This window comes from Chanodichthys erythropterus, chromosome 18 (assembly GCF_024489055.1).
Source record: "Chanodichthys erythropterus isolate Z2021 chromosome 18, ASM2448905v1, whole genome shotgun sequence".
NCBI classification, from domain to species: Eukaryota; Metazoa; Chordata; class Actinopteri; order Cypriniformes; family Xenocyprididae; genus Chanodichthys; species Chanodichthys erythropterus.
The window spans coordinates 14,330,688-14,588,091 of record NC_090238.1 but is presented as its reverse complement, the minus strand read 5'-3'; the positions used below and the strand labels follow the sequence as shown (position 1 = coordinate 14,588,091).

At 36.4% G+C, this 257,404-nt stretch overlaps 10 protein-coding genes across 25 annotated transcripts; 3 read left to right on the top strand and 7 right to left on the bottom strand.

Moving 5' to 3' along the window:
* Positions 1–26,943: 26,943 nt before the first annotated feature.
* Positions 26,944–56,050, bottom strand: txndc16 (thioredoxin domain containing 16). 2 transcript variants are annotated; one of them, XM_067368184.1, is made up of 20 exons: positions 55,868–56,050; positions 55,599–55,670; positions 55,409–55,491; positions 55,197–55,270; positions 53,886–53,960; positions 53,644–53,765; positions 53,458–53,548; positions 50,595–50,751; positions 50,299–50,465; positions 47,443–47,503; positions 47,252–47,372; positions 47,017–47,163; positions 46,881–46,940; positions 45,446–45,614; positions 44,915–45,051; positions 39,760–39,844; positions 39,468–39,609; positions 39,004–39,173; positions 38,718–38,908; positions 26,944–28,596 (listed from the first exon to the last, which is right to left on the bottom strand). In XM_067368184.1, exons 2-20 carry the CDS (start codon positions 55,648–55,650, stop codon positions 28,376–28,378), a joined length of 2,325 nt encoding a protein of 774 aa, XP_067224285.1. In that variant the 5' UTR covers positions 55,651–55,670; positions 55,868–56,050; the 3' UTR covers positions 26,944–28,375. The 2 variants fall into 2 exon arrangements, with proteins under 2 accessions (XP_067224285.1, XP_067224284.1); XM_067368183.1 differs by having other exon boundaries at positions 26,945–28,596; positions 55,599–56,050.
* Positions 56,051–56,941: 891 nt separating this feature from the next.
* On the top strand, positions 56,942–93,945 carry gpr137c (G protein-coupled receptor 137c). Of its 3 annotated transcripts, none has more exons than XM_067368186.1 (7): positions 56,942–57,638; positions 73,981–74,030; positions 80,738–80,966; positions 81,217–81,366; positions 85,230–85,355; positions 85,589–85,713; positions 89,133–93,945. In XM_067368186.1, the coding sequence occupies exons 1-7, from the start codon at positions 57,150–57,152 to the stop codon at positions 89,356–89,358; spliced, it is 1,395 nt and encodes a 464-aa protein (XP_067224287.1). In that variant the 5' UTR covers positions 56,942–57,149; the 3' UTR covers positions 89,359–93,945. The 3 variants fall into 3 exon arrangements, with proteins under 3 accessions (XP_067224287.1, XP_067224286.1, XP_067224288.1); XM_067368185.1 differs by having other exon boundaries at positions 89,130–93,945; XM_067368187.1 differs by lacking the exon at positions 85,589–85,713 and having other exon boundaries at positions 89,130–93,945.
* Positions 93,912–100,877, bottom strand: ero1a (endoplasmic reticulum oxidoreductase 1 alpha). Its single transcript, XM_067366894.1, is given in 17 exon segments — positions 93,912–94,013; positions 94,111–94,179; positions 94,182–94,247; positions 94,329–94,415; positions 94,500–94,569; positions 96,562–96,808; positions 96,896–96,988; positions 97,075–97,101; positions 97,176–97,184; positions 97,328–97,374; positions 97,732–97,852; positions 97,979–98,052; positions 98,159–98,235; positions 98,306–98,344; positions 98,439–98,522; positions 98,599–98,718; positions 100,243–100,877. Coding segments are annotated over 17 exon segments (1,431 nt in total). The 5' UTR covers positions 100,342–100,877.
* Positions 100,878–101,488: 611 nt separating this feature from the next.
* On the top strand, positions 101,489–157,173 carry samd4a (sterile alpha motif domain containing 4A). Of its 3 annotated transcripts, none has more exons than XM_067367978.1 (13): positions 101,489–102,679; positions 104,988–105,578; positions 132,762–133,283; positions 136,693–136,947; positions 137,154–137,263; positions 138,700–138,786; positions 139,429–139,660; positions 139,964–140,049; positions 140,950–141,062; positions 147,878–148,073; positions 149,181–149,307; positions 152,420–152,503; positions 156,246–157,173. In XM_067367978.1, the coding sequence occupies exons 2-13, from the start codon at positions 105,383–105,385 to the stop codon at positions 156,272–156,274; spliced, it is 2,037 nt and encodes a 678-aa protein (XP_067224079.1). In that variant the 5' UTR covers positions 101,489–102,679; positions 104,988–105,382; the 3' UTR covers positions 156,275–157,173. The 3 variants fall into 3 exon arrangements, with proteins under 3 accessions (XP_067224079.1, XP_067224078.1, XP_067224080.1); XM_067367977.1 differs by having other exon boundaries at positions 147,875–148,073; XM_067367979.1 differs by lacking the exons at positions 101,489–102,679; positions 104,988–105,578 and adding an exon at positions 122,357–122,559 and having other exon boundaries at positions 147,875–148,073.
* Positions 157,174–163,957: 6,784 nt separating this feature from the next.
* On the bottom strand, positions 163,958–183,354 carry gch1 (GTP cyclohydrolase 1). Its single transcript, XM_067366996.1, has 6 exons — positions 182,891–183,354; positions 177,233–177,342; positions 174,672–174,727; positions 166,019–166,050; positions 165,788–165,872; positions 163,958–165,701 (listed from the first exon to the last, which is right to left on the bottom strand). The coding sequence occupies exons 1-6, from the start codon at positions 183,234–183,236 to the stop codon at positions 165,575–165,577; spliced, it is 756 nt and encodes a 251-aa protein (XP_067223097.1). The 5' UTR covers positions 183,237–183,354; the 3' UTR covers positions 163,958–165,574.
* A 544-nt stretch (positions 183,355–183,898) lies between these two features.
* Positions 183,899–207,627, bottom strand: wdhd1 (WD repeat and HMG-box DNA binding protein 1). Of its 3 annotated transcripts, none has more exons than XM_067367573.1 (26): positions 207,569–207,627; positions 206,740–206,859; positions 206,485–206,596; positions 206,169–206,320; positions 204,956–205,067; positions 204,177–204,227; positions 203,858–203,953; positions 203,598–203,690; positions 203,259–203,365; positions 201,971–202,124; positions 199,808–200,015; positions 199,548–199,720; positions 198,084–198,268; positions 196,653–196,894; positions 193,882–194,019; positions 193,217–193,373; positions 193,003–193,117; positions 192,519–192,650; positions 192,058–192,257; positions 190,238–190,386; positions 189,923–189,979; positions 189,599–189,630; positions 189,346–189,513; positions 188,143–188,282; positions 185,177–185,312; positions 183,899–184,433 (listed from the first exon to the last, which is right to left on the bottom strand). In XM_067367573.1, the coding sequence occupies exons 2-26, from the start codon at positions 206,814–206,816 to the stop codon at positions 184,266–184,268; spliced, it is 3,354 nt and encodes a 1,117-aa protein (XP_067223674.1). In that variant the 5' UTR covers positions 206,817–206,859; positions 207,569–207,627; the 3' UTR covers positions 183,899–184,265. The 3 variants fall into 3 exon arrangements, with proteins under 3 accessions (XP_067223674.1, XP_067223675.1, XP_067223676.1); XM_067367574.1 differs by having other exon boundaries at positions 206,740–206,881; positions 207,569–207,612; XM_067367575.1 differs by having other exon boundaries at positions 206,740–206,856; positions 207,569–207,586.
* A 1,538-nt stretch (positions 207,628–209,165) lies between these two features.
* Positions 209,166–211,652, bottom strand: socs4 (suppressor of cytokine signaling 4). The gene is made up of 2 exons (XM_067368252.1): positions 211,560–211,652; positions 209,166–210,341 (listed from the first exon to the last, which is right to left on the bottom strand). Exons 1-2 carry the CDS (start codon positions 211,650–211,652, stop codon positions 209,166–209,168), a joined length of 1,269 nt encoding a protein of 422 aa, XP_067224353.1.
* An 8,748-nt stretch (positions 211,653–220,400) lies between these two features.
* On the top strand, positions 220,401–227,737 carry gnpnat1 (glucosamine-phosphate N-acetyltransferase 1). Of its 3 annotated transcripts, none has more exons than XM_067367108.1 (7): positions 220,445–220,533; positions 222,059–222,372; positions 226,504–226,667; positions 226,762–226,824; positions 227,193–227,320; positions 227,417–227,478; positions 227,590–227,737. In XM_067367108.1, the coding sequence occupies exons 3-7, from the start codon at positions 226,514–226,516 to the stop codon at positions 227,735–227,737; spliced, it is 555 nt and encodes a 184-aa protein (XP_067223209.1). In that variant the 5' UTR covers positions 220,445–220,533; positions 222,059–222,372; positions 226,504–226,513. The 3 variants fall into 3 exon arrangements, with proteins under 3 accessions (XP_067223208.1, XP_067223209.1, XP_067223210.1); XM_067367109.1 differs by lacking the exon at positions 222,059–222,372 and adding an exon at positions 226,336–226,394 and having other exon boundaries at positions 220,460–220,533; XM_067367107.1 differs by lacking the exon at positions 222,059–222,372 and having other exon boundaries at positions 220,401–220,533.
* Positions 227,738–229,233: 1,496 nt separating this feature from the next.
* styx (serine/threonine/tyrosine interacting protein) lies at positions 229,234–234,614 on the bottom strand. Its single transcript, XM_067367106.1, has 11 exons — positions 234,380–234,614; positions 233,501–233,533; positions 233,165–233,218; positions 232,981–233,078; positions 232,820–232,880; positions 232,694–232,730; positions 232,184–232,223; positions 231,957–232,007; positions 231,788–231,860; positions 231,586–231,679; positions 229,234–229,371 (listed from the first exon to the last, which is right to left on the bottom strand). Exons 1-11 carry the CDS (start codon positions 234,437–234,439, stop codon positions 229,298–229,300), a joined length of 675 nt encoding a protein of 224 aa, XP_067223207.1. The 5' UTR covers positions 234,440–234,614; the 3' UTR covers positions 229,234–229,297.
* Positions 234,615–234,967: 353 nt separating this feature from the next.
* ros1 (c-ros oncogene 1, receptor tyrosine kinase) lies at positions 234,968–252,395 on the bottom strand. 7 transcript variants are annotated; one of them, XR_010892554.1, is made up of 29 exons: positions 252,109–252,395; positions 251,976–252,021; positions 251,724–251,872; positions 249,842–249,977; positions 249,552–249,756; positions 249,260–249,336; positions 248,545–248,670; positions 246,499–246,683; positions 245,378–245,475; positions 244,696–245,240; positions 244,328–244,531; positions 244,141–244,248; positions 242,383–242,558; positions 242,063–242,254; positions 241,583–241,683; positions 241,245–241,459; positions 240,976–241,157; positions 240,710–240,866; positions 240,423–240,521; positions 240,179–240,308; positions 239,924–240,092; positions 238,803–238,867; positions 237,595–237,724; positions 237,418–237,515; positions 237,022–237,225; positions 236,800–236,934; positions 236,500–236,660; positions 236,113–236,326; positions 234,968–235,887 (listed from the first exon to the last, which is right to left on the bottom strand). XR_010892554.1 is itself a non-coding variant. In XM_067368272.1 (29 exons), the coding sequence occupies exons 1-28, from the start codon at positions 252,238–252,240 to the stop codon at positions 236,172–236,174; spliced, it is 4,380 nt and encodes a 1,459-aa protein (XP_067224373.1). In that variant the 5' UTR covers positions 252,241–252,395; the 3' UTR covers positions 234,968–235,887; positions 236,156–236,171. The 7 variants fall into 7 exon arrangements, 6 of the variants coding, with proteins under 6 accessions (XP_067224373.1, XP_067224374.1, XP_067224372.1 ...); XM_067368272.1 differs by having other exon boundaries at positions 236,156–236,326; XM_067368273.1 differs by having other exon boundaries at positions 234,968–235,879; positions 236,156–236,326.
* Between the last annotated feature and the right edge of the window lie 5,009 nt (positions 252,396–257,404).

Sequence of the window (257,404 nt, the reverse complement as noted above, 5' to 3'; positions counted from 1 at the left end):
ATAGATAGATAGATAGATAGATAGATAGATAGATAGATAGATAGATAGATAGATAGATTTAGTTTGATAGATAGATAGATTTAGTTTGATAGATAGATAGATAGATAGATAGATAGATAGATAGATAGATAGATAGATAGATAGATAGATAGATAGATAGATAGATTTAGTTTGATAGATAGATAGATAGATAGATAGATAGATAGATAGATAGATAGATAGATAGATAGATAGATAGATAGATAGATAGATAGATAGATAGATAGATAGATAGATAGATAGATTTAGTTTGATAGATAGATTTAGTTTGATAGATAGATAGATTTAGTTTGATAGATAGATAGATAGATAGATAGATAGATAGATAGATAGATAGATAGATAGATAGATTTAGTTTGATAGATAGATAGATAGATAGATAGATAGATAGATAGATAGATAGATAGATAGATTTAGTTTGATAGATAGATATAGTTTGATAGATAGATAGATAGATAGATAGATAGATAGATAGATAGATAGATAGATAGATAGATAGATAGATAGATAGATAGATAGATAGATAGATAGATAGATAGATAGATAGATAGATTTAGTTTGATAGATAGATAGATAGATAGATTTAGTTTGATAGATAGATAGATAGATAGATAGATAGATAGATAGATAGATAGATAGATAGATAGATAGATAGATAGATAGATAGATAGATAGATAGATAGATAGATAGATAGATAGATAGATAGATAGATAGATAGATAGATAGATAGATAGATAGATAGATTTAGTTTGATAGATAGATAGATTTAGTTTGATAGATAGATAGATAGATAGATAGATAGATAGATAGATAGATAGATAGATAGATAGATGATTTAGTTTGATTGATAGATAGATAGATAGATAGATAGATAGATAGATAGATAGATAGATAGATAGATAGATAGATAGATAGATAGATAGATATAGTTTGATAGATAGATAGATAAAGATATATAGATATAGATTGATAGATAGATAGATAGATAGATAGATAGATAGATAGATAGATAGATAGATAGATAGATAGATAGATAGATAGATAGATAGATAGATAGATAGATAGATAGATAGATAGATAGATAGATAGATAGATTTAGTTTGATAGATAGATAGATAGATTTAGTTTGATAGATAGATAGATAGATAGATAGATTTAGTTTGATAGATAGATAGATAGATAGATAGATAGATAGATAGATAGATTTAGTTTGATAGATAGATAGATTTAGTTTGATAGATAGATTTAGTTTGATAGATAGATAGATTTAGTTTGATAGATAGATAGATAGATAGATAGATAGATAGATTTAGTTTGATAGATAGATAGATAGATAGATAGATAGATAGATAGATAGATAGATAGATAGATAGATAGATAGATAGACAGATAGACAGATAGATAGATTTAGTTTGATAGATAGATAGATAGATAAATAGATAAATAGATAGATAGATAGATTTAGTTTGATAGATAGATAGATAGATAGATAGATAGATAGATAGATAGATAGATAGATAGATAGATAGATAGATAGATAGATAGATAGATAGATAGATAGATAGATAGATAGATAGATAGATAGATAGATAGATTGATAGATAGATAGATAGATTTAGTTTGATAGATAGATAGATAGATAGATAGATAGATAGATAGATAGATTGATAGATAGATAGATAGATAGATTTAGTTTGATAGATAGATAGATAGATAGATAGATAGATTTAGTTTGATAGATAGATAGATAGATAGATAGATAGAGAGACAGATAGATAGATAGATAGATTTAGTTTGATAGATAGATATAGATAGATAGATAGATAGATAGATAGATAGATAGATAGATAGATAGATAGATAGATAGATAGATAGATAGATAGATAGATAGATTTAGTTTGATAGATAGATTTAGTTTGATAGATAGATAGATAGATAGATAGATAGATAGATAGATAGATAGATAGATAGATAGATAGATAGATAGATAGATAGATAGATAGATAGATAGATAGATAGATAGATAGATTTAGTTTGATAGATAGATAGATAGATAGATAGATAGATAGATAGATAGATAGATAGATAGATAGATAGATAGATAGATAGATAGATTTAGTTTGATAGATTGATAGATAGATCGATAGATAGATAGATAGATAGATAGATAGATAGATAGATAGATAGATAGATAGATAGATAGATAGATAGATAGATAGATAGATAGATAGATAGATAGATTTAGTTTGATAGATAGATAGATTTAGTTTGATAGATTTAGTTTGATAGATAGATAGATAGATAGATAGATAGATAGATAGATAGATAGATAGATAGATAGATAGATAGATAGATAGATAGATAGATAGATAGATAGATAGATAGATAGATAGATAGATAGATAGATAGATAGATAGATAGATAGATAGATAGATAGATAGATAGATAGATAGATATATTTAGATAGATAGATAGATAGATAGATAGATAGATAGATAGATAGATAGATAGATAGATAGATAGATAGATAGATAGATAGATAGATAGATTTAGTTTGATAGATAGATAGATAGATAGATAGATAGATAGATTTAGTTTGATAGATATATAGATTTAGTTTGATAGATAGATAGATAGATAGATAGATAGATAGATAGATAGATAGATAGATAGATAGATAGATAGATTTAGTTAGATAGATAGATAGATAGATAGATAGATAGATAGATAGATAGATAGATAGATAGATAGATAGATAGATAGATAGATAGATAGATAGATAGATAGATAGATAGATAGATTTAGTTTGATAGATAGATAGATAGATAGATTTAGTTTGATAGATAGATTTAGTTTGATAGATAGATAGATAGATAGATAGATAGATAGATAGATAGATAGATAGATAGATAGATAGATAGATAGATAGATAGATAGATAGATAGATAGATAGATAGATAGATAGATTTAGTTTGATAGATTTAGTTTGATAGATAGATAGATAGATAGATAGATAGATAGATAGATAGATAGATAGATAGATAGATAGATAGATAGATAGATAGATAGATAGATAGATAGATAGATAGATAGATAGATAGATAGATAGATAGATAGATAGAGTTTGAATGAGTTTAAATGGCTTGGAAATAGGAATGGCAGTTTAATTGAGTCTGTGTGTTTGAATTTTGACAGTTGGACGGAATGTTCAGATCAGCCAAGGCAGTTCAATGAAAGTCAATGGGAGTTTTTTCCAGGTTTAATCAGCATTTTTAGGAAAACCGTAAGTCGGATCAGTCTGAAAAGATATATAGCAACCCGAGTCAGAACAGTCTGAAGGTCTAGTCCGAGTTTGGTGTTTGTAGCTTGAACAGTCTAGGAGGAGATACAATTTATAATTTAGTCTAAGAAGAAGAAGAATAATAAGCTTAAATAGTAGATCAGTAAGTTGGCTTTTTCAAGCCAACTTAATAAGATACCCAATCATTACATCATCTTAATCATTACGTCATCTCAACCAGCTGTCAACAATCTGTAATCAACGTATCTACCGGTATCTACCCAATCGGCATGAATTCAGGCCTGTATATAATCACAGTCAAACTCACCCAAGGATCCTCGATGGTTTCCAGAATCCCTCCACCACCCTGTCTCCTCACACTCTCAAGTCAAGTCAAGTCAAGTCAAATTTATTTATATAGCGCTTTTACAATTGGTAATTGTTTCAAAGCAGCTTTACATATTAGAAGCACAGAAAAAAAGGGAAGTGGTTAAAACTGTACAAACAAGCGTGGTAATATGTAACATATACAAGATGGTGCTACATTAAGCCAATGTCGGCTGACTTCCAGGGGTGGAAAAAAACCCCTAGGAGAAAAACCCAGCGTGCTAGCACTGGGAAAAAAGTCCTAGGAGGGAAAAAACCCCTTGGAAGATATATATATGTAAATGTATATGGAGATCAAAATCTGAATTGTACATTTTTATTATAGAGATTAAAAATCGATTATATATAAATATATGTAAGCGGATACGGGGATCATGGGCTACGTTGTAGTCAGGTCCAGACGCAGGTTCTCCATCTGACCTGGATACGGCCTGGATCCAGCACCCGGCAAACCTCAGGATAAGCAGAGAGACAGATATTAGCGGAGATGCCATTCTTATTCTGATGTACAGGTATATCTAGTGTTATAGGAAATGTTCTCGGTTCCGGCCGACCTAATTATTGCAGCGTAACAATCCTTTAACGGATTTGAAAAATGTTAATGTATTGATAATGTGTTATGTGTATGCAAGAGCAAAGAGATGTGTTTTTAGTCTAGATTTAAACTGACAGAGTGTGTCTGCTTCCCGAACAATGCTAGGAAGATTGTTCCAGAGTTTAGGTGCTAAATAGGAAAAGGATCTGCCGCCTTCAGTTGATTTTGATATTCTGGGTATTATCAACTGGCCTAAATTCTGAGATCGCAATAAACGTGAAGGACTATAATGCATTAAGAGCTCACTTAGGTACTGGGGAGCTAAACCATTTAGAGCTTTATAAGTAAGTAGCAAGATTTTAAAATCTATACGATGTTTAATAGGGAGCCAATGTAATGTTGACAGAACTGGGCTAATATGGTCATACTTTCTGGTTCTAGTAAGAACTCTAGCTGCCGCATTTTGAACCAACTGTAGTTTGTTTAAAAGCCGAGCAGAACAACCACCCAGTAGAGCGTTACAATAATCTAGTCTTGAGGTCATGAATGCATGAACCAACTGTTCCGCATTTGTCATTGAGAGCATATGTCGTAATTTAGATATATTTTTTAGATGGAAGAAGGCGGTTTTACAGATACTAGAAACATGACTTTCAAATGAAAGATTGGTATCAAAGAGCACACCCAGGTTCCTAACTGAGGACGAAGGTTTAATGGAGCACCCGTCAAGTGTTAGAGAGTATTCAAGGTTTTTTCGTGAGGAAGTTTTTGGTCCAAAGATTAGGAAATCAGTTTTTTCTGAATTTAATAATAAGAAATTTCTTGTCATCCAGTTTTTAATGTCAGCTATGCATTCTGTTAGTTTTGTGAATTTGTAGGTTTCGTCAGGGCGCGAGGAAATATAGAGCTGAGTATCGTCAGCGTAGCAGTGAAAACTAACACCATGCTTCCTAATTATCTCTCCTAAGGGCAGCATGTACAGAGTGAAAAGCAACGGTCCTAATACTGAGCCTTGTGGTACCCCATATTTAACCTGTGATCGATACGACATCTCTTCATTAACTACCACAGACTGATAACGGTCAGATAAGTATGATTTAAACCATGCCAAAGCAATTCCACTAATGCCAATATAGTTTTCAAGCCTTTTTAAAAGAATGTTATGATCGATAGTGTCAAAAGCAGCACTGAGATCTAATAACACTAATAGAGAAATACAGCCACGATCGGATGATAGGAGTAGATCGTTTGTAACTCTAACGAGAGCAGTCTCAGTACTATGGTATGGTCTAAATCCTGACTGGAAATCCTCACAGATTCCATTTCTTTCTAAAAAGGAACACAGTTGTGTTGAAACTGCCTTTTCTAGTATCTTTGACAGAAAAGGTAGATTCGAGATTGGCCTGTAATTTACTAAATCTCTCGGATCTAGTTGAGGTTTTTTAATAAGAGGTTTGATAATAGCCTGCTTAAAGGTTTTTGGCACGTGTCCTAGTGTTAAAGATGAATTAATTATATCAAGAAGTGGACCTACGACCTCTGGAAGCATTTCTTTCAGTAGTTTAGTCGGCATTGGGTCTAACATACATGTCGTTGATTTTGATGATTTGATAAGTTTAGATAATTCTTCCTCTCCTATAGCGGCGAATGATTCTAGTTTTACCTCAGGGACACTACAGTGCACTGTCTGAAGAGAAACTGTAGACGGTTGCATGTTTATAATTTTCTCTCTAATATTATCAATCTTGCAAGTAAAGAAGTTCATAAAGTCATTACTGCTGTGCTCTATGGAAACGTCAGCAGTTGAATCTCTGTTTCTAGTTAATTTAGCCACTGTGTCAAATAAATACCTAGGATTATGTTTGTTTTCTATTAAGAGATTTGAAAAATAAGTAGATCTAGCATTTCTTATGGCTGTTCTGTACTCAATCATTTTTTCTTTCCAAGAAAGGCGAAAAACTTCTAGTTTTGTTTTCTTCCAACTACGTTCAGCTTTTCTAACAGCTCGTTTTAGAGCCCGAGTGTGCTCATCATACCACGGCGTTGGATTAGTCACTGTGGATTAGACGTAAAGGAGCGACCGCATCTAATGTGCTGGAAAAGAGAGAGCCAATAGTTTCTGTTGCAGCATCGAGTTCTTCTAAGTTGTCAGGTATACTAAGGCGATGAAACTGCTCTGGGAGATTATTTATAAAGCAATCTTTAGTGGCAGACGTGATTGTTCTACACTCTCTGGATTACTTCATATAATCTAAAAGGAGGTGTTCGGGCCGATTACCGAGCTTGGAGCCCTCTCCCCGGACAGCACGCCAAATACGTTTACCAATTAATTTACCTGACTTATTTGTAAGTGTGAACTCGTGAAATATTTTGTACAATTGTAAACAATAAATTGATATATTAGAATGATTTCTGAAGGATCATGTGACACTGAAGACTGGATTAACGATGCTGAAAATTCAGCTTAGCCATCACAAGACTAAATTGCATTTTAAAATATTTTCAAATAAACAGTTATTTTAAATTATAATAATATTTCACAATATTACTGTTTTTACTGTATTTTTAATTAAGTAAATGCACCCTTGGTGAGCAGACGAAACTTTTAAAAACATTAAAAATCTTACCGATCCCAAACTTTTGAGCGGTAGTGTGTGTGTGTATGTGTATATATATAACGGTTAATTCCTGTCCTTGTTTCTGACTGGTCAATAGCTGTTTTATTCATGAAACATGGCTATGACCCTTCTGCCAACAACACCCTTATCCCTTAGCTCTTCGTAACGTAAACATATGTTTGTTCTCAATTGATATTGTTCATTGAAGCTTACTGTATTATGTAGAAGAGTGTTGTGAGAAAGAGATCGAGTGAGCGAGTTTATTACCTGCATTCAGATTTAGCATTTTCCTTCAGGTCAGTCCTATGTTGATAATGAAAAACTGTTTAAATGTCCGATGTATTATCTTGTCCTTTTTAGAGTTAAGGGGTTTTCCCGTGACTGACATTTATGTTTTTTTATGTTTTTTAAATTAATTTCTCTTCTGCTCACTAAGGCTGAATTTATTTGATCAAAAATACAGTAAAAACGGTAACATTGTAAAATATTACAATTTAATATAACTGTTTGAAATCTTTTGTAATCTTTTTTTTTTCTTTCAATATATAAATTTAAAGCAACCTTGCTGAATAAAAGTATTAATTTCTTTCAAAAAATTAATCTGACCCAAAATCTTTTAAATAGAAGTCTATAAAAATACATATTTATTTGATATAATATTATTATATAAAGAGTCCAATACTTTTTGACACCACTGTATATTCCCAAAAGGGGTATTTTGCACATATCATTTTAGTTTTTCCTAGGCTTGTTTAACTATAATCATTCTCATATGCAAGAGAGACAGGCCCTTTTAGCTCACTTATTATCACAGATGCGAGAAAATTAACCATCTTACACTTAATTTCTTCTGGGCACATCAACAACTGTATGTATAGTGTTTCCACATGGAGATCTAAACATTGTTGTCACTGTCATACTCATGTCTTGTTACTTTATATGATGCTAAACAATACGTCAAGACTCTTACTGTTGCTATGCACAACATATGTAGAATGACCCTTCCTCTATCCCTATGGGTGTTGTGTGTCTGGTAATAATACACAACCCACTGTTATTTTTAACAGTCTCTGACCTTTGTGCAGTAAGATGGAACTGGAGTAAGAGCTAAAACTCTGAAAGGCCTGATGGCACACTGGCCTCTGTACACTATTGGCTTAAAGTCTGAAGCGTCTACCAGCCACTGAATGAAATTTAACCTCCTGGATGAACGGGGAATGTCTTTACACATCCTGAAAAAGAAAAGCATCTAGTGTCCTGCGTGGTCTCCAACAGTTAACCACTTAAAGGGATAGTTCACTCAAAAAATTAAATTCTGTCATCAATTACTTAATTACTCATCAGTTTGTTCCAAACCCATAAGACTTTAGTGTATCTTTGAAACACAAATGAAGATATTTTTTTAGGGTTGGAACGTAACTGATTTCATCAATGTGTCATTCCAGCCCTTTTAAAGGTGCCGTAGAACGTCTTTTTAAAAAGATGTAATATAAGTCTAAGGTGTCCCCTGAATTTGTCTGTGAAGTTTCAGCTCAAAATACCCCATAGATCTTTTTTAATTAATTTTTTTAACTGCCTATTTTGGGGCATCATTAAATATGAGCCGATTTAAGCTGCGGCCCCTTTAAATTCTCGTGCTCCCTGCCCCCGAGCTCGCAACTGCCTTTAACAACATAAACAAAGTTCACACAGCTAATATAACCCTCAAAATTGATCTTTACAAAGTGTTCGTCATGCAGCATGTTTAATCGCGTAAGTATGGTATTTATTTGGATGTTTACATTTGATTCTGAATGAGTTTGATAGTGCTCAGTGGCTAAAGCTAACATTACACACTGTTGGAGAGATTTATAAAGAATGAAGTTGTGATTATGAATTATACAGACTGCAAGTGTTTAAAAAATTAAAATAGCGACGGCTCTTGTCTACGTAAATACAGTAAGAAACGATGGTAACTTTAACCACATTTAACAGTACATTAGCAACATGCTAACGAAACATTTAGAAAGACAATTTACAAATATCACTAAAAATATCATGTAATCATGTATCATGTCAGTTATTATCGCTCCATCTGCCATTTTTCGCTATTGTTCTTGCTTGATTACCTAGTCTGATGATTCAGCTGTGCACATCCAGACATTAATACTGGCTGCCCTTGTGTAATGCCTTGAACATGGGCTGGCATATGCAAATATTGGGGGCGTACATATTAATGATCCCGACTGTTACGTAACAGTCAGTGTTATGTTGAGATTCGCCTGTTCTTCAGAGGTCTTTTAAACAAATGAGATTTATATAAGAAAGAGGAAACAATGGTGTTTGAGACGCACTGTATGTCATTTCCATGTACTGAACTCTTGTTATTTAACTATGCCAAGGTAAATTCAGTTTTTAATTCTAGAGCACCTTTAATGAAATTTGACAGATATCTGTCCTTCCACTGAGGGTCTGTTTACCCAAAACTCTGACGGGTTGAAAATGTGCATAAAAAGAACAAACCTCATTGGTTATTGTGGAAGCTCAAACATGCTTATGTTGCGTGATTTCATTGGTTCTCATGTGTCACGCAAGCATGCTTTAGGTTCCATGACTAAATTTTAGTGCTCAATGTGTAGTTTTGGTTTTGTGTTCATGTTTCATGTCTTTATTTTGTCGTTTCATGTTCATGTCTTGTTGCTATGTTTATGTTTTGCCATGTGCTCCCTTTTTGCCATGTGTTTCCCTTGTTTGTGTCATGTGATCATGTCTTGTGCTTCCCTAGTCTCATGTGTTGTGTTGTCATTGGTTCATTGATTCATTGTGCACAGGTGCTCCTGGTTTGTGATTTAGTCCTTGTGTATTTAAGCCCTCATGTTTGTGCTGTCCCTTGTCATGCATTGTCCCTGTTCCACTGTGGGTAATATTATGTTAATGCTCACATTTGTTGTTTTGCCAAACCATGAAAAGCCAAGTTTATGTTTGATCATGTTTGGACATTGTAAATGAAACTGCACATGGGTTCTCTGCCTGCAGTGGACTCTGTTACAGTATGCATGTTGATTGATGTTTATATGTGAATAACAGCCTATTAAATTATGTTTGACATATAAAGCGATCGTGTCTCTTCAGAAGACTTGGATTAAACCATTAGATTCATATGGATTTATTTTATTTTGAGGCATCAAGGTTTGGGTTTTGAAGGTGAGGGTGAGTGAGCGATGACAAATTTTTATTTATTTTTTTGGTTGAGCTAACCCTTCAAAAGTGATTTTTTTTTTTTTTTTTTTTAAATGAAAGTACCAAACCACTTGCAATGCACTAAAAACACTCATTTGCGTGTTTCAAAATGCAAACCTACTTTTCAAATGTTCATGCCTAACAAATATAGACAGTGATTGACATTTATTAGTAACCTCATCTGCCTTTTTGGTTAAAGTTAATCGTAAATATCAGTCTTTTATATTGTTAGCTTTGAAAGTCACAACACATTTCCCATGCGAAATAGGTTCACATTTGACTTGGACATCAGGAACAGGTCTCTCAGGCCTTGTAAATTCCTCCCTTATGTCCTTTATATGTCTCTAGGGATGGCAAAGCAGAAATGGCCAGTTCTGTGCACATGGAGGAAGTGTTGCAGGGCGCATGCTTTTGTTTTGGTTTATTCTTTGAAAACTGCTTTTCCTCTTCCCGAGGGGTCTCCGAAAGAGGATGTCACTCTTCACCCAGTACTCCAAAAATGGGCCAGACAATGTTTGTTTTTTGGGAAGAAAGACCTATAACCTGAAGCCTGCTTCTGCCAGATAGACATAAAGGTTAGAAATCACTCCCTACACATATTTGCTAAAAGGATTTGGTGCTTGATTCAGAAAAGGGTTCATACAATTTTCATTTGTGTATACGTTTAAATGCATACACTACCGTTCAATGGTTTGGGGTCAGATTGTTTTCTAAAAGAAATTAATACTTTCATTCGGCTAGGACACGTTAAATTGGTTAACAGTGACAGTAACAAAAATACAATACGCTGATTTACTCCGAAGCAGTGTTTTGAAATCGGCCATCACTAAATAAGTCGTTATTTAGTTTTTTTGGCGCACCAAAAATATTCTCGTATAATATTAATATTGAACCTCTGTATTTAGGGCTGGGCGATTATATCGAATGCTTTTGTCACGCGCATTTCGTCAGTAAAGCCGGTTCCCTGATTACCACTAAATCGCCATCACCTGCTTTCAAATGGAGCGGCATTTAATAGACAGAGCCGTAGTTCACTGACAAGCTACGCAATATCGTGTTCAATATCGACGGCGATTCATATCGATATTGAACGCGATATTGCGTGGCTTGTCAGTGAACTACGGCGCGTGACAAAAGCATTCGATATATCGCCCAGCCCTAACTGAACTCACATGAACCGATTTAAATTTGTTTTTAGTACATTAATGGATCTTGACAGAGGAAATGTCATTGCTGACTATGCACGCCTCACTGAGCCATCAGATTTCATCAAAAATATCTTAATTTGTGTTCCAAAGATGAATGAAGGTCTTACGGGTGTGGAACAACATGAGGGTGAGTAATAAATGACAGAATTTAAATTTTTGGGTGAACTAACCCTTTAATTTCTGCAAAAGGTCCTTTTGGACAGTTCGTTTCAATGAACCACCCCCCCAAAAAAAAAACATTTTTGCATCATCGTGTTTCAAACCACTTGGTTTTATTGTATGCCACACTGAAACATTCAAATAAAGCCAAAGTCACCTCCGATACCAGATTCTCTAAATTGTAATGTTGACATGCATTCTCTGAAAAGCTGCTTTAAAACATGTATCGTGAAAAGCGCTATGCAAATAAATGTGAATTGAACTGAATATGTGAACGCAAGTTAATAGTGTTTGTTCTCATTGTTTCCTTCTGTGATCCTGCATCTTGGACAAGTTTACTACATTTTGCACCCAAAAGGCACAATACATTGATGCACAAATGCGGATATGTTCTACGTGTCTAAAGTCTATAAAAATAGTCTTATATAAACTCACTGATTTAACTTAAATTGTGTAATTGTCATTTTGTCCACAATGGTATAGGTTTTGAGCGCTGCTTGGTCTACGATAACAGATGCAGATGTGAGGGCCTTTGTCTTATTTTAATTTAAAATTAAATTTTTTCTTTCCTTTCCAAAATCCGATGATAATTCTGAAAGAAACTGCGGCGAGAGTACTATTGCTAACGAACGCAACTTCCTCGTACTTTCAGTGTTGTTGTTAAAGATGCTAAAGAGGATCTTTTTGTCGACTGAGAAACCAAAGACTGTTACTGAGTTTTTGAAATGAGTGCATGCGTAAGAATTTCGAGGGAACGCCTCCCAAAACTCGTGCACGAGTATTGGAACACGAGTGTTTACCACCGGCATTCGCTGTATCGTGTTAGTGGATTCATTATGTCGGACTCACCGCATGTAACTCATAATCTGCAGTTGTTACTCCTGTCTCCTGACAAAAACATTGCATGCGGTGCCTGTGGAGTGTGGAAAGTTACTGGAGCGCGCAGCCGCGCTCGTCTCTCACAAGGAACGTCATGGCAGTGATTGACAAGCCAGAGGGCCAATCATTTACGTGATGATCGCATAAACGATTGGCTGATGTTTTTAAGGCCCTACCTCGTGCACAGATGATGTATATTAATATTATTCCTTTCAGTGCACCTAATAAATAGTCTTTTATCAGTTAGTAAAGACAGTTTCAAGTAATATTGCAAAAATGTATAAAACAAAACATCCTCTTTAGCACCTTTAATATTGTGGTTATTTCAGCTATGAATTAAAATAGTATGAACCTGATTCTGAATATATTAACACATTTTAAGCAAATAAATATTCCTGTATAAGATTGAACTCAAAATCAAATACTTGGGTGATAAACAGAACATCCTAACTTTTTTGACCAAAGAAATCACGGTAATTACTTGAATGTCATCCACTTAACAAGAAGCGGGTCTTGTTGAGGCTTGTGCTGCAAACAAAACTCACTCAGCCAAGCATAAAGTATGTAAATGGCGAATCGGATCCAACTGCTCATTCTGACAAAGGTCTGGAGATGAATGCCTACCATCACCTGTGGTGCTGCATATCGGGCCTGTATTTCATCTGTGATGGATGTGGGCTAACGTTCAGCAGAAGATACAAGCTCTGAGCCAAGTTAATTTATCCACCGGCTGATTTATAGGATTTCATCTAGCTAGTCAAAGAGTTTTGCTCAAGGACATACATGCAGTTTATGTCTTAGATGTGGGGATGTTTATTCCAGGCAAAAGTGATTCAAATATCAATATTTCTTTCCAATAAACTGAGCACACTTTTTACATTTTTAAGTTTTTTATCATTTTCTGAAAAAAATGAGTTTGCCCATGCAAGACTCTCTAAGCCATTCTTAATGGTCCTATCAACTAATCACAATGATTACATAACAGAAGCTAACCGTCTAATTACTGTTATTGATTAGCACATCTGCATTTTCCTGCATGCATTTATATTTATTGTGAAGTGATTATGGCATTCTGTTACTCATCTGCTGTCCACCCTTCCTCTCTGATCATATTAGTGCAAAGTATCATTATTTAATATCATCAACACGCAAATTGCATTAGTGAATATCAATTTAATATTGAAAATGAGCTTAATGTTTTGTAATGAGATGTAGATAAAAGATTAAGGGTTTTACTGTAGCAGACACACCTGGCTGTAACCTAAGTAAAGATCTCTCTTCAGCCTGCTTCTGTTAGTATAATATCACAGAAGAGTCCACCTAACATGTTTTTACTTGCGTCCACATAGAAATCATGCATGAATCCTGTCCTGGCTTCATTAAACCTGGCAGTTTAAGAAATGGCTTGTTGCTTTAAAAAAAATAACATGACTTTTACGTGACTTTGGAAGTTTGATACATGCTCCAAACCACTGATTCGAAACTAAAGATTTGTAATGCTTCGAAGCTTCATGAAGCAGTGTTTTGAAATCACCCATCACTAGATATTGTTGAATAAAGTCGTTATTTTGTTTTTTCTTTTTTGGCGCATAATTGTATCCTTGTCACTTCATAACTTAAGGTTGAACCACTGTAGTCACATGAACTGTTTTAAATATGTCTTTAGTAGTTTTCTGGGCATTTAAAGCGCTAATTATCTTGCTGTCAATGGAGGCCTGAGCCATCAGATTTTGTCGAAAATATTTTAATTTGTGTTCTGGAGATAAATGAAGGTCTCAATGGTGTGGAACAACATGAGGGTGAGAAATTAAAGACAAAATTTTCATTTTGGGGTGAACTAACCCTTTAAGTCATTGTGTTGATCTTTTGTTCCTCAACAACCTCAGTCTCCATTCACTTTTATTATAAAAAACATTTTGGATATTCTTAAGAAATTCATCTTGTGTTCCAAAAAAAAAGTTATAGAGGTTTGGAACAAAATAATGGTAACTAATAAGTATTAATTTTTGGGTGAACAATTTTTTTTCTCATTTTGGAAACTGCCAGGTTTAATCATATATATAGTGATTTCTACGAATGGCCAGAATTTTTGTGTTCTACAGAAGAAAGAAAATCATACAGGTTTAGACATGAGGGTGAGTATATAACAGACATTAAAGGGATAGTTCACCCAAAAATGAAAATTGGATGTTTATCTGCTTACCCCCAGGGCATCCAAGATGAAGGTGACTTTGTTTCTTCAGTAGAACACAAATGATGATTTTTAACTCCAACCGTTGCCGTCTGTCAGTCGTATAATGTGTGTCAATGGTAACACAATCTATAAGAGTAAAAAAAAACATGCACAGACTAATCCAAACCGAAAACCAGAACAGTATTTATATAATTTTTTTTTACCTCTAAAACACCACTATGTCCAACTGCCTTGCACATCCGGTTAGTGAGGTCTGAACGCGCTCTGACAGCGGAAGTGATGTCTCACACTCATTGAAGCAAAGTGCAAGAGATCACTTCCATCATCAGAATGCGTTTTCAGACCTCACTGTGCAGGGCAGATGGACATAGTGGTGTTTTAGAGGTAAAAAACTATAAAAATACTGGTCCCACTTTATATTAAGTGGCCTTAGCTACTATGTACTTACATTTCAATTAATCATTTAATACAATGCACTTATTGTGTACATACATGTTTTTACATTGTACTTATATTTTAAAAACACCTGCATCTGTACTTACATCTGCATACATCTGTAATTAATTTCTGTACTTACATTTATAATTACACTGTTGACCCATCCCTTACACCTTACCCCTACCTTAAACCTACCCATACCACCAAAGCTTTCCCTAACCTTACCCGTATCCCACCTCAATAGCAGCAAAAGTGTTTTTCAATTCAATATGAACCCAATAAGTACATTGTACTTATTTTTTATGTAAGTACATAGTAGTTAAGGCCACTTAATATAAAGTGGGACCAAAATACTGTTCACTTTCTCGCACAAACCGATCGTTTCGTGCCTTAGGACATCAATGTGCCGTCACGAGCCGCAGGGTTTTATTTGGATTAGTCTGTGCATGTTGTTTTTGACTCAGATTGGATTCCCATTGACACGCATTATACGACTGACAGACCGCAACAGTTGGAGTTAAAAATCATAATTTGCGTTCGACTGAAGAAACAAAGTCACCTACATCTTGGATGCCCTGGGGGTAAACAGATAAACATCAACTTTTCATTTTTGGTGAACTGTCCCTTTAAATCTTACTTTTAAATCACAACGCTCACTGAAATTACAGTATTGCACATGAATCCTGTTGCAAGAATGAACATCCTCATTCTGTTGTGACTCATCAGAAAGCATTATTTAAATCATCTAAACATGAAGTACTTTCCTGTACCTTATCAAATAATACCCTTATATTTCATTTGTACTCTTTATACAGAAAGGTAAGGTAAATACATGTCTGTCTTTATGGTTTAGTAGTTGCATCTGTATATACTGTACTTTTCTTTTTCATTTTAAACATGTGTTAAAGAAAGAGAAACCTTCTTGGCCTTTCAGTACTAAAACAGTATTTGACTGAAGTTTAAATGATCTTTTAAACTGGTCTATCAGGTTTTCTTGTAGCAGCTTGTACATTTTATAACCTTTTGCAACCCACTGACTTGACATGTGCCAGAAATGAAATGAAAGAAAAAACAACTTCTGCTTCAGACTTTCCCCTGAAACAAGCCATACACATGACAACCAACAACTGCGTATAGCTGTCATCAGTTTAACCTTTCATAGGCCACATTATCAGTGCTTTAACCCACGAGAACAGAGGAAATTGCATTCTGTGGTGGAACTTCCAGCTAAAAATGTTGTTGAAAACGTGACAACAATTACATACCTTATGTTAAACAAATTGGCTGCTTGAGGCAGAAGTGCTGAGAGTTAATTACAAAATGTTAAATGTCAAATTCATTATAAAGACTTAGAGGGTTTTTTTGTCAATAAAATGTCTGTGTCTGTCCTTCAGCCTTCAAGGCAGTCATACTTTATTTCTTCAGAGCACAAAGGCACCTGGAAAAACAGAAGTGGCTAGTCTAGTCTCAGAAACAGCGTTTTTTTAATTGGAATAATGCCCTGTTTGATTACTAAATCATGAACCTAAACATAATGCTTACTTAACAAAATATCTTTATTATTAGACTGCACAGCTCTATACAATAAAAGTTTGGAATCAGTAAGATTTTGCACTAAGTGCAAATAGCATCCCTTTTTTGCAAACACTATTTACATTAGCTCCGCCCATTAATATCTTATTGGGCCACTCAAAAAACAAAACAAAAAACACACCAAACCAGACACACTGAGTTCAATGTCTTCAGTGGTGTAGCAATAGTGAGTAAGGCTAGTAGTTCTGGCTTTTACCGCAATCGATGCAGGTTTGAATCTGCCTTTTATTTACACTTCTTGCAAAGAACAGCTACAGAGCAAGAGTTAAATCAACTCTGCTCAGAGCACATATGGTCCCTCTCTAAATAGTGTTAAAGTAACACTGAAGCAGAGTTAAAGTTAATGAGATGTTTAAGCAATTAAGTAAGTAATGATTGCACATTAGTGATGAACACCTGCTGTTAACAAGCATAATCACTGAAGAAATAATAAAAAAAAAAAAAACAAGAACTACAACTGACTTCAGCCTTATTAATTGCTTAATTAACTCATTAACTTTAACTCTGCTTCAGTGTTACTTTAACACTATTTAGAGAGGGACCATATGCACTCTGAGCAGAGTTGACTTAACTCTGGGGATTTTGCTGTGTACTTGTACACGGTGTAAATTGAACATATATCGCTATTTTCACCTAGTGTAAATAGCATCTATCACTATTTTCATGTTACAAAAGATTTCTGTTTAAAAAAAAAAATGTTGCTCTTTTATTCATCAAAGTATCCTGAAAAAAGGATTCATGGTTTCTGTACAAATATCAAGCGGCACAACTGTTTTCACATTGATAATGATATGAAATGTTTCTTGAGCAACAAATCAGCATATTAGAATGATTTCTGAAGGATCATGTGACACTGAAGACTGGAGTAATGATGCTGAAAATTCAGCTTTGCCGTCACAGGAATAGATTACATTTCAAAATATATTCAAATAAAAAACTGTGTATATAAATATGCTACACAATGTGCAAAATATGTTGCTCAAAACTGTTTCCTTGTTAAAACTGTCACTCATCAATTTCCTGTGCCCTTAAAACGGTTCCTGTGCCCTTGAATTCACTGCAGAACTATTGTTTGTGTTTCATTTGGGGAGAGAAAAACAGGTTTACTGGAAGAAGAGCTGTTCTTATAACAATCACAAGATCAGAAACTGCACCGTAAACCTGCAATTCTCAACAAACTGATAAAATAAGCAGTCATTCTGAAACTCCACCTACTTTGTGGCCTTATGTCGGTAGAAATGAATCTGTAGCAACAACTTTATAAACTGAGAGATTGGGGTCAGATGTTATGATAAGGCTAATGCAAATGTCTGAGAATAATTTACTTGGTGTGTGAAAAGACAGACATCGAGCAGCATCACCTTGAAGGTCAACGTTTGGCTGATCTGATTAGCTTTGGCATTTAACTCCTGCCACTCCTACTATATCATTAAACAGGCATGTGAACCATGGAGCAGTCAAATTCAAGAATTTAAAAAAATCAAAAATAGTAGGTACCAAGTAAGTTGTTCCTCATGATTAAATTGTACTTGTTGCATACTGTTGGCGAACATCCTGATGCCACCTACTGCTGAGAGCAACGATTCAGTTGTCTGGCTATCACCAGACCAAGCTCAATTTAAAATTGAACATTGGTCTGGGGAGTTTGTTATGTATTTTCTACTGCACAAGAGGCGTGATCAACGAGCATTATTCACGCAATTGGATAGTCCTTCAACCAATCAGATCAACGATCCGGGTGACGTACTTTGCAGAGCGATACGAAAACTCCAGATAGGTTTAGTTTGTATTGGTTTGTAGCATTGATCAGCGGTTTGCAGAAGCAGCAATGGCATCGAGCGATTTTTGAGAGGTATTTACACCCACTCGAGCAATTTGTTTGCTAAACTAAAGAAGTCATTCAGCATCGTCGAGAGGTTAAAAGGAATTGGATTGACGGTCGTGCTTGCCATCGCTTCTCTATCGTCATCGTGTTATATCCGCCCATAGCAAGCAAGGTGGATAAGCCAGTCTTTGATAAGCACAAGGTGGATAAGCAGCCTGCAAAAGTGTAACAGAAGCAGTAGAAATGACTGTACAGGTTTCTAGACCAAAATCAAATCGCCGGCAGATCAGGCTGGGTTTACCCAGTCTAATGATTCAATGAATATCTCAAAATATGTGCTGTGCGCTTTCCTCTCTATAACAAAACAGACACACAACAAAAATGATAGCGGTGAGAAAACAGCTGTTTAGAAAGCATCTGATCATAGTGATGTGGATATGTTTGCCCAAGCTCTGCAATTCAGCACTCACGTCACGTCACGTTTATTTATATAGCACTTTATACAATGTATTGCTTTAAAGCAAGCAGCTTTACAGTATTAACCCTTATGCTGTGTTGAAAACCCTGAATCACCTTTTGTGTTCCCAGTCAAAATTGACCGACCTTTTAAAAAATGTTTGTAAATCTCCTGTTATGCTATATTTCACCAAATATTTGATTTAATCTTTTTGTCAACTTGTTTTCTTTCAATTAAGACAGGGTTTGTATTTCTTTTTGGAACTGATTTATCATACGCCTCTCACTATCCGGGTTTCCATTATAGATTTGCGCAAAACTTCTAAATACGACTCATAGGAGCGTTTACTAAAGTGGCGCCCCTATCGACAACAGGACACTTTCATTTTAATTCATGAAATACGACCCATAGGAGCATTTGCTTTCATTTTAATGCATTGTTCCCTTTTATCTGCATCAGGTTTAGGCTTTCGCGTAGCTCAGCTGGTAGAGCATTGCAATAACAATATGCAATCATGTGATCATGCGATCGTGGGTTCGATCCCAGGGAACGTGTGCTTATAAAGTGTAAATGCACTATAAATCACTAAGGGTAGGTTTAGGGATGGGGTAGGTGTAGTCATTAATAAAATTTAATTTTTGTAAATGGAAATAGGAGAAATGGTGTAAAAAGTCAACACATTGCATTTAAATGAACACGCATTTTGATTGTCAATGACAGTCATACGTCATTTCATGACGACAGACGTAACACGACACTGTCATTATTTTTACGCCCACTAGAGGGCGCATGACTTCAAAACATAAATATAGGTCGTAATATGGTGCTTAAAAAATGACCTATAGGGTCGTTTTTTTTTTTTTTTTTTTTTTGAGGACAGTCTGACTTTTACATATGCCAGGTGACATGTAAATGCGAAAAACTGTTTCCATTGCAGTTCTGTCGAATACTTTTTCGAATTGCCTTTTTTGAAATTGACGTTTCCATTGAGCGCATTTTCAATTTGCAGTTTCAATTTGAAGGATAAAAGGAAACGTATTCTCTTCACTTTATAATATTAAGATTGAACCACTGAACTCACATGAACTGGTTTAAATATGTCTTTAGTACCTTTCTGGATCTTGAGAGGTTCAGTGACATTGCTGGCAATGCAGGTCATTTGATTTCATCAAAAATATCTTAATTTGTGTTCTGAAGGTCTTATGGGACTTGAGGCTGAGTAATAAATGACATAATTTTCATTTTTGGGTGAACTAACCCTTTAAAGTGCCACCAATGGCCTGATGTCCATAAAAGTTTCCATGCTTCTTTAGAATCACATGTGACGCATGTGCACACCCGATTTTGTAAAGTTGTACACAAATCAGGCCGGAAGGTTTTGAACTCCTGAAACAAACTCCAAACTCCAAATTTTATTTTGGCCTGCTTTTGTTTGAAATAACACTGCATGAGTTCGTTCTTCGATTTCTCTTGAAGTACTTTATATGGGGGCCTTTGCGATTTCAGGCAGAGCAAATCTCTGTGCTAAATGTCTGCTAAAATCGCCAGATGTAAACATGCAAATACTATAGGCATAAAATCTGACAAATACTATTCCTAGGCATCTCAAGTCAGAATCCCAGACAAAAAGCATCAATTTCAAAAAGCAAAATGTACTTTTCAAAACTTACCACCTGCTTCATAATTTATTGTGCAAACCACAGAAGAACCATTACAGAGCCACTCTGTATTATGAGGAAATTTAGTACTCCCTTTTATATTTTTCGATCTAAAAAAAACATGCTTTTTGTACACATTTTCTCTCAGGTGGTCAGAGGGTTAAAAAAAAAGAGGAATCACAGCCTCCAGACTCTTTAAAATGGACATGTGTTCTAGACAAAAGTTCATGAATAAAACATAAACCCTCCATGTCCTAACCAACACCCAGCTTTACCTCACAAACCTCCACGAAGTCCATTAAAGCTTCACATTGATTTTTAAAATCCAAATTACGCTCAGACCATGGGACTATCTGGGAATCTAATAATAAATTGGTTAGTGTGGATTTCATCTAAGTTCCCAAGAATTTTTCTAAAGATCGATAGGACAATAAAAGCTTAAAGTCAAAATCAATAAAATATATGATCGGTCCCTAGTGCTTTTCCTTAGTAACTGCACTGCCAGCTAAAGTCTGAAGTCATTTCTTACCAGACGTTGCAAAACAATTCCACTAATGGCCATCATTATGTCATGATGAGTACGTCAACTTTTAAGAATTTACCATAATTGGACTGCCAGAAATGGGCGCAACCAAAACAGTTATTTTAAATAAATTTTAAAATAAAATAATTAATTAAAATGTTTTAAATTGCAATAATATTTCACAACATTGCTGTTTTTACCATAATTTTGATTAAACAAATGCATGCTTGGTAAGTATACGAGACTTCTTTCAAAAACATTAAAACAATTACTGACCCCAGTTTTTGAACAGTAGTTCATTACACAGAAAGAGCAGTGGGTTATTATAGGTTTACAAAATTCTGAAGGTTTTTCTTTAAAAGGTCATATTTAACACCAAGATTTGGCCCTTTCAGAACCTCCTGTCATTTGAACACAAAGTCTGTCTGGATCTTCAGTCACTGCAGTTATCGCTCTCTATAGGGGTGGAACAGGATGCACCATTTTTAGTTCATTTAACTATGGAAAAACTTATGAGCTCTGATCCAAAACCTGACTTAGACAGGATTTTAAAGGGTTAGTTCGCCCAAAAATCAAATTTCTGTCATTAAGTACTCATCCTCATGTTGTTCCACACCTTCGTTTATTTTCAGAACACAATTTAAAGGGATAGTTCACCCAAAACTGAAAATTTGATGTTTATCTGTTTACACCCAGTGCATCCAAGATGTAGGTGACTTTGTTTCTTCAGTCGAATGCAAATTATGATTTTTAACTGCAACCGCTGCCGTCTGTCAGTCAAATAATAGCAGTAGATGGGAACTTCAACTATAACAGTAAATAAAACTTGCTTAGACAAATCAAAATTAAAACCTGCGGCTCGTGATGACACATTAATGTCCTAAGACACGAAACGATCGGTTTGTGCGAAAAACCGAACAGTATTTATATAATTTTTACCTCTAATACACCACTATGTCCAACTTCGTTCAGCTTCCTGTTAGTGAGGTCAAAAAATGCGTTCTGATGAAGGAATATACTTCAATGAGCGCGAGACATCACTGCCGTTGTCTGACCTCACTAGCCGGAAGCTGAACGGAGTTGGACATAGTGGTGTATTAGAGGTAAAAAATTATATAAATACTGTTCGGTTTCTCACACAAACCGATTGTTTCGTGTCTTAGGACATCAGTGTGCCGTCACGAGCCGCAGGGTTTAATTTGGATTTGTCTATGGAAGTTTTATTTACTGTTATAGTTGAAGTTCCCAATCACTGCTATTATTTGACTGACAGACGGCAGCGGTTGCAGTTAAAAATCATAATTTGCGTTCGACTGAAGAAAAAAAGTCATCTACATCTTGGATGCCCTGGGGGTAAGCAGATAAACATCAAATTACCACATTCAAGGTCCAGAAAAGTAGTGGTATCTTTCTGGACCTTGAATGACGGTAATTATGTTGCTTTCTATGGGGGATAAAAAACAAAAACTTAAAAAAATCTTAATTTGTGTTCCAAAGCTGAATGAAGGTCTTACGGTTGTGGAACGACATGAGGCTGAGTAATTAATGACACCATTTTCATTTTTGGGTGAACTAATCCTTTAAGGTATCGCCTTAATTGATCCACAATGCAATGTTAAATATTCACTCTGGTCTCTAATGTTCATGTGGTTTTTGTTCATGTGGTGCCTTGATATGGTACAAAAATGCTGCTTGTGAAGACATGATTTCCTGTTCAAAACAATCATATAATGCATTCTGACAAATTTAGAGCAAAATTTAATCCACAATGTTTCTTTGAATTCAAAGAAAATTTTATTCAAAAGGTAGTTTTTGTATGTATGGACTTTCAGTTTGTTTTCATTTGTCACGTTCCTTTGTTCAGTTTCCCGCCACTCATCTGTCTCCGTGGTTACATCATTATTAGTTAATTTGTATCAGCTGTGTTCCATTATCCTCATCTGTGTTTGCCTTATTCATTGCCCGTCTGTTCACCATTATGCTAATGTGTGTTGCTTCTGATCGTCTGTTTGTTGGTTTTGTCATTAAAAAACTGTATTTTGGATGTATTATCTTCATCTGTGTCTGCCTACCTGCAACCACCATGACAAGTATGTGTAGCTTTTGGCCATCTAGCAATTTATTTTATTTTATTTTTTTTAAACTGCATGCATTTTGCGGAAGAACAGTGTGGTGGGTGTGCTTCGGCTCTGCGTGACTGTGCAGATGAATATGGTTCGCAGCACATGTGGACTCATGGGAATCCCAAAAAGATTATCCAAGTGCAATGCATGCTATATGGTTTGCCTTTTGAGTTCTACAGAGTTTTTTTGGGAAGATATTAGTTTATTTTAAATGTTTAATGAGTGTTGAGAACTTGCATAATCTATGAAACTATGAAAATATGTAATTACGCTACTATTAAAACCTAATAAAGACATTTTGCACTTCGATAACTGGCACCCAGTTACACTGCTTAGCTCGGATTACAAATGATTAGCGTCTCTATATGTCAATAGGTTAAAACCATGTTTGGAGGAAATCATATGTGTCACCCAGTCTGGATTTATGAAGGGAAGAAATATTTCAAACAATATTAGACTGGTGGTAGACCTTTTTGATTATTCAGATCTGGTAAATGAGGAAATTCTTTTGTTTTTAGATTTTTATAAGGCTAAGGGCCCGATACATGATCATGCTCAATTGTATCAAAAATACTGTTGAGCATGATTTCATGTATCAGGCCCTTAGTCACTTTGGTTTTGGACCAACCTTTACAAATATGATGCATACATTTTATAATCTCTTAAAGGGTTAGTTCACCCAAAAATGAAAATTATGTCATTAATGACTCACCCTCATGTGGTTCCAAACCCGTAAGACCCGTAAACTGTTCATCTTTGGAACACAGTTTAAGATATTTTAGATTTAGTCCGAGAGCTTTCTGTCCCTCCATTGAAAGTGTATGTACGGTAGACTGTCCATGTCCAGAAAGGTAATAAAAACATCATCAAAGTAGTCCATGTGACATCAGTGGGTTAGTTAGAAGTTTTTGAAGCAGCGAAAATACATTTTGGCCCAAAAATAACAAAAACTACGACTTTATTCAGCATTGTCTTCTCTTCCGGAATCCTTTCCATTGAATTGATTCCACTGAATTGATTCCATTGAATCCTTTCATCTGTCGGCGTTGGTAATGCACTTTTATGTCGTTTTTTTTGCCGATTAGGACATCCGCGATATGCGCACTTACGCACCATTTAAAAAATATAGCAACACCAAAATACAAACAATGTAGAATAGCTTGAATACAGCGTGTGTCTCCCTCAGACTGTAAACGAAGCTCGGGCGCACCGGATAACACGTCAGCAGCGTCACTGCGGAGTCGTGAACCCAGATTGATAACAGACCCGGAAGAGAATACAATGCTGAATAAAGTCGTAGTTTTTGTTATTTTTGGACCAAAATGTATTTTAGATGCTTCAAAAACTTCTAACTAACCCACTGATGTCACATGGACTACTTTGATGATGTTTTTATTACCTTTCTGGACATGGACAGTCTACCGTACATACATTTTCAATGGAGGGACAGAAAGCTCTCAGACTAAAGTGTTCCAAAGATGAACGTTATTCGGGTCTTACGGGTTTGGAACCACATGAGGGTGAGTCATTAATGACATAATTTTCATTTTTGGGAGAACTAATCCTTTAAGTAGTGTTTCTTTATGTCTTTTTTTTTTCCCTCCTCAAAGAGGCATTAGACATGGATGCCCTATTTATTTTTTATTAGTAGTTGAAAATTTAAATCTTTACAGTGCACATTTTACAGTGTACATTGTACTGAGATAAGGATATTTCACTTTAACTATTAATCAACTTGTCAATGACACTAGTTTATTTCTGAAGAAGGTCAGTTTCCTGTTATTCTGGAGGCACTTAAATTGCTCTTTGATCCCTCAGGTATATCAGTGAATCAATCTTGTGAGAATTTGACTGTACACCAACTAGATGATTCATAGATATCTGGAGTACAGGTTAAACAGGTAGTTACATAATTGGGTTATTGTGATTTGCCTCAGAGAGAATTACAGAGAAATACCGCAAAACTGTTTTCTCCAAAAGAAATGTATCTTCAAGGCCGTGTACCGATTTCCAAGGCTGAAGGGATCTCCAGACTTGTATATCCTGCATTAAGTTTGTAACTTTATGGTCTCGTTTATGGAATGTGATACCAGTTTATTGGAAATGGATGATACAATTAAACTACTTGTATTATTTGGGAAATATAACATACATAAAGCAAAGTGTATGTCAGCTGTACCAAATGGTAGATTTTCCACTAACTTGAAGGTTTATGACTTCAATACTGAGCCATCGAAAAGCTAAGACATCTCAGCTGTTGAGAAGGATACTTGATGTATTAGAAGCATGATTGATATTTTTTTTTTATATAATGTAAGATGCAGAATTTTGTTTTATAGATTTTAAATCTGTGTATTCCTTAATAATAAAGTGCAATTAATGATGACACAAAAGTTGTTATAATGACGATTGCCTGACGTCAGATGATGTCTGGATATGGTCAAACATTTGCTATTTATTTTTTTAAATAACTAATCTTCTGGCCAAAGAGAGAGATTATCCCACTGCTCATAAAACATTCACTATTATGTTGAAGAGAACCAGTTCAGATGGAAAAATCTCAAGCTGAATAGCTGAAGATGCCACTTTAGCAAAAACCCATTAAAAGATATCTTGAAAATAAATCCAATGACCCTTCACAGCAGATAATGGTTTACAATGAACTCTGTTAGAGATACAAATGGCAATGTATCTATTTAATAAAACACCTTACCTGTTGAATAATAAAAACGCCATCTCCGCGTTGCTTTTTCATTTCAAATCCCTCAGTTCTGGCCATCTCAGAAAAGCCAAGCCAATGCTGATTCTCGTTTAATTACAATCTCTGTCAAAGCAAATTTTCTTTATTTATGGATATGACAAAACGCACACAGACGAGTGACACATGTTCCCAATTTCCTGCAAAAACCATTCCAACAGGTCTAAAATATAAACACTTTATAATAAGCTTAGTGAATCAGGGTAAGACAAAAACACGTTTTGTAAAAAGGATTAATGATGTATTGACTTGTTTCAATTTTGTTGATTTTGAACAAAAAAAGTCACATTGTACCATTTAAAATATTACATTCAATAACCCATTATTTGTGGATACTCATTTTTGTTTATTAATACTAGGCCAATCACATTTGTTATACAGCAAGGCAGCTCTATAGGTTTTGGAACAAAGATAAATAATTAAGTGAGACTCAATTTAATTGTTGAAAGTTAATTTTGCTTAACTGTTGAAACACTGTCCATTAGAGAAGTCAGAGAGCTCATAGTAGTACAGATAAACATAAGACTGTGTGCTTATAGAGTTTCCATGCAGGCTTACTGTATAATGACCTTCACATGGCTATATGTACAGTATAATCTCACGAGTGCATACAACCACACATTGGGATCACATTGCATTGCCCAAAAATGGCATTTAAGATGTTCCCGAAAACATCTGCATTAGGGTTTAAATGCTAGGGTTTAAATAAATAGCACATTAAAATGATCATCAAAACCACCCTTGTTCACATTACTTAAGCTCATCTAACTACATGAATGTAATTTAACTGCGTTGTTTCTACTAAAATTGAGTATTGTCAGCTTTACTTAGTAAGTTATGTTCAGTCAACTTAACATTGCTGTGTGAAACGCACACATTATTGTTGACATAACTTCCCAGCATGCTTTGCAAGGGACTGCATTAGGAGAGTAAATTTAGGGATTAAAGTGTTATTTTTTTGTTTTTCAGTAAAGGGAAAGATGTTGTTAGTTTATGTTAGTGTTTAATGTTCAGTTATGTTGGACATTGAGTAGTTTCTGTAATGTTTTTGAATTTCGTGGTTACCATCATGCAGAAGAGTGTCGCTTGTGTGAAATTCCTGCTCTCAATTCAATTGAGTTTGCTCAATTAGTTATTTTTTGAGTGCATTTTGGGGTGAGGGGCTGCATTCTGATATGTTGTATCCTTTTTATTTAAATGATTATTCAAAAAAAAAAAAAAAAATCACCTTACGCAATCAACATTACATTATTAAGTATACATATAAATATGTAACAGTGACATTCAAATGATTTGTATTTACTCAAAGAAATTTTGTCAGCTTTACTTAAATCTATTTTGTTCTACTAAATATTTTTTGTACAAATTACTCAATATTGTTGCGTGGAACCACTTGACACTTATATTTTAAGTAAATCCAACAATTCATTTTTTTTGAGTGCATTATGGTCTTTACTGTATTTTTGAAGAGACTTTCAAAAACATTTAAAAAAAATCTTACAGACCCCAAATGTTTGAACAGTACATTTAGACAGAAAAGGGTTCCTTGAATTATAATGTCATGTGTCCACAGATGATTCAAATTCAAAATAATTTTACTTTGTTGTGGAGATGCTACAATCTGTCACAAACTGGTAGTCCAAATATTGCCTCGGCAGTCTCAACTGAAACAGTTTCCATTTATTTATTTTTTCCTCCAGTTTCCATGCAGGCTTACACACGTTCACATATATGAACGTCACATGTGCATGCAACCACACATTGGGATCACATTGCACTTCCAAAAAATGGCATTTAAGATTTTCCAAAAAAACATCTGCATTAGAGTTTAAATACTGGACTGAGATTCCAGGAACACACGAAAAAGATGGGATGCCTTTTTGGTAACTTTGGTTTGAATTAAAAAGCAGTTCTTCCCTTGTTAAATGTGACGCTAATTAACTTTAACAATGCAATCTACCAAAGACTCACCCACTTTCCGGTTTGACGTTAGTCTTTCCATCATGGAAGAAGCACAGTATGGTTAAAAAAACAAAACAAACCCAAAAACAAACAGTTGCTGTTCTTCCGTGACAAAAACAATGTGCGGTGTATGAATCAGAAATGTCATCCGCATGTGAAGCTCTTTATTTGTATAAAAGCATGATCAAACAGGAACATACTGTAAGAATAATACGTTCTCCCGAAAATAAATGCTGTGGATAAAATACATTGCTGTAGATTTCTTTTCAGAGCTTGAATACCTCATTCTGTATATAAAGTTACAGCACTAAAATGTAAACCATCTTGCGAGTACTTGATTTAATTTCTGGAAAAGTCCACTTGATTTGGGGAAAAAGTTGGATAATGTGCGATACCCACATACTGATATATAAGCATTTACTGAAAACATAAACAGCACACATAACATGAAATCTGGCAGATGTCAAACAGTCATGTGAAATGCTTACATAACCCTCTGTGCCATGAGAGGATTTGACTTTATAGTTCAGAGTGCTGACGAGGTGCTTGGGGGTTTGGTGATGGATATGGAGTTTGTTTTTGGTCAGGGGCCTCATGCTTCTGCTCTCTGTTGCCTTCCCTGCCCCCATTCTTCATTTTAGGACCCCTCTGAGCTGCGTAAGTTGGTGCTTCTTGGTCCATTATTGCCAAAAAGTCAAAGAACGGCACAGGAGGGCCCCGTTTCCCATCTGGGATCAAGCCTAAAGATCAATGGAGAATAAAACGAAGAGTGTTGTTGTTGGTGATGGCTGTCAAACTCATTGCTTCACGAATGTTAATGAAAAACAGCTAGCGTAACTTGAGTAAACACTAACTGCGTACATGCTACTTATGACAATAAAACAACACTTAGGGAGTAAATGATGCTTGATACCTGGAAATCTTAAGTAGAGGAGTTTACTAATGGAGAGTGACAACTGTTTCCAGATGTCTTGGTGTGGAAACTATGTAAATGTAAACTGATCTACTGAAATGTGAAAACAGTGCTGCGTACTAAATAAACTGAAATAAAACAATTTATAAATGAATGCAAGTATTTCTCACTAAACCCTGGAGGTTAGCCATTGAATTGAATTGAATTTACACTGTCCAATTTTTCTTTTTTTTCTTTTTTTAAGTCAAAGAACGGTACAGGAGGGCCCAATTTCCCATCTGGGAACAATGGAGAAAAAACAGAGTGTTGTTGATGTCAAACGCATTGTTTCATGAATGTTGATGAAGAACAGCTACACTGTAAAAAAACCCCAGTAAAATTTACGGTAAAAAAACGGCAGCTGTGGTTTCCAGAACTTTACCGTAAAAAAAATACAGTAGCAATGTAAAAACAAATCTGTTAAATTTACGGTAAAATACCGTATTTCATTAACTGATATAATGTTAATTTACCAACCTAATGAAGTACTAATATCTGTTTTGTACCTTTATAATACACTGACAGTCACCAAACACAGTGGTGATGAGAGTCACATGATGAATCAAAGTTCATCACAAGCAGATTTTCCACAAGCTGAGAAGGACAACACTAACATATAGAAGGAGCACACAGTGTCATTCACACACACTAAACACCATCATGGTAACATGCATGCAATTATAAAAATGCAATAAACATTAATTTAACAATATTAGATGTAACATAAAACCCTAATGTACATAACTGATTAGAAAAAATGTATCAAATGTGAAGTGTCACGCAGGGAATTGTGCGAATGTCAATTTACGTTTTTTCACTGTAAATTTTACAATGAATTGTTATTTTTCACTTCCAAAAACTGTGAATTTAACGGTATTTTACTGTAAAATTACATTAAATGTACCGTTAGATCTATTACAGTTATTCACCTTATATAGTATGGAAACTTTCTGTATACCAATTGACAGTTTTTCATTGCAGCATTTTTACAGTCTTTTACTGTTAAAATCACGGTCATTTTTTACAGTGTAGCATAACTTGAGTAAACACTTTTTGTATTTTTATCAATCATATATTCTGTTTTAGGGTGGCTTGTAACATTCTGTCCAGGGACAACAGATGAAAAATAGCTTCTTGCTAACTTATTAATGTGCAGTGTCCCTGAAAAAATAAAATAAAATAAAATAAATACATAAAAAAATTAATACTTTTATTCAGCAATGATGGATTAGCACAATTGTTTTAAACATTGATAAGAAAGTTTCTTGAGCAGCAGATCAGCATATTAGAATGATTTCTGAAGGATCATGTGACACTGAAGAATGGAGTAATGATGCTGAAAATTCAGATTCACATATTTAAAAAAAATCTTACAGACCCCAAACTTTTGAACAGTACTGTAAATTTCAAAAGAAAATGGTTCCTTGAATTACAATAAATGTGTCCACAGATGATTCAGATTCATAGTTTTGGAGTGTATCATGTTGGAGATGCTACAACAATCTGACACACAAACTGGTAGACCAAATATTTTCTCTGCAGTCTCCACTGAAATGGGCACATAGACAACACTGAAGATGTGGAAAATATGTGAAGACCTTCTTTTGTAACATTAGAAATGTCTTTACACTTTTGATCAATTAAAAGGGGTCATGAACTGCTTTAAAAAAAAAAAAAATTCAGTCAACTTATAATGTTATTAAGATTTTTACATAAAAAAAAAATCTTCATTTAAAAGTAATAAGCTATTTTTTATCCTCCGTTTTGATGGGCGTGCGCATTCAAGATTTGGAAGTAAGCGCCCACTGCTATGATTGCGTAACTGTTTTGCATATTAAAATAATTAAGTACTTGGTGTTTTGTGTAAATGGAATTATAAATGAATATCCCATTTTTTTTGTCACACTGTCTTTTTTAGAGGCTATTCATTACGGAAGAGGATTAGGGCCAAGAAATAATAAAAAAATAAAACCATCTTGAGATTAAAGTTGTTAAATTTCGAGAAAAAAGTCGAAATAAAATGTTGAGAATAAACATTAAATTACGAGAAAAAAGTCGTTAAATTATGAGAACAAATTCGTGATTTAATGAATTTGTTCTTGTAATTTAACATGTTTTTCTCATAATTTAATGACTTTATTCTCAACATTTTATCTCGACTTTTTTCTCGAAATATAACGGCATTTTTCTCAATTTAATGAATTTGTTCTCGTAATTTAACGTCTTTTTCTCATAATTTAATGACTTTATTCTCAACATTTTATCTCGACTTTTTTCTCCAAATTTAACGACATTTTTCTCATAATTTAATGAATTTGTTCTCGTAATTTAATGACTTTTTTCAACAAAAATTGGTCTCTCCCGTTATTCTCCTACTCTATTTTCGTTGCAGTGCTTCCAGGTTCTACGTCAGAATGCCTCAGTATTGGCCGATGCCTCTTCACATGAGCACCACGACCTTGAATGACAGTAATTACGTTGCTTTCTATGGGGGATAAAAAGACCCTTGGATTTCATCAAAAATATCTTAATTTGTGTTCTGAAGGTCTTACGGGTGTGGAACGACATGAGGGTGAATAATTAATGACATTATTTTCATTTTTGGGTGAACTAACCCTTTAATCCTGGATTACAGCGAATGGCTTAGATCGAAACAATAACAAAAAGCAGTGTTTTCTACGTTCTTTCTTCCGTATCCGATAATAAATTTCGAAATGGGAGGGGAATCATGTGCAATTTTTAACAAGAAAACTCGTATTTATGATAATTCAGAGAGCACATGAAGGCAGCATAACCCCATAAATGCAGAAGCAAAGGAAAGAACAGCAAATCTATTTAGTTTGACTGCGGCTCTACAGTATAAATACTCACAATCCGTAACAGACAAAGCAATAGTGACACGTGGTAAAACACTGTTTTTGTGTGTTGTGGCATTACGATAAGATCCAGTGGCAGCATTGCATCATCTTTTATTTTTAGTCTCTGTGAAAAGCCTGAATCTAACTGTGTCTTGTTTAAAAACTAATCTGCAGTAAAAATGAAGCAAAAAACAAAAAAACACAGTGTTTTACAGACAGAATCGGACTGTAACTTTGTTAAAAATAAAGTTCATCCATGCTTTCTTAATGTTAGGATCACAAGGATGGCAATGCAAAGACTGTTTTTTGACAACTTGGCACTTCTAAACGTCTTTTAATCATCAGATGCATCTTGTGTTTGCGTCTGCCATATTTACTACTGGGCCTACATGACATGTGAATCGGTGGGTGGGGCTAAAAAGGCAACGATATAGAAGTAGGCATTGATTTTCTTGCACTATGACATTTCTTTCATCGCACTATGACATAAAAATGTGACAAAATAAGAAACGAGTCGTTTTATAAGATTTATAAGCTCAATAAAAGCTGTTTTTGGACAAACAAGGAAGTTTTGAGTTATGAATCTTACAGGATATTTTTAATAGTACAATGTCGAACGTTCAAGGAAAATGTGATTTCTCAATTCATGATCCCCTTGAACTGGAAGGTTTTTGAGCCAGAACATCAGCAGTTATGACACTCTGGGGATGTGGATCAACAGATGTGGTGAATTCTGGATGACCATCATGCTTTTACATATCAGGAGATTGATGGACTATCACTAGCACTCCTCTCATGAGCCACTGATGCAGAGTCACTAATGTCTGTGGTGCGCTGGGATTAATCAGACTGCTCAAATGTTTTGCCGCTCTGGCGAAACGCATAGTAACCGACCAAACATTGCTGGTTGCTCAAATTACAGGAAAAACGGACATCTGGGTCCTTGAAGTTATTCTGGAAATGAGAATGATATTGATTCCAAACACATTTTTAGTGGTGTTTGCTAAGAAAAGCGTCACTATTATTATTAGTTATTAGAGGTTTTCCTATACCTCAAATCAGGCAGTTTGTTGAGAAAAAGCATCATATTACTTTATCCTTTGAATCTGACTGATTTGGCTGGTGGACTATAAAACAGTCAAAATATCATCGACTTAACCCTCTACAGCACAGCGCTGCCCTCAGGCAATGGAAAGTTTTCTTAAGTCCTATGTTTAGTAAATTTTTCTTTAAATGATTACAACCAATTAGAAAGGTCGATTAAGAACAGTCCAGAAGGTGTGGGACTCACTATCGTGCACCATTTAAAAGTGAGACATCCTGTTCTGACACATAGTCACAGGAGCACATGGTGTGAGAAGGCAATTTGCTTTACTAATCTTATTTAAAATGAAATTCAGTTTTTCTTTTCGTTGCTTCAGGGCAACGTTGTGCAGGGTACTTTTTGAGGATGTTTTGGACAATACCTCACATTGGCCATAATGTGTTATAAGAAGGGAAGAGGCAGGGTTCCTGGGTGCACGAGAATACCCAAAGTGATGTGCAAAAATTGTAACATACAGCTCTATTTCACAGCAGAGAAGAACTGCTTTTTGAAGTTTCATACGGAGTGAAATCTTATTACATGTAGTACATTATATGGCATGACACACTACATGATATAAACCTATGCCTGTATCAAATCCAATATATCAATGTCTTTCAAGTGATGATTTCTTGACATTTTTTATTTTTTTTTAAATGTGATTTTCATTATAATTTTCTCTATGATTCTGTACCACAGTTGCACAACGTTTCCCTGAGGCAACGAAAAAAAAGATTTTGTGGTGGGGGGAAAAAAATGTATCAATAAAATGTTCCCAAATGAACCAAAAATGATGTGGAATATTTTTTTTTTTTTCATGTGCCATCAACATGTATGCAGTAGAGGGTTAAAATTAAGAGGGACACGGGTCATATCTAGAGACCAGAATGAAAGAAACTGTGGCGACCAGGGCGGGCGAGAGCCGTGAGGGAACGGCGCGAGGCCGGTGGCGCGAGTGTTAATGAGCATAAAAGGAGGAGTGACTACAGTGAAGGACGAGAGAGGACCAGGCCTGGACTTTACGTTATGTTTTATTATGTTTGTGTGAGAAACTGAACATTATTTATATAATTTTTTACCTCTAATACACCACTATGTCCAACTTCGTTCAGCTTCCGGTTAGTGAGGTCAAAAAACGCGTTCTGAAGACGGAAGTGATGTCTCGCCCATATACTTCAATGAGCGCGAGACATCACTTCCGTTGTCAGAGCGCGATCAGACCTCACTAACCGGAAGCTGAACGGAGTTGGACATAGTGGTGTATTAGAGGTAAAAAATTATATAAATACTGTTCGGTTTCTCGCACAAACCGATCGTTTCGTGTCTTAGGACATTAATGTGCTGTCACGAGCCGCAGGGTTTAATTTGGATTTGTCTATGGAAGTTTTATTTACTGTTATAGTTGAAGTTCCCATCAACTGCTATTATTTGACTGACAGACGGCAGCTTGCAGCTAAAAATCATAATTTGCGTTCGACTGAAGAAAAAAAGTCACCTACATCTTGGATGCACTGGGGGTAAGCAGATAAACATCAAATTTTCATTATTGGGTGAACTATCCCTTTAAGTTAATTTTTTTCCTCATTCATATACACACAGCACCCAATATTGACAGAAAAACACAGAATTGTTGACATTTTTGCAGATTTATTCAAAAAGAAAAACTGAAATATCACATGGTCCTAAGTATTCAGACCCTTTGCTCAGTATTTAGTAGAAGCACCCTTTTGATCTAATACAGCCAAGAGTCTTTTTGGGAAAGATGCAACAAGTTTTTCACACCTGGATTTGGGGATCCTCTGCCATTCCTCCTTGCAGATCCTCTCCAGTTCTGTCAGGTTGGATGGTAAACATTGGTGGACAGCCATGTTTAGGTCTCTCCAGAGATGCTCTATTGGGTTTAAGTCAGGGCTCTGGCTGGGCCATTCAAGAACAGTCACAGAGTTGTTGTGAAGCCACTCCTTCGTTATTTTAGCTGTGTGCTTAGGGTCATTGTCTTGTTGGAAGGTAAACCTTCTGTTTTTTAGCAGACTCCATGCGGGCTTTCATTTGTCTTGCACTGAGGAGAGGCTTCCGTCGGGCCACTCTGCCATAAAGCCCCGACTGGTGGAGGGCTGCAGTGATGGTTGACTTTCTACAACTTTCTCCCATCTCCCGACTGCATCTCTGGAGCTCAGCCACAGTGATCTTTGGGTTCTTCTTTACCTCTCTCACCAAGGCTCTTCTCCCGATAGCTCAGTTTGGCCGGACGGCCAGCTCTAGGAAGGGTTCTGGTCGTCCCAAACGTCTTCCATTTAAGGATTATGATCACTGTGCTCTTAGGAACCTTAAGTGCAGCTGAATTTTTTTTGTAACCTTGGCCAGATCTGTGCCTTGCCACAATTCTGTCTCTGAGCTCTTCAGGCAGTTCCTTTGACCTCATGATTCTCATTTGCTCTGACATGCACTGTGAGCTGCAAGGTCTTATATAGACAGGTGTGTGGCTTTCCTAATCAAGTCCAATCAGTATAATCAAACACAGCTGGACTCAAATGAAGGTGTAGAACCATCTCAAGGATGATCGGAAGAAATGGACAGCACCTGAGTTAAATATATGAGTGTCACAGCAAAGGGTCTGAATCCGCTTGTTAAGGAACGCCGTTTCCGGGTCCAAGCCTCAACTCGTTTCATTGGCAAATGCCATCGAAGGCCGTTTATGAGCGATATTTATTCAAATTAAAGATCAATCATTATGAAAAGTTAAACATTTTAAATACTTACAGTCTACACAACAGTCTCCGTGCTCACAGTGTCAAAGTTATTAATATTTTAACGATTTATAAAAGATGAATCATTGTCTGGCCATCTGGAATATTGGTATGGAGATAAAGGTTATAATTATATATGTTTTTGTAGTATTACGTGTGTATATTAGCACCATTTGTTGTTTTCTTGTGGTATGAGATAGAGCGTTTGGACCCGGAAGTGCTGCCGCGTGACGTCAGACTTAACAACCGGATACTTAGGACCATGTGAAATTTCAGTTTTCCTTTTTTAATAAATCTGCAAAAATGTCAACAATTCTGTGTTTTTCTGTCAATATGGGGTGCTGTGTGTACATTAATGAGGGAAAAAATGAACTTAAATGATTTTAGCAAATGTCTGCAATATAACAAAGAGTGAAAAATTTAAGGGGGTCTGAATACTTTCCGTACCCACTGTAATCTAATATTTAAAATGATAAGATAATTATGAAGAAAATAAGAGAAAACAGGAAATGTTGCAAGCAGGATTCAAACTCTTGTCGCTCCCATGAGCGCAATGGTGGAAAGTCGCATCTTGGCGCATCTAAAATAAGTGTACGTTTAATATGGTGAGAATACATAAGGACACTGCCACTCACACTGAGAAAGTTTCTTGTGCATAGAGACTGAATCCTTTTTTTTCTGGTCAGACTGAAAAGAGAAGGACAAACCCATGAATGTGTAACGGTACAGATTACACTACCACCCAGACACACATGCTAAAACTCTTACATTACAATCATACGACAGTGAGACAATATACAAACAGCCTAATAAAATCTATGGGGCCATTGAGCAGAAAGGAAACAACTATTGTGTTTTTCCCAACAGTCATAAAACAGCTGTGTACAGTATACTATGGCTCTTTTAACAGCAATACAAAGGACATTTCATTATAATTACACTAATGCTTCAAGGATGAAATTCAGATTATGTGTAGACAATTGTATTTGCTCTGCATCTCACTGGCACATGAAATTTAATAAATATCTTCCGATGGATAAAGTGCTTCATCCATCCTCATAAAACACACATTTTAATCGACAGATGGATGAAGCCAAGTGCAAAAAGCTGCCAAAAAAGTCCCCAGGCCCCAGGAGTCCGGCAGAAGGTTTCAGGGAAATAACTTGTAACAATCAGACACAATTAAGGGATACAGTTTCCATAAGCTTTGTAGGAAGCAGATGGGAGATGCTGAGGTTTTGACGCTGACAAAAGCAAGACCCGTTCGGAGACCATCAGCAGAATGGAGTGGCATGTCTTTGGGGAAATACGAGTGAGAGCGCATTTTGGAAGGGCATCAACAGAGCTGAGTGCTGGAGTGACTGGGTTTGTTTTTTTACCACAGACAACAATAGTGATTGTATTAGGGGAAAAGTGTTGATGAGGTTCTGAATGGACAGGGTGTGATCTCATAAACTTTGGTGCATGTCTGAGAACACTGTGCCAGCCTTTTCAGGGGTGTGCAATGACCGATTCCTGGAACTGTGGACATGGAACAGACATTGCTAACCAAAGGCATTCATATTTCATGTTTTCGCATTTGAAAGCAGCCGTCTATCCGCTGATAGATGCCTGCTTTCAAACACTCCCACTCACCTTTTGAAAATGCTTTCAAATTCAAATGCTCCCGTGCATTGGTCATTGTAGCCAATCACAGACATATCTGATGAGTGCGTGAACACAATGGCCAATCAGAGGTGTTTACAAATCCTCTCAACAGTGCTCAAAGTGTCACATTTTTAAAATTTCAGTACCAACTTGGTATCGAATTCGGTACTTTTGACAACTCTACTGTTTTCACACTAATATTCTTGTGAAATTCATGTAAAATCTCATCAATTTGGCCCAAAAAGGCAAAGCCAATTAATTAAAGCCAAGTAATTTTTCTATCATGAATGAAAGTGAACTACTGAAAAAGTCACAGACAGTGTAAATATATATATTATTAAGATAAAAATTACATATATATATTTTTTTATATATTTACATTAATGATAAAATAAAAAAATTATAAATATTCTACCAAAATTTTATATATTTTAACATCAATATTTTTAATTGAACATTTTTAACTTTAAAATATTTTTTTTATAAAAACAAAAATAAAATAAAAAAATTCAATATTTTTTATAAATAAAATAAAATAAAATAAAATAAAATAAAATAAAATAAAACATTCCTGATGAATAGCTAAATGGTTCTCATCCATCAAAAAGGTCACTGACAAAATGTTCTGAGTGGTTGTCAGTGGGTTGCTATACAGTTGCTAAGTGGTTACTGGCTTAAAGATGGGTTCGCACTGTATGATTTTGGCCACGATTTGGCCATCTGAAATCCTAAAAGATTTCTTGGATTCTAGGCCAAAATCTGAAGTCTTTGATCGTTAGTTGGACATGTTCACCAACAGCCAATTAATGACCATTGAGATCAAATTATACCTCTGACAAAATTCTGGCAGTGTCAGAAGATTTGACGACAGTCCTGTAGTGTGGCTTCTCTTACAATAGCTGTCAAGTGAAAAACCAACAGGACTACCTAACCTGATGACGCAATTAGTGAGACAACAACAAAACACCAACAAACCAAACACATCATCTTCATTTATTCCCAGGTTTCTTTTCAAGAGAAGCCATGATCAAAATTAACACTAGAGATTGTTTTTGTTTACCAACCACCATTTCTATCCCACATGTAAATGCAGCTCACGTCACTGAACGCGTCACGAATTTATGATGTAAAACTCATGTCTTCTTGCTTGCATCTGTTTTAAATGTGTCTTGACTGCTGTACAATCTGACATTAATTCTCAGATCCCACAGTGTGACATGGCTTACAGCAGGGATCATTTTCATACAGTCTGACAAGCAACAGTAAAGGACTATCATAAATCGTACAGTGTGCAAAAAAGTCAAAAGAGCCATCACCAAATATCTAAAAAAAAACTCTCTAACAAATGGGGGATTTTTTTCTTTGCCTGTTTTATCACCACCAAGCAAATGACAGATCGAAATATAACAGTACACTTCTTCTCAACAAGCTGAACAATGTGCTTATCTTTCATGTATGTAGCACAAACGTAAAAAAAATTTTTTTTTTTAAATTACCGTGCCAGAAATGGTATTTGTGTTGACCGCCTTGGCCTGTTTAATTAAACCTCTAATTTAAAGCTACAGGAACTCACCTGCTGGTTGCTCCTGTGCATGTTCCACATCATGAATCCACTGCAGGATGTTCTTAGCCATTAGGGGGCGCTCTGGAGGGAAAAGAAACACCTCTCCTCCAGTTCTTAACTTTGAAATCACCAAAGCAGGAAGTGGAGGTACAAAGCCAAGATACTTCTCCAGGATAGACCTCCCAACAGGTGTCCGACCCCTAGAACAATGAAACCCCATTGTTGACAACTAACAAAGCATTTGCTTAAAGGGAATGAATTTTGATTAATGTGTCTAACAGATCATGTTCCTCACAGATGGATCCAACATGGCAGGAAGGAATCCAGCTGTCCAGAGCTCAGTGGACGCTTTATCTCTGCTAAAGACTTAGTACTCTCTGTACTGTCCTCCTTTCCGATAAAAAGCAGTAGCAAAGGTTTCCCAAGCTCCAAATACCAGGGGAGATTCTCCACGGTCAGTTCAGGCTTCAATGCAAAACAAAACATATTTTCATCTTGTGAGTGAGTTTTTGGCAGATTACCAAGGCAACATTTCTATTTTTTTCTAGTTTTTTTTTAGTTCAAGATTTCATTGGTTATTTATATTTTATTTCAGCTTTATTTTAATTACCAAAATCATTTTTGATCTACTGTTAACTACAGTCAATTCATGTTACGGAAATCCCAATAAAAAGCATGTGATTCCAATATAACGTACTATTAAGCAACTGTGTTTAGAGACTAGAGTGAATTTGAAACTATGTTCCCAAAACAACTTACAAAATGATCCAGTTCCACTTGTTTTATGAGTGAGACATGGTCCGTTGGTGAGGAGGATGATGAGATAGAATAGACTTTATAAGGAACTCCAGGGCCGTGCGATACCAGTAAAGCAGGCAGGTTCACTGACAGTCCCTCCACCCTGATCAAATACAGAGAAGTCAGCTGGAACATTTTCTGAAAAGTCCACACATGTATTATCTTGTTAAGGCGCTTAAAGGTTTTTTGAATGCAAGATAAAAACTAAAGTTGATTACATAATCAAAATAGCTGTGGTAAACCTGTCAGATACCATTGCTCTGCCTCTTTGTGGGCAAATAGCCCAAGAATGGTCTCTCCTCTGAGCAGTCTTGCAGCTTCCTCAAATGAGGTTACACCTAAAACATAAAGAGCACATGATTGTCATCATATCAAGTTATGCAATACATGCTACACCCATAAAATACATTTTGGTTGCCATAATCTGAAATAAATAAACATACACGTGGAATAACATTTTAAGAGGTCATACAATAGGCAAAACCATTAGTAATTTAGTTTCATGTCCATTTGCCAACATCTCTCTGACAATTACAATTTCATAACAGTCTGCTCTGCCTTTATAGAGATAGTTCACCAAAAATTAAAATTCTGTTATCATTTACTCACCTTAAGTCGTTCCAAACTGTAAAAGAGGATATTTAGAAAACTATTGGTAAACCAAACAATTTTGGTTACCATTAACTTCCATATGGACAAAGAAAAAAACAACAACAAAGCATTTCTCCAAATATCTTGTGTGTTCCATAGTAAAAAAAGAAAGCCATACAGGTTTAGAATGAAATGAGGGTGAGTAAATGATGACAGAATTTTAAGTCTTTACTGTCACTTTTGATCAATTTTAAGCATCATTGCTTAAAGCCAGGGTAGGTAATGTTTTTTATAAACACTTTTTGTTATAGTGGTTCAAACTCTCCTTACATCATGATAGCAATCAATAATAGAAGTGGTCTAAATAATAAAAAATGAAATGTACCTTTATCTTCTGTGGAAGTCTCAGGACCAAAAAATATTTGTCCAATCATTGCATTGGGTCTAAATGCAATGAAACAATGTCTCATCTGCCTGTCAACATATGTATTTCCATACCTCCGCCTCTGCGCACCCTGCTCGTGCAGACCACACGTCATCAGAGCAATAAGTAAGACTACACAGAGTTGTAGACGGACAAGCAGTAACTTATGCGGCTTTCACAAATCATGCCATGTCGTAATTATCTTATTATATCTTACCATGTCAAACTCTTGCCCTTCTACTCTGAGCTGTTTCCGTCCTCAGATTCAGATTTATTCTATGACAGCACATTCAATGTTGAAATGAATCTTCAGAAGTCAGGTGGTACAAGTAAGAGCTCTGTAATAATACGTTCAGTATTATTGTAATGTTATGTATTTTGAGACATGAGGTAATTTAAGGCCGTCTCTTGTGTCTGGCGCTTTGCAGACTCTACTCTGGCAGTGCGCAGCTCATGTGTTTTGAAGGAGGCGTGGCTTTGGAGACGCTTTCAATGGAGATGGTCCTCACAGCAGAACACGAGATCCAGGTGGCTAGATTGGATCTAGATCCCACTTTACATATCCCTAAACCTACCAGTCTCTGCCCCCTGGATCTAAACCTACCCGTCTCCACCTCCTGGATCTGGATCCAACTCCTACCACTTAACATATCCTTAAACCTACCCGTCTCCACCCCGTGAATCTAGACCCAACTCTTCCCACTTTACATATCCCTAAACCTACCAGTCTCTGCCCCCTGGATCTAAACCTACCCGTCTCCACCTCCTGGATCTGGGTCCAACTCCTCCCACTTTACATATCCCTAAACCTACCCATCTCCACCCCCTGGATCTTGATCCAACTCTCCCACTTTACATATCCCTAAACCTACCCGTCTCCACCCCCTGGATCTGGATCCAACTCCTCCCACTTTACATATCCCTAAACCTACCCGTCTCCACCCCCTGGATCTGGATCCAACTCCTCCCACTTTACATGTCCCTAAACCTACCCATCTCCACCCCCTGGATCTTGATCCAACTCCTCCCACTTTACATATCCCTAAACCTACCCGTCTCCACCCCCTGGATCTGGATCCAACTCCTCCCACTTAACATATCCTTAAACCTACCTGTCTCCACCCCGTGAATCTAGACCCAACTCTTCCCACTTTACATATCCCTAAACCTACCAGTCTCTGCCCCCTGGAACTGGATCCAACTCCTCCCACTTAACATATCCTTAAACCTACCCGTCTCCACCCCGTGAATCTAGACCCAACTCTTCCCACTTTACATATCCCTAAACCTACCAGTCTCTGCCCCCTGGATCTAAACCTACCCGTCTCCACCCCCTGGATCTGGATCCAACTCCTCCCACTTTACATATCCCTAAACCTACCCGTCTCCACCCCCTGGATCTGGATCCAACTCCTCCCACTTTACATGTCCCTAAACCTACCCATCTCCACCCCCTGGATCTTGATCCAACTCCTCCCACTTTACATATCCCTAAACCTACCCGTCTCCACCCCCTGGATCTGGATCCAACTCCTCCCACTTAACATATCCTTAAACCTACCTGTCTCCACCCCGTGAATCTAGACCCAACTCTTCCCACTTTACATATCCCTAAACCTACCAGTCTCTGCCCCCTGGAACTGGATCCAACTCCTCCCACTTAACATATCCTTAAACCTACCCGTCTCCACCCCGTGAATCTAGACCCAACTCTTCCCACTTTACATATCCCTAAACCTACCAGTCTCTGCCCCCTCGATCTAAACCTACCCGTCTCCACCTCCTGGATCTGGGTCCAACTCCTCCCACTTTACATATCCCTAAACCTACCCATCTCCACCCCCTGGATCTTGATCCAACTCTCCCACTTTACATATCCCTAAACCTACCCGTCTCCACCCCCTGGATCTGGATCCAACTCCTCCCACTTTACATATCCCTAAACCTACCCTTCTCCACCCCCTGGATCTGGATCCAACTCCTCCCACTTTACATGTCCCTAAACCTACCCATCTCCACCCCCTGGATCTTGATCCAACTCCTCCCACTTTACATATCCCTAAACCTACCCGTCTCCACCCCCTGGATCTGGATCCAACCCCTCCCACTTTACATATCCCTAAACCTACCAGTCTCTGCCCCCTGGATCTAAACCTACCCGTCTCCACCCCCTGGATCTGGATCCAACTCCTCCCACTTTACATATCCCTAAACCTACCCATCTCCACCCCCTGGATCTTGATCCAACTCCTCCCACTTTACATATCCCTAAACCTATCCGTCTCCACCCCCTGGATCTGGATCCAACTCCTCCCACTTTACATATCATTAAACCTACCCGTCTCTGCCCCCTGGATCTAAATCTACCCATCTCCACCCCCTGGATCTAAACCTACCCGTCTCCAACTCCTGGATCTGGATCCAACTCCTCCCACTTTACATATCCCTAAACCTACCAGTCTCTGCCCCCCTGGATCTAAACCTACCCGTCTCCACCCCCTGGATCTGGATCCAACTCCTCCCACTTTACATATCATTAAACCTACCCGTCTCCACCCCCTGGATCTGGATCCAACTCCTCCCACTTTACATATCATTAAACCTACCCGTCTCTGCCCCCTGGATCTAAATCTACCCATCTCCACCCCCTGGATCTAAACCTACCCGTCTCCAACTCCTGGATCTGGATCCAACTCCTCCGACTTTACATATCCCTAAACCTATCCGTCTCCACCCCCTGGATCTAAACCTACCCGTCTCCACCCCCTGGATCTGGATCCAACTCCTCCCACTTTACATATCATTAAACCTACCCGTCTCTGCCTCCTGGATCTAAATCTACCCATCTCCACCCCCTGGATCTAAACCTACCCGTCTCCAACTCCTGGATCTGGATCCAACTCCTCCCACTTTACATATCCCTAAACCTACCAGTCTCTGCCCCCCTGGATCTAAACCTACCCGTCTCCACCCCCTGGATCTGGATCCAACTCCTCCCACTTTACATATCCCTAAACCTATCCGTTTCCACCCCCTGGATCTGGATCCAATCCCTCCCACTTTACATATCCCTAAACCTACCAGTCTCTGCCCCCTGGATCTAAACCTACCCGTCTCCACCCCCTGGATCTGGATCCAACTCCTCCCACTTTACATATCATTAAACCTACCCGTCTCTGCCTCCTGGATCTAAATCTACCCATCTCCACCCCCTGGATCTAAACCTACCCGTCTCCAACTCCTGGATCTGGATCCAACTCCTCCCACTTTACATATCCCTAAACCTACCAGTCTCTGCCCCCCTGGATCTAAACCTACCCGTCTCCACCCCCTGGATCTGGATCCAACTCCTCCCACTTTACATATCCCTAAACCTATCCGTCTCCACCCCCTGGATCTGGATCCAATCCCTCCCACTTTACATATCCCTAAACCTACCAGTCTCTGCCCCCTGGATCTAAACCTACCCGTCTCCACCCCCTGGATCTGGATCCAACTCCTCCCACTTTACATATCCCTAAACCTACCCGTCTCTGGCCCCTGGACCTACCCTCTCCGAAATTGCCTACCTTAGCTTCAATAAAATGGCTGACAAAATACTGACAACAAACAACTTAACAACATGATGATGAAAGATTTTTGAAAATTAAATACAAATTTTTCACTTTTAATTGTATTACATCAAATTATACAAAAAAAGATAAGGATATAAAGGATTGTAACACGGAGGTTGCGGGTTCAATTCTCACTACTGGCAGGAATTGACTGAGGCGCCCTTGAGCAAGGCACCAAACACCAAATCATTCCATGGGCGCCACTGAAAAATGGCTGGCCACTGCTCTGGGTGTGTGTATCCATAGTTTGCAGTGTTTGTGTGTTCAATACTCCTAATGTGTGTGCACTAAAGAGGATAAATGCAGAGGTCAAATTCTGAGTATGGGTTACCATACCTGGCCTTCATGTGTCACTTTCACATCAACTAAAAATGTTTAGAAAAGGGATGTTGGTTTTGAGGAAAAGGTCCTATATCATTTGTTTGCAGATTCCACTTTGTTTGTTATTTTATTATCTAATGCAATGACTTAAATGTCCAATTTATTATATAGAGATCAGAGAATGATTTATCTTTAATATTGGCTGGACTTTTTGGGTGAACTATTTCTTTTAAGGATTCTCCATCTACAGCTGGGTTGGGCAACTTTGGCCCAGGAGGATCACTGTCCTTCAGAGTTCACCTCCAACCCTAATCAAACACACCTAAACAAGCTAATCAAGGTCATCAGGATTACTAGAAAGCTACAGGAAGTTGAGTTTTTATCAGGAGCTGAACTACACAGTATATCTATCCTGCATCTATCACATAGCAGTGATTCCTGGAAAAAAGGGAGCTTACCAGTGTCTTGCATTGAATTGAACAGGCCCAGCACTCTGACAGCGGACAAATATACATGTTTATTGTACATATCTCCCTCTAAGAATGACATCACCTCAGCAGAGGAGGATAGATGGGAAGGACTGGAGACCAGACTCCTGCAAGAACAAAATTAACTCATTAATAAACATTACTGAGGTGTGGAATGTTCAACTGCGATGTCTTGATTGAAGACTATTGGCTTTCTGGGAGGGAATGTAGGCAAAGCATTTACTATAACTGCACTGTTGTCTTGGGAAGAACTATTAATTGATTTTTGATGGTGGTCTACAGATAAGACACTACAATTGCCATTATCAGCTCATATCAAGCCATATAAGAACACAGAAGGCAAACTGCAAATGCACACTGTAGCACTCGACTCCTGCACTCTTCAATCATCTGGCCACTAATTTAAAAAAGACACACACTTTCAGGTTAATCCTGAGGGACGCAGACTAAATCACACCCAGAGGATCAGACTTTGTGTGAGAAAGAGGATGTGAAACTCACAGTAGAATGAACCTGTATAGGCTCTTGGTTCCCAGCATGCCTCTGTACGGCTGAGCAGCAGCCATGGGACGGTAGATCATAACGGTGGGGAAGGAAGTGACATTCTGATCACCGCAAATATCAGTCCATTCCCCACAGTCTACTGCCGCCAACTCCACCCCACTCACACCTCAACATGATAAAGAAAGTGACAGAGAGAGCGAAAACAGTGCATTTAGTAAATGCTGATAATTATTACAGAAGTCTTTGCTGCCATGACTAACAGTTGTGCAAATTTTTAACATTACATGTGGTGTTATTTGATAAAGTGGACACAAAAGTGGTGCATCTTTAATTTCTTTGATGGTTTAATTATACAATCTTCAGGTGTGAATTATAAGTTTGATTAATTGTGATTAATCACATCTAAAATAAACATTTGTAGATAATTAGTGCTGTCAAATCGATTAATTGAATCTAACATAAGTTTATAATTGTAATATTGTATATATAAGTACACACATCTACAAATTTTTGTTAGATGCGATTAATCGCAATTAATCGATTTGACAGGACTCTCGCTATATGAGTCCTGTCAAATTGATTAATCACATCTAACATAAAAGGTTGTGTATATGTGTGTATATATTTATTTTATGTTAAATGCAATTAATCAATATCATATGTAAAAAGAGACTGCTGTCAAATTATGTATATAAATATACAGACAAACTTTTACGTTAGATACAATTAATCGCGATTAATCGGTTTGTGTTAGATGCGATTAATCGATTTGATAGCACTTTTTTCACAATACTGTACATTTATGTCGATCCAAACCTGTATGACTTTTTGTGGACCAATGAAGATGATATTTTGAAAAAAGTTTTTGTCTATACAATAATACAATACAATTAAAATCAATGGGATTATAATATTGTTTGGACCCCAAAATGTTTCAAAATATATTCTTTTGCATTCCACAGAGGAGACAAAGTCATACAGGTATGAAATTACATAGGTGAGTAAATAATTTTTATTATTTAATTTTATTTAATTGTGTCAAATTATTTAAAGAAAGATGAGGAAATAAAGGATAGAGGAAATGACTGCATAGACAAAAATCACAGACCAGCCGGTTAAAAATCATTACAAAAACGTTTAGAAAAGGGATGTTGGTTCTGAGGAAAAAGTCCTAAATCATTTGTTTGCAGATTCTTATTTTTTTTATTTTTATTATTATTATGTAATGCAATGACTTAAATGTCCAAATACATTTTTGAGGCCACTGTAAAAGCAAACCAATTTATTATGTGGAGATCAGAGATTGATTTTTTCTTTAATATTGGCTGAAAATGGATTCCATCAAAAGAATCAAACAAAGACATAACTCAATTTACAGCATTTCTACATTTTGCTACTCTGGCAATTTTGTTCATCATTGAAATGCTTTTACCTTCAAGTGCATCTGCCACCTCTATATATGACTGAATGAAAGCCATACAGACAGCATCCCCTAGAGGACAAAAGTGGATATATCAGGGTAGATTCCACTAATGCAGCTAATATAGTGAGACAAATATTAAACTTACATTTAAAATAGAACAGTACCACCGTGATATCATTCTGTGTGACTGTAGATTGAAAAGTGTCTGATCTGAGTTCAGTAACAGACTCCAAGTCCTGCATATGATCACGGTCTCTGTACACAGACTCCGACACCTCGTCATCAAGGATATCTGGATAAAGCCAACAAGATCTTTAAAATAAGTTTAAAACCATTCTAAGACCTGGAACTAGTCAGCAATGATTGAATAGGCAACCCACCAAGATCTGACCAATGTTCCTCATTTCCCTCTTCATCTTCAATCTTGTGTTCTTGCACAAGTTCTTCTTTGAAAAGTTTCATAACCTCTTCTGCACTATTCAGGGTAAAATATTTCACATCCTGTTGACAAGTTCTTGTTAGAAGCAGTTTTTTTCAGATAATCACAGCCACATTCAAAGGTTAAACTGACCTCCTGTGGGAGTCTGTAAGCAGCGTTGTATTTCAGTGGAGTTTTCACATTAGGACTGTCCCTGAAAAATGAAAAGAAGGAAACTAATCAAGATACTGTGTTGACTGAAAAATAAGATCTGTGGAGGGCAATTTGGAGATAAATTTGGAGCAAAACTGACCCCATTTCCTTTAACTCTTATTGTGCATGATTCATTAGTACATCCAGTGTCAAGAAAAGTTTGTTTTCATAATATTCACCAAAATCTAAAAACTTTCTGTACTTCCAACTTTTATTTTTAGCTGATGGGAAAATAAATATTACTAATAATAGCAATTTCCTCTTCTCCAAATCAAATCTGAACAGATAAAACCAACCATATTTCGCAACATTCTACAATTCGGTGTATACAACATTTATGTAGTTGGGTCATTCGCAAATAAAGCTTTTTAAAAGTCTGATGTAATGCATATGTCATGATTGTCATGAGCAATCTGTTTGAACAAGTTTCAGTTGTTAAATAACATTTGTGTTTAAATTAATTTTATCTCAGACGGTACAACCAAATAGTTGTATGTATATACTGTAGTTGTACCACCTGACATGGAAAGTGTACCAACCTACCCACACTTGAAATTAGCAGTTTTTACCACTCTGCCACAAGGAACAGTTGGGGTCCTCTGGATGATGCATTATCATGTTTACTATTATTACCTTGTCAATTAATAATAAAAGTGCCATGTTTGCAGTTGTGCCACCCTGACATTTGAGAATATACAAATTGCTGCACAAAAGTTTTTTAATTATCCCTACAGCTTTAAAACTACTGATTTTTATAAAATTTGTTTATATGAAAGCTTTCAAACCCCAACTGATGCAATAGTATTTCGTTTTTATTACTTTTTATTATTAAGTCACCATTTTAAATCGTTTTCTTAATCTGTTAATTTGTTCGGACAGTTGCACCACCTGACATTTTTGGGGTGTAAGATAACAAAACATAAAATAACATGTATAATTTAAATTTACTAAAAATTAATTCAAACTATATAAGTTTTTAGAATAAAGTGATATGTGTCATGAATTTATCCAATTATTTTAAAAAATGCACTTAGATACAAAAATATGCATGTCATGTAATTGACCCAGTTATTTAATGTGACAATTAACATGACTAACAATAAATAATACTTTTATTTTTATTAATCTTGGATAATGCTTATTATTTTTGTGTACACTAATGCATTGTTAACATAGAAATTAGTAAATGTTAACATTAATGCCCTTTGAATTAACAAACCAATTTATCAATTACTTGGCGATTATTTTATAATTACATATACTAACGTTGAATGTTTGGGGTCAGTAAGATTATTTCTGGACAGAAATTAATACTTTTATTCAGCAAAGACGCATTAAATTGTTCAAAAGTGACAGTAAGGACATTTACATTGTTACAAAACATTTCTAAATTTCAAATAAATGCTGTTGTTTTGAACTTTCTATTCAATAAATAATCCTTAAAGGTGCCCTAGAATCAAAAACTGAATTTACCTTGGCATAGTTAAATAAAAAAAGAGTTCAGTACATGGAAATGACATACAGTGAGCCTCAAACTCCATTGTTTCCTCCTTCTTATATAAAGCTCATTTGTTTAAAAGACCTCAGAAGAACAGGCGAATCTCAACATAACACCGACTGTTACGTAACAGTCGGGATCATTAATATGTACGCCCCCAATATTTGCATATGCCAGCCCATGTTCAAGGCATTACACAAGGGCAGCCAGTATTAACGTCTGGATCTGTGCACAGATGAATCATCAGACTAGGTAAGCAAGCAAGGACAATAGCGAAAAATGGCAGATGGAGCGATAATAACTGACATGATCCATGATATTTTTAGTGATATTTGTAAATTGTCTTTATAAATGTTTCGTTAGCATGTTGCTAATGTACTGTTAATGTGGTTAAAGTTACCATCGTTTCTTACTGTATTCACGGAGACAAGAGAGCCATCGCTATTTTCATTTTTAAACACTTGCAGTCGACATAATTCATAAACACAACTTCATTCTTTATAAATCTGTCCAACAGTGTGTAATGTTAGCTTTAGCCACGGAGCAAAACCTCAAACTTATTCAGAATCAAATGTAAACATCCAAATAAATACTATACTCACATGATCCGATGTATGCATGCAGCATGAATGATGAACATCTTGTAAAGATCCATTTGAGGGTTAAATTAGCTGTGTGAACTTTGTAAATGCACTGTATTATAGTCGAGAGCTCGGGGGCGGGGAGCGCGTGATTTAAAGGGGCCGCAGCCTGAATCGGTGCATAGTTAATGATGCCCCAAAATAGGCAGTTAAAAAAATTAATAAAAAAAAAAAATCTATGGGGTATTTTGAGCTGAAACTTCAGACACATTCAGGGGACACCTTATACTTGTATTACATCTTGTAAAAACTGGTTCTAGGGCACCTTTAAAAAAATTAGTATGGTTTCATAAAAAAAAAAAAATTAAGTAGCAAAAAAATTAAGCAGCACAAATGTTTTCAACATTGATAATAATAAGAAATGTATCAGCATATTAGAATGATTTCTGAAGGATCATGTGACACTGAAGACTGGATAATGATGGTGAAAATTCAGCTTTGCCACTTAAATAATTTTACTTAAATAATATATACCATTTTAAAAATTATAAACATTAACCAAGACTATATTAAACACTGTAAAAATTATTGTTAGTTCATGATACTTAATGCATTAACTAAATGCATATTGTAAAGTGCTGACCATTATTTCCCATTGAATCTTGTTACATAAACTTTTATGAATTGCAGTGTTGTTTTCATTGTCATCATCAGTACCTGTGAATGAGCACTACGCCAACCTCCCCGTGGAGCTGCAAGGCGAGAGTTTGAGCGGTGGCCATATCCAGGTGCTGGGTTTGGGGCTGAGAGAACAGATACAGCACGGGTACACTGAGGTGGATATGAACCACATCTACCTCAGAGGGGTCCACCACTGCCTCTGTCTGCCAGAAAAGTCCAGAATTGGATCAAAACATAATGGATATGGAATTCATGCAAGAGACTTGAGAATCAGAATAACACTTTTAATCATATCTGGCATTAATGTCAGGAAGTAGAAGATGTTTACTCACCACTAGAGGTGCCTCCATCAGCTGGAGGAAAGTGTGTATGTTGATGGTTTTGAGTGGTTTCCTCATGGGAATGCTGGGGCATGGGTCAGATTGCCTTGACACACCTTTACAGTGCAAAAACCACAGTCGTGCTTGTGAGGAAGAGGAATCGACGACCCTGTGATAGATAACAGAACAAGATACATTTGAGAAACACTAAAGAAGTAGAAGAATTTGTTATAATTTAAGACAAAACTGAATAATATCTATTAAAGTGCCCCATTATGCTATTTTAAAGGGGGAATGTGTCTGTGAAGTTTCAGCTCAAAATACCCCACAGATCATTTATTATAGCTTGCCAAATTTGCTTCTATTTGGGTGTGAGCAAAAACACGCCGTTTTTGTGTCACTTTAAATACAAATGAGCTGCTGCTCCCAGCCCCCTTTCCAGGAGAGGGCGGAGCTTAACAGCTCACGCTTCGGTTGCTCAACAACAACAAAGCTGGAGAATCTCACGCAGCCAAAATGACAATTGTCATTAACAGTGTTCAGCCTTACATTGTTCAAACTGGACACTGAAGGAGAGACTCAGGAAGAAGTTACAACTTTTATAATGCATCTGGACATTTCTGAATGGTTAGTGGATAAATTTATGTAGTTGCTGTGGAGTTGATTCAACTCATTGACTAGCAAGGGGCGTCATGTTAATCTTTTGGGCAAATCCAGCGTTGAATTGATCCTTGTTTGTGAAGCAGTCCGGCGTAAAATTAACTCATGGCAACAACACTCTACTACAACAACTCTTCCTCTTCTCTAAAGCAGCCCAACATGGCCTCACTCCCTTTGTTGCGTGTTCTCTGGGGCAGGGTTTATGAACTTTAGGGTTTGTGATGTCACCAACCCGGCAAGAAGCTCATTTGTAGTCCCGACCCGCCGTTTGTTGTAGACCTTAAAAAGCGATTTCTGTAAAAAAAAAAAAATCTCCCTTTGGGCGTCGTAACTTTGCAGATGTTGTTTATGCTCAAACAGCAACATTACACACTTACTACATTTAAAAAGTGAAATAATAATATAGGACCCCTTTGAATGTTCCTAATTTGTTTTGGTCTCCTGCAATAAGTTTACAAGCATCCAAGGTAAAAAAACATTTTGATTTTCTCATAATACATTGTCTGAAACAGTTCGATAAAGGATTCAGTCTCTCTAAACCCCTCCTTTTCAAGAGCCTACTCTGCTCTGATTGGTCAGATGGCCCAGTCTGTTGTGATTGGTAAACCGCTTACATCACATGTCAAAAACTAAATGGCCATTTCTATATCTGAATTTCACATCTGGAGGCTTCCTCAACACAGAAACAATAGTGTCGGTTTTACCATATTAAAGGTGCCATCGAATGCTTTTTTACAAGATGTAATACAAGTATAAAGTGTCCCCTGAATGTGTCTGTGAAGTTTCAGCTCAAAATAGCCCATAGATTTTTTTTAATAATTTTTTTTAATTGCCTATTTTGGGGCATAATTAGAAATGCGTCGATTCAGGTTGCGGTCCCTTTAAATTGCGCGCTCTCTGCCCCCGGAGCTCACACTTGCCTTAAATAGTGCATAAACAAAGTTCACACAGCTAATATAACCCTCAAATGGATCTTTACAAAGTGTTCATCATGCATACTGCATGCATGCGTCGGATTATGTGAGTATTGTATACTGTTATATTGTTTACATTTGATTCTGAATGAATTTGAGGCTCTGCTCCGTGGCTAACAGCTAATGCTACACTGTTGGAGAGATTTATAAAGAATGAAGTTGTGTTTATGAATTATGTCGACTGCAAGTGTTTAAAAATGAAAATAGCGACGGCTCTTGTCTCCGTGAATACAGTAATAAATTATGGTAACTTTAACCTCATTTAACAGTACATTAGCAACATGCTAACGAAACATTTAGAAAGACAATATTAAAAATATCATGTTATCATGGATCATGTCAGTTATTATTGTTCCATCTTCCATTTTTCGCTGTTTTCCTTGCTTGCTTACCTAGTCTGATGATTCAGCTGTGCACACCCAGACGTTACTGGCTGCCCTTGTCTAATGCCTTGAACATGGGCTGGCATATGCAAATATTGGGGGCGTACATATTAATGATCCCGACTGTTACGTAACAGTTGGTGTTATGTTGAGATTCGCCTGTTCTTCAGAGGTCTTTTAAACAAATGAGATTTATATAAGAAGGAGGAAACAATGGAGTTTGAGACTCACTGTATGTCATTTCCATGTACAGAACTCTTGTTATACAACTATGCCAAGATAAATTAAATTTTTTATTCTAGGGCACCTTTAATTTAAGTCTGAGTCCTCATCTTTAAGAAGTGCATGGAATGAGGATTTGCTTTTGCATCACAGAAAACAGCGTCTTTTCGACATGTCGATAACATGAATCAAACTGCTTCAAGCCTCAGCTACAACTACAGTGTTTGTGAGCTGTTCAAAGTAGGCGTTGTTTGCGGGCAGCCAAATTTACACCATATAAGCTGGCATTATGCAAATTTGTTACAAACCTACATAGGTTCGTGCAGGAAGTAAGACTGGAATTACTAACGTTTCAGGCAGTTCACAATTGGTTCTTTCTTTTGGGAGACAGTCACTTCATTTAATGTGCACTTTGATTCTTGAAACTTTGCAGACCTTTTCCATTCACAAACAGCTGTATTCCAAACAGCATGACAGGTAATATGCAAAAAATCATTATAGGGGCACTTTAATGAAATATTAGCTGACAATATTGTGGTTGTTGGATTTGCAAATGAGTGATGAGAGCTTTCGTACAACATTGGGAACACTTTGTGGGCATGTATATCACTCTTTAGAGTAACGTGTGAAGCTCACCCCATGTGTCTCAGCACTAGAGAGCCAGTTGTCTGGACAAACTGGTACTTGGTTCCATACACAAATGCTGCCTCCATCAAAGCTCGGTGCTCTGTTCAGACAAAGAAACAAGACATGATATTGCTTCATTCCAACCAAGAAAACTGACTCTAGAAGCAAAATACATAGAGAGAATAGAGATTGTACCTGGAAGGCCGAGCACCGGTATGTGACCGACCACAATGTCACTGTTTTGTTTGGCCGCGCTCTCGACGCGCAGCAGCTCAGCAGGTGTGTGCACATAACGGACTTCATTGAAGAGGACAGAGCTGAATGGAGGATAAAAGGACACATTCAAAGGTCAAGGTCGTCACTGTAGCTCCATCAGGCAAAATATGAAGATCTTTAAATGTTGTTGCTACTGTAAGTTTTAAATAAGAAGAGCTCACAAAAGGACATGAGAAACAATTGCGTTGACGTCAAATACAGTATCGATGTCGAAACTCCTCAGGACCTCAGAGCCTCTGGAATGATAAAAGGCAAAAAAAAAAAAAAAAAAAAAAAAAACTGTTGTATGGATTCATATGCACCATTTTTATGGATCTTTCTTTTCATTTTTGATACTGACCTCATCCATATTCACAGTATGGCAAACATATGCATGGATGATAGAGAAAACATATGGGTGTATACACTACCGTTCAAAAGTTTGGGGTCAGTATCAGTATTATTTGATCAAAAATACAGTAAAAAAAAATAAAAAAATAAGTAATATTGTGACATATTTTTCATATTTGAATATATTTAAAATGTAATTTATTCCTGTGATGCAAAGTTGAATTTTCAGCATCATTACTCATTTACATTTACATTTACATTTATGCATTTGGCAGACGCTTTTATCCAAAGCGACTTACATTGCATTATACTATACATTTGTATCTGAGTATGTGCAATCCCTGGGATCGAACCCATGACCTTGGCATTGTTAGTGCCACTAACATGTGACACTAATTACTCCAGTCTTTAGTGTCACATGATCCTTCAGAAATCATTCTAATATGATGATTTGCTGCTCAAGAAACATTTATTATTATTATCAGTGCATTTATTGTTATCAGCAGCATTTATTTAAAATAAATCTTTTGTAACATTATAAATAGGGATATACCGATATGAAAATTTTGGCAGATACTGATGCCGATAATTCTTTATATTTGAAAGCCGATAACTGATATTTTAGCTGATAAATCTAAATCCAAATTTTTATATAATTTTGGACAGCCTGATTACAAAAACAAAAATCTAACCATTAAAAGCCACGTCCAAAGCACACAATTATAATGTTCTCATTATAATTTTATGTAGCCTATATGACAAACTTGCACTGTATATTGCACTTAACTATATTTTCCTTTTTGAAGTGATTCCAATCATATTCAAGCAATTAATAACCATAATGGCGAACAGTGCGCATCTGAAGTGTCTCAGCTGAAGAAAATAATCAATTTATTTATCAGTTTTAATATATTGGCAAAATATTCTTATCAGGCAAATAATAATAACATTAAAAATGAACATATGTCAGCCGATACCGGTATGGTGGCCGATATATCATGCATCCCTAATTATAAATGTCTTTTTTTTTACTTTGCTGTTAATTTAATGAATCCCTGCTGAATAATCTCTTTCAAAAATCCCCAAACTTTTAAACAGAAGTGTTTATATAATTACATGAGGCCAAATTATATAAACCATACCTGAACAAGTGTGCCTTGGTTATTAGCTTTTCTCCTGTGCAGTAATTTGCTATTGGATCTTTTGAACAGTTCACCTGTAAAAACAATCAGTTTTTCAAGTTTTATTGTAGCACAGTCAACGTCATGTACTAAGTTAGAAAACTAACATAGCTAGAAACCAAAGCTCCATATGTTTGCATTCTAATGCAGCTCTTTTGTGAGATTTTGCTCACCTTTACAACAGATATCCCATAGTCCTCTAGGGCATCAGCTGACATCTCCAGCTGCTCCATGAACAATTCGATGGTGGGATTGACTGCAAGTAAAAACAAAGCTTATGTCATGGCCAATGGAGTTTAAAACTTTCTGTAAATAATGATAACTGCTCTGCAAACATTTGTAACACATGTAACAAAGTCTCACCATGATTTCCAAAGTATATAAAGGATGTCTTCCCTGTGTTCATCCTCTCCATGAAGCTCTGGCTGGAATCTTCTATCAGTTCGGAGGAACATTGTTCTGCTGTCAGGCCAAATAGAAACGCAACCAAATAGACAATGCACATGGTGCCCTTTTCCACTTTGTGGGCCTCTAACTTACATTCATTTACATTAGTTCATAATATTATTAAGAATGAGCCCGTCAATAACTGGTACTCAGTTATATATTACTATCAAATCAAAACAACTCGCCTGTGTTGTGCAACTGAATACATCATTCATAGCTTAGCATATTGCACGTTTAAGAGCAACCTATAAAAACAAACTATATGACCCTTTTGCAAATCCATTCGGTTAATGACTACGGGACATTGTTACAAAAGTAGCCACTGCAACCCTACATCCTCAACAACAACACGCGCAAATATTGTCCAATCAAATGTGTGGGGAGGGTTTAGCGGTGTGTTGAACACCTTTCAGAAAGCTCATAATACCAACGAGAAACCCAATGAGAATAAAGTAGGTGGAGGGATCGGCGAAACTCATTGGAAAAGCCTGTCATTTTGGCTCAAACAAACAGCATTTCCAATTCACCTTTATTTTGAATGAGATCCAACATGGCGACTGAAGCGCGTCAGTTTCCAGCTTCTTCCTATTGGCCGGAAGATGGGGGCAGAGCGTAATCGCTCCCTACATTTGATAATCGTTTTTTTTTTTTTTTTTACAGAGTTGTTTTTCTTTGCTTGAAGGGAGCTGCCTTGTAGATATTTTTTTTTTTTACTTATACTTATTTTTCCATACCATGCTTATAAAACGTCAAAAAATGCATTGCATGTATAAGCCATAGCTTAACAGATTGTACACCCATCAATTTATACAAATAAATGATGCAATTGTTTTTCACACTATTATGTTAACGATTGCAATCCAGTTTTACAAATTAACTACCGCATCCTTACATTGAAAACAACACGCCTAAACGTCCATGGTAGGCTACTGAAAATAATAACGCCGATACTTTAAAAAAATTAAAAACGTAGAGGACCAGAGGCAGGGCACTTAAAATGACAAATGATTGGTTTCTCAAAAAAAGTAGGCGGAGTGCTGATAGCTCTTCGGCCAACCTACTTGAAAAGTCAAGTCATTTCGGCTCGAATGCGTCAGAAATTTTCCATTCAGCTCCATTCAACCTAGAGCCAACATGGCGACACAAGCGCGTCAGATTCTAGCCTGTTCCCATTGGTCAGTAGGCGGGGCTCGAGCTGCAACGCTAGCCAGCTGATCGCTTTTTTCTAGCTCTAGAGTTTGCTTTTCTTAGCTCGGAGGGAGCTGCTTTGCAGAGATTGGGGGACTCTGTGTTTTTTTTTAATTATTTGTTTTCCACATCTCGCTTATAAACATCCAAGAATTTGCGTTAAAGTTTATTTCATAGGATAACAACTTAGGGCAGCCTGTAGTTTGTCATTTTCGGCTCATATGTCATTTGTAATTAAGTTTGACGTTTTTCAATTTTTCATAATTTCCAAACATCTGCATGAAAAGTTTCATGGAAACGGAAAACGGTAGAACGTTTTGGATAAGTCGGCGTGATAGCGAGCATCCTGGCGATATGTTGTTTTTACTAGAAAACCAGGTCAGTGTCAGTGTTTGGACGGACTCATCCTCATCCTCCTCCACCTCTTCATCATCCTCCTCAGCCGAACTGATCCAGGCTGCGGTTCCCCCGTCCGTGCAGCTCGGTCTCACGGTTCTTTACACGGTTTTGTATTCGCTCCTTTTCGTGTTTGTTTACCTGCAGCTCTGGTTGATTCTGCACTACGGACACAAGCGCTTCAGCTACCAGAGTGTTTTTCTCTTTCTGTGTTTGCTCTGGTCGGCGTTGAGGACGACACTCTTCTCTTTCTACTTTAAAAATGTTGTTCAAGCAAACCAGCTCCAGCCTTTGCCGTTCTGGCTCCTGTATTGTTTTCCAGTCTGCCTGCAGTTCTTCACATTGTGTCTGCTCAACCTTTATTTTGCTCAGGTAAGTCCTACTTTGCTTTTTTTCTGTTGAACTGAATTTGTTTTTATTTGGCAGTGTATCTAAATGCATCTTTATGTGGGTTGTTGATCGATTTAGCATTCAAATCAATGTAAACTGGTATATAGAGAGAATATGAATCATTTGCATTCATGTAGAATGCAATTCTCATGCAACTCACATCTAAGTGGGTCCCTCCCACCAAACGTGTTTACTTCATCTGACTGACTTGGAACTTAATGCTGCAGTTGCGATTAAATGCATCGTTATACTGTTATTCAAATTGTCAAATTATGCTGTTTAAAACATTCAGAGACATTTATCATGTCCATGATACTGGGGCAGGAGCACAGCTGGAGGTCATCAGTTTCTGTTCAAGTCCCTCTGATTGGCCACAACGGAGCAGTTCACAGGACAGTTTGAATAAGGTCTTTTATTGCCTCTTTGGGTCCATCCTTCCACCCTTTGTGAAGTCTTGGCCGTCTCTGAATGCATAACCTTATCATGCAGGAGATGAAATATCGTTCATCTCCTCTCCAAAGGAGAGGACAGAACATTACATGTCCTTATTCTATGCTGGAAAAATAACAACTTCTTAGTTTCACAAAAATGACACTATTTTCATAATTTACCCATCTTTGTGTCAGTCCAAAGCTGTTTGATTTTCTTTATTCTGTAGACCACAAAAAGAGATGCTTAGAAGTGTGTCTGCGCTGCTCTTTTCAGAGAAAATGAATGGTTACTAGGGGCTGTCAAGCTCCAAAAAAAAAAAAAAAAACAACACCATAAAAGTAACATAATAGTGGTCAGTATGACTACAGCATGCTATATCCCAAGTCTTCTGATGGCATAAAATGGCTTTATGATAGAAACAGACCAAAATGGTTGACCTACAGGCATTCCTGTAGCTTACACAGCATGCCGTTTGCAACGTCATGGGTTTGATTCCCAGTGTCCCAATGTTGGATAAAAGCATGCATCTGCCAAATGCATAAATATAAATACAAAATTTAAGAAAAAAAGAGAAAAAGTCTAAAATCTCATTTGCAATTTGAATATGTGCATGTCAAAAATATGAGATGTCTTGATGCACCATATTTGAATAGGTGCAGATATGACTGAGACTTGCATATGAGTTGTATTAAAGGTTTAGTTCACCCAAAAATTGCAATTATCCCATTACTCACCCTCAAGAAGCCATCTTAGGTGTATATGACTTTCTTCTTTCAGTCAAACACAACTGAAGTTGTATTAAAACATTTTTCTGTCTCTTCTAAGCTTTATAATGGGAGTGAATAGTAACCAAGATTTTGAAGACCAAAAAAGCGCATCCATCCATCCTTAATAAAAGTAATCCATACTGCTCCAGGGAATTAATAAAGGCCTTCTGAAGTGAAGTGATGCATTTTTGCAAGAAAAAAATATTCATATTTATAACTTTGTAGACTAGAATCGCTAGCTTCTGGTAACTTACTGTAGGTGTGAATAGATGCCTCTCGCGGTTCAAACAAATAGGGCTGAACAACAAACTCAAGCTCCTCTGACATTTCTCTTTAAAAATTCTCAATTTAGACTTTTAATTCGTCTAACTTCTAGTTCGTCAATACGTCATGGTCAGGTCAAAGTTCACTCTTCTGCTGGAATTGACCTGCTTACAGAAGCCAGTGATTCTAGTTTATAAAGTTATAAATATGAATATTTTTCTTACAAAAATGCATTGCTTCGCTTCAGAAGGCCTATGGATTGCTTTAATGATGGATGGATGTGCTTTTTGGGGATTCAATATCTCAGTTACTATTCACTACCATTATAAAGCTCGGAAGAGCCTGAATATTTTTTAATATAACTCTGATTGAGTTTGACTGAAAGAAGAAAGTCATATACAGTTTGAAGGTAAGTAAATTATGGGATTTTTTTTTTTTTTTGGGTGAACTATCCCTTTTAATACATTTATGGTGCTTTTATTGTTTTTTATTTTTTTTATTTTTCCCCATCATTTGGAGGCTTGATTCCCCATGTCACCATTTATTTTCATTTTACAAAAAAGAGAAGTGGCATTCTGCTAAACTTCTCCTTTTTTGTTTCCTGTAAGCAGTAAACAGGCTTGGAATTACTTGAAGGTGAACTATTCCTTTAAAATAGTCATTTAAAATCTCATAAAGGAAAATTTATAATGTACTGTTGCTCTGTAGGTCTTGTTTCATTTTAAAAGATCACTGCTGAAAAGATTCTTAAGTCTGAGAATGTTATTAATGCGCACTTTGAGGGAATCAAATCACTCTCTAATTTTTTTTTTCCTGTGCAAGTCAAAAGTCTGGTAAGCATTCTTTGACACAAAAACAGCACTGTTATGGAGAATTTTTTTTACTCTAATTTGCAAGAATAGAAGTGTATATGAGATTCTCATTATTATTCATGTCCCAAACTCAACAAATGTGTGCTTTGCCCTTTCCGTTCTCTCCGACATGACCCCAGCTGATATTAATCTAACCTTGCTTATATTGCATTTTATTTCACCCGTAGTCAGCACAAAGAGCTGTGGCACAATCAAACCTGACTGACAAGCCCTGCAGTCCTGTTAGATTTATTGACAGCTTTGTTTTATGCAGCCACCATTTATGCATGTCTGCAGCCTTTCCCCTTACACCCACATTTAGTTGCAGAAGGTTGCTTGAGAGAGCTGGTCTTTGTTTGTGCGTGTTTTCCTCGGGAGCTATTTGAGATGTGGGCATCGTACAGACACTGCCTGAACAGTGCGAGTTGGCATTTGAAGGTGCGAGCCAATCAGAGGCACCTGCTGCAAGAGCATTACATCACCCTGCTCAATCCTGTGCTATTCCAGGCACAACAAAAGGGGTGTGCAGCATTCTGCTCTGAGAACAGCCACCGCACAGACAAAGACGGCAAGCACCCCGACTTCGAAATGTCAGTCAAAAACAAAATCCCATCGATGGTGTACTGTACCCGCATGGAGTACGTATTCAAATGGGTTGTTTGTGTGACCGTGCATGCTATGTTGTGTTCTAGTACCCTGGTGACACAGTAATGACCTACTGACCACTATTAGTGGTAACTTTAGTGCGATTTATGATAGTTGTTGCAAAAACAATCACCTCATTCAATCACTAGCTAGTCTAGAAGAGGAAATGCAGCAATATATATATATATATATATATATATATATATATATATATATATATATATATATATAAAATCTGTGCTGTAAAAAACCCAAGAACAGTCATTTCATACAGTCATCTTGATTTTGCCATTTTGCCATTTCTGTCTAAAAACATAGTCCCAACCCTGTCCCTGCCTCTAAAGCTAACCCTACCCATAACTTATCTCTAAAATTGGAGGGAAATGAAAGGTGAATAACAATGGTGTAGAAGCCCCTAAGTTAACCATATGTCTATATACTGTGTATTTGTCAAAAATGTGTGCTGGAACTCAAAATGTCTGTCGATGTTTACTGCCTGAATACAGAATGCAAGCTCTTTAGGGGACTGAAATTGTAACACTGTAAATAATGCATTTTATCCATTGCAAGTTTTGTCATATTTCACAGGTTTAATTGCTGTTCTTCCTATGTTATCCAGTTCCTTGAGGTGGCACCAAAGTGATGACCAAATAATTTTTCAAATTACTCTTTCAGCAACTCTCGTGCATTGAGGAAACACATTAAAGGCGTGTGTACTGTCAACGCCAACTGTTTATTTGAAGCAGAAACTCCCTCGTGAAAAGCATGTGTGATTTCTGCATGTAGGTGTGTGAGAGTAATGGATCACATGAGACCTCATCAGCAAAGCTCTGCAAAGAGAAGAGATGGGCCATTTTTTACTCTTGTATGTTTTTTGCTGTTGATGCAGTTGGTGGCACACTGTCGGCAGTTTTTGGTGCTGCCCGGGGGTTATTTTCAACATAATTTCAACAAGAATGTTCCAGATTCACAACAAGCAAAAATGAGATCTGTGACATGCTGTAGATTACATAAGACAATAATTTTGACTTGGTTCTCAGTTTGTAAAAATGACCAAAATCCTGTTTAGGGTAATGCCCTTGAGAGACAATGAAAGTCTATGGTGCAAGGCATCCTGGAGGCTTTAAAAGCAGAACTAATAGTTTGCTTGTAGTTTTAAGCACTTATCTTAATTTTTCTAGTTAACAATTCTGAACACTGATTTTTCTATGCAATCAGTCCCTTTCATGTATCCTTGTGCATATCATGCAAGTTGCAGGTTTTCAGCTCTACATGGTTGAAAAATTGTATATAACTTGGCACATTTTGGGCTCAATATGATTTTTTTTTTTTTTTTATCTTTTGAAAGTTTTTGGTTTTATGTTCACCAAGGCTGTGATTGGATGGAAGGATAGGATAGGATAGGATGGATGATGGATGGATGATAGAATGGAAAGAGATGGATGGATAGAATGGAAAAGGTGGATGGATAAAATGGATGGAATGGAAAGGGATGGATGGATAGAATGGATAAGATGGAAAGGGATAATGGATGGATGATTGATAGATGGATGGAAAGAAATGGATAGATGGATGGAAAGAAATGGATGGATGGATGGATGGATGGATGGATGGATAGAATGGATAAGATGGAAAGAGATGGATGATAGAATGGAAAGAGATGGATGGATAGAATTGAAAAGGTGGATGGATAAAATGGATGGAATGGAAAGGGATGGGTGGATGGAATGATAGGATGGATAGATGGAAAGAGATGGATGATAGAATGGAAAGAGATGGATGGATAGAATGGAAAAGGTGGATGGATAAAATGGATGGAATGGAAAGGGATGGATGGATGGATGGATGGATGGAATGATAAGATGGAAAGGGATAATGGATGGATGGTTGATAGATGGATGGAAAGAGATGGATGGATGGATGGATGGATGGATGGATGGATGGATGGATGGATGGATGGATAGAATGGATAAGATGGAAAGAGATGGATGGATGATGGATGGATGGATGGATGGATGGATGGATGGATAGAATGGATAAGATGGAAAGAGATGCATGGATGGATAGAATGGAAAGAGATAGAATCGAAAAGGTGGATGGGTGGAATGGAAAGGGATGGATGGAATAAGATGGAATGGATAAGATGGAAAGGGATAATGGATGGATGATTGATAGATGGATGGAAAGAAATGGATGGATGGATGGATGGATGGATGGATAGAATGGATAAGATGGAAAGAGATGGATAGATGGATGGATAAAGGGATGGATAGAATGATAAGATGTTGATGGATGGATGGATGGATGGATGGATGGATGGATGGATGGATGGATGGATGGATGGATTGATAAGATGTTAAGGGATGGATGGATGGAATGGATAAGATGGAAAGGGACGGATAGGATGGATGGAAAGAAATGGATGGATAAAATGGGATAGATAGATAGATAGATAGATAGATTTCCTTCAACAACAGGGTATATACAGTATATTTCAGTCACAACTGAAAAAAAGTAGTTATGAAACATGCTGCAATGTGAAGTTTTGCTGTAATACAGTTGCATAATTTCACTTATTTAATCAAATTTTCTCTATTATTCAATACAGTTTTGAAAGAATGACATGTGCTTGACGTTGCTAATGTCAGACCTAACTCAATATCTGTCATCTCTTGACCATAAAAGTTGTTGAGCATGAAATTTATTCACATTTATCACGCCAAACCACATATTCAATGCTTGTTTCTGCAGCCGTATTATCCCAGAGTCTTATTAATTCAGTTTGCTAAGGAATCTTTATAATGGCCAGCCAAACGGCGGCATCACCCCCACGCAGCTCCATTACAGCTTACTGGAATGTTGTTTTCTTATTCCACACTCACACTCTGAGCATCTTTGTCTTTGTAAACCATCTCTAGATATGCGAGTTTGCTATAGACTATTATGATATTAGCTTGACATCTGTTCCTCACTGTTGTTTACACTCCTCCAGTGCTTCTTTATACTCATATTTAGGACTTCGTCACATGATCAGGATCAGTAACTGAATGGTGCCACATAATTTGTTTAACAAACTTTTAAGCACCTGTTTGAGTTGTTCATTGGCTGTTCCTCATTGGAATGAACCACAATTTGCTCTTTGACAGCTGACTTGGAGAGGTTTATGCTGGAATTTGTTTTCCCCTAATGTTTTTAGCAGTTGTGCTGTTGTGTCAGGAGAGGTTTAGGATGGCTGTTGTTAATCTGTAACTAGGCCGCTTTTTTTTTTTGGCAGGGATCTCTAGGTTCTGTAGACCTGCTTGTCTTGTAAAGGGAAGATGTGGATAACAAGGACAGTCCACAAGAGCATTAAAGGAAAACAGCCGTTTAATCCTCCTGCTTCCTAAATTAGGCGCATGTTTGTTCCTGGTAAATACAGTTGTTGTTTCTCGACATAAGTGGACTGAATTTGATTCATATTATGTCATTATCTTAAAGGGGCCATGTTATACTACTTTTTGTTAAGTTTTTCCCTGACACACACTATAGCCAAGGTGTCTTGTTCCAAAAATTGTTGATTTCTTTTTGCATAACTATTTATTTGCACTACTGTTCAAAAGTTTGCGGTTGGTAAGGTTTTTGAAAGAAGTCTCTTATGCCTACCAGTGCTGCCTTTTTTGACCAAAAATACAGTAAAAAATGGTATATTGTGAAATTTTGACAATTTAAAAGGTTTTCTATTTTGATAGTTTTTAAAAAGGTGTCGCATGATCCTTCAGAAATCATTCTAACATGCTGATTTGGCGCTCAAGGGCCAATTATGCCCATTTTAACAAGATGTAAAATAATTCTCTGATGCCCCCCGAGTGTGTAAGTGAAGTTTTACCTAAAAATACCCAAAGACACGCCGTTTTTGTCTGTCTCTTTAAATGCAAATGAGCTGCTGCTCTCATCCCCCTTTCAAGGAGAAGGTGGAGCTTCAAGAGCTCATGTTCCGGCAAAGCAGCAACAACAAAAAAGGACAATCTCATGCACTGAAAATGTCAGACTTCAAAGAGCATTCATGTTTTTAACTAGGAAACGTGTATTTGCGATTAATTCTGATAGCACATAAGGGCATCAGTGGAAACAAGCAATGGTAGCTTTAACAACATTAGCCTTACAGAGTGTCAACAAGCGCTTTCAGAAAGGCAGTTTGGAAGGGCTCGCAACATATGACACGTGATACTTTGTCTGGATATTTAGGGTGCGTTCACACTTGTAGTTTGGTTCGTTTGGTTCATTTGGTCCGGACCAAAACAGAAAAAAAACATTTAGTCCTGGTCCGATTAGCGTTCAGATTGGCAATTTTATCACCAGACCAAAAGATACCGAACCTTAAGGCATAGGGATACATTCACAATGTGATTGGTCGGATTTTATGACGTATTGCCTATTTTGAGACGGAACTTACCGAACATCCAAAACAGTGCTGTTTTCTGAGGTAAATTCACTTGTTGTGTGTGTGTAGCCTGCATGTGATGGTATTTTGGCCAGCTGGGAACTCGTGAAGAGCTTATAAAGTGTGTAAAGTAGTCAAAACAGCGGCAGGAATTCATCCGTCACACACACAAACGATCTGCTGCGTGGAGACGCGCGTCTGATGACTGATGAGCAAACTCGCGACTATCACGAGAAAAAACGACATTCGTAAGGATTCTCTCCATTTTAGGGTCTCGTCTTCCTGTTTTTGGTTCGTTACATGTCTTTGGTACGTGTTGCGTTCATATATCATACGAACCGCACCAAAGTTCATTTGGAAGAGGACCGAGACCTGCTTGTTTGGTGCGCACTAGGGTTCGGATGGCAGCGTTCACATATGTTCAAATGAACTGCACTAATCGAGCAATCGCACCAGGGTTCATTTTAATCGAACCAAACATGTCAAGTGTGAACGCACCATTAGTTTGCGCACAAAGCGTTGGTATTGAGCCATTGTGAAAATCCAGAGTTGACCCTTGGTTGTGAATCAGTCCGGCGCAAAATGATTGGCACAAACATATAAGACTTTACCGGTTTTCTTCGGGAAATTTCCTTTTGAAAATGAGGGTCTGCTAAATGGAAAAATGTAAATAAAAATGATTTCATGTGGTGTTATAAGTAGCATCATGTTATCCAGTATAAGTGGTATCATGTTATCCAGAATGTTTTATATACACTATTATTCTTTTTGTGTGTGTGTGTGTGCGTGTTGACAAAGCTATCGTGACATAACCCTTGTGATTTCAGTTACCACAGCCTGTTTGTTCACACTTTTGTCAATGTTTTTCTTCAGTCGCATGTTCACATTCCTGTGGAAGTGTGTGTTTGCTGGCTACAGATGTTATACAAGTGTTTGTGTCATGGACATGTAAAGTATGACTCACTTGGCATGGGCTTCAAACTCACATAATTTCTGCTCCGCAAACACACACTTCCTCACTTGAAGGATTGCAAGCTAATCAGAATCAAATAGATGGTGGGAATGATTGTCCCATGGGTTGCCAGACAGGTTTCTGTAAGACTGGTTATGAAGGTCTATAGAGTGTTTTTGTTTTATTGTCTGGGCTTAAGTGTAGCGGTCATACTGTCCAATAGTCCAGTAGTTTGGTGCTGCTTTTATTGTGGTATTGGGTGTGAACTGGTAAAGCATGCAATGTGGGTATGAAGTTGGCGTGCCTTAACCTGAAAGTTGTTTGCTCTCCTCTTGTTGTCCTGTGTAGTCTGAAATTTGACTGTTGGCATAGTCTGGTCCCACTTAAAGGCTATCTGACATTTAAAGTGACCAGCTACAGTTCGCCATTACAGATAGGTAAAAAAAACAAACATACATTGCTAAATCATGATTATGACATAAAAAAAGTCACATTTATCACAAAAAGTAATTATAACACAAAAATGTCAAATTTTTATGTCATAATTATTATTTAATATCTTAGAATTTCGTCTTTTTGTCATAATTGTGACTTTCTCATAATCGACACTGACAGTATCTCCTTTTGTCTTTGTCATAATTTCAACTATTTGTCTCATAATTAGTCATCTCTAAGATACTAATTATCTCATAATTATGACTTCATATCTCATAACTCCAACTTTTTATCTCATCATGACTTATTGCATAATTTTGACTATTTTTGTCATAATTATGATGTACCAAGGCATTTTTTTCCATAGAAATTTAACATAACTAGCAATGCATAACACTAGCATAACTAGATTTTGAATATCTTTTAATAATTTTTGATAATAATGAGGATGATGTTATTTTTCGGAAGCACTCCTTGACTTGAAGCAGCATAAAAACCTACTTTTTCATGGTATGATCCTAAACTTTTCCAGCCTGTCTCAGAAATTGTTGGAACTGAATGGAATAGTATGGTTGGATATTAACCATCCCAATGAGTCTTACGGAGTGTGTAGGCCCATTTATTTTTTTTGACCTGCTTTGGCTTCACACAGGATACCCAACCTCCATCACTCAGATGGAGTAACCCAAGAGTCCAGTCCGGTCGATGGGTGCGGGGTGAAACAATGATTCGCAAAATCGTACAGAAAGGAATCCCCATGCACCAGCTTCAAGCATCTACGCCAATAAGATTTGCAGTCTGGAGTACTAGCTCAGATGTGTTCAGTGAGATCTCTATGTAACAACCTTGTACAAAAACAAGTAATAAACAGACCAGAGGGAAGCGTTCCAGATTGGTTTCCCAGTGTAGGTAGATGAATCACTGGTTTTAAACATCCCCAGGCCCTCTTGAGATGAGGCACTGAAGGGGAAAGTGTGTGTTTGCAAGGTTGTGTTCTGATTACCGAAGAGGAAAACAGGAAATGATGTGTTCAAACATGTAAACATGTCAGAAGGTCTCAGTGTCCATTCAGATGAAAGCTTTACTTCTCTTTGGTTTGGTAAGTCAGTCATATGCACTGAGCAGTTGTTTTTGTTATAGGGGCAAATTATATATAACAATCTATCGTAACAATATAAAAAATGCAACAATATGTATCGTGGATAGTGACAATTTGCATTGTGTATAGTTCACCCAAAATGAAAATTACTGTAAGGAAAAAAATCATGTTTACAGAGTTTTAGTGTCAGTATTACATTAAACTACTATATATGTTGAATATAATGTATAATAATACAATGAGGGAATATTTGTGATAATGCCAAAAGTATTGTGTTATCAGTAAAAAGTGGCCTACTATATTTTAAATATATCTAGTCAGTAACAGAGTGCAAGCAATTTTGTCTAAAATAATTTTGTTGAATATTTTTATTCTGGTATTACTATTGCCCTGCACTGTAAACCCGAATAAGTTAGCAAAACTCAAAAAAAAAAAAAAATTGATGCAATCAATTGCCTCAATTTATAAGTTAAGAAATTCAGTTTACGTTTTTTATTTTGTACTCATACATTTGAATTGTTCTTGACTTGAAATGTGTGAGTACACTAATTCATGCATTTTAACTTAAAATTTTCATGTAACCTCAATGTGAGCATTTTTATTAGTGTAAACTTAACTAATTCAGAAAATGCTAACTTGCTGATTTGCTAACATGTTAACAATATGGTATAGCACTTGCTGAATGAGTACAGCAATATAAAGCATTTAACTGCTCTCAAACCAAGCCACATGAACCACTTGTCACCATGATGGTAACTCCAAAATCCCACATTAACAGAAACTCTTCTAAATTAGCATAACAAAACATGAATCACTACTAAATCTCCCACTTAACATTAATCTTTAAAAAAATAAAAAAAATAATTATATCACACTTTAGCTTATTTTAGCATGTACTCTCCCTTTCACATGCCATGGGCAAAGCATGCTGGGAAATATAAATTCCAGTCCAGTTTCAGTTAAATTAAAAGAAATAAGTTCATAAAACTCAAAACAATGAAACAGTCCAGTTTACTTAAAATATATCAGTTCTGTGAACTTGAAAGAAAAAAGTATTAATTATTTTGAGCATTAGGGTTTACAGTGTGTGCAATGGGTCAAAATTAAAAATACAAAAGCACATTAATATTACTCTTAAAACGAGCTATTTGTCTCAGTAGGTTAATTATATAAAGTAATTTTTTAAAAATCTTATAGGTCACACAAGAAAACAACAATGGATTTATGGCTGTTACTTTTTACTTAATCGTTGAATTAATCTTCTTGCTTGAGTTTTCAAGTGTCATGAGTAGCGATAGTTTTTCACACCATCTGTAAAAGAGGAAGAGGTCTTAGTTTCACAAAGTCTCATGACACTGAACCGCAGCATTATGCTTTTTCAAAAGCATGACTCAGTGTGATTTGGACATCTTATGATAAAAATAAGTATAAGGAACTGAGACAGATGTCTGCGTGTGGGTCACAGAAAGGGCTTAAATCAGTCCTCTGAGAACACTGCCGTCTGCTTCCTTTTTTTTTTTGGTCCTTTTTCTGTGACTGGCAGAAAGTAGCTCCTGTGTGTTTGTGTTTGTGTTTGTGTGTGTGTTTGCGCACATGCTTATAGAAGTCATGAGTTCACATTTTATACCAAACAAAACATGTCTGTCTTCGTTCAGAATACAGGCCTGTCCTTTTTTCTTCTTCTCTCTCTTACTTTTTTTTTCTTTTTTTTTTGGTTGGCTTTTTTTTTCACCGTAAATAATAGAAATCATTAAAAATAATCTTTTACATTTGAACACAAAAAATGGTAAAAAGTACAAAAGCTTTCACTGAAGTGAACTGGAAAAATGGCTTTTTGATTTTACGCAATTTTTTAAGTGGTTCCATTCATTTAATTTACCTTCATTTTAGACATATTTTTAGTTAAACTTAAATCAACATTTTTTTTTTTTTTTCAGTTCAAATATATTGAGAAGATTCCAATATACAGCTAGAGAAAAAATTAAGAGACCACTCCAAGTTCAGAAATCAATGTTAAGTGGTCTCTTAATTTTTTCCATAGCTGTATATCAAGTCTGTGATTTTGAGTAAATGGAAAAGACCAGTTTGTATTTGACATTCAGTTAAGTTAAAAGACTGTCTGCAACCAGCACTACACAAGCAGAAAGATACTTGTTACTGCTCTGGCATTAGCAAACGTAGCATCTTTAGCATATGTAATATCTTTGTATATGCAGCCATCCACAACCTTACCATAAGCTATACTCTCAAGCACATGGTAACCATAAAAACTTAGACATAACAGAAACTAGAAATGCAAACATAACTGAACATTTAAACATTAAAAGGTCTTTCCCTTCACTCAAAAACACATAAAATAACACTTAATTTCAACATTTACTCTCCTGATCCAGCCATATTCAAAGCATGCTGGGAACTAAAAATCCTCCACCCAGTTTCAGTTAATGCAACAAAAATAATTCATGTAATCCCTACACAAATGAATTAAGTAAACTTCAATGCTAAATATATTTAAGTGAATTTAAACACAATGAAATTAAGTTAGGACAAAATGTGTAGGAATTCTGTTGCTTTTGTTCATTTTAAAAATATTTTTTTCAGTGGTACTAATATGCACCATTTGGGTACTAAAATGTATGCTTTAGGTACAAATATGTACTTTTTAGGTATTAATATGAACCATTAATGTAGTAAATAAGTTACCAAGGTGTACGTTTCGAAAGAGTACTGCCCCAGTAATAGCTTTTGCACCTTTTTTTCCTGAGAGTGAATACTGGCCCTGTATTTACCAGAATATCAGAGACTTTCAGGGCTCTTTTGACTTGGACCAGTAAGCAACTAACTGGCAAACCATCTAGCATCATCTTAGCAACCGCATAGCAACACACTAACAACCACTTAGATCACCCTAGCAAATGCATTGCAATACTCTGGTATCATGGTTATGACGTTTACATTGCATTCTCTGAAAAAAAGGCCAAACAAAAAAAAATCTTTTTTTTTTTTTTTCATATAATCTGACTTGTACCTTTCTCCACGTTTTTGACAAAAAAAAAATTCAATATCTAATCTGTTCACAGGCAGTGCCTGCATTGAATGTGGAGCGTGCTGACCTTGTTTTTGCATGTAAGACTGTGCTTTGGGGTGGAGAGCTGAGAGCAGATAGATAGGAGCTTTTAATGCTGCCTTTTTCTCTGTGAAAGCACAAGTCTTGGAGCAACACGGGTCCCCCGAGCCTACCGCTCTCTCGTGAGATGATGAAACGTGAGGTGCAGTTTGTGTGTTTATTTTCGGCAGGCTTTCTTCTATTTAACTCAGAATCACACTGTGTTATGTCCTCGTGGAGTCTGCGGTGCGTCTGCTGACATGGATACACATGAGGATGACACACATTAACATGCACAATACACCATACACAAGTACTGACTACTGCACCTTTTATCTCGGATGATTTCCTTGTTAAATGAGACGTATTTTGCAGTTTGAGCATTTGATTCTTTTTTTTAAGGTCAGTAAAAATGTTAAAGGTATTTCACCTTAAATTTTGTGACATTTTCCATTTCTACCCTTTTTGGCTGTTTTGTTCAGTAAGATTTTTTTATTTTTTTTGGAAGGAAAATACATTTATTCAGCAAGGATGCATTAAATTGATCAAAAGTGACAGTAAAGACATTTATAATGCTGCAAAAGATTTCCATTTAAAATAAATGAATTGTTATATTCATTAAAGAATCATGAAAAAAAAAAAAAAATCATGGTTTCCTCAAAAATATTAAGCAGAACAACTGTTTTCAACACTGATAATAATAAGAAATACTTGAGCAGCAAATGAGCATATTAAGATTTCTGAAGGATCATGTGACACTTGACACATGTGAAGCTTGAAGTAATGATATGAAAATTCAGCTTTGCCATCACAGATATAAATAACATTTTAAAATTAATTAATATATTTATTAATTGTTATTTTAATTCATAATAATATTTTTCAATAATATTATTTTCTTAAATATGAGAATTAAAAAAAAAAAAAAAAAATTTGAACCTCTGCACCAGTATATTTCACACTGTAGTTCATCAAGATAGTTGCTGAATATTGTAAAAAGATGTAGATATGTAAAAGTGGGTGGCCATTTGTTAATGTGCTTTATGGTTACGACAGTAACCATGATGATTTTTGAATGACCCGTTTTTGTAGCTAAAATCACATAGGTGGAAGGAAGAGGGAGCTTTGCGATATGAACATTAGTGCATACTTTTAATTTTAATAGAAAGTAAGAAAATAATGTTGAATTTTGCCCCTTTAAATTTTACTTCCCCTTAACAGGAACAAAATGATCTTTGTGAATTTAATTCAAGTAATGATTGAGTTGATGATGACCTTTCGAGTGACTTCATTATTTCTCCATAAAACCTTCAAATTCATTCTAAGCCATTGCAGATGCCCATTGCCCCTGTGCATGTACTAACAAGACGGCATCTGTTTTTGATTTGTATATGTGCCACTGATGGCTGTCAAAGGCTGTCGGACGGGTGTCGCAGTCCAGTGACTGGAGGCGTCCGCACTCTCCTGGTGTCTTCAGCCTGAGTTCTCTTGATAGTCATGAGTGATAGCGCTTTGGTTACACAGATATCCCTTAAAAAGCAACACTTTTGCTGTAACTCTTGCGGGTTTGCCGTAATACTTCTGCGATTATACAGAGATCACTTGGCACTTGACCTTCTCATTGTAGTCTATACCATCTTCAGTGCTTCATTGCATGTCATCAGTCATGTAACTAGAGAAGAGTCGGGACTAGGATATATGCGATCAGGAATGTAGACATGACTTGTGAGTTTTCACTGTTGTTTCTTAAATGAAGGAGCCTAGTAAATTCCCATTATCCCTTGCCTTATTGGAAATTTTGTGACTGTCCTGCCCAAGTTCATTCCATGCATTGGTACTTACGTTTTGTTTCACAAATATTCAATTATTATGACCAAATTGGGAGCATTTTTTCTTAAAATGTTTTCTGAAAGTACCATAGATTGTAAATCACAAAAATGCGCAGCACACCATCTTGAGTGTAGTCTTTGTAAAATAAAATGCTGAAAATTTCAAGTCACCATGAAATCAAAACCTCTCAATGTTGCATTGACATCTCTTTATCTTCTCTGATGACATGTTTTTCGGGACAATCTGTCACTTACATGAGATCACAGCAATAGCAAACCACAACCATCCAATCAATTCCCCATGGACAAAATCATATCCCGTCCTACATATTTTCTTATTCGAGTTTACTGTTTTTCTTAGATATACTGTACATCAAAATAGGGAATAAAAGACTATTGCAACCTCCTTTTCATGCCGACTTTAATGGGAAATTATAGTCTGTTAGTCGACTACATAGGATACCATGGGTGTTTTTTTTTGATAGTTTAATGCATTGTTATAAAGGGGGAAAAAACAGTAAGACTATATTTTGCAGAATGATGTGCATATTACATTTTATGGATTCTTTTTCATCTAATTTGAAACCTAACTTTCATGTGAAACCCAGGCCCAATAACCTTTTGAATGAGCAGGTGCAGAAAGCTACAGATGAAGTCAGTTCCTGTTCCTTTTCATGTTTCAGCTGCTGTGGTTTATAATGTACAGAATGTAATATGGCAAAGCTTAAAGAAAGCCCTCAATGGCCTAGTATCATTACTCTAAAGTATGCGGTCACACATGTGTTCATACACTATCGGTCAAAAGTTTGGGGTCAGTTTTTTTTTAATGAAGCCTCTTGCTCAACAAGGCTGTATTCATTTGATCAAAAGTAAAACGGTAATATTGTGAAATATTATTATTTATTTTTTATTTTTTTTCAGGAATCTTAGATAAATAGAATTTGAAAGAACAGGCAGCCATTGAAATAGAATTATAACATTATAGATGTTTACTGTCACTTTTGATCAATTTAATGTGTCTTTGCTGAATAAAAGTATTCATTTTTAACTTACTGACCCCTATCTTTTCAACAGTATTGTACATCACCTGCTAATGTATGCAATGAACTTTGTGGGAACTGCATGAAGGCCAAGTCAGAATTAAATCAGTCCTTGAATGCTTATCAATGACGGTTATGCAAGCCTCTGTAGTTGTGCTTGCTTTGGGCTGACATTGGGTTAAATTTGCAAAGACCTCAGGTAAAACCAATAACTATCAGTAGTTATTGACCTCTGAGAGTGTTTGCTTAAACCGGAGATGTTTTTGTTTAAATAAACTCGAGATAAAGCCTTGTGGTCACCCTTATCTCTGCTTTAGCACAAGCTAGTCATCACTTGGCCTGTGAGCCGGTGTGAAGTTTCTTGGTTAAATCACCTTTTTTTCTGTACTGATAATTCCTCTCCTCAAACAACCACAGATCTAAGCTAGATTTTGTCCCGGTCATGTTTGTAAGTAATAAAATCTTACTATGTCCTCTTCCACAGGTGATTTTCAAAGCCAAAGCGAAATACTCTCCGGAACTCAACAAGTACAAGTAAGAGACTTTCTTTCTTAGCTGTGAGTGCTGTGAATGAATTAAGTGGTCGCTTAGAGAAAAAGCACCAGTGCGAACAATATGCTCTTTTTTTTTTTTTTTTTTTTACATTTTTAAGTGCTTTAAACTGTTGTCACCCCTGAAATCTTGCACATCTTTCACTCAGGTTTTTTTGTTTCTTGCAGTATAGAGTGCTGCACTGATAACTTATTTTTGTAGGCCAACACGTAAGTGAGCGTCATCTGGTTCCCTCGAGAAAAACCCATTAGGATTTTTCCATTGGCTTTTGGATTATTGCAGATTATTGCAGAAATAATCTCTGTGACTAAAAAAAGTTTATGATTCTTACACGTTTTATTCATCATGATAATCGTCACAAGTTAACATGACTTTTATTTATTTTGAAAGCCTAAATGGGTCAGTGATGTAACGGGTAATTTTTTTGTCCAAAGGCCTTAATAATCATCATAATAAAAAAAGATATGACATCCAAAGTATGAGAGGTAGTACAGCTAGATCACTTTTATTGAATCCAAAAGGTTTTAATTATATTTTACTACAAATTTTTAAAGATTTTGAAGTGTCAAAAGGTAATTTGGTTTAACCGTCCAAAGGCCATTTCATTTGTGATTAAAATATATTAAAATGTAATAAATGTATATATTTTATAACATCATATATCAACATAGTGCACAATGGTATTAAAATTATGTGTAGAAGTCGCTGTTTTGTTATGAGAAAGAATGTCCGGTAAAATGAATTTCATTGATGTCATTCGGAGTAACCAATATAAAGGGACCATTTTGGATCAAGTCATGCGGTCAATATCATGTGACAGGAAGTGACATCATTCAGACACCTGCAAAGGACCACATGGTTGTTAAGCAAAGTTACTAACTTCTCTCTTAACTCATGTCCTGAAACATCAGGTCATTTGGTACAACTGCTATAAAACATGGAAAATGTTGTAATATTTTAAAAACTTGTACTAAATATAAAATGTTTGATTGTCCTTTTGCTAACTAGCTAGCAATCTAACTAGCTGGCTAGCTAGATATCGGCCTGTTAGCATTGTTTGAAAATATCGTCTTTCAGTCAAACCAAAATTTTTGGTTAAACCGAATGACTTTTTTGTGGCAAATTTTGTCCATCTTGTGAAAAATGACAAAGCAGTGTTAATTGATTATTAAAAACCACATAATCTCATTGTTAACACTTAATAAAACTTCAAAATTAATTATATCTCCATTAGTTGTTTTTTTTACACTTTTAAAAACCTTATTTGTCAATGACCCAAATACAATCAGATTACACTACAGTCACATGACATGTAGTTCCATTTAGCCACTTGTTAGCAACTGCCTTTTACAAGACAAGTGAAAGCTATATAAAAAAAAAAATTACTGAATACTGACGTATTTTTTGTTGTAGAATAAAACGTGAAAAAATATTGAGCTTGTGTTCACCACAGACCTTATTTCAGACATTTAACTACAAACTTGTTTCTGGGTTTTGGCCTATACAGTAAAATCTCAAGAGTTAAGTTAACTCTGCTCAGAGTACATATGGTCCCTCTCTAAATAATGTTAAAATAACACTGAAGCAGAGGGAAAGTTAATAAGATAATTAAGCAATTAATTAAGTGATGAGTGAGCATTAGTGATGAACACCTGCTGTTAACAAGCAGAATCAATGAAGAAAAGAGAAACACAAGAACTACAACTGACTTTGGTCACAGCCATATTAATTGCTTAATTATTTCATTAACTTTAACTCTGGTTCAGTGTTACTTTAACACTATTTAGAGAGAAAATAGTGGAGATTTTACTGTGTACAAATATGTCATATCTGCAGTTTGCCAATAGAGGGCTGCAGGTATGACAAACTTTTCTGTCTACACACTTAATTAATTTAAAGCGAGTTCAAAAGAAATGTATTTAATTTACTCTTGTATGTTCATATTGATCTTTTTCATACAATGAAGAAATACTGAGCCTATCAAGCTTCAAATACCAAAGCACCATGAAGGTTATAGCAGTAGTAGGACAAGGCCGAAATGTGAGTCACTGATCACAAAACACCTTCCTTCCCCTGTAACTCTCAAATCTCAATTTTTCATGTTCAAATATGGTGTATTAAGAGACGAAATCACTTACACTTCCATTCAAATCTAAAATAACTACAATCTTAAATGACTGTTTTGTATTTGTAATATATTTTTAAATATAATTTATTTCTGTGGTGGCAAACCTGAATTTTCAGCATCATTATTCAAGTCTTCAGTGTCACATGATCCTTCAAAACTCATTCTAATATGTTGAAACATTTATTATTATTATTATCAATGTTGAAAACAGTTGCTTAATATTTTTATAGAAAACTGACTTTTTTTCAGTATTCTTTGAATAGAAAGTAAAAAAAAAAGCATTTATTTGTAATAGAAATCTTTTGTAACATTATAAATGTCAGCAACACTTTTTACACAGGTTTTATTCATTAATATTAGTTATGAATAAAACACTAGTTAACGTGAATTAACAGAGAATAATACTTCTACAGCATTTATTAATCTTAGATAATGTTAATCTCAACATTTACTAATACATTTTTATCCGTTAACATTAGTTAATGCACTGTGGACTAACATTAACTACTATTAACAACATTAACTTTAACACAGGTTAGTAATTGATATAAAAAATATATTATCATTGTTAGGTAATGCATTAACTGGTGTTAACAAATGAGACCTTATTGTGAATGTTTTTAATATCACTTTTGACCAACTTCAGCAAATAGGTTAAAGGGATTTCACCCCAAAATTAAAATTCTGTCATCATTTACCCACTCTTAAGTTGTTTTTGTATTTTTTCGATGGAAGTCAATGGTCCATCAACTGTTTGGTTACCAATATTCTTCAAAATATCATCTTTTGTGTTTAGCAGAAGAAATAAATTCATACAGGTTTGAAACAACTTGAGGGTGAGTAAATGATGACAGAATTTACATTTTTGGATGAAATATCCCATTAATAGTGAAGTGTTTCTTTTGTTATTCACACTTATTCTAATCGTATGGCTTCAGAAGTTTTGGAAAAAAGCAAAAAATTATGAACTATGTCCTTTTTTTACTACCTTTTTATGGTGCTTTCATGTTGCCCCACTACTCGTTTACTCATCTGCTTTTATGTTCCACACAAGAACAGAAATTACACAGCTTTGGAACTGCTTAAGAGTGAGTTTTTGGGAGAAATTAGAAGGATTTAGAAGCCTTTTTTTTCTTTGGTGTAAATATCAAAAGACTTTAAAGAAGTTTGAGACCGCTTAAAACAGACTTTTTCGTTTAGAGCACTAATCTGTACAAATGGGGCTTTGATCAGGTGATCAAAATCTGATGCTGAGTGAAATGCTCAAATCCTCCCGGCCTTTACACCTAGTCCCGTCTTTGAGGCAGGATGAGTGGGAGGAGGGCATGTGGTTGAGAGGATTGACACATGGCCCAGACAGAGCTAGGCAACGGCTTGACTGTACTCATCATTCAATGTCTTTGAGCTTTTACCTTATTTAATTTAATCAGTATGCTGTATTTTTGAGTGAAGCCAAATATTGAGCATGAAGAATTATAGGACAGAGCTTGATTTTATTCCACAGAAGAGGGTGAATTTAATTATTACTAATATTAATAATAATTATCTTAATATTATTTTTTTTCATGTAACCAATAAATGTATTGCATTTTGATTAGATTACCAAAAAGTGAAAAAAATAAATTCTTTAGAATAAAGTGCACTGATGTATCGTGTCCAAAACCAGTTGGGATGTTTAATCGGCATAAAATGAAATAATTTAAATCGAATAATAAAATGTAGATATTTAGGTTGTTCATATATAACTCATGCATGTTTATCTAGTTATTCTTTCTTTCTTTCTTTCTCTAAGCCTGGGACACAACAAGCCGACTTCAAAGAACTAATGCTGACGAAATCTGACGTGTTGTTGTCTCGCGTCGGCTGCGTCTGGACCAAAAGCTGCGTTTGAACACACAGCACAGGCTACAGCCGACTGCAAACTAGCATGTGTGTTCTGCGCCTGCGTGTAAGGAATTAACTGTCTATATCAGCAAGTATTAATTAGGGCTGTGTATTGCCAAGAATCAGGCGATACGAAACGTATCACAATACAGGGGTTACGATACGATTTATTGCGATACTGTAAGAAAGGCGATATATTGCGATATTTCTTGTTTTTTTTAGAAAGAGGATCTAATTTTAGAAAAAACATATATGCATAAAACCTGACAAACAACTTTATTTTATTTAATCAATACGGTATCATTTGCATTTATATCACTAATCACTATTTTGTGCAATTTAAGGGAAAATAGTAAAGTGACTGCAGGATTCGTTGTGTATATGTTTTAAAGGTTCACAGTATAGCAGTTTTTAATTTCTAAACTTTTTAACAACAAAGTGTGTAGTCCATTTCATGACTGGATGTCTGTTTGTTTTATGTTTAATACTGTAAAGCTGCTTGCTTTAAAGCAGTCTATTGTATAAAGTGTTATTTAAATAAATGTGCCTTCACTGAAGTGCTGAACAGAGCTGGTGCAAACATATCCACATCGCTATGATCAGATGCTTTCTTTCTGCTGCCACCGCTGTCATTTTTGTTGTGCGTTTATTTTGTTACTGAGTGGAAAGCGTGCAGTACATACTACATATTCTATATCTCAGTAGCGTGGATCGCGTCAGTTTTGGACTTTAACATGAGATATACGCACATACCTGAAACGTAAACAAAGCAGCGCTTGCGTACCATTTTCAATATCAGTTATGTTGACAACTTCATTTTAAGCGGCTCATGTTGTTATGAAAATATTTGCGTTTTGAATGCTCAGATAGGATCAGTGTTGGTGGCAATGCATTACATGTAACTTGAGTTATGTATCTAGATTTTTTTTTTTTTTTCAAGTAACTAAGTAAAGTAATGCATTACTTTTAAATTTACAACAAAATGAGTTACTTTTTCAAATAAGTAATGGAAGTTACTTAGTTTTCCCATGTATTGATGGACACCTCTCCTGTCTCCAGTGCAGAGGTGTTGTGTGTGAACATGATGGTTATTGTAGTTCTAGACTAAATGTGAGCGTTTACTCATTTCACTTGCACAGAGTATTCCGCAGAAAAGTATTCCTCAGAATGAATAAAAACAGTGAAATGCAATCTCAGAATATTATACAAACCTGCAATAATTAAACATATTAAATTAAGCAAATATACTTTATGTATTTAATCTCACTTTATTAACCAATGTTTTTGCTGCTGACCTTCAGTGATCCAATTAAATCATACTAATAAGCAAAAATGACTTTAGATAAATGTTACATTTATTTTCAGCCTGAGGCTTATTCATTTCTCTTTTGGTGTGAAAGGGCCTTTGCATTTGCCAAAAACAGAACGTTTTTTGTTGTTATTAAGAAAACAAACAAGCAAGCCAAGTCCAGGTGAGAAAATGTAATGCATTACTTTCCATAAAAGTAATGCAATTAGCCCTTAAATGCATGACTGTTTCGCCAATCATTCTTACATATTCGGGTCTTTATCGACCCGGACCTATATCTAACACGGAAGGATCTCTACCTGTCGCGATAATATAAAACTCCTCAGATGTTAGAGTAACAATTACAGAAGAATAAAATAAAGCATATTTTGTTACCTTTTGGAGCTTGAAAGGGCTCCGTTTAAGCAGATGTTTTATGCCATCATCACTGTCCTCGTCAGAGCTCATTTCCCAGTAAATTCAGCAAATAATGGGCTAGTTTTATGTTGCGAATATGAGCCCATTCGCGATCTCAAACGTATTCTCAGAACTATATAATTTTCAACATCTTCAAAATCAATATTTCAATCGCTAACAGCTTCACCAGATCCATCCAGTAAGAGTTACAATCATATTTGATTGCATTCAGTACTTGCTCTGCAGTAAATCGCTGAGCCATTTCATGTTTTTCTTATTATTTCATTTTCTGTCTGAATGAGTCGTCACTTCAGCATTGTGTATCAGACATTGCCACCTTGTGGAATAAAGGTGAATTGCACTTATTCCGTCATCTAAGATTCAATTATTATTGTGCAGAAAAAATATACGTACACTCATACACACCTCGGGTCGTTAGCGACCCTATACAATTTTTACAAAAAAAGAAAGGCATTCTTTTATAATTTTATGATTTTTTTTCTTGTTATATTCTTTATAATGAATTGATTGAGGAATACCAAGAAGGTTGAAGTCTAACTTTAAAAAATGAATGAGGAGGAGGGTAGTGAATGACGTCCCAGGTCACTAAAGACCCGAGGGTTCGTTACTTTTTAGGGAGTAACACAATATTGTAATGCATTACTTTTAAAAGTAACTTTCCCCAACACTGGATTGGTCTGTGCCATCTTTACTTACTTGCTCTTTTTCATCACTTTCGCTTTAATTCGCGTCCACTGACTTGCTCGCTAAACTGAACATCCAATCAGAGTTCCCACTCTCACCCATGGCCCCGACGCTGATTCAACATGCTGAATCGGGCAAACTGCCATTGACATGAGCTCGACGAGAGCTGACGTGTGGAACACGCCCCAATAACTGGCCTGACAGACGTCCGACTGACTGCTTGGTGTGTCCTGGGCTTAAAACAATTTTTCTCTCCACTCTCAATAGGGTGCCCCTGCGTCTAGGATTTCTGCTGGCCGGTGTTTTTTTCTTGGTGGTGAACGTGACGTGTGCCATGCTGGTTCAGGGTGATGCGGCTGAGAGCCAGGTGAAGGATGCTGTTCTGGCAAGAGTGCTGGTTAACGACAGCCTCTTTGTTCTTTGTGCGATCTCACTCGCCATATGCATCTTCAAGATTGCTAAAATGTCTTCTGCCAATGTCTACCTGGAGTCAAAGGTAAGTGAACTGGGATGCTGTTGGATTTAGGGATTTATATCAAGCATATTTTTGTATTTTCAAACTGGCTTACTAGAATACCTAGAAATACGTTGTTAGTATGTACTTCTACTTAGAAGTATGCGATTGGGATTCAGAACAACAGTGCAGTGTTTTTCAGTGTTTCAATAACAGCTAATTACTTTGAACAGTGCTTAAGAGGTAATTACTGTTCTGTCTAAATGTGATGATCTTTGTGATTGTGATCAAGGGGACATCAGTATGCCAGGCCACGGCCATTGGGGCAGCAGTTATTCTCCTCTACACTTCCAGAGCCTGTTATAACCTGGTTGTGGTGGCTCTTTCTCCTGAAGATCGGCCCAGCCCATTCAATTATGGCTGGTACAATGTATCTGACCAGGTAGATTCAACATAACTCTATATATTGTTATTGTTAATTCCATGGGTCAGAAAGAGGGTGGAAAATACCACTCAGTTATGACTATTAAAGGGTTAGTTCACCTAAAAATGGAAATTCTGTCATTAATTACTCATCCCCATGTTGTTCCACACCCTTAATACCTTTGTTCATCTTCGGAACAAAAATTAAGATATTTTGGATGAAATCTGAGAGGTTTCTGATGTCCCTATATACAACAATGTCATTCCAAATTTCAAGGCCCAGAAAGGTAGTAAAGACATTGTTAAAATAGTCCATGTGTCTACAGTGGTTCAACATTAATGTTATGAAGCAACAAGAATACTTTTTGTGCGCAAAAACAAAACAAAAGTAATGACTTTATTCAACAATTTCTTCTCTTCCCTGTCAGTCTCCTACGCTGTTGATGTTGTAAACACAGTGCAGCGCTTCCGGGTTCTACATCAGAACGCCGGCTCATTATTGGGTGACGCTGTTCACGTGAGCGGCAAGAGGTATGCGTGTGATGCGGCCAATACTGAGCTGGCGTTCTGATGTAGAACCCGGAAGCGCTGCACTGTGTTTACAACATAAACAGCGTAGGAGACTGACAGGGAAGAGAAGAAATTGTTGAATAAAGTCATTACTTTTGTTTTGTTTTTGTTCACAAAGTATTCTCGTCAGCAAAAAAGCAGAGTCTGTGAGCAAAAAAGGGTAAAGCGAAAGAGCCTGCACCAAAATAGGATCTAAACCACAATGGGAAATATGATACATACTTACTCAGATGAGATTTTTTTCTTTTATACACTTTTCTGACAGTTTTTCTTACAGTCTGTGGCTCTTGACAGTATGATAGAATCTCTCTATTATGGTGATTACCGATAACAATGCAGATTCACAATTCACAATATCCGATACAAAGAACAGCTGTGAAATAACTACTATGCAAGTGACATGAAATGTTATGTTATAAACGCAGATGGTGATACAGAGGCCAAAGTTCTGTAGTACTAGTGTATCTTTAATGAAGTATAGAAAAAAACAATGCATGATATGAACCCTTTAACAGTTCTACACTAAAGAATGCTATAAAATGTTGACAACATTGACAACAAATTGTATCTCTACACTACTATACACTGCTGTTCAAAGGTTTGGGGTCAGTATTATAATATAATATAATATAATATAATATAATATAATATAATATAATATAATATAATATAATATAATATAATATAATATAATATAATTAATATAATATAATATAATATAATATAATATAATATATAATATCTAATACTTAATTCAGCTTAATAATTCATACTTCTATTCAGCAAGGATGCATTAAATTGATGAAAAGTGACAATAAAGATATTTAAAATGTTACAAAAGATTTCTATTTCAAATAAATGCACTTCTTTCTAATCATGAAAGAATCCTAATAAAGTATTACGTTTTCACAAAAATACTAAGCAGCACAACTGTTTACAACATTGATAATAATAAGAAATGTTTCTTGAGCAGCAAATCAGCATGCTAGAATGATTTCTGAAGGATCATGTGACACTGAAGACTGGAGTAATGATGCTGAAAATTCAGCTTTGCCATCAAAGGAATAAATAACATTTTCAAATATATTTAAAAATTGTAACAATATTTCACATTCTTACTGTTTTTACTGTATTATTGATCAAATAAATCCAGCCTGCAGGTGAGAATAAAAGATTCTTTCAAAAACATGAAAAAAATCTTACCGACCCTAAACTTTTGAACGGTAGTATATGTAGGAAGCATAACACTGATAAACCCTCATTGAACTTTCACTGTCCCAGATAAACAAGTCTCAGAGAGATCACTGCTGCTAGTGTGGCACAGCTGTTTGAGTTAATAATCAATGTTGTTTTCACCTTAATGTGAGATTTATGAAGTTATTATGCATTTATGTATGTCATAGTTACTAATTCTTGTGTGCCCTGATTTAGTACTGTATCCTTCAAGAGTTGACATTCTGTGCGTGTGGTAGATTTGTATTTTAGAGTATAATACATGCTGTGTATTGAATTACAGATTATGGTTTTTGTTGCATATTTACAAATGAGTTTTTGTACCTTGTGTTGTTTTATAAAAAGAGATGTTGACTTCATTCATTCAAAATAAAGTAATTCAACATGGATTATGCTTCTTTGCGCAGTGCCCCATAGAAACCATCCATTTGAGGGGATTTAGACGGATATGGGCTCTGTGGGGGAAAGGTCTTTGTTTTGCTATAAATAACCCAGGCAAGGCTGCTGTGCAGAAAGCATGGCTGCCTGGTGGTGACCTAGTTTGGGTTCACCTCTGAGACGGCCGTCAGGAAGCCGAGGTTCCCCTGATCGGCCTGCCCCCTTCTCTGACTCAGCTGCTTATGTTTGGGTGGCTGTCTGGTTACTTATTCTTCATAAAGCCACTTGTCTGTCCTGTGCAAAAGTGTTGTCAGAATTTGGTAACTCTGGGAGTGTATACATCTTTCTTTGTCCTGTGTTGTCTTTTTGCAGATATTTGTTTGTGCTTTTGGTGCTATCTTCTAGGATGGCATGATTTGGGGGAAAAACGGATTGCTATTTTTCTGATAAAGATTGCAGTTTAAAATGCTGTACTTGTTTGTAGGGCTGCACAATTTGGCAGAAAATTTGTGATCATAATTATATATCTTTTTTGGTAACACTTTACAATAAGGTTCAGTTAACTACATTGGTTAACATGAACTAATAATGAACTGCACTTTAACAAAGATGAATAAATGCTGTATATGTTAATTTCAACATTTACTAATACATTATTAAAATCTTGTTAACATTAGTTAATGCACTGTGAACTAACATGAACAAACAATGAACAACTGTATTTTCATTAACTTTAACGAAGATTAGTAAATACAGTAACAAATGTATTAATCATGATTAGTTCATGTTAGTTAATACATTGTTTAACTAATGAACCTTATTGTAAAGTGTTACTGTTATTTTTTATTATGATTGTTAGTATTACTAAATAAAAATAATAAACAAAATAGGAAATATCAATATAATTATATTTCACTGTATATATGGTATAAATAAGTGCTCAAACTTGTCATTACAAGTTTGAGAAGAAAGTTGGTGCATGTTGAATTCCCATTTATAATTTTATCAGTTCTTGCTAGAACAAGATAACACATTTTGATAACATTATGTTTTCGTATAAAAACATAGTAGAAGTCAGATTGCTTAGAAATACAGTCAAACCAAAAATTATTCAGATATTTTTGATATATTTTTACTAGTGGGTGCAGGACACTATAGTTCATTTATGTAAGTGAGGATAACAAAATAAAGTAAACTGTGACATATTATACCCAAAAATTCTTCATACAATGTACTAACAGTAAAATTGATAAAATTTGGAACCAAAAATTGTTCAGACACTTTGACCTGACCATGTTTCGCTTAAGTGTTATCTGATATAATTAAGTTTTTTTTTTTTTTTTTTTTCCTGACACAGTTTAACTCTGAGATCTGCACAAATGTATTACATTTTTACGTTTTTTTTTTTTTTTTTTTTTTAAGGTACATTATGTTATAAAATCACAAGTGAACATTCAGTCAAATAGCGCATAAGTTGCTACGCCAACATTTTTAATTTTCATTTAAGAATAAGTTTTTCATCTAATGTTTATATTTTATTTTATTTCTTTATTTCAATGTAGGAAAATTTTTAGTTAACAATAATCAGACTTGTCTCTACTCTAAGGTCTTTTGGCCTTAAAGTGTATCGATACATCAATATGGTCAGAAGTGGAAACTTCTCAGTGTTAAATTTGTCTTGCGTTGTGTTTGTGTCTCCAGGCGGATGCAGAGAAGATCAATGGGGAAGCCTATGTGGTCTTTGGGATCATCCTGTTCTTCTGGGAGTTGCTGCCCACCAGTCTGGTGGTGTTATTCTTCAGAGTTCAGCGGCCCAATCAGAACCTGGTGAAAGTCTAATCCTGTCTCTTTTCTCTAAATCCGTCTGTCAATATCACAGCTGGACACTTACTCAATGACGAGAGCCTGCAGTTGGCTTTTTAAGCCCCAATGGAGAGCTGTTTTCCTGTCAGATAGAATTAATTACTCATACGTCTGCCTCACTGAAAACAACATCCCGTGCTGCTGTGTTGGGCTAATCATATGGTTTTATTTATATTTTGTATACATTGTTTCCGCAGACACCGGGTGGCATGATCAACAGTCACAGCTTTAGTTCCAGGGCGTATTTCTTTGACAACCCACGGCGTTATGATAGTGACGACGATCTGTCTAGAAACACAACTTCCCGAGGAGAGAGATGCAGGTGTGTTTAGTCAAGTTTTATCTTTTCAAAGATGGGACTGTTATAGTTACTTATAGGTTATGAAGTTATTAAAGGAATAGTTCATCCAAAATGTATTTACACAGTATGGGAGCCATCGGCCCCTGAAATGAAACAAAATAATGACTTATTTTTTTAGACAGTTTAGGTCAGTAAGTAATAGATTAATTTTTGAATCAGACGTACTTTACCGTTCAAAAGTTTGGGGTTGGTTTTTGAATATTTTTTAAATAAGTCTCTATGCTCACCGAGGCTGCATTTGTTTGATCAAAAATATAGTAAAACGGTTATATTGTGAAATATTATAATTTAAAATACTGTTTTGTATTTTAATATGTTTTAAAATGTAATTTATTCCTGTGATAAGTTATCACAGTTGAAAAAGTTGTGCTGCTTAATATTATTGTAACAACCATGATGCATTTTTTTTTTTCACAATTGTTTTATGAATAGAAAGATTTATTTGAAATACAAATGTTTGTAACAACGTTACTGTTACTTTTGATCAATTTAATGCATTATTGGTAAATAAAAGTATTCATTTCTAAAAATGAATACTAACAAATCTTACTGACCCCAAACTTTTGAATACTAGAGTAACTGAAAATGACTGAGAGAGTCACTTTTAAACCCTAGACGTGCTTTAACGGTCATAATTATTGTAAATCCTGCAAAGTTTTTTATATTTTAATTTTTTTAACATTATATTATCATTGCATCAAATTACTAAAAACTAGTTAACACTTAATACAACGGCTATCGGTAAAAAAATACATCTTTCTCTCTTCTGACTGCCGTTTTTACATTTCTCTCTTTTTGAAAGTTATAAAAACACTATTGTGGAGTCTTTTGCTATTTGCGTGAATGGAAACACATGATGACGTCTGCTTCTGAGAAACCCGGAAATGTGAAATGGGTCTATTGCTTGAATGACTCACCATGTCTGATTCAAAGCTCATGAGCAAGTTCAAGGCTGTTTCATCAGTGATTCAGTGGCCAGTGACCACTTTATTTTACAGTGTCTTTTGTTAAATGTATAGTAAATTGAATTAACTATAAATTAAGCATAATACATGCAACTAACCCTAAACCAAACTCTAATCCTAACTATAACCCTATTGTAAGTACATGTATTTATTATTTTTAATCAGTACTTAAATGTATAATTACACTGTAACACGGAAACCTTAAAATAAAGTGTAACAGAACCAGTTCAAAGAGTTGTTTGTTTGTAAAAGGCAATTGTGACTATAGATTTTAAATTATTGTCACTCACAAATGTTTATTTTTTTAGTTGCATTTGCGACCATTTTAGTTACAGTCTTTGGGCCCTGACGCACCTTCATGTCTTTCCAAACCCGAATGACTTTCTTTCTTTAGTAAACTATTCCTTTAATTTACTTTTAATTTATACATCGGTTAAATTATATCTCTGAAGGACCATTCACACCAACAACGATAACTGTAAAGATGACTATAACAATAACTACATTATCGTCCAGACCCGCAGACGATATTGTTCTGTTTATTCTGAGCGTGCGCTGCGGTTTTGTTTTCTGCTGCTTTAAATGATCTATTTCTTTAAAGAAGGATGGATTCTGATTGGCTGTCAATGTTTTATTGTTCATCGGCTTGAAAAAATATAGTTATAGTTAAAGGCACAATATGCAGTAAAATATCCAAAAACCACTAGGCCAGTGTTGTATATTTTGTTCAGTTGAGTACTTACAATATCCCAAATATTTCCAACTATTTGTAAATCATGAGAAAATTGCAATTTTAACCAAGGATACGGGACAGAAAATTAATTATTGTTATATAGCTCAACACGTTTAGTCTTATTATTTAAATCTATTTTTCTTGATTTTCCGAGAGTACCGTGCTTTTACCATGCCTCAGAGAAAACACTATTTTGTCAAGTAGCTAATACAGAATTTTCTCCATCATACAATACGTTTTAAAATGAATTGCATGCCATTTATCAACACAAGCCATCCAGCATTAATATGATATTCTAAAATCGATCTATCGTACTGCAGTGTCTCACAGCAGCCACTGAGCGAATGCACAGAGTAACGTCATAACATCATTTTCAACACACTCGAATGTACCCTAATATGATAAACAGCGCTGCGTTACCTCATACGCTTAATCGGAAGAAGCGGAAGCAGCAACTGCAGCATAATAAAAGTTCAGCTGCTCGTGTTCGTCTCGTCTCGCCCACAGCTCCAACATCACTCGCCCTGCTCTGCTTCATACTACAGTAATGTTAATAATCTCATCCATGAACTTGATTTCTGCTCGAGTCCCGTTCCGATTCTTTTCCACTGGCTTTGAGGTGAAGACAACATTTCCCAAGATTCCACACTCAAACTCTGCGTCATCAAGTTATGCTTTTATTTTGAATAGGCGACCTCTAGCGGCGAAAAATCTATGTATTGTAGCTTTAAATATAGTTATAGTTAACGTCCTTAGTGTGAATGGGTCTTAAAGGGTTAGTTCAACCAAAAATGGAAATTATGTCATTAATGACTCACCCTCATGTCATTCCAAACCCGTAAGACCTTCGTTAATCTTCGGAACACATTTAGTCCGAGAGCTTTCTGTCCCTCCTTTGAAAGTGTATGTACGGTATACTGTCCATGTCCAGAAAGGTAATAAAAACATCATCAAAGTACAAAAACAAAAACTACGACTTTATTCAGCATTGTCTTCTTCTTCCGGGGCTGTGTATATCCACAGCGACTCTGCTTCTTCTTCTTCTATGGCAGTTGGCATCCAGCTTATTGGTGCATTACCGCCCCCTTCTGCTCCGGACAGTGATGCTGCTGACGCCCGAGCTTCATTTACAGTCTGAGGGAGATGCACGCTGTATTCAAGCTATTCTACATTGTTTGTATTTTGGTATTGCTATATTTTTTTAAAATGGAGCGTAAGTGTGCATGTCGCGGATGTCCTAATCGCGTCACCGTCTGGAGCAGAAGGGGGCGGTAATGCACCAATAAGCTAGATGCCAACCGCCATAGAAGAAGCGGCGTCACTGTGGATATACAACAGACCCGAAAGAGAGGACAATGCTGAATAAAGTTGTAGTTGTTGTTATTTTTGGACCAAAATGTATTTTAGATGCTTCAAAAACTTCTAACTAACCCACTGGTGTCACATGGACTACTTTGATGATGTTTTTATTACCTTTCTGGACATGGACAGTACACCGTACATACACTTTCAATGGAGGGACAGAAAGCTCTCGGACTAAATCTAAAATATCTTAAACTGTGTTCCAAAGATTAACGGAGGTCTTACGGGTTTGGAACGACATGAGGGTGAGTCATTAATGACATAATTTTCATTTTTGGGAGAACTAACCCTTTAAGTCTTACGGTTCTGTTTTCCAGCAGTATCCTGTCGTCCACGCCACAGACGGGCCCAAGTTGGTACGGCTCTATCCAGAGGAATGGCAGCCTTACAGCGATCCCTCACCTGCTGAACGGCCCCCAAACATCAACCGCCCCTCTTCTGTTTGCCTACGGCAACATTCAGACCAACCAACACCACAATTACTATTCCACCCCCCAGAACTACTACTCAACCTCCCATACACACTACGCCACCCCTCAGAACTAATGCAGATCCTTCTGTGGATCGATCTAGTCTGAGGTTCGGCTCAGCCGGGACATCACTGAGCAATGCTTCATGGTTGTCTTCCCCCTCAGTCAATTTATCTGCCCACATCCAAAGGGACAATTCGAAGGCGAGGGGGGGAGGCTCTATTTGGACCAAATGGACCAGATTTTCTTCTTTCTTTGATGTTCTCATTTCCGAAAATCATTCATTCCATCACCTTTCCAGGGGTTCAGAACTCTGTCGCTATTAACTTCAGCACATGGACTCCCCTCTGTGAGTTGGGATGTGCTTTTTGCACTTACTGTGGGTCTATATTTCATATTTGGATCAGTTGGAATAGTTGAAGGCCAGAAAGTGGTGAGAATTTTCCTTATTTGGGGGGTATGCTTTTTATATTCCTTTGTCTTTGAGAAAGATCATGACCGAGCAAGTGAAAGAGCATTCTGGATCCGTCGGTACTAGGACCAAACGTGCACTGACATTCACATGAAATCCATGTGACTCTTTCTTGATTTTCCTTTTAACGTTTTTATTGTGTTGCCAAAGAGCCCATGCTTAAATCCAGGCTTGACCCCTGAGCCTCTATGGTAGTAGATGTCCATGCTTCCCAAAGACAAAAAGACACCTGATTCCCACAATCCCTGGACCGACGACTGAGATCTAGTGTATTCAAATGTACCAAGTGTGAGTACCAAGACTAACTCTACTTACATCCTCTAATATTTTGGTATTTTTCTTTTGAAGGACACTGTGGGCTTGTGGATGAATTTACCCACGTATATCAGTAGTCGAAATCTAGTATATCATTCTCCAGGGATGCCTGAAATGGTGCCATTGTATGATTTTCCTAGACGAAAACATGTTGCACAAAATTAATGTTTGTATTGAACATGTTTCATAAGCTTTATATCATCATTCCTGTATAATTGTATTTCAGGAGCGTGATTGGTCAGCAATCAGTGCCCCATATCCAGCTTAAATGAAGCGACCCCTTCCAATTCCCTGAAATGTAATTGTTTTGTGTTTTAGCAAAAAAAAAGCTAATTTTTTATCCCCTAATTTGCTGCTCCATATGTTATGAGCTGTGTATAAGATATCAACAATCATTTGGCTGAAGCAATCATCAGATGTGGTGTAAATATGATGAATAGGCAGCTGTATGGTTGAAACGCCATATGCACCTGCTCTATTATTGGATTTATTTTTAAAATGTGTTTTTTTTTAAATTGCGTCTTGCAGGATTTTGTGTATGCTGTATTAAAAAAGTGGATGATTTTCATTGATTTGGACATTTTAATTTGGCCTGCTTCCTTGCTTTCTGCCAGATGGTGTGTAGCAAAGCTTTTCACATATTAGCGAACATGGTGCGTTAATTGATGGAAAAGTTGTGAGTTTAATCGAATGCTGATTTGGGTTTCATTTCCTGACAAACCGCAGAAAGGACGGGGATGTGTATGAGTTGGTAGGTTTGTTTTTATTTTTTATTAATTTATAAATGAGTCTGGTCTGAAAAATGTTACTGTGAAATCTGTCATATCAACTCTTGAATCTCGCAAAAGAGCAAGTAAAGCCTTTATTTTTTTGTTTGAGGGCAATGAATGTAACTTGTTTACCCATGTTCATAGTTCATTAAAAATGTACACAAGCACTACCATAAAAAAAAAAATAAAGTTTTATTGCACTGTTTTAAAAACGGGTTTGGTGTAAAGTCTGGGTCATTTGGTATGAAGATTAATACAGAAAAAAAAAGGCCAAGCCAAAAATGGCAAAATATTTAGTTATTTTAATGGTCTTAACCATTTTAATCACAAAACATTGGTCAAACTTCCCATATTCAGCCAAAACGTCATTATCGCAATGGCTTTTTAAGTAGTGCATTTGCTTAAATTTCACTAATATCCTGACCAATAATTTTTGGTTAAGATAATTAAAAGCTCAGTGTTTAGCATTGTGTGTGTGTGTGTGTACACAAAATCATCTAAAATATGTATTATATTGTATACATGTACAGTGGGTACGGAAAGTATTCAGACCCCCTTAAATTTTTTCACTCTTTTTTTGCAGCTTTATTAAAGAAAAACTGAAATATCACATGGTCCTAAGTATTCAGACCCTTTGCTGTGACACTCATATATTTAATTCAGGTGCTGTCCATTTCTTCTGATCATCCTTGAGATGATTCTACACCTTCATTTGAGTCCAGCTGTGTTTGATTATACTGATTGGACTTGATTAGGAAAGCCACACACCTGTCTATATAAGACCTTACAGCTCACAGTGCATGTCAGAGCAAATGAGAATCATGAGGTCAAAGGAACTGCCTGAAGAGCTCAGAGACAGAATTGTGGCAAGGCACAGATCTGGCCAAGGTTACAAAAAATTTCTGCTGCACTTAAGGTTCCTAAGAGCACAGTGGCCTCCATAATCCTTAAATGGAAGACGTTTGGGATGACCAGAACCCTTCCTAGAGCTGGCCGTCTGGCCAAACTGAGCTATCGGGGGAGAAGAGCCTTGGTGAGAGAGGTAAAGAAGAACCCAAAGATCACTGTGGGTGAGCTCCAGAGATGCAGTCGGGAGATGGGAGAAAGTTGGAGAAAGTCAACCATCACTGCAGCCCTCCACCAGTCGGGGCTTTATGGCAGAGTGGCCCGACGGAAGCCTCTCCTCAGTGCAACACATGAAAGCCCGCATGGAGTCTGCTAAAAAACACCTGAAGGACTCCAAGATGGTGAGAAATAAGATTCTCTGGTCTGATGAGACCAAGATAGAACTTTTTGGCCTTAATTCTAAGAGGTATGTGTGGAGAAAACCAGGCACTGCTCATCACCTGTCCAAAACAGTCCCAACAGTGAAGCATGGTGGTGGCATCATCATGCTGTGGGGGTGTTTTTCATGGATATCCTGGACGAAAACCTTCTCCAGAGTGCTCAGGACCTCAGACTGGGCCGAAGGTTTACCTTCCAACAAGTCAATGACCCTAAGCACACAGCTAAAATAACGAAGGAGTGTCTTCACAACAACTCCGTGACTGTTCTTGAATGGCCCAGCCAGAGCCCTGACTTAAACCCAATAGAGCATCTCTGGAGAGACCTAAAAATGGCTGTCCACCAATGTTTACCATCCAACCTGACAGAACTGGAGAGGATCTGCAAGGAGGAAGACTCATGGCTGTATTAGATCAAAAGGGTGCTTCTACTAAATACTGAGCAAAGGGTCTGAATACTTAGGACCATGTGATATTTCAGTTTTTCTTTTTTTAATAAATCTGCAAAAATGTCAACAATTCTGTGAATATGGGGTGCTGTGTGTACATTAATGAGGGAAAAATGTACTTAAATGATTTTAGCAAATGGCTGCAAATATAACAAAGAGTGGAAAATTTAAGGGGGTCTGAATACTTTCCGTACCCACTGTATTTTTTTTTTTTCAACTCCAGATCTAAAGTATTTCTTTATCTTCAGTGTTTTCCATTCAAGATACTAGTGTTCATTTATCTTGATAAATGTCTAACATAATTGTGTTTTCGTTTCTTGGCTGAACTGCAGGCCACAATTGAATTTGTAGTGGTTAGATCTCATTGAGTCTCATGGAACAGCTTAAATTAGGAGCCTGTTAATCTTGGGTCCATGCACCTCTAAGATCGTCAGCTGTGTATTCAATGTTTGATTCAGCACTTTGCATTACATGCTATTAATGAATTTAATTGCTGAATTCAGGTTAAGTCAAACCTCATTCTGCAGCTCAAGCGGTAGATTGTAGAACTAACAATGGCATGGATTTAATTCCCAAGGAACACATATACTGATTAAATGTACACACACTGAATGCACTGAAGTGTAAAGTAAATAAATGCAAATGTATAAAGCAAAGTATAAAATAAGACACAAATAAGCCTCCCTAAGACACATTAACATTCATTAAAAAATAAATGGAAAGCACATGTGTTTGCATAACTCAATACACACATCTGGAGTGTTTATGAGAAAAAACAATGTCCAAAATAAAAGATCTCTCTTTTTGAAAGAAAAAAAAAATATATATATCACAATATTTAAAATAAAACACTGATCTCTCAAAAAAATGCTCACAAAATATAGGTGCTAAGGCATATATTAAAAAATGACAACACAGCAATTTTATCCACAAATTTGACTTCCATTTTCTTAAAGTGGTCATTTCCAAAAAAACAAATATATTACACCTCTAAAGAAATGCCACCTTGACTTTATATTATGCAAAATACATAAAGTGTTTTATGTCCCTCTTGTAAACCATTTATGTATTTCCACTGAGTTTCCGAGAAGCTACAATACATTAAAACTACAATAATTTTGGTCGTCTATTCAGTGTCTTATATTAACATGTCATTTGTAAAAATGTATTTTTCATGAAATAGTGCAAAATTAGCCCTAACATTACAGTTTCGAGACTCCAGTGCTCAGTTCTTATGGGGTAAAACAGTGCAGATCTGATAAACTGCACTTAGCAACAACTGGTATAAAATATTCTGACAACAGTAATTTATCAACCCCAAAGGAAATAATTCTGCCATGTCATGTGATTATAGACATCAAGTTCTCGACTTTTACAGTCACTGTTTGAGCTTTGACAACAGCGACCGAAAGTTCTTCAACTCTCTAACACTTGTGGAGATCCTGAAAACAAACAAACAAATACACAAGACACATGAAAGACATTTAAAATAAGTATATTTGGACAAAAATAAATATTCAGTGCTTCTGAATGACGTACCTTCCAAAAGCATTGAACAAAGACACAATTTCCTGCCGGCTCAGCTGAAATGATGGATTGGTGTTGCTTGTGTTGGGCATGGCCTCTATTTGCCTTTCTGAGAACAGGATTTTCAGTGCAGTTCCCAGGCCCTGGGTCTAAGAGAGACATTCAATGAACTTCATATAACAGCACAAATAACATCATCTGGTTTCCCGTCACCATCTTTGTTGTCTTACCTGCAATTTGCCCCAAAGTCTGCATTTAAAGCATTCAACACAATCCATGATACGTGAGATGTTCTTAAAGGTGAGCTTAAAGTCTTCCTATGGTCAGAGATTCATTACTACTTTAAAAATGTACATTCTGTAACATTGTTATTATAGCAAACTTGGAAAAGAGCCACTGACCTTTAGTTTCATGGCTTCCTTCTTATTTCCAGCAAATAGAGCAGTCTCATCAAAATGCAATGGAAAGGATCTGCAAATAAAGAATTGGTTGAATTAAGACTGGAATAGACTAATACATCTTTTAGATGCCACAGACCCCCAAATATCATCCTCCTCCTTGTGTAAGGGGACCCCATCCTAAAACTTAAAGGGATAGAGCACCCAAAAATGAAATTTCTGTCATTAAGTACGTCATGTCGTTCCAAACCCAGAAGACTTTCGCTCATCTTCGGAACACAAATTAAAGAGATTTTTGATGAAATCAGAGAGCTTTCTGACCTCCGATAGAATGCAACAGTATAACCACTTTCAAGGCCCAGAAAGTAAAGACATTGTTAAAGGTGCCCTAGATTCAAAAACTGAATTTACCTCAGCATAGTTGAATAACAAGAGTTCAGGACATGGAAATGACATACAGTGAGTTTCAAACTCCATTGTTTCCTCCTTCTTATATAAATCTCATTTGTTTAAAAGACCTCCGAAGAACAGGCGAATCTCAACATAACACCGACTGTGACGTAACAGTCGTGATCATTAATATGTACGCCCCCAATATTTGCATATGCCAGCCCATGTTCACGCATTAGACAAGGGCAGGACGTCTGGATGTGCACAGCTGAATCATCAGACTAGGTAAGCAAGCAAGAACAATAGTGAAAAATGGAGCGATAATAACTGACATGATCCATAATTACATGATATTTTTAGTGATATTTGTAAACTGTCTTTCTAAATGTTTGTGGTTAAAGTTACCATCGTTTCTTACTGTACTCACGGAGACAAGAGCCGTCGCTATTTTCATTATTAAACACTTGCAGTCTGTATAATTCATAAACACTACTTCATTCTTTATAAATCTCTCCAACAGTGTAGCATTAGCCGTTAGCCACGGAGCACCATCAAACTCATTCAGAAAACGACGAACACTTTGTAAAGATCCATTTTGAGGGAAGTGGAGCACCAGATTTAAAGGGCCACACACCCTGAATCGGCTCATTTCTAATTATGCCCCAAAATAGGCAGTTAAAAAAATGAATTGAAACAAATCTATGGGGTATTTTGAGCTGAAACTTCACAGACACATTCAGGGGACACCTTAGACATATATTACATCTTTAAAAAAAAGTTCTAGGGCACCTTTAAAATAGTCCATGTGACTAAAGTGGTTCAACCTTAATGTTATGAAGCGACGAGAATACTTTTTGTGTGCAAAAACAAACAAAAATAATAACTTTATTCAACAAAATCTTCTCTTCCCTGACCTCTGATCCCTGATCCGACTGACCTCTTCCCTGTCAGTCTCCTATACTGTTGACTTTCATTTTGGGGTGAACTAACCCTTTAAAAATGCATGTATCTTTTATAAACACCCAATTTATACACTGAAAATGTATTTTATAATCAATATTAAATTATTTTCTATTACTGTGTTATATATTTTTATATTCACTATGATAAGTTTATTTATTTTAATACAATTTTTTCTCATTTAATTTATTTAAAACTAATTTATTTACTTATTTTAATCTTATTATTTATTTATTTATTTAATTTTCTTTCATTTATTTTCTAGAAATTTCTAAGGACACTTTGTCACTCCCTTGCAGCCCCTTGAGGGTTCCTGGATCCCAGTTTGTAAACCCCTGCACTACTCCCAATGTTGCTAGGAGACGAATGACAAATTAAAATAATATGTGTTCTAAAATGGAGCCTTTTCACAGACTGTGATGATGCGTTTCCACAGTTAACAGCACACAAGCCTTCATCAGGGCTAAAACAGGGCTAAAATCTGCAGGCTTGCTCTGACTTTTGGCAACTATTGCCTCTTATTCTGCAAATCAAGGCAGATCTGGGCAAAAATCGCATAGATTATTCTAGTCTTTAGCTAAAAAAAAAAAAAAAAAAAAAAAAGTAAACATATTACCTAAATAAAACTATTAATAGCTCAATCACAAAAAAAAAAAAAAAAAAAAAACTCTAAATGGGTTGGTTATATTTTATGCAACCATTGCAATGCTCTTACTTGGCCACATGGAGGAGCTCTAAAAGCAGTTTCTTGTTCTCGTTGTCTTGTGTTGGCTGGCCGGTGTACAAATTGAAGGTGGAACGTTCAAAATACGGTAGAATTTTGGTCAGAGCACGGAGCTCAATCAGGTACAGGAAGTAGAGGTTGCGTAGCCTCTTTGGCCCCTCCCCTTCTGTCAGCTCCTCGTCAAACCTTAGCTGGAACTCGGACACATTGTGACCCCACTTCATTTCGAACCAGTTTTCTGACCAAATAAATCAAACAATTTAACACTTGACAAGTGCCAGAAATATTTTTAATAATTAAAATGAAACCAACAAGTAGTACTCACCATCTAGTAGATATCTGGCACTCAGGTGAATGTTTATACTGGAATGCAGTCCTGAGATCAGCCTGAAGAAAGCTCGTTTCTCCACACACAATCCTGGAGAAACAACAACAACAGGGACATGTAAGGAACATAATATACAGTAGTGCATATAAAATAGAACAGCTTTAAGAGTCACTTACCCTCCAGCCAGCGATAGAAACCCTGCCCTTTAATAAGAAATGGATTTGTCAATATCTAGTTGATCAAACTGGTTAAATGGATTTGAAGAACAAGACCTTACCATCATCTCCTAAAGTGGACAGAAAGAAAGAGAGAGAGGATTATGGGTCATGAGCATCACTATTTGATCTGTGGCATGGATTTGATCTATAGTGTGTACTCAAAAATCAATCATCAATGCTTCAAAACTGACAAATTTTAATAAATGCTCACCACTGTTAGACGCCAAAGGATTCAGCGGTCGCTTAACTGAATACGGTCTGAAAAAGATACAAAAAAGGATGGCAGTTGTTACAGCAGTATGCAAAAATAGTCAAAAATATTAAAGTCAGATCTATTTCTAATCAAATTTACAAATAATCAGGAAAGGTCTGAGTGTTAAAGTCAGAGTGCACTAAACTCGCGAGAAGTTGTGGTCGTTTATATGTTATTGACATACATCACAGGTAAATATCAAAAGACCACAAGGATAGCTAATGGTTGGCTCACTACTCTAAGAGTACTAAAAGTCAATTTGAAAGACAAACTTGACAGAAATTCCTTTATAAGTTGACCTCCTAAAAGGTCACTGAATAATTTGCACACTGATCAGAATAAGTGTGACCATGACTCTTTACTTGAAGCAGTTCTCCTCATATATGCTGTTCCAGATCCGCCAGGCTTCTGGTCCTTTATAGCCGGTGAAACGCTCCGGGTTCAGCAGGAGATCGACATACTGTGATTCAGGTGAGTCCTCATCTGAAAAAAGAAAAAGAAAAATCAATGATGCAGCCTGTGGAGCATTCTGGTCTTGTAGCTCAATGTGTACCAATTATCAGGCACCTCAGATAAAAAGCAGATTATTTGATCAAACTAACAAACTACCATCCAACATGCAGAAACGTTCTGATTCATCATCGTGTTTCTTCCACTCTTGAAGCGCCTGAAGTGTCTCATCACTACACAGAGAAACACTGAGTGAGAACTCGCACAAAAAAAGGTCAAAACGTAAAGAAATCTTGGGTATTCTTGAGTCATAGATGGTGCAACACTTTTAACACAAACCTCAGAGAACCGTTGACGGCTCCAAGTTTCTCTACCTTCTCACATTTCTCTAGATCCTCACTAGCTTCTTCTGAATACTGTTTGGAAAAATAATCAACATCCAACAAGACAAATATGCACAATATACATTATATGACTTTCTAATACCTTATAACTGCTGGATTTCAGGCCCTCTGGTACTTCACCCTGCACAGAAAGACACAAGGAGCCTTTTTAGTCTACAAGTCACATACAAAATCCCTCAAGACAAAATCATCTGAATGAACTTCGCAAAGCTCACCGGTGTGCACGGTTTCACAGCACAGTATTTGAGTCCACACTGGCTGTGGTCTGTCCAGAACGGGCAGGGGTTGTTCAGATTGACCTGAGGAGCATACTACTGAATATTAGAGATCAACAATGAATCAAGATTTTCACTGTATTGTCATCAATAAAATCACCTTGTAAAACCGGAAATAATCAGATGATAGTAGTTTCTGTAGTTTGGGGAAGATTTCCTTGTTGTTGAAACTGTCGATGGTCTCAACATCACAAGCACAATCATCAAGAGTCCCAGTGACCTACAAACGAAATGAGACCAGTTAATCAATCAAGTGTCACACTTTTTGACATCAACTGGTTAATCAGGTTTATTCGCAAAACGACATTAAAAATCAGTCTCAGAAAACCCTTTACAAATAAATTTACTATGATTGTACCATGGTGCGGTGACGGTTTCAAATTATAATACTATAATACTTGATATATTGCCACACTTTTTCATCCATATTGTTTGTGGATAACTAGATATGGAAAATTAAAAAAAATATTATTTAATCACACACAAAGAGTTATTAGTTGAAGAAACAGCCTATTTGAGCATAACTAGAAAAAATGATAGAAACTACTTTTTGGGCCACTAAATCACCATTTCAAAACAGGATTATTATAGTTCACTAAAACTAAAACCATAAAAAAATGTTACGTACTTGAAATAAAATAAATATTAAAGTGTTAGTTCACCCAAAAATGAAATTCTGTCATTAATTACTCACCCTCATGCTGTTCCACACCCATAAGACCTTCATTCATCTTCAGAACACAAATTAAGACATTTTTGATGAAATCCGATGGCTCAGTGAGGCCTCCATTGACAGCAATGACTTTGTAAATCTCAAGATCCATAAAGCTACTAAAAACATATTTAAATCAGTTCATGTGAGTTCAATGGTTCTATCTTAATATTATAAAGCGACGAGAATACTTTTTGTGCGCCAAAAAACCCCAAAATAATGACTTTTTAACAATGTCTTGTGATGGCCGATTTCAAAACACTGCTTTTGAGCTTTACGAATCGAATCAATGACTCGGATCTCCTATCAAACGGCTAAACTGCTGAAATCACGTGACTCTGGCGCTCCGATTCACTGATTCGATTCGTAAAGCTCCAAAGCAGTGTTTTGAAATCCGCCATCACTAGATATTGTTAAAAAGTCATTATTTTGGCGGACAAAAAATATTCTCGTCACTTTATAATATTAATATTGAACCACTGTACTCACATGAACTGTTTCAAATATGTTTTTAGTAGCTTTCTGAATCTTGAGAGAGGAAGTACCATCGCTGTCTATACAGGCCTCACCGAGCCATCGGATTTTATCAAAAATATCTTAATTTGTGTTCTGAAGATGAACAAAGGTCTTATGGGTGTAGAACAACATGAGGGCGAATAATAAATGACGACATTCATTTTTGGGTGAATTAACACTTTAACTGAAATAAAGTAAAATATTAACAACAAAATTTCTCATCGTACTAAAATGACTAAATCTTAAATAAAAAACAAAACACAACAAAATTACTAAAACTTTTTACTAAAATATTAAGTTAATCTATAATAGTATGTACATTTTCCATGACTGTGGAAACATACTATGGTATATCCGAGAGATTACCATATTTATTTTGTATTACTGTAGTTTCAGATCAAATAAACACTTAGAACTATTGTAATTTTTAAGTTAGCGACACATATATTAAATCAAAATCAGTTTCTAACGTGATGAAACGTTATCAGTGATGATGTTGTATACTGTGCGTCTTACCTGACAGAAACACCTGTGAGCAGCGGATCCTGCGGTCGTCACGTGGACGCTAGAGAGTAAAAGCGACAGCAGAATGAAGGACTTCATTGAGTTCGGCATAAACGGGTCTGTCAGTGAATGTTTTCTCCAGTCTTCACACTGCTGCTCACTCGTTACGGTGTAAGTGTGGTGCGTAGTTCAAGTAAATAACACGTCGCTGTTAGACACGTTCACTCTCGTATCACTTCCGATTGAATCAGCCGCTACGTGAAGTACGTGACTCAACGACTAGTGCTGCGATGTGACATCCGCTACCATGAATAACTGGAGCTAACGCGCATTCACGAAGCATTGTGCCGCGAAATATGATTTATTTTATTCTCAGTGAATCTGTCGGGCTGAACTGTAAAATCAGCTCTTCTAATGTCGCTAGAATGAACTGGGAACGCCTCTTTGGATGAAAATGGCAAGGCATGCAGTTCTCCACATGATGTCGCCAAATACTAAGTTCAGTATTAGGCGCTATTCCAGTCTGTCTGTACAGAATCAGATTTTTCTGATGGTGAAATGTAAGTAGAGGGTTAGTTCACCCAAAAATGAAAATTCTGTCATTACTCACCCTCATGTTGTTCTACACCTGTAAGACCTTTGTTCATCTTCACAACACAAATTAAGATATTTTCAATTAAATCCGATGGCTCTGTGAGGCCTGAATAGACAGCAATGTTCCTCTCTCAAGATCCATTAATGTACTAAAAACATATTTAAATCAGTTAAGTGAGTACATTGGTTTTATCTTAATATTATAAAGCGATGAGAATATTTTTGTGTGCCAACACCCCCCCAAAATAACGACTTTTTAACAATATCTAGTGATGGCCGATTTCAAAACGCTGCTTCAGAGCGTTATGAATCGTTTGAGTCGATTCAGTGATTCGGATCGCGTATTAAACCGCCAAACTGCTGAAATCACGTGACTCTGGCGCTCCTAAGCACTGATTTGATTCGTAAAGCTCAGAAGCTTCAAGAAGCAGTGTTATGAAATCGGCCATCACTAGATATTTTTAAAAAGTCGTTATTTTGTTTTGTTTTTGGCGCACCTAAAATAATTTCGTCACTTTATAATATTAAGATAGAACCATTGAACTCACATGAACTGATTTAAATATGTTTTTAGTACATTAATAGATCTTGAGAGAGGAAATGTCATTGCTGGCTATGGAGGCCTCACTGAGCCATCGGATTTCATCAAAAATATCTTAATTTCGTGGTCCGAAGATGAACAGGTCTTACGGGTGTGGAACGGCATGAGGGTGAGTAGCTAATGAATGACATTATTTTCATTTTTGGGTGAACGAACCCTTTAAATTCAGTTTTCCCTTTATGTTTCTTCTTCAGGCAGAATTTTTAAACCTTTGTTCATTCATTCTCAAGTTTATGCAGTGCAACTGTTAAAAATCCAGAAATGATCCGTAATGCAGCAACATATTTTAGATATATTTATTTATTTAAACAGCCATATTTATTTTCTTGTAATATTGCTTATTTATTTTAATATAATATGTATTTAATTTAGCAGCTATGTCTCTTAGAATATTATACTATTTAACTTCTCTATCTATCATCTATCTATCTATCTATCTATCTATCTATCTATCTATCTATCTATCTATCTATCTATCTATCTATCTATCTATCTATCTATCTATCTATCTATCTATCTATCTATCTATCTATCTATCTATCTATCTATCTATCTATCTATCTATCTATCTATCTATCTATCTATCTATCTATCTATCTATCTATCTATCCTCTGATTTCAAACTGTGGTGAGCAGCGCCATCTCATGGACGGAATCCACTACTTCAACGAGCCTCGCTGTAGTTGAAGAATTCAAGGGCGGAATCGAATGTATCCAAGTTTCCTTTTTCGACACTTCGTAAGCCGAATTCGGCGCGTCACAGCAGGTCAAACTGACAAAATTCCATTCTAAAACAAACGTCCAGACTTCGACGACACAACTTTTTATCTACCCCTCCCCTCTAAACAGTTCAAACAAAACTTTCACTCCTGCTGTAACATCGTCCAGTTTGATGCGGACACCTCTTGGATTCTTTTCTCCCTAAAAAAAAAAAAAAAAAAAAAAAAAATCCCTGATTCCCGGTCAGTCGTCTCCTGTAGGATAAGCAATACGATCTGCTCCCCAACTCCATTCTCTATTTTTGTGCTTCCTTGTGCTGCCAAGCCCCTGACGTAATGCTCCGTGTTAATTATTAGCATGTGGGAAGCGATGCCGAGACTCTCCTCTGCTGCTTAAACAAGAGCGACTGACTGCGGGGAGAAAAACCTCGTCAAGATGGCCAAACACACTGACCCAGAGTGAAGGGGCACCGCTCCCCGTCCCGTCCAGTCCTGTCGTGTCCCGCGACCAGCACCAATGCAACTGCGCCTTTAGGTGAGTGACTTCTGGGTTTTTTTACTAGAGTATATTACGCCTTTTACAGTATAAACTTGGGTTGCAACATCTCTTGTCCCAGCTTTTTTCTACAACAGTAGCTTTGAACGCTGAGTATGAAAAATGGGAATCAAAACGCGTCTGTTTTATTAAAAGTTTTGGGACTGTTCATTAATTATTATGTCTACTTAGCTTAATAAAGAGGCTGTTCGATTGCTTTAGGCAGGGTAACCCACCACATTGCTGACATAGTGGGGAATTGCTTCAGATGTAAAGAGTTGTGAAAATGAAGACTGCATAGTGTGTACGGACTTACAGTAGGGACAGTCGAGCAACAATTTTTGGGAATGTTCTGGACAGTCAGCGATTCAGTTCGGATATTAGCTCGCTTGAGTACCGCATGTGAAAGCCTGTGTTTATTTTTATTGGTCAAAATGGATGATTTTGGAGCTAAAGTGTGTAATTTAGGTCACCCCACAGACTCAGAAAAGATATTGAGGCTGCATTATTCTTGCGGAGTTCCCATTTACACTTCATCTGCGTGTAACGTCAGCGCGTGATTTTAATAGATGATCACAATTTCACATTCTTACGAACTCATTCGTGCCCGCTAATGTGCCAACTAGTCCCCAGACATACTTGGGTTCTGAATCATCTCATCTCAGACTCGAAATCTTTAGAATATGATCACTGAAAGGATTTGTTCATTGTTTGTAGGATTTATCGTTATGCCAGTAGGTGGCGATAAGCGATTTTGAGTCATTGAATCATCAAATGATTCATTAAAAGCACCGAGTCGCTCCGTCCAAAACACCTTTTTGCTAACATCGTCTGTTTTAAGCGTGCTTGAAATAAAAATTAACCATATTTACTTTGTTAGCGCAGATTAATAGTCTTTAATTAATGCATGTAAATTAATTAAAGCGTTTTTAATGTGGGCATTTGCCTCCCGCAGAATAAGTAGTACAAAATATTTGAATTATAATTAATTTGATATCATAATTCTTTCTCATTTCTGTTCTTTTTGTAATTGCGTCACATGCTGGACTTAAAGGTGCAGTGTGTAAATTTTAGCTGAATCTAGCGGTGAGGTTGCCAATTGCAACCAACGGATCAGTCCATCGCTCACCCCTCCCTTTCCACGCATGAGAAGCTACGGTGGCCGACAAAGGACAAAGATGTCGTCATCTGAGACAGTAAAGAGTACTCAGTCAAGCAATGAGGTTTCTTCTTACTTCTAACAAAGAACGGTTTCTGCTTCAAATGAATCAGACGACTACTACTACTACTTCTTCTTCTTCTTGCGTATTCAATGTAGTGACGATGCAAGCTGCTTCTAAAAACACCAACGAAGAAAAATAAGAACAATATACCGACAAATAAGAACAACATAGTGACGAAACACACTCTGTAGAGCAGTTTGTCCATTTAGGGCTACTGTAGAAACATGCTGGTGCAAAATGGCGACTTAACGTGTAGATAGAAATGGCTCATTCTAAAGTAATAAAACCATAATGGTTCATTATGTGAGGTCTTTATACACCACTGAAAATATTATGTATGATACTGCATTTCTGTCAATAGATACTCCTAAATATTACATACGGCATCTTTAATTAACGACTCAACGGCACTCGCTGAATCAGTCACTAGATGAAAGATTCACTATTGAGATGATTCGTTTGTTCGAGAATGAGATGCCTCCTTTTTTTTATTTAGTTAATGAACTAAGGCTATTTTCTTGTACTACAGTAAGTTTGTGAATTGAAACTAGTCCTATAAGTCTGTACATTGAAATGAACACAAATTATTCATTCTCTTAAACGATTCAAACACTGATTCATTTACGAATGAAACATCACTGAAACAAGTTTGTTTTTGTCTCTGGAAAGGAAATTAGAGTTGTTTCGTGGACTGAAACCATTGATATTTGCCAACTTGTTATAAATGGTTAGCCTCAACCCTAACCTTAACAAAGTGTTTCTTTGAAGAAATTTTATGTATGTGTCGTTGTCAGTATAGAAGACTCAAACAACAGGTTTGTGTTGCATTTCCAAAGGGTTCAAACCAGCAATGTGATTCAAAATATCTAGACTATACTAGTCTCATAGCTAGTAGACTATCAGCTGGTCAAACCAGAGTTTTATTTTGGAACTGGTTGAACAACTATGACCAGCTTGGACCATAAACCAGCTTCCAAAACACAATTCCCAGCTTTAATATGATTTTTTTTTTTTTTTACCAGGGCTTGACTTTTTGTGTATTTTTCTTCTAAAATATGTACAATCTCTACTCTTTACTTTTACAGAAAGAAGATGTTCTCTGTGGAAAATGCCATCAAGACTAAAGCTGGACAGTCACTGTATGCTGGAGGAAAGCTGAGGAAAGTTTTGTAAGCCCAAAGTGGCCAGAGGGCAGGAGAGCTCTGACGAATACCATATCAAAAGCTTCAAACAGGGAATTCCTACCACCAAGCCTAACTCCAAAACCCAAGAACAAAGATGCAATATGTTGGTACCCACTAGCAAATGAAATCTCAAAGAGCTATTCTCTGTCAAACCTCAAGTGAGGGCGAAAGCAAGTGTGTTTTTGTATGGTGAGTCTCCATTAAGCTGCAAAGCAACGTCATTGGGTTGTGGCCATCTCTCTCTCTCCCTCTCAACAAACCTGAAGTCTTGGTACCGTGAGCCTGCCCACCAGATCATGATGTTTCGTGACCAGGTGGGAGTCCTCGCCGGCTGGTTTAAGGGTTGGAACGAGTGTGAACAGACAGTGGCGTTACTGTCTCTCCTAAAGCGGGTCAGTCGGACCCAAGCACGCTTCCTTCAGCTCTGTCTGGAGCATTCCTTGGCTGACTGCACCGAGCTACATGTTCTGGAAAGGGAGGCCAATAATCCAGGTCAGTACAGAAGCTACCACCTTTTCTGCCAGTATTCTAACCGTATGTGAGCGTGTGGTATTGAGCTGTACCTGTTAAGAACAGGTGCAACCAGCTCTTTTGGTTCATGTAGAGGTTTCTTAGTGTCTTTAACCTACCTATTAGACATTGGTACAACTTTAAGATTTGTGTAATAGAGATAATGTGATTTTGTGTCCATAGTGTTAGACTAAATTTGAGGGAGGGGTTAAATGTGTGCGTTTGAGCGTGGAAATATGGTAAGAACTATTGTATATTTCTTTCTTGCACACATACATGCTCTAAAACTCAAACATGGGAATCCCATCAGAGTTTATAGTGGGCTGAGACTCATAAAGAGCCTCCTTGCAGTGGTGCGTTTTGTATTTTATATGAGGGATTTTAGTGCAGCTCTGTCATTGTTATTCTAAAACTTCAAGATGAAGACATCAAAGAAGAACTCATGAAGTTTTTAAAGTGGCCCTCACCCTGGTGTGTCCACTGACATTAAAACCAGCTGACAGGGTGCAGCCCATCTGAAACGCTTCTGGATGGTGTATTTCTGGTGTATGCTGTTGGAATCATATATGTTCTTTCTCTGTGATGATGAGTTTCTGGTTTCGTATTGCAGATGGTGGATTTGCATGCTTTTACTGTATGTGGTGGTGGCCTTTTGCATTGAATGAATGCACTGCAAATGTGGCTGTCTGTGCATGCCTACCTGTGCGATTCACCTAGGGCGGTATTACACAGTTGTGCCTAAGTAAGCCAGAGATCATGTCAGCTTCCTATTACTCACAAGACGGCAAGGATTCTTTGGTTAATCAGCATATTTTCTTTCATTCAAGCAGACGTCTAGCCTGGGCCCTCATTAAGTATCTCATTTCAGACGTTTTAGTTGTCGGAAATCCCATATGATGGTTATGTTTTGACTTGTTTAGATCAGCAAAAGTTTAACCAATCTTACACTGATATTTTACAGTTTTTGGAATCTTTTTGTTCTGACTTGGGTGTGGTTTTGTGGTTTTGCCACAAACACTTGGTTATTAAGGTGATAATAACTATATATATATATATATATATATATATATATATATATATATATATATATATATATATATATATATATAATTCTTGATTCTGATTGGTCAATAGCTGTTTTATTCATGATAAAATACAGCTATGACTGCTTCACCGAACGACTACACAACACCCTTAGCAGCTACTCTTAGCAACGTAAACTTAATTGAAGCTTACTGTATTATGTAGAACTAGAAAAGTGTTGTGAGAAAAAGATCGAGTGAGCGAGTTTTTTACCTGCATTCAGATTTAGTATTTTCCTTCAGGTCAGTCCTATGTTGATAATAAAAAATCTGTTTAAATGTCCAATGTATTATCTTGTCCTTTTAACAGTTAAGGGGTTTTCCGTGACTGACAGTCGCTAGTCAAAGGATTTGTCAGTTGTGTCTTGTTCTGTGTTCATAACAATTCAGTCTTTTCAATAAAAAAGTCTTCACTACTGACTGACTTTTGCCGCCATCTAATGGCGTAATAATGTAACTTATGTTGCTGTTCATTGTCAGGGACTATTTTTTCCGCCGGAAGGAAGGCTTTTAGTGAAAGTTTACTTCATGAAAGTTGCATTGATACGTATATTTGGCTTTAATATTTGTATTGTGTGGTAACCGTTTATAAAAGCAATAAAGTACTTACATAAATTGTGAGAAAATACAGTGTATTTAAGTTGGCAAATAAAAAAATTACATTGATGAAATTAATAAACATGAATATTTTTTCATACATTTTTCTATGAAGAAAATAAATAATATATACTATTTCTATATAATATAATCTGAAAATATTACTGTAATATTATAGTAAATTTGATGTATAAAAATGCATGCGTGTATGTATATGTATAGTATGTGTGTGTGCATATATATTTTAATAATTTAATAATGTATATTTTAATTGTACATATATAATTAGATCATTAATCAATAATCTGGTATATTAATTTAACAATAAACATATTGTGTATGTTCTATATGTTATATATATAATATATATATATATATATATATATATATATATATATATATATATATATCAAAGACCAAAGATTAATCAAACATTTTGTTTACATAATATATGTGTGTGTAGTTAATAAATATTTATGTGTATATGTGTGTGTGTGTGTGTGTGTGTGTGTGTGTGTGTGTGTGTGTGTGTGTGTGTGTGTGTGTGTGTGTGTGTGTGTGTGTGTGTGTGTGTATATGTGTGTATATATATATATTAGGCCTGGACGATATATCGAATGCTTTTGTCACCCGCATTTCTTCAGTAAAGCCGGTTCGCTGATTACCGCTAAATCGCCATCACCTGCTTTCAAATGGTGCGACATTTAATAGACAGAGCCGTAGTTCACTGACAAGCCACGCAATATCACGTTCAATATCGATATGAATCGCCGTCAATATTGAACGCGATATTGCGTGGCTTGTCAGCCCTAATATATATATATATATATATACAGTAATATACAGTAATATAAATATATATAAATATACAGTAATATACAGTTGTGAGTACACCCCTCACATTTTTGTAAATATTTTATTATATCTTTTCATGTGACAACAATGAAGAAATAACACTCTGCTACAATGTAAAGTGTAAATTTGCTGTCCCCTCAAAAAAACTCCCCTATGTGAAAATGTCCAAATTGGGCCCAAAGTGTCAATATTTTGTGTGGCCACCAATATTTTCCAGCACTGCCTTAACCCTCTTGGTCATGGAGTTCACCAGAGCTTCATTGGTTGCCACTGGAGTCCTATTCCACTCCTCCATGACGACATCACGGAGCTGGTGGATGTTAGAGACCTTGCGCTCCTCCACCTTCTGTTTGAAGAATAGATGCTCAATAGGGTTTAGGTCTGGAGACATGCTTGGCCAGTCCATCACCTTTACCCTCAGCTTCTTGAGCAAAGGCACTGGTCATCTTGGATGTGTGTTTGGGGTCGTTATCATGTTGGAACTCATGCAGCCAAAGACCACGCTTGACACCATCTGAACCAAATAAGTTTATCTTGGTCTCACCAGACCACAGGACATGGTTCCAGAAATCCATGTCCTTAGTTTGCTTGTCTTCAGCAAACTGTTTGCAGGCTTTCTTGTACATCATCTTTAGAAGATGCTCCCTTCTCGGACGACAGCCATGCACACCAATTTGATGCAGTGTGCAGCATATGGTCTGAGCACTGACAGGATGACCCTCCACCCCTTCAACCTCTGCAGCAATGCTGGCAGCAACCATACGTCTATTTCCCAAACACAACCTCTGGATATGACGCTGAGCATGTGCACTCAACTTCTTTGGTCGACCATGGCAAGTCCTGTTCTGAGTGGAACCTGTCCTGTTAAACCACTGTATGGTATTGGCCACTGTGCTGCAGCTCAGTTTCAGGGTCTTGGCAATGTTCTTATAGTCTAAGCCATCTTTATGTAGAGCAACAATTCTTTTTTTCAGATCCTCAGAGAGTTCTTTGCCATGAGGTGCCATGTTGAACTTCCAGTGACCAGTATGAGAGAGTGAGAGCGATAACACCAAATTTAACACACCTGCTCCCCATTCACACCTGAGACCTTGTAACACTAACGAGTCACATGACACCGGGGAGAGAAAATAGCTAATTGGGACCAATTTGGACATTTTCACATAGGGGTGTACTCACTTTTGTGGCCAGCGGTTAAGATATTAATAGCTGTGTGTTGAGTTATTTTGAGGGGACAGCAAATTTACACTGTTATACAAGCTGTACACTCACTACTTTACATTGTAGCAGTGTGTTACATTATATATATATAATGTATATGTTAAATATATACATGCATGTGTGTGTATTTATATATACATATTATAAATATACACAGTACACAGTACAAACACATACACAGTACACACACACATACTTTGTAAACACAAACTTTTATTTTGGATGCAAATAATAACGATTAATCATTTGACAGCACTATTTACAAACCAGTAAATGACCACTTTAAGACATCCCTGTTCATTAGTAGTTGAGTGGAAAGATGCAACTATTTGGAAAGAACTGTGCCAATGAGAGGAATCCACAATGACCTACTTATTTCTCTCTGTGAAGGAGCTGCCTTGTTCCCCTGACCCAAATGATGCAACTTATTTGCCTCTCATCTCAGCATCGCACTCGTAACAAAATGCATGTGTTTTTTGTGTTAGTTGCAGGTAATATGTTGTTTTCAGTTTCATATCTTAAGCTTTAAATGCTAAAAATCTAGTTATATTAATTTTAACCACCATCAGTGCAGTGGTTTAAGTTGGCATCTATGCGATTGCCAAAACACACAAAGTTACACTACCCTGATTTAGGTTCTGTTCTGAATTTTTCGACCGTTCGATCCAGTGTGGACGTCAGATAAAACAGAGAGTGCATATCTATCTGCGTAAACAAGAGAGGGTATGTGTTTGTCGGAATATTATTCCTGTCTGAGCTGGTGTTTAACCCTTGGCCCTTTTTCCACCCTCCACCTCACAGCCCAGAGGCAGAGTAGAGCCTGGACAGGAGGGGCACTGTTGTTATGAATGACTGACTTCATACCTCTGTGTGTGTGTGTTTGAAATGATGAAGGCTCTCTGAGTTGTTTTTCCAACATGGTGGCCTCTCTGTGAGATGCTGCAATGTACCTTCAAAAATGTCAAACAATCATACAGTATATAGTGTATATATCTAAACTAAACCCGCTGGACTGAGCTGACATTCCCTATTGTGACAGGTAACGTGACGAGAGAGTATTTGTGTTGACATACATTACTGATATTTCTGAATAGTAATTTGTTAAATCCTTGTCCCCCATTCACACAGTAAGTTTAATGTCAAACTGTTTAAGTATGGTATGTAGTGAATTTACAGTTTAGAGCTGAAATGTTGCTGCTTTTGAAGGGTTTTCAATTACCCATAAATCAGTTTGGGGTTTGTCTTTGAATTATTGATTAACCAGTGATGGTTAGGGCCCTATTGATATAGACTTTGGCAAGTACTCATAATCGTAGCATAACATAGTTAATTTGACATTTATGCATTTGGCAGACATCCAAAGCAACTTACATTGCATTGAAGGTATAGAATTTTTTTTTTTTAAATCAGTTCATGCAATAAATGGGAATCGAACCCATGACCTTTGCTGTTGCTGGCGCAATGCTCTATAGCTTGAGCTACAGGAAAGGGGCCATGAAGGGGCCAAAAGTTAATAAAACAAATATATATATGTGGAAAGGGATGGCTTCTTTAAAGGATTAGTTCACTTCAGAATTAAAATTTCCTGATAATTTACTCACCCCCATGTCATCTAAGATGTTTGTCTTTCTTTCTTCAGTCGAAAAGAAATGGACTTCACTGGGGTTCAACAAAATAATGGGAATAAGGGTCTTATCTAGCGAAACAATCTGTCATTTTCTAAAAATAATAAAAATGATATACTTTTTAACCACAAATGCTCGTCTTACAGTAGCTCTGCGATCCGCCACGCATTACGTAGTCAAGTTGGAAAGGTCATGCGTGATATAGGTGGAAGTACCAAGCAAGTGTTTACAAAACGAATATGCAAAAGTCAAACGGCCTTTACAAAAAAAAAAGAGAAAACAACGATGTCGGACGATTTTGATGTTGGAGGAGAAAACGAGATGGAGTTTTTCACCCTACCGTTGTACTTCCGCCTACGTTTTGCTAGATACGACCCTTATTCCTCATCTGGGATCGTGTAGAGCCCTTTGAAGCTGCACTGAAACTGCAGTTTGGACCTTCAACCCATTGGTAGCCACTATATGTTGAAATCCACTATATGGAGAAAACTTCTGGAATGTTTTCCTCAAAAACCTTAATTTCTTTTTAACAGAAGAAAAAAGACAAACATATTTGATGACATGGGGGTGAGTAAATTAACAGGAAATTCTGAATTAAATTCTGAAGTAATCCTTTGCCTTGCATCATTGCATAGAAAATAGTATCAACGTCCACTTGCTATTGCACGTGAGTAATTTTTTTGAAAACATTATCCATATAAAACCATAATTTACTGACAAAGCATTATGAAATAATGTACTTATGATTTTTTTGTTGCCGCCAGCCATTAAGCAACTGAACAATGATGTAAAACTATATTCATCAATGTGTTGCTCTGGAGGCAATCATACGCATTTGCTTGTGTGACATCACAAGTCCTCGAATATCCAAACAAGCCATTTTTGGAGCTTGATGAAATAAATGCTTTTAGTCCCCTAGTTGGTACAGTACAGCCTCCTTTAGTGTTTTTAGCACTAAGCAGTAAGTAGAATGCACTCTTGCATAGCTCATATTTTTTTGCAGGGATGATAAAAAACAAACAAAAGGTATTTGGTCACAATAAGCTACAAAACTTAAAAGCATCTTGTGTTATAAAAGTATAAAAGTACAAAATAAATTGAATAATGAGAAATAAAACTTGTGCATTAGGAGTGTTACAATTTGCTCCACTTAAACTATATTTAAACATTTAAAGTTGAGCCCAACCCTCCTATACTTAATTTTCTGCGTTCTGCTCCATTTTGCGCACAGTTTAGAAAGACGCATTTGACAGGTGCACACTACCTAGTGGACTTTGTTTTCAAGCGTTCAAGTAATTTGCGTATGCACTGTTCTGCTAACCACCACAACAGGAAAAAGAGCAGAAAACAGCAATATATTACCATATGCGCCCCTCCTGGATTGGAGTGTGGATTGCCTGTAACTGACTGTTTTCATCATCTAACTGCATGAACCGAACTATGATGTCCATACTGTATGGTTCGGGACGAATACATGTACCGATACACCAAAAAAAAAAAAAAAAAAATTATATATATATATATATATATATATATATATATATATATATATATATATATATATATATATATAATATATGGATGAGAAAACAAAAGTACAACAATGTAAACATTACAAAATGTGACATTAAAAAGTGTAAAAGTCACTTGTTTTTGTAAAGTAACACTGCATCTCTCTTGCCTCCCCTGAGCCCATTGACTTTAAACAGCCCCCCTAAAGCATGCGTTGGGTTTGGTGGGGGGGTAATTGAGAATGAATAGGGGAAAGTTACATGACAGAAGGCAATGCCTCCGTCGCACTATGATTGGTTATGATCAGATGAATAAATATAATAAAAATTAAGTGTAACAGGGACATGAATTTACATTTGATATTTAAAAAAAAAAATGTGAGTACTTTGCCTCCTCATTTTAAAACACCACCGCACACCACAAAATATACAATATATTAGTATATAATTAATATAATATAATATAATATATTGAATGATATTACTCTATAATTATAAGGTTTGTGTGCTTCACTGCCTTCATCCACTGGCCTTGAGACACATCTCCCCTAGTGACCAATGTCCAGACCCTTCGCCTGTCCGGCCTGTTTTTTGTTTTTTTCCTCTTCTGCCTTTCGCAGAACGTCACTGAGCTGTTTGGAAAAGAAAGAGTGCTTGTTTCTGGTTTGGGTGTCGAACTGTTACATCTCACCCACGCATGAGCAAACAGTTTATTTCTGGCCCTCGCTGTGTTCCGTGAACTCATGCGCAACCCTAGGGAGAGCCATGGAGAACCTGCCAAAAATATTGCTTTTTTCTCTGAATCAAACTCTCCTTTTTATAGTGTCAGCCCTTTCTGAAAGTATAAGATGAGTTGAGTCAGTGTGAAAGGCCTTTCCTTGTCTTCTGTGTTGGCTTGACCATTTTAAAATAGCAGCACATGAATATTACAACTGGCCAGTGGTGACGATGATAGGTGGGACATACAGTAGACTTCATGTGAGCTAATGTTGTCTGTCATGTAGAAGGGTACTAGGGCAGTTTCCTTGGGAGTCACTAATAGTCCAGTATCACCAATATTGCTGGGGTAAGATCTCAGCTGGCAACCGTAAGGTTTTTAGTTCAAACCTGCAAGGAAAATTGAACCATCATTTACCTGTTGTCCTAATGAGCCCTTGAGTATGATGTAAATTTTTCTTTAATAAGTGTACAAAAGGATAAAATCATCAGTATATCATCTCTCTCACATTACTCTGCTAGACTCTTTTCCCCTTAAACAGTAAAGTTGAACACAGTTTCTGCGTTCCTCTCTGTGCGCACGATCTTTACGTTTTGAGCAGCTACTGTTTGTATGAGTGTTTGTGCCACACTGCAGCTGCGCGAGCGCGGTAGCTCGGAATAATAATAATACATCCGATCGTCTAATCGCTTGAATGTACAAACCTTAAAACAAATACAACTGACAAAGTTTAGTGAAGACGCAAGGCTCACCGCTCACGCGCCATCACTATGTGTTGAACCGGCGTTCACCTCCGTGTTTTGCTTTTATGCCACTGACTGGACGGGGCGGAGTCATGTGGCTACACACGTGGTAATGTTTTTAAGGGTAAAGTATTAACAGGATTAAAAAAAAAACGAAATAACCGACATGGGAAAATTACGTCGGTTAGAGGTTCTGAATTTCGGTTTTGGTTACTTTTCGATTAATCGTCCAGCCCTACTCTATCCGCTTGTTAAGTCGTGACGTAAGGAACGCTGTTTCCGGGTCCAAGCCTCAACTCGTTTCACTGGCAAATGCCATCGACGGCCGTTTATGAGCGATATTTATTCATATAAAACATCAATCATTTTAAAAAGTTAAACATTTTAAATACTTACAGTCTACACAACAGTCTCCGTGCTCACAGCGTCAAAGTTATTAATATTTTAACGATTTATAAAAGATGAATCATTGTCTGGCCATCTGGAATATTGGTATGGAGATAAAGGTTATAATTATATTTGTTTTTGTAGTATTACGTGTGTATATTAGCACCATTTCTTGTTTTCTTGTGGTATGAGATAGAGCGTTTGGACCCGGAAGTGCTGCGGCGTGAAGTCAGACTTAACATCCGGATAGTGATTTCATGGCTTGTTGCTAGTACTTAAAGGGATAGTTCACCCCAAAATGAAATGTTGTCATTAGTTACCATCATGTCATTGCAAAGCCATTAAACTTTGGTTCATCTTCAAAACATGAAGATGTTTTTATTGAAACCTGAGAGAATTTCCATTGACAATTAATTCCACCAAAATATAAGCAGAGGAATTTCATTTTTGGGTGAACTATCCCTTTAAAATGCTGATGCTCATTTTATAAATATTAGACCATTGAAAAAAAACTAAACAGACAAAATACAGTGAGATTTTTTTTTTTTACAAAATAGTTGGTAAGCACTGTAGCAAAGTTTTCATTTCTTTTGAGTACTGATTTTAGATCAATCACATTGTCTGTTTTCTGTCTTTATAAAGTCATAGTTTTTGGTTAAACCATAAAATGGTTCTATGAAAATACAATAACAAATGCTTGGTGTCAATATTGATCATGATACTCAATCGTAACTTTTTGTCTTCTTATACCCTAAAATAATAGCACATTACAGCTCATAACATAACCATCAGTTTTAATTTATAATCAATATAAATAAACATACATTTTATGTGCATTTCCTCCTGATCCTCTCCACCAGCCTCAATTAACTGACATTATTAAATATTCATAAATCACTGGCGCTGATAGCCTCGTGGGCATTGCACCGACATATAGTGCAGTTGTGCTTCGGGCGTCCCGAGTTCAAGTCCCGGCTCGAGGACCTTTCCTGATCCCGTCTCATCTCTCTCTCCCACCTCGCTTCCTGTCCACTCTATACTATCCTATCATAATAAAGGCAAAAATTGCCCAAATAAATCTGAAAAAAAAAAAAAAAAAATCATAAATCCTTTTGACCTTGGCTTGACCATCTATCGGTCAATGTCAATTTAATGACAAATACATGTTTTTTAAAAATGGAATATATTTAAAAAACATTAGATATTAATGTGGCATTGAAGAGCCTGAACATTAGGCTATGTCAGAAATAGTTGTTGAAACCATGGCGCCCATTTTAACTTTAAGGTGTCTCAGAAAAATGCTGAGCTTGGATGACATCAGCACTTGAGTCAGTCTGGGTGATAACTTACACATCACCTGTTTCTCATTTTAATGAATGGCAAAATATGCTCATCTCAGCAAAAAGGAACGGATGACATGCAGGTACTTGAAAGGCATAAGATACATCATCCTTTCTCCTTACTGAGTAATGTTGCTTTCCTTACGGCATCTCTGCTGCTGTTGAAGGAGACTGTTTGATTTGCGGTCTTGTCTATACTGTTGTGCTCAAGACAGCAATACATTTTAATCTTCTTTTATATTGGGTTATGTCATACATGTTGCTTTTTGTCATTTGTAAGATGCTTGTGTCTAATGTTGTCTTGAGGTTTGCAAAATAAGACTTTATTATAAAACATCCCAATTATTAATTTTCACCATGCCCAGGCCAATAGTAGGGTTCAGCGATATACCTATTTAAACAATATACTTGTAAAATTTGTCATTTAAAGAAAAAAGGCTCATTGCTTGCATTTTTTTTATTTTTTTTTATTAAAATTTAAAATTATGTTTAGCATATACTGATAAAAATTATGGATAAAATTGTTTTATTTCAATGAATATGACTAAGATAAAAAATATAAATTAGATGATAAGTGTGTGTGGGTGTGTGTGCTGTGTGTAGTATTTTAGAAGATGTCATAAGGATATTTTAGTAGTTAAAGGGGTGGTTGATTATGATTTCACTTTTTTAAAGGGTTAGTTCACCCAAAAATGAAAATTCTGTGATTTATTACTCACCCTCATGCCGTTCCACACCCATAAGACCTTCATTCATCTTCAGAACACAAATGAAGATATTTTAGTTGAAATCCGGAGGCTCCGTGAGGCCTCCATAGGGAGCAATGGACATTTCCTCTCTCAAGATCCATAAAGGTTCTAAAAACGTATTTAAATTGGTTCATGTGAGTACAGTGGTTCAATATTAATTATTATAAAGCAACAAGAATATTTTTGGTGCGCCAAAAAAACAAAATAAGGACTTATATAGTGATGGACGATTTCAAAACAGTGCTTCATGAAGCATCTGAGCATAAATGAATCAGTGTGTCGAATCATGAATCAAACTGCCAACGGCTGAAATCATGTGACTTTGGCACTCTGAACAGCAGATTCGATACACTGATTCATTTGTGCTCCAATGTTTCCTGAAGCAGTGTTTTGAAATCGGCCCACCAAAAATATTCTTGTCGCTTTATAATAATATTGAACCACTGTACTCACATGAACTGATTTAAATATGTTTTTAGTAATAATATTACTGTATTTAGTAAAATACAGTAATATTATTGAGAAATATTATTATAATTTATTTAAAATATAAAACAATAATTTTATATTTTAATATATTGTAAAAAATTAAGTAATGTCTTCTTGTGTTGGCAAAGCTGAATTTTCAACATCATTACTCCAGTCTTCAGTGTCACAGGATCCTTCAGAAATCATTCTAATATGCTGATTTGCTGCTCAAGAAAAATTACGATGCCATAAACAGTTGTGCTGCTTAATATGTTTGTAGAAACTGTGATACATTTTTCAGCATTTATTTGAAAGAAATAATTTCTAACTTTATAAATGTCTTTACTGTCACTACTGTCTCTGAAAAAATGAAATCTAATGGTGAGGCTCATGATAGCTCGGCTCTCCTCTTCAACTGTCTCCTCTCCACCTCCTGTGTCCTGCCTCATACTCCCCACGGTCGTCTCCCACGCCGTCAGACCGGTCCTGTAGCTCATGCCACACACGGGCTGAGCTGTCAGTGCACGCTTGACTGCAGAGAGAACAGTGTGTCAGAAGACATGCTCGCTCTTCACAGTTCTGTTTGCTTTACTGTCTTGAGTGTGTCTTTGGTGAGGCTGGTGTCACGTCTCTTTGTGGCTACTGTTTAGTATGCGTTATTCTGCAGCTGCAATGCATAGTGCACACAGCTGCATCACGGTGCCACAATGCAGACTTTGTTCAAAACTGCTGATTGCGCTTTTAAGAGGTCAGGCTGAGATTCTCCCCCTCCCACCACTTCATTCAGCTTCCACTCCAGACAGTCGCAAAGCAGGAGTGGGTTTGTATTTTAGTTTGAGGATGTGTTCCTTCCAGTTACCCTAAATGGGACCTTTTTCACAGATCAGCTCTCATTTTTTGTGCAATTATATAACCTCCGCAAAGGAATCTCTGTTCTCTCTCCTGCAGGTACGGAAATAAAGATTTCTTCCGAATAGGAAAATAATGATCGGTGAATGAGGAGGGGGTTCAAGTAGCACAGGGGCCCAGACATTTCCTTAAATAGAGCTCTCTGCGCTCAAATCCGCAGACTTGAGGCTCACATTCCAGGAATAGCTCCAGCTGTGACATTCTACGCCACACGAACACACACACAACCCCTGGAACGTCCACAGGTAGTTGGAAATTGATGTTCCATTCCAGCAAGGCTTTTATAGACGTTACAGTCGTCGGGTTACAATGATACATTGTGCCAGAGGTAGTCCCCAAATTTTCCTTGAGGAAAAAAAAAAATCCTATGAAGCCTGATTTTTTTGTCTCAATTTTTCAAGGAAAACATCAGGTTTCACTTGGGACCTGATCATACTGTTTTTAAAAACTTGCCTCTCATACCATTTATTTTTTTATCATTAAAGGTATCATTTTTAATATAATTTTCTATTTTTGCACAATATATTGGTACTGTATTCAGTATTTGTGCGTGGTATTAATTGTGAATGCTAATTTTCATTTTTTTTTATTTTTTATTTAAATTTAGATGACCTTTTGTTGTCATCTAACACTAATCTTTAAAAACTCCAATAATTTAATAACGCAGTTTAATCTTTAGAAAATCTCAAAATGACTATCCATTTTTAATGCTGTACATTATAATATTGTGATGCCTGAATGCACTTTAGCATTTATTTGGTTCAATATTAGTGTTTTTAAAGGACTAGTTCACTTTCAAATAAAAATTACCTCATGCTTTACCCTCAAGCCATCCTAGGTGTATATGACTTTCTTCTGTCTGATGAACAGAATCAGACAAATATTAATAAATATCCTGACACATCCAAGCTTTATAATGGCAGTGAGCAAGGATCAACAAGCATGAGCTGAAGAAAGTGTCTCCATCCACATCCATCCATCATAAACATACTCCGGGGGGTTAATAAAGCCGTTCTGAAGAGAAGCTGTTTGTGTAAAAAAACAAAAAAAAAAACATATTTAACAAGTTATAACAGATATTATTTATGTAAGTAAATATTTATAAGTAAAACATCTAGCTTCCGCCAGACTGCCTTCCATATTCAAATTATGGACAAAAAAAAAAAAAACGGAACTGACATCATGTCAGTTATGCTTTTTCCGTAAATTAAATAGGGAAGGAGTAGGACGTAGCATTTCGTACATTGAATATGGAAGCTGATCTGGTGGAAGCTAGATATTTTACTTCATAACTTGTTAAAATATGGATATTTATTTACAAATATGCATCGATTCGCTTCAGAAGGCCTTTATTATCCCCCCGGAGCAGTGTGGAGTATGTTTATGATGGATGGATGTGGATGGAGACACTTTCTTCAGCTCATACTCGTTGATCTCGCTCACTGCCATTTATAAAGCTTGGATGCATCAGGATATTTATTAATATAAGTCCGGTTGTGTTCATCTGAATGAAGAAAGTCATATACACCTAGGATGGCTTGAGGATGAGTAAAGTTTGGGGTAATTTTCATTTTAAAGTGAACTAATCCTTTAATTTACTTAAAATATACTATTTTAATATCGTCCATTTATTGATGAACAGCAACAAAAAGAATTAAATAAATAAATAATTGAAATAAAAAAGTTATTTATTAGATTTAAAAAAGGGTTTTTAAGGTAACTTAATATTTTTAAGTTTTTATTGAAGGAAAAAGTTGTATAATAATTGTAGAATAGTTAATTTGTCACAAAAGTTAATTAAAGTGGTGAAATGCACACATCCCCTTGCGCTTCCACAGGTAGACTAAATTTCCATCAATTCCAGAACACATTTAACAGCCGTTACGGTCGTCAGGTTACAATGGCACTTCCTGCCCAAGGTTGTCCTGTCTGGGGGGTATGAATGGAGCAGGTTTTTGGGGCCAAAGTCTGAGGCCTCAGAGTTTCCTCACCGACTGCTGATGAGGTGAAATATCAGCACTCTTCAGCAAAACAATCATAATCCTTCATATCAAAAGAAAAATACAATGACTAGGCTATTCATTATTGTGATTATGGAGGAATCGTTCACAGTCAACATATGTTTGCGGTTGTTGTTTCAGCGATTATCTCAGATAATCAAAATATAGGAATGTTTCTTTTCTCTTTTTTCAGGATCAGGCCAAACCTGTTTTTGCACTGTAGCACATTTGGGAAACAGCATAGCTCATTTGCACAGGTGGAAAGCTTGTCTGGACTTTTATCTAACACAGTAAAGATCAGATAGAGAAAACGCTTCGGGGTCAGTCTTGAATGGGTTCACATGTGCGACGTGACGAGCTTCCTGCATTTGAGAGCGAGAGCTCATCATCCGTACTGAACAATAGAGACGCGCACAGATGACTCGGAGCCACCGTGACTGCTGTGTCTACTGACAGAGGCAGGTGTTTCCCACTTTGTTGTCCATCCAGCTGAGCTCAATGGTTAGTTAGCCTGCGCTGCTATTTCCAACATTGAACAGAATTAGGGGCCATAAATATCACTGGCTCAAAGGAAGAGAGGAAGAAAGTGTACGAGTGAATACAGACAAACTCTCAGTACAAAGCGCCTGCCAAGCCAAAATTAGAACTGTCGGCCTCATTCTCTAATTTCTACAGCAGACGTAACATTTGGCGATATGTGTGTGAAGAGGAACTGAGGGGGCGGATGACCTAAAGTTGTATGCTGGGTAATTAATTCAGCTGACCAAGGGCAACTCTGTCTGTGTAGGAGCCAGAAGTTTAGGACCTTTGAGGCAGATGATCTTGCCTCTTTTCCTCCAAAATCACTGGCTGGCAAACTTTCACAAATCCAACTGGCCTGAGAGCTGAATAATGACGTAACTGACTGTTACAACATAACATGCCCACAAATAAACATTGTCTTTAAGGCTTTTCACACTTGAAATTGTTAACCCTGGGTCATTCTAAACCCCGGGTAAATGGAATTCTGGGTTATCTTGCTTCATGTTTCACACTGCTCATAATTTACCTGGGGTTATCAAATAACCCTGGGTATTCATAAGCTGATATTTCACATTATACATTCCTAAACCCTGGGTTAACGTACTTATTTGCATATTTGAGGTGTCAGTGTCACTGATTGGATAAACGCAGCACACATCGTGTTTACATTAAAGCTGTAGCATTGGGCATCCTTGTATTGCCAACTGTACTATCGAGTTTATTCTGAATGGACATTTCGGACTATAAAGGCAAGAATGAAATGCTCTCTTCTTCACTCAAATTGTTGCGTTTTCTGTCAGCAATTGACATTTTTCCACTCAAATGCTGAATTTACTGTTTATATACAATGCGCAGTGTTTCTGTGACTGTCCAAAGCAGGCAAATATTAGTAAGCGATTGCTAAACATCTGGCTGTAACAGTCTAACACCGCATTGTTTCACACTGTACAAGTTTGGCACCACAATGCGGGGTTAAAAAATGAATTCACTTTCAAATGAAAAAAATTATGAAGTAAAATATCTAGCTTCTGCCAGTCTGCCTTCCGTATCCAATGTACAAATAAAGTGTGAAACTCTTGCGGTTCAAAAAGCTTATGCTACGCTTCCCTTTTCAGCTTCGGAAACAGTGTAACTGATGCGACACCAGTTTACACTTTTCTTCGGACGTGTGGCAGAAGCTAGATATTTTACTTCATAACTTGTTAAATATGGATTTTGTTTTTACACAAATGCATCGCTTTGCTTCAGAAGGCCTTTATTAACCCCTCGGAGCCATGTGGAGTACACGTTTATGATAGATGGATGTGGATGGAAGCACTTTCTTCAGCTCATAGTCGTTGGTATTGCTCACTGTTATTATAAAGCTTGGATGCGTCAGGATATTTATTAATATTTCTCTGATTGTGTTCATCAGAAAGAAGAAAGGATGGCTTGAGGGTGAGTAAAGCTTGGGCTAATTTTCATTCGAAAGTGAACTAATCCTTTAACACTGCAAAAGCGGTGCTAACCCTGCTCCAGAGGAGGGTTTCATAACCCCCAGTTAAAAACAGTGCTAACCCCGCTTCTAAATTACAAGTGTGAAACGTTCCTTTACCCAGGGTTAAAAGTGGTATTTAGAATGACGATAACCCAGGGTTAAATGCAGGGTGAAAAGCACTTTTGTATACAAGCTTATTCCCAGTTTTGAGAATGTGATATCTTTGTGCCATCAAGAAACAATAACAAATTGGCACTGCCCCTTGTGAATGAAAGGGGTGTCAGTGAATTTATTATCTGTGCGGCTTGGCCCAGCTACTATGCATGCTGAAATTTAGGTTGACTATAAGACCCAGACAGGGTGCCGGTGGGGTCCAGGCCTGTGGAGACCTGCAGAGATCGAGCCATTGCCTGTTAAAACTGCCGTTGAGGAAAGGTGGGGCCAATGAAGTTCAACAGGGGCCTCTTTTACATTCTTTCTTTCTCTCTCTTTCTCTGCCAACTAAAGCGTCAGCCTCTCCAGAGCTTTCCGCACACTCCCCGTGGGTGTCATTTCAGGATACCACACATCGATTCTGTCATTTTTTCATTCTTTCCTCTGTTACTTCTTGGAGTGTCATCTGAGGCTTTCCTCTCAGCTTCCCACTCACGGGAGTGTCTTATTCCCGACTCCTGGGAATCTTTTCAATGGGCCTCTGTCCTTCACATGGAAGTGTTTCCACTGGTCATTAGGTGGAATGGAGTTTGGTTTAGCCATACGGTAATGCTCCTCTCTTTCTTTCTCTTCCCCTCCCTGTCCTTTCTCCATATCAATGATGCTCCGTATTTCTCTCCACCCACTACTCTGCTGAATGCATTAGATCTTGGGGAGCCCGTTTAAGGAAGTGTTTGCTAAAGTAGCGTTGAGGGGGATGATCTCAAAAAGAAGGTATGTGTCTAACCAGCGTCGTTTCGGATGCAACGCACCCCAGTCGGAAACTGTGCATTCTTCTGTTAGACCTGTGGTATGCCAGCACATTCCGCACTGCTGAGCTGGAGCAAGCAGCCAGAGGGATGGGTGGGGCATCCTCGCTCGCTCGCTCACACACTCTCTCTCTCTCTCTCTCATTCTTTCTCTTCTCACTCTCTAGCCACTTTTTCCAAATAGGCCATTTTTCCTTTCCCCTCTTTCCCTACTGGAAAAATCTTCTTGGTGCGAGTTTGTACTGTGTCCACAGACCAATTCCAGTGTTGTTTTTTTTCCCCTCATAAGTGGAAAAAAGTACAGACAGACCTCATTTTTAGACTTTCTGATGTGTTATACAGCAGGTTTGTTTGTTTTTTTTACAGCTGCATCTAGTGCATATTGACCTTATTTCTGAACCTAAGGTTGTGTATCCACTGTCTCCCTCTCAAGAGCTTAAAAAGTGGTGCATCATCCTCCCAGGAACACATTGTGTCCTTACTGTGTTGACTCAACAACTATAAAAAAGGAGTGATCCTGTTCTTGCTCTTGCTGTGTTTGTTGTGCTAACAAGACTAATATTGGACAGTGGTTGAGCCTAGGATCACCGTGGTTGCATCCACATTATACTTTACCAAGACACACCATGGTATTACCATAATGTTTTGATTTATCACTGTAAAAAACACTACTATGATGGTGCTGTAAGCTACCATTCAAAAGTTTTGGGTCAGAAACTAGTCACTTTTTTCGGTACACCTGTTCAACTGCTCATTAACACAAATATCTAATCAGCCAGTCACATGGATGGCAGCAACTCAATGCATTTAGGCATTGACGATCCGCTAAAGATTAAACTGAGCATCAGAATGGGGAAGAAAGGTGATTTAAGTGACTTTGAACATGTCATGTTTGTTGGTGCCAGACGGGCTGCTCTGAGTATTTCAGAAATTGCTGATCTACTGGGATTTTCACACGCAACCATCTCTAGGGTTTACAGTGAATGGTCAGAAAAAGAGAAAATATCCAGTCAGAGGCAGTTCTGTGAGTGAAAATGCCTTGTTGATTTTAGAGGTCAGAGGAGAATGGCCAGACTGGTTCGAGCTGATAGAAAAGAAACAGTAACTAACTTATTACAACTGAGGTCTGCAGAAGAGCATCTCTGATCACAAAACACGTCGAAACTTGAAGCAGATGGGCTACAGCAGCAGAAGACCACACCAGGTGCCACTCCTGTCAGCTAAGAACAGGAAACTGAGGCTACAATTTGCCCCGGCTCACCGAAATTGGACAATAGAAGCTTGAAAAAAGGTTGCCTGGTCTGATGAGTCTCGATTTCTGTTGCGACATTCAGATGGTAGGGTCAGAATTTGGCGTAAACGAGACATAAGCATGTTGTCTTGTTTCAACAGTTCAGGCTGGTATTGGTAATGGTGTGGGGGATATTTTCTTGGCACACTTTGGGCAGTTGAGCATTGTTTAAATACCACATCCAATCTGAGTATTGTTGCTGACCATGTCCTTCCCTTTATGAACACAGTGTACCCATCTTCTGTTTGCTACTTCTAATAGGATAACACGCTATGTTACAAAGCTCAAATCACTCCAAACTGGTTTCTTGATAATGACAATAAGTTCACTATACTCAAATGGCCTCCATAGTCACCAGATGTCAATCCAGTAGAGCGCAATTGGGAAGTGATGGAATATGGACAATATGGTCAATATAGACCAAAATCTCTGAGGAATTGTTGAATCTGTGCCACAAAGAATTAAAGCTTCTGAAGGCAAAAGGGGGTCCAACCTGGTACTATCAATTTTGCCAAATTTACACTGCAAAGGTGGCACAGAAGCGTGCTTTTGTCTTTACACAGACTGTTAAATGCTGCTCAGAGGTGGCATAAATGCATTTACACAACAATTTTAACTGCTTATTGTTATACTAGGGGCTGAGGTGGGTCAGAGCAGGCATAATTTAGTCTGGCTGTTATGCTGCATTGTGTCTTTACACAGAATTTTGAGCAGGCACAGAATAGCATTAGCTCAGCTGTGTAAAGATGCCTAAAGTGTACCTAATAAAGTGACCGGTGAGTGTATATTTAAATAAGCAAAAATTTAAGACTAGGTAGTTACTATGGATGCACCATGGAAATCTGTTACCATTGTACTTCTTTTAAGAGACAAAGGTGAAAACGAGGTCGCAAAGCAGTGTTTCAGTGACCTTCTTTCTGTGTGCACTATGTCAGCACAGGGTGTGTGTGGTTTTAGCTGATGCCATCTCTGATGGTCTCATATAAATAGGGTGTTATCACCAGTCCACTGGTGTTTGGATTCGGTGTTGTGGCCATCCTATTTTTAGCATGAGAGAATCATGTGTCTGACAAACATCTCCTCCCATGCAGACGTGAGCGTGTGCGTGACTGTTTGTATGACTGTGCGTGTGTTTTTATCAGCCACCAATTGTGTCCCTGGTGTTAATGGAGGATCTGGTGACATACGAAGGGGGTTGCGTGTTATCCAGGCGTGTATCCAGGTCAAGAGGGGCACTGATGCTGTTACAGCGGTCTGCAGGGGGTTTATATTCAGTCTCTCATTAAAAGTGACTCAAAGTTCATTTAATTAAAAGGGGAAAATGTCTGTCTGCGTACGGTCGGCTGAATGGTCTCTAATGTGCACTGCTTTGGTTTAACCACCCATCTCCGTCTGGTGAACAGCATGTCTGTCTGTGCTTCTGTTTGTTTGTTAAAGGTGTGTCGAGGCTGGCTGTATTTTCTTCATCACACTGGCTTCTTTGCTTCATATATAACATAGCGACCAATATCTCTCTGACACTCTGCTATGGCAGGAGATATACTTCAAAAATGACATTGATGATCAAAGGGTTAGTTCACCCAAAAATGAAAATTCTGTCATTAACTACTCACCCTAAGACCTTTGTTCATCTTCGGAACACAAATTAAGATATTTTTTGATGAAATCCGTTTTTTTTTTTGACACTTTCAAGGTCCAGAAAAGCAGTAAAAACATTGTTAAAATAGTCCATGTGACTACAGTGGTTCAACCTTAATGTTATGAAGCAACAAGAATACTTTTTGTGCGCAAAAACAAAACAAAGAAAACGACTTTATTTAACAATTTCTTCTCTACTCTGTCAGTCTCTTACGCAGTTGATGCAGTGCAGTGCTTCTGTGTTTATGTCCAAATGCCAGCTCAGTATTGGCCGACGCTGTTCGCGTGAGCAGCACAACATATGCATGTGATCATGACGCAGGAGCCGGCCAATAATGAGCTCTGCAATGTGTCTTCAATGTAAAGGTTGTAGGAAACTGACAGGGTAGAGAGGAAATGATTAATTTATTTAATTTATTGTTTTTTTTTTTTTTTTCGTTTTTGCACACAAAGTATTTTCATCGTTTTATAACATTAAAGTTGAACCACTGTAGTCATGTAGTCAGCAATGTCTTTACTACTTTATTGGACCTTGGATGTGGTAATTTCATTGCTTTCTATGGGAAAAAAAACTTGGATTTCATCAAAAATATCTTAATTTGTGTTCTAAAGATGAATGAAGGTCTTACGGGTTTGGAACAACACGAGGGTGAGTAATTAATGACAGAAATTTCATGTTTGTGGGAACTAACCCTTTAATGGTATTATGCAATATTGCTTTTGTATAACAAGAAGTATGAGAAGTAATCAGTTGAATGAATGATTCAGTGACTCACACAAAGACAGTGGCTGACTACTCTTACTATTTCTATTTATTTCTGTTTCATATGTTTTACATGTAAACATTTGTAGTAGTATGATTGTATGATATTCCAAATGCAGTCTTATTTCATTCCTGAATTAATCAATTGATTAAATGATTAATTGGCTCACTCATAAACAATCATTTGTTTCATTCCTAAATTAATCTGTAGTTGTGTAGTAATACTTCTTTAAATATACAATAAAAAGGTGATACTTATATAACTGTATTTACTGTACTTTCATCATAAGAGGCTTCTTTTAAAAACAGTAAAAAAAGTTACCGACCCCATGTGTACATGTATAATTATAATATGAAAAATAATTTGTATTATCCATTATCAACTTTAACAGTTTGTCTCAATTGCATCTTGCCTTTTTTTTCTTTGTGTATCCAGGATAGCAAATAAGAATCATTAATCATTAATGATTCAGTGACTCACTCATAAAGACAGTGGCTGGTTTCGAAATAGCCTGCTACGTTTACTATTTCTGTCAGATCTTTGTATGTAAAAATTAGGAGTAGAATGATAGTATGTTATTCCGAATTCAGTCAGTCATTTGTTTAGTTCTTGAACAAATCAGTTGATTGAATGATTCATTGACTCACTCGTAAACAGTCATGTGTTTAGTGAGGCTCACTCAGGAGGAATAGTTTCTCAGTGTTTTTGCTCAGGCCTCGCTCCTCTAGAGTAGTTTGTAGACTCAAGCATTTTGCCGTTATAGAGCAGCTTCTAATTTAAGCCAATCGGAAGGTTAAGTGCAAGGGGTGGAGAAAATACAAATTGCGGCCAAATGCAGGGATGTTTGAAAGCTCTGTTCCCTGAGAGTGAGCGCCACGTGTGGAGTTCACTAGAACACATTGTTTTACTGTCTAAAAATGACTCAGTGAAGCCTTAAAGAAGGGCTTTCCTCAGACTGACCGCTGTGAATCAACTGTGATTCACAGTCTCCCTGCAGAATGTTGCTTTCACTCCGTTTCTGTCTCTTTCTCCCTCTTTCTTTCAGTCCCATCCAACTTTTTCCGTTCCAATGCTTTAGTTAATAGTTGTAAACACTTTAAATACTGTAAAAGGAGGGCGGTTTGGTGGGTAAGTCAAAAGAAGAGTTAAAAAAGGAGAGAGTTGTGGGCACACAAGGAGAGTCAGAGAGAAACACATTCCTGTGAGGGTCACGTTCCACCAGCTCCGGGGTCTATGAGCCGACTGCTTAGCTATGAGATATGAATTAGTATGTATTAATGTACCTTCCACTGGACTGCAGATAAAAACAGCTTATACCAGGTTTGCTGGTCTTAACTGCTCTTCTAGCCTGGTCAAGCTGGTTTTAAAGAGGTTTTGTGAACTTTACTGCTGGCTCGGTCACTAGACCATTTTGCCAACCAGATAAAGTTGGTTGGCCCAGAAGCCCATCATAAAACTAAACCAGTTAAATTTAAATTGTATGACTCGTGGCATCTACAAAAGCATTTGCTTTTCTTTAATATCCTCCAAGCTCATGATAAGTTTGTCTTTTATATCTATAAATTATAGTGATTCACTGTACTATATCAGTTACTGTATGATTCATATTTAATAATATTGAATCATTTTGCATTTAGACTACCTTTGAAGGTATTTCTATTTATCATCTTTAAGAACAATATAAAAATAATTTAATAACACTGTTAATGTAATGTTTAGCTAATCTCAAAATGAATATCCATGTTACGGTATATGTATTAAGAATTTATTTTAGTGTTTTTTTTTGTTTTTTTTTGTTTTTTTAGTTTATTGAGAAACCTTTAAAATTCCTTTTCAGTAACTGAAATAAAGATTAAATAAAATTACATGAAAAATTAAAATGATAAATGTTGAAAAAAAAGAAATGTTGCATTGGCAACTAAATGAAGTTGAAATCATTTGTAGTACTAAAATTACCAAGATGAAAACTGAAATAAAAATAAATTAAACCTATATAGAAATAAAAAACTATTAAAAATGACAAAAGCACATGAATTACTAAATCTTAAACTAAAATTAAAAAATAAAAGCTAATTAAATTTTTTTTAGAAATACTATAACAATGTATACATTATCATAAATGTATTATTATAAATGACTAAAAGAACACTGGTTATACTTAGTAATATAGAATTTTATTATCAGCCATTTATTAGTTATTAATCAATGGCCTATCGGTATGTGGTATGTTCTGAAATACACTACAGTCCAAAAGTTTGGAACCAGTAAGATTTTTAATGTTTTTAAAAGAAGTTTCGTCTGCTCACCAAGGCTACATTTATTTAATTAAAAATACAGTAAAAAACAGTAATATTGTGAAATATTATTACAATTTAAAATAACCCTTTTAAAATTTGAATATATTTGACAAAGTAATTTATTCCTGTGATGCAAAGCTGAATTTTCAGCATCGTTACTCCAGTCTTCAGTGTCACATGATCCTTCAGAAATCATTCTAATATGCTGATTTGCTGCTCAATAAACATTTATGATTATTTTCAATGTTGAAAACATTATGATTATTTTCAATGTTGAAAACAGTTGTGTACTTTTTTTTTCAGGATTCCTTGATGAATAGAAAGTTCAAAAGAACAGCATTTATCTGAAATACAAAGCTTCTGTAGCATTATACACTACCATTCAAAAGTTTGGGGTCAGTAAGAATTTTTATTTTTATTTTTTTGAAAAGAAATTAAAGAAATGAATACTTTTATTCAGCAAGGATGCATTAAATCAATCAAAAGTGGCAGTAAAGACATTTATAATGTTACAAAAGATTAGATTTCAGATAAACACTGTTCTTTTGAACTTTCTATTCATCAAATAATCCTGAAAAAAAATATTGTACACAAATATTTTGTACAATTGTACACATTAAATGTTTCTTGCACAGCAGATCATCATATTAGAATGATTTCTGAAGGATCATGTGACACTGAAGACTGGAGTAATGATGCTGAAAATTCAGCTTTGCATCACAGGAATAAATTACTTTGTGAAATATATTCAAATAGAAAACAGTTATTTTAAATTGTAATAATATTTCACAATATTACTGTTTTTACTGTATTTTTAATTAAATAAATGTAGCCTTGGTGAGCAGACGAAACTTCTTTTAAAAACATTAAAAATCTTAGTGGTTCCAAACTTTTGGACTGTACTGTATGTCAGAACGTAATGCAATAAACTGACTGAATTTACATGCATAGCTGACGCATGAGATGGTTTTGCAATATCTGGAGAGTCTGTTCTTGCAAAATATCCAATGTAGGATTCAGCAGTGAGACACATAGAAAAGGGAGAGTGTGAGAAAGAGGGCCAACGTCTCTCTGGAAGCTCTGTGATCAGATCCTGAAGGAAGTGAACGGGGGGGATGGTGGCAGAGGAAGTCAGAATCCTTGAGATGAGTAGGCTGCATTGTTTTAGCAGCAGCACTCCCTCTATATCCAGCTGGATGGGTGGAGCGAAGGAAAAAGAACTGTGTAATGATGGAGGAGTGTGGGAGCCACAGAGGAGCTGGCAACCGCTGAGATAGAGCAGGACACTGGCCAAGTTGAATGCTGGGCTCTAATTTTAGTAGAGGAGTGTTATTGAGGGTCATGAGGACTTTATTACCAGATAAACTCATCACAACCTTTGGCAAGGCACAAACTGAACCAAGCTGAGTGGTGACACGTTGTGGTGGACGAATAACCTTCCCTCATCACTCATTGGATTTTCCTGTCTTTCTGACTAAGCGCTTTTGTCTATTGTTGATTTCAGAAATTATTTTTTTTTAAATAGTTTGTCACATCTTGCGAAAGTCACCCCTTAACATGACATGTTTTTAGTGGTTTGTGATTGCGGTTGCACACACATGGTCTTATTCAGAACTGAAGACATGAGCTTGATCAGTTGTTTCCATAAAACACTTTTTGTTTTGTGTTTTATAGCAAATGTATCTTGCTTTAAAGTCTGGCTTAGTAACTGAACAGCTGCGGGTTGGAATTGCTTAAATGTACCAAAGTCTCGTAGATAAAGGACTACCAGGATGTGTCTACTTGTCCTCTAGAAGCCCGTAGGCCCATCAGTAAAAATGGAAGTTCCTGAAAAAGACTCCCAGAGAGACACTTAATCATCGGTCCCCAGTTGTCCTCAAGTCTGCGTGTCTCTCTTTAGTGTGACATTGGTATGAAGAGGTCTAAACAAGCATAGCTCCCTGCTAAACATGACAGAAGACCTCCGAAACATCTCTACTCATGCACACACTGATGAAATTCATTTATGATCCTGTTTCATTAATGCTACAATCATTCTTGTCTTTTTAAAGTGCTAAACATGTCTCTTGGTCTTATGGTAATGATTTTTTTCTACATTTGCATACTGGTTAACACATGTCAGAGTCTCATTTTGTCCCAAAATCAAATGGGGAAAAGTTTTGTGTAACGAATAACATTTATTTTTAGAATTTTTTTGCGACTATGCTATGCACAAATTCTTATTACCATAATACATCCGGATAATGTTAATTTTTTAAATTCTTTTCTGGCGCAGAGCCAGAGACGGACGTGCTAAGTGCTTGTCATATATAACAACTATTCAGTGTTTTCAACCACATAAGGTTTATTTTAGGTTTCAGACTTTTAAATACACATATGAACTAGCAAAACAATACATTTATAGTTTGTTAAATACACACTGATGTCTATGGAAGCGGCAATAACAATCCTTTCGATTATAAATTGACGCAGTGTTTTATTCATATCAGATAAACATTGTATAGGTTACTATACTATAAAATAATGGTCGTTTTAAAAAAAAAAAAGCTTAGCTAGAATAATTTAAACGTGTAAAAGGGTTAAAGGCAGTACAGCACATACTATGGAACTGCAAATGATAACTCATTTGAAACTGACCTATGACATTATCTATGAAATACATGAAATACATCTAAATCGAAATTATCTCTTAGATGTGGCTGTTGTAGTTTATGATCACATTGGCACCAGTTGGCTGCAGTAAATAAGGTGTATTCAAATGACTTTAACTTAGTCCTTTTTTACATGTACTGGGATTAAATTCATACTGCTCGCCATGCAGTTGCACTAAAGTCACCGGGGTGGCGGTGGCACCGGGGTTTGGGCCCATCATCGTTGCTTGCAGCTATATTTTTCAGTTGTGATTCACAATTTAAAATAGTGATTTCTGTAAGTCTGCATTAAAGGCAGGACAGCACATACTATGATGTTTAATTATTTTATAATTTAAATAATTCATATCATTATCTTCACACATTATGGTAATAAGAATATTTTTTTTATATAATATAATATAATATAATATAATATAATATAATATAATATAATATAATATAATATAATATAATATAATATAATATAATATATGGTTATGAAAAATCCTAAAAATGTGAGCTAGACATGTTCTTGACAGCTTTCATGAGATTGTGATCATACAAGACATTCCTGGAGCCCATTTGTGGCTATACATGTCCAAAATAAAGGCAGACCAAGAGAATAAATGAGTCATAGACCTGATCGGGAGGTAGCCAGAAGTTCACTCTGTGGCCCATGTTCTCTATTATTGGTGGTGGACAAAGCCTCTGTCGTGACCTCAAAATATCTATAGTTCCTGTAGTTCATTTCTGAGGCATGTTAAAATAGGTTGCGCGACTCTGGTTATGAGTAGTGTCCTCAACGAATTTTTTAAATGCAGCAGCTATTTTAAAGGAAGAGTAGAAACCGGGATGACTTTGCTCATGTTAATCTTTTATTTTATTTTATTTTATTTTATTTTATTTTATTTTATTTTATTTTATTTTATTTTATTTTATTTTATTTTATTTTATTTTATTTTATTTTATTTTATTTTATTTTATTTTATTTTAACCTTGATTTCCTTTATATATATATATATATAGAAGTGCCCTTTTTGGTGTACTTGTGCTAAAGTACTTCAGCGAATTTATTTAATTTATTTTCTGTAAACAATTTTATTTTGTTTATTTTATTTACCTTGAATTCCTTTTATTTTATTTTTTAAAGTGCCCATTTCTGTGAACTTGTGCTAAACTCCTTATGTGAATTTCTTTTATTTATTCAGTTTTTTTTTTATTTATTTTTTATTTTAAGGTGCCCTTTTCTGTAAACTATTTTATTTTATTTTATATTTTAGGTGTAAACTTATGCTAACATTTGAATTCCTTTTATTTTCAGCTTATGCTAACCTTTTTCTAACTTAATCTTTTTACTCTTTTTTTTTGTTTTGCAGTGGTGATCAGTCAGTGGCAGAGTGAGCCGAAGGAACGGGTCATCTCTCTGGTTCTGACCCACCTGCCTCTCCTAAAACCGGGCAACGTCGAGGCCAAGGTGGAGTACATGAGTCTCCTGCCGAAAATCTTGAGCCACACTATCGAACATGGCCGGCACTTGGAGGAAAGCAGGCAGCTTCTGTCCTACGCTCTCATTCACCCTGCAACCTCCCTGGAGGACAGGGCGAACCTCGCCCTCTGGCTCAACCACCTGGAGGAGCGGGCGGCTGCCCGAGGAGCAGGAGACTCCCTTGAGCGTGTACCTTCATCACACCATGGGCAGCCTCCGCACCTCTACCCCCACCACCAGCGCTACGGGTCAGATGACCGTCTCAATGGCTGGCAGAGCTCGAGAGACTCTGGGCTCGGAAGTTGGCAGCAGCAGCAACAGGGCTGTGAAAACGGCCACCTCTCACTGTACCCATCATCCTCTGTGCCCTCCACTATCAACGCTGTAGGTACAGGCAGTGGGACCAACACAAGTGAGTAGGCTATTCTTCACTTTAGGCTTAAAGGGTTAGTTCACCCAAAAATGAAACTTCTGTCACTAAGCCGACGTTGTTCACGTGAGCAGCACAAGGCATGTGTGTGATGCCGGCCAATACTGAGCCAGCGTTCTGATGTTGAACCTGACATTGTGCACAAAATTATTCTTGTTGCTTCATAACATTAAGATTGAACCACTGTAGTCAAGTTGACTATTTTAACGATGTCTTTACTACTTTTCTGGACCTTGAATGTAGTAATTACGTTGCTTTCTATGGGGGATAAAAAACCTTCATCAAAAGTATCTTAATTCATGTTCCGAAGATGAACAAAGGTCTTATGTTTGGAACGAAATGAGGGTGAGTAATTAATAACAGAACTTTCATTTTTGGGTGAACTAACCCTTTAACATGGGATGCTCTCTGTTTCCTATTGCTTAGTCTGTCTATAGCCACAGGTGTTTCATATAAGCTATCTGCTATTTTGTCTATTTTGTCTTCAGCTAGTGAGATTAAAACAGCTGCAGATTCAGACCACCAACTCTTTCAAAATTGACATTGTTGTGACCCTCTCAAATCCCTACCCATTTCCTCTTGGACAATTCAGATGCTGTACTTTAGACTTCAGTTTTATCTCTCACATGTAGGAGCATTCAGAACTACGATAGCCCAGCAACATCAGAGGTCTTTCGGCCCACAAAACAAGAGGGAAAATGTGTACATGCGGCACTGCCGTGCTGTGGGCGTAACAAAGATATTCAGATTGAACATATCTGTGGTCAGAGCATGATATTTCCAGCTAAGAATGCAAGGGTCTTTTTTTCTGATGAAGGAGACAGCTGAGGATATAAATAAGGTCACATTTAAAGCACTGCTCTCTACCAGATCCTCTTTATTTTTGACTACTTAGTTTCAACATCACAAAGGACTGGTTTCACAACTCTCCTCCAGCAACCTCAGGATGTAGGCTCTTAAAACAGCATCATTTCTTTTAGATAAAGAAATATATATATATAATATTAATTAAAAAAATGTGTGTATGTATGTGTATAATATATAAGTCCCTCTGACATATTATACCCAAAAATCCTTCATACAGTGGACTACCAGTAAAATTGATAAAAATTTGGAACCAAAAATTATTCAGACACTTTGACCCAACCATGTTTTGGTTAAGTGTTATCTGACATAATTAAAATAATGTTTTTCTGGCACAGTTTAACTCTGAGATCTTGTCATATTTTATTACCATTTTTTAAACTATAGTGAATAAACTGTATTAATGAATGAAATGTTCAAGGTGTCTGAATACATTTTGGTCCATGTAAGATAAACAGGTCAAGTGGCACAGGCACAAAATGACTGCTTTATCGATATACTTTTTTCAAGTTAATCAATTAATGTATATATTTAAAGTAAATATTATAAAATGTAATACTATCGACGGCTTCAGTCGTGTAGGGTATCAGGTCAACAAATTGAGATAGGTGCAAAGTTACTTCTTTACAACAAACCCCTTAATTATGATTGTGAAGTAAGAGTAAAAAACATCTGTCTCCTTGACAAAGAATAAAATGTAACAATATATATAAGACCCTCTTTGAACATTGTCAATTTTCTCCTCATAATCACCTTTGAACATTTGTAAATTGAGTCAGAACAGCATCCTGTGTCCTCCTTTACACAAACAAAACACCCTCTCATCTCCCCAACTAAGCACCGCATACCATCCCAGCTCTTCCCTTGTAAGGTATCCTTTGTGGAGGTTTGTATTTAGGGAAAATGGCTAATATTTAGGGACTGGAACTTGTAATGTTAGCTGGGCACCTATTTTAAACTAGCCCGCGAAGACCTATACATAGTCCAAACATTTACAGCCGCATATAGGAGGAGAGGACGGACTCCACGCGGCCTATAGCGTATCTTCTCCATCTCATTCTCTGTTTGTTTCCTCTTGCCCCTCACCGTGACAGGGTTGAATGTTCCAGAAGAAGAAGACAGGCTCACCTGTTTAGTAGGTGCAATGGAAAAGACTCGCAGCTTGTTTGGTCTGCCAAGTTTTCCCCCTTCAGAGGAAACAAGTAAACTTGTGTTGGTCGTGCTGGCTAAAGCAATTTAGTGCTACAGAAGATGTTAGTCAGACTAGTCTCAGATTTGTGCTGTAAATCTGAATCTGATTGACGTCAGGGTTTGTTTGGTTGGAGTGAGTTCACACCATGCACAAGTCTGCTTGAACATAGGGGTCTAGGGTACAGTTCATGTGTACCTACTGTAATGTTACCTGCTATTGATAACATAACATTTTCCTGTCATTAGGAAAGGGAAACTTTTTAGTTTAGAATGGGTTCTAAATCTTTCAGACTCTTATGAGTTGGTTCTCTTTAGCGAATCAAAAACATTCAGCTCGAACAGTGTAATCTGATTCCTGAACGAATGATTCTAATGAACAAGTTCTTTTTAGTGAATCAAAACAGCTCAGTGTAATCTGATTCCCAAATGAATGATTCTTATGAGTTGGTTCTTTTCAGTGAATCAAAAAACATACAGCTTATAAATCGTATGTTCTGAGATTTAAATCAGTGTAATTACTGACTTCATGTTCGTTAGATGACATGCAGTTAAAGTTACACATTATGATGTCTGTCAGTCGTAAGTTATAAAAAAATAACAGAATAAAACAAATGAGCAATTTTTGTGTTTAGTATTTTGATTTAATTTGTTGTTTTATGTGTCTCAACAAACATTATGGAAAATAATTGAAAAGTTTGTGTAAGCCAGTGTTGTTAAAAATCTTCAAATAAAGCTTATATATATATATAATATTAGTGTGTGTGTGTGTGTGTGTGTGTGTGTGTGTGTGTGTATATAGATAGATAGATAGATAGATAGATAGATAGATAGATAGATAGATAGATAGATAGATAGATAGATAGATAGATAGATAGATAGATAGATAATTCTAATGTATAGTAATTAATTTAATAATTAAATATCTAAGAAAATTATTTTGGTGGTTTGGTCACATCAAAACAAGGTTCAGTTTAAAATAAGAGCTTCATGGTTTGCGGTGTCACAGGAATTTGGAGTAGATGGTATATTGTTACATTTTGAATTCATTATTATTATTAATTATTCAAAATAGCCCTGGAGTATGAAATCATATCTTGTTGCTCATATTCATTGCAGTCCAAAATAATTGTGCATACTTAAAGCAACTTAAAGCCCCAGTACTATTCGACCCCTTTTAAAAAGTTCACCCTTACGTCTGCTTGGTAACAACAGAGCTACTAAACGTAGCTCGTAAATTTGAAGCTTTTGATAGAAGTTTCCGGAAATATAACAGTCCTGACTTATTTGTGTTGATCCCCATGGCCCAATCTCATGGTGCGTGTCTGTTTTCTCTCAGTCCTGTCGGGTGGGCAGCACAGTCCTCTGAGGCGTTCTGTGTCTCTGACCCCTCCGATGAGCGGCGGATCTAACCAGCCTCTGGGGCACGGATGGCTCTCCCAGGAGGATCTGCGTCCCCGCGGGCCAGCCCCCGACCACGCCCCCATCTCTCCTCAGAGCAGCGTGGCGTCCTCGGGCAGCGGAGGCAGCGAGCACCTGGAGGAACACGCTGCGGTCCGAAGTACATTCCATGAGGAAGGCAGCGGAATGAGGGGTGAGCCACAAATGTGTTCATGTGCATTTGAAAAAAAAAAAAGCTTTTGACTAAAGCAGGGATGTGTCTATTTTCAGGGAACTTGGAAATAAATAATTGGTCTAATGAGTCATAAAGATGAGCCCAGACCTTTAAAAATGAGGTCACTCACATGAAATCTTATCTTGCATTGCTTCTTAACTGAATTAATGTGATGTCATCCTCAGATGTGCCGGCATGGCTGAAGAGTCTACGTCTCCATAAGTACGCTGGGCTCTTCTCCACCATGACATATGATGAGATGATGTCACTGACGGAGCAGCAGCTGGAAGCTCAGGTTGGTGCTTTCATTGCTCTTATTGTTACACTTCAAGAAAAGTGTTCTTATTAATACATATATATCAGAAAATAAGATATAATATAATACATATAATAATAATATATAAAATACATATAATAAGACACACACACACACACACATACATATAATATCAATCCTTAAAACAAGACTTTTAACACTTTAAAATTATTTTTTTAAGATATTTTACGAAATAATAAAAGATAAGAAGTCTTGTATTTAAAGAAATTTATCACAATTTTGTGAGGTTTTTGTTTACAACAAAAAAATTAAACATTTTACAATTGGGATAGGAAAAATACATTTGTTTTCACTTTAAATTTACATTTCTTATCCAATTGGGGTTTTGTTTGTTTGTTTTTCTAATTTAAGCATAAATCTCATTAAATTTTATTAGACATCTGGGTAAAGTGTTACCCAGATGTCTAATAAAATTTTATGAGATTTATGCTTAAATTTAAATTTTTAATTTTTTTTAGGGTTCAGTTCTCACTTTTAACTAGTTGCTTATTAGCTTTCATTACTAGTATATAAGTTGTTTATTAGTACTTATAAAGCACATATTAATGCCTTATTCTGCATAACCTCATTCTACATCCCTTAATTCTACCCAATACCTAAATTTAAATGCTACAAAAACTACCTTACTAACTATTAATAAGCAGTAAATTAGGAGTTAAATGAGGCAAAAATTGTAGTTAATATTGAATACTCGTTCCCTATACTGAAGTGTTACCGACATCTCTAAAAATATGTTTCATATATAATGACAATTTCATTCTCAACTACATGTATCTTTTTTTAAGAATGTTTAGGTATTTATATTGGAGGAAAAAAGTCAAAGATACTTTTCCAGAAAATAATTTTTGCAGATCACCTCCAGCTGGTTTAAAACGTTAGTTACAAAGTAACATTGCCAGAGAGGTTCTAGCATGTACAAGATACGGGTATGCTGAGTTTGAGCCAATCACAAGACTTAATTACTTCTTGTCATTTATGTGATGTAGGGGATACTCACAATTACAATATATTAATTTAGCTAGCTTGCTAGCTATGTTGTGCATTTAGCTCCAAATATTTGTGCCCACAATTAGTTGTAGTCTACTGTATTTCAGGCACAGCTACTGTGGTAACAATGCATCTAAAACACAGAAAACCGTTACTTGTGGAATAACACCTGTATGGGAATGTTACAATTTCAAGTTTTTATGTGTGAAATTGGACTATTCACTGGCTATTATTGTAGGTGAATCTTATATATTTTGAATATATGGGTGAATCTTATATATTTTGTCCATCTTGTATCTACATCTATAGGTTTGTAAATGTTATATGTCTGTAGCATTGTTGCATATTATCAATCTGTTTTTATGCGATGTAGCATGTGTTTTAAACATTGTTTTCTTCTGATATAGCAAGTCACTAAAGGGGCACGGCACAAGATCATCATTAGTATTCAGAAGCTGAAAGACCGACAAAACATGCTGCGCTGTTTGGAGAAGGTCAGAGCCTCTCTTTCCCCATCTTCAACCCATAACCATTGTTCATATGAACAGTCCTCTTGATCACAAACTTCACATTTGTATTCATTCATACAGCAGATGCTTTTTTTCACTGTAGCAAATTGGGGTTTGAAACTTCAATCTTTCAGTTTCCGGCCTTGATCTTTAACTGCAGTGCCACACTAACTCTGGAGTCCTAATTTTCACAAGCAATTTAATGTCATCTATTTAATTCAAGGACAATATTTGAAACAACAAGAGACAGGAAGGAGCCAGATGTCTAATTTCAGAGCAACCTTTTCATCAAACTTTCCATCTCGGTGCATTTGTAGCATCAGAAATAAGACACCTCCTCCTGATAGCCGGATCCATTTAAAGTTTTAATGTCCCGCATGTGTCGGCCCTCTTAAAGTCGCACCGTGCGACGGGGAAACAAACATGCCAGTATTTTTGGTAGACCTTTATTTTGTCCTCACATGTCATTTTCCACCTCATTACATGTCTGAAATATCCCGACACCCGACAGTTGCCCATATTGAATTTATGGAAGCGTCCAAAATAATGCTGCACCGCAACCTTGAATACAACAACTACGCTTGCATCCATTCGTCATCTCTCTCTCTCTCTCTCTTTCTCTTTCAGGACATTTTGGAGGGAGGGAATCTACGTGCTCCTTTGCAGGAGCTCCACCAGATCATCCAGACGCCCATTAAAACCTGCAGCACAGAGGATTCGTCACAGCGCCACCTGCTGAGCGCAGAGGGGAAGAGCAGCATCGCCAGCTCCCACCTGGGCGGAGGAGAGACGGAGGGCAGCTCCACGGTCATAGCCGAGGGGGACATCCCTGCTCAGTTCACTCGCGTCATGGGCAAAGGTTCACACGTAGTTCTTCCCGTAATCTGAGAATCATTTGAGGCATTTAGGATTGTTTAAATCATCACTTTCCATTTCCACACATCTTTATCTTACAGACAGGAAAATGGGTCAGAGGTTGTCAGACAGAGATTATGTAATTTACTTTCCTGAACTCTTGCTGAGCTTTCCATAAACATAAGAGACTGAAAGTCAAACTAAAACTCATACTAAAACAGCAGTAGTAATAGTTTTGGCATCATGGAACTTTTTTCTTTTTCTTTTTATATAGATATGTAACTCTTTTTGTCTTTCTCTGTGACAGTTTGCACACAACTCCTCGTCTCCGGGTCGGATGAGGAGAACATTAGTTCCTACCTACAGCTTATTGATAAGTGCCTAATCCATGAGGTAAGCATTCATGAAAACTTCATTTCTTAATACATGAAAGTTTTGGCTCTTATTGTGAAAAATTCATCTGCTTTTTATTACCCAGTAAATTCCCTGTGGAGACAATCAAGTCCTTCATTGTTGGATGTCCTGTTTTACTCAGAATTATGTCACATTAATAAGTAAAGTGGTTATGAAAATGAAATTAAATAAAATAATACATTTAAAATAATTAATTAAATAATTAAATAAAAACAGATAAAAAATAGAAATGTTGCCTTGTCAGCTAACTGAACTGTTTTAAGTTGAAACATTAAAATTACTAAAGCAAAAATCAAAATAAATTGAAGCTAAATGGAAATATTTTTAAAAACTAATAAAAAAGACAAAACTAATATAAAAATAAAATCTCAATAAATATTATAATAGTATATTAATAATACTAAACCAACACTAATGAACTCTGTTTCATGTTGATTTCAAGTAACCAATAGCTTTTAGTGCAAGACAAGATTTGCTTTCCCTGATTTAGAGAGATGTGTGGTTATCATTCTAGAGAGCATTTGATTGGATAAAATTTGTATATTGTCATCAATATTTATCAGGAAGACTGCAGAAGAAAGTATCTGATAAAAAATTATATTTTATTTCAGGTGTTAAACCTAATAAACATGAACTTAGTCACTAAACAATTTAGATTTTTCAAAATACTGTCATGATCAGCATTATTTTTGATTATTGATTATTGATTATCAGATTATTGAAACTTCTGAACAAATCACACCCAATTTAAGGTTAAGCAGATATAGTCCCATTAGACACAGTTTTGGAGTCATCACTTATGAGGTGTGATGTTAATGATGCACAGTGTTGAGTCTCTCTCCCACCCCTCACTCCTCTGATATCTCACACCCCTCACAGGCCTTCACAGAGACACAGAAAAAGAGGTTGTTGTCATGGAAACAGCAAGTGCAGGTGCAGTTCCGGTCAATTTCACGAAAAACTCTACTGGACTTAACAGGACAGAGACGAAGGTAGAGTGAATTTTGGAGGTTGTTTCTGTTGAGACTTGCTTTTCTTCTGTCTGGGGTCCTAGAGACCCGATACTAAAAAACATTATATTTTTAACATGTTCCTTGTGTTAAACATTAACATACGACATATTAAAACCTTTTAGACGGATATTACTAAAGTTTTAACCATTTATTTTATACTAAAATAGACCTTTCAAAAATTCCTTGTTATTCAGGTTTTACAATTAGTGATGTGCGCAATGACTAATTTCATAAACGTTTAAATGAAAATTTTGCAACCGACTAGTCCACTAGTCTAACACCCCTACCTCCACCCCCCTATCCTATACTGAATGCCTCTAAAAACATCAGATATATGCAATGTGCTTGCCTTGCATTATGATCGTTGTATATTAGTTCACCCAAAACTGTCATTCATTACTCACCCTCATGTCGTTCCAAACCCAGAAGACCTTTGTTCATCTTCAAAACACAAATTAAGATTAAGTCTCCAGCGCTTCTGACGTTGTTCACACAGTGCAGCAGTTCTGAATGTCGACTCATTATTGGCCGACTCCTGCGTCAGCATTACAAAATTTGTCGTGCTGCTTAAGTGAACAGCATCGGGCAATACTGAGTTGGCGTCCTGACGTAGAACCAGGAAGCGCTGAACTGTGTGTACAACGTCAAAAGCGTGGAAGACTGACAGGTAAGAGAAGAGAACAAATTTCTTCAAATAAACTTTATGCCTGGCTCACACTACAGGAGTTTTAAAATCCTATCCAATTGTAAAATCTGGTTGCAGCACACACTTCAGGAGAATCTTTGCAGATTTTCTTCCCTCAAATCTTAAACATGCTCACACTACAAGATTTAAAATTCACGGAGCATCACACACTACAAAATATTATTAAGATTATCTGCCAGAGGAAGCGCGTCACGTGATCTACGCAGCAGATCGAAATCGGATGTAAACAAAATGGATAGGCTACTGAAACAAGAAAACTTGCTGTAGCAATAATAATCGTTTGTTGTGAGAAAACACAAAAGCGGAAGAATAAACGAGTGTGGATGAAAAAATGGTTGAGGAGACGGGCTCAACGTGGATTGTCCTTCAGCGAGAAATGGAGGTAAAAATTACCTTTTATTACTATCGTAGTGTGCTAGAATGTTTATCGTTATAATATTGCCTGCCTACTGTAGTTCAAAAGCGCTAGTGTCACCTTTTACATTGTAGATTCCTTGATCTTGGTTTCGCGGTCGCCATTTCGAAATGTCTGTCACTTCCGTCGCGTCACATACTTGTTTCCTATTGGCTATTGTGACAGTACTGATGTTATTACAATCTTGGTCATCCCGATAAATATCAAACATGTTTGATATGATCGGGGTGAGCCCGATTTGTGTGAGATCAGATCAGGAGGTGCAAGATTTTATCTGTGAACGTCTCACATTACCAGATAATCTACACCGAACATCGGAACCGATCGAGGTCGTGGACAAGATTTTTTCTCAGATTCTCGGGAGGGGAAAATCGGGCATAAATCGGCCTAAAACTCCTGTAGTGTGAGCCAGGCATTAGTCCACAAAATTCAGCCTGTTTTGTTGTTTGTTACCATGGCAACCACTTGCCTGTCTGGGTTTGAAAGCACTTTTTGTGTATGAAAAGTATCCTTAGCTTACCACTGTACATGTACACATGTAGGGCCCTATAATTTCCGTGATTACGGAATCACGTACGGAATCGCAGAATCCAGTCATAAAAACAGAATTTACTATATAATGCGGAATGTCACGGAATTTTTCAAATTTTTGATGAATGAATTAAAAGCAGGTCAGTACACGTCAATTAAATCACGATATAGACTAGTGACTGAATATTAAACCGCAAAAAGACTATTTAAACATGAATCCTGCATGCCTGTGTGCCTCTGAAATGAATGATGCGAAAGCGCAGTTTAATTTACCTCACACCCTTTTTACTCACACCGCCTCACACACGCTGAAGCATGTGCGACGCTCGCGGTGTTTTCGTCCTCTGTTGCCTCACTATTATCAAAGACTATAGACCTTATGTAGCCCCGCCCCTTTTCAGCGCTGCGCTCATTGTCTTTTGACTTCCGGCTTGTATTTCCACAGCGATCTTATGTATTTATGAATGAACTGCTCATTTTAAAATCTTCCCGTTCTACTGCCGTTTGTTTAAGACACCCGCTTTAAACATTACAATGCTCATGATAACTTTTGATAACTCTACAACACGTAAATCCACTTCCCTAGCTAATTATTCTTCAACAGCGATGCCATAGAAATATACAGGACTACCGCGAAAACGGAAGTTCAAAGACAATATTCTAAGATGGCGGCACGCATGTTTCTCTGACGTGTCACTCGTATTGTTTTGAATGGGAGAAAAGTAATGCGCAATATGGCGGAATAAGTCCCGCCTTCTAAAGCCAAGAGCCAATCGCCGACTGGTAAAGTCATCGCGTCACTTCAGCGGCCGTTAGAATCACCGGTTTCTATAGAAACAGTCAGACGCGCGCCTCCGAAGAGACGCGCATTTAGGTCTGTGCATGCGCATTAGCTTGATCCAGCCTGAAAAATACAGTTTTTTTTTATCATGATTCGAGCGTTTAGAAACTAAATTTATGAGCCGGTTGTTGTTAGATTTCATTGGTGATTTCAAATATGAAATTTAATTGTAAGGTTGGCGAACAGCTTTGGAGAATCTGATGTTTCCCCATTCAAAGAGATAGGAGCTGCATGATGCCCAGGATGCCCAAGAGGCGTTTCAAAGATGGCCGCCGAGTGAAATGACTTGTCTTAAAGGGACTTTGCTATTATTAAATTGTTGGTAAATTGGACAAGATTCATCATTTCAATAAATTAGACATGCTTTTTGATTACTAAAATTTAATTTAACCATTAAAAGGGAGTCAAAAAATAAATAAAACGGAAAAAAACGGAATCCAGAAAAATTAAAACGGAAAAAACGGAATTTGGGAAAAAATAAAACGGATTTTATAGGGCCCTACACATGATGGGCGGCAAAATCACAAGAAAAGCTTGACGTGTCCTGACATTATTAAGGGTATTCCTTTTGTTTGGATGTTGATATAGCAACTAAGTTTCTTTCATAATGTTTCTCCTTTAATCTAAAATAAAATTCATAACCGGTAGTATAACAAGCCTATAAGCAAGCTTAATTGTTATATAGTAGTTTGACATGACAAAGAAGAAAACCGAAAAGATTTGTGTAGTTTTTCAGAATACTCCCTAGCCTTGCTCATCTTCCAAGTGAACATTGCTTTGAACCCGCCACGAGTGAAAACAAACGCATCCAAAATCTGAGGATAAATTAAATAATTTAGTTTTCCACTCCACACTTTTCAAAATAATATATTAATTTTAAAAGGTAACTTTAACATGATAGTAATTTAAACGTAGCCTTTGTAAAAAAATAAAAATAAAATAAATAGAAAGCAAAACATTAAATGTGCAAAAAAAAAGTAAACGACTAGTATTTCCAAGTCGACAAGCAGCAGCAGGATCATTTAATCAACTAGTCGATTTCGTTTTTTAATTTATTTTTTTTATATATATTTTAATTTGGTAAATAGCTGTGTATTAAGCAGGGTAATATACAATCAGATAAACTGACAGGTCGACTGTACATTATCTTTAGTTATATTACGGGGCAGTTGAATGCTCGAATCTGATTGGTTGACCAACGTTCTAAGGTGTGCAATTATTTTCAGGGAAACGCACGACTAAAGTAGTTCTAGCAGGTCTTGATCGCATTGCAGTTTCATATCACTTCGCCAAGTGTTTTCATCTCGATAGGTCCTTACAACCTATAACAGCAAAAGAACCGAAACTCACACCAACACCGACCAAGCAAATAACAGGTGGTAAACAATAGGATAAAATCGACAAATTGTCATGGTTTTTGCTACAAAATACGTTTTATTGTGTCCTGAAAGCTCTCTCTCTTTCAAACGTACACACGTAATGTTACTGTATAGTACAGACACACACTTGCACAGAAACGTTTGGTCAGCGCTGCTCTGATGAATTAATCATAGTAAAATAGTTTAGCCATTTAAGATACATGACTCACCAGTGAGGTAATAACTGTGTTCTTGAGGTAGATAAACGTATAGTTTCGTTATTAGTAGAGACACTGCTGCTGTTAGAGACGCACAGATCAGGTAGGCTAATTCACATTTGCTGCTTATTCTCTCTATTACTGCATTATTAACTGTATCAATGGTATTATTCTGCTATCAATGGCTCAGCCTTCGTTACTAGTTCTGAAATGTTCTTTTGGATTTAGCAACGGAGGCTTGGGATGCGATGCGTAAGAAATTAGTCCCACACACAAGAGTGTTTTAAGGACAAAAACCTGATGAATATCTTTAAATACAACATCGGATCAGTGAGGTGTGGTAGATTCAGTGGAAGATTTTCACCATGACAGCTGTCATCTGATTAATAGAGCAGTGTTTCCTAACAAAACCAGCTTTGTTGCTCAAGTTTTACTAAATTACATCATACAGTGGACTGAAAACAGACATTAGGCAAGAACAGTACTTCTGAGGTTTACCCAGTCAGATATGTGGATTGATTTAGGGCAGAATTGCCATCTGTGTTTTTATTTATTGGACTAAGACTTTAATGATGATCGGATACCACAAACCACACAGAAGTGTTTAGGACCATGAGTCACGGTATGTCGTCACTCCCTACTGGATTGCATCATGGTCTGAAAATAGAGCATATGATACTCTGAAAGAATCTCCGATTTTATGTCGCCGTGTGAGGCATTACAGACTTCCACATCAGTGGTTCACAACCTTTGTAACTTTATGGTCCCCACTGTCAAAGTCAATACTGAAAGGCCCTCCTACACAGACGCTGCTTTTTCGTCTTGTACTTCTGCCAAAATGACACCAAAAACATTAGCTTGTTTTCAGTCATTTTTAATAGAAAGTAGGGCTTTCAATACATTAAAATAATGAATCATAATTAAACTCTACACACTTTTTTTCCCCAAAATAACTTTTTCCCAAAATATCTATCTATCTATCTATCTATCTATCTATCTATCTATCTATCTATCTATCTATCTATCTATCTATCTATCTATCTATCTATCTATCTATCTATCTATCTATCTATCTATCTATCTATCTATCTATCTATCTATCTATCTATCTATCTTGAAAATGGTCTAAACAATGTTCTTCATGCTTGTTCAATGAACCATAAACAATTATTGCCCATGCACCTGTTGAACAGTACTTAAAACACTTACAGTTTATAGAAATAAGACAGTTAAGGTTACAGTTCCAATAACTTAGGACATTAAAGAGACCTTTCTACTGACTCTGGGTCCCTGATCACCTGCATGAACATGCCATAGTCCTGCTGCAGGAGGCATGAGGACTGCAGCTGTGGCCAGATCAATAAACTGCAATGTGTGTAATGTAAGATGCCTAAGACATTGCTACAGTGAGACAGGAAAGACAGCTGATCGTCCTTGTAGTGCCAAACCACGTGTAACCATGTGTCCCCTCAGACGTGTTTGAGAACTTCGAAGTGTCATACAAATATTCACACGTTAAGATATTTAAAAAAAGAAAAGTTAGAAAAAAAAGCAGCTGAAAATGAGAGGATGTTTATACAGTTAATAAATAATAGCGCAGTTTCACACGAGTGTTATTTTTGTCAGAATTGAAGTGCAAATGTGATACTGATTTTATACATCAGTTCATTAAATAAGAAGTTATTCAGTTATTTTAGACAAAATATTGTCTGTTTTTGCACCATTTTGCCAACAAAAATATAAAGACAATGCAGAACTGTTTGTCTCCGACTCCGAGCAAGCGTTCCATTTCTGAATCGTTTTGAACGAATCGGGTGAATCAATGATTCAATGGACCATTCCTAAAGAGAACCATTTACTTCACTCCTGGATAAATTAGCCATTTGAACAAATCGAATGAATGAATGAATCAATCAATCAATCAGTCAATCAGTCAATCAATCAATCAATCAATCAATGTATATCCAGAGTATAATTTAATTTAAAAATAATTTAATATTTCCATATTATCAAAAGAAATTAAAATAAAACATTAAGGCCCGGTTTCACAGACAGGGTTTAGGCTAAGCCAGGATTAGGATTTATTTCAATTAAGGTATTTAAGTAGCTTTTATAAACATACCCTAGAAAAAAACATTACCGGTGTGCATCTTGAGACAAAACAACGGCTCTTGACATTTTTTAAGATATGTCAGTGCAAGTTACTTTCAGTTAAAGCAGCACAAACATGCATTTTAGTCTAGGACTATCTTAATCCTTGACTGTGAAACCGGGGGTAAATGTATAGTTCACCCAAAAATGAAAATTCAGTCATTATTTACTCAACCTCATGGATTGTGTAATAAATTCTATGTTGAATCAAATAAAATATTTTTTCTGAAGCTTCTGAAGCTTTTTTTGTAATGTCTATTTGATGCTTTACACAATTATGACTTTAAATGATCTTTTGGGAGTAATTTCTCAGTCAACTTTTATGTGTGATTAATTTGCGATTAATTAGATTAATTAATCGCCACATCGTGAAATTAATTAGATTAAATATTTTAATTGCTTAACAGCCTATATATAATAGTATTTTAATATTATTATTTTTATTACTATTATTATATAATATAAATTTGTTTTAAATCATTTTATATATACTTTTATTTAATTTTTTTTACATATATAATTTTCTATTTTTCTATATATTTTTCAACACTGTCTGCTTGTTTCATTCCAGCAGCCGTTACGGTCAGTCCAACTCCCTCCCAACCACGGGCTGTGTAGGCAGCGGCGTTCCCACCCGGAGAAACTTGCGGCAGTATCAAATGCGAAGTTTGCCTGGTGTAAGACCTGGCATTTTGGGTACCGCCGGCCTGTTTGGACCAACGCCCCGGAGCGGCAGCAGCACCCCTACTGGCCTGAAACAAGGCAGACAGGTTTGTCATTTCACAAACTTGCCCTAGTGGCCTCACGGTGGCTTTCAACAACACCAAACCCAAAGCTTAAATGACTCCATTACCACTTCAAACTGAAGGGAGCACTAGTTTTTGAAGTGGATGGAGCTGGAGGCAATTTACAGCATTCCAGAAATCCAACATCACTGTTGAATGGAACAACTGAGGATTGGGTTTTGGAAACGTAGTGATAACCTGGCATTCTTGCGTGTCTGCTCAAACATTTTTCTAGGCACGCTTACAATGGGAGGAAGTTCCAACTGCCTCCCTGGTTCAGAGTCTGTGGACGTTGGGGTTAGGTGCGCGAAACAGCCGATGAGTCATATGTGGGGAGAAGTGTGACTGGAGGGAGGAGAGAGAGGGGAGGGGAGAAAAGAAGAGGAGAAAGAGAAAGAGAGAGTGAGAGAGAGGGAGCTAGTCAGAGGCAGTGAGAACAGTGCACAGGCATTTCCTGTTTTTCCCTGCTCCTCTGTACGGGAGGGCCAGGAAAGGGGGGAGATGGAGTCAAATGAAGAGAGCGAGAGAGTGAATGAAAGTAGGATAGGCAGGTTAGAAGGGCTTATTCACATCAAATCACTCCATGAATGGATGAATCTCAGAAAAAAGATCAGTTACATGTCCGGGTGATATATCAACCCAAAATCAAATGAAAAAAAAAAAAAAAAATTAAATGAAGAAAATCTTATTTGTACCCAGTGTGACATTTTTTTCATTCAATTTCGTGTATATATATATATATATATATATATATATATATATATATATATATATATATATATATATATATATATATATATATATATATGGTTATCACTACGTATGTATATATATAAATATAAAGACTTTGTTCCTGACCTGTGCTAAGAAAAGCCACATTTCACACTAACTAGTCATTTTATGTTTAGAACAATAAAAGGCTTTATAATATGTGAAACTTTTTCATATATCATGATTTAATTTTTTAGTTTAATCAATTGTTACATTTGTTATTATTATTTGCCAAGTCTATTACGTCGGTCCCAACATTCACATGAGCACAGATTGTAGTAGGATGCGAATGTAATTTGGTTGCCGTGTGTTTTTTGTTAGGGTTTGTGGTTTGCTAACCCAGGGGGCAGTAACAGCATGCCCAGCCGCACCCACAGCTCAGTTCAGAGGACTCGATCACTACCCGTCCATACCAACCCACACACCATGGCCATGTTCCAGCAAACAGGTAAGAGACAGGAACTCAAACACACTGATCATGCGTAACTCAGTCTGGTCAGGCGAAGCTGGAGTTTCATCATCTCTGACACAAAAACCCCCAGATGACTTAAAGGATTAGTTCACTTCAGAATTAAAATTTCCTGATAATTTACTCTCCCCCATGTCATCCAAGATGTCTTTCTTTCTTCAGTCGAAAAGAAATGAAGGTTTTTGAGGAAAACATTCCAGGATTTTTCTCCATATAGTGGACTTCAATGGGTTCAACAGGTTGAAGGTCCAAATTGCAGTTTCAGTGCAGCTTCAAAGAGCTCTACACGATCCCAGCCGAGGAATAAGCGTCTTTTCTAGTGAAACAATCGGTCATTTTCTAAAAAAAACTAAAAATGTATATACCTTTTAACCACAAATGCTCATCTTGCACTAGCTCTGCGATGCGCCACACATTACGTAATCATGTTGGAAAGGTCACACGTGACTAGGGCTGGACGATTATGGCCTAAAATCAAAACCTCGATTAATTGAACATTTTACCTCGATTACGATTAATGAACGATTATTTTGTTTCTGTTTTTTTTTTAAGGGTTGTACTGTGAATATGACTATTAAAGGTGGGATATTTTTTCCTATTGAAAGAGCGATCTGACACAGCTCACTTTCAACAGTTATTTTATCTATGGTTTGTAACATTTCTTACAGATTTCTGCTCGTTGTAAATCAGATAAAGATAAATTAGTACAGTAGGCTACCAGTAGGCCTACGAGTGATTGCGTGTATGAATTAATCATACGTCTCTTTTAATTGTGAAGCTGTGGGTTGTAAATAGTTCCTTCAAAAGTAGAAAAACATATGCTATAATAATTTTTGAGTTTCTAAGCTACTTTTGTCATAAATCACTGGACAGCACTGACAACTAGTTTCTGTGTTCCTCTCAGTGCGCGCGATCTTCACGCATTGCGCAGCTACTGTTTGTATGAGTGTTCGTGCCACAAAGCAGCTGTGCGAGCGCGTTAGCTCAATATAATAATACACATCCGATCGTCTAATCGCTTGAATGTACAAAGCATAAAACATACAACTGACAAAGTTTAGTGAAGACGCAAGTCTCAGCGCTCGCGCGACATCACTATGTGTTGAACCGGCCGGTTGAACCTCCGTGTTTTGCTTTTATGCCACTGACTGGACGGGACGGAGTCATGTGGCTACATACGCTGTACTATGTCGGAAGTATTAACAGTATTAAAAAACCGAAATAACCGACATAAAAAAAATTACGTCGGTTAGAGGTTCTGAATTTCGGTTTCGATTACTTTTCGATTAATCGTCCAGCCCTACACGTGACGTAGGCGGAAGTACCGTGGTAGGGCTCATTTTCTCCTCCAAGAAAATTTTTTTTGTAAAGGCCATTTGACTTGGTCTTTGCATGTTCACTTTGTAGACACTGGCTCGGTACTTTCGTCACGCGTAACCTTTCCAACTTGATTACAGCCCATCGCAGAGCAGTGCAAGAAGAGCATTTGTGGTTAAAAAAGTATATAAATTTGTATTCTTTTTAGAAAATGACAGATCATTTCACTAGATAAGACCCCTATTCCTCAGCTGGGATCATATAGAGCACTTTAAAGCTGCATTGAAACTGCAATTTGGACCTTCAACCAGTTGAACCCTATATGAAGTCCACTTAAATGTCATTCCCTTAAACAGGCAGATACCCTGTTTATAACTGTATTTCTGAGCTAAAATGAAACTACAGAAGTGCAGAATGGCTTTTGTCAAGTACAAAACATCAAGTATTTGTTTGTGGTCAGACACAGTTTCTTCTGACTGAAACGGTGTCACATATTTAAAGCGAAACTTTTCCTGTTCTTCACACATCGGCTCCATCCTCCCAAGCGTTGTGCTGTGTGTGCTCTACTGACACACATTCAGAGTAGACAGATGTTCCTCTCTGTCTGCAGCTCCACTCTGACTGCAGCTGAAACTCACTTCCTTTAGTCTGAAGAAGAAATAGGGGCTGTGCACGGGAGTGTGTACAGTGTTTTTGTGTGCTAGGTTGCGTGTTACAATGACTGTCTTTGTGCCTGCCACTTTCTCTCTCCATCTCAATGTGTTCATATTAACGGCTTGATTAATTCAAAGGCATCAAAGCGGGAATACTGTGACAGAGACTTGAGGGGCCTTACAGGATTTAATGCTTAAAAATAGCAGGTTGTCTGTTCCGTCCAGCCAGTGGTTGCCTAACTCAGCTCTTCCTTCCCACAAGGGATTTTCAAAGTCCCGTTTGCTGTTGACTCAGCTAAAGACAAGCACTGTGCAGGCCAGCCCAGCCCAAACAGCGCTGCAGGAGTCCTGTGCAGCCCGAGTCCGCCCCAACGAGACTGAATCAACTCTTTTACAACAGAGATCCCACTGTAGTCCAGTGTACTACTGAGGGAACTATGAACACAATCGGTTCACAATCAGTTCAGTGCAATTTGCAAGCATAATGGCTGTGAATTTTAAAAACTGAGGTCGCAATTTGGAGCTATTGATCAGTTGTAGTAGCCATGATGACTAGGATGTGAATAGGACACTTTGAAAAGTTTGAAATAGACCATTGTTTGGCTTTTTACTCTTGCTGATGAAGGTCTGAGTGGGTTAATGGTCAAAAAGGATGACATCTTTGTCAGATTAGAGCCTGTTTTGATCTATGATTTATCTTAAACTTATGGTCTATAAGGTCTGGGCTAATAACTTTAAGGTTAAAGGTTTTGAACCTGACAAGGGGTGACCTGTATCTAATTGCGCTTTTTAGCAAAACACTTAACCCATGATTGCTCCAAGAGGAACACTTCATGTAATAAGTTTAAAGTGTCTAATAAAAAAGATCTGTGATGCTTTTGCATGGATGAAGTTTCAAATCTGACCAGCATTGCGTGCCGAACCCATTTACTTATTTTCTTACTTATTATCTTTTTTGTTCTTCATCTTTCTCTCTTTAACATTTGGCAAAAAGCACAAATAAAAACTTTTTCTATATGTCGAGACATCAGTCAATGTCATGCAGATCTCACTTGGCTTGTTATGTGATGTGTATTGTCGTAATTTGTTAAAGTTGACACCGTTTGTTTATCATTTTGCAGATTTACAGTTACCTGTGACTGAGCCAGACATCAATAATCGTTTGGAGTCTCTGTGTCTCAGCATGACCGAACACGCTCTGGGAGGTACGTGTCCACTTCTTGTTCAGTTTACAAATACTGCACTTAAAGTCATAGTTCACCAAAAAAATTAAAACTTTTTAAGGTCAGTAAGATTTTTGGTAACACTTGTATTTTAAGGTGATGGTTACACGTTACTTCATGTACTTACTATAGTAATAACAGTAAATATTCATAATAACTAGCCAAACCATAATGTAAACCAAACCATAACCCTAACTGTAACTCTATAGTACATGTGGTTAATTAATAGTACTTATTTGAGTAAGTACAATGTAACTACATTATATACCTTAAAATAAAGTGTTACCATTTTTACTTTAATTCAGCAAGAACAATTTGATAAAAAGTGAAGTGGCAATAAAGACATTTATAATGTTACAAAAGATTTCTATTTCAAATAAATGCTGTTCTTTTAAACTTTCTATTCATCAAATAATCCTAGGAAAAAATATTTATTATGGTTTCCATAAAAGTGGCTTTGCCAGCACAGGAATAAATTAAATTTTAAAATATATTAAAACAGAAAAGGGTTATTTTAAATTGTAGTAATATTTCACAATATTAATATTTTTTACATTTTTTTTAATCAAATAAATGCAGCCTTGGTAAGCATCTTTTAAAAAAATAAAAAACTATTACCGGTAGTGTAGTTCAACATTTTAAGAGTTGGGCACGCCGATATCCTACAATAAACACATTATCAGTTATCACATTGTCATTTGCTATCCACATCACCAGAATAAATGAATTAAAGATGCAGTGTGTAAATTTTAGGAGGATCTATTGACAGAAATGCAATAAAATATACGTAACAATGTTTTCAGTGGTGTATAAAGACTTAATGAACCATTATGTTTTTATTACCTTAGAATGAGAATGAGCCATTTTTATCTAAATAGAATTCGCCATTTTGCATAGTCATGTTTCTACAGTAGCCCTAAATGGACAACAAGAGTGCGTTTCTTCACTATGTTGTTCTTCATTGGTGTATTTAGAGGCAGTTTGCATCAGCACTACGTTGAATATGCACAAAGAAGAAGTAGTAGTAGTAGTATTCGTCTGGTTTATTAGAAGCAGAGACCGTTCTTTGTTAGAAGTAAAACGAAACCTCATTGCTTGACTGGCTAACTCTCTGTTGTCTCAGTTGACGTCATCTTTGTCCTGTGTCGGCCACCGTAGCTTCTCTTTGTGCTTTGAAAGGGAGGGGTGAGCGGTGGACTGAGCAATTTGCATTCTCACCGCTAGATGCCGCTAAAATTTAGTTATTAAAAGTTAGCAGTTATAAAATGTAACAAAAGTTTATCCAAAATAACCATTTCTTTAATGACATTGACAGTGTTTTCACCTTTGAAAAACATTAAACTACTTTGTGAAGATATTGACATGTCCATCTCTGAAAACAGGAAGCACTTGTCCAGTAGTAGTTAAGCAGTCTGTCTCTAAGTGATTTGAAGATCTATACTCTAATGCTCGTTTTTTGGTACAAGCTGATGAATGAGGATGTTATTAGTATTTGTTTGTTTACCAATCTGTGCAACAAAAGTCTCTGATTTAATCCATGGGAGCGGAATTTGAGGAAACGGTTTGGATCTTTGCTGACTACGGCAGTATCGTGAAACCCCACAGGAAACCGTTTCTGTCAGGATCATCCCCTCTGACACTCATTTAAAAGGTCAAAAACCCTTCTGAAGTTAACCGAAGCCCTCTTTTTCCCTTTGAAAATGTTCAAGGGGAAATATTTTTTCTTCTTCTCCACAACATTTCATTGAACTTTTTGAGGTGTTTCTTTGGCGAAGACGCATCAGACACAACAATCTTCAAAAGGCAGAAAATATTGTGACTATCAGTTCCAGACGGGAAGGAGCGTTACTTTGTATCCACATGTCGCGGGATCAATGCAGTGAGCATTCCCATGTGAAGTGGAGGTTTTCTTTGCATAAAGAGTGTTTTTTCTCTCAGAGCTGACACAGAGGCTTTCAGTGCAGTGGGCTCGGTGCTGGACAAGCACAGCTTTGTGTTGTGGGAGTGCAGGGAGACAGACAGGAGAGAGGCAGGCAGACAGGCTGAATCAGGGAGACGGGCAGAAGCAGTGGGCAGCTCTGCGGTGAGCTCAGGAATGCCCCGCTCGCTCCACAGCTGCCAACAGAGCCCGTAGTGTTCTTGTGGCAACATACCCTTAGACCCCCCCCACCCCAGGACCTCCAGCTCCTCTGGTCAAGCAGCCTGCCCTCATTTCACAGAATGAGACTGCTTGCTCTGTGAAACTGTATGGTTGGGAAATCCAATTCATTTTAAATGAACCAGAAGGGGGGAAAAAATGATTCATTTAGTTGTTTGAGTCACTCAAAGTGGCTTCCCAGAAGACCTGTGCTTGATATTTTCTTAGCTATATAATTTACACTACTGTTCAAAAGTTGTTGTTTTTTGTTTTTTGCACTTAAATGAACAAAAGTGACATTCATAATGTCACAAAAGATTTCTGTTTCAAATAAATGCTGTTCTTTTGAACTTTCTTTTCATCAAAGAATCCTGAGAAATACATCAATATAATAAAATAATATCAGTTCCACAAAAATATTAAGCAGCACGACTGTTTTCAACATTGATATTAACAAATGTTTCTTGAGCACCAATTCAGCATATTAGAATGATTTCTGAAGGATCTTGCGACTTTGAAGACTAAAATATATTAAAATAAAAAACAGATGAAATTGTAATAATATTTCACAATATTACTGTTTTCACTGTATTTTTCATTAAATAAATACAGCCTTGGTGAGCATAAAAGACTTCCGTTCATCCAAAAATGAAAATTCTGTCATTAATTACTCACCTTCATGTCGTTCCACACAGACAGAATTTGAATTACCACTTTCAAGGTCCAGAAAGGTAGTAAAGACATCGTTAAAATAGTCCATGTGTCTACAGTTGTTCAATCTTCATTTTATGAAGCAACAAGAAAACTTTTTGTGTGCAAAAACAAAACTGTTGATGTAGTAAACAGTGCTTTCGAGTTCTACATCAGAACAGCGACTCATTGCCTGTGTCTCATTTCGAAGGCTGCGTCCTCCGGAGGTAGCATTTGAAGGCTGCATACGTCATCAAGGCAGTCTCATTTAAGAAAAGTAACTGTTATATCGCAAAGTAAGAAAGAAATTACAGTATTTTACACCTCACGAAGAATAACAGTCAATTTTATTACGGTAACTTTACTTAAATAAGACATCCTTGACGTATGCAGCCTTCAAATGCATCCTCCGGACATACATTCAGACGTTGAACCTGGAAGCGCTGCACTGTGTTTACAACGTCAACAGCGTAGGAGACTGACAGAGGAGAGAAGAAATAAAGTTGAATAAAGTCATTATTTTTGTTCTGCTTTTGCGCACAAAAAAGTATTCTAATCGTTTCATAACATTAAGGTTGAACCACTGTAGTCACATGGATTATTTTAACTATTTTAAGAGTCATAAACCTCTCGGATTTCATCAAAAATATCTTAATTTGTGTTCTGAAGATGAACGAAGGTCTTACGTGTTTGGGACGACATGAGGGTGAATAATTAATGACAGAAATTTCATTTTTGGGTGAACTAACCCTTTAAAGCATAAAAAATATTATTGACATCAAACTTATGATTGGTACATGTGATTGAATAAAAGATGAACTGTTGAACTGTTCCAGAAGTGTTTCTCAGTTGCACTGTGATCGTAGTCACAAACTGTGATGTCACTTGTTTCCATAGATGGCGTTGATCGAACTTCAACCATCTGAGAGAAAAGAAGAGGGCGTACAGGGAGACAGCATGCCTGGCAGCAGGGGGAAAGGTCATCAAGAGGTCACGAGCCCCTCTGTCTATAAACTCCCCCCCTCCTCTCCACCTGCTCACCTACCAATGCAATAGCCAATTGGAGAGGTGGGGCGTGGTCTACACAGTGCCATTCACACAAGCAAGTTCTGTCACCATGACTACTTCAGCGTGTTTACATTCGATTTTGGGAGAAAATCACATCTTCAACACTTCCATAGAAGAACGCAGCAAAGGGTCTTCGTGAAGGCAGGCCATTAGAGGGGGTCCGTAAATCAACGGAGACAACTCAAAGCGTTCAGGTGGCTGTCTGGGACGTCACGAAATCCAAACCAACCAGCAGACGAAACCAGATCAAGACATGTAGTAACAGATTTGATTTCTGTACCTCTGTGCAGATGCTAAAATATTATGTCACCGTATGTTTACACGTTATACTGTTAAGGATATCAGAACAGTAGATGTTTTCAGGTGCGTTGTTAAAATCCGAGAACGGTGTACAGCTTTAGGTTCCTAAACGGCTTCATAGTTTACAATTGTGTTTGTATTTACTGTTTTGTTGTTCTAGTTTTCTTTTGTGCCAGCAGGAAAAAGCTGATTTACAACACTACAAAGACAGTTAAAAGCTACGGATGGTACTCAGAAGAAAGAGAGGGAACGTGAGAGCGGCGATGGGAAAGGAAACAGGAAGTGATGTGAGTGGAAGGGTCTGTGGAGGGAGCGGGGAATTCTGACGTAAGGGACAGAGGTCGAGGGAGATCAGGAGGTCAGAGGAGTGGAATATGGGAGAAATGCCAGCAAACGCAAGTAGATGGAAAGGTTGAAAAGGAGCAGGTGAACATGTGCACAGGTCCAGGCAGAATATGCAGAAATATATATATATATTAATTGCAATATATTTTATTTATAATTTAAATATTAAAATATAAAATATATAAAATAAATATAATATAAATAAAATATATTTCAATTTAAAAATATATATATATATATATATATATATAAATTGAAAGATATTTTATTAATATATTTATTTTATATAGAATATACATAAATATATTTCAATTAAATATATATATATATATATATATATATATATATATATATATATATATATATATATATATATATATATTATATATAAAATATAATATTAATAAAATATATTTCAATTAATATATATATATATATATATATAGTTTTATGTTTTTTAATTGAAATATATTTTATTTATGTTACATTTATTTTATATATTAAAATATAAAATACATAAAATATAATATAAATAAAATATATTTCAATTAAAAAATTATATATACCTTTTATGGGTGGCTTTAAGGATAAACACAAGGGTTGTTTTGTTCAGATACTGTGGAAATCTCCAGAGTATTCTACAGATTCTGTCTGGGCCTGGAGATATATTCAGTTTTACAGATCATTTTTATGCATTGAATCTGTAAATGCACAGCCGTAGAGTGAAGTTCGTTTAGCGATTTTGGGAAGATTGCAGGAGTCGTATGGACATTTTCAGCTTGTGTCTGTGTATTTGGGATATCACATGCGTGGTACACTATGTCAGCAGGACATATACTGTTGGAGCAACAGGGAGAGATATACATAACATTGAAATGTATAAGGAAATAACACTAATGCACCATTTATTAGTACAGAGCGCCGCCTTGTGGTGAAACTGTGCAATAGTAACCAATAAATGAGACTAGTCTTTTTTTTTTTTTTTTTTTTTTTTTTTTTTTTTACAGTATTGTCTTAATAGCAGCCATTAGTTAATCATGCCAGGTATAAAAAGTAGAAAGTTTACAATAAGAAATGAGCTTTTAGTTTTGGACTTACAAGTGAAGATCTAATTTTCTGCATGGGAAGGGTCTGAGAGGGTTTTTTTTTTTTTTCTTTAACTGTTGTATTCTGGGAAATTAAAGTCCCTTTATGAGGGTGTTCAGTGATTGGTAATGTATCTTATTTAGAGTTTTTCCTATAATAACTTTGCTTTTCGTGCCCTTGGTGCTGTGAATCCTTGCTGAAACCATCAAAAGTAATTTGCAATAACGTGCAATAGACTCTCATCAGCAACACGGTGTGAATCAAGCGCAGAGGGGAGCGGGGGGTGGGGGGTGTCTCTGAAAGAGGAACTGGACTAGCAAACTTTGCCCCCCCCCCCAAAATCCCCCACAATTCCCACACCACAGGACGGTTGTACCCTGTAGTTCTCGTGTTGCTGGCCTGCAACTTGATGCACCTACCCACACCTCAAGTGTTTTGTGCTTTTCGGCTCATCCAAAGAAACAGGTCATGACAGTAAACCGACGGTAAAGAGGCACTTTCACATCCATTGAGCGGCGACCGACACAGTTAAAGCTGCCTAAAAGAGAGAATGTTGACTATGCAGTGTGTGTCAGAGTTGGTGCCTCCAAACTAGAGCTTTTAAAGTGCATGAAATGCCTTAAACGAAATGGTAGCCGGTGTTTTACAAAGCATGTTAGCAAACCATCACGTGGCATCTTGTTTATAGAGGTGCATTTGTTTGTGTATTAAGCCACTCATCACTGCCATTTGAAACCAATTAGCAGATTCAAATGATTATTTATTCTTTTCTATTATTGATGCAGAGGTTATTGTATTCATTAGATGTATTATTTAAGATACCTTGTGTATTAACTTTTGCTATGGCTGGTAACCATAAGTACATCTCAAATAATAACCTAGTTATTTTTTTGACGTTTTGTTTTCCAAATTTGCATTCTTTATCAAACAAACAACATACCTGATGGTCAAAAGACATGTCAGGCCTTTTTTTTTTTTTTCTTCTTTTTTTAATATTGCTGTTTTCTTTTCTTGTGAGTATCTCTAAATGCTTTTGTTTTGCTAACCCTCCCCCGGATGGTGTATTTTAAGGAAAGTGTTTTTATATATATATATGTTGTCACATGTCGTAAACAAAGAGCCAGTTTTTTTCTTTCTTTCTTGAAAATAATTTGGAATCTTTTTTTGCAGGTTTGCAATTTTTCGCTGTTATTCTGTTGTGATTTTCACCTCAGCTGTTACGGCGTTTAAAAACGCGTAGCGTCATTGCGTAGTTCTACGAAGAATGCTGCTCGCTCGCGATTGGATAGCGAAGTATGACGCGAAATGTTCTTCACGCGACGAGCCAAACAAAATTACAGATGCTGTAACAGTGTTAAAACATTTACATGCTACCTTGGTATTCCGTTATTTACGAAGCCTTTATCGTTTGTTTTGGGCGCGTTAGCATATCAGAACGTATGCTGATTCTTATTTTTAATTTTTATTTTTTTATTATTATTTTTTCATCTAAGTTTACTTTTTGCTTTAATACGCTCTTTGTTTTTTTTCCGTTTTGTTTTCGTTTTGTTATTTCAAGAGCCGATGTCCTGTATTGACTGCAGGCTGACGTACATATGCGTATATATATATATATATATATATATATATATAAAATATATATTTTAAAAGAATCTTATGTTTATGTCTAAGATAAAACCAAATAAAAAAGCGCGAAAAATAAGAAACAAACAAACAACAAAAAAAAGCAAAAAATGTAATTTATATTTTAGAGATGCATGCAAGAGGCTGGGAAGTCATATCTAGAATAACAAATGGCAGTGCCTTTTTTATTTGTATTCAGACATTTAGCCCCAAATGTAAATGATTTTATATGGCTCTAAAATATAGAGATAAGCCAGACGCATTGAAACTTCAAATCATACAACCCTGCTGAAAAATCCTGGCTTGTTTTAGCTGGTCTCCTAGCCTGGTCATATCTGGTTTTAGAGGGGTTTTGGTTAGCTAGGAGACTGGGAGGCTGGGAGACCAGCTAAAACCACCCTGACAGCAGATCCGACCTGTAATCCACATGTACCAGATGTGGGCCGGATCTGGGCCACACTATGTTGCTGTCTGGGCAGCTACGTCTAGCTTAAACCAGCTAAGACCAGCCAACCAGGATTTTTCAGCTGGGAAATTCGAGCTGATTCTGATGCGTTTGCTCCCGTTTCCATGAGGCTCGGAAGGAGCGTGCTGGAAGTTCATGGGAATCTGTATGCTTTAGGTACTTCAGTGCTGTTATGAAGTTATGATTTAAATCTGTCTGTACAACACGCAGATGTGTATATATTTTTGTTTGTACTTGTGCGAGTGTGACACTGTGTATCCAGGTGAGAAACCGGATTGTCTTGTAATTTTTGTACATACCCTCTTAGAAAAGAGGTGGATGGCTTCATCGGAGGGTGATATTGTTCCACTTTACCTGTGAGGCGTCTCTCTGCTCATGATTTGAAACATCTTTACTGAAATAAACATGACTTCAGTCATTATAAAGAGGGATTTCTTTCCCTCTGTGGCCTTGTCTGTTAATGGGAGATTATACTGTTTGTTTGTGTGTGTGTGTGTCCGTGATGTTCTGTCCGCCAACTGAATGTGTATCATTTGGGTCTGTGTTTAAATGCTTGACATCTTTGTAATAACCACAGACGAAAAGTATTAAAGAGTAACTTTTGAAAAGGACTTCATGTGTTTCTCTGATTTCAAACAAGCTGTTTAATGGTATGGAGGACGCTGGTGTAACCACATGAGTCTGTGAGGAATTTACTGCCTCCTCTCGATCTCAACCAGTCAGAGAGCTAGATACGGGTTTTTATTGCCAAGAGGCGGGGCTTTCTGCGAAAGAGGACTGAAGAATGCTGAGTCACTCTCAGCGCTTTATGAACTCATTTATGATGGGCCAATGAAAGTGCCACACAGGTGGGCAGTGCTGTTCGTGGAAAGTATGGGGAATGATTAGAAAGTGAAATTGGCTATTTTTAATCCATAGATGAAATAAAGATTATTAAAAAAAAAAGTAGAATTTAGAATATGTGCAAAACACTCAGTACTGGGCTTGACCGTACTTTTAGGGCAGAAGAACACTTTTTTTTTTCCCCTTTTGGGGTGAAAATGTAAGACATTATGCCTAAAGGATATAAAGCCTTTTGTACATTTGCATTTATTTAATGCAGTCCAAATTTCCATTAAAGCAATAATAAAAAATAAAATCACTTCAGTCATCTTTATGTAACATGATGTTAAAAAAAAAGTGAATTGTTTAACATGACATTAATGTGATGGTAATGTCATTAACTGTCTTGAAATTCATACTAAAGGTCAAGGATTTTTACGTGTTTATGCAAAACATTTTGTTTCTGTTGATTTTTGGGTGAAATACGACATTTGTGAGATTCAACCTTTAATTTTTCTTGTGCGTTGCTTTCTAACAAACCCTCCCATAAAGAAACACTTAAAAATAAGAACATACAAGAACATGCTGACATATTTTAAATAAGATTTATTATTTTAAGCTGAAAATGATGAACATCAATAGTAAAGTATTTGAAAGACTCCAAGTCTTTCGTTTAAAGAAGGCCACATGAATAACACTAGTTCTCAATATCAAGTGCTCTCCACCGACATGAAGTGATTGTGACATTGAACATCTCATAGCGTCTTCAGAAGCTTCACGACTCCCGATTTCATCCAAACTCAGACATTTTCATAATAAAAAAAAAAGTCAATACACAGGCAATACAACAGTGTCAGTAAATCCACAGCGTCTGTCGTTTTTTGAGGTTAATATAATTTTCTACAATGATACATAGTATATAGTTGAAATTCACATACCCAAGGACAGGTAAACATGCGTCAGAGTAAATGTACAAAATATGTTCTACAAATGTAGAATCTTAAAATATCTTTTAGTTGGTTTCCATCTTTTTATCATATTTTAATTACAAAGATCACATTTATCAGTACAGGTATGTTCTGTATTCTTCATGAATCCCACAATGTGCAAAATCAGATACAATGTTGACCTCGACTGCACCTTTCAACCTTTGGTCTTTTTTTTCCCCCAAACAAATAAAAAACAACCTTCCTTCAGAGTGTAAACAACATCTATGGCCATACAGACAGGATATTCAAAAGGCTGGACCTGGTTATCACTTCAACACGTAATATCCAACACATCAGACTCAACAGTTGATTCGAAACAGAAAATAATAGTGCTGCACACAACTTGTAAATACTATCAATAATAAACACTTACAGAGATAGTTCGCCCCAAAAATGAAAATTCTCTCATCATTTAATGTTGTTTTAAACCAAGTGTGCCACACGAGTCCTGAAAAGTGAAGCCAAGTGTCTTGATCGCCCCCAGGTGGCTGGATGCAGTATATATCATAAACCCCACCCTCTCCATGTAATATAATGGGACGTGAGACAAACTAAACAGCCAAATTTTTCTTTTTTCCAATTGTCATTTTATGCAATTTTTAATCACGCTGATGTTAGTTAAAGTGTTCGTTCTTTAAATAAGTTTGTTTTTAGTTAGTTATTTGATGCGGGTTTTGACATCATGATTGACAGCTTCTCTGATCGAAAGTAGTCACTGAAGCAAGGACTTTTTTCCTGGATCTTCGGTGGAGAATGGAGCTTTATTTTAATTTCTACATTCCCAGAACTGTTATTTTTAAACTGACATAATGAGTTGTTCTGCAGTTTTAACCAATTCTGCGGGAGGCTCCACTTCGCGTTCAGTACTGCACAGACTCGGGCTTCACGTTCACTATTTGCAGACTCGAGACTCAAGATGTCAGTGCCACATTGGAGCTGACATTCACTTACTACAATGAAAGAGAGTGAAGGTGCGTCGTCCATCGCTTTTTACAGTCTGTTTGAAACCCATTTGACTTACTTCTGCTGAATTGCAGATATTTTTAAAAATATTTAAAAATTGTTTTTGTCCATAAAAGCTGATGGGATCCAATGTTTGAAATATCTGTAACCCTATCAAGCCTATAATTTAACATATATGATACACAAAATTCTAAGCCTCCATCTCTAAAACTTGTACACAATCTACTCTGGTTAATAGTTTGTAAGTTTTAGCAAGTAAAAGGCATTTTAGTATAATTCTAAAACTATTCACCTTCAAGTCCTTCAAGTGTTTGCTCATAAAACTAAGCATTTAAAGGGTTAGTTCACCCAAAAATTAAAATTCTGTCATTAATTACTTGTCGTTCCAAACCCGTAAGGCCTTCGTTCATTTTCAGAACACAAATGATATTTTTAATGAAATCTGAGAGCTTTCTATCCCTCCTTTGTCAGTCTAACAAATACCACTTTGAAGCTTTAAAAAAATACATAAAGAGACAAAGACACATAAAGGGCCAGCAATAATAAAAAAATAAAACCATCTCGAGATTAAAGTTGTTAAATTACAAGAAAAAACTCATTAAATTTCGAGAAAAAAGTTGAAATAAAATGTTGAGAATAAACTCATTAAATTACAAGAAAAAAGTCGTTAGATTACGAGAACAAATTTGTTAAATGATGAGAAAAATGACGTTAAATTTCGAGAAAAAAGTTGAAATAAAATGTTGAGAATAAAGTCATTAAAGTACAAGAAAAAAAGTCGTTAAATTATGAGAACAAATTCGTAATTTAACGAATTTGTTCTCGTAATGTAGCGATTTTTTTCTCGTAATTTAATGACTTTATTCTCATAATTTAATGACTTTATTCTCAACATTTTATCTCGACATTTTACTCGAAATGTAACAAGTTTTTTCTCGAAATTTAACAACTTTAATCTCAAGATGGTTTTATTTTTTTATTATTGCTTGGCTCTAATCCTCTTCTGTACATATGAATCGAGCGCTTTAGTCAGAATTAAGAGACGTAATCACTTTATATGATGAACAGATTGAATTTAGGCTTTTATTCACATATAAAGTTTCATCAGCGAACATAAACAGAAGCTCAACCGTACATGCTTGAAGCTCAAACGCGAGCAAGTGTGCTTGAGCTTCCGTTTATCATAACAGTTGTGTGCGCTGATGAATCTTTATATGTGAATAAAAGCCTAAATTAAATCTGTATATAAAGCGATTGAGTCTCTTCAGAAAAACTGGACTAAACTGTGCGTCAGAAATGGCAGTTGCGTGGACTGTTGATAGAGGGGATGAAGATGAACGAAAGTCTTACAGGTTTGAAACGACATGAGGGTGTGTTAATTGATGACAGATGTTTCATGTTTGGGTGTACTAACCCTAACCCATGTTATCTTACTTTTTGCCTGTATAAAAATCAGAAACCACACCAAATTGCAAATTTTTGCTCATTTTAGGTGTCTCTTTTTTCCTCCTCGAATGTGAGTTCCATATTCTCACTATATCACACTATTGTATACGAGCCATTAAAGCTTAATATATCAAATATGATCCTCGACATGTGCAAACTATTTTTTTAGATTTTGTCTAACTGTTCCATTAAAAAAAAAAAAAAGATTTTTGGACTATTATTTCATACGTCAGGCTTTACGGGGTTAAGACAAAATTAGGGTGAGTAAAAGAGGATAGAAGTTTTATTTTTGGGTGAACTATCCCTTTAAAAACAGAAGATAGACTGAAGCACAGGACACATTATATTAAATATTACATTATAAGACAGCGTAGCCATAATACACTTTCAGCACATAGTAAAACAACAATAAAACCTGTCTGGGTGGTGCTAAAAAAGTGGTGCTATTGTAATACTATGAGTTTTAGTTTTTATTTTTTGGACATGTACCATTATAATACCATAATAATCTTTAAAGTACCTTGTGAATAACAAGGAATATGAATATTGGTAATTATTTAGTACCACGGTCATTTTCATTACCATTACTGTACCATGGTACCTCGACAGTACTTTTTATAACAGTAAAATTGAGTATTCAGAATGACACGTACCTCCCTGTTCAAAAGCGTGAAAATAAAATTGCTTTGTTGCGTTTCTCGGGCAACTCAATTGTGTTTAATAGAGCGCAAATGTGACCCAACCGGAAAGAGATGTAAACAAATTTTGGTGGGTTTGGTGCTTGTTAGTTTAGAGAGGTTAAATTGTGCTAATCTAAGACGTCCTTCATAACACAATGCTTCCATATAACAGCAACAGCCACAGTCCCATCAACAGAGGCTCCCACAGCTCTACTGACTAAACATGCACAAAACCTCAATACACACACACACACACACAATACAGAAGAGATGGTGTTACCGAGGTAACCTCCCAGGAGGCGGTTGGGACGCTATGTTACACAGCAGCAGTGCCTCGTCCGGAGGCAGAACCAGAGAGGACTCCTTCGATCCAGGGAGGCGTTTGAGAAGAGGGCTGGTCAGAGTGTTTTGGCAGTGGAGAGCGAAACACTGACCCTTTCAGCTCCGGATCAGGGTCAGGAACTCGTCTCGTGTCTTGGGGTCCTCGCGGAAAACGCCCAGCATGGTGCTGGTCACAGTCTTGCTGTTCATCTTCTGGACGCCTCGCATAACCATACACATGTGACTGGAGAACAGAAAGAAGAGAAAATAGAAGTCATACTTTGCATTACATTGTAAAATAAAATACAATAAAGTTTCATTTTTACATACGTGGCTTCAACGACCACTCCGACACCAGCAGGCTGTAGAGCTTCAGTGATGGCGACAGCAATCTGTTTAGTTAGACGCTCTTGAACTGAAATAAAATACATGGACAGATCAGAACTATTGAGAACATGTCAATGTGAAGTTTTAAAGATATAAGTGAAACAAACAAGAATTTTGAAGGTACATTAATATTATAACATGATAGAACTGTATGTTTGGAAAAAAGAGCATTACCTTGCAATCTCCTGCTGTATATCTCGACAATCCTGGTGAAACATAAAAAGCATAAACATAGTAAATAAATTTATACACAATTTATACCTTCATTGTATGTAATAGTGGTTTGATAAACTTTAATGCTCAGGTACTGCAGTTGTTGTAATGATATAAACACTAAATGTAAACTAAAAATGCACACTTTTTCAATTTAACAAAGTCCTTTTAAGACAAGTCATTTCACTCGGCGGCCATCTTTGAAACGCCTCTCGGGCATCCTGGGCATCATGCAGCTCCAAAGCGGTTTGCCAACTTTCGATTAAATTTCATGTTTGAAATCACCAATGAAATCTGACAACAACTGTCTCATAATTTTTTTTCCCAAACGCTCGAATCATGACAAAAAAACTGTATTTTTATGCTGGATCGAGCTAATGCTCATGTGCAGACCTAAATGCGCGTCTCTTGTGCCTCATTTCGGAGGCGCGCGTCTGACTGTTTCTATAGAAACCGGTGATTCTAACGGCCGCTGCAGTCACGCGATGACTTTACCAGTCGGCGATTGGCTCTTATTTAGAAGGCGGGACTTTTTCCGCCATATTGCTCGTTACACTTTCTCCCATTCAAAACAATACGAGTGACGCGTCTTGTGTTATTCTATAGTCTTTTGTTTATAATTGAAAATACAAGTTCAGTAAAGTTTTAAATTAAAAATATTTGTATTAAAATAAACATACATAATTGTAATATATACATTTTCTATATAATAATTGTAAGACATTAATGTTCAAAAGCCTACTTTTATTCAGCAAAGAAGCATTAAACTAATCAAAAGTCACATGCACTATTAATCTTTATTGTTTCAAATAAATGCTGTCCTTTTAAACCTTCTATTCAAAATAATATTACAAATTCACATTTTCCACAACAATATTAAGCAGCACAACTATTTTCAACATGATTAGAATGATTTCTGAAGGATCATGTGACACTGAAGACTGGCGTAATGGTGCTGCAAATGTAATGTAATAATGCTGAATACATTTTAAAATAGAAAATGGTTATTTTTAATAATTTGTAAATAGCATTGTAAATATTTTATTGTTTTACTGTATCAAATAAATGCAGCTTTAGTGAGCATATAAGAGACTTCTTTCAAAAACTATAAAACAATTTTACAGATGCCAAACTTTTGAATGGTAGTGTATGTAATATAAAATAACTATTTAAAATCATTTTTAATTAATCATATTTATTAATTAACATGTGAATGTAAAACTCCAAAGTGGAGATATGGCTAAATAAATCTCTTTAAATTATTATACATCACATCCAAATTTTTCAGTAAATTTAAATATAACTATTTAATAATAATAGGAGTAGAACAAACACAATAAATCCTTTTCACAGTGGGCACATAATACCAAATATATAAAAAAACGTATGTTTCATGTTTGATCATTTGATCAGCAGTGATCGGTTTACAAGGCAAATGGAAAAGTCGGTCCCTGTGTCACATGGACCTTGTCATGACTACAGCCAGAAATATGAAACAATAACAAATTTTGGAAATCAGAAATGCAACTGTGTGTGTGCGTATGAGATTAAGTGTGTGTGTGTGGTACTGCTAAGAGCTGTATGACTGCTGTTGCCATGTCTTCATTAGTGGAGTGCAGTATTATAGTTGGTACATAGTGAGATGGATAAGCCACAGAGATTGGGGTCAGATTGGATCAAGCTTCTCTTTGTCATTCACACTTTATGTCTAATCCTCTTAGAGACACTTACACTCTCATTGCTTCATACACACACACACATGCATCTTGATTTCACAGACAAACAACATTCCTGAGGGGAGGAGAGCCAATAATCTCTCACTCACTGCTCACTTGAGCAAATGCTGCTGATTTCAGAGAGGGGAAAAAAACACTGTTATGTGGCAGGATAAATTTGCACACTCCTGAAGAAATCCATTAAGATTCAATGATGCACCAGAAAAGCATAAATTCACCTGGACACTTAAGCCATACCTAATGTGTGAATGTCACTGCATAATATAACAAAATGTAAAATTTATTTTAAAGAATGATAGCAAGTTTCAAATTATATTATATATATATATATTTTTTATATATATATATATATATATATATATATATATATATATATATATATATATATATACACACAGGGGCCTAGGAAGATGTTTTGGGTTGGGACGGCTGAAAGGAGGGAGGAGGGTTAGGGGAATAGTCTATAGAAATAACAGAGAAAGAAATAATATATAAAACATGTCAAAGCCACAAAGAAAAAAAAAACAATACCCGAGACCGCATGTTTAAATGGAGCATATATTATACAGAATAAGGTGATACTTGCAGTTGCAATCATAATGCAAAAGGAAGATATTTGTAATAAGCTATTTCAAAAAAGGGCTATTGAGATATTTTTGCAGGTAACTGACGAGCCTGTGTGGCAACAGCAAATAGACAATAGGCTTAATGAATAAATAAATACTTGTGCCTACCCTACAGACTTGCACTCCATAGTGGAGTGCAGCAGAAAACCACCAGTAGGTGGCGGCAAGTCACTGTCTTAATGAGTTATTGAATCATTCATCAAATCAATTTGTTAAAAAAAAAAAAAAATTATTCAGGAACGTTCAGGAACAACATGTTCTTCAGATGCGCAACGGTTCTCATGTGGCTTTGTGGCATTCTATAATATCAATATCATATTTGCAAAATGCTTTTCAGTGAGAAACGGCACTCTTGCTCGTGTGATGGCTTATTACTTAACTATATTGTTATAAATATAAAAAAACATTATTGGGGCATTTTTCCTCTCAAAACTTAATTTTTCATGGGCATTTTTGTTCATTTTGATGCCATTTTTGCTACAAGGCCCCGTTAATTTCACTCCCTGGTGTGTATCAATCAAGATCCATGAGGAATGAAATAATAGACTATTTCCATTTTGAGAAAGTAAACTATGAAAGATTTAAACAGTTTAATAACAGAAAAGGCTTGTAGCCCACTTACATTTTACAGTTAAAATCCTTACTGAAGGTTTACTGATTTTAAATGTATTGATTTCTTTATTAACCCTTAAATGCATGACTGTTTCACCAATCATTCTTACATATTCGGGTCTTTATCGACCCGGAAGTATATCTAACACGAAAGGATCTCTACCTGTCGTGATAATATAAAACTCCTCTGATATTAGAGTAACAATTACAGAAGAATAAAATAAAGCATATTTTGTTACCTTTTGGAGCTTGAAAGGGCTCCGTTTGAGCAGATGTTTTATGCCATCATCACTGTCCTCGTCAGAGCTCATTTACCAGTAAATTCAGCAAATAATGGGCTAGTTTTATGTTTGAGGTCACGAATATGAGCCCATTCGCAATCTCAAACGTATTCTCAAAACTATGTAATTTTCAACATCTTCAAAATCAATATTTCGATCTCTAACAGCTTCACCAGATCCATCCAGTGACAGTTACAGTCATATTTGATTGCGTTCAGTACTTGCTCTGCAGTAAATCGCTGAGCCATTTCATGTTGTTCTTATTATTTCGTTTTCTGTCTGAATGAGTCGTCACTTCAGCAATGTTTATCAGACATTGCAACCTTGTGGAATAAAGGTGAATTGCAATTATTCCGTCATCTAAGATTCAATTATTGTTGTGAAGAAAAAATATACCTACACTCATACACACCTCGGGTCGTTAGCGACCCTATACAATTTTTCCAAAAAATGAATACAAAAATAAGCATTCTTTTATAATTTTATGATTTTTTTCTTGTTATATTCTTTATAATGAATTTCTTGGGAATACCAAGAAGGTTGAAGTCTAACTTTAAAAAATGAACGAGGAGGAGGGTAGTGAATGACGTCCCGGGTCACTAAAGACCCGAGGTATTCATTTAAGGGTTAAAAAAAATTAATAATAAACCTATGAAAACAGAGGGAGCTGCAATACCCCTACTTCCCACGCCCCAATACACACACAAACATTAGATTTTCAAAATGCTTTTTAAAATGTCTCTTATGCTTACCAAAGCTCACCAAGGTCAAAAATGATTTATTCAAATAGCAAAGTAATAAATCTTATTCAACCCATATACATTTTAGTTGAAAAAAATATAATTTAAAAAAAAAATATTTATAAACTTTACTGTTCAAAAAAATAAAGGCAAAAATTATTTATTATTTATAGAACTTTATGGTTGTCAAACATTAGTAGAACATGTCCATAGTTAATTTAATAACCTACACTTGTGAATACTTTGCTAAGACTGTATTTTGTTATCTAATGCAATAACGCAGATGGACTGGTGGAAGATGGAAGTGACTTTTTATACTTTTTGTTCTAAACTAGAACAAGTAATTGAAACTAAATGCGATGGACAATAGAGAGCCAGTGCAGTTGCTGGAGAATGGGCGTGATGTGAGCAGATTTGTTGTTATATGTAAGGGCACGACCAGCTGAGTTTTGAATTATTTTCAAGTGATTAAGGGCTTTAGTGGATAGGCCAAAACAGAAAGTTACAATAGTCTAGATGCGAGGTTATAAAAGCATGGACAACAGTTTTGGCATCTTTGAGATTTAGCAAAGGTTGTACATCACGGACAATGTATTAAGGGGTTCAAGCATAGTTTAGAATCAAATAGTACCCCAAGATTGTGTATAGTGGGTTAAGGATGAACTGTAACTCCATCAATATGAATGGAGAGATCATGTTGTGAAAAAACCAGGGATTTAGGACCTACAGGATTTCTGTTTTGTCAGTATTCAGCTTTAAGATGTTTTGAGCCATCAATACTTTGAGATCTTGTAGGCAGGAGGTGAAGGAAAATGGTGCAAAACAGAATAGGACTGAGCAGTAAGATAGACTTGTGTATCATCAGCATAACTATGGAAATTAAGACCATGACGCTGCTGACCTAACCAAGATGAAACATTGATTAGAAAAAGAAATTGACCAAGAACGAGTTAGGTGAGATAGGAGTACAGAATGGCAAACAGTATCAAAAGATGCACTCAAGGTGCAAGAGGACCAGGAAGCTGAGGACACCAGAGGCAAGTAGAAGGTCATTGACTACTCTTAAAAGACAAGTCTCTGTACTGTGGAGTGGACTACAATGGTTTTGCAGATTGTGTTTATCCTAATGAGACTGTAGTTGTGTGGCGACCACCTTTTCTAAGACTTTGGACAAGAAGGGAAGTTTGGAGACTGGACTAAAGTTATTCAGGACTGTGTTATCAAGACCAGGCTTCTTTAAAGTGATAGTTCACCCAAAAATGAAAATTATCCCATGATTTACTCACCCTCAAGACATCCTAGGTGTATATGACTATCTTCTTTGAGACGAACACAATCAGAGATATATTTAAAAATATCCTTAGTCCTCCCAGGTTTATAATGGTTGTGAATAGGGGGCCGAAGTCAAAAATAATGAATCCATACATATAAAAAATGGCCTTCTGAAATAAAGCAATGCGTTTTTGTAAGAAAAATATCCATATTTAAAACTTTATAAAGTTAAGCGTGAGTGATTTATATTTTAAGTCAATGCAAAGACGCGAATAGACATCCTGAGGCGCGATTCGCGTGAATGATGCGGCGCGAATGAAGCGATTCGCGTGAATGATGCGGCGCGAATTGAGCGTTTCTGGCGTTTGACGTTGAAAAGTCTGAACTTTGGCGAAAAAAATCGCGCCGCGTTAACCAATCAGGAGCTTGCTCTAGTAGTGACATGACTTAGCGAGCTGAGGCAGAAATTCGAAACAACAATGGAGGACAAAATCATCGTCGCTGTACATCTTCATACATTTAAAGAAACAGAAATAAACAGGATCGTGTTTGAAAGAAAGTGAGTGAGGAGGTCGGACAATCTGATAAGTTGTAAAAAACGGTCTTTACTCAATTTGAGCTATATATATATATATATATATATTATATTTATACAACAGTTCTGTCTGGTTCTCGAATCTGATTGGCTGATAGCCATGCGATATTTCAGTGATAACAGCACTCCTACTGCCTTTTCACCGTTTGTATCACTCCGCTTGAAGTGACCGTCATCAAATCAACCGCAATTTTTACAAATACTACTTCTTGTACCACGAACTGTAGTTTTAATAGTTTTTTAGGCGAGAATGTAGTTGTTTAGACCTGAAATATGTGACTCATATTTAATAACAGCGCCTATTTTACAATTTGTTTTGACGTTTTCGGAGATGCGAGTGCGTCAGCGGCCGTTCAGTGCTTCTGTGACCGCCGAGAACAGCTTCATCTCGGCCAGTGACTCGGGGATTTGCCGCTGGCTCTTATAGTGGTTAAACACGAGACATAATTCAATTTGAGTACATAGAATGGGCAATCTTTGGTCTTATTAATCTATTATTTGCTACAGAGCAAGTCGAATTGTGCTATATTAAATTTGATAATAATAAACGTTACGTTACATCCTTATAGCACATTGGCTACAACTAGACGGGACATATCAGATTCTTCTCCGCTTCAAATACGTAAAACATTAAACTTTATAAACATATGTTTTTTTGAGTAAAGAAAACGCTTTACAATTTTTTTTTTCAAACATCAGATCTTTATTTACCTTTGCATTGCACAGAGATGTCCAAACTGCGTGCGCACTTCATTCAGAGGTGAGGCGGATTAATGAGGCTTGATTGACAGTTTGAGGATCCAATGGAGTTAGGAGGTTTTGTCACAAGCTCTTTAAAATCCTTTTCATCTGTTAAATATTTGTAAAACCCACGTACCAACGTAAATGTTGACCTTTTTTTTTAATAACTAGTGCTTTATGTTTGACTGAACTGTACAAATGTGCTTATATGTTGTTCAATAAATATTATTTTATATAAATATGTCCATTAAGTAATATGGATTGAGTGAGCATTACATTAATACGCCATTAGATGGCGGCAACACTTTACAGGAGAATTAGTCAGTGAGTCACAAGAGACTTTTAAATTGAAATGAACTTTTGCAAAAGGAAGTTGTTTTAGCGCTGTGGCGTTGGATGGAAAATTCCCAAAGCTGAAAAAAAGACAAATACAAAGATCGCTTACCTCAGCGGACATTCAAACGGACTTGTATAAAGGATGTAATATTATGGACATCGACTTGATGAATGAATGTAATGCAATTTACCAGACAGGTAATAGCTACTCTCTCTCTCGCTCTCTCTCTCTCTAATACTGTAGAAAATTCAATGTGTTTCAATGAAGCGACTCAACGTTCCTTCGTTACTAGTTCTAAAGTGACATTTTAGAGTTAGCAACGGAGGCTTGGTTTAACTGACAACTTGAGTTTTGAATCCGTGGCGGAAGGAAGTAGTGCTGCACAAAAGAGGGTTTTAAAGACACTCCGTTGTTCTTATTTATTTACACACTCGTGCCGTCGAACTGTTGTATAAACGCAATATCACACTCATATATATATATATATATATATATATATATATATATATATATATATATATATATAACATATTAAGACTACAAGCTAACTACAAGCTGACTTGAGCTTATTCGCTGTAATTTACAATTATGTCCCTACTGACAAGTTGTGTTTATTCAGAGGAAGTGTGCAGAAAGAAGTGGGAGAGTCTGGGACACATAAAGGAGCTTGAGAGCCACTCTCATGACGCGGATTCGCGTCTGTTGTGAAGGGATTTTCACGCGCGAATGAAGCGAGTAAACTCAATATGTCCAAGCGTCCATCCGTTTCATTCGCGCAAGTTGCGTCTGGTGTGAACGCAGCATAGGGATATTTTTAAATATATCTCTGATTGTGTTAGTCTGAAAGAAAATAGTCATATACCTAGGATGGCTTGAGGGTGAGTAAATCATGGGATAATTTTCATTTTTAAGTGAACTATCCCTTCAAGTACTGGGATGATAGCAACTAATTTTAGTCCAGCCAGTACATAACCAATAGTAAGTGATCTGTTTATCATGTGGGTGATCAGTAAAATGAGTGAATGCAGAAAGTTTTTTTACAGGTGTGCTGGTATTGGATCAAACTTACAGGAAGAGGAGTTAGATTTAATAATCAGCAGATGTATTATTGAGTGTGAAGTTTGAAAGTGGGTGGACTAGCACGTTTTGGAGGAGTAAATGAAGAGAAAGACTGGTAGATATTGTCAATTTTATGTAGAAAAAAAGTTTCACAAAGACCTGTAGAACCATTAATTGAAGGAGTTGGTGGTTTGTTGATCTCAGAACAGAGTCCTGGGTTTACACCTTGCTTTGTTAATGACAGTGGAAAGCCAAGTAGAACATGCAGTGTTGAGGTTTTTTTATATTGCAGCATCTGAAATCTGAGTAGGCAGTAGCATGAACAAGAAGATGATATGCCTACCCTCTTCATTTGATTTCATTAATCTGAGCTCCGGGGTAAATAAGCTGAGGGGACATCTCTGGTCTTTAATGGGGCCAGAACCTCCAAGACACTGGACGTAGTTTTAGTTTTTAGTTTAGAGTCTGACCAGGACAAGAGAGATCGACAGAAAGGGGCAGAGGAGGCAGTAGTGAAATTATCATGGTTACTGTTTTTCAGGTTTTGGTAGGATTTTGTTGGCTAACTTAAGACTAGCAGTTTATGCAACCGGCCAATGGGTGTATTTTACCTACCGTGCTAATTTACTCAGACCAAGAACCCTCTTGTTTGGAAGGTAACCTATATGCACCTGTGAAAAACACAAAACATTAACTGACAACAGAAAGATATAATTGCAAAACATGGGAGTTATATACACACTTTTTTCAAAACTATTTTTTAAAATAATAACCTGTTGCAAAACTATATATTGGCTCTAGCAAACTACATGTCACAGCATCAGATGAAAAGTAAAAAATGGGACTGGAGAGAAAAGCAGGACTGGAAAGAGCCGTATCTGTGCATGTGCTCGGAAGTGACTGTACATCTAACAGCCCACCCCCCCAACCTAACCTCCTCTCTGCCATCAAACTCAAATGTCACCAACAATTTGATGAAACGGCCCAGAGAAAGGGCAGCATCAACAGACATGCAAGAATTTTCTTTTTTTCCTTATCTGCTCTCTGTTCTGATGCGATAATCCTGTGTGTCACTGAAGCCTCTTGGCCTTTTTTCAGGGCTGGCAAACTCCTCTCGACATCCTCTAAATGCATCAATCGAATTTTACCAACATCTACAAAGCACCTGGGAAATAAGCAAAGCGCTTTTTGTAGCTAAATCCACTTTAGACCAACAGGTAAAACGTGTGGCGGCTGTACGGTAGATACGTTTCTAGTGTAAGAGAGCGTTCAGCGTTCGTGATGGACACCAAGAGTGTTATGCGGACAATCATGGAGGACGCTGAAGCGCAAGCAAGAGGGCCAAAAATGAAAAAGAACAGGCGGACGCCTCTTTGAAAGCAATTGGTGAGTCATTATCTTGTTGCAGATGCGGCGGGAGGCGAGGTAAATAGATGAGAAAGGATAAGGGGCCGCGCCGCTGACGACAGGGAGCTATCAGCGGGGGACGCAGCGGAAACGACGGCCCTCCAACAGCATCTGACAAACAAAATTGCAAGTGGTGGAAAAAAAAAAAAACGTTCAGTGCGCTTGATCAATGGCTTAGTCTATCATCAGTAGCCATTTGTGCCGTGACAGGATCGACGGTGTCTCTTTTGTCTTAAATGGCAGACACCTGCAGGGCTATGAGCCGGAGGGAGGTACTAAATGTCAAACCTGGAGGATTAAGAGTGGGCATTGTTTTTGAGTGAAACTCAGATCTGATATTTCAGCTTGTCCTCGTTACCTTCTAAATTTAATTATAGCTAATTAACTTAGTTATTGACAGATTACATGTCAATGTTTTTTCAGGTGCATCAAAAAAAAAAAACTATTTCTGCCAGGTGGGTGGATGAATCTCACAAAGAATTGTCCAGGTCATATTTCACTCCATAATCACAAAAAGAAGAAGAAAATATATACTTTGCTTAAAAAATAAAGCAATTTGTTTTGAGGATAATTAAGCACATTTGCCACCAAATTCTCATTGTAATATATTAATAAAAACCATCCTGATTTTTAGTCAGCATACATTGACTAAAAACACTACTTACGTGAGCAACAGTAGTTTACAATTACAATGCTATTTTTTTTACTTACAATAGGCTTTATGAAAATAATAAATATGAAAATATAAATTCTATGTTTTCTATATATTTTTTTCTTTGTATTATGGGGTGAAATCTGATCTGGATATTAAATAAATATATTAAATGAAATGGATATTAAATATTAAATGGATATGAATGGATATTAAATACAATAAAAACAAAAAAGTAATAAGAAAATAAGAATACAAATAATTTTAACAAACATTAACCATTTTACTTTAATAAATTGATCATAAAATAAATGTTTAATTTAAAGGTGCCATCGAAAAATTTTTTACAAGATGTAATACAAGTCTAAGGTGTCCCCTGAATGTGTTTCTGAAGTTGCAGCTCAAAATGCCCCATAGATTTTTTTAACTGCCTATTTTGAGGCATAATTAGAAATGCGCCGATTCAGTGTTCGTCATGCAGCATGTCTAATTGTGTAAGTATGGTGTTTATTTGGATGTTTACATTTGATTCTGAATGAGTTTAATAGTGCTCCGTGGCTAAAGCTAACATTACACACTATTGGAGAGATTTAAAAAGAATGAAGTTGTTTATGAATTATTATATTTTCGCTGTTGTCCTTGCTTGCTTACCTAGTCTGATGATTCAGCTGTGCACAGATCCAGATGTTAATACTGGCTTGTCTAATGCTTGAACATGGGCTGGCATATGCAAATATTGGGGGCGTACATATTAATGATCCCGACTGTTACGTAACAGTCAGTGTTATGTTGAGATTCGCCTGTTTTCCGGAGGTCTTTTAAACAAATGAAATTTATATAAGAAGGAGGAAACAATGGAGTTTGAGATTCACTGTATGTCATTTCCATGTACTGAACTCTTGTTATTTAACTATGCCAAGGTAAATTCAATTTTCAATTCGATGGCACCTTTAAAAAAGATTAAATAAAGACCTTAAAAAAAAAACTTATAGGATGAAGGTATGACAAATGAATTTGTAAAACTACATGTATTCAATGCAGTTTTTGTCTCAAATATGGTCATAAAAAATGCACTGCAAGAGTGACATGTGCTAATGAGGGAAATTAGTAGTCTTACCCTGCCAAAAATGGGAACTAAATGGTGTTCACACATGGAAAACATGTCAATATCCTTCACGATCACCATCTCATCATGGTCTTCATCAAAGATTGCATCATTCAGGACATCTGCAAGAAGGTACAACAACAAAACAAGAAGATCAGACAGGTCGCCGTCAGGTGGGCGATATGACACCTGATGACATCATGAAATCATTATATTTCACCCCATGCGCTCTTCCTGTTGTGGCCCTGTGTCATTTCTCTTGGCTCATATCATTGTTCAAACATATCCCGTTTAATCTATTGAGAATGCACTGTCTTTTCTTGGGGGGCTTTTTAATTTCCTGGCCGCCTATCTCGGGGAAGGTTTCCGTGGAAACATGGCAGACGGATGGCGAAGCTTCAGGGTCTTGTTGAGATGTGACTCCCATATATGTTGTTGTCATTTTTGTGCAGTCACTGTGATTCAAAAAGGCAGAAAGCAATCAATCTTCAGGCTCTTTTTATGTCGACAGGTGGGCGCTTAAATCTAATTAATATATTTACATTTTCTGAAAAAAAAAATGGAGAAGTGCTCGATGGTGTAACACCAGTCACCATGTTGTGGGTGGTTGTTAGGGTGTTGCTAAGGTATCTGTCTCAAAAGAGTCTATGATATTCTGATCGCTGGATGTGTCCTTTAAATTTAAGTTCCTTAGAATTTTTTTTCACAGAGATTTTTTTCCTAAAAAGTCAGATCACTTGGAAAGCTAATGATGGTTATGCAACCACCACTGATAAACTGATAGCATCCCTCATAAAAGTGGCTTAACAAGTTATTTCCATGTTGTTTCATGGTTCCTAGTACTTCTGTTAATATTTAAACTGATTCTGGTCACTGTTCTTCCTGGTGAAACCGAGCATAATATATGTGTAAACGCTGCAGCTGATCTGAGCATCTCTGTTGAATTTAACCTGAGGGCAGCAGCTGTTACGAGAGAACTGTCATCAGGCTCATCCTAAACAAACAGCCACTTTCAAATGCACAGGCACAACACACGGAAAGGTCTCACGTATGACGGTGGCACCGAAAAAGAACAGGAAATCAAATCAGCATCTCCCCGAAGTCATCATTCAGCCTCGCTGCCACCGTCACACACACACTCAATTAAACACAAACTAGCTTACACACTAAGCAAACATACACTTGAAATACAATAAGTAACCATAGAAACCCATTGAAATTGTGAAGATGTCAACGAGCAGAGCTCTGGTTATGGGTAATGTTACTGCTGTTGAGGGCTTGGCTTGATCTCCATCCCTTAAATAAGAGACAGGCATCCATCCAGCCAGTGGGGGCAGGGGACAACACAGCGTAATGACGGGTAATACAGAAAAAGAAACCATACTGAGCTGTGTAATCGCTGTAAACTGAGCAATATCACTCGTCTCTGTGACCTTTAATGGTTTTATGGGACATGAGACCACAACAAAACCATAAACTGTAAGGAAACATAATGCGTAACAATATTACCATAATAATTCTTTAATTTCACAATCCTTCCTTCCTTTACCATTGTCTGTGACTCACGAGCAGCATTAAGACAGATGTTTTATTAACAACTGATATAAATGTAAGTAGCAAAATGGTGTTCAAAACTTGTGCAATAGATATGTAGCATTATTACATCTTATGCATTAAAATGTTTTAGTAAAAATATATGTAGGTAAACATTGCGGTTTTTTAATATTTATTTAAAAACGGTTAGTTCCTGTATTATGTAGAAGAGTAATGTGAGAAAGATCGAGTGAGTGAGCGAGTTTATTACCTGCATTCAGGTTTAGCATTTTCCTTCAGGTCAGACCTTTATTGATAATAAAAAATCTGTTTAAATGTCCGATGTATTATCTTGTCCTTTTAACAGTTAAGGGGTTTTCCCATGACTGACGGCGCTAGTCAAAGCAATTGTCAGTTGCGTCGTACTCACAACAATTCAGTCTTTTCAATTTAAAAGTCTTTGCTGCTGACTGACACACTCATAAAGACGATCTTTGCCGCCATCTAATGGCGTAATAAAGTAACTTCTGTTGCTGTTCACAGGAAGGGACTTTTTTTTCCAGCGGAAGGAAGGCTTTTAGTAAGAGTTTACTTCATGAAAATTGCATTGTTACATATTGTGATGTATGTGGTAACCATTTTATAAAAGCAATAAGGTACAACACAGCCTCTTGTATCTTATTGCTCACATATTTGTATATAATTTTTTATTTTTTTTCCCCCTTGTGTTCATTTATTGAAAAAAAAGGTTATTTTACACTAGATGTTTTGTATTTTATTGCTTACATGAAACATTTTGAATCTATTTGTCTGCAATGGTTGTTTGGTCGAAATGATTGGAAAACTTTGAGAATGTGATGCATATTGCATATCAACAAAAGACTTAAATGGGACCTATTATGCAAAATTCACTTTTACATGGTGTTTGAACATAAATGTGTGTCTGCAGTGTGTACACAACCACCATATAATGGTAAAAATCCACCCATTCCTCTTTTTTTAATCCCCATAAATCATAAGCAGTGTTTTAGATCAAGCCCTTTACAGACTGTAGCCTTTGTGATGTCACAAATGCTTAGACCACGCCCACGACTGCTGACGGACTCTGCCCTGTTAGCATAGACCTCAGTGAGCTGTACACAGTTTGCCATGTTTATCTCCTCGCCAGAGCATCTAACAGCAGCATTCAAGTAAGAAATTAAGAGTTTGGTTCCAAAACGCGATAAACGCCACTTTAAAAAAAATTGAGTTTCCGCCAAAATCAGTATTGTATCTGGTCGGTATTGAAAAGTCATTTATCAATTTTGCGCAAAATGTGATATCCGTCATGTTATTCTGTCATGTTTTGTCCCTTTCTTTCCAAAACGCGACAAACGCCAGTCTCCTTTTTCTGCAGAACGTGATATATCCGCTCAACCAATCACAGCGCACCATTCCACCCACTGTAAACATTGAAGGCTTTTTTAAAAAGCAGTTTTAATACCAATGTACTCGGCAAATGTGTTTATTTAACCGTGCGGTGGCACCAGATACTCGTTAATCGGTGATGACAAATAATTTATAACATTAACAAGATGATCCGTTGAATTCATTTTGGGAGCAACGGCTGAATGTATTTTTAGTAAAATGCCTGTATATAAAATATATATTGGCAAAGTTTAGACTCAGTCATATATGTGAATTAACTTGCTTTGTTGTGTATTTTCAATTTGAAAAATAACTTTTATATTGATGGATTAATTGAATTTTGGAAAAAAAAAATGTCATGGATTTATTGCATTTTGGGAAAAAAATAATACGTTTTTATAATAAACTTTTTAAAATCAAAATGTAGATTTGAATTTTTAATGTTTTTTATAACCAAAAGATGCTATGTGAAAGTTTGAAACAGAAAATAGTGGTTTTCATCTTGCCACTTTCTTGGTAAAGAAAACACCTTTTTACTCAAATTAATCAAAATGGAGTTATTGCGTTATGGAACCAAACTCTTCAAATGTATTCTTATTAAAGCTACTAAGTTATTCAATCAAGAGCATTGGGTGATTTTCTGTTTTTCTTTTATTGTTTGATTCATATTAACAGCATAGGAACTGTATATTACACTGTACACATGCAATTTCTTTACTTGCTGTTTACGTTCACAGACATAACAGTCTGTGTTTATCTAAAATTTGTGTTTTTGATGTAACATTGTGAATATTGTGAGAGAATTTAGTTTAATACTCACTTGACGCACCGTCTGACTTCCAGCTTTCTGTGTGCGTGCATCGGATGTGTGCGCTCAGAAAACCATATATCAGGAATTTAGACAGATATAGCTTTAAAACTCATGCAGATAATAAACTTTCATGATGATAAAGAACCGCAATGTCACGTGAGCATGACTGCGATAGAGATGATAATCAAAACCAAGCAGATGTTTTGTTAGTTTTTGGTCCAATTCAGGAGATGTAGGCTCCGCCCTCTACTGGAAAGTGAGGTGGAGAGCAGCAGCTCATTTGCATTTAAAGATACATGCACGAAAAAATATTTATAACACATAGATGAATATACTTTGACATTAGCAACCATGATCATCATCATTCGGGCACTAACGGCTTCCTTTTGTCAGGGCATTAACTCACCACCCACCACTCATAAAAATGTGAAAATGCAAAACAGCCTCCCTCAAAGCGGTCCCAACACTTCAAATGTCTTTCTGTTGGAGACAAAAAAAGCCTCTGATACTTCAGAACAATTCAAGAAGCTGTAGGGGTGGTGCAAACTTCAGCCAATCCCAGTGTAGACGAAGACCTTCCTCCAGAAATTTCTTATCAAATGCACGCTTCACCATGACATTGCATGTTCTACCATATGTGAACTGTAGACCATGTTCAAGCAATGCATATGTAAGTGTTGAGAGGTCATTGAGTTTTTTGGGGTAGAAAAGCAACATTAATACATTCCACATGCATGGGCCCTAAAACTGCTACACAAACCAGGTCCAGATGTGCTGTTTTCTATGTGGGGATGGTGGGCAGCACCCTGGCTCAACCACTCCGACAACAGCCTGAGAGTGACCAGTAAACAATTACGCAAGATAAACCTTCGCTTTGAGCTGGAGTACCTGCTGAGCCTGTTAATCATATTGATGACACGAGGAAATACTTTTAACCGGAAATGCTTGACACTGCATTTGTAAAAGATGAATGGTCTGTGGGCTATAAAACTCTCTGCATCATAATTAGGTCAAAGCATCTCACAAAGACCAACCTGATACATGAAACATAACTATTTTGGGAGGTGGTGATTTCATATGAATTTGATACAGAAAAGTTACGATTTTAAGACTGGTCGATCTTTTGCATAAAATTAATATGAAGATGTCTAGCCACAAACTCACCATAAAAGTGGTCCACATGACTTGTGCATTAAGTCTTCTGGTGTCACATGATAGTGTTATGTTTTCTGTTTATAAGTAACAGAAGCAAATTTACATTTTTACTGAAAAAATTATATTTAAGTTATTCACTACTATTCTTAACCTCCAGTGTGATGTTAAACTTAACCACATCCACATTGAGTCAGTGATTTGAGCTCAGTCTAATTTGTGAATTAATCTTTCAGACCTTAAACTAAATCAGCTGATTCATTAATAGAAATCTGACTCAAACAAAGCATTCATTCCTCAGTCTTCTTTCAAGACGGATACAAATATTATCTGTGAACAATAAATGTAAGGGGTTTTTTGTTCCTTTTGAGCTTTGACATCCTCAGTCACCATTCATTGTCATTAAAAATTAAACGAGACCGACCAGAACATCTTTGTGTTTCACATTAGAAACAAGTTTGGATGAATAAATGATGACACAACTACTTTTTAGTTTTGTTTTGAACCCCAAAACGCCTCAGTGAACGCAACCTACTAAAGTTGCCTAATGTAAAACAGAATGTAAACTTATGTTAAGGTTTTATTTATAACTTGTTTATTTGGCCTCGAGAGTAAAATATGAGTTCAAATGAAACACTTCAAGAATATCTCAACTTGCGGGGAAAAAATAGTAACGTTAATCCTTAAAGTAAATGTAGCCCCTTCAAACCACATATAACGCGTAAATAAACACGGCTTTTCAGCTGTCAGTCATTTACGCGACTCACCAATGATTTTTTCCTGATAACCCTTGGTGAAGAACTGCATGGCGGTGGCGGCTCTCCACGGAGTTTTGAGGAGCCCCTGCCGCTGCGGATCTTCCCCGAGACCCCTGAGAATAGTGGTGTAAGCCGCGGCGATGCTCGGCAGGCTCATCTCGTTGTCTTCCAGACTGCGAGTGCGCTCTTCCCGCCAGCTCTCCATCACGCTGGAGGACGGCACGGTGCTCGGGTCCCCGGCGGCACCACCGGCTCTCCATCCGGGCATCTTCACCCGGCCGTCAAAGTGTCCATTAATCGCGGCATCCGTTTCATTTTCACTTTGATTAACTTGTTTCTGTTTGGGGCGATCCATGGTTGCCTGAAAGTGACAGCTTAGGTTCCTCAAAGCCAGAAAAAGTCTACTATCTGTCTTTAAAACACTGTTTAAGGTGTAACGGACAAACTTGTGTGAAGTTCTGCGGTTGTTATTCTCTTGTCAAACTCAGCGCTCTCGCAGTGGCAGCCGGGGGTTTTATAAACATTAGCTAATCCGTACGCGCTCCTATTGGTCCCCTGGAGCGACTGCGTCACGGAGCTAGATTCCTATTGGCTGAGCAGCGTGCCTGCGTCAGGCCACCTGTATCTAGTAAGAGGATGAGATCTCTTATTCACATTAAAGTGATGTCTTGGGGCAGATGAAACCACCTAAGGGGATTGATTGAACCTTTGGGTGATGTTGTTCTTATGATTAAAAATAAAATCAGTGTTTTTAAAGTGAAATGCATCAGGCAACCTAGAGGTTAGTGCTGGTAACTTGTCAGTTCAGATCAGTTTCATTTCATGTCAGTCTGGTTGCAAAATCAAAGTTCAGTGACCTCAGATGGGCATCAGAAAACCGTTCACTTCACATTTGAAGGATGCCCTTCATTACATCACTGGTGTGCAAGCAACATTATGTACTTTCAACTTTCCAAGATAACCTTTGGAATAAAGAAAATACAGCACACAACTCGACTATTCAATATTTTAGCTTTTATTATGGTTGTTTTACATACAGTACAAAAACATCACAAAAACATATGTACAAAGCAGACAAAAATAAAGTAGAAGGGAATATCACCAGATTCAAAGAGACCTTGTTTATCAACCATCTTGCAAATTGTTTAACAAAGAGCCTTTGCTTCATTTCAAATGCAAATGAAGAGAAACACGTACTGCTTTCAAAAGAGCTCAAACTTGAGAAAATTTATGGAGAACAAGTGGAACACAAATGAGCAGCTAAACTATTTAACAAAATGAGAGGTCATAATTACAGTAAGCAATGAAAAACTACTTTTAAAAGTTTTTTTTTCCCCCCAATCAATATTAAAATAAAATATAAAAATATATAAGCACTGAAGTACTATTCTTTGTTAAATGCAAATGCAGAAAGTTTAGCAGAAGTATCCAGTGGCTTTTTCTTTTTGGCACTGCCCTCATCTGACTCCATATGTTCATCAACTTGTCCTGCTTCATCTTCACGTTTTCTTTTCTTGGGGTCCGAGTCGCCCTTTGCTCTCTCTGTCCAGTTCTGAATGAAAGATAAAAGACATGCTATTTTTACATACAATCATTCACGTATGCAATATTACGTGAGCATCATTCAAACAAGCCTCTTTGATTGTAATTAAAATTGACCGCCAATCCAGACACATTTGTTCACGGTTGGTGTAAACAAAGGCAGCGAACCTTTACAAGCGACCGTGATGAGTCACCGGACCCATTTCACATATGAGCACCGGGACCCTTTCTGCACGTTCCCCCCTCCCAAACGCACGCCATTCATCATTGTAACTCACTCTTTCACCGCCTGATGCCACCCCCATGTCATTAACATAAGATCAATGAGTGTGGCACACACCCCCAGCCCGGGTTTCCAGAGCAACAGGCGTCCTAACCATTCCCCCTCCAGGCTGGAGTGTGTGAAGAGTCATTCTGCCCTGCACTGAGTGGCCCTGTGGGTGCGGGGTCACGAACAGATTGTTCATGCAGACGGAGAGCATGAGTGTTTGTAAAGCCCACACACATACACAGGTAAGTGGAGATCAGAAAACAGGAGGATACTTGCTAATGAACAGTGTTGTCATGGATAAATTGGGTTAGAAATTGAACACGAGTGCATGAATGAAATCTGTTACCTAATGAGCACACGTGCAATAAAACAGAAGCAGGGAAATTCCCATGTAACCTTCCTTGATTTAATAATAGGTTGAAGAATTTAGTTGAGAAATTAGTAAACGGTTTTGGATAAAACACGTCATGAGCATGTCTTACCAGTCTTTCCTCGGCTGAGAGAGTGCGGAAACGCCCCATGCCTTCCTTGATAACATCCATTTCCTCAAAGTCAGGATTGTCTGCGAGAATGCTCTTCCTATTCTCCTCAAGCCACAGTTGAAAGCCAGTTTTTGGCCTAAAGGAAGTAAATTGTTGTTACAGACAAAAGACTGTAAATAAAGAACTTAAAAGATTGACGGTTCCTTAATCAGTCATCTATTACTTGATGAGGGAAGCACAACATGTGACCACACTGGTGTCAGCTAAAACAAACAGCCAAAGACTAGATTATTGACATCGGATAACAATTTGAATCGATTTTAATTAAAAATATAAAAACAAATGTTTATTATAAGTAATACTGACATATGATAATTTCATTTTAGTAATTGTGGGATGTGAATATACAATGCTCAAAAAATTAAAGGGACACTTTTTAAATCAGAGAACATCAAGTTAGTTAAACTCCTGGGATATTGATCTGGGGTGCGTTTCCCGAAACCATCGTTAGTCAACTACTAGTCAACCCATTGAACTCTATTGGTAACGACGGAACTTGCGACCATAGTTCGCTTTGGGAAATGCACCACTGGTCAGTTAAGTAGCAGAGGGGGTTGTTAATCAGTTTCAGCTGCTTTGGTGTTAATGAAAGCAACAACAGGTGCACTAGATGGGCAACAATGAGAGGAATCCCAAAACAGGAATGGTTTTACAGGTGGAGGCCACTGACATTTTTTTCCTTACTCATCTTTTCTGACCGTTTTTCACTATTTTTGCATTTGGCTAGGTTCAGTGTCACTGCATGAGGCGATACCTGGACCCTACAGAGGTTTCATAGGCAGTCCAACTCCTCCAGGATGGCACATCAATACGTACCATTGCCAGAAGGTTTGCCGTGTCTCCCTGCACAGTCTCAAGAGCATTGAAGAGATTCCATGAGACAGGCAGTTACTCTAGTACCCCCTTTCCACCAGCACGAACCAGGTGCTAGTTCAGAGCTAGTGCCAGTGCCAGTTCGGAGTTGGTTCAACTGACAAGCCTTCTAAGAACCGGTTTGCCTTTCCACAGGCTAGAGAGCCACCACAGAGCCAGGTCTTGCGTCACTGTATACCTCTCATATTTCAGAGCAAAGCTAGCGCCGCAGCGCCAAACACACCAGGCTCATTTGAGATGCATCGGCTTCTCGCAAAGTGATCGGCGCATGACAAAGCTCCGCGAGAACGATCCAAAAGTACAAGGAGTCGTATGCTCTACAAACACTCCCGCGGTACCCGCCGAATCGGTCCGCGCTGCTCCGATGCATCTCGAACACGCCTTCTATCAACAATCGCGGATGTTTCACTACTGTTGATGCTCATGGCTTTGCGAACCAACATCGTCATCCAAACCCGGCTCACCGTAATTTGTATATAGACGGAGATTACGATCGAGCTGCTATTAGCTCGATTAGCTGCTATTTCAAAAATGGCGGTCACAAGTTTCTTGTTGGTCACGGTAACCCCGCCCCCAGCCCCTGACGCAAGCGGTTCTTACTTCTAGCCCAGCAATGTTTTGTGGCTACTTATGAATCACTTTTCTGGTTCGGAGCTGGTGCTTTGTGTGTCGAAAGACAAAGAACTGATTTGAAACTAGGCTCTGGCTCCGGTGGAAAAGAGGTATAGGAGAGCTGGACAGGGCCGTAAAAGGTCCTTAATCAATCAGCAGGACCGGTATCTGCTCCTTTGTGCAAGGAGGAACAGGATGAGCACTGCCAGAGTCCTACAAAATGACTTCCAGCAGGCCGCTGGTGTGAATGTCTCTAACCAAACAATCAAAAACAGTCTCCATGAGGGTGGCCTGAGGGCCCAACGTCCTCTAGTGGACCCTGTGATCACTGCCAGGCACTGTGGAGTTTGATTGGCATTTGCCATTGAACACCAGAATTGGCAGGTCCGTCACTGGCGCCCTGTGCTTTTCACAGATGAGAGCAGGTTCACCCGAGCACATGTGACAGAAGTGAAAGGATCTGGAGAAGCCGTGGAGAATGTTATGCTGCCTGTAATATTGTTCAGCATGACCGGTTTGCTTCATGAAGCAGTGTTTTGAAATCGCCCATCACTAGATATTGTCAAAGTCATTATTTATTTGTTTTTTTTGGCGCACAAAAAGTATTCCTGTGCCTTCATAACATTAAGGTTGAACCACTGTAGTCACATGAACTGTTTTAAATATGTCTTTAGTAGCTTTCTGGGCCTTGAAAGTATTAATTGTCTTGCTGGAAGTTTAATTTGTGTTCTGAAGATGAACAAGATCTTACAGGTGTGAAACGACATGAGGGCGAGTAATTAATGACAGAATTTTCAAATTTTCATATTTGGGTGAACTAACCCTTTAAGGTTCTCATGTTTTATACTATACAGGATTTCACTTAGAAATGTAATATTTTAGACCGGCACAAGAGTTTCAGACACCTTTCGTCTTTAAAAACAAATAGATTTACACTATTGCTCTCGGTAACACTTTAGTTTAGGGTCCAGTTCTCACTATTAACTAGTTGCTTATTAGCTTGCATATTACTAGGATATTGGCTGTTTATTAGTACTTATAAAGCACATATTAAAGCCTTATTCTGCATAACCATATTCTACATCCCTTAATCCTACCCAATACCTCACTTAACAACTAACTTACTATTAATAAACAGAAATTAAGAGTTTGAGGCAAATGTCATAGTTAATAGTGAGTATTGACCCCTAATCTAAAGTGTGACTTTGCTCTCACATATTAACAGCCATAAAGATAATTATACAAGCAATCATACAAACTTATATATTCTGCTTGTCCAAATGTGATCCTTTAGACACACTTTGGCAGCAACAACAGCTGACATGAAATACTTTCACCTTCAAAAATGTAAAAAAAAAAAAAAAAAAATTGGATGTCCTTAAATAATAATTACAATTAAAAGGTGTTTCACGGTCTCTTACTTTCTGTTTTCAATATTTTCCGCTGATACTGGAGGTGTAGCTGCAGGAGCTAGTTTCACTTTCTCTGCTCCTGATTGGCAATCTTCCTGTTTCTTACTGTTTCCTTTAGAGGCACTCATCTGCAGTAGTGTGGCCTGGGTCTGAAATAAAGGAACCAGCAAAATAAGGCTATGTTTAGACCGCTGGGGAAAGTGTCCCAAAGACAATTTTTTGCTCTCATGCAACTCAGATCTGTTTTTTCCATAACAGTGTGAACAGCCACATGAAATATAATCCTTTAGGTTCTGATTTGGGACACTTCCATATATGGTCCTAAATCAGATAGGGGTCTGATGTTTTGTAATGTGACCTCAGTCATAATATAATACATGCAAGTTTTACGGCACTCTAGATCAACATTTATCACAATTCTGCACTGATGGGAGTCACTCCAAAGATTTTACATACAAGTAGTTCTGTGGTCACTCAGTAAGTATGGAAGATGGCAGCGTAGTCAGTCAGTGGAGGCACTGTGAGATGTTATACTCATAAGTAGGGTTGTCAAAAGTACCAACTTTGGCACCAAAGTTAAAAAAAAAAGTGACAATACCAGCATTTCCCCCTAGGATTTTGAGCGCTGTTGAGCGGATTCTTAAACGCCTCTGATTGGCCATTTTGTTCATGTGCTCAACAGATACAGTATGTCTGTGATTGGCTACAATGATCAGCGCTTCAAAAACATGTTGTAAATAGACATCTTGGAAGCTCTTCATCCAGCGCTTACACAGATACACATGGGAGCGCTTGAAAGCAGCCGTCTATCAGCGGATCCCTAATATATCCACTGATAAACATTATACCTGTGTGGTATCGTCATATTTTTAGCGATTTTTATACTGGCTGGCCACATTTAAAAATATTTATTTCTCGCATCTGAGCAACAAATCAGAATTGAGCACTATGACTTATCTAAAGATCAGACAAGATGGGATTTTGTGTCCAGTACATTGGACTAAAAATCCATCATGTTGCTTATAATCCAGTAGAAACACCTTTGACATTTCACTCTAACAAACGTTCTACTAATGGAACTAAACGTTCTTAGACGAAAAGATAACCAGGTCATCCCTTACAGACAGAGCTGAGAGTGAGTTTTATGGGGTCAGACAGGTTGTGTGACCCCACAGGGATGGAGAACATTTGTATTTGAGCAACACACTGTACCTTGGACTTGGATTTGGGTGCCAGGGGCTTCAGGACTGGTGCTTTGCCCGGTTTTGATGTTCCACTGAGAGTTGCAGGTTTTCTGCTGGACATCGTCATGCTGTCCAAAACATTAGTCGTTCGGGGCTGACCAGCTGGAGAACTTGAGGACTTTCCTGCACCGGACACCTGCAAGTTTAAATGTATATTTTTTATATTTTGTAAATGCATATCAAGAAAAAGCTTAATTTCATCAACAATATACAAGTCATACCTTGAAAGGGTTGACACGTCCTTCTTTGCTCACTGTGACACACAAGCACAATTTTTATTGTCACCAGACACTCATCTTTCATGGCGGCCCATTTGTGCCACTCAAAAGGTATTTTCAAAATTTGTTAAAATCAATTTGAAAGATAAATCATGTAGAAAAAATCTGCAATTTGATTCTAATCATTATGAAAATGTTATTTCTACATTATCAACTGCCAAATTCAACATTTTATTTTCAGATTATACATGCTCAGTTTTTAAAATTTTTATATATCTGATTAATCAAAATCTCATTTTACTGAAATGGTTCTAATATTCTACTCACCTGGTTTGGGAGAGGGCCTTTCAGGTGATTTTCCTCCTTTTATGAATGGATTCAAACCTGGCAATTCAAAATATGTTAAAAATCAAAAACCAATGAAATGAAATTTAATGAACAAAATGCATTACTTAATCTTAAAGCCATCTACTGCAATATTTGAGACTCTTGCTGAAACAAGTAGTGCACACAACCAAGAAAGCCTTGATGTCAGAGATCAAGAAATGTACATCTGAAATGCATAGGGCATTTGGTTTAATATAGTTCAATATACTATACTTTTCAGATATATCTATGGAGAAAAAAAAACAGCATATTTACGTGGTTTCCTGGTCTCTGTTGATTCCTCTGCATCCATTTGTTCTTCCTGTGGATATACTTCCTCCTCTTCCTCCTCCTCACAGCCATTCTCAACCTGTGCTTGTCTGCTGCTCATCTGATTGGATCCTCTGTATTCTCTACTGGTGTGGCTAAACATACAGAAACAAAACATCTGACATCACAATTTTCAACTATTTTTAAGTTATTTAATTCAGAGTTACCGCAACTTTTGGTAAATTCCTACAATGACTAATGAATTTTGAAAGACATTGCACTCATATAACATATTTTAAAGTCACCATGAAATCAAAATTGACAATTCTTATCCCATAATATATCTTATTATGGAATATGCACAGGGGTGCACATAACTTTTTTGGTTTAGTTCTCAAGGGAGCACCTGGAGATGTTGCTTGGTACTCACAATTTACACGACACACTTATCCTAAAAGCTGTCCTCATCACTTTCCTCCTGACTGCTCACCTCACTATCTTCTTTTCTCTCGAACACAGTAGATGATGATTTTTTTTATTTTATTTTACTAACATTAATGACAGACAACAGCAAGAATATTAGGTTGCTGTCACTTTTATTAGGTTGCTGTCACTTTAAGAAGGAAAGCACAAATCGAATAACTGACACATATCTGGTTTCTTTCTCAACTGTTCACTTGTGACATAACAGAGAGAATATTTGCTGAGACAGATATTTTGACAATTTTGTGTGCATCTCAGTTCAAGTGCAAGTAAACACAAAAAAGGAATTAATTGCGGTGTTCGAGCGCTGTCTGACTCTCTCTCTGCGTGCGAGCATTTCGGGGGTGTGAGGCTTTGCACAGTTAACAGCTCGCGAGTCCCAATTTTCGCCTCTTCTTCCGCTTTTAAAATCGTTTGAATATGTTAAATGGCGAGACAAAACACGTCCAAATGATAAACTTTCATTCTATGATGGTTAAATTTAGCAGTTACTCTGCGAATCACATGCGTGCCGAACCGTTGGACCTTATCCGTATGGATCACACGGATTAACTGCGGTCCGTGTCACACCTAATAATTAAAGAACACACTGATCACCATGATTGCTATCTTACCAGAGATGGAGAAAATCCTACATATGTAAGTAAACGTGTCCCTGTGAACCGGTACTCAGAAGTGCTTCCCTCCATGTTTCTGGTGTGAATCATTTATTTTTACTGCGCATGCGTACCACTTATGTGCACAACTGAATATGCAGTATTCATTATAAATGATTAATGATGAACGATATATCTTCTCTCCTCCAATGATGAGTTTACTGGCACAAAGGCGGGACAATCTGTCAATCACGAGATCGCCGCAATAAATCAAATCAATTTTCCATGGACAAAATCAAGCCCCGCCTTACATTTTTTCTTGTTCGAGAAGGCATTTCATTCGGATATACGTCACAATAGGGAAGAAAAGACTATCGCAACTTCTGTTTCATGCCGACTTTAAAGCTGAGCATAACTACAAAAAAGTATTCACTATTGAAATTTGAGCTTTTTAAAACTTATGACCTTTCGAGACCTAGAAACAACAAAAAAAGACAAAATATTCCAAGGTTGTTTCTAGGTTTTACAAACTTTAGGAGAGAATCAATAAGATAAAAGGCATAACACTGATCCCACAGTTCATAAGCTTTCCTGCTTAAAACAGGAAGAAGCACTAGTTAGTAGTTTCTAAGAAACTTCAACCAATCCAACAACTCTTAGACATCAAATTTCCAGCAGCGGCACTGAAAGATTTTGAATTAATATAAATATAATAACTACAAATGTTACACATAGTTCCATGCTAACCTCTGATAGGCCATCTCATCTTCTTCCTGCTCCTCCTCCTGCAGCTGATTGGCCTTTTCCAGGGCGAGTTCACTGAGTCTCTGTGCCAGGGCCATGCGTCTGGAACGAGACGCGTAACGGATGGCGAGCGTCACAACGCTGTGAGTCATCAGCTCAGCCAGCTCCACACACCGGAACTCTCGCTCCAGTTTACACGACAGCTGCCCGGGCACACACATAAACAGACAACAAACAGCATAAAACATGGTGAGATGTCTGGAAGGACAGTTCAGATAAAAACAAATCTGATCAATTGTGCAAGCTACGCCTGAAAATATGGCATACACACGTCAAAGCAGAGATCTGATTTATGACATTCCAGAATTGTTTTACAGAAATCAGACAGTGAAATTCAATCCAGGCATATGCGATTGAATTTAACCAGGCTTTAACTTCCTGTTCTGGCCACGTGAATGACTTACAGCGAACATCTTCATTAGCAGTTCCTGCTGCTCTTTCTCAGCCTGAGACTGACCCTCGCTGTCAATTTCATAACCACTGGATGATAAAAAGCCATAGTGGTTATGAAAGAGCATGGACCGCCAGTACTGCTCCTATAAAACAAACATGAATACACAATTAAAAAAGAACATACTGTATATTTCAGGATCCACATCAAGTGACATCTGATGGCAAAACAGACAAGCAATGCACCTGCAAGACAACTGACTTTCAGTCCAGGTCAGCAAAATAGTAATAATAAAAAAAATAACAGTATGAAACTATGCATGCTGGTGCAAAAAACAGCAAGACACACTGCAAAGACATCATTCTGACCATGTCTATATAGACCAACAATTTAAAATATATAAATAAATAAACAAACAAACATACATTAGTAAAGTACTCAAATAGGCAATAGACAAAAAGCGCACATCGCTACATGACACTGATTTTAGGCCATACCTCCATTTGGCCTTTCTCTGTGGTGGTCTGGCAATAAGGCAGGTTAAAGGGCAGGACGGCCACAGCAGGGCGGGGTAGGGTTGGTGGGAAACGTGAGCCTTTACAGGGGATACACCTGAGAGAGATGGGGAGGATTCCCAGTTTCACTGGCTGCTTGGAAATTTCCTATTTATGGAGTGGGTCACAGATCTGACAATTGTGATTGTGTGCGTACCTGAGCTGCTGTGGATTCTCATGAACCCCAACAACCCAATAATGGTCTGATTTGCTCTTGCAGGCGTCTCTGGTGTTGCAGACAGGAGTCCATGTGTTCCCCAGGGTCCGGTTCAGCATACGTACAACACCCTCAGAGTCAATACAGCATGGGGTTCCTGCAAAGAGTAATTATCATGCAACTTCTCTGTCATACTCAAATAGGAAAAGAAGGTAGACTAAAGAAATCTCAGGCCCGTTTATGAAAAAAAAAAAAAAAGTTTTGTGGTTTTAGACAATGTCTATTAGCTTTGATTGAGGCTATCTGTATGCATACACTACCCTAAAGTTTGGGGATGTAAGATTTTTAATGTTTTTGAAAAAAAAAAAAAGTCTCACCATGGCTGCATTTATTTGATCAAAAATAAATGCAGTAAAAACAAAATTGAAATATTTTTACATTTTACTTACAAACTATGCAACTCAGCATCCTTCCTGAATTCAAAGAATTTGTTACTGACCCCAACCTTTTGAACAGTATTGTACATAACATGAGACAACTACCAGGAAATTACATAAAAATTCTTGAGGCAGTTTTAATTTTTTCCCCATTTCCTCAAAAATCTAACAACAGGAAGAGAATACAGTGTGTGTGTAACTCCTGCTCAACCAGAGGAGGTGACTCACCCTCCGCAGTGAAGCCCATCCATGCCAGGTAGGACTTCCGTGAGAGAGGCAACGGTTCTCCGTGGATGACCTGCCTTCTCTTCCGCCCGAGATGGAGCAGCTGTACGCCAAGGGCCTGGTCTCCATCAAACCCAGTACCTGACGGCATACATGACAATCAAGCTCAACCGATTTGCAGACACAAAGCACAAGCAAAGTCAGATTCATTTTTGGAGTATCAGTTCTTCTAATTCAGATTTTTAGTTTTAATGACTGCAAGAAAGGATTTATTCCATTTGAGTCATTTCTCAAAAGCTTTCACAGATTTCACAAGTACGTAAGTTTTTGAGCAACTCTCTCCATTTAAAAGGAACCAATTGAAAACCACAGCTTGGGTGCAATTCAAACATAAATAAAAACAAGCACTAGCATATACAGTACAGTCCAAAAGTTTGGAACCACTAAGATTTTTAATGTTTTTAAAAGAAGTTTCGTCTGCTCACCAAGGCTACATTTATTTAATTAAAAATACAGTAAAAAAAAAACAGTAATAAAACAGTAATAAATAATTGACAAAGTAATTTATTCCTGTGATGCAAAGCTGATTTTTCAGCATCATTACTCCAGTCTTCAGTGTCACATGATCCTTCAGAAATCATTCTAATATGCTGATTTGCTGCTCAATAAACATTTATTATTATTTTCAATGTTGAAAACAGTTGTGTACTTTTTTTTCAGGATTCCTTGATGAATAGAAAGTTCAAAAGAACAGCATTTATCTGAAATACAAAGCTTCTGTAGCATTATACACTACCATTCAAAAGTTTGGGGTCAGTAAGAATTTTTATTTTTATTTTTTTGAAAAGAAATTAAAGAAATGAATACTTTTATTCAGCAAGGATGCATTAAATCAATCAAAAGTGGCAGTAAAGACATTTATAATGTTACAAAAGATTAGATTTCAGATAAACACTGTTCTTTTGAACTTTCTATTCATCAAATAATCCTGAAAAAAAATATTGTACACAAATATTTTGTACAATTGTACACATTAAATGTTTCTTGAGCAGCAGATCATCATATTAGAATGATTTCTGAAGGATCATGTGACACTGGATACTGGAGTAATGATGTTGAAAATTCAGCTTTGCCATCACAGGAATAAATTACTTTGTAAAATATATTCAAATAGAAAACAGTTATTTTAAATTGTAATAATATTTCACAATATTACTGTTTTTACTGTATTTTTAATTAAATAAATGTAGCCTTGGTGAGCAGATGAAACTTCTTTTAAAAACATTAAAAATCTTAGTGGTTCCAAACTTTTGGACTGTACTGTATATGTTTCTGAACATTTATTGTTCTTAAGTAGGGATGGGTACCGAAACCCGGTATTAAATTGACCCCGGAGCTAAATTTTGAAAGACCGGTGTATCGATAAGCTCTGACGTTAACGGTTCTATCGGTACTGAAGAAATTATGGAGAAAATACATGTGCATTTATTATTGCTATATAGACATTATCTTGCAGATTCTATCTCACCGGAATCGCCAGCTGTTTCTGTTGCAATAATATTAGGACATTTGTCTATGATGCATTTTTGCTTTCGCAGTCCAGAAGAGAGATCGCGCTCACGCAGAGGAGCTACAGCGCGCAGCTGCTCACATGAAAGCACTGTTTAATGGTGACAGTGGAGGAGAGAACTAAACAACTAAACGTCTGCTTACACTTTAGGCCTGGGCTTTGATAATAAGCTAGTTTTATTTTTTATTTCGATTTCGTTTCCGAGGGTCAGAAAGAACATATCTGAGGTAAAACTATTAAAAACTAAAAACCGCATTTCGTCTAGCACACCTTCATTCTCTTCACAGCTGCGCGCGTTCATTCCTCCCAAAACCCAAACTTAACGTCAGAATCGGCACAATCGGTGATCGCTGTAAAATGGAGTCTTTACTGTTGCTAAATTGCAGTAAAGGTTTGATAATTATTATCAACGTTTAAAATGTTGAAAGCACAATAATCCGCGCATGAGACGCGTTCCTCAGGCTGAATTGCGGCGGCGCTTCAAAATGGACCGCAAATAAACAAACAAATTGCACGTTGGGCTTCAGGTGCACGTCCAAACGATCAAATACACAGAATAGCATGTTAAAATGACCGGATTGGAGCGTGTTTAGCTACTTAAATGCAGTTTATATCGTAAGTGTACATGAACAGCTTGGAGAAAATCTGATGCGTGTTAATATCTATATTGTCTTAAAGTGACAGCAGTCAGTCACCTTCTCACGATTGTGCCATCAGTGTTAATCAAACAATAAAATGCAAAGAGAAAATCACTCACAGCGCTTCTTCTAAATATAGTTAGCTTTAATAAGATTTAATCTATTAATTTATACTGTGAAAACCATGCAGTGTTATTTTACATTTGGTTACTTAGATTTTTTTATAGGCTAGGCCTATATTACTTGCATTACAGAACAAATGAAAGCACTTTATTTCATTTGAGTCTTTATTTTATTGTATTTGTCAGTTTGTTTTTCTTTGTTCATGTTCCTAAAATATTCTGTATATATATATATATATATATATATATATATATATATATATATATATAAAATAAAAAACAAAAAGTACCGATAAGAATACCATTAAAGTACCGGATCGATAAGCAGTATCGGTAAGAGTAGTAATACCGTTAAAACCCTAACGATACCCATCCCTATTCTTAAGGGTACATTGCCCTGAAACCAGTGCTTGTATCCAGAAGTAAGGTCATATGCATCAGTACCTCTGTGATACACTATGAGGAGCTGCTCTCCATGTCCTGCCATGCAGACCACAGCTCCAGGCAGGCTGAAGATCTCCTTCTGCACACCACCGATGGAGAACAGCCTGACCATCAGAGCACTGGTGGCCACTGCCACCCAGCCCTGACCCAAACACAAGGCACGCACGTCCTCTCCTTTAGGAAGATCCACCATCCAGTCCTTATGAGTGTCCCAGCACGAGAAATGCAAACACTGGATCTTACTATGGAAAGAGAGACACAGACAAATATAGGGAACATGAGACATTCATGAAGGGAAACAAAAGATGCAACATAAACATTTTCTAGTATAAACATTTAACATATTTATGATGCAATATTTGTTGACATTTTATGATGTTACCTGTTCTTTATACCAAAATGTTTACTTTCTAATTGATATGACAGTTTTCACATTCTATGTAAATATCTTTCAGTTATTATGTTTAAGGGGTTGAACAAATTTCGGGGTATGATTACGTCACAACATGTGTCATTGTTACATTTTCCACTTTATCTTAGAGTCCTTGTTACATGTACTAAATGTAATAATAACAGTAACATACAGTATGCATAATTACATGCAACCCTACCGCTATAGTAAGTACATGGCCTTAACCCTTTCCTCACCAGCATTTTTTAAAAAGTTGCCAGCCAGCATGAGTATTTTTAATAATTTTCACAAAAATTTCATGGCCCCCAGAATATTTTGTTGTAGTTTTGATTTATATGCCATTGAATGTTTGATGATCTTGCTATTTACATGCACATAAGCAATGCTTTCATCGCTTGTTTCTGCTTCCTTTTCACCTGTGTTTCGATCCAGAGATTCTCTACTTTTTCAGAAGATGTAATAACGTCCCTACTGTATAACAGTGAAAACACGGATTGCCTGAAAATTCCGTCAATGGCGGGGAAAGAGGTAATTAACATTGCTCAATACTTAAATGTATAATTACACTGACAAGGACACCTTAAAATAATGTGTAACCCATTTTGCACAGAAAAGCTTATTCCCAATAACAAATAATTATTTACACTTAACAGTTATTTATTTAAAAACAGTGCATTTCACAGATGGGCAGTAGTTAGCATCCATAAATTCACAGAAAGATAATTTACTACCAGATTTCTACCAGATTAGTAGTTCTGCAAATAAAAATGGAGGCAAAGTGCAAATTTGCTTCGCAAACAAAGGCAAGCAATTGAGGACAAAGGGGAGACAGGACTACAGAGCAAGGTTCACACCAACTGCTGCTGATTTTAATCTAACTTACTGTAATAGCAGCCCTGTTGAAAAAAAAACAAAAAAACAAAACTATATTCAATTCAGTATATGTCTAATTTCTAAAGAAATTAAATTATAACTGACTCAAAGAAATAAAGTAAATTATTACTACTAAGATCTTGTACCTGGCAAGCTCATCAGTTCCCTCACAGGCCAGCAGCACGGCCTCCTGGGATAGATCAGCCATGGTGTGGCCCAGGGTGTTTGTGAGATGCATGGCATGATGGACCGCAGTATCGTGAAATTCCACATCAATGGCGTTGTCCTGATCATCATTATAGCCACGGATGATGCCCACGGAGTTCCACATCTGAGAAGAAACATGGGGAACTTTAAAAGATCTTCTCATATTTAATAAAGACACAAATATTTACTGTCACAACATTTGATTTACTGTGAAATCAAATTTAGAAAATATTCAGTACACAGAAAATAGCAGTAGATCTTATTTTAAATCATAGGATAGCTATTTTTTTTTTTTTAAATCCTAATTTTATCATATCATTATATATTTATTACATATTAATAATCACTTCCAGTGGTTGTACTGTTCTTATTTGCAAATGATTGTGTTTTCAACCTAATAAATTATAATTATAAAATATATGTAATGCATATGTTTATGTTGTAGTAGTTATGGTTTTGCTTGAATTCTAGCAATTCCCAGTTTCAATTCCAATTAAGTATTAATTCTGTGACTTAGCAAAATTGTTGCAGCTGAATAAAAAAAAAAAAAAAAAAAAAAAAAAAAATCAACAGGCTAAAAAACACTTACACAAGAAACTTTGCCTATGTTTTTAACAAACATACCACAGCAAAAACAACTAAAGACAAGTAAACAGTCAGCAATAGCACAAATAAATACAACCAAACAAATTTCAGGTACAGAACTTAAAAATCAAATATAAATTACACTGCATAATTTTCTATGAAAATAAAATATAGATGATTAATCCTTATTAAAGTTACAAAAGTTATCTAGTCAAGATTAGTGAATGATATTTTTTTTCTTTTGTTCTTTGATTAAAATTAATAAGACCGATGAAAGCAGGTTTATTAGGCTGCTGTTGCTTTAAAACCTAATGCACAGATCCAATATACTGATACACATAGGTTTTCTTTCTCAACTGTTTACATTTACTTAAGAAAAAAGACAAAGGTTTATGAGGATATTTTGACAATCTCATGTTTATTTGTCCATTCAAGAGCAAGAGGACATGAAAGCGAAGCCAATTCAGTATTTGCACACTATATGGGAGGCAGCTTTCTGTGCACAAGCTTTGGATGTTTCGGAAACAGCTTGCGAGTGTTTAATTGAGTTTTTCTTCTGCATCTTCTTTGTGTTTGAATTGTTTAAAATCGCATTAAAATGCAAACACAGGAATTGAACAGAATCGCAACGCGCGTGTCGCTTCGAATTCATGGTTCTTAGAAATTTGAAAGCCGGTTAACGACTGGTTTAATAAATTAAAGAAAAACTCTTTAAATATCAGTGATCTGCTGAGTAACTGCAGATCAGGAAATAACTGACATGGTCACAAAACTGTATCAATCACATGGAGTTGACAACTGGTATGATTTCTCCTCACCATAAAGCGATGCATGAGGTGCACTGGGGTGGATCCTGGCTGGAAAGCTCTTTGGGGTTGTGTGGGCATGGGACCCTCATATACAGGACGGGCCACTGCAGGGGCCACAGCAGGATGTATAGCACTGCTGCCATCCTCCTCTGGAAGTCCATCCAGTTTTACAGAGCCTGGATCTTGAGAACAAAACATCTGTCCCTTAATTAAAGTCCTTTACTTGAAGTAACTTTCTACAATATTTTTTTTGCGGTGAGGTCTCATACCTTGAGAATTGTCATCGTCATCCAAGAAGGAACCTCTGTTCCGCGGTCTGCCCGTGGCAGGCATGAGGTCATCGTCGTCATCATCATCATCATCCATGATGGGTTTCTTCACTGGAGACCGCGAGTCACTCATGCCTTCATCCAGCATCCGGTCATCATCCTCATCAAACAGGTCATCATAGTCATTTGTTTCTTTAGCTGCAGTGGCCTAAACATCAGCAGGAAAACACATGGTACATTTACTTACATAAAGGAACATTTAAAATAACTTTCATTAATAAACAAATCATAACAGTTATAAGACATTATATAACTTAACCGATCAGTACTTTATGCATGTTTTAGTATGAATATCAAAATATGATGTTAACATGTCTGTTAAAAGGTGCTTTAAGTGATGTCACGCATTTTTTGTCACATACAGCAAACATCTCCTCACTTTCCGCTAGCTGCCTGTCCCCTGAACACACTGTAAAAAAACGGTCTCTGTAGTCGCCACAAGCTCCGAAAACGGCAAAAACAAACAGGTGCAACCTGGACCACGAAACGTAATAAACATGCTCCAGCCAATAACCAACAAGAATGATTTTAAATGCGAGTTCATGACTGTTTCAGGAAGAACGGAGGGGAGGAGGAGGAGGAGGAGGAGGAGGGAGGGTCTAGCTAACCTCTGTTTTGTTTGACAACACTTCAAACGTCAACATGAAGTTACTCCACCCAGGATCACTTAGAGCACCTTCAACTATTTGAATGAACATGAACTGATAATAATAATTTAAGATTATATTTTTATAATATATTTTTGTTACACTTTACTGATTAGTTAACATTAATTGTTAGTGTTCATTAATGTTCATTTTTAAAGTATTTATTAATCTTAGCATTTACTTACATTTTTAAGAACAAAAGTTGTATCTGTCAGACCACCTGTGGTGAAAATCTGACTCTGAGATGTGAACGAGAACATGGTTTGTGTAACATTAGAAACACATTAATAGCTGTTTGATAAAGTAGTCAAGCAAAAGGCTTATCTTTAATTACCATTTCTCCCTTTATAATCACTAAAAAGCTGTCACCCACCTCAGTTTGCGATCTCACAAAGTTTTGTTTTAATCGATAAGGTTGTCTACACTGCACAATGAGTCTCTTGTTCACATTCATGAGCGTGCAGAACTCAGCACTGAACCAAAAAACTGGCGTTTGGACCAGTGAGTGGATTCTGACTAAATTAAACACCTGTTTTGGTTGAGGGTGCTTAGCACCCCTGTAGAAACAGGCCTCCCTATATAATTCGTTCTTCTTCTGAATCAGTTTCTTCTCCAAGCATATATGGCTGATTTAAACCACTATTTCCACTTGTGATTGTGTAGCGTTTACTACAGTTGACAGAGTGGATCGGGTATTATGAGCTTGTGAGATTGAGTGAATGCGGGGACTAATTTGCATATTCATGGTTCAGAGAATACTAAATAAAGCAAGGGTGTAGAATTACATTCAAGCTATTTTATGGCATGAAAAAAATATTTTTCACAGGAAAAACAAACATTTATATACATCATTTTGATTATTAAACATGAATTTTAAGGTATACAATTATTGACTTTAACATTAGTTAATGCACTGTGAACCAACATGAACGTTTGGTAACACTATTTTACAGTGTTCTTGTTTCAAGTTACATGTAGTTACTGTAGAAATGACTATAAATTAGGCATAATTTCAATAAACTAACCCTAAACTAAATCTTATCCTATAGTAAGAACATGCAGTTAAATATTATTACTCTGTACTTAAATGTATTATTAAACTGCAAGACAGACACCTTAAAGTGTAACTGAAAAATTATTAAACATTAATAAATTTAAATAGTTTTAATGTTAAAATCATTTATTTATTGTCAACTCATGTTAGATAATGCACTAATGCACTAAACTAATGTTAACAAATGAGACCTTATTGTAAAGTGTTACCATATTATTATTAATAATGAACATACAGAATGATGTTAATATTAAAAAAAAAAAAAGTCCTTTAGCAGATATAGCTGCTTCTTAAGGTCACCTAAAGATCCTTACACATTCATCATGACTTCACGTTGGTGATGCCATTTCTGGTGCAGTGTGTTCGGGAAGAAAAAGGCGAGAGCCTGAGGATACAACTGACCTTGGTGTTCTGGATAGCAGAGGAAGAGGATGGCGACGAGGACGACACGCCTTCCAGGAGCCCGAGGCAGCCCTCTGTGTCAGTGTAAGCGATCCGGCCCCCTGAGGGATGCCACGCCATCCCACACACAGTGAACCCTTTCTCGTGTTTCTGTCTGCAATGGTACGAGATCAACAAATACCATTACCACTAGAACCATCCTTTATACAACTGTACACAATATTTGTTGTATTTGAGCAATAAGGTCAATACACCTCTGTCATGGAAAGTAACTGCACTACTTAGTTACTTTTATGTAAAGTAATGCATTTCATGTAATGCATGTACCAAACTGCCAAAGTCACGTGAACCATTGAAATTTCTAAATGCTTCAAAACACTTATGACGTAACGAAGCCTTGTTTACTGAAATCACATGACTTTGGCAGTTTGATACATGCTCTGAACCACCGATTTGAAACAAAAGATTTGTAAAGCTTCAAAGCTTCACGAAGCAGTGTTTTGAAATCGCCCATCACTAGATATTGTTGAATAAAGTTCAAAAGTTTTTTTGGCACACGAAAATTATTCTCGCCGCTTCATTAAGACTGAACCACTGTAGTAACATGAATTGTTTTAAATATGTCTTTAGTGGCTTTCTAGGCACTGAAAGTGTTAATTATCTTGCTGGCAATGGAGGCCTCACTGAGCCATCGGATTTCATCTTACGGGTTTAGAACGACATGAGGGTGAGTAATTCATGTCTGAATTTTCATTTTTGGGTGAATTAACCATTTAAGCCTCAGGCTAAAGGAAATGCAAATTCACATCTGTACAGTAGACAAACCTTTCAGCTGTGCTGCCATTTTAGATTACAGAAGAATAAGATGCATATTTGTATAGTTGTACTGGATCATTACAGGTCAGCAGCAAAGACATTGGTTAATAAAGTGAGATTAAATGCATAAAGTATATTTGTGCAATTTATCATTTAATTACTGTAAATTTGCATAAAATTCTGAGTTTGCATTTCACGGTTTTTATTAATTTTGAGGAATACTGAATCTGTTTGATGAGTAAATGCATGCTCACATTTAGTCTACAACTACAATAACCATCATGTTTACACCGAGCACACAACACCTCTGCACTTACTCCCAATTTCTCTCAACATGTACATTTAAAACTAAATTTTAAAATAATGCATTGCTTTCCTAGTTACTTGAAAAAAAGTAATCTGATTATGTAACTCAACACTGGGTTTCAACATCCAAAATGATCAATAATATCAAGATAAATATGACTATAACCTCTCAATACACAGTTTGGCCTCTACATCCCAAATCAACAGGTTTCCGCCAACTGTTCCTGCAGCCAGAAACTTCCCACACGGTGACCAGACCACAACATTAACAACCTAGGGAGGAGAACGAATCGGAAAAAATTGTTCATTACAACATTAAAATGCACTGCAATATAACACACACCTTTAACCACACGGTACATATCTCATGAGATACAGTAAGGGAAAGGTTAATGCACAATTGTAATGCTAATAAAGGTTTCCACCACCTACAAATGACCTTTTCTAATAATATTCCTCTTATAAGTAACTGTTCCACTAAACTACTGAATGGTTTTCTACTGACCTGCGTGATGAGGTCATCAGAGAGTGTGCTAACATGCGTCCATGTGTTTTTGTCATACAGCTGAATGGTCAAGTCCACCGGTACGGCAAGCAGCTACAAGTACAAACAACAATGGAAAATATTCATCTTAATGTCACGACAGATTGATTGATGTGCTCATCAAGCAGTTATATATGAAGCCACCAAAGAGAGAAATCTGAAATTGTTAACTAAATTTTGAAGTCTGTAAAAGGCTTAAATTAACATGAAATGTTCAATACCTTTCCAGAGCGAGGCTGCCAAGCAAGTCTACAGAGAGACTTGGCATTGCTAACATCACTTGACTTCTGGAGAACTTTCCATTGAGCTACTTGAGCCTAAAACACACAACAGGGTTCATTGGCTTCAGAGGGGTCCAGAAGTCTGAGATCACACTGACAATCTGGGAATTTTCCATGTAATTGTCATGGTAAAAGTATCATTTGTAATAAAGTTATAATTTAAAAATGCAATTCAGAAGCTTTTTTATTAGTGCTCGATGACTTTTGGACCCCATTGTACATGTTTTTTGTTGTATGAAGAGCTGATAAGGCCTCAAACCTGTGACTCAATAGACCACACGGTGACTGATCCATCACAGCTGGAGGAAGCCTGTCAGGAAGTGACATCAGCACAGCAAAAATAACAATCAAGGCTCAACAGTAATTTTAAATACAAAAATACTCATCAGAACATATTATATGTCACACACAACACATATAGAGTACCGTTCAAAAGACTGTGGTCGGTGAGATTTGTATTGCTTTTGAAAGTGTCTCATGTTCACCAAGTCTGCATTTATTTTGATATGAACAAAATTACTGTATAATATTACCATTTACAATAACTTTCTATTTTTATATATATTTGAAAATGTAATTTATTCTTGAGATGGCAAAGCTGAATTTTCAGCATCGTTACTCCAGTCTTCAGTGTCACATGATCCTTCAGAAATCATTCAAATATGTTGATTTGCTGCTCAAGAAACATTTAATATTATTATTATTATAAATGTTGTAACCTGTTGTGCCGCTTAATATTTTGTGGAAAGTGACATTTTTTTAATATTCTTTGAATAGAAAGATCAAAAGAACAGCATTTATTTGAAATACTTTTCTAATATCATTAGTGTCTTTATTTTTTATCAATTTAATGCATTCTTGCTGAATAAAAGTATTCATTTCTGTCTTCAAAATAATCTAAATCTCGCTGACCCCATACTTTCCAATGGTAACGTATGCAACAAATATGACAATGAGAACTGATTCATGAACAATTCTTAATTTAGCTACATTCAAAAATAACACCTGTTGACCATTAAAAAGCACCATGACACTCACAAGGAACTCATCAGAAGGGTCAAGGGCCACACTGAGGACAGGAGCATCATGCCCACGTAGGGTCTTCTGCTGACTGCTGTCCGCCACCTCCACTATCTTCACCAGGAAGTCGCTGGAAAACAGAATGCCAAAATTAGCACCTTCATCTTCCACTATTTTCAGCTCAACAGAGACTCATATTGGCACTGTAGATCTTCTGATCTGAAGTGGGGAAATAAATGAAAACTCATTTCCGACCTCTATAGGAAGAAAAAAAAAAAAAAATCAAATAACCTGTTTGGAGCTCAGCTGCCAGTGCATCAATATTCAAGCATCGGCAGCGGGATAAAACCGCTCAATCAATGCTGTGACATGCTCACTGCCTTCAACTGTGATGCATCCACTTAAAACAATCCATATATCCAGCAAATGGCCATTTAGCCAAATACAACAAATCATAAAACAATCGAAGTGGTTTTTCTCCACATAGACATTGATCAAAAGCATGAAGATGGGAGAATTAAAATATTAAATGACCCATGAGATTTTCACCAATTTTGACTAAAACAGAACTGCAACTAAAAATATATATGAAATAATTATTAATATAATAAATAATTTAATAATAAAATTCACCCAAAAATTATCACAAAAAAAAATAAATAATTTACTCACCCTTATATCATTCCAAACTAGGGCTGCTCCCTAATAGTCGACTAACCATTATTCGACAAGAAAAGGCTTAGTCAACTAAAATTTTATTGGTCGCAGGAAAAAAAATTCCACAGAACATCGGACAGGACATCCAAACGCTCGCCTATCATTCATCAATTTCAAATATGGCTTATATTATCTGAAACATGTAAGCAGTAGCAACTTTTCATTGCCGTTCACTTTAATGTTAACCTAGAAATATGTGGGCTATCACTCGGTGTGATCACTTGCACTAGGACTTCCGAAGAAAATAAATCCACATGAATTGAGCAGTTTAATCAAAGTCTTCTGAAGAGACACAATCGCTTTATATGATGAACAGATTTTGGTAACCAGAAGCTCAAGCATGCTTGCTTGATGCGCAAGAACAAATGAGGTTGGTTCTCTAGCCTAACTAAGTACAGTTCTGAATAGGTTTGGAACAACATGAATGTGAGTAAATGATGAATTTTTAATTTTGGGTGAACTATCCCTTTAAGAACAGGACTGTAGCATGTAAAGGAATGAAAGAAACTCATACCTTGAGCCTGCAGCCACTCTTGACCCGCTGGCATTGAAGGTGACGTGGTTTGCGTTGGTGGTGAATCGAGTGAGTATGCCATCTGGATCTCCATCTGGGAAAGTGTGAATCTGAACCGTGTTGTTGGAAACCGCTGTAACGAGCTTTCCATTCTGTAGGGGAAAATAAACACTGACATTTAAATAACAGTAAAATTAGCAGGATTTTAGTTTAATTGATCATTTTCAGGTGTTTTACGAGAACGCTCTCTGCAGCATTATCAATGTAATTATGCTTTTATAATAGACTGAGAAAAAAAAAGCAAATGTTAACTTACCTTCAAGGCTACAGAATAAACCTTCTCCCCGACATTTATAGACTTGGGATCATCGTCATCTAGACTTTCCCATATGCGGACATCACCATCACTCCCGCAGGTCACAATACACCTGGGAAAGATCATAAAGGGTTTGAAACAAAACATAACGTGGTCACCATCAATTACAGGCATGTTACATGTTATTATTTCCCATTTGAGAAATCTGAAATCAAATGTTATAAGATTCGAGTGATTACAAAAGAAGCCACTTACTTGCCCTCATCGTCAAAGCAGACATCAGTGTGGCCTTCTGAGTGACCATAACGCATGGGCTTCCTTTCACACGGCATGATGCTCTCAGGAGGAAAATCAGATACAGGACAGTGTCTGCTGCTGATATGTGTAATAAAATACACTAGTATTATATTATATTATATTATATTATATTATATTATATTATATTATATTATATATTATACATACACACACACACACACACACACACACACACACAAAGCATTCACACAAAGCATTGCAATACAATATTACTCTGCATCAAGTGTTATAGTCTAATGTAACTTGCACATATTGATACACAATTTGCATATATAACAAATACACTAATAATGTAGTTAATATACAATACTAATACTTACAGCATACTAATTTACTTCTATAATCAGATATGTACTTAATTAACTATTGTTTTTCTATTATCTGTAACTACTTGCACTCGTGACAAGTCAAATTGTTTTATTAATTTAATTTCCCTACTTGATCTCTCAGGAAACAGAATGTCTTTGATCAGAGAAATTGAAATTATGTAATTTGACAAGACAGCAGATGTCTTGTGATGCAATCATAAACAGCCTTTACTAAAAGTAAGTACATTTTAATCTCAAGTTTAGACAATAACCATCTTTGGAGCACAAAGAAGAGCAAATGTGCTACCAAGACAGCTGCTTTACACGCAAAATGATCGACAACCGCAGAATAAAAACAAAATATGCTGAAACAATGCACGTGTCCGAGTAAACAAATATAATCGAGTAACAATACTCCGATATATGCTGTATAAATGTTTTAAACACGCAGTACTTACAGCTTTAGTTTGGCGGTAATTCTCAGTATTCAGCGCCACACTCGCTCACATCTCCCGCGCTGACAACAGTGACGTTTAAAAGTGGGCCGGACCGTTAAATTTTAACGAAAGTCATTGGCTGAATCAGAGTATTGACTCCACCCCGAGTCTGACGTGTCCTGACGTTCCAGATACGCTTGTTCTACATTAAAAGTATTTTTAAACAATTATTTATTGTCATAAATGAATAAGACGATAATTTTTCATCGTTAACATTATTTTAAAATGCTTGAGGAGCATGTAAAAACAATTTTATCGTTCTTAACAAATAGCAAACAGAAACTGGATCCGCCTGCAGCAAAACTGTCTGATAAAAACCATAAGCATCAATAATGTAATACAGCCTAGGGTTGTCCGTTTAGTCCTTTTCGAGAGAATAGACAAATTATCCTCATCCTCTGTTTGTTGAATAATTTGATACTCCAGGAAGCAGCTCTTGTCTGCTTGTAGACTGAAATGCAATACCAAATATTATGCTTATGATTAATGGCCACGTTGGGGCATGTCATTTCTCATCATTTAGTTTCTATTTTGTTTGTGCAGATTTACCAACATTTTAGAGACCAAATGTCCCCAGAAGGGTCTTAATCCTCTAAATTGTGTATACTAATAAATAGGAGAGAATCATTTCACATTTGGTAAAAACGTGAGAATATTATTGATCTTTTCAGTTTATTGTTTTGTTCCTGTACATCAATGCACCCAGATCATGAATAAAATAGCACTTTACTTCACATATTGTTACCCAGTAAAGGCTTGTATGACAAAACATAATCTGAGAAGAGATTTGGTGTAAACTATAGCAAAACACAGCGAAACACAACAGTCTTAATTTATTTGTTGATTCTATTGCTTGTTTTTATTGAAAATGTGTTGCTACAATACTGTGTGGTTATACGGGACAGATTTATCAAATATTATACTGACATGATTTTTCAACTCAAACAGAAACGGTTTGGGCACTGTACTAAAACACATGAATCCATAATCTAGTAGTTAGAAATTGTCAAGTCAGTTTTACAAGTCTGCCATCTAGTGGAATCTGGTAAGTACTACAATAGGAAAAACTGCCACTACACTGGAAAAAATAACTTTCATGATTTGTTATCACAACATTTTTCTTTTATCAAATCAACTTGTGGTTCCGATAACATAATATTTAGAGTTTCTGTTGATTAAAGCCAATTGTCTTCATTGTATTAACTCAATTTTATTTTAATTTCAATGAACTCAAAATATTAAGGCAACCAGATAACTTACTTTTTTTTAAGTTAAACCAACAATTATTTTTTACAGTGTAGATAAAGCAAAAGGTATTAACTTCCTGTTTTATCATAAAGGTCTAGTGCACAGAAGTAAATGACAATAACAGATGATAAACAAGAAAGACAAATGAAAGAAAACCTGCAAAAAAATAGTATAGAAATGTGAATGCCCTGCATATCTTTTAAGATTACAATAAAAACATGAACTGTTTTTTGTGCTGCATGGGAACTACGTCCATTTACTGTGCCTTTCAACCCATCAAATCAAGCAATGTGTAGTTCTGTCACGGTTTTTAAACAGCACAGGCTCCATTGCATCTATAGTGGTATTGCCTAAGGAAGTGTCTCAAAGTGTAGGGTAACGGCAAGGCATCAATGCCCTGATATGTTGTACAGCTACAGATGACCGCCCTGCACATGTGCTGCAGAGAGAACGGAAAGTTCCTGGGTAGAGGGCGAGAGAGAAGAGGCTCAAAAAACAGGCAGGAGGCAGGGTCACTGTAGTGCTTTAGCAGGCCCGTGACACTGGAATCTCTGTACATACAAGGGTCACGGCCATCGAAGCTAAAACGCTTCCCGTTTTGCTCTATCCGAGCGTGGAGGGAGCGGCTATAGCGCCTGAAGCTAACCGAGAAGAGGTATTCATCCTGGGCAGAGTCTCGAAGCAGAAAGGTTCCTTCTGGTTGCCCTTCCAAAAGCTGCTCAGCTTCGAAACGATCCAGGACGCCCCAATAACAGGGGCTGTTGTTGATCTGAAGCAGATCTGGAACCAGGATGTAGTCAGTGTGGGCGCAGCACTGGGAGTCCCCATGTGCAAAGGACGGATCCCAGTCATCCAGACTAGAAGCTCCAGATGAGCTGATCTCCTCCCAGGAAATGAGCGCTGGAGGTGAGGAGGATAGCAAGGGACCTTTGGGTTCGGTTTCGATGCTTAAAGCAGGTTTGGTGTGAGTGCCGTGTTTCTTGATCAGATGCCAACACTGAGCCAGTTCGGATTTCGGAGAGAACGGACACTTGTCCTCCATGAGCTCGGAGACATGAATCTTTCTTTTGGACCAAAGTAGGACAGAGAATGGACGTGAGGAACCGGACTGGTGATGATGGTGGTGGTGGTTGCGAAGAGGAAGACACTGGCCGACGGCATCCTGAAACTTCTGCCTCAGAGAACGACGGGACAGACCTTTCCTGCAAGGAGAGTCTGAATCCGGTTCTCCAGGGATCGTGCAGCTGCACTTTCGCTCTCGACGTCTCCGAGGACAAGAGGCAGAGCGTACGCTCTGATCGTCCGTTCCTTCCCCCTCTTCCCCTCTGGGCGCTGTCTCATGGTGTGACCCTCTGGAACGTTTTTTAATACTGCGGATGTAACTATCAGCACTCCAGCTCCGCAGGTTCTTGGGACGTGTGTCTGAGTTTTTGGGCTTCCTCTCTGACATTGCTGCAGGCCCTTTCCAGAAAAGTGCTGCAGAGAATTTGAAAATAAATTAGAATTGGCAAAGATAAATATGAGGAATAATACTACTACTAATGCTACTACTACAATGTTAATACTCTAATTTAGGTTTCTATACTGAAAGGCATAAAATATTACAAAATTAATGAATGCACTGTTTATTTAAGCACAGACACGGACTATTCATATCCAACTACAGTACCAAATAACTTTTATGGAAGTGTGGTATCAGGAAATAAACAGGATTCTATTCATATAAAAATACTTAAACTTAATAGATTTTTATTTTTTAAACTTAGTTAAAAACTATTTTACATTTAATAACTAAAATAAATAAAACATTTAGGAAAACTGTATTATATGTTTATGTTTAATATGTTTAAGTCAACTTGAATTTATCATTAATTTACAAAGCATGAAATACATTATATTCTGTAGAGCATATATACTATATATATATATATATATATATATATATATATATATATATATATATATATATATATATAAATGTAACTACTAAAAATCAATTAAATAAATATATATAAAAATTATATATTATTTTAAGTATTTTAAAATTAAAAATATTTAATTATAAATATATTAATATATATATTCTTAAAATATATTATATATATTTTTATATATATTTTTTATTTTTAGATGTTATTTTTTAAACTTAGTTAAAAACTTTTTTACATTTAATAACTTAACTTGAAATATTGAGGAAAACTGTATTAAATGTTTTCATAATTTTATCATTTATACATTAAATTACTAAACATGAATATATATATATATATATATATATATATATATATATATATATATATATATATATATATATATATATATAAAAAATTAAAAAAAAATTTTTTTTTCAAATTTAAATAAAAATACTTTACATTTTATAAAATAAACAATTAGATATTTTGAAAACTGAAAACTGTAATGGGCACAGTAAAGCATTTTTAAGTCTACATAATTTTATCATTCCTACATTAATTTACAAAACATTTAATACATTACATTATATTTATCTCTCTGTATATATATATATATATATATATATATATATATATATATATATATATATATATATATATATATAGCATATAACAACTATATACAAGTAACAGACAGATACAACTAATAGCTAAAAACTTTAACCTGTGTCTCTAATATGAACAACAACAAAAAATCCAAATCCTACCTTCAGAATAAAATGCAGGATGGAAAATCTTATATCCTCACAGAGGAGTGATGAATTTTTCCATGCCTGAAGTTCGTGCAGTGTGAGCTCGGCATGAACTGAAGGGAGGAAGCACATCCCTCCTATTTAAAACCTCTCAAGTATCAATTCCTCTGAGGAATACTTGCCCTTCACTGGACGGAAGGGGTACTTTTGTCAATGGACAGTTAACCTATCATATCCAACGATGAATACGCTGTCCTGAAGAAATGACATTGAGAATTTTAAATGAGTAGGCTATAGGATGTATAATCTATATCAGTTTTAAGCAATCAAATATATTATAGCTGCCTATATTATTACAGGCAGTTATACTTGCAATAAAAATGCAAAAACGTGTCCATCTGTTAAATAAGCCACAAGCCCACAACATTAAAATCTTTTTAAATGTATTAGTTCTTAGCATGAACTTTGACTGACCATCAATGAATCAATGAGCTAAATGTAATTAGTCAATAATAATGGACGTCTATTTACGAGGGCAACCTTGTTAGGGAGGAAATGGGAAATTTCCTAACAGACACTGAGAGCTCTACTTCATTGATTTATTGATTGATATGTGCCCTGCTTTAATTTGGGAACATCCGGCAAACATTTGCCCGGCGCAAAAGCAATTTTTGACACCCATTTCAGATGGTGGTCAGGGGTCCATTCTCCACCCAGAAAGTATCAAATATCAAGAGTAATATCAGAGGCATGCAGCTCCAGCCTGCTAAATGGATTACAAAATAAATTCAATAATTCATTATGGCTGTGAAGTCATTGGGTGATGTCATTCTCAGATATTAAAATATTTTACTCTCTTTTATTTAATATCACAGGCATGCTACTGTGTAGCAATTAATTATTCAGCAGAACATCCTGCACCTTGTTTTCACTCATTTTCACTGTAATTTGTCTCTCTCTATTTTTCGCTCTCTAAATGTGTGAGGCAGCAGGATGGCATCCACGAGCTTGAGTGATGAATTCTCTTGCGATCTGTTAAAAGTGGTTGATCGGATCAATGTGTAGAGGCACAAATGATGCAGTTGTTCCACTCAACCCCCTCTTCATATCTTACAGATGTAAGAACAAGGAAGAACTGTCATGTGTTCAGTCCTTTCTCTTATGATATTCTTTTTCCTTCTTGTTGTAGAACTTAAAAAAATAAAGACAACATTTTGCATGTATTTTTACAGTGTAAGTAAATGTTATGACAGAATATCAGCTAAAGAGATCTATGAAAATTCACATTTTTAATTTGTTGAGTAATAAGTGATAAATACGTCTAATGAGAATTATAATGGTTGAAATAAACTAAAATAAACTAATTGAAATAAAGGTTTAAGTACTAAAATTGATAAAACTGAAATAAAAAATAAAGTTAAATAACAAAAAAGCCCATACATTTTTTTATATTAAAATTAAAACAAAATAATTATACAAATTAATAATTAATCAAATAATACTAAAAGACAGCACTGCCACACACAAAGGACAATAATGACAAAGATATAGTTTTAAAAATTGTTCCAAATATAAAAGAATAACAGAGTCCACACCACAACTAATGATAACGGCACAGAGAAATGATAGAGTTGGGCTGCATCCGAAATCACATACTTCCCCCTTCACTATATAGTAGGAAAAACAGTATGAGACAAAAGAAGTATGTCCAAATTCACAGTACTCATAAATTAGTAGGCGAACAGTACCTGGATAACCTACTGTACTACTGACGATGAGATTCTGAAGTGTGCATATGATGGACACTTTACTATCCCATGAGGCCACGGGAGAGGATTTGTGAATGACAGTGAAACGACACAACTGACGCTGGTAGGTCACATGATAATGACAACATGGCAGATGTGGTATATCTGGATTACATTCATACTACACACATTCATACTATATAAAACATACCTTTTAGCAGTCGCAAAGTAGTTACTTATTTAAAATAAGTACCTACTCAAGAGAGCATGCGATTTCGGACGAAGCCTTGGACCTATTTTTTTCCAGCTGATGAATGATAAAAACTTTGACAGCCAATCAGAATCCATGCTGCTTTAAAGAGCTCAAGCACTTAAGCAAGCGTCTGTCGACAGAACTGCAGCGCACGCTTAAAATAAAAAGAACAATGTTGTGCATTGTTTTAGATGCTAATATAGTTATCAATACAGTTTTCATTCTAGGTGTGATTGGGCCTTAAAGCTGCAGTCCGTAAGTTTTGCAGCTTTGTCGCCATCTCTGTTTGAAACCTGCAATTGCAGTTATTTGTGGAATTATCATCTTTACGTTGGTTGTGCATAGGGCTGGGCGATATATTGCATGCGATTGTCATGTGCATTTCGTCAGTAAAGCCGGTCCCCTGATTACCGCGAAATCACCATCACCTGCTTTCAAATGGAGCAGCATTTAATAGACAGAACCATATCACTGACAAGCCACGCAATATCGCGTTCATATCGCAGATGAATCGCCTTCGATAATGAACGCGATAATGCGTAGCTTATCAGTGATATGGTTCTGTCTATTAAATGTCGCTCCATTTGAAAGCAGGTGATGTTGATTTCGCGATAATCAGGGACCCGGCTTTACTGACGAAATGCGCGTGACAATCTCATGCTATATATCGCCCAGCCCTAGTTATGCATCTGCATTTCGGCGTGGCTCCTCAGCGCGGATGAATCTAATGCTTTGAGGAGAATGTGTGGCTGTCAGTCACCGCACCAGTGGATACTGTACTTAAAGTATGAACGAAGTATGACCAAAATAAGAATTTTCACCGGAAAATGTCATATGAAGAAGTAAGTAACAAATCTGCCACTTTTGTTCTGACCAACTGAGAAAAAAGAGCTTTACAATAAATCGCACTGCCAATGGTGATTAAATCTAACGATCGCTTAGCTCAGATCACGTCAAACCATGCAATTATTATTTTTATACTTTGTACTCAAATTGTTAACAACATCAGCATTGCGTGACTATGTGCATTTAGTGTGTATTAGCTTTACCTCTAGATTTCAATTTCAGTCTTATCTCTAACGATAATTTGTCATACCATGCTATCCGCCATCAAAATGAAAAGTATAATTATTGCAGCTGCTGTGAGAAAAGACTATAAATGATCCACCTCACATGTGATATAGCCTACTAGCTGGGACTCCTACTTTATGTAAGCAGACGTGATCTAATGACGCAAAAATGAGCAGCGACATGCTCGAATTTCCCGCAGAAACCCACTCAAATTAGAAAACATTATTACAAGCTTACCGTTGTGAATCAGGCTAAGGTAAGGAGATAGTTTTGAACACTGGCTGGTTTTGTACTTGCATTTTTGATCATTTTTTAACCAAAAAAAAGTTAGACTGCAGCTTTAACAATCAACTTATCATTTAAAGTAAAGGAACAAACACATTCTGACACTATAGTCACAAAAGATGACAACAAAATAGCCTAAACAACACTGTAAATTAAACTGGAAAACTATTAAACAATACAACCATAATTAATAATTATTCATGCCCCAGTGCATGCAGAGGATGAATAGGAATACAAACCCACAACATAATTTTTTAAAAAGACCTTACTGGTAAGAAGATTATCTGGTGCTGATGGCTGGACCGTGTACCTAAAAAACAAACAAACCCCCCCAAAAAATAGTCTTATTAGAACACAAAAGCTGCAATAGTTGCATTACAGAAAACTACAATCAATAATTTACATTTAATTATCATTTTTTCTTAAAATGTGTATTTTGAATCACTTGGTGAACAGCATCATTAACCTTCCTGTCCCATGAATTACCAGAATTTTACTGCTTCTTTCAAATACTTTTCAAAGACTAAATTTGGATTCCCACCAGACCGCACAATGCCGAAGTGAAGCATGTTTAGCTGGAAGAAGTAACAGGATCAGACAACTGGGAGAACAAGCTCCTGTATCACATATGAGCACGAATCTGTAGCCCATATCTGATGATTATGAGAAATCATATTCCTGCACAAAGAGGACAGTAACTCAGTATGCCATTAACATGGCAGAGTTTATCAAAGAGAGGGAACCTTGCCAAGCAAGTCTCAGATATGCCAGCTATTACTGTGCTATCGATCTGATGCACAGCAGAGCAACCGTGCACATCATGAATTTTTCATTTGATTGTGTTGTCAAATTGTAAGACAAAGGCTATACAAGCCTTACCCTCATTTTATGAGCACTTTTTTCTTCAGTGTACAGTCTCAACACCTCCCCAAAGACTTGTTTATGGTAATAAGGAAGTTTAAGGCTCTCAGTAAAAGACTCCTGCAGTCATAATGATTCCATTGTCTGCACCGGTTCTCAACGTGTCTAGCCGATAATATCACATGACCATCGTTCAAGAGTAGATGCTACTGATGTTGCTTCAGAATGGTGGCTCTTTGAGTGATGGAAAGTCTGTAATTAAATCAGCGGGAAGTCTCTGGCTCCATGGCTCTTGTGTTCATGTTCTCTCCATTGATCTGTATCAGTATCTGGACGGCTTCTGTAACTGCCGTTGCAGCTGAGGTGCTCTAGTGTCTGTGTTATGGGCTAGCAAAGCTGGCTTGAGAGAAATCCAATTGCCCTATGGATTGCTATGTTATTTTAAAGTGAAAGTGTGTAGTTTTTTTCATATTAAAATACTTTCTAATATCCAGGTACAAGAAAGTAAAGCATTTGCAGATGGATTTGTCTCTTTGGCTCTATAAAACTTGTATTTAAGCATTCTGACAAGCCCAAAATAGCAACACTGACTCAACCAGTTTAGTGAGTTTGAGGGCAGGATTATTGGTTTGATCGACCAATGGCAGATGAGGATGTGTTTGAGAAACCTGTTTGAAGACAAACATTAATGGTACTTAAATATAATAGAGATTTTGCACTTTTAACCAGTAAGCAACCACCTAGCAACCAACTAGAACACCCTAGCAACCACATAGCAACAAATTAAAAACATCTGATCAAAACAACTCAGCAATTGCTTTTCTAATTAAAGTCGGCATGAAAGGGAAGTTGCATTTTTCTTCCCTATTGTGACGAATATTTGAGTGAAACGGCTTCTCGGACAAGAAAAAAAATGTAGGACAAGACAGGATTTTGTCCATCGGGAATTGACTGGATCGTTGGATGGTTGTGGTTTGCTATTGCTGAGATCTTGCGCTGAAAGAACACATTATCAGAGAAAAGATGTCGCTGCAAAAAGGAGGGGAAGTTGTTTTTTTAAAGGCCCACTGAAGTGCCTTGGAATGCACAGCAGGGCGGGACATATCGAACAGCTCCTCCTCTTTTTTAAAATAGCCAATAGCATTTTGTTTACATCACAGCCGTTGAGCTCGGTAAAACCTGTTTCCTTCTAATCTCTAACCGTTTCTCCTCTTAATCTCCTCCAGAACACTTAAAAATACATCATTCTGTGCAGAATTCAAATGGTCCAATATGTTTTGTGGTCTGTGCCGACTCGTGGATATCATCCGCTCTGTGATATTCGTGTGACACTAGTGTGAAACCAGACTTCATTCGCATCAATGGAAAGCATATTTACACTGTCTTAATCATTCCCTATCCCCTATATAGTGCACTATGTGCCATTCACCATGTAGAAACAGTAAATATGTGAACAAATGACCAATTTCAGCCGCAGCTTCAGTGTCTGTTGATAGTGTGGGAGGCGGGACATTTTAGATTCTAGAGAGCATTTGATTGGACAGAAGATTTGATGAGAAGCTGAATTCCACAGTGATGTCATGAATATCCATGATTCCATTTTAGCAGAAGTGAGAGACTAAGTTTTGAAAGCTTATATCTCCTAAATGTGAATTTTGTCATTGTTTTGGAACACACCAGCTTATTCATAACCTTAAGGCTAAGATATTCATACTAAAAGCTAAAAAAAACTTACATTTTGATTTCATGGGGACTTTAAAGATTACAAAAGGCACATCAATTTTTTTTAAATTTTTTATTAAAAAAAAAAAAAAAGATTTGTACATTTTTATTTCAATGTTATTTTTGCTATTCTGAATTGCAAATGCAAATAACTTACCAGGTTCTTTTTATTAGTTTGAGATCAATTGTGGGGACATACAGTTCTCTAATTAATTTATACAGTCTTATTCTCTGAGTTTCACAATCAGTTTGTCCATAAACACTGCATTTTACTTATATGGTCATATGATAAGAGTGAACATAAAATTCTTATAATGACTAAGAATTACAAATATAGAATCATATAAATTATTTGTGTTCACATTAAATAGGGCAACAATGTTACAACCCGAATTCGGTAAATGTTGGGACGTTTTTTTAAATTTGAATAAAATGAAAACTAAAAGACTTTCAAATCACATGAGCCAATATTTTATTCACAATAGAACACAGATAACATAACAAATGTTTAAATTGAGAAATTTTACAATTTTATGCACAAAATGATTTAATTTCAAATTTGATGCCTGCTACAGGTCTCAAAATAGTTGGGACGGGGGCATGTTTACCATGGTATTGAATCTCCTTTTCTTTTCAAACAGTTTGAAGACATCTGGACATAGAGGTTATGAGTTTCTGGAGTTTTGGTGTTGGAATTTGGACCTTCTTCCTTTTTGCATGATGGAGCTTTAGTTGGCATCTGCAGATGGCACGGAGGATTGTGTTTACCGACAGTGGTTTCTGGTATTCCTGGGCTCATTTAGTAATGTCATTGACACAATCATACCGATAAGTGATGCAGTGTCGTCTGAGGGCCCGAAGACCACGGGCATCCAATAAAGGCCTTCAGCCTTTCTCCAGTTTCTCTGAATCTTTTGATGATGTTATGCACTGTAGATGATGAGATTTGCAAAGCCTTTGCAATTTGATGTTGAGGACCATTGTTTTAGTTTTCCACAATCTTTTTACGCACTCTTTCACAGCTCTGGCCATTTTTTGAGAGACTCTGCCTCTGTAAAACATCCCTTTTATAACTAATCATGTTACAGACCTGATATCAATTAACTTAATTAGTTGCTAGATGTTCTCCCAGCTGAATCTTTTCAAAATTTCTTAAGCATTTTTTCAGCCATTTCTTGCCCCCGTGCCAACTTTTTTGAGACCTGTAGCAGGCATCAAATTTAAAATGAGCTCATTTAGTGAATAAAAGTATAAAATTTCTCCATTTAACATTTGTTATGTTATCTATGTTCTATTGTGAATAAAATATTGGCTCATGTGATTTCAAAGTCTTTCAGTTTTCATTTTATTCAAATTTAAAAAACAACATTTCCGAAATTTGGGTTGTACATTGTTCTGTTTTAATAAATCATCTACATTAAGATATGTTAGGGCCAATGTTTGCAGTCTCATTTTTAATCCATGTACAGTCATTAAAGACAAACAGACTGTATTTCAATGATTTGTATCTCACTCAATGTAATGATCCATGGTGTAGTCATGTGAACTAGTATATCAGCTTTCTGCAGGCATTTTTTGTGCTCTCATCCTCCCTATTTCCCGCAATGTTCATTCAATACCTGCTGTCTCTCTGCTTCCCTTTTCATGCAAGTTATTGAGCTTATTAAGAATGCCTGCAGCATTTTTAAGCAGTAATTGGAGACGCATTATGGAATTACTGTTGTCACAAGTGCTTTGTCTATATGTACCATCATTATTTCATTAAATGTGTGCACCATATCGACAAGCCACACCATTAAGCCTTATCTGCTAATTTCTTTGCAAAATTTTAAAATGTTCTTAATATGGAGACATGAACTAAACAAATTAAAAGTAAAAGAAAAAAAAAAGAAACAATTTGGATTGGAAAATATTTCCGAATGTCTGAATTACCAAAAAAAAAAAAAAAAAAAAGTTGGTTTATATGTATTAAAATGCTTAAATATTCTTCATAAGGAATGTTTAGGCAAATTATTGACTGCTTTGTGGTCCGTTTTGATATTATACCTTATTTAGTGCAGGCACATCGAAGGACTTATTGGGATCAATAGGTGTTTTCTTCTCCAATTTCTGGTTGGTCCTTTCTGTACACTCACATCCTACACATATCTGCTTAAAAACATTTGAAAAGATGATTAATTTTTTTAGACACTTGAGAAAATCAATACGAGAAGGAAGAGAGATGAATTCCAGTAACTGCAGCTGAGTATGCAGTTTACACAGCCTGTCCTTAGAAGTCACGACAAGACCAAGGGGTCAAGGTGGAGCTGGTTAGCATGGCTTAAATGTTTGATAGGTTACTACAGAGCAGTAATTTAAAACTACTTGATAGTAATTCTGCAAGCAAAAATCATCCTTCCATCTGACAGCCTTTCAAAATTAGCTTTGTATTCTGACGGAATAATATTTTTAGTAACATATAAATTGCAAATGTCATTATATAGTATCCAAGCAATTACACTGTAACTTGTATGAATTACATGTCACAGGGCAGTTTATTTACCACAGTAATTTTTGTAGGAGTTTGAACACATTAGCAGACACCTTTTCCTATTCAATCTTAGCAGTCTTGTCGAAAACGGTTTCAGTTTTTCATATTCAACACGTCTAAGATCACAAAACCAGTTTGTAAACTTGCTAAATATCTTTTCCCTAGAAACGGATACGAACGTCATTGCACCGCGCCCTCGTTAAACCCGCGCCACGTCATATTCCACGCACGCAAGACAGACAGAGGGAGGAGGGGGTGAAACACGCAGGTCCCGCCCTCCGTTTGCGATGATTGGTCAGCTGTACTCGCAACAAGTCTGTGATTGGACAACTAAAAAGTCGTTTATTTACCGTACCAACGACAGCAAACAGTGATTGGGTGAAGGGCGGGGCTCGTTAGAATACGTGTGAGGAAAAAATAATAACGCAAGAGGAAGTGTGTCTGTCATGCTGGACCATTGAAGATCTCTGTAACTGGAGCCGAGTGGCCAGGATTCATTCAAACATTTTAGGAAAGCAAAAGCGGCCAGTATCATATGTCTCCGTAAGTAAATGACAAATCGATCTCGGACACATGAATCTAAGGTAGCTTGATCGCGAGCTCTTTTATCATTTAATTGAACATATGGATGGTACTGTATTTTGGGAATTACAGATTGGGAATGTAGGTTGATTTCGTCCCCAGAGAACAGTAGTTTTTTTTTTTTTTAAAAAAAAAGGAAAGCCATATGAAATTAATCTGATCACTACTGGACTAACGTATATTATGTATTTTCTGTTCTACACTGAATCGTGACCTTTGTCTTTGAAATGTTTGATTTATTAGAGGCTGCCATAAACTGCTTTGAGATTAATTTATGCTCATTACATGAAATATTGTCTTTTCTTGAAAATGCAGAGAACACAGTTTAGACTATAGTCTTAAGATATACTAACTGGATGTTGTACTCTGTCATTCTTTGGATTTTTGGTTTGTAACAGAGGTGTAAAGAAGAGTACCTGAACTATACTTGAGTAAAAGAACAGAAAACTTGGCCCACAGCCAAAATGACTCCATTACAAGTCATCAATTCCAAAACGACTTGAGTAAAAGTCTTTGAGTAACTTTCTTGATTTTAACAGTACTTAAGTGTTTTACTCATACTGAATGTAGGCTCAAAGATGTTCACCAAAAAATGAGAATTTATCATCATTTACTCACCCTCATGTTGTTCCAAACCTGTATGAATTTATTTCTTCTGCTGATCACATAAGAAGATATTTTGAAGAATGTCAGTTTCCAAAAAGTTGATGGACCCCATTGGCATAGTATTTTTTTTTTTCTCCATACTATGGAGGTCCATCAACTGTTTGGTTACCAATATTCTTCAAAATATCTTGTTTTGTGTTCAGCGGAAGAAAGAAATTCATACAGATTATAAAACACCTGCAATTCACATGCAGAGCTGGGTAGTAACGGATTACATGTAATCTGGATTACGTAATCGGATTCCAAAAATCAAGTACTTGTAATTAGAGTACACTACTTTTTAAAATACTCGTAATCAGACTAGAGTTACTTTTTTATGGATTACATGAGTACATATTATTTACACAATGGCAGTAAGTTGTTCACAATTCATTGATTCTATACATTTTTTATTTTTTTAACATTTATATATATTTTTTTAATAATAAACCTGCCGCTTATATACGTTCATTATTCTTAGAATTTTTCTGGCGGTGAGGGGGAAATATAGATGAAATATATATATGAAATAATGATAATAATATATGAAATATAGATTATTGCAGTGATATTGCTGTGAATTTCATATTTTTCAATAGTGTAATGTTGCTGTTTTCTAAATTTACTTAATTTTAAGTAAATATGTTTTAAAATCATAAGATATGATTTTGTTATATTCAGTGTTTCTATCAGCAAACACTAACAGGTACATTAGTGTTACTATTTTGAAGTATTAACTGTCCATACATTGCACTTTAAAAAGAATCTGTTGAGGCTCTTGTTGGTGAATAGAATATATTTTTTTGAAATATATATTTTTTCTTTGTATCTGTCAAAATAGTACAAGATTATCCTACAATAGACCCCTTAATCGCCTACATCACTGTGACGTCACCGTTCTAGCTGGAGGCAAAACATAAGGAAGAACTAATAGCAGGCGCGCTAAAAGTTTGAGGTTTTGACTTTAAAATGTTTTTGGCTGCCAGAATAGAAGGAACAGGACTTTTGGTTCAAAGCTAAAGTTTTACCAGATCCCGGCAGACATTCCTTCACAGAAATCAAGTGGACAATTGTGGTTGAATGCAATACGGCGTACAGACTGGACGGAGACGATCATAGATAATGCTTGTGTTTGCAGTGCACACTTCATATCAGGTAAAATAATCGATGCATATGTAATGGTGTGTTGGTTTTATCTAGTACAAATCAGCAAGTTTCTGTTTTATAGGTGAAAAGTCGCCAACCTTCAGCGCACTAGCTAGCTTAAATGTTAAACAAACATACAGCGATAGATGTGTGTGCCATCCTTTGAATGGTCTCTTAAAATAATCCAAAATAATCCACATTGCTAGCCATAATCATAGTTAGCCCAGCATTAGGTTACATTAGACAATAAGCCTTGACAAAATTTCCCTAACCACCCGAAAGTAATTCATATGTTGTCTAGGAAATATCCAAAACTTAAGTTAATTTACAAAAAATAGCTGTCACGGTCCCGCAGAGTCACTGACTGTACATATTCGGACAGTTCTGAACCTTCTTCTGCATCTATGTTTAATAAATCCCTCCTAAAACATGCTAGCTTACACTTGTCAACATTGAGTCCAGCGTCTCTTTTCGCCACCAGCTAAGCCCCGCCCACCAGGAAACGTTGCAATGTTTACAAACTTTTAAGGGGTCTATATATGTGACATCAAATAAGGGTTAGCACAAAAGTAATGTAATCTGACTACTTTTGGATTACATTTACGTTACCAAACATGTGTAATCTAAGAGGAAAAAATGTGTAATCAGTAGTAATATTACTGATTACAAATTGTCATGTAATTTGTAATCAGTAACGGATTACAATTTATAAGTAATCTACCCAGCGCACTTCACAAATACCTTCTAGTGTACTCACATTCATATAAAGTAGCCTTTTGTGACAAGTTTGGGTAAGGGCAAGACGCACAAGATGTAGTCCCTTCAATGCCCTGTAGATGGCGATATAACTTCTTTTGTAGCAGAAATAAACTGCTGTAGAAAAAGTTAGGTGCCTTGCAAAATGTAACAAGTAATTTCTAACCCTGCGTTCCAATGTCCATACTATCCATCCTAAATAGTATGTGAGATTAAAATAAGTGTGTCCCAAAGCATAGTATGTTGAAAAGAGTATGCCAAAAGTCCCCGGATGGTCTACTATTTCCGGTAGATTTTCAAAGTGTGGATCCGTGCACACTATAGAGGCTAATATTGCCCACAACCCATTGCACAATGGACGAGGATTCAGTTCAGAACTACAAACACGAGTAAAAAGAGTTAAAAAACTACAAAAAATGGCGGATACACGCGATCGACGCTGAGAGGTTTGAGTGACTAATAATCAGTTTAACCTGATAGAAAATATATATTTAATGTTACCCGTGTTGTTTTTCATCTGCAAATACCAATGTGGACTTTTATAAAGATCCGAATGGCCATTAACTTTTAAATGCATCATTATAAATTAATATTAGGACAGTTCTCCACATGAAAGACTCGCGACTGGAGATCGACGTGCTGCCTTTCTCTCCGACACGTTAGGAAATTAACTAAATGAAATGTGGAGGGTGTAAGATCATTGACAGTCCAGTTTACGGTGACGGGATGCGACAGAGAGCAAAGACGCAATTGTATGACGTGTTAGTATGTCCCAAAGCTTGTCTACTCTTTTGCTACACACTCAAAAGTAAGTACTTTTTGTTTACAGAAAGAGTACATACTTTTAGGGCATAGTATAAGTAGGCAAATTGGAACGCAGCATAGGGCTGTCAAAATAACGCAGATTAATCCATTCCGTATTGACCTTTGAACCTGGAAGCGTCCACCATTCGACTGTAAAATGAAGGAGGGAGACGACTGCTGCGCTGACGGACAGAACGAGCAGAGCTCCTCCCTCGTGCGTGCGAGCCCTCTTTGTCTTCTAAGTAAGCACCGTCTTTGCACTCTCTCTACCTCACACATAATAATCTAAATCAACTTACACAATGCTAAAAGTTCGTAAGACCGAATCCATGTTTCACGAGGCGCATTCGGGGAATGTTTTTCCTGAATAACCACTGGGTGTGAATATTGCTCAAAAGAACGTCACCTCATCTTCTCTGACAGGCGTCCCGCACGTGCAGCTGACATAAACCACACTTTCAGTAAACAAAAGAAAATCCTATCCAGTGGTGAAGTGTTTTCTGTGTTGACAAATATTTTGCGATCATATCCTAATAACAGTCGCAATTCGCACGCAACGCGTCAATGTCCGCTAATGTCCAATTCGCGACATAATGACTCATTTGAACATTAGTTTTAATCATGAATCATGACAACAACTGATCTGTCCACACGGTCTAATGAATCATTTACTCGAACAACTCTGAAATGAGAACATAAGTGTGCTTACCCCATTTAGCAAGAGTGGTTAGTAAAATTAGCCTTAATAATCCACAATATTATCAGGTTATTTAAATGACAATGTGTAAAATCAGTTAGTTTAGACTGGAGTGAGGTGAAACCAGAACAAAGCAAGTTGTTGTTAGTTAGCTAGGAAATTTGATGTTTATCTGCTTACCCCCAGTGCATCCAAGATGTAGATGACTTTTTTTTCTTCAGTCGAACGCAAATTATGATTTTTAACTGCATCCGCTGCCGTCTGTCAGTCAAATAATAGCAGTGATTGGGAACTTGAACAATAAGAGTCGAAAAAACTTCCATAGACAAATCCAAATTAAACCCTGCGGCTCGTGACGGCACATTGATGTCCTAAGACACGAAACGATTGGTTTGTGCGAGAAACCGAACAGTATTTATATAATTTTTTACCTCTAATACACCACTATGTCCAACTCCGTTCAGCTTCCGGTTAGTGAGGTCTGATCGCGCTCTGACAACGGAAGTGATGTCTCGCGCTCATTGAAGTATATGGGCGAGACATCACTTCCGTCTTCAGAACGCGTTTTTTGACCTCACTAACAGGAAGCTGAAAGAAGTTGGACATAGTGGTGTACTAGAGGTAAAAATTATATAAATAATGTTCGGTTTCTCGCACAAACCGATCGTTTCGTGTCTTAGGACATTAATGAGCCGTCACGAGCTGCAGGTTTTAATTTTGATTTGTCTAAGCAAGTTTTATTTACTGTTATAGTTGAAGTTCCCATCTACTGCTATTATTTGACTGACAGACGGCAGTGGTTGCAGCTAAAAATCATAATTTGCATTCGACTGAAGAAAAAAGTCACCTACATCTTGGATGCACTGGGGGTAAGCAGATAAACATCAAATTTCCATTTTTGGGTGAACTATCCCTTTAATATAACTTCTAAATGCTACTTTTTAATACTTTTCAGGTTTAGCAAAAAAAAGCATCTCTTACAAAGCTATAAAATCATTTTTTTTTTTTTTTTTTTGCAAAGAGAGCAAGAAAGAATTACAGTGAGAGTGACGGGTACTTTATTGTCAGTATTGAGCTCGCAAATCACGTGGGTACAAATTACTGTTTGTGTGGATGACCATGTCTATTACCACCAAAGACCATTTTTGACCCAGGAAAAACCCTGCATTGATTCATTTGAATTGAAATATTTAATACTTTCACAGCAAAAATTATGTATGCGATTAATTTAGATTAATTAGTCACAGAGTATGTAATTAATTAGATTAAAATTTTTAATCGATTGACAGCCCTAGTAATTTCATTACTCATCACCAATGTTTTGGAGTAAAGAGTACATACTTATTCAAAAATGTCATCAAGTAGAGAGTAAAAGTTGGTAATGTCTTTGACACTCAGTAAAACTACAGATTAGCCAAAAAGATACTCAAGTACAGTAACTAATTACATTTACTCATATACTTTACAACACTAGTTTGTAATAACACGCTTCTAAAAGAAAGATCATTTTATAGTTTTGATTAATAATTTGAATTAGCTTTTATTTTATATTTTCCATGTTCATTTTAATTTTAGTTAAAAGTTCAAGTTAAACTAAATGAGAATTTTCCTTTGGCAACTAGCTGTAAAATTTATATATATATATATATAATATTAGTGAATGTTATTTAAATAGTTAACGCTAATAATCTACGGTGTATTGTATTTTATTACAGAAGGTCAGATGACTACATAGACAGGCGCCTGCAGCTGTACACCAGTTTGACTTTGAATTGTAAATATTTGGATGATCAAAGTCCAAATAAAATGTTACCAGTAACACATTTATTGACGGGGAGTCCTGATTCGTAGTAAGTTTTGTCTAATGTTTTATTTTATTATAGGGCCTCTGTAATGTTGCTGGACGAGACGCCGCTATTTGATCCTTCTCTGCTTCAAGAGCTGGACTGGAGCAGCAACACCGTCTCCTTCTCACCTCCCATTTCTCCCTGTCAGCCCGGAGATGGTCTGGTGCTCCGTCCTCTCTGTACTGCTGACCTAGACAGAGGTACTGGTTACAATTCAGCAGTCTGCATGCACACTCATGTTTAGTGCTTCAGACAATCATGATAAACATATGTTTGTCTTTATGCCTTTTTTAGGCTTCTACAAGGTCTTATCCCAGCTCACAGTGGCTGGAGATGTCACAGAAGAACAGTTCAAAGGTTCCACAAGTTTCTAACTCAAAACATCTCAGTTCTTCATGTAGACCTTATACACTAGATAAACAAGCCCAGCCATCTTTAAAATTTTGTCTTTGAACTTTTGTTTTTGGCATCACTGTCGAAGTGGATTTACTTATTGTAGCGTTAACAAGAGTTATCATAAGCATTGTAATGTTTGAAGTGGATGTCATAAATGTCAGTAGACCGGGAACTTTTTAAAATGAGTGGTTTATTCATAAATCCATAAGATCTTGCTTTCATGCTGTGGATATAGAAACATGAAGACGGAACATAACGAGTGCAGCACTGGGCGGGGCTACATAAGGTCTATATGAAATACTAAAAAAATACTCTTTAAAAATTTTCAGCAAATTTTGAACACATGAAGAAATCTGGAGACTATTACGTCATAGTGGTGGAAGACACGAATCTTGGACAAATTGTTGCCACAGCAACACTTATCATAGAGCACAAATTCATCCACGCTTGTGCAAAGGTACTTTAATACATTTTAAATATGTATTTTCATAGTGCATATGCTTAAAGTACACATTATATAATTGTTTTTTTGTTGTTGTTGTTGTTCTGGCAGAGAGGACGTGTAGAAGAAGTGGTTGTGAGTGACGTATGCAGAGGGAAACAGCTGGGAAAACTGTGAGTTTGAGCTTTAAAAACACAACTGATTCAGGAATACCGTATTTTCTTTCAAGGTATCTGTATCAAAAGTAAATGTTTGAATGTTGTATTTTGTTTTGTTTTTTTTAGGTTGGTATCAACATTGACTCTTCTCAGCAAAAAATTGCAGTGCTACAAAGTAACACTGGAGTGTGCGCCAAAAAATGTGGAATTTTATAAAAAGTTTGGCTATTCCACTTCAGATGATACTTACATGCAGTGCCGGTTCTTTGATTGAATCCAAAAGATTCTTTAGAACTCTTAATCTGTTCTATTCTCTGAGACTCCTAGATCAGACTACCTCGAAGATTTCACTTTTTTTAGCCAGCAAAAAAAGAAAAACAATCAACTTGATCATTTGGTGACCAGTAACAATAGTAAAATATTGTGAAATAAGCATTTGGAATTCACTACAACACAGAAGAATGGGCGTATTCATGAATGTTCCTTCTAAATGTCAACATCAATCACTTGAAGAGAAAGCTATAGAAATCAGATCTGATCATATACAGAATGTGTGGTTTACACTGTCAGCCACAAAAAGTAACACTGTGTTCTGTTAAAGAGAAAAGACAAAATGGTTTTGTTTTATAGAAGAAGGGCTTATGTACTTGAATATTTTTAAATGTAAAGATTTCTATACAAGGTTTTTTTGTTAGAGGGAAAACGTTTGTAATTACAAAAACATTACAAAACTGATAAAGGCATATTTCCCTCTTTTACTTAATGTTAATGTTGTGCTTTATGCTTTAAGAAATACCAAAACTCAAATAATTTCCATGCTTTGAGCGAGTCCTACAAAATCTATTTTATCTTATTTCGATTTCTCTTGCAGGTACTCATCTTCAATGTAGAGAACATTTAATAGAAAGAAAATAGTTTACATTTATTTATTATGCTTATGTATTTTCTCAATTTTGGCTCTAGTCTTAGCCACTGGTGATGCTGAATCATTAGTTGTGAATCAAACCTAATGAAGGAAAATAAATTATTTTGAAATATATCCTGATGCAATGAAAGCATATCTATGTACGCTAAATGCCTTTATTTTTGTACTTGCACCAATAACCAACAAACAAGGGGCATCTAAATACTTTGTGTCAACTGTCAGTCAACAACTAAACATGTGGCAGTGATGTTATTTGCTTTTATAACTGTTATATTTTATAATTTATGTAAAACCATTGAATGACGACAAGTGAGTGAATAGGTAAAAAATTTCATAAAAAAATAAAATCTCAAGTTCATATTGTATTTCAATGAAGTTGGATTATCATTTGAAATCTATCCACACCCAACAGTTTTATAAGCAGTCACATATCTTTACACCGGGGATTGACAACATTGAAAACACAAGGTGTAAGTAGCCATCTTTTATTTAGCAGTGGGATGTTAATTCTATGGCAAAACACGTCTTTCCTTGTTCATTCCCAGCATAAAGACTGATTCATCCTACCATTTCATTTCTATGGCAGTGACAGTCGCATTCCTTTGATACCCCCTCACCCCAACCCGAATCCGTCCAAAAACATAACAGTAATTCAAGTATCAAAAGTGCATTATTGCAATACTGTCCCGCTGCAAATGCAAAATGCTTTAAATACTATAAAACTGCAAAAAATTTCAGTGCATACAGCTCAAAAAGGAAAAAAGAAAAAAATATCAAACCTTCCCCAGCTCCAAGGGTCATGAGGAGCAGTCTCTCCCTCCCAACCTCTGTACAAATATTTACATTTTTAATCCCAATAAAAATGTAAAAAGAAAAGTTCACTGTGTTAAAGCACTTTTTTAGTAAAGCCTATCCATTTTGTGCTGCTGTAACTTGCATACTCCCGAAATCTTCATCCTCTTCTAGTGTTCGCTTTAGGCTTCCTGTAGGGAAAAAAAAAAAGAGGATCAGCCACAGTATGAAGAAGTGCATTTAAGAATAATGTAGTTTCATATATTACTAATGTACAAATTACTAGAGCTATGGAATATAATTGTTTTTACGATGCTGATTTAATCGGTTTTGCATTAATGCATAAAAACAAATTAATAGATTTATATAGGTCTATCATACATATTAATGTACTGTTTTATTAAACTACTCTTATGAGGTATTCATAAAAATCCTTCGTAAGCAAAGCACTTGCATCTGATTTGGTTCCGTTTTTTAACGGGAAAAAATATGCATGAATGAGAGAAAGTGGGGAATGTGCTTGATGTTAAAGAATTATTAAGCACAATAACCACGAAAAAATCTCAATACTCAAGCTGACAGACACACCCAAAGCACGCACACAGAAAGATGCCTCTTACAGCATGCAATATCGATTTCAGATCTCTTTCGCACTTACATGGTCAAATACAAACAATTATTTCAAAATATCTGTCTTTGCGAGTATTCACGTAAACAGTCTTAATAATAAACCTGCTGCTGTCTGTCATTAATGTTAAACAAAAGAGGGAATCACTCACTGCTTTGGACTGAATCACTTTTGTAGCTTTGATAATCAATTTATTTGTAATTAATACACTAAAGACTATGCAGTGATTATTTTTTACATTTGTTTAATTTCTGTATTTCTTACTTGAATGCTTCTGTTAAAATAGATGTAAAATGAAACAAGTAAAGCAATGTTAATTTCATGTTTCTTATATTGTATTTTGTATTTTGGTTGTTATTTCTATCTTTGTTTTTATTTTTAATAAAGATGAAATAACAGAACTATATTGTGAATATTAAAATAATTATTATTAATAAAATAGAGGAAAAAATTGAGCTGCATCTAAGATAGTTTTAAAATCGAATCATTACTAGGGCTGCACAATTTATCGCATGATACGAAAAACAAACGCATTTATCGCTTTAGTGCGATTATGAAATTGTAAAGGCTGCGATTATTATTTTTTTTTATGCGCAGCTAAATGATAATCCATCTGAAAGCACTGCGAGTTTGAGTCGCTTATAAGGTACATTTGAAAAAGCAACATGCATTAAACATCTTTCTAGACATGAGAAGCATTAACATCTTGTCCAACAGAAGACAACATTTAAAGGTGCCGTAGAAAGTGTTTTCAAAAAATGTAATATAAGTTAGGTGTCTCCTGAATGTGTCTGAAGTTTTAGCTCAAAATACCCCATAGATTTTTTTTTATTTTTTTAACTGCCTATTTTGGGGCATCATTAAATATGCGCCGATTCAGGTTGCGGCCCCTTTAAATGCTCGTGCTCCCCACCCCCGAGCTCGCAACTGCCTTAAACAGCATAAACAAAGTTCACACAGCTAATATAACCCTCAAAATTGATCTTTACAAAGTGTTCGTCATGCAGCATGTTTAATCGCATAAGTATGGTATTTATTTGGATGTTTACATTTGATTCTGAATGAGTTTGATAGTGCTCCATGGCTAAAGCTAACATTACACACTGTTGGAGAGATTTATAAAGAATGAAGTTGTGTTTATGAATTATACAGACTGCAAGTGTTTAAAAAAAAAAAAAACACTAATCGATAATCGTGCAGCCCTAATCGATACCCTCTGAATCATAATCAAACAGAACTGTGAGGCAAGTAAATATTCACAACTCTACAAATTATAGATTCTTATAGTACAATCAACCCAATAATTTCACAATCAGCACCACCACCAAAGATTTTCATTTAGCAAATGTTTTCATCTGATGTAACTAACAAATGAGTTACTAACAACTATTATTACATCAAATGAAGCCGACAACAAAAGCAGACTCAGGATGCAAAAAACTGGAAATACACAATAAGAAAAAGCTATAAATTCTGCATTTCATCGAGAGAGGGAGAAAAAAAAAATCACTATAAACTAAATCATTGTAAATGCTACTAGTGAATTTAGGCATCGCAACTTTATAATGTACAACAACAAAAATTCATTTTGAAGATTGCTAAAGATTTAACAGTTATTAAATTATTAGTGTTTTTAAAGATTAGCTTTAAGTGTTAGATGGTGGAAAATGTATGGAATCTTAATGAGCATATACAATTAAATATTCAATATTGATCATTAAAAAAAAAAAAGGCATCACAATTAGAAATACATTGGGCCATAAAATAATATTCTTACCTGGCATCCCAGCTTGGATGGAGAAAGACCTGCCCAACTGAATGGGTGACATCATCTTGATGGTTAGCTTTGCGAGATATATTGCTTCATATTCCTTGATGAAAACAGAAAGAGCATCCATTTATGTATGCATGTATTTAAACAGCTATTGCACTTTTATATTGAATTAATTATTAATGCTGAGATTTCTTTAAAATCATACCTGTAGCTGATGAACAAAGCCAACATTGGGATTAATACAAAATCGTCTCTCCTGTACATGACTAAAGGCATCTCTGTGAAGATATAATATATCTTCAAGTCAAACTAGTATTATCATGTATTGATATTTTTGGATATGCGTGAACCGTTTCTCTACTAAATTCTTTTACCTGTATTTTACACCAAATGTCTCCATTAGGTAGGCAATAACTAAGGCAGCGCTGAAAAAAGAAATGTACATTTATTTAATAATAATATAGATAACATATTAGATTTATTAAGTCAAATCAAACCATGTCCCCAACTGAGATTATTTTACAAACATTTAAAAACTCAAAAAGAGAGTGTAAAATAAAAATCATATTATAATCTAAATTAATAAAATAAGATTATGAACCTTCTTGATATCCCTGCATTTCCATGAACAAGTACCTTTCCTGCAACACAAAAATGCGCAAAATGGATGAGATGACTAAATAAAAAAAAAAAAAAAAAAAAAAACTTAAAATCTAGTATTAAATGTATGTTTAGTATAAAGTTTGTACTAGGGCTGCACAACGATTAATCGTGATTAATCGTTTTCAAAATAAAAGTCTTATGTAATATATGTGTGTGTTCTGTGTATAATAATTATGTATATATAAATACATGCACATACATATATTTAAGAAAAAATATATATTTATATATAAAATATTTATATTTATATGTAATATAAAATATATATAAATATGTATATATTTCTTAAATGTATAAATTATATATACATAATTATTATACAGAACACACACATATATTACGTAACGCAGGCTTTTATTTTGCAAACGATTAATCGTTGTGCAGCCCTAGTTTGTACTCATATCAATGCTGCCAATAACTACACAAGATACAGAAAAACATTCATTACCCCCTGTCTCTAAACATCCATCAATAAATTCTTTAGTCTATAGAAAGAAAAACAGACAATCATAATTAGACAAAATAATCACACACACCAAATAAACATAAAATGTATAAAGATACGCCAGCTTACCATTGGGAAATATCTAATTATATTTTCCACAGGGTTATCTGCTATATCTAAAACAAGGTACCTATAAACAAAGAAGTAAAGTAAATTAGCTGTTAGAAATAGTTGAACCTTTATATCGAGTACAACTCGCATATGTGCATAAAACAAAGAAATCAAAATACCTAAATTTGTGGGGAAAGTTTGGCTTTATAAAGTTGGCCTCAATGTCTTGTCTGACACACACAATGTGAGTTATGCCCTGCTTCTCCAGCATTGAGAGCTGAAAGAGAGGATGAATTATAGCAGGAATCCCAGGCACAGATTATTTTCATTATGACGCATGAGAACAGATCATCTCTACAGTACCTTACTCTTCATAGCAGCCGAATAGGGTCCAAGAAACAAGCCTGGGAGGATTTCCTAAATCATTAAAAAAAAAAACATTTAATTTTAGTAAAAGCAGAAAAAGTGATCATTTGATAAGAATGAGAAATGAAACATGCTTTAGACTGTGAGTCACCAAAAATATACAAGAAATTTCTATCGAAGGTGCTGTGTGGTGACAGCAAAACCAAAAACACAGGGTGTTGTAAAAGTACTGAATGGTTGTACTAACACAATCCTATACCACAAGTACTGCAGTAAAGCCATAACAATAAAAAATCCAATATAATAATATGAAAAGCCTATTTTAATGATCACCTGCATCTCTCTTCTCATTGGATATGCCCAGTCCTGCAGAAATGGGATTGCAAAACCAGATTATCAGTTTTTACAAGCTGCAGACAGTAATAGAAAACATTTTAAAAGTACCTCAACACTAGCACCATAGACTGCAGCCCAATACAGGAATAAAATTCCTTATCATAATCATCATCTACCTACCCATGATTTAGACTAGATTCAATAATTGGTTTGACAGACATTTTAAACAATATTTACACTCTCACTGGGTTCCTGTCAGGTTTACTGCTCAAATTAGACCAAAATAAAGCATAAAAGCAAGAATGCACTTCAGGCATGGACAATAGGGATCTTTATGTCTGCATACTTAGAATATGCTTCTGCAGAAGACTTAAAATTTTACATTAAGCTAAAAGTCTCGGAAAAGTGTATATTGCCAATTAAATGTGTTCATTTTGTTGTTGTTGACTATACTCAATATTAGTCTCGTAATGGAGGTTAGTGACGGACAATTTGGTTATTTGTGTCTAAAAGTATACGGAATTAAAATCGGTAATGCATATAATTATTCACATATTATTCTGAGTATCATAATAAATACTGCCCAGGTCGTCATTTGCACTGAGATATGTTTCAGTATAATGTTGCATGGCTGATGACTTTGATTTTCTGAGTTGTTATTCTTGTACACTGCCACTAGATGCACATGCTAACCGCTCACCGCAAAGAGTTAGTTAAAGAGCTTTATTACCCATTGAAAATATCAGTAAAATTCAGCTGTATTTATTCATGCACTGACACATGCTAGTCAGACAGGCACTGCTTTGAATCAGACATTTTGAAGAGTGGCTGTAATCCAGCAGTTGTTAGCACTGCGCTAATATGTTCATAACATACCAGCTGCTCTTCTTTGGCGGCGGGCAGGGACGGGAACTGGAGTTTATTCCCTTCGTCCATGCTGCGAGAGATATTCCAGCTTTCAATACGTTCACAGCCCCTTTTGATGGATTGAATTTAAAGACGAACTAAGTGCAAATAAAGTAGAGTTTATGGAGGAGCTCCGCGCTCACACACGCCATGCTGCTTTCACCGAGGGCGGTCACGTGACACGCGAGCACATACGTCGGAAAGGGGTGGCGTTGTGAGAAGTCGATCAACCGTCACCGTTCAATACAATAATCTTATTTTTTTTAGTAGTAGTGTAATTAAATGTTAATCTGTTGACAGTAAAAACAATATTATATATATATATATATATATATATATATATATATATATAAAAAAAACATACATGTGTGAAAAAGTGCTTGCCCCCTTCCTGATTTTTTTTTTTTTTTGCATGTTTGTCACAGTTTAATGTTTCAGATCATCAAACAAATTTAGATATGAATCAAAGATAACACAAGTAAACACAACATGCAGTTTTGAAATGAAAGTTATTTTGAAGGGAAAACAAAATCCAAACCCACATGGCCCTGTGTGAAAAAGTGCTTGCCGCCCCTGTTTAAACATAACTTAACTGTGGTTTATCACACCTGAGTTCAGTTTTTCTAGCCACACCCAGGCCTGATTACTGCCACACCTGTTCGCAATCAAGAAATCACTTAAATAAAACCTGCCTGACAAAGTGAAGTAGGCCAAAAGATCCTCAAAAGCTACACATCATGTTGAGATCCCAAAAAAATTCAGGAACAAATAAGAAAGTAATTGAGATCTATCAGTCTGGAAAAGGTTATAAAGCCATTTCTAAAGCTTTGGGACTCCAGCGAACCACAGTGAGAGCCATTATACACAAATGGCGAAAACATGGAACAGTGGTGAACCTTCCCAGGAGTGTCTGGCCGACCAAAATTACCCCTAGAGAGCAGTGACGACTCATCCAAGAGGTCACAAAAGACCCCACAACAACATCCAAAGAACTGCAGGCCTCACTTGCCTCAGTTAAGATCAGTGTTCATGAATGCAAAAAATGGCCTGCATGGCAGTGTTCCAAGACGAGAAACGCTGCTGAGCAAAAAGAACATAAAAGCTTGTCTCAGTTTTGCCAGAAAACATCTTGATGATGCCCAAGACTTTTGAGAAAATACTGACGGGACAAAAGTTGAACTTTTTACTGAAGGTGTGTGTCCCATTACGTCTGGCGTAAAAGTAACAAAGCATTTCAGAAAAAGAACATCATACCAACAGTAAAATATGGTGGTGGTAGTGTGATGGTCTGGGGCTGTTTTGCTGCTTCAAGACCTGGAAGACTTGCTGTGATAAATGGAACCATGAATTCTGCTGTCTACCAAAAAATCCTGAAGGACAATGTCCGGCCATCTGTTCGTGACCTCAAGCTGAAGCGAACTTGGGTTCTGCAGCAGGACAATGATCCAAAACACACCATCAAGTCCACCTCTGAATGACTGAAGAAAAACAAAATGAAGACTTTGGAGTGGCCTAGTCAAAGTACTGGTATTTCTTTAATGGAATACAGATCTAATGGTTTTGCATAATATTGATATGTTTATTGATCACTCAACATTATACAATACAAAAATATTATAATAATATCAATAATAATAATTATTATTATTATTATTATTATACTGTATTTACAAGAAAGATTACAAAAGTGAGATCCAGCTCACAGGTTTTTGTGCAAACTTGAGGTGCCAGTGACTTCGAACCCACATTGGCAATTATAGTCTTATCTATCTTCAGTGGGTGTCAATGAGTCTGTTCGGACACTGTCTGGGCTCTCAGCTCGATACATCAAGTAATTCAGTCCCTCGTTGCTGAGCACAGCAGACAGTCCAGTTTCCAGAACTTCATCTTCATCCACACCAGTGCAGACCTCCTCCTCTGGAGAAAACAGCAAGAGGTACATAGTTATGAGGACCAATCTGAAAAAGTCTGTGCACATCTGATTCAGATTAAGTAAATGAATCAGAGTCATAACATTTATTCTGTTTTATATGATGAAGTAAAGCTAATATTTTGATTATATTGATCTCTATATTGATATAAAATCATACCGTCTTCCTGGTAGGCTTGGTTCACATGACCTTCAGCTCCATTCTGGTTTGCTCTTTTATCCGCCTCAAAATCTCTCAATTTACTCAGAGTTTCCTCAAGGCACTGGAAGTTTGTCCTCTCAGTTGGTTCTTTACTCCAACAGCCCATCATCAGATTATACCTACAAAGCACGCAGTAATAATATGGAAATGTAATCTTTGATTTTTACCATATTCATTCAAATACCATATCTTTGTCTTCGCATTCAATCAATTTAAAACATGTTTTTGTAGAAATCATTTACTAATAATAACACTTACAATCTCTGTGGACATCCTGCTGGTGAAGGCAATCGTCCACCTGTATTGATATGGCTTAAGACTTCATGGTTGGTGTATGTGGGATACGGTAGCTTTCCCAATGTCATAATCTCCCATAAGAGCACACCAAATGCCCTGGAAAAAGCAAATGATAAGAAAGCATATTTACAGGAATATGCATGTTAAGCATGATAAAGCAACATTAATACTCAAGATACTGACCAGACATCTGAATATTTATTGAAAATGCCATCTGTTAAACTCTCTGGTGACATCCAGCGAACAGGAAGCAGACCTTCACCCTTCTTCCTGTAGTAGTCGTTCTTATACACATCACGGGCCAATCCAAAGTCTCCTATTTTAACAACCCTTTCTGGGTCTGTGTAGCTTCTTACTGACACTAAACAGTTCCTTGCGGCAATATCCCTGTACATGAAGTATTGAATATAGTTTCATTTAGATATATTTACTTTTATGCATTTGGCAGACGACTTACATTGCATTCAAAGTGTACATTTTGTGTGTTTATGCATTTCCTGGGAATTGAACCCATGACCTTGGCATTGTGAGTATCATCCGCTACAGGAATGCATTAGCAGTACATGAGCACATCTTTACCTGTGAACAAAGTGCATCCTTTCTAAATAAGCACATCCTGTGGCAGCATCCAAACTGATGTCCAGAAGGCTGGTGGGGTTTAGTAGCTCTTTGTGGGTCTATGAGACATAAGAACACATTAGTGCGATAGTCAGCAAAAAAGCATCTCATTCAGTATATAACAAAAAAAAGCCTAACATTGGTAGGACGAGCTCCTCTCAGGTAAGAACGAAGGTCTCCTCCTTCCATCAGCTCCAGGATGAGGTAATGTGGCTCGTTTAGCAGACACACTCCAAGCAAGCGCAGGATGTTAGGATGATTAAACTGGCTAGAGAGCCACAAACACAAAACAATGCATGATAAATGTGCTCCTAATCATTTTTTTATTTAAAAAAATACACTCTAAAAAATGCTGGGTTAAAAACAAGCCAAGTTTGGTTGAAAATGGACAAACCCAGCGATTGGGTTGTTTTAACACAACTGTTGGGTTAAATATTTGCCCAACCTGCTGGGTAGTTTTATTTAACCCAACTATTGTTTGGCTGACTTGAAATGAATCTAAAATGAAATTAAAATGTTCATTTATTAAACATATTAATAAATGTTAATTTTCTAGTTATTTTGGGTTCATTTTAAGTAAGCAATACTGTAATTTTAAACAATAGTTGAGTTAAGTAAAACTACCCAGCAGGTTGGGCAAACATTTAACCCAACTGCTGGGTTAAAACAACCCAATCGTGGAGTTTGTCCATTTTCAACCCAACTTGGGTTATTTTTTAGAGTGTACTTTTATTCAGCAAGATTGTGTTAAATCGCTCAAAAGTGACATTACAGACTTAAAATGTTAAAAAAGATTTCTGTTTCAAATAAATGTTGTTCTTTTGAAATTTCGATTCATCGAATAACCCTGAAAAAAAAAAAAAATTATCATGGTTTCCACAAAAATATTCAGCATCACAACTGTTTTCCACATTTAAAATAATAAGAAATGTTTCACCAAATCATCATATTAGAATGATTTCTGAAGGATCATGTGACACTGAAGACTGGAGTTTTGCCATCACAGGAATAAAATGACATTTTAAAATAGATCCAGTTATTTTTAAATTGCAATAATATTTCCATTATATAACTGTTTTTACTGTATTTTTGCTCAAAAAATAAATGCATCATTTTTAAGCATATAAGAGACTTCTTTCAAAAACATTTAAAAATCTAACCAACCCCTAAAGTTTGAACAGTATTGTAAATTTTGAATCATTTTACTTTCTCCCGAAACACTAAATAACAACAGACCACACCACAAACATTGCCATTTGCTCTAGGCCAGGGGTCTCACCGTCATGTTTTGTACACTATTACAATCATATTTTCAGTGTGATGATTTGAGCAAACATTTCTTTTACCTCATCAAATGAGCTTCTTTTAGGAATTCCGTTTTCTCATAGTCGCTGGCATCTTTCCTCAGTGTCTGTGAAGAGATTGACTTGTGAGACATAATTTCAATCAGTAGGCTATTTGCTGAAACAGCAATGTAGAATCCGTGGAAGTATATACATACATATACATATACACTCATACACACATACACATACACTACCGCTCAAAAGATCAGTAAGATTTTTAATGTTTTTAAAAGAAGTTTCGTCTGCTCACCAAGGGTGCATTTACTTAATTAAAAATACAGTAAAAACAGTAATATTGTGAAATATTATTATAATTTAAAATGACTGTTTTCTATTTGAAAATATTTTAAAATGTAATTTATTCTTGTGTTGGCAAAGCTGAATTTTCAGCATCATTAATCTTCAGTGTCACATGATCCTTCAGAAATCATTCTAATATGTCAATTTGCTGCTCAAGAAAGTTCAAAGGAACAGTGTTTATTTGAAATCTAATCTTTTGTAACATTATAAATGTCTTTACTGCCACTTTTGATTGATTTAATGCATCCTTGCTGAATAAAAGTATTAATTTCTTTAATTTCTTTTAAAAAAAAATTATAAAAAAAATTCTTACTGACCCCAAACTTTTGAATGGTAGTGTATAATGCTACAGAAGCTTTGTATTTCAGATAAATGCTGTTCTTTTGAACTTTCTATTCATCAAGGAATCCTGAAAAAAAAAGTACACAACTGTTTTCAACATTGAAAATAATCATAAATGTTTATTGAGCAGCAAATCAGCATATTAGAATGATTTCTGAAGGATCATGTGACATTGAAGACTGGAGTTATGATGCTGAAAATTCAGCTTTGCCAACACGAGAATAAATTACTTTGTGAAATATATTCAAATAGAAAAAAGTTATTTTAAATTAATAATTTTTCACAATATTACTGTTTTTACTGTATTTTTAATTAAATAAATTAAGCCTTGGTGAGCAGACGAAACTTCTTTTAAATGCACACTAATACACACTAATATACACACTAATATATAAATATATATATTAGTGTGTATATATGTATTAATGAGAAAAGGTTTAATGTGGAACATTTAAACAGTTTAAACCAATCAAATGTACCTTGACAGCCACTCTCCTCCCCTCTGGCACAACTCCAATGATTTGACTGCCAACTGTAACGCCTTCATAAACTTCTCCAAAAGCACCACTACCCAACAACCTCTGGAGCTTCAGACATTCTCTGGGAAACACCGGAAGTGACTCAATCTCTCCTTGGGCGGGTATGGTACTGGGGGAAAGTTGTTTAAATATTAACACACTTTTGTGGTTTATAGATGCTACAAAATCATATTAAAACAAAGCATTAGACTGTACCTGATGGCAAAGCAGGCGTTCCCAAGACCAACTAAACCTCGAATATACTCTAACTCCACATCTGGATGGATGTCCACACCTGTTTGTGTAACTGTCCCATGAATCTTTTTCTTATGGCGTCTGTGCCAAACTACATCAAAACAGCAGGGGAAGTAAATGTTGTACTTTCATATTCTCTCATTAATTTTGATATGGGAATTAAATAGTCTTTTATAAAAGGGAATTGTGTCGTTTGTGTACTTACTGACTGCTGCGACGATTATAATAATTAGGGTAATTCCAGCAGTGACTGATACGATCAAAATAATAATCAATGTCATGTCAGTGTCTAATGAAGTACCTGCTGGGTGACAATGAGAGTGCATTTAAAATTTGTATTAGATAGCACAATAAAATACACAAAGAGCAAAACAGTATAGTTTCATTCAAATGTAAGGTATTCAATGTATTTTTTCTTAGTCATCTGCTGCTTTTATTATATTTACATTTAATTCTATTTTATTCTTATATTCAATGATGCAGCATTCTTACCTGGAGTAATGAAAGTTGTTTGTGTCGATTTCCCTTTACCCCAATATGAAAAAGGAGTTATAGTGACGTCAAATTTGGTTCCTGGTTTGAATTGTGTGATATTTATGACTGTTTCGGAAAACGTATTAACAGGATGGCAATATCTGGTGGGGTATTTCTGCAGAAATGTGTTGCAAGTAGATCATCAATACATTTTATACAAAAAAAGTCAGATAAAAACATTGTTTTCTTTTAAAGAAATTAGGGTGGATTTACAAAAAAAGTACATTTTGAAGCTGTTTCCCAATTTTCACATATTTCCACAGTTCTTTAGACACTACACAATAAATCACTGTGCCGTAGTCAACACTGCTGGGTTCCCAGAGTATCTGAAAAAATGTGTCATTCCCTTCAAGATCAATTTTGGAAACTGCAGGTGGGATAACTACAGGAAGAGATACGAATCCATCTGGAGTACAAACACAAAGACACATACAAAGTGATTATGACTAAAATAAAGCACATACAGAAATATGAAATATAACACAGTGCTGACCTGGAAGAGGCTTCAGCATTTGCTGTACAACAGAAAAAGCTGTCAGTGTTTTGTTGGAAGACATAAGGACACTGTTGTTTTGGTTTAACTCCTGAATCCTGAGCTGTTTGTTTTCATCCAGCCAAACAATTCGTCCGCTATAGGAGCCCACTTGATGATATGAGATTTGAGATGTGGTCCATCTTGCAAATTGTACTGCTTTAGACTTCTGTGTCCTTTTGCAAAACATTAAAAACAACAACATTCAGTAAGAAAAACATTATTATGAGCCATATTTGTCACTAAACAATGCATCCATTAATGAGATCTATCTGTCAAACATTTGTATATGTACTAACCCGTGAGGACTGATGTTGACTCTGTAAAGATTCAACAGGGAGCCGTCCTGCACCAGCCAATACAGATTTCCTTCAATCACATTCAAAGTGATACCAGCAACCTATCATTTAGAGAATATGGACATATGTCTGTGAGTTAAAACTTATTGCCATATTTAAAAGTTTTTTCTGCCATCAGTATCCTTACAAATGCTTTAACAACTCAGAACATCAGTGTGGAAAGGCATATAGTTCATCATAACATTGTAATATACAGCATACACCCGCTATATTGCTAAATCTACCCGATGTTTCATATAAACAGAAAAAATAACCTGGCTTCTTGAGACTCCCCTGCTTCAGAGCGGTCATAGATATATGTCATACTTCAAATAACTTCAGTCTTGGTACGCATAAGAATCTTTCAAAAAACAATAAAAAATCTTACAGACCCCAAACTTTTAAATGTTAGTGTATTAGACATGTATATTAAGCCCTCACCTCTTTCCCAGAGAACACACTCAGTTTATCCAGGAGTTGGTAGTCTTCTCCATCCAGTCTACAGGCTTCTACTGATGTTTCAGTGGTCCAGTAGATGGCAGCATTCAATGAATCAATCACCAAACTGAGAATCTTCTGCTCTGCTTGAAGAAATATCTCAACCCCGTGATCAGATGTAGACCCTCGGCATATCTGATAAGAGATGTCTCACAATTAGATCATGCTACTGTCACATATTCATTAAGTCAATAAAGTATTAGTAGCTTCTGTTTATTATGGCTTCAATATTTCATTCATTCAAGCATGACTTAAAAACTTACCTGATTTGAGTTGCAGCTCCAGTATAGATACTGTCCCAGCCAGTCAAAGGCCAGCGCTTCAGCATTCATGGGTGATGGCATTGTCATCACACTCAGAGACTGAATTCCCAGTTCAATCCAGTTAATGTGACCTGAGGTGTTAGTCCAGTAGATTGTAGAACCATACCAGTCCATGTCTGTTCATCATGAGAAAACATGCTATCGTTCTTGTTTTACAGTCAAGTCACCTTTATTTATAAAGCACTTTATACAGATTGTTTCAAAGCAGCTTTACAGAGGTAAACAGAAAAATAATGATCAAAATAATGATTTATAGTATTTTTTTTTTGCGCCCGAGCCCTGAAAGGGTGAAGGCCCTATTGTTTTCCTTAGGTACAACCTTTCAGGCACAACTTTTCTGGCTCCCTTAACATGCTCAAAAACTCTTGAAACTGTGCACACACGTAGGAATCGTCAGCCATCAACATGAATGTGACTATTGTGAGTCAAAGTTATAGTGCCACTAACTGGCAAAAGGAAGTGTGTCACTTTCAAAATGCTTTGAAATCGCTCTCTTATTTTTTCCCGATTTGCTTTAGTCCACGTCAGAATAATGTCAAGACATCGCAGATGTAGACCTGTGAAAGGATTCTTGATATCTTGAATACTGTTGTCATGGCAACGAATTTAGCTTTCATATTCTTTTTGGGGTTTTTTTGAGGCAACTAGCATGCTTCAGATTGCATGAATCTCGACACACACATCAGAGGTGCCAGCCAGAAGACATGGGCAAAGCCTTAGAAATGGACGTGGAGGAGGGGCTCTATGGCGCAACCTTTTATCTAACGTTGGGTGTTAATTTTACCTACAGTCACCAAACTAGGATATGTTGAACAGTGTTGCCATGGCGAGGGATTAAAGTAATGGTAAAAAAGGGAAACAGGAAGTGTCTCATATCGTGTCACCCTCCATGCACAGGTTTCCTTAAGCCACTGGGGTGGTGGTGGTACCGGGGCCTGGGCCCATCATTGCTGCTTGCAGCTATATATATATATATTATATATATTATATGTATTTTAAAGAAATACTTTATCATTCAAAAGCTTGGGGTTGGTAAGATTTTTCTTTGTTTGAAAGAAATTAAATACTTTAATTCAGCAAGAATGCATCAAAAGTGACTGTAAAGACATTTATAATCTAACCAAATATTTTTATTTTAAATAACCATTTTTAAAAAAAATTTAAAAAATTGCTTTTTAAAATATAGTAATTTTAATCAATTTAAATTGTAGTAACATTTCACTATATTACTGGTTTTACTGTATTTAAAAAATATATATATATATAAAAAAAAAAATATATATATATATATATATATATATATATATAATATACAAACCCCACACTTTTGAAAGGTAGTGCACATCACAAGCACACAACAAAAAAAGAAGGCAAAAGGTCTTGGACACATTCTGGTTGTCAAACCTAATGGAACATGTTTAACGTTATAATTAATATAATGAACTGTTGTAATTGTGCTAGGAGACTTGTGTGGGACCAACTGGTTAAAAAAAATATTAGAAAAGCTGTCTCAAAGTGAAAGTGAAGTTAGTTCTGAGAGGTGCTCTAGCATCATTTATTTATTTTGAATCAAATGAAGTGAAAATTAATTAATTAATTAATTAATTAATTAATTAATTAGTCTTAGTTGTTCAAAAGTGTCCAAATACCTTTTGGGTCCACTGTTATGATCTATATATGATCTCTCTGGTTTCTTACCTTGCACATCTCCAATATGAGACACAATTTCCATAAATTCAATGCTATCCAAATCTTGCTTCCATATTTCATCATCACTGGCAGCAGCAATATATGGGGGCTCATCGGCTGAAAAAAAGATGACTTTTTATATAGTGGTCAGTTTAAAAACATTAAGGTACATGATAAAGTGCATCAATATAATCACCAGGCTGAAGAGTTGTTCCTTCATATGAGACTGATCTGGAGCATCCAGCAGGAGAACAAGCCCTGACTGTGAAGTTGTATCTCTGTGAGCTCTGCAGATCTGGTACGGTTACACTTGTGCCAGTTATTCCACTAAATATCATCACGACCAAATCATTCATCGAACAGTTTAAAGCATAAGTCCAGTTTTGCCAGGCAGATGGACCTGTGTGGAACAAAACTGAATTTATTTAACAGAAAACAGCAATTTTATAGTTTAACTATATGAAATCTAAACAAATAAACCTGGCTTTAATAAATGAATGACAATAATTATAGTCTCCAACTAATAAACAAATCCAGTAGTGCTATTAACTTGGTAAAACTCACTAGCTTCAATCATATTTTCAGGTTTATCCCAATAGACATTGGCTTTATCTGATCCAAACAGGACTTGTAGATGTCTTGGCCTTCGTGGTACAGGATAAGGTTGCGCAGATGCGCTAAAAGCACAGATATTATCAAATCCATCATTTTGATTATATATGATATCACAGTCCATAGTGAATTCATTAAAGACGGCCACTTGACTCTGGCCAACTTGTTTATAAAGTGCATATCCATTGGTGAGCATGAAGAAATCGTCCTCATAAACAATGCCGTTTGCTTCAAAGTTAACGTTTGTGTACAGCGTAACGGGAAATAATCCATCCATAGATGTGGCGTTGAGCGTTTGATCACTTTTGTCGTGATAAATCAGTCTCTTATTAAGGAAACTGACCACAAAGTTGGAGACAGAATGTGTTTTTACGATGTGACTCATCTCATGTTGTTGGTCAGAAGCGTCTGGAAGAGGACAACGGTATATTCCACTGCTCAGCAACAAGAACAGCCATCTGACAACACAATTTTCTATTTTATTAAATGACTCTTTCCTTAAAAAAAAACAAAATAAAATATTTAATGTCTCTAGTAATGGATATGATACTGTAATGCAGAGGGTTTACACAATGTTTTATAGCTTTATATAAAGCTTAACCAAACAGTGTTTAATAATGCTTATGATTCTCACCCATTATACGGATCTGCAATTATATTTACAGCGTCACTGGAAAGGTTGAGATTCATATCCACTGGAAAAGAACAGTCATCTAATCCACAGTAGTAGACCTGAATTTGATTTTTGTGGGAAAGAAAGTATGATAACAGAATTTAAATAAAATTAGAATTTCAAACTAATTTATCTCTCTGTATGGCATCTGTTACTTCAGTTTGTAAACAAAAATAAAATGTATATACGCTTATATTGTTTTTGTTTTGTTTTTTTGTTTTTTTTACTGCAATGAACTTACAATGAAAGTCTAAGGGGCAAGATGTTCTAGAAAATTTAAATACGTTTAAAAAAAAAATAATCTTGCTTCATCTGTAAAGCACTTTGGGTCCACTTCTGTTGTGCTAGAAATAAATGTCGACTTGACTTGACTAAAGTGCTTATTCATTATTCAGTACAAAAACATATGATATTAAATCTTTAAAGTTTTCTAAATTGTCATTTTAGTCCCTAATTAAAGGTAAATACATACCCTACCACTGGAAAGGATTAAAGGATTAGTTCACTTTAAAATATCTAGCTTCCGCCAGGTCACCTTCCATATTCAACTTACAAAGAAAGTGTAACGCCTCATTCAGTTCAAAATGCTTACGCTACGTCCTACGCCTTCTGTATTCAACTTATGAAAAATGCAATGATGCGACATCAGTTACACTTTCTTCCTAATATGAATATGTAAGGAAGCTAGATATTTGGTGGAAGTCTGGCGGAAGCTAGATATTTTACTTTATAACTTGTTAAATATGGATATTTTTCTTACACAAATGCATTGCTTTGCTTCAGAGGGCCTTATTTCACTGCCATTATAAAGCTTGGACACATCAGGATATTTATTAATATATCTCAGACTGTGTTCATCAGAAAGAAAAAAAGTCATATACACCTAGGATGGCTTGAGGGTAATTTTCATTTTAAAGTGAACTAATCTTTTAATGCAATTACAATGGAAGTCTAAGGGGCACAGAGTTCCAGAACATTTAAATATTGTTTTTAATGTGCTAATAATAATTACAAAAACATATGATTTGACCTTTAAAGTCTAAATCATAATTTATTCCCTAATTAACGGGGTGAATACATACCTTACCACTGGAAACATAGTAAATCCTCTGATAAAGCCAGTCTACACTCAGTGCTGTGACCTCCAGCGTGGCAGAGTGCAGAAGCTTGAGATCTGAGTGGTCAGTCAGATTCCCAGCCCCTTTCGACCAGATACGAGTCCCCTCGGAGAAGTAGACATGGTTGGAACTGTAGTGCACTGCCACCCCTGTGAAAACCATAACACAAGTGAGAAGCCAGAGAGCAACGACCATCTACATCTAAAGGAAAATCTTATTGCTCAAAGGTTGCTTTTCCAAAGATAATTTAAATTTAAATGTCAACTTTGTCTCAGATGTTCCTCCTAAATCATTGCAAGAAATAAACATGCAGGTAATTGTCATAAAGTATAGAGCTTACTGTATAAAAAACGTGTGTATCCTAATTCAGATAATTTGGTCTAGGGAATTTTGACAGTGTTGAGATACACTTTATTGCCAAAAGTTTTGGGAAGTCTGCCTTTACATGCACATGAACTGTAATGATATCCAATTCTTAATCTGTAGGGTTTAATATGGAGTTGGCCCATCCTTTGCAGCTATAACAGCCTCAACTCTTCAGGGAAGGCTTTCCATAAGGCTTAGGAGTGTGTTTATGGGAATTTTTGACCATTCTTCTAGAAGCACATTTGTGAGGTCAGGCAGTGATGTTGGCGAGAAGGCCTGGTTCGCAGTCACTGCTCTAATTCATCCCAAAGTTGTTCTATTGGGATGAGGTCAGGACTCTGTGCAGGCCAGTCAAGTTCCTCCACATCAAACTCACTCATTCATTTATGAACCTTGCTTTGTGCATGTGGCGACCAGTGCGGGCGAGAGCCGTGAGGGAACGGCGTGAGGCCGGTGGCGCGAGTGTTAATGAGCATCACCTGGGAGGCACACCGGCCTTGAGTCCCTCACGGCTCTCGCTCGCCCTGGTCGCCACAGTGCACTGGTGCGCAGTCATGTTGGAACAGGAAGGGGCCATCAACAAACTGTTCCCACAAAGTTGGGAGCATGAAATTGTCCAAAATGTCTTGGTATGCTGAAACATTAAGAGTTCCTTTCACTGGAACTAAGGGGCCAAGCCCAACCCCTGAAAAACAACCCCACACCATAATCCCCCCTCCACCAAACTTTACACCTGACACAATGCAGTCAGGCAAGTACCGTTCTCCTGGCAACCGCCAAACCCAGACTCCTCCATCAGATTGCCAGACAGAGAAGCGTGATTCGTCTCTCCAGAGAACACATCTCCACTGCTCAAGAGTCCAGTAACGGTGTGCTTTACACCACTGCATCCGACGCTTTGCATTGCACTTGGTGAAGTAAGGCTTGGATGCAGCTGTTCGGCCGTGGAAACCCATTTCTTGAAGCTCTCTACACACTGTTCTTGAGCTAATCTGAAGGCCACATGAAGTTTGGAGGTCTGTAGCTATTGACTCTAGAGAAAGTTGGTGACTTCTGTGCACTGTGTACCTCAGCATGCGCTGACCCCGCTGTGTGATTTTACGTTGCCTACCACTTCGTAGCTGAGTTGTTGTTGTTCCCAATTGCTTGCACTTTGTTATGATACCACTAACAGTTGACCGTGGAATGTTTAGTAGTGTTTAGTAGTGAGGAAATTTGGACTATGGACTAATTGCACAGGTGGAAACCTATCACAGTACCACACTTGAATTCACTGAGCTCCTGAGAGTGACCAATTCTTTCACAAATGTTTGTAGAAGCAGTCTGCATGCCTAGGTGCTTGATTTTATACACCTGTGTGTGTCCATGGAAGTGATTGGAACATCTGAATTCAATGATTTCAGGAGGGGTGTCCCAATACTTTTGGCAATATAGTGTATCTAGGATAAACTTCAGTTTACTTGGGTTTTTCTCAGGAGACAAATTTGCTCTTCATTTAATCCTCTTACTGTCTAAGAGAAACAACTGAGATATTGAGGTACTTTCAATATCTCATTTACTCTCATTTGTGATTCTTGTTTCCTATCTTCTTTTCTCTTGTATGGTGGAGATGTTAACAATTTATTGATTTGAGGAAGAATGGACCTGTGATGTTGCTTTCGATTAGACTATCTGAGAGACACAGTGCTGTGGTGAAGAAATCGGCATCCTCTTCTCTCATCCTTAATGAGTTCCATCTGGATGCAAAGACCCAGCGGCCTCCATTCTGCTCTGAAAGTCATCACAGATGGAGCAATGAGATTATTGTTTATTTCAAGTCATTGCAAAAACCATGCATTGAGAAACATTAGCAGAATGGTTGAAGTATTGTGGTTGCATGAAGCTTACTGTGATTTCGCCAAGAAGTTCTTGGATTAACATCCTCAGATTTTAAGTAAGGTAAAAGCTTTTAAGTAAAACTTTTTCAATGTTGATGCCAAAATGTAAAGATTTAAAAAAAAAAAAATGTTTTTGCAAGAAGTCTTTTATGCTCACCAAGACTGCATTTATTTGATCAAATATCCAGCAAACAGTAATTTTGTAAAATATTATTACATTTTAGACAACTGTTTTCCATTATAATACTTTTAAAAATGTAATTTATTCCCATGATGGCAAAGCTTTCAGCATCATTACTCCAGTCTTGTGTCACATGATCCTTCAGAAATCATTCTAATATGCTGATTTATTATTATCCATTATTATTCATTTACAACTCAGCAGAAGAATGTTGTTCCAGGACCAACAAAAAATCCAGGAACACACTTGGCAAAATTAGGGTCATCTTTGTAGGAAAGTGTCACTGTGAGCTTAAACTAACCAACTTGTGCTGGTGTTGTTATGCTGCCTTCAGCAACTGAACCCTGGCCCTCTTGATTTACAGCAGCTATTGAGATCCTGTATAAGACACAGTCAGTTCAAGCAATAATTTATATCTACAATGAATAATATCATCAAATTGCATAGTGCTAGCAATGCCAAGGCCATGGTTTAGAATCCAAAGGGAGCACAGACAGTAGGAAACATTAAAAATGCATATCTTAAATGCATTGTATATTGCATTAATGTTTAAAATGAATAAATATAAAAATGTGGAGACTGTGTATGCATACCTATATGTAGTGTTATGGAAGGTTGGGTAGAATGTGTTGAAGAATACATTTCCTCCAGTTGTGACACTGATGATGTGTTCAATGGATGTGAGATTGAGGTTGAAGCCCAAGATGGGTCCTCCTGGTTTCTTAGGTAGAGACCAGCGAACCTCCACACTCTCTCCAGACACGCTCTCAATACTCTCAATGGATGGGCTGGAGGGCACTTTTTTGAAGAGAAACAGCTTCAAACCACTGATTTTGAAACATAATGTAAAAAATCCTGTTGATCAATTATTGATTTAACCTACGTCCAAAAGGTTTTGTCTGGTACCAAGGGCTTGATGGAGAACAAGCCTGTATTTCTGCTATCATGGCCCAAACCCTGAACTTATAGCAGGTAAAAGGTTCCAACTGTTTGACGGTGTATGTTGATTCTGTGACATTCTATGAGGAAAAAACAAAACATTGCCAAAATGTTTCATCTTATGCAAATTGAAAAGAAATGTACGGTGATATTTCATCCACAAATAAAAGTTTTCTCTGTCTGTAGCCTACTGTAATGCGAAAAAAATCTCATATGATAAATAGTACACTAAAAAGTCTAATAATATATAAAGTGACAAAACTCAAAAAATGTGAGGCAATCAGTTGCCTCAAAATTTTTAAATTTAGAAATTCAAACCTTAAGCAAGCAGAACTAGCAGATTTTTATTTGTACTTAAACATTTCAAGTTAAGAACAATTAAAATGTATGAGTACACTAATTTTAACTTAAAGTTATCATGTAACCTCAATATAATTTTTTTTTTATTAGTGTAAACTTATCTAGCTATAACAAGCTAATTCAGAAAATGCTAACTTGCTAATTTGCTAACATGGTAACAATAGTATGGTATAGCACTTTCTGAATGAGTACAGCAATATAAAAAAATATAACATAACTCCTCTCAAACCAAGCTACATGCACCACATGTCACCATGATGGTAACTCTCCAAAAACCCACATTTACAGAAACTCTTCTAAATTAGCATAGCAAAACATTAATCACTACTAAATCTCCCACTTAACATTAATCTTAAACAAACAAAAAAAACATTATATCACACTTAATTTTAGCATTTACTCTCCCTTTCGAGCACCATGGGCAAAGCATGCGGGGAAATAGAAATCCCAGCCCAGTTTCAGTTAAACTTAAGTTTGTCTAAATTAAAAGAAATAAGTTCATAAAACTCATAACAATGAAACAGTTCAGTTTACCTAAAATATTTCAGTTCTGTGAACTGTGAAGACTAAAGTTCTAAAAGTTCTAAATACTCATAAAAGTTAATTTGACTGAACTAATTTGTTTAATTTAAGTTTGTCCTACTCAAACCAATTAATTATTTTGAGTGTTAGGGTTTACACAGTGGTTTACAGTGTACTGTTTAAAAGTTTTGGGGTCAGTAAGATTTTTTTTAAATTGATGCTTCAACAAGGATAAATTTAATTGATAAAAAGTTACATTGAAGACATTTATAATGTTACTAAAAATTATATTTCAAATAAATGCTATTCTAATGAACTTTCTGTTAATCAAAGAACCCTGAAAAAAAGTATCATGGCTTCCACAAAAATATTACAGCACAATTGTTTTCATCACTGATGATAAAAAAATAATGATTTCTGAAGGATCATGTGTCACTGAAGACTGGAGTAATGATGCTGAAAATTCAGCTTTGCATCACAGGAATAAATTAAATATATTACAATAAAGAAATTTAAATTGTCATAAAATATATTACTTCATACAAACTCAATACTGTTTTTGCTGTAATTTATACTGTATATCAAATAAATGTAGTCTTACTGACCCCAAACCTTTTTTACGGTATAGTTTATATTTGTAAAGAACAATTAATTAAACATCGCAGTAATATGCTTATACTGCATTGAATTTACGCTCATTTTGTGGATTAAAAAAAAAATCATTGTTAATCATTGTCTTGTAAGGGAAGATTTGGGAGAAATTGTCATTAAAATAATTCCACAATGTAAAATATCTTAATGGTCATAAAATAGCCTTTATTTCTTCATGCAGAAATATTGTATTTATTACTGTATTTCACTCAATAATAATTTATGATGTACAAATGCAACAAAAGTCAATTAGTTATCAATATTACAAATATAAACATAAAATTATTCACTACCTCTGCTTGTGCCCAAATCCCAGACAGACTAGGACCGGTCCACTGAAGAATATACACCACATCAGACTGATTCAGGGACTCCCAGGTCATAGTTATGTTATGAGATCCAATCCAGGTTGAATAAGGCGCTGCGAGCTGACAAACAACATCTGGACCGGAAGAGTGAATGTTTGTAAACCAATAAGAACACAAGTGAAAGAAGCGAATAAACTGTAAACTTGATTACAAAACCTTGGCAGCAGTCCTACTCACTTTGGCAACTGGCATCCGTACACTGTTTGAAGCCACTTCTGGATGTCTACATTCAGACATTAAATTAAGTAAATTATAAAAAAAAAATCAATACTGGTCCAGAATGCATTTTAACAAATCTTAAGAATCTTACCAGGGGGTGAAGTGAGGCATCAAGAAGGCATTCATCACCTGATGAGGCTCTGAGACAAATAAGCAGCAATAGTAGTGCTAAAAGAAACTGTAAACCTGTAATTTCCTTCCTTTTGCCACAAATCTTTTCCATTTCACATGCAACGACCTTCTGGAATCAAAACACACCCTGCACTACAGTTTAAATGTTCACATGATAGTAGGGATATTCCCAAAACCTAAAATATTGATCAGTAACACGTAATCATGGCTGGACAATGGCCCTTTAACAGTCCCTGCAAGTTTGTGGTCACCTGGTCCGTGTGGAACAGGTGTGTCTTACAAGAAAGCAGACAGAAAAATGTGTTTCGTAAGAATACCGTCAAGTATGTGTCATATATCATTGGTGGATAACCATCCAGACAGATTAAGCAGACTGAAGGTCACTTGACTGTAAAGTATAGAAGTTCTTATCTTTACAGTTGTTGTAGATGGATACAAGGAAGTGTTTATTTAATGGTTAAAGTGTAATTTCTATCAATTCCAATAAAGGAAAAGTGATAATTTTATCAGTAACAAAGTGCCTTACTCACTGTAGCAGGTAAAGGTATTTAGTGCCAGATTTACCATAATGTAACACTTATACAAGTATAGACTGAGAACAGTAATGTACTTTGATTAACAGAAAGTTCATTAGAATAGCATTTATTTGAAATATAATTTTTAGTAACATTATAAATGTCTTCAATGTAACTTTTTATCAATTAAATTTATCCTTGTTGAAGCATCAATTTAAAAAAAATCTTACTGACCCCAAAACTTTTAAACAGTACACTGTAAACCACTGTGTAAACCCTAACACTCAAAATAATTAATTGGTTTGAGTAGGACAAACTTAAATTAAACAAATTAGTTCAGTCAAATTAACTTTTATGAGTATTTAGAACTTTTAGAACTTTAGTCTTCACAGTTCACAGAACTGAAATATTTTAGGTAAACTGAACTGTTTCATTGTTTTGAGTTTTATGAACTTATTTCTTTTAATTTAGACAAACTTAAGTTTAACTGAAACTGGGCTGGGATTTCTATGGTAAACAGCATGAAGTTCATTCAACTTAAAGCAAAGTTCCTATATTCCTTATCGACATCATTTGTCACATAACGCTGACTTGTTCATATTAACAGTATGATATTTGCAAACTAAAGTACATGATTTTCAGTGGTAATCAACAGCATGTTTTTATTCAGCTAAAGAATGTTTTACCTGACTTCCCCTCTAGGTGGAGATGCTTCACAAAACCTTTGCTTTACAGGGATAGTTGGTAAACAGACAGTTGACAGTAGCCATTTTTTTTCAGTGGGGTCAATCAACTGTTTGATTACCAACATTCTTTAAAATATCTTCTTTTGTGTTCAGTAGAAGAAAGAAACTCATATGGTTTGGAACAACTTGAGGGTAAGTAAATGATGACAGAATTTTCTAAAATCAGAGATTAGTTATCATGTGTATTTTATTTTTATATAATCATTTTATGCACAATAAGACATATTCATCGATCTTCATCGAGCTTACATTTGCATAAGTCATTGGTGATGTTTCTCAGTACATTTATTGTGAAAACCTGTTGTCTTAAACACCACATGCTATTAATACAGTCTTTTCTGTGCCCAACCAAATATATCGTTTTTAAGTAAATATATTCCTAGTCCCATCCAGCAAGATAAATAAGAAATATTGTCTCTCTGGTCTAGTTTTTACACTTCTGCATCGCAAAATCCCTACTAGAAGTAATAACACGCTGGAAGGTCTCTCTCCTCTTTAGCAAGGAAGACATGGCATCTGTGATTCCCAACAAGAATGTCAAATTTGGACTCGTCTGACCATAGAACACTTTCCCACTTTGAAACAGTCCATTTTAAATGAGCCTTGGTCCACAGGACATGACGGCGCTTCTGGACCATGTTCACATATGGCTTCCTTTTTACATGATAGAGCTTTAGTTGGCATCTGCAGATGGCACGGCGGATTGTGTTTACCGACAGTGGTTTCTGGAAGTATTCCTGGGCCCATTTAGTAATGTCATTGACACAATCATGCCGATGAGTGATGCAGTGTTGTCTGAAAGCTGGAAAACCACGGGCATCCAATAAAGGTCTTGGGCCTTGTCCCTTATGCACAGAGATTTCTCCAGTTTCTTTGAATCTTTTGATGATGTTTTTCACTGTAGATGATGAGATTTGCAAAGCCTTTGCAATTTGACGTTGAGGAACATTGTTTTTAAAGTATTCCACAATCTTTTTACGCACTCTTTCACAGATCTGCCCATCTTGACTCTGCCTCTCTAAGACATCCCTTTTATAGCTAATTGTGTAACAGTCCTGATATCAATTAACTTAATTTCTTAAGTACTTTTTTTCAGCCATTTGCCCCCATGCCAACTTTTTTGAGACCTGTAGCAGGCATCAAATTTGAAATAAAATTTCTCAGTTTAAACATTTGTTATGTTATCTATGTTCTATTGTGAATAAAATATTGGCTCATGGGATTTGAAAGTCTGTTAGTTTTCATTTTATTCAAATTTTAAAAAAGTCCCAACTTTTCCGGAATTCGGGTTGTATATAGAACATATTTTTTTAATGGTTGTTAAGTAATTAGAGAGTAATGTAATCACAGAGTATGTGATTTCGGAAGAAGCCTCAGTTTTAGGATGTGGTAGATGTTTAGGCATTATTTAAAGGGAAAGCGCACCCAAAATCGAAAGTTCTGTCATCATTTACCCTCGTGGCATTCCAAACATGAAAGAGAGAAGATATAAAGAAGATAGGCTATTTTGAAGAATTCTGGTAACCAAACAATTTTGGTGATGATTGACATGTATGGACACACACACACACACGCGCGCGCATGCACGCACACACGCACACACCTTTAAGAATTTTTTTTTTTTGCAAGTTCCATTTTACAGAACATTAACATTTCAAAAACGCTGCATGTTTACACAAGAGATTTGATTATATAACCTATAAAAACAAGCTGACATTTACTGAGGACCAGGACTCCCTTCATTTTGATTACAGACCAGAGATAGTGGTTTTGTTCATTTGCCTTTTGTGGGTTAATGCATGCGTGCAGCATGCAAAACATGCATGAGGCAGGAAGACCATGATATCTGGTCAACTGAAAACGAGAGGACTTTCAGTGATGTGTCTAATTAAGCTGCAGGTGTTGTTGAGAAGGGGCTGCTCTTTAAATCCACCAAGCCCCCTGAAACTGACCCTATGATGTGACAATGAACTAGATGTACTTGTTTATGTATTTATCACATGAGAAGCTCTGACCCTTAATCAGACCTTATAAATAGCAGAAATGTTTTTCCACTCTCTTTGTCCAAGTTGTCTCCTCGCCAGGCTTAAAATATCACACGGTCAGATCAAAAGAGCAGAGCATGAAATTAGACTTAGTGTTATTATGATGTATTATTTGCGACGCTAATGATGCTCTTATGAATAAATGCCATTCATGAAACCATTTGATGTCAGTTACAGGTAATATTTATAGATGCATATAGCTAGCATGGTATTTTATCAATAATACTTAGAATTGACCCCATATACTTTTTAATACAGAGTCTTTCTTTTTCAGCTGATGTTACCTATAGTAAAATAATATTAAAGGGGGCATATAATGCCCCTTTTGCGAGATGTAATATAATTCTCTGGTGTCCCCAGAATGTGTTTGTGAAGTTTCAGCTTGAAATACCCCACAGATCATTTATTATAGTTTATCAAACTTGCCCCTATTTGAGGGATCCTTTTAATGTCCCTTTAAAAGCAAATGAGCTGCTGCTCCCGGCCCCCTTTCCAGGAGAGGGCGGAGCTTTAACAGCTCATGCTTCGGTCGCTCAACAACAACAAAGCTGGAGAATCTCACGCAGCCAAAATGGCAATTGTCATTAACAGTGTTCAGCCTTACATTGTTCAAACCGGGGTCAGACACTGATGGAGAGACTCAGGAAGAAGTTACAACTTCTGGATGTTTCTAAATGGTTAGTGTATAAATTTATGTAGTTGCTGTGGAGTTGATTAAACTCATTGATTAGCATGTTTTGTGCAAATCCCGCATTGAATTGATCCTTGTTTGTGAAGCAGTCTGGCGTAAAATGACGGCATTGCAACAACACTCTACTACAACAACTCTTCCTCTTATCTAAAGCAGCCCAACATGGCCTCACCCCCTTTGTTGCATGTTCTTGGGAGCAGGGTTTATGTAAATTTCAGGGTTAATGATGTCACCAACCCGGGAAGAAGCTCATTGGTCATTTGTTGTAGTCCCTAAAAAGCGATTTCTATAAAAGAAAATAGCTCCCTTTGCATTGAACTTTGACATCTGGACGTTTGACATCAGGACATCTGGATCTGCACAGCTGAATCATCAGACTAGGTAAGCAAGCAAGAACAATAGCGAAAAATGGCAGATGGAGGAAAATAACTGACATGATCCATGATATGATATTTTTAGTGATATTTGTAAATTGTCTTTCTAAATGTTTCGTTAACATGTTGCTAATGTACTGTTAAATGTGGTTAAAGTTACCATCGTTTACTGTATTCACAGAGACAAGAGAGCCGTCGCTATTTTCATTTTTAAACACTTGCAGTCTGTATAATGCATAAACACAACTTCATTCATTATAAATCTCTCCAACAGTGTAGCATTAGCCGTTAGCCATTATCAAACTCATTCAGAATCAAATGTAAACATCCAAATAAATACCTTCCTTCGCGATTAGACATGCTGCATGACGAACACTTTGTAAAGATCCATTTTGAGGGTTATTTAAAGGGCCAGCAGCCTGAATCGGTGCATAATTAATGATGCCCCAAAATAGGCAGTTAAAAAAATTATTTAAAAAAAATCTATGGGGTATTTTGAGCTAAAACTTCAGACACATCCAGGGTACACCTTACCGTGCTGAACGCTGCCACCGGCGAGAGCGTCAACAGTCGCCTTGGCCGCCCTGCCAACAACGCTGTACTGTTCGTTCAAACCGCCGCCGACGGGAGGGTCAAAGTAAATGACAAGTCGCGTCAACCAATTGGAAGCCTCTCAAGCGAGGACCTCTACATTCCAATTGGTTGCCGCCGAACCGCATCATAGCTCATTACCATAAAGTTAACCTGATTTCAACTCTCCTCGACGCTCTCACCGTCAAAGACGCGCTGCGTCACTATCTCCGGAGCTAGCCGCCGGCTCTCATTGAAAATGATTGACTAGCGTCACTTTGACGCTCTCGCCGCCGGCGGTGTGAACACACAGT

What these genes read in the sequence shown, in the direction of transcription:
- txndc16 (XM_067368183.1), bottom strand. Translation starts at nt 55,740, where the DNA reads ATGTGCATTGTCTATTTGGTTGCGTTTCTATTTGGCCTGACAGCAGAA. An exon ending in GGCGTAGTGCTCATTCACAG is followed by an intron (nt 47,504 to 50,298) that starts GTACTGATGATG and finishes TTCATTTTTCAG; the next exon opens with GGACAGTCCTAATGTGAAAA. An exon ending in GGTACTGTTCTATTTTAAAT is followed by an intron (nt 46,941 to 47,016) that starts GTAAGTTTAATA and finishes TTTGTCCTCTAG; the next exon opens with GGGATGCTGTCTGTATGGCT.
- gpr137c (XM_067368185.1), top strand. Translation starts at nt 57,150, where the DNA reads ATGAAAAGTTTCATGGAAACGGAAAACGGTAGAACGTTTTGGATAAGT. An exon ending in TCAACCTTTATTTTGCTCAG is followed by an intron (nt 57,639 to 73,980) that starts GTAAGTCCTACT and finishes CCTCTTCCACAG; the next exon opens with GTGATTTTCAAAGCCAAAGC. An exon ending in ATGTCTACCTGGAGTCAAAG is followed by an intron (nt 80,967 to 81,216) that starts GTAAGTGAACTG and finishes ATTGTGATCAAG; the next exon opens with GGGACATCAGTATGCCAGGC.
- samd4a (XM_067367977.1), top strand. Translation starts at nt 105,383, where the DNA reads ATGATGTTTCGTGACCAGGTGGGAGTCCTCGCCGGCTGGTTTAAGGGT. An exon ending in AGCAGCAGCTGGAAGCTCAG is followed by an intron (nt 137,264 to 138,699) that starts GTTGGTGCTTTC and finishes CTTCTGATATAG; the next exon opens with CAAGTCACTAAAGGGGCACG. An exon ending in GCCTGAAACAAGGCAGACAG is followed by an intron (nt 148,074 to 149,180) that starts GTTTGTCATTTC and finishes GTTTTTTGTTAG; the next exon opens with GGTTTGTGGTTTGCTAACCC.
- gch1 (XM_067366996.1), bottom strand. Translation starts at nt 183,236, where the DNA reads ATGGATCGCCCCAAACAGAAACAAGTTAATCAAAGTGAAAATGAAACG. An exon ending in TAGTTCCCATTTTTGGCAGG is followed by an intron (nt 174,728 to 177,232) that starts GTAAGACTACTA and finishes TGTTTTTCACAG; the next exon opens with GTGCATATAGGTTACCTTCC. An exon ending in ATACAGCAGGAGATTGCAAG is followed by an intron (nt 165,873 to 166,018) that starts GTAATGCTCTTT and finishes ATTTTATTTCAG; the next exon opens with TTCAAGAGCGTCTAACTAAA.
- wdhd1 (XM_067367573.1), bottom strand. Translation starts at nt 206,816, where the DNA reads ATGCCGTGTGAAAGGAAGCCCATGCGTTATGGTCACTCAGAAGGCCAC. An exon ending in CCTCATAGTGTATCACAGAG is followed by an intron (nt 194,020 to 196,652) that starts GTACTGATGCAT and finishes GTATGCCGTCAG; the next exon opens with GTACTGGGTTTGATGGAGAC. An exon ending in AAGGCCCTCTCCCAAACCAG is followed by an intron (nt 189,631 to 189,922) that starts GTGAGTAGAATA and finishes TGTGTGTCACAG; the next exon opens with TGAGCAAAGAAGGACGTGTC.
- socs4 (XM_067368252.1), bottom strand. Translation starts at nt 211,652, where the DNA reads ATGTGCTTCCTCCCTTCAGTTCATGCCGAGCTCACACTGCACGAACTT. An exon ending in TCTGTGAGGATATAAGATTT is followed by an intron (nt 210,342 to 211,559) that starts TCCATCCTGCAT and finishes TTTATTTTCAAA; the next exon opens with TTCTCTGCAGCACTTTTCTG.
- gnpnat1 (XM_067367107.1), top strand. An exon ending in CACAGAAGAACAGTTCAAAG is followed by an intron (nt 226,825 to 227,192) that starts GTTCCACAAGTT and finishes AAAAATTTTCAG; the next exon opens with CAAATTTTGAACACATGAAG. An exon ending in GGGAAACAGCTGGGAAAACT is followed by an intron (nt 227,479 to 227,589) that starts GTGAGTTTGAGC and finishes TGTTTTTTTTAG; the next exon opens with GTTGGTATCAACATTGACTC.
- styx (XM_067367106.1), bottom strand. Translation starts at nt 234,439, where the DNA reads ATGGACGAAGGGAATAAACTCCAGTTCCCGTCCCTGCCCGCCGCCAAA. An exon ending in CAATGAGAAGAGAGATGCAG is followed by an intron (nt 233,219 to 233,500) that starts GTGATCATTAAA and finishes TTAATGATTTAG; the next exon opens with GAAATCCTCCCAGGCTTGTT. An exon ending in AATGCAGGGATATCAAGAAG is followed by an intron (nt 232,008 to 232,183) that starts GTTCATAATCTT and finishes TTCTTTTTTCAG; the next exon opens with CGCTGCCTTAGTTATTGCCT.
- ros1 (XM_067368272.1), bottom strand. Translation starts at nt 252,240, where the DNA reads ATGGAAAAGATTTGTGGCAAAAGGAAGGAAATTACAGGTTTACAGTTT. An exon ending in ATTGCAGATCCGTATAATGG is followed by an intron (nt 245,241 to 245,377) that starts GTGAGAATCATA and finishes TTTTTTTTTAAG; the next exon opens with GAAAGAGTCATTTAATAAAA. An exon ending in GTGTGTTCTCTGGGAAAGAG is followed by an intron (nt 241,684 to 242,062) that starts GTGAGGGCTTAA and finishes TCTAAATGATAG; the next exon opens with GTTGCTGGTATCACTTTGAA.